Source organism: Zosterops lateralis, assembly GCF_965231275.1.
Source record: "Zosterops lateralis genome assembly, chromosome: 10".
Lineage (NCBI taxonomy): Eukaryota > Metazoa > Chordata > Aves > Passeriformes > Zosteropidae > Zosterops > Zosterops lateralis.
The window spans coordinates 4,398,482-4,626,263 of record NC_139770.1 but is presented as its reverse complement, the minus strand read 5'-3'; the positions used below and the strand labels follow the sequence as shown (position 1 = coordinate 4,626,263).

At 46.6% G+C, this 227,782-nt stretch overlaps 4 protein-coding genes across 9 annotated transcripts; all 4 read left to right on the top strand.

Moving 5' to 3' along the window:
* Window positions 1-13,457: 13,457 nt before the first annotated feature.
* Window positions 13,458-167,009, top strand: TNIK (TRAF2 and NCK interacting kinase). Of its 6 annotated transcripts, XM_083868290.1 has the most exons (33): window positions 13,458-13,555; window positions 40,393-40,458; window positions 92,123-92,179; window positions 96,391-96,516; window positions 104,725-104,835; window positions 107,100-107,190; window positions 108,505-108,635; window positions 111,957-112,011; window positions 112,717-112,795; window positions 116,812-116,987; window positions 118,562-118,628; window positions 119,770-119,974; window positions 128,021-128,131; window positions 128,600-128,686; window positions 129,935-130,135; window positions 135,711-135,875; window positions 137,520-137,759; window positions 140,011-140,117; window positions 142,927-143,090; window positions 144,217-144,314; window positions 145,039-145,062; window positions 148,947-149,131; window positions 152,204-152,330; window positions 154,502-154,666; window positions 157,589-157,703; window positions 158,098-158,268; window positions 158,513-158,656; window positions 160,189-160,323; window positions 160,565-160,665; window positions 161,925-162,074; window positions 162,998-163,157; window positions 163,779-163,918; window positions 165,444-167,009. In XM_083868290.1, the coding sequence occupies exons 1-33, from the start codon at window positions 13,499-13,501 to the stop codon at window positions 165,525-165,527; spliced, it is 4,095 nt and encodes a 1,364-aa protein (XP_083724416.1). In that variant the 5' UTR covers window positions 13,458-13,498; the 3' UTR covers window positions 165,528-167,009. The 6 variants fall into 6 exon arrangements, with proteins under 6 accessions (XP_083724416.1, XP_083724412.1, XP_083724417.1 ...); XM_083868286.1 differs by lacking the exon at window positions 128,600-128,686; XM_083868291.1 differs by lacking the exon at window positions 145,039-145,062.
* Window positions 167,010-171,942: 4,933 nt separating this feature from the next.
* Window positions 171,943-185,881, top strand: SLC2A2 (solute carrier family 2 member 2). The gene is made up of 11 exons (XM_083868668.1): window positions 171,943-172,104; window positions 172,810-172,905; window positions 173,428-173,684; window positions 174,214-174,338; window positions 175,095-175,210; window positions 175,743-175,905; window positions 176,327-176,514; window positions 177,355-177,459; window positions 179,598-179,699; window positions 180,117-180,320; window positions 180,524-185,881. Exons 1-11 carry the CDS (start codon window positions 172,090-172,092, stop codon window positions 180,713-180,715), a joined length of 1,563 nt encoding a protein of 520 aa, XP_083724794.1. The 5' UTR covers window positions 171,943-172,089; the 3' UTR covers window positions 180,716-185,881.
* A 2,359-nt stretch (window positions 185,882-188,240) lies between these two features.
* On the top strand, window positions 188,241-194,596 carry EIF5A2 (eukaryotic translation initiation factor 5A2). Its single transcript, XM_083868527.1, has 4 exons — window positions 188,241-188,440; window positions 189,794-189,898; window positions 191,404-191,535; window positions 191,781-194,596. Exons 1-4 carry the CDS (start codon window positions 188,276-188,278, stop codon window positions 191,838-191,840), a joined length of 462 nt encoding a protein of 153 aa, XP_083724653.1. The 5' UTR covers window positions 188,241-188,275; the 3' UTR covers window positions 191,841-194,596.
* A 1,331-nt stretch (window positions 194,597-195,927) lies between these two features.
* On the top strand, window positions 195,928-197,972 carry RPL22L1 (ribosomal protein L22 like 1). Its single transcript, XM_083869004.1, has 4 exons — window positions 195,928-195,968; window positions 196,240-196,332; window positions 196,722-196,843; window positions 197,726-197,972. The coding sequence occupies exons 1-4, from the start codon at window positions 195,960-195,962 to the stop codon at window positions 197,868-197,870; spliced, it is 369 nt and encodes a 122-aa protein (XP_083725130.1). The 5' UTR covers window positions 195,928-195,959; the 3' UTR covers window positions 197,871-197,972.
* Window positions 197,973-227,782: the final 29,810 nt, after the last annotated feature.

Here is a 227,782-nt window from a genome sequence, read left to right as displayed (position 1 = left end):
GTCCCTGTCTCTTTTAACTTCCAGTAAAGGAAATTCAGCAGAGAGAGAGGAAGAAGCAGCTGCCTGTTGTCCTCCAGGGGCAGAAGAGATTAATAAAGCATCAGTGGCATTTCCAAGCTCTCTTGCAAACTGAAAACATATTAACTTCTCCATTTCTTAGGTTTCATCTCCTTCCTCAGATGCCAGAGGGCTCTCCACAGCTTCAGAACTTCCAAACCCAATCTGTGTCCTCGACAGACACAATAAACCAAGACAACAGAGCCGGAGGGTGAGGCAGGGGGTTCGTAAGAGACATCAGGCAGCTGCTGAGTGACACTGTCGGCTTCTGCTGCCACTCCAGCATCCCCCTGCTGATTATGTGCCTCCTGAACCCCACTTCTGGACTCCAATGAGTGATGTGGGACCTGGCAGTTACTGCTGGGTGCATGATGCTGAGCCCAGGGGTGCTGGGTGGCAGTGGGGTCACACAGGGCAGCCCCAGCTGAGGCTGGCTGTGTCCTGCTGCCATTGCTTGGTTTCCCTGTGAGCAGCAGGAGAGCTGTGGGATCACCATTGAGACTATCTTGGTGTGAAATTAATGGGAAACTGGAAGTGGTCCAGAACCTAGGGAGTTTAGGTATGGATTTGTAGGAAGGATCCTTTTTCTAGATAGTTGTCCTGGTTTTGGGGGGGGTAGAGTTCATTTTTCCTTAGTAGCTGGTGGGTTCTGTTTTGGATTCAAGCAGGGGCCCAACTTGAGGGCACTGTTGCTGCTTTTACTGTTTTCAGTCTCCCAACAGTGCTCCACCAGGGCCTGACTTTGTTTCCATCCACCCCTAAAAGCAGAAGTGAATGGCAGCTTATGGCAATGGCTGGCACTGACTGTGCAGGGAGGCAGGAACACGATGGCAAAACTCCCCCTGACGTTCCCCCGACCAGAATGTTCCTGTTTGCTCTCTGGAGGACTTGCAAAGCCTCAATTTGATGGCTCCTCACTGAGCAGCAACGCAGCCCACGCCTACCCTGAACACAAAGTGCCCTTGCCAGAGTGTTTAACAACCTGTTCTTTTCCAGGATGGATTTCTCCAGCCATTTTTTGTGCCGAGGCTGTTCCTGCCTCCTCCCACAGGTCAGCTTCTCCATCCTGGATGTGTCCACAGGAATCCTGTGCCAGGAGCAGGAGGAATCCTCTCATCCACCCCAGCACCCAGCACATCTGTTCTCTGGCCCTTCACTGGCATTTATGCTCCAAGCTCTCAATAACACATCAACTTTAATGAGTGCCAGCCTTCTGCATGCATGAAATCACGAATACACTGTAGTTATTTTTGTTCTGAGGAAGAAAGCAGGGAAGAAAGGAAAAAAAGAAAAGGTTTTGTGAGCCAGGTCCAAGGGTACATGAAGAAACAGGTTTCTTCTGACTGTTAAAAATCAATTTATTTTAGTTTCTCTGCATTGTGCCAGCTCTTCACGTTTTCAAGTGCAGCTCTGAAGCGCTGATGCAGTGGAGCGAAGGTTTGAAGAGCTTGAATCACAACAGCACTGTGAGTGAAATGCTCGATTTTTTTCTTATTGGAAAAATTAAAAGTGACAGCTTCAAAATTGGTTCCACTGCTTTGATTGATTAGACAGAATATTTAGCTCAAAATGATTATGGCAAGATTTTCTACAGAGGCTCATGGCTGGGATGGAAATTAATTTGGAGAAAAGGGGAGGGGGAGTTGTTTAAAAAGAAATTATTCTGCAAAGGAAACTGTTTATCCCCAGAATCTGCGGTGAGTAATCTCTCCATATTCAGCCTGATTTCAATAATTAAATATTTTGTGAGTTCCCATTTGAGGACAAAGGCAAGGGGGACAGGGAGATAGTGTTAGTGAGGCTTCACAGGTGTCTGTTCCCTGGAGATTCTGATGCCAGTGGCAGCAGGATGTGCTGCTCAGTGCCCAGCAGGTGGCCTGGCCATACAGAATATCCTGACTGGGAAACCTGCCCTGGGCCAAGGGTTGGGTGTTCAGCTGGAGTCCTGCAGGGCAGGTGAGCTGGAGGTCACCCACGGGGAAGCTGAAGGCCACTGAGGGTGGTGTGGGCACAAGGGAAGTTCAGGTAAGAGCTGGACCCACCTCTCCAGCTGGAGAATCCAGGGCCAAGCACAGCTTAAAGCAGACACATCACAAGGATGCTCCAGCATTTCCAGACAGACAGCTGCTCTTGCAGTAATTTCAGCTTGAAAACAGGTTTGAGATTTTGGGTTGTGTTTTTTGGGTTTGGGATTTTTTTTAGAGTTTAGGTTTTCACGTTTCAGACATGCTTCCTCTTGAAATTGGTACACAGTTTATGAAATAAAATATAAAAGCACTGTAACTGCAGAAATATGAAGTAGATATTGTAGATTGAAGTAATTTAAAGTAGAGTTTATGTTTTTCTTTATTACAGAAAAGCTCCATTTTGACCAGTATCAGATATGGAACAAGGAAACTCCAGAAACAAAGACAGCTGTAGCCACAAGCCACAGCTGTAGCCACAGACTCCAGACAGCACTTACAGGATGTTTTTCCATGGGTTGTCTCCTGTCTCGTGCACAGCAAATCCTGGATGATCCCCACATATCTTTTAGGATTCTGTGTTGGCCAGCACATCCTGGCTGGAAAGAGGAATGCAGATGTAACCTGGGCATTTAACCACATGTAGGAATTTAGGCTGTGTTGGGGCCACATTACAACAGCCCCAAGGGCACTTTTAGGTTACAATCCACCTAATCCCCAATTTTCATGGATAGGTCACTCTTAGGTGACAATCCATCTGATTCTTGGCCTGGCACAGCTGTTCTGTCCAGGTGAATGTGAGGATACAGAGCTGGGAGAAGTTGTGCTTACAGCTCAGGGTCCTGGGCTAAACTGAGCTGCATCTTACAGGGAGCTCATGTTGTGAGTGTCATGTTCATCTCCACCCCTGCACTTCCAGTTTGGGTTAAACCTGCCACCAAAACAATGCCGACTGCAGCTGGGGACACACCTGGAGCCCTGCAAGGCAGGACCTTGGAGGATTTTCCCCATGGTGCTGCTTCCCGGTTCCCTCTGCTCCACCTCGCTCTCTCCTGCAGCACTGCTCATCTCCATCCCCTCCAGCACCAGGAAGGACCACCTGGAAGCCTGGGGCTGCTTCGGCTTACCGATATTGTGCTGGTGCACAGCGATGGATTAAACCCACCTAAGGAAAAAAAAAAAAAAAAAAAAAAAAAAAATCGTAATGCTGGAGAGATTCTTTCCAGCGGATCCGAACCCTCCGTGGTGGAGCCGAGGGCTGGGTGGCCGCGTTCCTCTAGAGGGTGCTGCGGGCTCAGCCTGCGCTCCCCGGGGAGCCTGCGAGCCCCCACCCCGCTGTGCCGCTCCCTGCAGGTCCCCACGGACACAGCCCAGCTGCGGGAAGAGGTTACAGCTACACCACACAACCCCGCCGGGCTCCCTCCTGCAGCCTGGTGCTGTCCCGCACATCTGGCCTTGCTGCAGGTCAGCATCTCCCCTCTCCCTCCGAGCATTGTCACACTGAGACGTTTTTAAATTAAATACTACGTGTACCGTGACTGTTTGGGCTCCGATACATCCCCTGCCAAACGTGTCCTTCCCAAAGGGCTGCGTTGGCTCTCTCCAGTGACTCGCTGCAATATGTGTCTCTCCACTTTGTTTCCTCGCGGACCATATCTGTACGACATCGATTGTACCGGCTAAGAATGCTTACAAACCTATTTCCTGCTGCAGGATGATCACATTATACACAATTACACACTCTAGGAATTTCTCCTGAGATCCAGCTGGGTACAGGCTGGAGTGGCGGAGGAGCCGGAGCGTGTGTGGAATAATGAATCATTCATTCAAGCTGACTTCAAGCTCTTGGGTTTGTGTGAGCATGTGGTGAGCTGCACTAGCTGCTTATTGCCCCAAAAAAAGCCTGAATCACCTAAATCATTCCAAATTTGGTCTCCACTGTGTGTACACTTTCTGGCTCTTGCCGCTTCATTATTATTATTATTTTTACCATGCCAGAAAGGTCTGTGCAGAATTTATTCTAAATGTCACGGCAGGAGAAGTCTCCATGAGCAGAGACATGCTGTTCCAAACAGAGACTTTCTCAGCAGGGGCAAAATCCATGTCCACAAGGTTCCTACCCTCAGAAGAGACACAATATTGCTTGTCCTGTGTTACTGGTGGTGATGGCAGCAGCAGCAGCATTGTGATGCATTTGCATTGCAGCACCATGGGGCACCTTCCCAGCATCCTGGGATGCCAAGGGATCTAAAACCTCCACATTTCCCTGGCCTGGAAATCTCACAGCCTTAGACAGGACAGATGGAAATCATGGAGATGCTGTTTGCCCTCGAGAAGGGCAGGGTTGTCTCATGCAGTGTTTTTCTATAAACAAGGAAGCTGATGCTTTTTGTTGACCTACGGTTGGATCTGCCCAGCAAAGCCACGTGCTGCAGTGTCACGGGAGGGACACAGAGATGATGTATGGTCACAATGAAGCCCCTGATGAGGAGCACAAAGCCCATCAAGCTGTGCTGGCTGGCCCTGACACCCACTGCCAGGGCTGCAGTGGGGCACATTGCAGCACCCAAAAACCTGATCCTTCATCTTCCTCTTCCTGGCCAAGCTCCTCCAGGAGCAGCTCTCCTGCCCCACACTGTTTCCTCTGGCCTGGTGAAACACCTCCCTGCAGAGCACCACTTCCCTGCTATCCAGCTATGTTTTATCCCCTGTTCCATCGTTATCTGCCAGCTCAAAAGGCTGAAGCATGTTTGTTAGCTAAAGATTTCCTTTTAGGGAGCTAGCAGCAGATTATCCTGGCTGTTTCTAACAATGTGTAATCTAAGCTGTCACCCACATTTCCAATATTTTACTTCTGGCAAGGCTACAGCAAGGCTGGAGTGGAGCTGAGAGGTTGGAGAGCCCTCTTCATGCTGGATGGATGGATGGTCTCTTTGACCTGGGACCTCACCAATCCCATCAACTCCACCCTCAGGTCACCTAACTTAACTTCAGTTTCTTTAACCCTCTCAGGGATCATACTCTATTGCTTTCCTAAGGCTAAGACTTCCAGTTGTTTATTTTAAAATAAGAGCTAAAATTCATATATGGATACATGGTTCCAAAACCTGCAAAAGAGCTGAATGTTGTGGGAGCTGGGAGAAAAATCAAGCAAAATATCTGCACAGAAACACTTCAGACATGCCGTTTGGAAGACCCACCCTTGCCAAGCAGGCTTGTGAACAAAAGGCCCCTTTTGTTCATCATAACTTTTGTTCATATCAACCTCTGCAAAGTGAATTTAGCAGGGGATTTACTGGCACACAGAAAATTTTTATAGCTTTCTGATGTGGCACATCCACCCACCCGGATGTGTTTAGCAGGTGACCAGCATCTTATGATAATCTGAAGGGACATTTCCCTTCAGTGCCATGTGAGATAATGTCACTTTACCCCTTTTATTTCTTTGTTTCTGACTGGCTGTGCTGGTGGTTTTGCTGTGCTTAATCTGAACTCAGTATAAAACTTATGTGCTTGTTATGTTCTCACATTCCTTTATCTACACAGCCAAGACCTGAAAAAAAAAAAACAAACCATGGGCAATTCTGTAAGGGCAAACACAACTGTTTTGCATGCCTGGAAGAAATTGTTGTCTTACAGTTGTCTTACAGGTTTTTTCATTATTTTAATGGGTAATCCCAGGCCAGCTGCATCTCAGTTCTAACACTGGATCAAGTTAGAGACTGAAAAGTAATGAAAAACCAGGCTGAAAGAGGGCCTGCGTGTTTCAGGAGCTCAAGCTCTATTTTTCACAAGCAACCTGGGCTTTTAGCAGCCTAATTGCCATTTACTAGCAGCTGGACTAGCTCTTAATGCTCAGTTTTGCAGAGGAAAAGGCTAATTCTCTTTCAGCGAACAGCGTGTGTCAGCTACAGCAAATGCAGAACTCAGACTTTGCTGTGTGTGTCATCTGGTGCTTCTGAGAGCTCACAAAGGGCTAAACCCACCACCTGCCTGTGCGGAGGATGGTGGATTTTTCTGTCAGGATATGGCTAACTTGCTTCTTTTAAGATGTTGTGTAAAGCACTGAAACCTTCTATAGCAACTAAATAATTCAGAGAAATTTTGCAGAGAGGTCCCTTGTGGGGCTGTCAGCACCTCCCCTCTGTGCATTTTGGTGAGATGAGGTGGTACAGAATGGCTTTATCCCCTCTGTCCAAGCATGTGGTGGAAGGGGACCAACGGGACACGACTCACCTCAATCAGCTTTGGTCAAGTAGGACTTGAAAGTGGGCCGAACCACTGGCTCATTTTACATTGCCCTTGGCAGGCACCAGGGAGGAAGATTCTCATTGTCAGGACAGCTTGGAGCTTTTCCAGTATCCAAGTGCACAAAAACACCTCCTGCTGTTGCCACTGCCCCAATCCTTTCAGCTGCCTCCTTGGGAAAGGCTGGGTTAGGAAAGCACCAGTAACAAAGCACCAGTAACAGAGCAGTGCTTGGTATTTGCAAATGTCTCAGCTTTCCAGAGCCCTGCACTGGACACAGCTGGAGCACCACTCTGACAGCCTGGGACAGCAGCAATGGACAAAGAATTCCAATGGGCAGCAGTCTTCAATTGCTGTCTCTTCTCTGTCATCTCCATGTGGTTTTGAGGGTCTTGTAACTCTTGGGGGTGGCAAAGGTCTTTGCAACCTCTGTGCAGGCTGCAGTACTGCATGTGCCAGGAGCCACAAACTGAGAAACACAAATTTCTGAGTTCATTAAATATATAATGACACTTTTTTAAGTCTCTCTAATACTCTGGCTTTGAGCCTGTAGGGGACAGAATTTCAGAGGAAATTTTCCAGCTTATCCCTCCCACTCAGAACTGGTGCACAGAGAAACTGGGTCTCAGTCATGTCTTTGTTGTTTGGGGTTGATGTAATTTCATTACCAAGGTTCTCCTGAGTGTCCTGTCTACTCCCAGCTGATGGTTCCCTTGTAGTAACCTACTCATGAGAGCCCAGACTGCAGGCTCAGATGTGGGCAGGGCTTCCCCCTGCTCTGAGGATCAGCCCACTCTTTTCTGATTTCTTAACTGAAGATGGAGTCACTCCACTGAACATGCAGAACGCCTTCGACAGATATTTTCGAAACCACACAGTTTCCTGCCTGGTGTTTTGGTAGTTATTCAGAAATCACATGTTAACACTAAAGTCATCAGCTTGTTTAAATGTACCCATTTTATTTTGATCGATACATCCTTGTGCTGAACCAAGTGTGACCGTGCTTTTCCCGTCTTGGATGCTCCTTCATTCCCAGGTTTCTATGACCAGTGGGATGTTGCACAGCTAGGAGGAAGCTTGTCCCTTCCTCCTGTGTTTGCCTGCCATGGGTAAAGATGTGTCAATCAGTGTATATAAACTCTACAGGACTTCCTGGGCCCAAAGCCAGCCTCCATCCACATCCCTGCAGCAGAAGGCCTTCCATATATAAATCCAGACTCAAGTGCCTCCTCTCTGAGATGGTGAAGTGCTATTTTCGGGTGCTCTGGTAATGATCTTCACTTTCATCAAGTCAGAAAGCCCATGCCTTGGAATTGTCCATCCATTTCCTAAGCGTACAGCATGTCTTATGTCTTACCTTTGGTGAATATTTGGGTGAACTTTTTTAAGCTTTTCCTTGTTATGATAGGACTTAGAACATCCCCCTCCTCCTTCTTCTTCTTCTTCTTTTTTTTTTTTTAATACCATTTTCATCTAATTCCAGGAGGAGTGCTTTTATAGACTGCCACATCTCCATGAAGGCATGAGGAAGTAAACACCTCTGCGTGAAGCCTCCCCAGAAAGGCAACAGCAGTTGGCTCAAACCCCATCTTCCTACTCAAACCCTCACACTTTAAGCACTACTCAGATGATTACTTTGAGTTGCTTTAAGCACCTCCAGTTGTTTTCTGACTGGCTTCTGCTTTGGGCATTGATGATGAGTGGGAAGCCTGAAAATACTTGCAAAGTCTATTCTGTTGTTTAACCTTTCTTTTATTTTTTTTTTTGTGGGGGGTTGTGGGGTGTGTGCATGTGTGTGTGTGTGTATAAAGGACTTATGCCTTTTGCAGGGGAAAATGGCAAGTATTCAACATGCTCCCAACGAGGCAGAAGCACCATGTGTTTGTGGCCCTATCTTCTTTTCAGAACAACAAATATCACAAGCGATGGTGAATAATTTTTAAAAAAAAGGAAATATGGAAAAATATGTATGCCAGGGAGGTTTTGGACCTATACTGCCTCCAGTCTCACAGGTCTCAGAGACCTCTGTATGCTTGGCTGCCACTGAAGGCCTGTGGGACCTTTGTTGCCAGCACCTTTGCCAACTGCAGTTCCAGTTTTGTAACCCCTTTCCAGAGGAGAGATGTTGAACCCTACCCACACCTCAGGATAAATTATAATTTATTTTTTCCAAAAAAAAAAAAAAGCTCACTGTTCCTGAAATGTGTCTTAATTAACTCTCAGCAATTTGCATTTGACAAAAGATAGAAGCCAGTTTCTCTTGTTCTACTGATCTGTGCTTCATGCCAGATGGGGGTGGCTTCGGGTCAGGTGTTTCCCAGACCTGGGGCTGTCTTTGGGATTTGAGGCAACCCAGGAGAGAAAAGGGAAAGAGAAAATAAATACTGGTTGGCTTAGGGTAGCTCAGCTCCAGACTGATCCGCATAGAAAACGTATTGGGATGATAAATAATTTTGATAAAAGGCACTTTACAGATGGAGCAGCTGTTCCACCCTGTGGATGGGGCTGTAAATCCAGTATTTATGGGCAGGGGCTCCCAAAGGACTTCCCTGCTGTGGCAGGTGGGTTCTGGGGAACGTCCCTATTCTGGCAGCTCATGCATTCTGGATCTTACACATACTAATATCATCCCTGAGATCCCAGCAAAGAAAGGAGAAATTAGTATTCTTCAGTGGGACCGTGGGGACGTGGTTTGCTGGGGGCAAGGCCATGTTAGGTTTTCTGCAAGCGGTGCAAAAATGGGGTTTTGATTGGTTTCTAACCAGTCACAATTGGCACATTTTAAATGACTATAAAAGACCCGACACCCTCCTGGAGAGCAGGGTTGCCCTTTAATGTATTTTTTCCTTTGTAGAGGAGACACAAAGGAAAGAGGTTAATTGACAAAACCAAGTCCTGCATCACTAGTGTGGAGTGTTCCCAAACAGCAACGTGGAAATGTATTGCCAAAAGGACATGTTAGACCTCTGATGCTATAGCCACGCTGAGGGGAGAGACATCAGTGCCTGCTGCATCTGCTGGGGAGGCACACACTTTATTACAGCTCTGCTTTATCTAAACACTGAAATTTTATATTTAAATTTTAGCATTCTGGTAAATAACGCAGAGGTGCCTCAAAGGATGTGGGTGCTTGGTGCCCTGGAGAAGCCTCCTTTAGCCCAGGCCAGGCACAGAGTGAGTCTGAGCTACAGAAACCAGGCAAGGACACAGCAAGCATTCCTGCTGTTTTAACACCATGCTGGGGGAGGCTTCTAGGCTGGTGTGTCCCTGGTGGCTTTGGCCCTCAAGAGAAAACAAATGCAATGGCAACAGAAAGGGCATAAAGAAAACCCTGTGCTGCTCCTCAGTGTCAAATACTTCAGGGAAGAACAGCAGCTTGGAGAGGTGCTGTGGGTGAGTGAACCTCCTGGAAATGAACCATCCACTGTCTCTCTCCCCGTGGTGCCCCAAGAATTTGCTGTTTGAGTGCACCACTCTGTTCCCTGGTATGAATCTGTAGGGAAGGGGTTTTTCAAAGAGCCCTTGCTGATTTTCCATTTACTCCCCCATCACAGTGATTACAGGGGTTTGTACTTACACAATGCTAAAGTAAGGGAGTGATGAACTATTTACAGGGGATTTTTCTTTTGTATACAGCTATAGGAAAAATCCTGGCAGCAGGGTTCACTCACGTAGTCCTGCTCTGCTCCAAGGATGCAATGGAAAAACACTTCTCTCCCTGGAGAGGAACCCACATCAGCAGGAGGACGAGCAATCAGTAAGTGATAATGAATCAGTTAAAGTGCATTTGAGATCAATAGATGTAGGTTAGGACACATGTAGCCAGTTATTTCTGAGCCTCTTTTAACACAGCTGCACAGTTAGCCTAAACCCCAGTTATTATGCATTTTACAGAGTATAAATTTTTCAGCATTCTCTGTTCAGTTTGGGCAGAGTCCTTTAAGTATTGCCTTACATGGCCTAACACTGGGGTAAACCAGCCTGGACTTAGGACACCAGAAAAATTAGGGCCACGTGGTCACAGAATTATTGTGGAATAAATCCTTTGTTGGGACCCAAATGTGCTTCCTTGTTTGCTTCATTCCTTTTCTTGATCATCTTTTGAAGAATGATCCAAAGCCCAAAGCACTTGAGGTTGTTGCTAATTGGACAAGGGTTTATGTGTCACTTAGATTTACTCATTCTACATACACCCCCTCACAATATCATTAACAGTGATGGCACTGTTAGATAATTAAATTTAGTTTTAGGCAGAGGTCAAATGACCTGGATAGTTTATATGGGGGCTGACAGCAGAGCTTTGGGTCATTAAGGTGCTCGTTGCTCACCAAGGCCTGTAGGAAATACGGCATTTTTACATTTCCCCACTTTCCAAATGGAAATGAAAAAGGAAAAACAATGACCTGTCACAGAATGATCCCAGTGTCTGTGGCAGCAGACATGGAAACAGAGCTGATGAGGGATGTGGGGACTGAGCTGGGAGGGCTGTGCACTTCTTCCATGGTTATTGCTTAATGAAGGATGGGAAATAATTCCTTTATTTGGCTTGGCGGTGCCCTGCCCACACTGCAGCTCACCCATAGCTGTGCCAGTGCTGGCTGGAGCTGCTGTGGCACAGCAGGGTCTGGCTGCCATGCCCAGGGGGGACCTGCCAGGTGGAAACTCAATTTTGTGCCGAAATGACTCACGGCAAAATATTTTGAGCCAGTTCAAGTGAGTACTTTGTTTGGAGTCACAGTGACTGTCACTGCAAGGTTTGTTTACATGCTCCTGGCAGAAAAAAAAACAACCAACAAAACAGTGTACAGAGTGACACAGATAGGTTGGTAAATACGTAACTAAAAGAATAGCATATTGGAAACTTAATTTTTTTTACAGAAAAAGCTTCCTACAAAAAATGACTGCTCAGTTTAAGCTTTTCCTGCAGTCTGGCTGGGCACCAGTACAGCCCACGTAGCAGCCCTGGCATCTCTGGAGGTCACTGGGTGCACATCTCCCCTCCAAGGCTCCAATTTTGCTCCAAGCAGCCTGGAAACAGCAGCCCTCTCTGGGATTTTCCTGTCACTTCCCTCTATCACTTTATGCATTTCTTATTTCAGTGATAACAACAGGGTCCTCTGTATTTTCCCCATCTTGATAGGCAGTGGATAGATGATAATTAAATCACAGCTTAGTTTGGGACTTGGCACTCGTGGTGAGGATCAGGGCAATCTGTCTATTTGCAGGATTAGACATACATATATGTATATGCATATATTAATCCTTATGTTTTTCGCAAATAATCCTGCGTGTTCTTGGATGGAAAGCACATTAGAGCAAGCCAGCATCCTCTCTCACCCTGTTTGTTCCTCCCTTCTCTCCCTGAGAACAATGACAGCAGGAGGAAGTCTCGCATTGGTTTGTTACCAGTTTCCAGGCAGTTTTGCTTCCAGCTCCCCAACTACAAGCGCAACATCGCAATCCCTGGGCTGGAACAGACACAGACAACATCTGCTCTAGAAAAACACCACAAAAGACTGGGGAGTTTGTTGCGTTGAGCATTTCGATCAAATTTATACGTGAGTGAGGGCTATTGACTGCGCACGGTATTAAGGAGCGGTGATTTGTCGCCTGGGAAAAGGGGTTAAATCCAGGCAGACTGCCGTCACTGCGGGTGATGTGCAGCCCCGTGCCACTTCCGCTACCTGCCACTCGGGCAGTTCATTACCGAAAAAAATCACATTCTGCTGCACCCTCGGAAGCCCTGCCAGCCGAATCGCCGGCGCTGCAATCAGGATTAGGAAGAGACAAGGCAGGGATGCAGTCTGCCCAGCCAGCCGAGGGCACAGGCAGCACCAGCACCAATCCTGCTGTTCCTGCAGAGGTTCCAGCAGCTCCTTCTGGCCTTTGGTCCATCCGTGTCCTGCAGTCCTGCCTGGTGAGGCTGCACCTCCCTCACCAGCAGCAGCATCCCCACAACTGGGGATGTATTACAAACTGGCTGTTTGTAATACCGTTTATTATTACTTTTTTGGAGCACATCTCCCATCAGAAAGTGTAAGAAAATCCCATCCGCCTGCCAGTTGACTCATGTGTAGGGTTTCCGCTTCCCCAGATCTGCATATTGTAAGCTCCTGACACAAGTTGATGTTGTAAGTAAAGCTTCCATACGGTTCTCTCGCAGGCAACAGATTTTTTTTATACATATATATTTATATACGGCACCTGGTTTGGCAGGAACCACATCCGAAAAAAAGGGAAATAAGGAAAACTAAAAGCTGACTCTACCTAGCTCTTGCTGGCTTGGGAGGCGGTTTGGCCAATTCCAAACACAGCATCCATCTCTTATTCCTACTTAGGATCAGCATGGGAGCCGGTCAGGCTGGGACGGCTCCCGAGGGCCGGGCAGACACCAGGTCGACACCAGGTCAGCAAACCCAGGTGTGACATCTGGATCCAAATCCCACTGAGCATCCCGAGGAGCACAAAGCAGGGGGGGACCAGCTGCAGAAAGGCCAAACCTCACTAGAACACAAAGCAAGGAGGGGGGGGATGGCTGCTCCTCTGGCCTTGGCACTTCCCACCCTGTTGCCTGGCAGAATTTGGGTTCAGCACCTGAAACAGGGCAGCTTTTCCCTCACAGACACCACTGCGGGGCCCTGAGGGGGGGGAACCCAGTCGGCCTGACCTCTTGTGCCCTTCCAGCCTGGATACCCGAACCATCCCGCCCGCTCTGTATCGGGGGGGATCTACCAGCTAAATAATCCCGTTTTCACACCGCTGGGCGTGCACTCTCGACTATCCCAGCACCGGGTGCCCCCGAGGGTGCCGTTCCACCGGCAGCTCCCCCCCTGAGGCGGCGGCGGGTCCCGGCGCTGCCCCCGCCCGGCCCTGAGGGGGCTCTGCCCGCCCCCGCGCGGCGCCGCCCCCTGGCGGCGGGAGTGGCGCCGCCCCCGCGGTGACAGACAGGCCCGCGCGGTGCGGGGCGGGCGCGGTGCGGGGCGGGCGCGGCGATGCGCCGCCGCCGCCGCCATCCCGGCGCAGCCCGCGGCGATCCCTGCCTGCCTGCCCGCCCCTAGGCGAGCCGAACTGCGGGCGGAAGGGCAGCGGCGGCAGCGAGCGGCGGCGGCGGTGGTGGTTTCTCCTTCCCGGCGCCCCGCATGAGGAGAGGCGTTAAATAGCGCCAGCGCCGCGGCGGCCGCCTCTGCCCGCTCGGTGGCGGCGGGGCCGCCTGGCCGGCGGCGGAAATAATGGCGAGCGACTCCCCGGCGCGGAGCCTGGACGAGATAGACCTCTCGGCGCTGCGGGTGAGGCGCAGGGCCGGGGATGGCAGGGAGAGGCATGCGGGAGCGGCACCCCCCCATCCATCCATCCATCTATCTATCTATCTATCCATCCCTCCCTCCATCCATCCACCTATGCATCCACCCATCCCTCCATCCATCCATTTATCCATCCATCTATCTGTCCATCCATCTATCCATCCATCTATCCATCCATCCATCTATCCATCCATCTATCCATCCATCCATCTATCCATCCATCTATCCATCCATCCATCCGCCGCTGGCGGGGAGATGGGGGCTCGGTGTGTGTTGTGTGTGTGATGTGTGTGTGTGCTGCGCGCTGCACGTATGGAAATGCGGGCGAAGATAGCCCCGCGCGCGTGCATGTGCGTGCCCCGCCGCCGCGTGTGCGCGCATCCGTCCGCACGCGCGTGTGCACCCGCACATGTGTGTGCCTGTGTGCGTGCACCCCCCCGCACTCGTGTCCGTGTGTGCGAGTGTGTGTGTGTGTGTGTGTGCCCGCCGCAGGTGTGTCCGTGTGTCCGTGTGCGCGCACCCGCGCAGTGCGGCCGGGCGGGTCCCCGCGATGGGGCTCGGGGGGCTCAGGGGGCTCGGGGGGCTCGGGCTGGTCCCACCCGGACACCCCCGCGCTCCGATGTCCCCTCGGGCAGGCGGCACACGGGGATGCCGGGGCTGGGCATCGCCTCGGGCAGGGGGATGCCGGGGCTGGGCATCCCCGGGGTGCGGGGCTCTGCCCCAGACCCGCTTTCCCGGCCCCGCAGCCTCTCTCCATCCCTCTCCATCCCTCTCCATCCCTGTCCCTGCGCGCTGCCTCCTCCTCGCCCCCCTGGAAAACGTGTACCCTTGAAATGTCAGCCTCGTCAGATGTGTCAGCCTCGGCGTGGGCTGTGGCCTGATGTCCCCCCTGGTCCATTTCTCCGGTAACTTTCTTCCTTTCCCCCCGTTTCTCTTATCTTTCTGGCTCGTTGGGAACGAGCATTGGGGAGTCATTGAGAGAAACTGCATTTTATGCAGCCAGGGCTGCTCCTCATAACCCGCCACAGAGACAAATAAATAAAATCAAATAAATAAAATCAAGCAGAATCCGCTGAAGACACTTGAACAAGTGTATTTTTAGAAATGTTATTTGCTTCAGTGCAAGAAAAAAAAAAAGAGAGAGAAGTCTATCTTTATTCGCTTGCCCTACTTTCTTTCTGGTGAGTTTCTGGTTGATTAATAGTGTAAATGATTGCTCAGCAATACACAGTGTAGATGAGATTGGAATGGGGGAACCATCTGCCTTAAAAACAGACCTGGAGCTGGTTTCTCCTCTTAGATGGAAGGCGCCTTGGGAGAAAGGTTGCTGAAGCCGGTGGAGTTAATCCAGGAGAACTGTACAATTTTGAGAGGGAGGGGGCCCTCTCCTTCTTCCCTACCCTCTTTTTTTTTTTTTTTTTTTTTTTTTTTTTTTTTTTTTTTTTTTTTTTTTTTTTAATTTTAATTTTTTGTTTAACATCCGTGTTGAGAAGTGTATTTGAACTAGGGTACCATTCCTTTTTAAAACTGTATCCACACGTGCCTAGGAGTTTGTTTTTTTGTTGTTGTTGGGGTGGGTTTTTTTTTGTTTTTGGGTTTTTTTTTTTTTTCCTGTTTGTGGCTTTTTATACAGCAATGCACACCAGATACAGTCAGGGTTTTGTTTTCGCTTTAGGAGGAAATGTATATTCCCTCCCTCCCCCTGAGACCCAGCCGGCAGCAGTGCTGGCATTTCAGGGTAACCCGAGACAAGGGGACCTGAAAATCCCTGACTGACAGCGGGGTGGGACAGCAAAACCCTGCTCTGCTCCCCTGCCCAGCAGTGACCACTCTGCCCCCTCCCAGGGGGAGAGACCTGCTGTGGCACTTTCCTGTAAATGATGAGAGATGTGGTGGTTTGTGAACGAGACAAGAATAGGAGCTTAATTTGCCAAGGAATAGATCTTCTTCTAAACTAAGCTCCTCCAGCACTTAGAATAATTGTTAAAGGTCGTAAATTCAGCAGATAGGGCACCAAGCGTGAATCATTCCATGGGGTCTGATTCAGAAATCGATAGTAAATTTGCTGCCTGAGCACAAAACATGGCAGGGAGGACTAATTCCCCGAGCCTTGCAAAATTTTTATATATTAGAAAAGAGGTGTCACATTGCTGCGGGTTTGTAGATGAGTCTGGGTGGAGGAGAAGTTGCTCTTGTGCTCTGTGTGTTTAAAGGGGTGAGGGGTGACTGTGAAGTGCTGGGAGCAGGTAGTGACTCAAAAATCTGGCGGAGAGGATGATTTGTTCCCAGCAGCAGGGAAAGGAAGCACTCAGGACGCTTATCTTTGAGTTTGAGTCACTGAAATGATCCAGAGGGTTGGAGCTTATGAACCACAGGCAGATGTCTGTAAGAAAGGTGAACCTTTGATTGCCAGTTTGCCCAGTCCTTTCCTTTGGCTTCCCTCCTGCTGTCCCAGGGAAGGGAGGTGGATTTGCAGGATGGCAGTATGCTGTCGAAGGCTGAGCACAAGCAGAACTCTGCACACCCTCATTCAATTCTCTTTGCGGGGTGGGATTTGTAGATCTGGGCTGGGAGGTGACATAGGAGGTGGCAGGAGCTCCTGTTTCTGCCACATTGTAGAGTTTATTTTGGCCACACAGTCAGGCTCCACCACAGCAGTGCATCTGCTTGATGTGCTGGAGGCTGGGCCAGGAACAAAGCACTGAATTCTGATTAAAATGCACGGCCTGGTGCATCGAGTAAGTGCACTTGGGGCTGGCTCCTGCCTTCTCTGTGACATGTTTCTATCCATCACTGGGCACTGTGCTCATTGCTGTGGTACCCAGGAGTGCCCCTGTGGGTGCAGAGGGCTGAACCTGCAGGATAAGGCAGGATTTCTTAAACCAGAGATCTTCCAGTGGTGGTGCTGGTAATGAGGATCATTAATGTTGCAGAAAACTGTAATTTAAAACAATGAGGCCATCAAACAGGTAGTGCTGCATATTATACTGACAAGGGGAAAAGATAAACTACATTATAATGTTCTTTTGTATGGGCAAGGAGATATTTTTGCTAGTCCACTCGGCATGTTTAATAGCTGGATGACCTGGCAGTGTTATTAGCAGAATAATGATTAACACGGGGATTCTCACAGGCTGTTGACAAAAGCAGATTTTTGCAATAAAATTGTGAGGAGGGATGCAGTGGGACATGGTCTCTGGTGGTAAATGCACAGCTGATCCCAATAGAAGAGAGGAGAAAGATGGGGCTGGGTTTGGTGGTTTTTTCCCCCCACTTTTTTTCTTTTTGTCTCAGCAAATGCAAGAGCCTGTCATCTCTTGCTGAAGGCAGTGGCCTTGATCCTTCTCAAATATTCAGGTCAATAGCTTTTCCTCTGCTGCATCCATCTGCAGGGCTGGGCCTCTGGCTGATGTACCAGCAGTGGCAGCGGGCTCTTCTGGCAGTAGCTGCCACAGCTGGATTTGTCTGAATTGCTTTGCAAGGTGTGTGGGAGGTTATAAAAGATCTCAGGGAGGAAAACCTTTCCCAGGGAGCTGATAACCCCTGGGTAGGGTCTGGCTTGGGGCCAGCACTCCCCCCCTGCTCAAAGCTGCTGCTTGTCTCGCAGGCAGGGGCTCGCCCTGGGCATGGGGCACCAGGCTCACCTGGGATGTACAGCTTGGCTGAGGGTTTCCTGCAAGGCAGAGAGTTTTAAAAGAGCCTTTTTGGGGAAGAAGCAATTGTTTTCTTCATGTACCTGGACGTTGTTTTTGTTTTGAACTCATTAACAAACCCCGAGCTTTTGTTATTTACTTTAGTGAAGTGCTGACCGTGCACTCTCTGGGAACTGTATCCTAAAATCGTTTGTTGTTTTGGAAAAGCCTGGCCTTTAATGCTCAGGCTTGGAGAGGAGACAGCACAGAATTTAAGGAGCTGGTGAGTATTAGCTGTTGCTGGGAAGAATTGGATGAAACCCAAAAATGTCACTACTCTTCCTTTAGCTTGCTTTGTGTAGAAGTGAAGTTTCAGTGGCCCTTTGTTTGCATTAGTTGATCACTGTCAATGAAGATAAAAGCTGACATGTTAAAAACCCACAAAACTCAAACATGCTGGCATTGTCCTGTTTCTAGAACTTTGTCAGTTTATGGCATATTTCAGCATCATTAAAGATTTAGGAGAATCTGATGGAGGATAAGCACTGCAAGCCACCACTCAGGAGCATTACTCTGACAGCATTATTTTAGGTTTTTTCTTCCAGCACCTTTTAAAAAAAACTCTGTAGGCTCAACAGAACTTGGGCAGCTTTTGTAAAGGTCACCTTCCTAAACAGAAAGAGGAACAACAAACTTGACTAGAGATGACTTCTAGAGATTAAAAAAAAAGACATGAAGCACTTGTTTTGCTGTGTTTTACATGATATTTACATGATAATGCTACTATGCAAAATTTGGGGCAGATGTTCAACAAATAAATATATATATATTCACAGTTCCTGAGGAAAGAGACTCTCAAGAATAATCCATCAGGAACTTCATCTGTCCTCTCCCAGTGTCATTCAGTGCACGTGTAAGCTGTGGACCGTGACAGTATCCATGTGCTTTGGCTATTTTAGAGCCTTTTGAACTATAAACCATAAAATTTTGCACCAGAATACTGGTCTCTGAATCACAGAATCATCAAATGGTTTGGGTTTGAAGGGACCTCAAATATTATCTAATCTCAAAACCCCTGCCATGGACCAGGACACATTCTGTTAGACCAGGTTGCTCCAAGCCCTGTCCAACCTGGCCTTGAGCAATTCCAGGGATGAGGCATCTCTGGGTTTTACGTTGCAGTGCATTATGTTGCAGTGCAAAAATAATTTATTGCTACCATCTAATCTAAATCTTTCCTCTACTTTGAATCATCCCAAAAGGATGGAAGTGTCCCTCTCCATTCCTTGAGGCATTGGTGCAAAGGTAACCTCTGTTCACCTATGCATATTCCTGTGTATGCTCCTGAAAAGTTACAGTAGAAAAGGGTCTGTCTTCTGTCCAATCTTTCTCTGGGGTTGATTGTATTCTTTTCTCTGCCTTTTGGAGTTGTGCAGCCCAGCTGCTGCTCTTCTGCAGTTATTCTTCAGCACTGGTTACTCTTCCTCATCTTTGTGGATCTTCCACAACACAGCAGTGTATGGTGTTTTTGAAGGCATGGAGAGTTCTCTGTTCTCACTAGTGTTCCTTTGCTGGGCAGCCATAAAAATTAATAATTTGGAGTGAATTTATGGCAAAATATATGCTTGAGCAGGCTGAAGTTGGAGCACAAGCAGTTTGTTGAATCAAGCTTTGAAGCAACAAAGAGCATTTGATTGGTGTGCATATTTAAAATAAAGGGTCTGTTTTTAATCCCTGTGACAAGGAGGAGTTAGAGGAGGTTTTTAACCCCGGTACCTGAAGGTAGTTTTTATCTGCCAGGCTTGTAGATGTAGTGATACAGTCTGTATGGGGTGAGGGAGGAAACTGTTTCCATTTGATCTGTATGTAAATCCCCATGGATGAATCACCCAGCTGTGGAAGAGGTGTCCTTGGAAATCATCATTCATGTGAGGCCAGGTCAGACAAAAGCTGTGATCACCTCCTGGGCTCAGGCTCTGAGCTGCTCCCTGCAAACCCTTGCCTGACTCCTCCTAATGCACCCTTACCCTTTGCAAGGGTAATTATAGACACCAGTGGGAGTTCTGTGACTCTGTCCTGCAGACCAAGGACGAGGTTATTGATCCCTGTCTCATTTCTTCATCCCTCATATATAAAGGGGTAGAATCCTGCTGGATTTCCCATACTTCCCCAGGTAAAAAACTACCAGCAGGCAAAAGGGGTGCATGGTGTGGAGAAACAGCATTGGCAGAAACTCTTGTGCCTTGGGGTGTGGAGGATGGTGTTGAGGGTTCAGGACCTGCCACCTGAAGGCAGCTGCTTGCCCTTGCCTACCAGGGGAGCACACATGTTTTTTTCCCTTGCTGCCAGCTACAGAAGAGACCAAGAGCCTCATGGAGTGAAAGGCAGACCCATGTTTGCTCTCTCAGGACTTTGGCTGATCCTTTCTCCCTTCTGGTGGCCTTTTTGGCCCCGACTGCTCTGCAGGTGTAGAGCCTCCATCACACGAGGTTTCCATTTGATGATGCTTGGGTGCCTTCTTTGTTATGTTTCACACAGCTGCTAAAGCAGGGTGCAGATTAAAACCCACAAGCCTGAGTCATTGGTAGCTCCATTGAGTGAGAGGTTGTGTTTCCCATTTAGAAAGCCAGTAGCTTTAATTTCCTTCTCCCCACCCCCTTTCTCCTGTCCTATTTTGTCACTTTGAACTGTGGCTGCACTGATGGTCAGTCTGCTCTGGGCTCAGGAAAACAATTTACGTAAGTGAGATTTGATGTTTTCCATGTAAATCGTTTATGATTTCTAAAGGAGTGCTGGCTAAGGAACATGGTCCTTGAAAAACGGATACTCCCTCTTTCCCTGCCTTCCTCCTCCATGGTTGTCTCTAGATGAGCCCTGTGAGGGGCTGAGCATCCCCTTCCTGCAGTGGGATGAGGATGTCCAGCATGCTGGCCCCCAGCCCTGGGGAACTCCTGCAATGGCTCATTAGTGAAAGGAGAGGAAAAGCCGCCAAGGTTGGAAAACACTGATAAAGTTTAGTTGGCACTCAGTTCTATCTCTCTGCACGCCTGATTTTTATTTTGTGATGGCCAATCAGAAAACCTTTCCCTTTGATCCAGAATGTTGCTTTTCCATGTTAATTTGCTGCAGTGCTTGCCGGAAGGTCAGGGTTGTGTGTTGGTAATAACTGATGGTAATCAGGCGGGCAGCACTGGAATGGCCAGGCTGAATACCAGCTCCAGTGTGGGAGCCAGCAGTGTGTCCTGCTCCACACTCAGGAGCTGAGTTACCCTGACCAGCAGAAGGTGTTTCCTTTGCTCTGCTGCAGGTAACCAGCTCTGCTCTGCCACAGGAACCCTGTCAGATATTGGTGGCTTTATGCAAACACCACCCACTGCAAGTCACTGAGATGCCACCTGGGCAGGTGACATGGTCCCATCCTTCCTATGAATGCACTCAGGTGAAAACAGCCTTACCTTCTGGCAGGCACGGTCCCTGCCTGGTTTGTGCTGCTGTGAGCAGTGAGCTGCTCCTCTGAGCAAAGCCTGAGCAGTGCAAGTTCAACATCCTCTTGGTTCTGAGCGCTCCTGCTGCAGCGAGGGTGGGTGTTCCTGCTTGCATGAGAGCACGTGTGGTTTTCAGCTTCAGAGTGCACAAAACCTTTTGTTACAGTTTTTTTACTTGCTCCCTCCAGCAGTGGCATTTCAGGGTGCAGAAAGTGTTGCTTTCAGAACAGTAAATTGTTCTGAAAGCAGCACTCTTTAAAAACCAGGCATATTGCCTCACATGCATATTCCTTTAGAAGCTAACAAAAAAAAAGTAAAAAATTTATGTGGCTGACAGTTTCCCCTCCCATTCCTTTTAAAAATTCCCTTTTCTCCTAATTTTGAAACTCAGCAGGAAAAAGCCTACTGCCAGCTGAGTCATGTGTTTAGTGCATGACAGAAGTGACTGTTTGGGATCATGCCCTTAATCCTCTGGATGGTGACTTTGGGATGCATTGGAGGTGGTGGAGCCTTTGCTGAGGAAAAGATCGCACAGCTTGAGCCTAATAAAATGTGTCTAATAACTGCTGTAGCATGCTATAGAAATACAAGAGATCAAAGCTTCAGAGGCATTTATTTTCATAATTTGTGGGTCAGATCCTTGCAGGACTAATTGGGTGCTGTTTGATGTCCAGGCAACAATAGAAATCTCCCTGTACATCAGAATATATTTGTCTCTTCCTCTTTCTTTCATACAAAAGCATAAAAGCTTAGTGTGATTTTAAGATAAACTGGCAAAGGTAAAGGCATACTCTCTGCCTCACTGCAGTCTTTCTTAGCAGTATTAAGAGGGTAGTGAGGCATGGAACAGGTTGCCCAGAGAAATGATCCAAATGATCCTTGCATGGAAATGTTCAAGGCCAGATTGGATGGGGCTTGGAGCAACCTGGTCTAGTGGGTGGCATCTCTGCCCTGGTGGGGGATGAGTTTAAAGGTCCCTTCCAACCCAAAGCATTCTATACTTCTGTTACACTGGGGCCATATAGCTGATACAGTGACCAAAACAAGTGCGTGTACTTGCCAGATGTTGATTGTTTTAATTCACATCAGTGCTTCAGGAGCACTAAGCCTCATGGCTGTTGCCTACCAGGCAACTTCTCCCCAAAACATGAGCCAAGATGAAACCAGAGAATGAGCTTTGATGGTGCAGCTCAGTGAACCTCCCCAGCTGTGGCTCACTAGTTGTGAAACTCTGGTGGTATCTCAGCAGTGTGGGTGGTCACCCCCAAAACACAGCAGGTCAGATGTGCTGTGCGCTTTGCAGGGCACTTAGAAAGGTCTTTTATCTATATGTATTAAAATAATGTATAGAAATATAAATAAAAATAAGCATGGAACAGGACAGCAGGGTGTGGCTATGAGTGGCACAGCTTGTCTCCCTGTACCTGGCACATAGACCTTCTTCAAAACAGGCCAGAATTTTCCAGGCTACTCACTCAGATGGGAGATGCCAAAACAGCCATGAAACAGGGCTGGAAAGGAAGGTGCAGTGCCCTTAAACTTGGAGGTTTGTGTTTTATGCTCCCACTGAATACTCATGGTAGGTGTTTGGGAATGGGGATTCTCTCATGTTCCTCCTTTGGGGAGGAAAGAAAGATGGGTGTGCAAGGCAAATGTCTTTGGAGAAGAACCAGAGGCCAAAGCAACAAAATGAAAAGGACTTTAAATGCATTTTCTGGCCATGCAGACAGGCTGTCTTCAGTGCAATAAATCTTCAGCCTTTATGTATTGATTAGCTTCAGTAAATAGTGTGATGACTCTGCTCTTCCCATTGCTATTCTGTGGGGATCGGTGTGTTAGTATGGCTGAAGAGGCTATAATAGCTAAATGGGATTCCAGTAGTGAGAGCAGTTTACAAATGCTCTCCAAAGTGATCCTCGCAGCCAGTGGGACTGTGTTTGACTGCTGTAAATGTAAACAGAATGCTCCACTGGTGACCAGGCTGGTAATGGCCATGTTTTCTAATGGGCAGAACTCTATTCTCTGAGCCAAGTGTCCTTGAGTGACTGTGCCCTGCCCTGGCAGGGATGCTGTCTGCACCTGGTTGGGGACCTGTGATGGACACATTCTGAAGAGGAGAGGCTGAAATATGGGGCTGTCTGGATAGAAAATGGAAAACAGCTGAAAATGCCCCTTTTTACACCAGCCATGTAATAATTTCTTCAGTGTTCATATGATGCTGGGCGTAGTTTGAAGTGATTTTGGTTGTTGAGCTTTGCCCCTGCTCTTGGAGCCAGGTATGTGACGTGGCAGCCTGAAGGTGGTTGTGTTTGAGCTCTGGGCAAGCCCCAAGTTCCTGAGCATCTGCTACAATAAAGCATGTACAGAGCAGGAAGACAGCAGGGAGGGCAGCTCATTGTCCTTGTGGAGCAGGGATGGATGGATGGATGGATGGATGGATGGATGGATGGATGGATGGATGGATGGATGGATGGATGGAGAGCTGCTTTACCGATTAGTTGCCACAGCTTAAAGCCCATCCAGAAGACTTTCCATTGGCATCTCCCTGTTTTGTGACAACCTGTAACAACACCCTGGTGAAAGAGCTCTTCCAGAGGTGGTTTAGACCATGAGCTGAAATCTCAGGTTGCTCTGGAGACAGTGGAAGGAAAGATAGGATGGAGCAGATGTAAAATTAGCATAACAATACACCTTTAATTCAACTTGAAGGAAATAATTGAGGACTAGTTGTCACTTACGCTTGTGACCTCTGCCAAGATGACTCACACTGCAATATAATATGAGTCACTTGTTAATGATGGCCTGTTAAGGAGAAAGTGCGAAATCCCTGTAACTTCTTCACTGTGCTCTGTAAAAGCCAGGATGGGGAAAGGTGTTCAGGATATTATTGCCTAGAAGTAAATGATACTTAAGGGCACTGAAGCAGTTTTACTTGGCTCTGGGTGACTCTGTCATGAAAAGGCAAAGGTCCTGAGCAGAAATGCTCTAAAGAAGCCACAAAACACAGTGTAGCTCTCCTCCCCAGTGCTGCCTTGACATGCTGTTGCCCGAGGGTGGGGACCCTGATAAACTTTCCTTCCTGCCAGATGGCTCAGCTGGCCAGAGGACAAGTGCCTGCTGGTGGGACAGAGGGAAGGAGGGAGGGAGGTGGGTGAATGGGTGCTCAGCTGTGCACAGGGCATGAAACCTCTGCAGAGCGTGGGGAGGGAGGTCTTGGAGGCATGCTGGCTGATGGGAGAATGTGAAGGTAGGAATAAAATACTCTGTGGGAAAGTCCCTGGGGTACCACTGATGTGCAGCCCTGGGCTGGAGACCTGCAGCCTGGGGGAGAAAGGTGAAGAGCTGTAGCCTGTGGTCCCATGCAGGGAGGGCTTGGCCAGGCACAACTTCCCCATGAACTCCTCGCCTCTGACGTGTGAGAAATTTTTTTTTTGGCCTTAGGAACTCGCGGTGCTCCTGCAGCAATTGACTTGAGCACACTCACCTGTTAATCATCTACTAACTGTATTAAATGCTTCCTCCTGCTGAACTAGTGTTTTTCCTCAATAAATGAGGTTTCACAATCCACAGAAGAGAGCAGGAGCCTGGTGTGAAGGTGCTTGTGACCAGGGACGAGAGCTCGCCAAGAAGTGACCACCAGCTCCTGTGCTTGGGAAGGGGTTTCTCAATTGACAAAAGTCTCATGATTTTGTCTGTAGTCAGAAGATTCTGTGAAGTGCTGACACCAGAAGTCAACTTGAAAAGGGGAGTATTTTTCCCCTAGATCTCGTAATTGTAGAGAAGCGTGGAAAAAGGTCTTCCTGAAAGATCATAATCCAAAGGGCAAATAGAAGACTTCAAGTAGATTATTGAAAATTCAGAAGAAAAAATGGAGATATATGTGTGAGGCTTTGCCTTCTTCTCTGAGTGATAAAACAGACATCCCTGAGCTGCTTGTGCCATTCTTTCATTTTCCAGGTGAGAAGCTGCCTCACCTCCACCATCCCTCTCTTCTGCCACCTGTTCCAAGGTGTATCTTGCCCTCTGGACTTTGCCTGTTGGCAGTCCAGACAGGACTGGTGTCCATAGAGGATCTTGCTGCCTTTGGCAGCACCAGTGTGGATACAGGGAGACAGGAGGGTGGTGGTGAAGTGCTGTGGGGGAAAGTTGAGGCATGAGGGGATGAGAAGGAATGGACCTGAAGGAAGAGAACTTACACTTGGATGTTCCTATCAAGGCAGTCTAAGGCAGCTGAAGGACATTGAATGTTGGTTGCGTTGCAGAAAATTGTGTGTGGTACCTTAGGAACAGCTTTCTCTGAGGGGTGGAGGAGTGTCACTTCCTGAAGAGGAACTGCCAGCGCAGTGGAACCCAGATCTTGAACACATCTGTTTTGTTTAGCTTGTTTGATAATGATCACCCCATTCTTTATCAAGTTCCCTCCTTAGTGCAGCTCTTGCTGCTGTGGGAGCTCTCAGGAGCTCTCATCGTGCCTCTTGAACAGGCAGAGGTTCATCATGTGGTTGAACTGGACCATACCCCCCAAAAATGGAACAGTGTGGTTGTCCAGTGAGAAAGGGCAGAAGTTCAAAGCTGAAGTTGGTTTCTCAAGGCCTTTTCACAATAAATCGTGGGTTTGTTTTCACCTGTTGATGTGACCCCTTACGTGCTGCTGGTGCAAAGCAAAGTGGCTGCACAGATGAAACATCCTCAAGAGAAGATGCAAAGGCTCTGCTCATTATCAGAAACGAGTAAAACTGCTCCAAGCTAATATGGCTGCCTAAAAATAGAAGTGGTGTTAGGGGGAGGGGCTGTCTTCTGTGTTCATTTGCCCTTGATTTTCATGACATTTTGCTGCTCTATATTGTGTGTCGTGTTTAGGAGACTGTGTGTCCTGGTCACAATGGAGTAATTCACAAGAATGTGTTTGTGTCAAAAAATATGAGGAGGACTGAAGAGCTTGTTGGGGGTTTAGCAGTTAATTGGCAGAATGCAGTTATTCAGGTTTATTCCCTCATCCTCCCTCAAGCATGTCCCTTGCTGTGATCTTGAAGCCTCTCCTGAAGGAGTGGGAGGTCTGAAGGAGGGATGGGACTGACACTGAGGCTCTGGGCTGGGGTGGATCCCTCGTGCTGTGAGGTGGTAAGAGCAGAGGACATCCATCATGTGTAAACCTTGCCAGAGAGGACAGTCATACCTCAGTTGAAGGTTTGCAGCATCTACTTTGCAGTTAAAGGAAAGAAAAAAAAAAAAAGAAGAAAGAAATTACTTATGAGACTTAATTACCAAGTTATTGTTATTCAGTATTTAAAGCCCAAGTTTCATAACTGCCTTGTGATATCAGCATTCATGTTCTTTGTCAGTATTATGCAAGCAGCTCACCTTGTGATCATGAAATACTGAAAAGTGCTTTCTAATGCTCACCCTCCTTTCTCAATGAGTCCATAAAACCTCTTCTGCTTTCCATTAATTATGGAACAATGGGACATTTTCTTCTTAAAAACAGCTGAACCTTTTTTGTTTGTTCTTCAAGTTATTGAGCCAGTTGCTCCTCTGAGACCTTTCTGTTCCATGTGGCTAGACCAGAGTGGGTGTATCTTCTGTCCTTCACTGCACTGTCTTTTGCCACTTGGGAGGAAGCAGGAGGTTTGTGAACCAATCTTAGAGGCAGAGGTCTTGCTCTACTGAAGCAGTTCCAGCTGGTGCTTGGCTGTTTCTGGCACTGGTGTGGTTGGTGTGATCTGCCTTCAAGGTTAGCTGAGTCAGCTGGGAAAGATGGGATCAGGTCCAATGGGATAGCTCTATTTCCTTCCCCAAAGGGCTGAAATACTAGCTTGCTTGTTGATATTCAGTTGTTTTCCAAGTGGGAGTTTATTTAACACTAGAAGCAGCCCTTTCTGGCCCCCAGCAGGAGCCTTGCTGTGAGACCCTGGCAGTGCAGCTCTGCTTTCACCTGTGCCAAGTCTGGATTTTCCCCACCTCTAAATCCAGATTTTGCAAAACACTGAGAGTAGTCCTCTAGTTTTCCTCCTGATCAATCCAGTTGTGCCACTCAGTGGCATCCAGAGAAAGGGTGGGACAGGGAGGGTTATCCTGTTCTGTGGGGGTTGCCTGTGAGGTGGTTCTGCAGGTGACTCTCAGGAGATCGTGGGGTCTCTTGATGGGAGAATCTTGAATTATTTCCTTGACTTAAGAGATGCAGAATTTAGTCTTTCCTCTGAGCTTTCTCAAGAGAAAGGAAATTACTGGTTTTTCCCTTCCCTGTAGGGGGAAAGGGTTCATATGTTCCTCTGAGCACAGATGTGGAGTGTGCTGAGCACACTGGAGAGGATGTGTCTCCAGGCTCCCTGGCCAGTGCTGATTCTCCACTCCATCAGGCTTTTCTTTATGTACACATCTGGAGATCCATAACTCTTTTCACATGCTTATGAGGACTTTATAGATACGATCCCCTGTGAGGAAAGGAATGCTAGGAGAGTCTCATAGCAGGGGAAGTCAATGAGGGGTGGTCAAACATCTTCCTTAGGTTCACATGTAAGCCATGCAGCCCTGGCAGAGCTCAGAGTAGAAGTCAGACCCTTTGGCCTCTCATCACGTGTTGTAGCCATTAAACTATGCTCTCCTAAGATTAGATAACCTGTGGTTTTAGTGTCTGCAAGCCTCGATGAGCAAATTCCTTTGGATAAATGCTTTTCTTGTATACTTGCCAACACAGAGTGATGTTTGGGACATGAGGAAAGGGAAATAACTTGCAGGCGTCAATTTCCAGGAGATGAATCAGACGAAGAGATAATACCCAACAGGTTAGAGCTGTTGGAGCAGCTCAGTGGTGAGAATCACATTCTGTGTCTCTGGTTTAGACTAAGTGACGTGGAGAACCCAGGGTGCAACTGTTCTGCCAGCAGCTTACCATGAGTTTGGACATGACTGAACAATCTGGATCTCTGGCAGTGGTGAGATGTGGCACTGGGGTTTGGGCCTTGGGGTGGATGCTAAAGGGATTGTACTTGCATGGTACTTGGTGTTACCCTGAACAAAAAGTCCATCCTGGCTTTACATGGCTTGCAGTCTGGGAAAGCTGATAGTTGAGTTGGTTTCCCTGCATAATGAATATTGCTTTTCAGCACAGGTCTTCAGAGAAGGGAAGGGTTGCAAAAGCCTCTTGGTGTTGTAGTAGTTTGTCTTCCTTGCTGTAGCCTGGGGCTGTAAGGTAGATCAGAGCTCAGCTGAGCTCATACTGCATTTGGCTTACAGTGAAATTGCAGCATCTCCCCTCTCTTCTGACCAGGGGAGGTGGTGATGGGCCAGCTGGGTCTGCCAGGAGGGATGAAGTGATGCTTTCTGAGGATTTAGGGTGGCCCAGCGAAGTTTGTTGTACTGTTTATTTTGCTTTCTGTGGCAGTGTGTTGTTGCTGAAACACGTGGATTTGATTTCTGGTTATGAGCATCCTTATCTGCTTCTGTAGCCATTAGCTCTCTGTCTTGCCCATGTGGGAAGCTCTAAGCTACTTCATCTGATAAGGCTTTTCTTATCTGTTCTGCTGTTTATTGTGTAGAATTGAAATTACTCTAGGAACTATAAAAAAGGGGATGGAGCCTGGGAATTGCAGCTGAGAATTTGTGTTTCTCTTCCCAGCAAGATGTCAATGGAAAGTATGAATGTCTCCATGCATCAAGCCAAAGCTGAGTTCTTGGTCATGTATTATATCGAGAACAAAACATATCCTGAGATTTTCTTTCCTTCCTTACTTTGTGCAGCTTCAGAACACCCCATGTGGCCTTTTAAACTCATCGGCCTGCTTGTGAAATACTCAGTAAAGCTTGGGCTGAGTTTGCACCGCTGTCAGTGGGTTGCATCTTTTTGGAGTGGCTTTGATCTTGCTTACTCTATGCTGAGTAATTTACACTCCTCTCACACGAGCTGCAGCTTCAGTGGATGTGCCGCCCTCTGAGAGTCTGGCCCTTGCAGCCTCTCTTGTTTCTCCTAATTGTAAGCGTTTAAATGGTATTAAAGCTGCTTATCCCAGTCTTGTGCCTTTTCAGTCATTAACACCTCTGCAAAGAAAGTGTAAAACTCTAGAAAGTCAGCCAGTGGCACTTTGCAGTGGTTTGGATTGTTCTAGAGGGAGCAGAGGGATGGAATTGCCATGCTGAGGAGGGTGTTTGGGAGAGGTGCTGGTGGTGGTGCAGTCCCCATGGGTGGGGAGCACCCAGGGATGGTGGGGTCACCCTTGGGAGGTGGTGTTCCCCTTCAGTCTGGGGTCAAGGCTCTCCTTTCTGGGTGTGAGAACAGGCACCTCAAGCTTCTGTTGAGTTCTTTCCCCACCACAATTCCCTAGAGGCCAGAGACATCCATCTCTCTGTGTTTGCTGTGCCTCATTTAAGGGCTTGTCTCAAATGATGTCAGCAATTTTCTATTCTGTTACCTTTACAAAGAGATGTTGCTGTTCAAGGATGATGATCCCACCAGGAAGTCATCCAAGAAAACCCAAAGCTGGCTTTGTTCTTCACCTTGTGTGTGTTCCTGTGCAGCAGCTGTGCCACAGTGGTCTGATCTGCCTCGTGGCCATAGAGAAGTCTCACACTTGTTCTCATTGCTTGGTCTGTCGAGCCAATTGAGCTCTGCACTAATTAATGGGAAATTGTCATGACTAACGTTAGGCTGGTAGGAAAAAACTAATAGGGGTGAATAATAGCACAGGATACATGGAAATCAACGTTTTTTTCTCCTTGGAGGCTGTAGATGTAATCCACTTAATATTCTGTGGAACACAAGATTAATATTCTTCAGCATAATGTATGTGAGGGCTTTTCTTTTTAGTTTGCTGGCAGAGGCATTGCTGCATTGCTAAAGCTGAGGGCAGGGGATTAGGAGAGGGGGAAGGATGCTGACCCAACTTCCAGAGGATTCAGAAACAGTGAAATCTGGCTAGAGAAGATTAAACTTCTTCCTTGCTAGCAGGATTTTTCTGCAAGAAAGTGTGCCTCACACTGGGATAGCCCCTGTTGAAACCTGGTAGGGTGTCTTTCAACTCTTTGGATGTCTAAATTTTTGGGGAATAGATCTGAATTGCTTGGACTGTGTGGTGTGACTCTGCTGGTGGGCTCCCAGTGCAAAGCTAACTCCTGCAGAGTGTGGAAACCAGCCCCAGCCTTGCACTTGTCCTCTTTCATGACATAGTTTGGCTGTGATTTAAACTCACAGAACTGCTAAGCTTCATAGAGGTTCCGTTAAAATAATAATAAACCAAAGCCCCTGTTCTTTTTCTTTCACAGGATGGAAAGAATGCAGTGAGTTGCCAAGCTTAAAGAGGAGTAGATACAGCAGAAATAAATAAATCAAGACCATTTATTTTAAGTTGATTAATATGATATGTTCATAGTTTTCTAAAATAAAATCTAGCCCCAGAGAGTTTAGCAAATCAAATAACAATAACTGCAATTAATTTAGAAGCAGTTACTAATGTTTCTCATCCCCTTAAACACTTGTAATTAATCTCACATTTATGACTGTGGGCCAAATCCTGGTGGGGATGTGCAGTGTCTCTCTTGGGTTGGAGGAGGTGGGCCTGAAGAGCTGACCCCATCCCTGACTATGGGGAAGGACTGTGGGCAGGGCAGAGGTGAGTGGTTGATGGATGCTGGCACCTTGTGCCTCCAGGAGGGTTTGGTCTGATTTTTCAGTTGAAATTCCAATTATTATGGGCTTCCCCGCCTGCTTTGTTTTCCTGTCTTGTACTGGTCTTCAGCAAGCTGGTCCCTGTGGTCTTACAGGGCTTGTTTAGCTGCTCTGTGTGTGTTTATATTAACGTTTTCAGCCTGCTTGTGTGAACTAATAAAAAATCGTGGAGCTCTGCAAGAAGCCAGATAATGACACAGCTGGTTCCAGGGAGCAGAGCTAGCAGAGAGCTCCCAAGGCAGGGAGGTGTCACAGGGCTCTAATTTGACAGGGAGCACAACTGGTACTGCACTGCAAAATGAGGTGGTTGGATTTGTGGGACATCAAGATGACTTGCAAAGCAAAACTTGCATATCTTCCTGGGATGTCTGGAAGAAACATCCCTCCACTTTGTCTCATCCAAAGTGCTGTTATGATGCAGGTATCAAATGAACTAAACTAAATAACCTGTGTACCCCTGCCAAGTTTAGTAATTCTGGGCATTGGGGTTTAAAATAAAAAGCATTTCCCTCAATTTCTGAGACTGTTTCACAATGTAGGAAGCCACCAAGAAATACAAAAGACTTGCTATGGGAAATACTTCACACCCTGGCAAAAAAAAGTCTTGCAATTCATTTCAGCAGCTGTGGATCAACCCTGATTTTAGGCTGTTTTTTTGGCATGGATCAGGCAGGAGTTTGCTTTTTGCTATGGGACCTTGTTTTCCACCCAGTTTGAGTGTCTGTCATAACCAACCTTTTAGACTTCCTGCTGGGTCTGGCATTACTGGAGACAGCCTGTGAAATGTAGGAAAAAGGGTGAGAAGCTTTCCTTTCCTCTTCCCCACAACTTCCTTTCCTGTTCCTCACAACTCTTGGGTGAGACATGTTTCTAAATTGAAACATGCAAATTGACATACATTTGATATTCTTTTAAACAATTTTGCCTATTTGTCAAAGACAATTCAGTGTAAAAGTGAGTTTATAGTACAAGGTTTTGGCAGCTTGTTGGTATAGTTGTGGGATTTGGGATTTTTCTACAGTTAATCCTGTGGAGTTCTGCTCAGTAATTTAAGGTGATTTATTCCCCATATTGTCCTTTCTTGAAACTACTGCCACTGGAGAGTTATGCCTTTCTTGCTAACCAGCCCTTGTAGAGCCAAGTGTGAGGAGCTGATGACAAGTGACAAGCTGTGGGTAAACTCTTTGAAACCAGCAGATAACTCCATCTCCAGATGATCTGTGAAAACTGGGCTGATGTGAGAAACTCCACACTGAATCCAGCAGGGAGGTGGTGTTTCTCCAGACATGTGTATAGGGACAAGGAAATATTGAAAAGTAATGGCACCTGCTTTAATCTGGGATTCAGGATTTCTGGAATGTGTGCCTACATGCCTGGCTGTGTTGGTTGTTGCACAGATCTCTGCTGTTGAAGGCTGTACTCTGTGGGCTGTTCATGCAACAACCCTTTCATCCCTGACAGGTTTTCTGGTCAGCTCAGCCCACAACTATGACTGAAAAATAGACATAAGAGGTACAAAACCATCCTAGTTTAAAAAAAACAAAAGTTTTAAGGTTGCTTTTCTTTTCTTGCTCCAAAATGCATCTGGGAGTGAGACTGAGACGTTCTGTTTTAAGCCATCCCTCTGGCCACAGCTCTCACTGCAAGGAGGGAGCAAGGCTGTCATTTCTTGACAAAGGTGATCCCAGATTGTGACCCCAGCAGCCTCCTGTGAGGGCTGCAGAAGCTGGAGTGTCCAGCAGTGCCTCAGGAAGGTGCAGACTGGCTTCTGTCCCCCCTACAGACACACACAGACACAGCCACAAGTGTGACCTGCTGAATGTTTGCCTGTGTGTGACAAGCTGCTCCCTTCTCCTGGCATGAGCTTGGCAGCAGCCATGCTTTACACAGTGCATCTCCAGGATTGGGATGTTAAGAGGTTGAAGTTCCCAAAACATCTGCCTTGGTATGTAATTAAACCAACTCTTCTGAGACCCCATAAACCTTTGACAGTGTTTAGTGGTAGGTAACGATTTCAGCTTGATGCAAACATTTGCTGGCCAAGGTTGAAACTCTGCTTCTCAGAGGGATGAGATCTAAACATTTAGGAATAATATCTTATTGGTCTGAAACTACACAAATGACTTCCAGTGAGGAGAGCGTCCAGCTGCTGTGCTCTAATTGATGTATGCATCTGAAGAAGTGTGGTACAATACTGGTAGTGACTTTAGATCTTCTGGGGGCTATAGATGTGATTTATAATTGGCACTGCAGCTTTGTAGAGGCACTGAGCTCAACCAAGCCTTTTATATATTGCCCCGTTGAAGTTGTGTGCTTGAATTAGGCATATGTTGGAGGGGTTGATGGCACTGAGGCTGCATTCATCTAGCAAGGCATTGAAAACCTTGGGGTTCTCTTAGCAGTTGTGCTTTTGCTGGTACTTCTGGTCTGATTGGCTTCTGGCTCTTCTAGATGAACAGTCTTCTGTGAGCTGGAAGGTGGACTTGTCCTACAGCTGCAGACAATTCATGAAATCTGTCCTGGTGATCTGTGGAATGTGCTGTAGCATTTTAAAAGGGTGAGAGGAATGGCTGCTTTGGAGGGAAACTAACTTCAGATGAAGAATAGGCACATTTGTGTTGTCTTGAGGGTTATTGAATATCTCAGCATTTTCTTACCATGCTGAGACTCACAGAGGCCACATGCTCGTTTTCATTAGCCTCAAGTCAAAACTCGCTGCCTTTTGCTTGAGTGACATCAGGAGAGATGGACTCACCATGTTGCTAGCCATGCTTTTGAAGGAGTAGGAAGGAGGCTTGGACCCTTCTTGTTTTGATTAATATAAGTGTGTAGCTTGTGGGTGGCTTTTCCTTGGTCTGGGCTGCTCTGACATGCAACATTGGAGGAAGGTTAATTTTAGACATGTCATCATTGTCCTCTCCTAGTATCACTACTGCACCTTGGGCAGTGGGACCCACCGTTTGCAGTGCTACCACTGCATCGTTTTGGTTGAAAAAACCCATTTTTATCCAGGTTGGTATGTGTGTTCCTTATAGACTTGGAGCTCCCACATTCCATTTTTGTGGAGAGGGTACAGAATGGCTGCTTTTTCTTCTGACGTTCTAGAAAGGAGAAACTAGGCCAGAAGAACTCTAATTTTGTGTGTGCAAGTATGAGTCTGTGAGCAGGAAATCTGGAATACTCAGTTTATTGGAGCTTCAGTGACTTGGCCTCTGCAGAACCAAGTGGGAATGAACTGTGCATGTGCATAAGGGATTTTGTATTTTTCTTGCTTTAGCACTGGTGTTGGCTATTCCTTTGCTGGCTGGGGGCTACAAATCTACACTTACATCCTAAATTGAACAGGTAATAGTTGAAGAAGTAATACAGTTTTATTGACTGAAAAGCCCAATGTGGTGATTAGTTCTTATTTAATTTTGCTGCTGCCAACTATTGGCAGGTCTTAACATTCTGGAAAGGAAAGAGACGCTCACATGGTGGCTGGAGCTTTATTGCAGTGAGAAGCTGGGGGAGGAGAATGCTGGAAATCACTGGGGCAGTGGATTTATAGTTTGAGAAGGGAGAATGGACAGAGCACAGATGTGTCAGTAGAGCTTGGAAGAGCATCTCCTGGTGAGATGCTGCAGAGGAGTGGTTTGAATAGATTGGTAAACAAGCTTCTCAGCTGTCCAGATGAGAAATTTTTCTTCTGTTAATAACTCAGCCTTGAGAGCAGTTTTTCTTACGCTGTGTAGTAATGCTGTTTCTTGACTAACATCTTCTTTTAAGTTACGGAGTTGGATGTTTGGGGGTGAGGGAGGACAAACTGCTTCTTCAAAATGAAAACAAAGCCCTTGGGGAGTTCATTATTACTCTTCCAAGTAGAGCAGCTTGTATTGCTTGAGTAGGCAGGAGGTGCAGTGGTAGATGGCATTGATGATAGCTTGTTTTGTGAGTCTCTGGATGGGTGGGCGAAGGAGGGGAAGGTACCAAAGCTTGCAGGAGAAGGCGTGAGATTAAACAATCCCTGTGAGGGCTGAGTAACATCCAGTAGTCCAGCATGGTTCTGCTTCGTTGCTTGGCTTTTATCTCAGAAATACCTGTGCAGCCTTTTGAGGTTTTTTTTCACTGCTTTAATTAATGGGCAGGCTTAGGGCTATGTCTGTGTGGTTGAAACTTGAAAAAGTCATGTCCCCAACCTATTTTTTAGAAAGTTCTCAGTGACTCAGTCAGTATTTTGTTGCCTTGGCCTCTGCCTTCCTGCTTTGTTTGCTGCTGTCTGCAGCTATATTAACAATCCTCTCCTGGCTTGTGCAGTCTGTCTTCATATTACTCACAGGGCTGTTAACTAGAAGTGCCTTGGAGATGGAGACAGCCAGCTGATTACTAAAAAGCAGCTGTGTCTTCAAGTGCTCTTCAAACCCCTCTATTTTTCTCTGAACTTCATGTCATTCGGGGTAACTTCCCCAAGGTGATCCAGACCTTGTTTTGTCAAACTGCACAAGTGCTTCAATTCCTGCTGTAGAAGCCGGTGCAGAAAGTGTTGCAAAATGAGTGAACTGATGCACTTTCAGAAGGAATGGCAGGGGACATTGTAGAGGTTAAGGTTACTCAGGTCCTGATGCCTGGGAGATTTATGGCTGTTTACAGAGCTTCTAGAGCTTCCTGCTAACATGAGAAGTGGCTTCACAGAGTATGGCCCAGCCTGGGCATTTGGCCTTGGGGAAATGAAATCTGGGCAAGTGTATAGTGTGAGAACTAAAGGCTTCATCCTTGTACTCCTTCCTTGCAGTGATGCTTTGCATAATCAGAAATGTTACCCTGATGACAGTTTTGCCTATTGAACTCTACTGCTGAAAGGCTTTTCTGTCTGTCCTGCATTCCTTACAAAACCTTTCTCACATTCTGAATCATTGATCTTTCACTTCTGGTTGGAGCTTGGTGGGATTGGAAGACTCAACTTTCTCCAGGCAGTTGACACCTCAAGTCAACCACTTGGGTTGACAGTGCTGCCATGCCAAGCTGTGTGATGCCAGGTGGGATTATGGCTCTCCTGGGATGTCTGGGTGCTTTGGCATTGCCATTAGTTTACAAGAGTCAGCTTTTTTTGAAGAATGATCCTCTGGTGCTTCCCAGTGCCAAAACTTCTCCTTGTGACTGCCAGGACTTGTCCAGGCAGAGGAACCTGCACACAGAGTTCCCTGGGTCTCGTGTTGAGGGTGATGAGTAAATGACTTTGCTTTGGTTTTTGTGGGATCTCCTGTTGAGGCTGCTTTATTATGGAGATGTAAGGCAGAGGCTCATAATATCATCCTGATGCTTGGGAGCATTAGTTGCTCAGGCTTTATATCTTGGTGGAGATTAAAAAAAAACTGTTCTGATGCCACAGAGCTGCTTTAGCTGATTCGTGCCTGGGGACACTCCTCTGTTAGTGACCCGTAACTGCACTGCCCCTGGTTACACAGTGTTTTTTCCTTCTCTAGGGTTGTAGCATTTGCTTAATGACTGGGTAGCTCCATGATTTTTGGCTGAAAGTTGTCATTAACTGCTAGAATTGGGGGACTAAGTGCACAATGATTACAGAGGCTGCAATCTCTGATTTCCCCTCCTGTGCATCCACAGCAATCGTGGTTTAATTGGTGTGCCCCTGGGTTCCCCTCTCCTGAGCATCTTTACACTGTCTCCTCACATAACCCTTCCTGTTACATCCCTTTTGTGTGGGCTAGAAGGGAGAAAAATGAGTCTCCTTCAAGGAAAACAAGCAGATTTGGTGTACAGGCTGTGCATATATATTTCTGGAGTTTATGGACACCTGCATGATGGTATTTAAAGATGGGTAACTTGTGTTCTGCTCACTCAGCGTTCACCAGAGCCAACACTGATACACACCTGCAGCCCTTGGCCCTTAGGTGACTTAGTCCTGGGTGTGAATGTTGCTCTCTGAATAATCTCCTCAAGCAAAGTTGGATCTTTTGTGCCTTGGACTTGTTGAGACATCATGGTATGGGCAAGGACATCTTTCAGCTTTAGTTCTGTGAGATCTGGGTTAGGCAGAAGGGAGGGAGCAGTTTTGACCAGGAACCCACAAGCCCCACTGTGTGCTCCAGACTGATAAGTCTTCAAAAGGGAGGCCTGTTTTGTTACTGAAATTTGAATATATCCTGCTTTATCATCCACACACAGAAGTCCCTTTTCTGATAGTGCACAGAAATACACTGTTTATTGAAATAAAGTGGACTTTTTTTTCCTTACCCTTGATATTACTGGAAAGGATGATGCCTCTGTGTTTTTTTCTGTGTTTCAGACTGGTTTTAGCCACTGAAACGTTAGTACCACTGATTTTCTTGAGAGATTAGTAGAAACATAACAATTTCCCACTTGAATTTGAGCCTGTCCTGGCTTTACTTGTGGCAGCATGGTCATATCCTGGCACAAGAGAGCTCAGGTCCCAACCCATCTCTGCCTGGAGGAACACTGGGTCTGCACAGCCCTTGCTGCAGGTGCTATGCTGGGAAACATATCCCATCCCATGGGCAGCTGAAAAGTCCTGTTGACTGCTTTGCTGCTTTATGGAGAGGCTGAGTTTGCCCCCTTGTCTTCTGGCACAAGTTCTGAGTAGCAGTAGCAGGGAGGAGGGAGGGACCCTACCTTGATTTAAGGGATCTTGGCAAAGTCCTGGTGCTACTACAGCTGTACAAATCCTTTTCTAGTTAGAAAGCTAACACAGAGCTGAAAATTATTTGTGGATTTGTCTTAAACACTGTCTCCTCCCTGCCCCCATCGTTTTAAACAATGCACCTTCTTTGCCTAAACTAACAGCTCACCTCATTTTTTCCTTTTATTTGTGAGCTTGTTATTCAATGCAGATGTTTTCAGTTACAAGAGGTACAGTAGTTCTTGTGAAGGCATTTCTGGGCCATGGGAAGAGCAGGCTGCAGCAGCCCTATCCCATTTGTGTCCCTCCTGGATGGAGGAGAGGGCATCAGCAGGAGGAGGTAGGTGTCAGGCTGGAAGCAGCCCTGTGGGATGAGCTTTGCAGCCACCCCCATCCAAGTGCAGCCCAGCGCTGCTGTGAGCCCTGAGCTGCAGCACAGGCTATATTTGGTCTGAGATTATTCCCTGCTTGGCCTGGATTGGTGCTGGTTGGGGCTCTGCAGGGTGGATTTCTTTTTCCCCTGGCTAACATCACCCATGCTGTGTGCCTCTCTATTTTTTCTCTCTCACTGCCCACTCCATCCTGCCCGAGCTGCTGTTGCTGCTCTCTGGTACCCTCCTGGAGCATCTCAGCAGGGGCTTTGTGGGATGTGCAGGATGTGCCCCTGGTACCAGGGACAGCCTATTCCCTAGCATCCATTAAGATGCAAATCTCTTTTCTGTGTATGAATCCATCCAGGGGAGGCCAGTGGGAAGCAGGGTTTTTTTTTTTTTCCTTGCCCTCACCATCCTTTGCTGTGTGTTTTCTGGAAAGGCCATTAATAGCATATTATTCCTGGGTTGTAATAGTGGCTCTTGGGGAGAAGCTTTCCCCTTTGACTGCCTGCTGTATGGGAGGAGGGCAGCATGTCTGGGAGGAGAGATCCAGCCCCTGTGCTCTCTGACAGTGCTGATGCTCCCTGAGTGTTGGCTGTGCTGAGGTGGAGCTGCCTGTGGCAGCAGTCAGGGGAGCAGTGTCACTCCTGGCTGTGCTGAGAGATGCCCAGTTACCTTGGCAATGCTTCTGGAAAAATGCAGGGAGAAAACAGGATGGAGAGGGGACATTGCAGCAGAGAAACTGCCTGGCTGGTGGGAGCTGGAGCAGAAGGTGTGGGTGATGGGAGCAATGGGGGAAGCCCTCCTGACACAGAGCTGCCCTTGGCTGGCACAAAGCTGCCCTGGGCACTGCGACAGCAGAGGCAGGTGTGGGACTGGCATCACAAACAAGTGATAGATGGACTCAGGCAAACCTGTTGGAGCCACAAATGTGATGTTTGCACAAGTTAGAGCAGTGAGCCTGGGATGGTGGCATGGGGTGCTCTTTAATTTGAGGATTTATAGAAAGAGGTTGGAAAACATATTGCAGAAAGGAATTCTTTTTATCATAAATGGCCAGCTGCATCCCTGGATGTTTCTCCAAACCTCCTAAGTATATGCCCTAGGCACAGCTTTCTTCTGCCTTAATCTCCTAGTGAATATTCAAAAATAGATATACTTGTAGCACTGGAAAAGCCTCTTTCAGAGTTGTTTCAGCACTGCAGAGAACAACCCTTAGGAAAGAAACTCAAAAAATAAACAGCAGCTGCTGCCATGTTTCCCTCTCCCCCGCCTCCTCACCCAGTGTGGAAACCCGGTGTCAGTTCCCTTTCCCATCCATTCCTGGCATTTCCCTGCCTGGTACCAAGGCAGCAAAACCCACAGGCTATCCACACCCAGCTGAGATGCTGCATGCTGGAGACCTCTTGTGCTGCAGCTTCACCTGTGTCCAGCCCAAGTGTCTGGAGTGTTTGCTCCAGGGCAGATGTGTTCTCAGTGGTCTCCAAGCCTCCTCCAGCACAGCCTCCCTGCCCTTTGCTGCAGATTGTCCCACTGAAGGCTGAGTGGGGTTCCCACCCTGGAGTACCCCCGGGCAGCCTGAGGAAGCTGCTGATGTATGATGGAGGAGCAGGCAGAAGGGGGATGAGGCATTTCTGGATGATCAGAGGGGTTGCTGTCACCCTGTCACGGAGCTGTGCCAAACCCCGACCGCTCCACGGCGGCACGTGTTCGAGCTGCCCCAGCCGCGTCAGCACTCAGATTAATTTACTTTTGTGACACTGTTACTGGATGAACCTTGTTTCTCAGTTTCTCACAAAGATCCAGTGTTTGACTTTTGGATGCAGAAGCATCTTGAGTTCATGCAGCTTTCTAATGAATGAAACCTCTGTGTCTGTAACGGGGTGGTGGGTGTCCATCCTCTCTCCTTAGGAGTGCTGCTGGCTGATCCTCCTTGGCCTGTTGGAGCTGGTAACTGACCTGTCTGCATCCCCTCGGATTGCAGCTGGTATCCCTGGGTTGCCAAGTCATCCAGCAGCTCAAGTGACTCCAAACCCAGCAGGGAGGATGAGGATGGGTGATGGTGTGGGAGGCAAGCTCACCCTTGGCTGAGTGGGCTCAGGGGCACACAGACCCCAGGGGTGTCAGGATGCCTCCACATCCTCCAGCTTCCAGGGGGATTGTGCTCTCCAAAGCTGGAGTGTTGAGTACAGGAAAAGGAGGAGGAGCAGGAGAGTATAAATAAAGCTTCGGGAAGGGGAAAACCCACCGAGAGGAGAAAATAGCAGCGCTGGTTATTCTTTCTTTCCTTCTTTCCCCACCCTCCCTCGTACCTCACTGCTCGTATCGTCTTTGGACTGTGCTGGTGGGTGCATGTGTGTGTGTGACTGCACTTCCCCTGGCTGCGCACATGCCAAGTGGAGGGGGATCTAGGGACAAGGTTTTGTGCTTTGTTGTCACCTTTACAGGTATTGTGTCCTCACATGGCATTGCCTTGGACCTGCTCATCTCAGCTGACAAACTGGGGTGTCAACAACCAGGATGCACCAAACCAAAAATGGCCTTTAGACTCAATAACACTAATGCTGCTGACCCCAGAAACAGACCTGGAAACCTCTGCTTTGAGCCCCAAAATGGCAGCATGCCAGTTAGCTTGTTTTATTCCAAATGCGATGCATTAAAAAAATCTAACTTTAAATAGCAAATGTTTGCTGTTGCATTTAAAGCATGCACTGAGTGTTCATACATCGAGCAGGTGACAGTGAGATGGATGGATGCTCACTCACAGGCACCTGCCTGGCATCTCCCAGCCCAGGTACTGGAGGTGGGCAGCACTGGGTGGGTCTGTGCTACCCAGAGTTCTGGGGCTGCCCACACAGAGCACCTGGATAGTGCCACACTTCTGCTCATTGCCCCTGTAATTCCCATCCCTGGTCTGTCTGAAAACCTTAAACCACTCAAAACCCTTGTCAGAGAACCCTTGTCATCTTCATCAAATGTTTGGCTTTTTCAGAAGTCTATAAATATTGCTTATTTAATATTCTTTTTCTTTTCTCCTAGGATCCTGCAGGAATCTTTGAATTGGTAGAGCTCGTTGGCAATGGTACCTATGGGCAGGTCTATAAGGTAAGAATTCCAGCTGAAGTGATCCTGTTTGCCTTGTGTGTTGAACATGGAGCATCCCAGCACATCACCTTGACTAGGCTTTGACCATTTCAAACCTGACAAGAACTTGCTGAACTCTGACCTTTTGGTCTTGTGTGCAAGTACCCTGTAGCACACAGAGCTCTTACAATCAGCAATTCACATTAGTTCTGAATCGGTCACAAGAAAATGAATTGCTTTTTTTTTCCCCCCCTTTTCCCCACAGTTGCTTTTTATTGATTAGGTGATGAGGAGGGAGTGAGAAGTCTGTGCTTTAATAGCTAAATCTTGATCTCTTCTAAGAGCTGAGTTTACGGCTGGAATAGGCTGCCAAATGAGTTTGCTACAGTCTAGTGCTCTGCTTGCACACAGGCTGGCTGCCATCCTTTCCACTGGCAGGAACCTGCTACAGGATTAAAACCACTATTAAAATGTTTTTATTAAGGTGCCTGTTACAATCAGTAGGATTGCTTTAAATTTTTCTGAGCATCTAGAAGCAGCAATCGAAATGAGAATAGTGAAGAGACTGCGGAGAGCAGGATTTTAAAAGCATGAACTTCTTTACAAGAATATTTAAAATGCCCACCTCTGCTGTATTATATCACCTGTCCCAAACACATCTTAACTTGGGGGATTTCCATATTTTGTTGTCTTGGTGGGGTCTTTTTATGGACTATTCTTGTGCATTTGGGATGGGATTGAATTATTTCGAAGTCTGGAGTTATCTGTGTTTATAAGTGGTGGGGAGATGTTTCTTGTCATGGTTGCATGAGGAATTTGCCATCTTTTTTTTCATTTTGCTGGGAGTCAGTACCTCCCCTGGGCCTCATTCTCCAAGAAACTCCTGTATGTGTGGGCACAAGTGCTGTGTACACGTGTACTCATGTGTGTGTGGGCACACAGAGATCCTGTTTACCCATCATGCCCATGTTTCATTTTGACTGTAGAAAAGAATATACTCATGTGCTCCTACTCTGTGGTTTTGGAGACACAGCTCTTGCTTGTCACGCTCTAAAAGACATGAGCTGCCCCTGCTGAGGAGAATGGTGTTTAAAGAGCCAAAATTCCCCCATCCTCCTGCTGCTGTAGACTAATCCTGTCAGTAGAAGGATCAAGGGATTGAAGTGAACCGAAGATGAACTGGAACTTCTGGAGTTGTAAATGTGTGAATTTTTGAACTGGAATGGATTTAAAAAAAAAAATAACAAAAACAAAGGAAAACCCACCCCACCCAAAAGCTGTTCCTATCAAGGTTATATTCTAGGGAGCCTTCACCTCTGGTATTCATTGTTTTCCCACCATGTGCTCCCTGCCATGGGAGCTCCTTTTTGAACTGTTTTTCTTCCCAGCTGCTAAAATAACAGTGGAAGGTGACCTAATTTTAACTGGTTCATATTTCTAACAATCCGTGGAAACTATGTGCCTGTAACGGCCTTTTCAAAGCATCATGTTTTTATGGAGAGCAAAAAAGGGAAATAAGCTGGTGCTGCTGGTTGTGTGGCTCAGCTGATCGGGTTTCCTCTTGCTGGGTTCAATTCTTTCTGTGTGTTACCTCAAAGGGGAAAAAAAAACACCCAGAAAGGTCCCAAGCGTAGGCTGAACGTTTCTGTGTTCCTTTTTCCCGTGCTGTACGAGGGGAAAATCCTCCTCCTGACTGTTTTTAACTTGCTGGAGTAACTGGATTGTCCTCGGTGTGATTCACGTGGTGCTGGTGCCAGACGGGATGGTGACGGGGGTGGAGGGGAAAGCGTTGCTGTCCAAACCGAATTAGTAAGTATTGAGGTATGAGCTCAGGCTAAGCCTGGCTTCACAGCTCTCTTAAACTGAAGTCCTGGTGTAGGACATGCTCTATAAACAAAAGGAGGCTTTGATATAAAACATACATAACTGTTTATGGTGTCCCACCCTAAAACCCAGCGTGGAAATAAGATCTCTGCGATTCTTTTCCTCCAGATACCACCGCTGTATTTATCTCTTGCAGCAAAACAAATGGATCGACTTTCAAGACACACAGACCTTCTGGCTCCGTTCTAAATCAGCCCTTAGAAGTGATCCATACCTAGGAGCAACGTCCTCTGTAATTAGATGGTTGTTCTACTGCCATTTCCAAACCCCTCTCAGGCAGGGCTGGACTGTTCACAGAAAAATTTAGTTTGGAAAAGGTCTTTAAGACCGAGTCCAGACAATAACCCAGTATTGCCAAGCCCACCAGTAAACCATGTCCCTAAGTGCCACATCTACACATCTGTTAAATTCCTTTGGGGGTGGTGAGCTACCCCTCTGTGCTGTGTTACCTGAGGTGCACCATTGCTGCCCTCCTCGAGGCTGTGTGTGCCTCTGGTTGTGTTTTTGGGTTCTGGTGCTGGCTGCCAGCCTGAGCTCTGCAGGTCCAACCCCTGTGCTCTCAGCCAGAAGCCATCACCTGGTGAGCATCACCCCCCCTTCTCGTGGCTGGTCCCTCTCTGAAGCAAGAAAAGCAGCTTTGCTGTTGGAAAGAAGCAGAATTGAGATGTTTATTCCAGGCAGGGAATAATGTTCTGTGTATGTGTGCTGCAGCCTTGATGTTTCCCCTAGACAATCTGATTTAGCAGCAATGTCTAACACTGCTGCATGGCCACGTTTCTGCTGGAGACTGCAGATGTCCTGGTGATAACCAGCTGGCCTGCCCAGGAGCTGAGGGGAAAACGTGCAAGGTGCAAACTTCCCATTGATCCCATGGGATGAAGGGCATAGTTATGTACTTCTGGCAGCTGAGAAATCTCACAGCCCAGCAGGCAGAGGAGCCTGCAAAGTGTCTGGGAGTACCACAGTAACAGAGCCCTCAGAGAGCAGGGATTCATGGAGCCAGCCTCAGCACCTGCTGCTGTTGGAGAGGTTGGGGAGGCAGAGCACATGGCTTCTCCTTGCTTGTAGGAGAGTCGTGTTGGCCAAGCCTGGTGCACCTTGAGAGCTCCTAGAAGGAGGGCACCCACTGCCACAGCGTGTGCATTGGGATGCAGCTGCTGCTGCTGCTTTGATCCTGCTTTCTGGGTCATGGCTTGAACCACCTTTCAGGTGGTTCACAGTGCTTCTGTGAATCAAAGCCTTGTTCTCTGAGCCTTGTGCTTGAGGCAAAGGTAACTGGTTCGATTTGACCTCTGCATTTTCAAGTAAAGGTCTCTCTTTGCTCAGGACAGCAGGTTAAAAGATCCCTTTGGTTCTTCCCAGCTCTGGCCCTACCCCAGTGACACCTGGGTGCTGCAGGAGCCCTTAGCAGTGACCTGCTCTGCTCTCACTTCTCTAACCCCAGCCACAAGCTCTTTGCCTTGGAAAAATGCAGAGGGAAATAACATTCCCTGTTCACTGCTTAACAATCTCTTGTGAATAGCTCGATTTTTATTTTAATGAGGCTCCGCACTGGTGATGATTTATCTCTCTAATTGAATCGGAAGCTTTTCTTTATTTTCTAATAATCTTGCATCTGATGTTACAGATTGTAAACTGGTTTTGATGAAAGACTAAGAACTTGCTAGCTTCTGTGCCAGACATTGTTGCAGCAGTGAATTTTTGTGTCTTTGGATTTTATTTTTGTTATAGGTGTTTAAGGAAATGACTGTCAGGAATATAATGAGTTGGACTTGGGAATTAAGCCTTTGCCTCACTGGTTTTTAGCTGATGGCTGAAAGCAACTCTAAACACAAAACTCACTAAGATCCTTCAGAGCATTGCCTAAACTGCTCTGAGGAAATACTGCTTTTATGTCCCAGAACATTTTTATTGCTGTTTATTTCTACTCTGCATGGGGGCAAACAAATACTCCTTAAAATTCTGTGTGTGCTTAGATTGCCTGGATAGATCAAGGCCACAACCAGTGGGGTGTCCAGCACCAATAAATACATGGGTTCAAAGGTGAAAGACACTGGGCTACTCAGAAATACCTGTCCAATAGATGGGTGCAGAGCTTGGGGGCACATGCAGTGGGCTGCTTAATTACTGTGCACTGGGTAAGTGGAAAACCAGAGCAATCCCCCAGTATTTTTATGGGCTTAGCCATGGCCATTCACACAGTGGCCAAGAAGGATTTTGATGCAAGCCTTCGCAGTAGTGAGGAAAAAAAAATCAGGAAATAGATCAGATGGTGACCTTTGTACCTCTCATCTTGTATATTTTACAACATGGAACTAAATGATGTTGAGATTACATATTCACGTGCTTCTTCCCAACTGTACCAGGAGGACAGTGGTCATTAATGCCAAATGCTGCTTTGCCTTGTGCCCTGGGGATGTGCCTCTCCAGTTACAGCTTCAGCAAGGTTTTGTTTTACAGGGTACAAGATAGAGTATGTGGGCACCTCTGTAACTGCACAATAACTATTGATTGCTTAATTATCTGGTAAATGCCATATAATCACCCAGCTATTACGCAGCAGTAGTCTGTGCTCTAATTCAGAGCGTGTGGGATCCACGTGCCGCCCATGTCAGCTGTGGCCCTCCAAGGAGCTCCTTTATCATCAGCATGTGATGGGGCAGGGCAGGAGAATCACCCCTTGGAGCCACCCCAAGGCAGGTGGGGCACCTCTACAGGTTCCTCCTGGCTGCCCACAGGCTGTCCATGTTCTCTGCCAGCCCAAGTGAGGCAGCTCTTTGGAGAGAATGTGGTTTTCACAATTCCTTTTTGTTGTACTGTGTCTATCTGTCTGTCTGTCTGTCTGGGGTAGAATACATATGGAAAAGGTTGAAGAAATGCATCCCAGGGTCTTTAGTCAGGACTTACTTATTGCCCAGCTGGTATCTGCCAGAAGCCAGGGCCCATCCACCTGGAGGCAACGCAGACCTACTAGATGGAGATGTTGAGGTGTGTGGGTATTGGAAAGTGAATAAAATATTTGAAATCCAAGGTCACCTGTTGCTGGAGGGCTGGGAGCAGGAGGACTGCTGGGACAGTTTGATTCCTGAGACCAGCATTTGGGGATAACCCAGGCCCAAGCCTGTGTTTGATAATGTTGTCTTGAAGTTTGAGATGCCAGAGGAGGAGGGATAATGCGTGTCCTGTGCTCCTGGGTGCTGTTTGTGCACTCCATGCACAGTGGCATTCTTCCTGCTGGCATCCCCAGGCATTCCACCAGTGCAGGCTGGTGGGGTAGCAGGTGAATATCCTAAAGGAAGACTTTTAGAAGACTCCTTTTTCCCTTAACTTAATTTTGAGGGTGGATATTAGGAAATAGAGTGTTTTTCTTTTAACACTCTGTTTTTTTAACTTGCCTGACATCTGTTTCAGTCTGGCTGCTGCTGATCAAGTGCTGGGCCCTTGCCTCAGCTCTGGTGAGAACAGAAACTCTACAGGTTCCTGGGTCATTATTAGGAGTTCAGATAATTAGCCTGAGTCGAGAATGACAGTAATTGTTTTTAATCATCAGTTGGTTTATTGTCTCCCTTCCTGAAAGGCTGATGGTCAATAGCTCGATAATTAATCACAGTTGCTTTATCCATGTGGAAGAAGCTACCATGCTGCACACAATTAATATTTCCTGGGGATTGTTGCTGTAAAGAATTAGCTGTAGTTTACATACACAGCTTTTATAGCTGCAAACTGACTGCTGTGCCTTGCTTGAGAGGCCAGACTGAACGTGTGCACAGCAGTGCCTGCAGAGCAGGTCGTGCTGCCAGCCACCCTTGTCCCAACACCTGGCCTGCAGTGCTGGGTGCTGGTCCTGAGCACACCAAGGGCACCTGGTGCCCCCTTCACAGGCTGCTGAAGGAATTCAGAGCCCCATCATCTTGCAGTCTAAACAAGTAGCTCTAACCCCAGACAGCTATTGCATTTGAAGGTGCACTGTGAGCATTTCTCTTTTCCCACCTTCATGTTTAGAAAATGAACCGCGATGTTTGTGCAGTTGGGTGTGACTTGAGCTGCATTGGTGGTTCTAGTGTTATATCCTCAGCTTTGGGTCTTTTTTTAATGTTTTCAGGCTCTCCAGAGGTTGCTTTTGCTGCAGGGCAGGGCAGGCTGAGTGTAACCACATGTGTGTGAATGTATGCAACCATCCCTTCTCATGCTCTGATGGTCACTTCACATGGAGGGTTGGTCCCTCTGGTTTGGGAAGCCTCCTGGCTTTCCCCATGGTTGGGTGCTGCTCTGACAGCCTGCTCCAGGGGACTGAGGAAGGGAAGCACTTTGTGTCTGCCCTGTCCCAGGCTCTTCCTTCCACTGAGATGGTTTTGGTTTTGTCTGGACTGCTCACATCCAGACACAGATCCTTGTGGGTGACCACTGGCCACTCACCACCTTCAAGGTCAGGGATGGTCTGTGTGAGTTTGAATGGATTTACAAGACTTGCAAGCTGCTTTATAATCCTTCTGTATTACAAGCACAATATTAAATACTAAGCCATGGTTTCTGCTGGGATGGCTTTGTGTGCTGGCAGAGGATGGTGGTGTTGCAGTGTGGGGATGCTCACCAGGGCTGGGGTCTCCACTGCTTCCACAGGCACCACCTAGTAAGTGCTGCTGGGCTTTTATCAGCTCTTTCTGGGTTGCAGGAAGGGGCTGGGCTGAAGTTCTGGTGTATGATAATTCCTGTAGCCTTATCAGAAGGAAAACCTCAATTTATCAGCTTCCCCACGATGTTATAGTAGCTCTGGAGGAGAAGGTCCTTTCTGTGCTGACTCAAATGGAGTGTGTGTGTTTCTGAAATGCAAATTTGTTTTTGCCATGCAGGCAAGGAAGTCTTAACTGAAAAATGCTTAAAATGATGCTTCATTCTTAAAAAAAAAAGAAAAAAATTAACAAAAAAAAAGGCAAAAGCTTTGTTACCAGAGCAACTGGTACATCTTGTGCTGCTTCATTTCTCTGAAACACAGAGCAAGCCCTCAGCCCTCCCTCCCCCCCCAAGAAACCAGCCCCCACACACCTACGCACCAATATGTCACATTAGCTTTGCTGCTTTCTGAATAATGTAAGGGAAAGGTGCTTTTTCAGTCCTAGAGAATGCAGGTTATAAAAGGTGATTAAAAATGCTTCTGTATTGCCTCCCTTTAAATCTCTGTTCCCTTTCCCTCCCTGCTGAGTTTGTGAAGGGAAAGGGCGGGGTGAAGGTCAGGAGCAGACTGATTCATCTGTGGAGTGACATTTGTCCAGTCTCCCTTGCATTGCTGGATGCTCTGATTCTGTAAATACTGCACAGTTTTGCAGGACGAAAAAAAAAATCTGCAATGTCTTAGGGTTAAAAAAGCTCCTTTGAAGATGCCAAGTAAAGTCATTGGTGCTGCAAAGCGTGGGGAATAATGTGGTGGTGGGTCTTGCAGTGCCTTTTGTGTGGGTGCCAAGCATGGACAGGTATAGAGGCAGAGCCCCCTCCTTGGCTTGGCATTAGAAGGTGCTCTGTGCAAGCAGCTGCTTTGCAGGTAATAGAGCAGGCACCATGTCCAGTGCCACATTCTCCTATCCCAGAGGAATGGCTGGACTGGGAACTCAAGCTTGTCTTTTGTCATTGTTTGTGAGGACACTGAAAGTGAGCCGTGGGGGTGCTGTGTGGGGGTGGTGTTTAGAAAAGAGCCAGCTTTCAGAACTGGGGTTATTGCATGTGAAAGCATCACTCTCTGTTTTGGGAGGGGTGATTTCTTGTCTGCTGAAGCTCCCATTGCTCTGCTCACTGTAGTATCTTACCAGCAGTATTTCACAAGGGTGTGGCTGTGGCTGGTGGGTGATGTGTGGGTGCTCTAAGGCTGGGGTGGGTTACAAAAAAACATTTGCTTTTAGGTTATGTCCCTCTAATGGTGACCCTGGGCTGCAGAGCACAGGTGAGAAGCTTCTTGCTCTCAGCAGGAGCTGGTACCTGCTATTTTTGTAGTTGTAAAATTGGATATTATATTTAAGAAGTAATAGGCTCTTTTAGTGTGTTGGAACCTGGTGCAGTGCACGGGGGCCAGGTTCTCACTGCTGTGACCTTTGCTAAGTGCCTCCCCTCTTCCCCTTTCCCATCTTTCCATTCCCATCCCTGTCCTTACCCCTTTCCTGATATAATCAGAAACAGAACAACACTGAGGTGGTCTGGGGGGACAGAGCTGGGAGCTGCTGGGTGTCACCAGCTTTGGAAATCCATCTATGAGGCAATGGAGAGACTGGGTGCCCCTGCACCAGCATTTTGGAAACAAAGTGCTGGAAGCAAGGCTGATTCCCAGAGGAGCAAGTACAGCACAGCAGCTGCTACTAGGTCAGCTGAGGAAAACAACCGAGAGAAGCACTGAAAAGTAGGTTTTGGAGCTGGGAGGTGTTTTGTTCCTCCCAGCTCTGAAGGTGCCACTCTCAGCTAGGAAGGCACTTTTTAGAAAGCTTACAGAAGGGGATGGGAGGAGCAGCAAGCTGTAAATGTTGGTCCAGGCTGTGGATTTTGAAGCATTTGCAAATTCTGTGGCGTTTGTCTCTGGGGATGTTTCTTGCTTGTCATTTTTTTTATGTCACTCCAAATTTTGATGCAGCTTCACTTGTGGCTGACCCTGAGGACTCGGAGGCAGGCGATGCCTGTGGGGAGCCTGCTGAAACTCTGCAGCTTCTTCTGGTTTGTGCTTTGAAGGCTCACTGCAGAGAGAATGGTGTCTCTCTTGAAATCCGCAGTTTATTCTTAGGTTTACCTGGGAAGCCCTTTACACTAATTACCTAAAGATGGAAAGTGCCAAGCAAACACAGCCTGCTTCCAAATGCTGTGGGATTTTTTCCTTCTTCTTGCATAAGAATGGCAGATTGGTGTAAAAATATATTTTTTTTTTGCTTTGTTTAAGTCTTCAGATTTTTTGTGTGTCTTTATGTGTCTTAAATTCTTGAGTTGAAATGTGCACAAGGAAGTGTGTGGCTGGAAGCCCAGCTCCATCCTCACATGCCCTTGTCTCCAGCCCATCTCAGCTCATGGGTAGGTGGCTGGGAAGGAGGTCAGTCTGGGCTGCAGACAGTGCTGCAATTAGCTGGGGAGGGATGTGGGGAAACCTGAGCCTTTGCTGGCACGAGCTGTGGTGACCCAGCCCAGAGAGTCCTGTCAGGTGCCACAGCCACCTCTCCCTGTGCCCAGGGCTCACCCTTGGGTGTGGAGCATCCCAGCCCTTGTGCTTGCACAGTCATCTGCCCTGGGCTGGGCTACAGACCTCTGCACTGATGTCCCAGTGTTTGCTGGAATTCTCACACTTCCCAGGGTTTTTTTTTTTGCTCTCCACTGGAGCAGGGCAGTGTTCTTAAAGAAATGTTAGTAAAGGCTCCTTTTTCATGCGTTGCCTTGGTTTTCCCAGCAGAGAGGTTGTGATGAAATGCATCCAGGAGACTCAGAAGTGGCCCACAGGTCTGCAAGAGGGTGGGAAATTTAAGTGCTGGATTGGGGCTGGCTGGCTTTCTCTTGGTGTGAATTCTCTGATTTAGTGTCAGGCTAGAGGATCCTCCAGGGTTGTTGGACTGCTTCATTGGGTGGTTGGGGGATTTCACCAAGAGTCACTGACATCAGCAGGAGGAGCACCCTGGAGTGGAGGGGATGCTGCTCTGCTCCAGTTTCTAATATTTACAGGGATGTTTGTGACCTGTGGCAGTGAGACTCTGTAAAGAATAGCCTTTTGTATGCCACTTCTTTTTTAACCCACTGCAAAGGTGAACCTGATAATGAGTGATACTTGAAATGACCTAGGCATGAAGGGACAAAAAGGGACAGTGGGGTAATCCAGCCCATTATGTTCAAAAATGGGAACTGTGGAAGGGAGAGAGTTTTATAAAGGACAGAACTGGGTATCAGATGCCTGTAGTTAATTTTACAAAGCTGCCCACAGACCTGATCTGGAAGCTGTGCTGGCTTTCTTACCTCTCCATGGGCACTAAGATGAAGAAGCACCTTGGCTGGGCCAGACCCATTAGTGGGAAGTGCTGCTGTCACTGGAGGAGATGTTCCCCCTGGGCTGCAGGGAGCAGATGATGGTCTCATCTCATCTCATTTTAGTAGATGTGGCCTTAGCTTGATGTAATTATTTTTTTCTCCATATAGTGCTGAGTGCTGATATTGTTTCAATAAGTCTGGTTTATAATAAACAAATAAACACCTGGTGTTAGTTCCTTACAGTTCTTCTGCTCCCTTGAGAAATGGTTATTAGCAGGGTTGGTGTGAAGAAATGTATTTTATGTTTGGTATCTAGAGCAAATGAGGTCAGGATTATACAGTAAAACAACTCCATTAAAAAATATTAACTCGTGGATTCCTAATTATTAGTTAAAAGGTGTGGTTTGTTCCTCACAGGTTTGTATTGTGTTTTCCTTGCCATATCTGTTGGTGTGTGAACTTCAGGGTGGTGCCTCTATCTGGGCAAGCAATCCCGGGGTCTGCAGGGGTTCCTGCTGGAGGCCTCAAGTTTGGGATGGTATGGGAATTTCTAACACTCATCTCTCAGTTGAGCTCCTCCTCCAGAACCCTCTTGTAATGGTTAGTAGTAGAAGAGTTGGAAAGGAAACCTAGGAATTTGTTCCAAGGCTTCTGCTCCCTATCCTTAACTTTCCTGATGATGTTGTATTGACCAGGGCATTGGGCTGGTGGGGCTTTGTCCCTGCATTCAGGTCAGTGTTCTGTGTGGCAGTGTTGATTTGCATTTAGAAAAGCCCAGAGTTACGGTGGCTGTGTCTGAGGAAAGGTTGAACATCTCAGCCTCAATGGCAAAGGAAACAGAGCTAAAGAGATGTGCTGGGAGAGACCAGCATCTCTTCTGCCCTGGTCTTTGGGGCCAGCAGAGTGAGATGTGGACAGGGAGCCATTTCATCCTTCCAGATTAACTCTTTCCTTCTTGCTTTGCATCCCCTTTCAAAAAGATGAGAGGTTTCCACTCTGGCACATCTTGCAGTTTATAAGCCTTTATGCCGATACTTGGTGTTGCAATTTCTCCCTGAGCAAAACCATTATTTGAGGATAAGATGCCTCATTCAGTACCTAACATGAGCATTCAGAAGTCTCCAGCCAACCTCCCCTGTCCCCACCTGGGTCATAAAAAACCTCTTCAGAATCTGAAGCACTCAAGGACAACGTGAAGGGTTGGAAATGCATCTTTGTTTTCCAGAGGTAGAAATTCAATATAGGCAGTGATCAGGGCTTAGGAAAAATTGCAAGTTCCACTGGACTTGCCATTAGTCTCTTGTTTTTCTAGAGCAATTATAGCTGTAGTTGAAGTGGGCAGCACCAGTGGAAATGCCTTTGTGTTCCTGGACTTCAGAGATTTTCCCTTTCACACTTTAATTCAGCAGGTCCAGGATCAAGGCCAAACCTTTTCTTTTCTACATAACTAATAGAAAGACAGCCAGTTCAGCAGAATTTCTGTAAATAGCCTGTTCCAGATGAATTGTGAATTGTGTATGTGAATGCCAATAGGGCTAACACAAGGGGTGGTTTGCCAAAGAAAATGGAAATCTTGTGTTAGAGAAACAGGCTTCTGAAACGCAATGTCAGATTACATTTTTGGACTCTGCAGAAACATTGTTTGCTGTAGTCATGAAACTGCCCAAAATGCAGAAAAGTCTTGATCCTTGACACTGAAGGACAGCATCCAGTGGGTGAGTCCTGGTCACACAGAAAACACTCAGCATCAGCTGAAAATCCTGCAGCAGCCCAAGCAGTGAGCTGGGCCCTTGAACACCTGCTGAAAGAACTCCTGCAGTATTTTTAATGGGTTTTTTAACTGACAAAAGCCAGCATCTGTTGGGATAGTCATGGTGTGGTTTGGAGGTTCTCTGCCTTTAGCATCCACAGCAGTTTGAGGGCTGAAGGGGTTTTGGGCATCTCAGGGAGGTCACTCAGCTGGGCAGTGGTCCAGGGCATGGCTTGTCCCCCAGCAGTGATGCTGTCCATGGAGTTCAGCCCCCACAGGAGCAGCTGGATTCAAGGTCTGTCACTGTTCAAGCATTAAAAGCCACCATGGATGTGGGGGTACATTGTTCCTTTGTGGTGACTGCCTTGTAACTCCTGGGACTACAGATGGATTTGCACATGTGCTGCTGTGCTGGATTGTGTAGTCCCAGGAGAGGCAGGTTGCAGCTTTCTGCTTGAGGAGGGGCAGGGAGAGGCTGGTTCTCAGGCCATCCACGTGTCTTTGGCCTGGGCTGACTTGGACTCTGTGAATCGTTGGCATTTAGCTTTGTGCAGAGAAAGCACAACACATTTGCTCCTCCAGGTTAACCCCTACAGCGCCACCTCCATCTTCCAGCCTTTTTCTCTCTTGTGGCAATCTTGGGGATTTGGTTTGGATTTTTTTTACTTGCACCTGCCTGTAGTAGCTAAAACTTGGCATGGCCAAGGAAATTTGGTGCTTTTCCCATGCTGTTCCACAGCAGATAAAGGGTTGCAGAGGGTGCATAGCAGAGGATTAGCCAAAGGGCTCACACAGTTTTGGGCTGGACCATGTGTCTAAGGTTACCCTTCTTCCACAAATCTACCCTCTTTATTCTACCCCAAACCTGTGATACAGTGCCTGGGGTTGTGTTTAGCAAGAACTCTGTATATCACCAGTTGGATTTAAATACACTGGGGGCAGTGTATGAGCCCCACCCTGAGCTGGCTGAGCCCCTGCCAGTGGGATGTGAGTGCCAGTGAGGGTGCAAGAAGCTGTCAGGGCATCCTGCATCCCTCAGGAGGGGATGGGATGCAGCTCCTGGCTTAGCCACAGCAGTGTGTGCCTTTGCTCTGTTAATCACTGCCTTCAGCACTATTCCAGTGCTGGGGAATGTTCCTTGGGCTCAGGGAGCCCACAGCTGAGCTGATATAGGGAGAAATCCAGTGACAGCCAAGAGCAAACGCTCTTGAAAGCTCCAGCAGTTGCTCCCAGTATTGGGTTTTCTACTTCCCTCAGCGCTGACTGTCTACAACCTGTTTGGGAAGGCACTTGAGAAGAAATAAGGTAATTACATAATTTAATAACAGACGTGAGAGTGCCATTCTGAGCACACCAGCAGCATGGAGGAGCTGGGGCTGTGGAACGTGACTTGTCTTGCACGGGAGAGATTAATCACGTCGACTCCTGGGAGACAGGTCTGCTGGAGAGGTGGTTGTGTTGGATACACTGCTCATATCACTCAAATTAGGCCGTGTACAAGAGCTAATAAAACCAGGAGAGGAGAATTCCAGCAGAAGGGATCAATAGCTTGAAAGCGTTTTAATTCAAAACTAGAAAAATGAGAGCGGTTATGGGCAAGGAGAGTATGTTAATAAAGGAAAATGAGTATTTGTTGCTGCTGGTGTGAAATGAGATAATTTAAGAGATGTTCTAAGTGCCTTTTGTCACAGTTAATGCCTTTTGTTAGGTTTCCAGGCAAAATGGAGCCTGTGACTTTCAATTTCAGGGTTCTCAGATGATCAAAATACCATGGGGCAGCCTGATCATCTCATGCTTTTCTGAAATGAGGTCATCAATAACTTTTGCCTGGGTGTGATTTACACAGTTGTCACTGTCTGAATTGCCATAATATGTCTCTGCCCGGGAAAAATGCTGCATTTGGTGGGGGGAAAAAATACAACAAAGCAGTAGCCCTCTGTTTAGTTGGTTCCCTGCTAATAATGGAAACAGAAAAGTGATTACTTGTGATCCATTCAAATAGAAAGGCTCAGCCTGTAAAGCTGGAGGCATGGAAGCTGTTACAAGGTCAAGCAGTGTCCTTTAAGGAGAAACAGGTGGCAAATACTGTCAGTGGCAGATAACACATCTGCAGCATCATGAAAAGTACATCTGAAATTAAGATTAAAGGTGCTTTGCACTTGTATGGAGAGAGGAGAAAGAGAAAATAGAGATGAAATCAGAAAAAAGATTAGCTTTTGGTGGGTGACAAGCAATAGCTCTGGCCAGGGAGAGATTTAAGCAGCAAAGTGCTCAGTAACCCAGGGAATTATCAAAGCTTTCTGCAGCTGCTTCCAACTGATGGTCTTCAAGAGCCCGAAATTCTTTGTGTTTGAGCCTTGCTCTCACCCCAGGCCTTGGTGTGTATGTGCACATGCAAAATCTCCTCTGCAGCCCCATATGTCAAGCTGGGAATGCAAATACCAGAGGCCCTGGCCATCCTCACTTGCAGGAGTCTGCTTTAATTTTAGATGCCTTAGTTTACACTGAGGCAGAAGGGGTCCTGACCTGCAGCTATGCTGGTAGACCTCATTCTTTTGTTGAGTTACACTGCAGGTCAGGGCACCAAGAGCTTCTAAAAATGAAATTGTGTCTTGGCAGATGTTTTCAAGTCTCTGTTTTCATAAATGGGGCTGGAAAGCTTTGCTGAAGGTCCTGCAGGAGGAACTGGATCTCTTGACTGATGGGTATGAGAAAAAATTGGCTTATTTTAGGTGTTAAAGAGGATGGCACTAAATTTTGTCAGTCCTATGATGCTGAGAAACCCTAATTTGTGAAGATGAGTTTTGGCTGTAACCTCTTGAAGGACTTTGACCCTTAATAACTATGGTATGGCAGTGGCTTCCCAGATGGGAAATTTGGATTTGTGTTTCAAACTTAAAAGTGGTCCCAAAGGGAAATACCATCCCTGAAGCAGAAGGAGAAGGATCCAAGGGATCAAATGTGCTTGTCCTGCACCTTGGAAAAACACCACAGCCAACCAAAACCAATGGGGTTTTAATTCAAATGGGACCCATTATTGCAGATCTTGTTTTTGCAAAAAACTGAAAAATGTTTGGGGTTTATTCCATTGTGGGGAAAAGAGTGTGTTTGCAGGTCTCAAACATTTGGGGGAATGTTGTTGGTTTCCTGGTGGTGATCAGTGGTGCCCAGGGCTGCTGGTCTGCAGTTCTGCTTGCTTCCTCTGTGGCAAGATGCTCACTGATATCCAGATTATCAGGTCCTTAAATACCCAGGCATCTGGGAGGCCTTCCTGGTGTCTGGTCTGTAGCTGACCTTTCATTTTGCTGGCAGAAGATGCAGATTAGCCTTGAGATTAGCAGATACAGTGAAGATTGCACATCCATGCTGTAGGATAAAAATAGTAACAGAAGCTGGAAGGGGGAAATATCATATCTGTTAAAGATCATCTGTGTGCTATTAATGTACCAGTGACCAGGCCTCTCCCTGAGCTTGTGGAAGCTTTACCTGCATAAAAAAGTTGTGTCTGAACTATAACAACCTCACGAGTTTGTGTCTTGTAGATATGTGGACCTTGCCTTCTCCTTTTCCCATGTGTCCAAAACAGTCTTATCAAAGGAGCATAGTGTTTAATCCAAGGCAAGTCTCAGAAGAATAAACTACTTTGGTTTTCATAGTCTGGTACGAAATTCTTTCTGCATTTCTTGGCACTTAGTTATTAATAAAGCATTTGTTCTGTTTGCTTAAAAATCTCCCAGCAGCCAGCACGTGTGTGCTATGCAAATTATTTGTGGTTTGGTTAAATACTGTTTTACTGCAAAGAGGAATAACTGAAATTAGGAGCAGAAAAATAAGTAACATTAACCCTCTGTAGGCTGTTCCTTTGTTAATTATTTTGGTGATTTGGCTCTTGAACTGAGTGTGCCACTGTTGTAAATGGCAATTTGGGACCTGGGCTTGAATAGTCACGTACCCCGGAGTGCTTATTTCGTGTGGCAGTGGTCCAAAAAACTGCCAGCTTCCTAATTAACACACTTTTTCAATGGACAATATTAATATTCATACTGTTATACTGTAAAATGAGTAATTTGAATGGACAGAATGCCTTGCACTCTCTTGATCTCTTGTGGATTAACCTACAAAAGGCCACTGGCACTCATCCTTTCAGGCCTTAATGGGTACAGAGGCTTCTAATAAAACTGTTTGGAGCAGAGGTACCTAGAAATGTGTAGCAAATATAGTGCATGTGGTAGAGATGGTGATAATTTGTTAGAGTGGTGAAGGGAAATGTGAAGGGAAATGGTTGTAATAGATGAGCACCTCCAAATGATGGAGGAGGGAGGCAGCTCTCGGGGGTGACTGGCCCCACAACATCCATCTAAATGATGTCAGCCTGGCAGCAGTGATGCAGGAGTCCCTCAGCTGAGCTGGTGCTTAGAGGAAAATAGTACTGAGGGGGAGAAAGCAGATATATGTCTGACTGGAAAACAAAGGACTCGCAAGGCTGGTTTGTTTTATTGATGCCCACCATTAGAGGCTACCACAAGATCTACTACTGAGTTTAGCAAAAGGAATGGAAGTGCAAAGAATGCTGTGAAAGAAAAGGGATTCACCCACAGGAGAAGAGCAGAGGTGCAGCTGAAGCAGGAAACACTGGATTTAGCAAAGAGGTTGAGGTGTGAGGATTGTGGGGTGTGTTTGGGTAAGCCCAAGTCAGTTATTGAAGGATCCAGGCTATTCCATTCCCCTGAGATGTGTGCACAAACCATCCTAGAGCAGACACTCCTTGCCTCTCCCAAGGTCTGACTGACCTTGAGTCCTCAAAGAAAAGATGGCTTTGGGGTCAATATTGAGGGAAAGCTACTGCTGCAAAAACCAGACAAGTCTCAGCACATCTTTAGTTCAGCACTCAGTGCAGAGGAGGCTGTTGGCTGGGGGAATGAGCTCTGCAGTTGCTCCATCCTCTAAAGAGCCCTTGCTGGTGCAAAGAGTGCAAAGGAAGGAGGTGTTTCTGATAGCTGCAGATTTGGCTGTGGTCCCTGCAGGCCTTGGGATCCTGCAGAGAAGCTGGTCTGTCTTCAGCAGCAGAGGAGAAAACCTGTGTGAGTGCGGAATTGATGGCAACAAATTTGACTGGCTCGGTGTAGGAGCAAGATCACTTTTAGAAGCATCAGGGGAGACTTTGAAGAATGGATGAAAGGGAGCTGAGTGAGAGGGCAGCTGTGGACACAGATTACCTGGACCCAGGATAGTTTTTGGTGGCGTCACACACAATCTGTGCATTCCCAGGGCCTGGCACTGCTCGTGGTCTCTTATGGAGGATGCAGACACACCTTACATCTCAACAAGCACAAGGCATCTATGAAGAGCAGCGTTTTTCTGCAGAGGAAGGTGACTCTGTAGTGCTTCAGGGTTCACTGATTGAACTGATTTAGTTCACTTTATGTATGGGTAGCTTTGGCTTTTGAATGAAAACCATGGAAGCTGTAGCTGCACAGTCAGAGCAGCAAACCCCTTTCTGCAGAGCCTGGCCTGACTCTGCTCTGCTGGTGGCATCTCTGTGTCTGTCTAAGTCCTGTGCAAGCTGTTGGAATGGGGTAATCCACTTTTCCTGAAGGTAACTCATCAGTCCCACTGCCAGCAGCCAAGATGGGGAGACAAAACTGAATTATCCAGTTGACTTTAGGTGGTGCCTTCTGTCTGGGGGTAGGACCTAAAGCATTTGTGTGTGGCTGCCCAGGCTGCATCCCTTGTCTGCTCAAAGATGGGTGGCATCTCCTCTTCTCAAACAGCTTCAAATAACCTCTTTCTGTGGCATGTTCAGGATGAAGTCTTACCTTTGGTACCACCTGTGGGCTCTTCCCATAACCTGGGATTTGGTGGATCCCATGCAAACCCTGAATGTGGATGATTTACACTCCATTGCTTTCAAACCCTGGGATGTTTGTGCATCCAACCAACACTAGTGGCCATGTGAGATATCACTTGGTGCATCGTGTTCCAGCTGGAGCACATCTCCATCTTCATTAAATAATCATGAGATTATGGAAGTGGAGAAAGGGACTCATAGCCCAAAGATCTGCCCTGAGCTCTGCTACCTGGAGGGCAGCTCTGTGGGTCTGTTTCCATCACCTTCTGGGTAGGCACATTCCCATAGACACCAGCAGGACTGCCACTTATTCTTCCTGGCTCTGTTAACTCAGTTTATTATTAATTATTATAGATTTTACTTTATTTTTGAAGGTGAAAGGAGACAAGAAACATGTCTTGAGTCAGAGATTACTTGAGTCTCTAAACAAAGGACCCATTGGAAAGGTTGGAGACATCCCATTAGCCAGGAGCTCATGGAAAATTAGAGGCTTTTAGAGGTTATTGTGAATTAAACACTGAAAACCTGTTTTGTTATTACAGCATTATGTGAACTAGCAAACCTCCTACAAGGAGCTTCTGACTGAATGAGTGGAAAATAAAAGTCCACATCCCAGATGCTTCTCCATGGTGGCCATGGGGGCTGGCTGGAGCCTGGGCTGGCAGACTCTCCATCAGCCCTGGCTTTCACCCTCTGCAGCTCCCTCCCTTGAGCAGAAGATATTTTGACGAGCGGTAAAACAGCCAGTGAGGCAAAAAAAAAAAAAAAAAAAAAAAAAATCCCAAAGAAAGGAGAGAGGAATAATAATACATCTAATACTCAAGCCAGTTGGGAGGGGAGGGAAGCTGGGCAGAGTGGTGCAGAGCTGTGACTCACAGGCAGCTCTGCTCCTGTGCCGAGCCAAGCGAGCGCAATCCTGCAGCATCTCTGCTGACAGCCTTGGCAGCTCCCCGGCCACAGGGCTGCCCTGCTTCCTCCTCCACTCTCCTTTCCAGCCTGGTGTCTCCCACTGTGGGCACCCAGGCCAGCCCCTGCCTCTGCCCTTTGCTCCAGAGAGCTCGAGGAATGGGAATTGTGTGTCTGGAGCGAGGTGCAAAGTGGCACTCCTGGGCACCCTCCCGCTGGGCACATGCTCTGCTGAGCTGAGCTCCCTCGCTGCTGCTTCCATCTGCCCCAGTCTTTGCTGCCAGAGTTCATAGAAGTACCGAAATCTATTTTCCTGCCCACACTTGCTTGTCCTTAGGTGGCCTCTTTCTGTGGAGCAGTTTTCGTTTTAATTGATTATTTTTTGGAACTTTTGGGAAGAAGCCTCAGAGAAGGACTTAAAATAGAGAAATCATGTAAGTTTAAGTATTTCTGAGGAAGGCTGGGAAAATACTCTGCAGCCTGCTCTGTGACCTTTCCATGTCTCCTAGGAGGCTGAGATCAACTTCTTTTTGAATAATCCCCCATTTGCATTGAAAATATGGAAAAACTCATTTGTATAGCTGCATGTTTTGCTTCAAGGTGAACAGAAGTAGGTCTCAAATGCATTGACTGGTGGCAAGCCAGGGCTGATGCCAGGAGGGTGTGTCCATCAGAACAGCAAGGCACAAGACATGATTTTTTATTTTTATTTATATTTAATCTCTTGAGAAGGCTACAGTTAGCCAGGCCAGGCTTAAGGTCAAGCTCAGCTCCGCCTAAAAGCTCTCATGGCATTTTATTCAGTTGAGCTTTAGAGAGTTTATTGCTTCATTTTTTAGCCTCAAGCCAGAAACTGTTTTGCCCCTTTTTGCAGGAAGGACATTTTCTCACAGATCCTTTGCTTTGCTGATGACGGAAGGAAATACTTCCGAGCCAAAATATTCAAATGATGGTTTCCTTCTAGAAATAAAAAACAATCCCTTTTTCCTTTTTTCTCTCTTCACTGTAAAATGTGTCTATAACACAATACCTGTCTGGGGAATGTGCTGTATTTTTAAGCTTCAATTCCCATTCTGGAGTTTTGCTTTGTTTTTAACACATCTTTGCAGCATGAACTGCTGCCGTTCCAGCTAGCTCTGCTCACTCCTCATGGAGACATTTAATGAGAGGTCTTCCAAGGCTCCCCTTCCTTAGCCACATGCCTTTTCCTGCCCTGGCCCGAGGTGAAACTTGGCTGCTCCTGGAGGAGCCTGGAGTGCCCTTTGTGGGAGCAGCTCGTGGCAGTGGCTGCAGAGGTGACAGTGCCCTCCATTCCAGCTGGAGCAAAGCTGTCAGCCAGCAGCCCAAGAGGAGCACAGAGATGAACTCTTTATTTTCTAATTACTGTTATTTTGGCAGATTGTTCTGAAGGGTCTGTAACTGATCTCTGCTGGGGTGACTTTGGCTCACTCCAGCCTCGCCTGCAGAGCTGTGTTGTCCTGGTACAGCATTCTCAGCCTTTGTCAGACCACTGTTTCTTGCTAATTTTCTGTGGAGGTGCTTCAAGCTGGGACTGAGCAGACAGTGAAAACTGCAGTGGAGGGATCTGTGTGTTCATCCATCCTTCCTTGCCCCCTGGGATCCCTGGCTGCCCCAGGCAGTGCAGGTAATAGAGATGCTGTTCTGGAATAGCCACCCTGATAAGAGAGTTAGCCAGGGAGATGTCAAAACACATATTGTTTTGAACAGAATGAGGTATCTGCTTATAAAGCAAATGACTTCTCTTGGTTAGGTTGAGTTCCTCACAGCTTTGCAATTTCTGGACTGTAGAGGTAAGGCACCCAGCTTGCTTGGTGTTGCAGAAGAGAGGAGATCACCTCTGTGGTTATTTAAGGGTGAATCAATCAGCACTCAGTCTCATCCATATTTGCTCCTAATGTGTTTATTTACGTGCTCAGCCCAAGCATATCAACAGCCCTTTTAGAATCAGGGGGGAGAAGATGCTCCAGTCAAAATGGAAAATGACTTTCTGCAGCATTTTATCTAAAATCCGGTCCCAGTTATTGCTTCAGGACTAGCTGAGTGTGATGAAGAACTAGGAGGAGCCAGCAGATTATTTCAAATTCCCTTTTTTTTCCCCTGAGGAGACAGAGAGGGGAATAAAAAGCCTGTCAGGGCTCTTACACCAGTGTGTAAGAGGGTGGGAGGGAGAGCTTTTGGGAAAGCCCCAAGGAGTTTGATGCTGCCAGGGTGGTGGCACAGGATTCCCAGCCCTGCACTTTGGGGTCACATCCTGGCCTGTCAGAGGAAACAGTCACCCTTCCTTCATAGGGACAGAGGGATGCACAGTGGCAGGACACCTCGAGGCAGGCAGCTGAGTCATGGCTGCAGTGAGGGGATGCTTGGGGAGCAGGGACCATCCCCCTGGTGCACTTCAGAACATGCCTGCCACCATACCCAGTGGGTATTCAAGCACAGTGCACGAGGCATCACCTCCAGCAATTAAGTTTTTCTTCATTCCCATCATCTTTCAGTTTTGAACCAGCATTTACATTCATATCCACTTTTTTTCCCTGGCTGCTGCTGCATGTGTGCTGGGGGAACCTTTTTGGCGAATGCCTCTGACAGAAATGTGTTTTCTTATCCCTTGAAGCTGAAAGCCATAAAGAATAGAATGAATTTAATGAACAGACCTTGCCGAATCACCACCTTGAAGCTCTAGCTGCTCATGTGAATCAAAACTGGCTGAAAGTAGGTCATATAGTAAAAATGAATTAGGCTTACTTCACATTTTATTGACTCTGCCAGTTTTTCATTCATAGAGGCTTGTAGTTTGGAATGTATCTTGTCTTTTTAATGCTAGGCTGAGGTAAAAGAGGAGAGTTCTGTTGCTTATTCCCTCCCTTTTGCATTGCATGTGTCTAGTGGTTGATTATATGATGGCTAGACTTTCCCTTTATTTATTCATTTATTCTCCTGCACTCAAGAACTGCTTAAGTGATGACCAAACTCCCATAATACATTCACAAGCGGGAATTCAGCTTGGTCCCAAAAGTTTGTGTAACGCCTAGATTGGTCTTAAAGCTTCTGAGAAGAGCTGAAGTGGTGAGGTGGTGCCAGTCTGCAGGCAGAGGGGTTACACTGGCTTGAGGCTGGGCAGCAGTATGGCATCGTGTGGGTCAGCACAGGGAGGGCTCAATCCTCTGCTTCCAGCCTCTACCCCTGTGAGAAATCCTGGATTTCAGGGACGTTGGACCTACCTTACCATCTGGCAGATGATGGGCTCCACCTGTTAATTCATGCAGTGTGGCTCAGCTGCATCTTGGGCAGCTTATTCAGATCAAACTTTTAATTTTGGTGTAAATCCTTCAAGCGTCAGTGGTTCCGCTGCTCGTCCATCCATCCCTGCTCGTGATTAATTGCTCTCACTCATGAATGATGCTCTTTATTTCCCATTAGTCTTTGTCTGTTTTCAGTTTGGAGTCATTTGGTCTTGTGGTGTCTGCCATTTTCTGACTCTGTCTGGAATTGTGATTTCTCCTGAAATTTCTGCTGGAATTAAACAGTCTGGTCTTGGCTTTAACAAGAAGCTGGGAGAAAGAGAATGGAAAGAAGGCAGAAACATTGCGGTGGTGGGATCCCTGACTCTGTGCGTGCAGTGTTCATTTAAAAGTCATTTTTTAAGGGACCACATAATGCACAGCACAGAGAATTTGTCTTGTGTTTAGGATTTCTGTTGTGGCTAATGGCAAAACAGAGAATGAGGGCAGCTTCTCTAATGATGGATGATTTTTTCCTGCCTTCTTGTCTCTGTTGCCTACTCTAGATGGCACACACTTTAAGGAGGTGAAAAAATCCCTACTGATAAATTAGGATTTGTTTTGCAACCTTTTCTCTGCAATTACAGCTAACTGCTTTGATCTCAACTGAAGACCTTTATCCAATGACAGAATATAAATCTTCTCTACCTGTGGTTTCATAACTTAAAGAAATAGAACCAGAAACTGTCTAGTTAGAGTCCCCACTGGTAGCCCTGTACCAGCTGACTGGGGAGAGCACAGCAGACAGTGCAAGTACTCTCTGTCCTTATAATTACTGCTGGACAATCCACACATTACCTAAAATCCCAGCTCGAAAAAATTAAACTGTTTAATCTTGTGTAATACAATGTGAGACATAGATGAAGGCCTGTAAGTAAGCCACTATTCTACTCCAGAAAAGACCTTCATTGACTATTATGTGGACAATAAATCTTCCATTTTCTGTTAAGAAATAGTAATTACAGAATCTTCAGCTGCAGTGGGTATCTCCTGCTGACAATAAAAGTCTGTCCATCATCAGCGTCTTGGTGATGGATGCTGTGGACTACACTGTAAAAGATAATATAAAATACTGTCTATAGTATGTGCTGGCAGCCCTTTTTTAAGCCTTTCGAGTACATATATTGGGAAGGTGCTCTGTGTATCCATGAACACATCTTGTTTGTCACACTTACTGTTTTTAACAGTTCCAAGATATTTTTGCTGTCTGGCTCTTGGTTGCTAGCAAGGAGCTCCAAGGAGATCAGCTCTGCCCTTTGGTGGGTAGGAAGCTGCCTCAGCAGACACGGCACAGAGAGAGATATGTGACCTCTTTCACTGCTTCACCAGCAAAATCGAAGCAGAAAAACTGAGTGGATCAATGAGAGCCATAATCCAGTTTCCCAGCGTGGAACTGGGTCATGGGAAGTGTGGGTGGCTCGGGGCTGAGCTCTGCCTGTGACCAGGAACCTGCCTGGGGTGCAGCTCCAGTGCTTGGGGACACCTCAAGGTCACATCCAGCTGCTGTTCCTGTTCAGTCTGATGGGCACTGGCTGCCCTACAATGGGTGTTGGTACTGCCTTGGGAGGGCTGACCTGAAACAGAGGCTGGACAGAGGTAGTGAATAAAGTAGGTGTTTATTGAAAGGCTTTTAGGATACACCTTGGGCAGGACAGGGCCTGATCAGGGCTACACCCAAGGTGGACAAAGAATGGTCACAAAATGGCTGACCCATCACAAGATCTTAAATTTTTGAAAGTTTTTGTCCATTTGCATATCGGGGTTTAATTGTCCAATTACAACATCAGATTGTGAGGTCCCATCCCTCCTGTTCCTCCCTCCACCCACCCTTGTTTGTGCTTTTGGGTCTGAAAGTTGTCCTTGTTGTGCAGCAGGAAAGGATTTGTTTTGTCTCCCTGCTCTGTGAAGAGAGCTTACCAGCACTTAATACAAGGCTCAGAACTGCACCCCTAGGCAGCACAGAATGTGAAATACAGGAAAGCTAAAACTTAAGTCATCAGTACAGGAAGCAGCTGAGGGGGTCAGACAGGAATTGTCTTCTATGTGCATCATTGTTGGGCTGATGTGGACACTGCTGGAAGGCAAATGTGGAGTCTGTGGCTCAGGATCTGCAGCTGGAGGCAGCTCTGCTGCCCAGACTGTCCCTGGAAGGAGGTTCTGCTGCACCTTGTCATGACTGGTTACAGGAGATCTTAGCTCCAGATACGTGGACCCAGCTGGACCATGGAGTTCCTGATAGAAACTGTTGTGATGAGCTGGTCTTGGGCAGAAGTGGAAGAATAATTGTGATGAGGTCAACACGAAAAAGGAAATGTTGCCAAAACCTTGCAAAGTGCATGTTTTAAAAATACACTCCTCAGCACTGACTTGTTGGCCACCAGGCTTTGGCTCTGCTTCCAGGGCATCCATAGCCACTGAGGGCTCTCTGGGTTTGAAGGTGGATTCCATTTTTTTTCATGTTGAGGAAGACAAGAGGATGAAGGGATGGAGCTAGATGGACTCTGAGCTATTTCTAATTCTCATGCTATTTCTTGAGAAAATATTTCTTAAAAGGATTTGCAATCTTATTAAATGGCTGTATATCTAAATTTACTGACAATTTTGAGATTTTTTTAGTTTATTTCATTTTTCATGGCCTAATGTTTTATAATTCTGCAGGAGTCGAGTGGCAGCAGAGACTTGGCCTCTGTGTTGGAGAATGCTCAGGTAGATTGATTTTCCAGGAGTCTCATTACAGAGCCTCTTTGATTCCCCTAGAATTCAGTGCAAATCAGGGTCAGGGTGTCAGGTTGTTGTCTGCTTTGGCTGTCACATCGCAGCACAGACTTTTTCCATGCAGGGTTCACAAGCTTGAGACTGAAACCACCTCCATAAACATTGGGAGGTATGTGCATGCCTCCATCAGTGCTGCTGGGGGGCTTTGGCCAAGTCCTATCTGGGGTTCTTTTAAAAAGACTGCAATTAGACAAGCAGGTGCTGTCCTTTGACCTTCAGTTTTCTCTCTTCTCTTCCCTCTCCCAGTCTGTTCTTAAACCATTGTGCATCAGAAGTGTGAGGAACACAACAACGGTTTGAAGAGAGCATTAAATACACAAATAACCAACTTTTGTCTTTTGCTGCATTTCTTTTTTCCCCTTCCCTCCTGTTTCTCTGTTATTTTCTTTTTCCCCCATTTCTTCATTTATTTATATCTTTCCCCGACTGAAATTGCCCTAGTTACAGCTGTCACATCCTCACTTTGTGGTGGTCTGATTTGGCAGCCCTGTTCCCTCGTAAAACTCACAGACAAATGACGGCGTTTAACTCGCAGCATCCTCTTGGTTGCTCTGCACTGTCACAACAAGATTAGAGCAATTCACGGAAAAGTAGAAAACCCAGCTGTCTTCTAGGAGGAAAGTCTGTTCATTCCTCCACAGGATGTGAAGATGGAGCAGTTTTTTGGGGAGAGCAGCAGGGCCCTGTTGTTGTGTGTCTGTGTTTAAGGCACATTAAGCATCTCCTCTATTAGCTGCATCCTCCTCTGTTAGCGGTGGTTTTGTGGTGTTCTCTGTCTGTCCTCTGCTTGTTTTCTGGAGTTGGAGTCAACTGGGCACCATTTCATTGCTGCTGGTTTCAATCCTAGGCTGAGCCATATTGTTCCTCAGAAAGGAGCAGAAATAACTCGCTGAGATGACTGCCTAAATAATTTACTCTTGGAAGAGCATTCTTTGTGCTCTCTCTGAAGCAGCAGTGATGAAGAAGGAAGTAGGATGCTTCTCCTGCACAGCAGCAGAGTGAAAAACATCTCCACTTCTCTTTCAGTGACACAAACAGATTTTGCAGGCCATCTTAATGTTCTGCTACCTCCTGTCCAGTGACTGATGTAATCCATTTCAGATTATACAGTACTTTCCTTCCTGTCAGGAGCAGAAATTGGCCTTGCCTTGTGGCTGGTGACAGAGGAGCTCCTGGCATTTCCTGAGATGACTCATCTCTCGCCATGTTGATACATTTGGAATGACTTTGAACTCTGTGGTGCTTTGGTAATTAATTTGGCATCTCCCTGAAAGGGCTTTCAACAGTGACTCCTTGTGACTTTTTTGTTTTGCAAGTCATTGACCTGTGGTGATGAGAAACTTCGTGGAAAGGGGAACTTTTTTGGGTTTCCTTACTGCAGAATTAGTCAGATTACGCCCAGTGGGCTACAGCCTGAAAAGGATCAGATGTATGTGGTCAAAGCACAGGACTAGGCTTGAAAAGCTGAATGTTTCTGCTGTGTGACGTGGTTTTGGTATGATCAGGGCTGTTGACCTTTCTGTGCCTCCCTTGTCTCATCAGTACCATCAGCCCAAGGGGGACATTCCTCACTTTGTTACAGTTCTTGGGTAACTGATGCCAAAACCACATTTTCTAGCCAGTCCTTCTGACTCCCTAGGAAATGCTGAGTGGGCTTGTCAGCCTTGTGGAGCTCTGAGGGGCTCCTTGGTGTAGTCTGTGGGTTAAGAGAGGGATCATGGGGCACCCAGGTCCTCTGCTGCAGGAGCGCTCCACAGGCATGAATCTCTGCAGGCAGATGTGTCTGTGGCTGAGGAGGAGCCTCACAGCCTTCCTGGGGCTGTGACTGCTCTGAGTGCTGGCACTGGCTCTGCATTCCTGCAGCACTGGAGGGGGGGAATCACATCCCTCATGGAGAAGATTCAGTTCTGAACCTATTTTTGGCAGTGCATGGAAGGGTTGGGGCTGGCAAGGGTTCTGTTCCTGTGAGGGACCAGAGGCTGCTCTTGCTTCCATGAATTTATGGCATGTGCCCCACCATGGGAGCAGGTGTTAAAATCTGAGAGGTGTGGTAGTTTGTTGCTTGGGAATACACAGAACCAGAACCACATTACAGAACCAGCCTTGTGCTCTTGAGCGAACCATCCCATAAAGGAAAGGGTGGGTTGCTGTGATAGAGCACTGTGGTCTGGTACAGATGTTGCACTTATTACAACATGTATTACTCCATTGGGGGCCACACTGCTCAGTAAAGCTGTCACAGGGGAGAGGATGAGCAGGTGAGAAATGAATTTAGCTGGAGGTGATCCAAAAAGCACCCTTTAAAATATACTGGTATGGATAGAAAAACTTCCTGCTGATTTTAAAAGAAGGGGAACAAGTGGGGTCAGAGATCTCCCTGTGCTCTCCAGTTTGTGGCATATTTGTGTCCCCAGGCCAGACTCTGCTCTGTCTGTACCTGTCTGCATCACAGGCTTCTTACTATAAGAAAATGAGAGTCCTTTTTCAGACTGGCTTTGAAAGATGCTGGTTTTTTGACCAAATACCTGGGACTTAGCTGTGATCTTCACAGGACGGCTTTTGTGCAGATGGTTTGTTATGAACCTCAGCTGTGCCACTGTGAAAAAGCTGGGATTTTTACAAAGGCTGCTGTTCATGGAAATAATGTAAAAATTTTATTTGTTGTCAATACATGAAAGCCCACGCTGAAGATGAAAACTCGTCTTACAAACTGCTCTCTAAATTATACCCATGTGGTGTTTGGAACGTTCTGCTCAACCCTTTTAATTAAAGACTAAACTCTGTGAGACAATTGCTTTGCATCCCTCCCCTCATCCCCCTTTGCTTTTTTGGCTGTTTCCTTAAAACATATTCCCTCTGTTGGGAGGAATGACTGAATTCTGTTGCTCCATCATCTCCCAAATGTCCAAAGGTATGTTACTTTCTGGAAAGGAGTATACGCAGTGGGATGGGCTTGCTGTAGGAGCAGCAAGACTTGTGGTCCTTTTTTCCCAGTGAGCAGCAGAGCCCAGTGGGTACCATACTCTGACCCCAAACTGTGGGTGAGTTGCCCTGGCCAGATAACGTGTCACCCAAAAAACCTTGGCTGTTACATACCCTACTCTTCTGCTTTTACTGGCAAAGTGGTCCATGGAGAGCTGATGGTCACCTTAGGGATGGCCATCACAGCATTTTAGTTCCCTGTTGTGCCAGAAGCCTCCTCTTTGATAAGCATCACCTTTTGTGGTTTCTTTTCCCTTCTCATCTGTGGCTGTGGGGTTGTTAGTGGTGTTGTATATCCTGGTGCTTCTGCAAGTGCTGTCAGTGCTAGGAAAGCAGTCAGAGGCTTTGATGTGTCAGGTCAGCTGAGCTCAACGTAGCGTGAGGGTTCAGTTGTGCCACCTAAATAAACAGCATTTTACCTAGTCAGCTCTGCTTTTTCTGCCAGCTTTGAGAACAGCCAGAGATGGGGTCTCTGAGAACAAAAAGGCAGCAGTGATGTGAAGAGATGAGTGAGGGACAAGTGACCATTACAGAAGGGCCTGGTGGTGGACCTTGCATGTTGCTGGTGCCCATTGCCTGTGCAAGGAGCAAAGCTCTTTCTATAGTCTGTTCTTCTTCCTCTTAATGTCTTAATATCTATTTTCTTCTTGATTCCTTGTGAATAAATGGCATCAATTCTGAGATTAAAGTTCAAATAAGAATCTCCTGTAAGATTGAGACCATTTTCTCTTGTGAGTGCTGTGCATCTACACTAAATGGCTTAGGAGTCAGGGAGCAAACGACTGTAATAAAAAAATTGCTCTTATGAACCACTGTGTTCTCACAGCCTGTTATAGGAGAATCCCAGAGTGTGTTCAGTGGTGTATTTGCAAGAAATAGATGGGCAGGAGGGACTGTAAGTGGGACTGGTGCTCTTATATCACATGGAAGGAGAGAGCAATCTCATTCTTGCTGTTCACAGGAGCAGAATGCACCTATATCACAGCAGCAAATTGAAAAGTCGTAGGTAGAAGATTAGGTTTACTAGCTGTAGAATGCCTCCTGGAATTCAGATAGAGCTGTGCCATTAATAGAGCATTAAAATTTGATAGCTCTTGGCTTTGTTGGAAGTCTGAATTTACAGCTAGTTACTGGAGTGTGTTGTCGACCTGGAGAAGGTGGTGGAGGGTCACCATGGTGGCTGATGGAGCATCCACCAGCATTTCTGTGCTTCAGCCCTGTTCCCTCCTGTGGATCACTCCAGCACCTGGGTGATCATGATCTGTGGTGGCCTTGGACAGAGCTTGGACCAGATGGAGGTCACTGCTAACCCCATACCCTTGCACATTCACAAAAGTCAGGGTGCTGGTTTTGTCTGTGGAGTCAGCAGATGTGAGGAAGTGACTGAGCTCAGCAAGTCTTAGTTTAGCTCTGCTGCTTTTCTGACTGTCCCCACATGTGAAGTGGGTGGCCAGGTGACATCTCCACCAACAGGCTCAGATTAATGTCTGATTTCTGCACAGTCAATATTGGGATGTGGTGCATGTTCCATTTGCCTGTGGACCATGGCTAATCACTGGGAAGCCAAGGGAACACCACACTGAGCACCACAACCTTTTTCTGGCAGCACTGGCTGGACACCATTCCTGGTTCAGGGCACTGGTGTTTCCCAGGCAGGGCTGGAGGTGGGAGCAGCAGGGCTGGCTGGGCAGGCTGCATGCCTGAGCACAGCACACATCATCCCCACTGCTCACTTTGGAAGGTTTATTATTTTTAGACGAAGCAGGAGATGGGAATGTGCTGAGCTGGCTCATAAGACCTGCCAAAAAAAGAACATCTTTCAGGACTTACTTTAACTTCCATCCCTGTGTCGACAGAAGAGCAATCTACCTGGAATTGATAAGTGGTATTGCTTAGAGTCAGTAAGACTTTTGTAACACCTCCATAAGGTATGAAATCTATTACACGACTCTTGGAGGAAATCTGTCAGGATAAACATTAGGCTTTAAAAATAAAGCAGGTGTTTTGCATCCAGAAAAATTTAAGTACTAGATTTTTAATAGTAGTGCTAAAAAGGATTAAGGTACTTTGTGGGACAAATCACAGCATCCCTGTTTGCACTAGGGCTATTGGTGCTCATGGTCAGGCACACAGCCCTCTGGATGAAAAAAGGAGTGGAAAATGCCGGAGTCCTGGTGCAAGGACAGGCAGAGCTGCTGGCTCTAACATTCATGGGGCTAGGCTTTTTTCATGTGCACTTCCCCATTTTCATGAGTTAAACTCTTGAGTTGCTTTGTGAGTTTGTAAGTGATGCTCTTCAGCTTTCTGGCAGCCTGTGATGCTCTGAAGTGGTCCCAGCTCCTGCTGGGCAGTGTGAGCTCCTGGAGAACAGGCTGGCTGTGGGTGTGTGCCCCTGTCCCACCATGTGCCACAGCCCAGCAGCAACTGCAGAGCAGTTTTTGTGACGGGAGGAATGCGAGGCCTCCCGCGAGCGAGCGGGGCTCTGCATGACATGCACCTTCAAATATGCTCCTTTATTCTTGGCCCTTGCAACCAGCAGATAAACTCGTGACTTATAGGGTAAAGACAAACAGCAGGAGCACACCCCTGAGTTATCTTGGGTGACATTATTACTGTGAGGAAGTACCTGCCAGGGACGTTATCTCGTTGTTTTGCTCCATTATAAGGTCAGCGATCGAAGGCTGAGTCAAGGAGGGATATGGCATTTTTGTTTTGCACACTGAGCTTAATAGGGATTATTAATTTTTTTTCCCAGACTGATAAACTGCATTAGAAGTTTTTAAGGCTTGTAAAATTAGGAGTAAATTCAAGCTATATGGAGTAGAGGTAGCTTTTTTATTTAAATCTTTTTGTGTACCTAGTCAGCAAAGCATTTAGAAGTAGTGTTGACTTCAGCTTCACTGAACCAGGGACAGAAGAACCCCAGGTTTGTAGTGAGAGGTAATATCTTTTATTAGAACAGCAGTTTCTAGCCAGCCTGGAGGAGCTGCCTGAGCCTTGGGGCATGCTCAGTCCTTTCCTCAGCCTGGGAAAAGATGATGAAAATATTTTCAGCAGACTGTTGACCGTGTTAGGCAGGATCTAAATCGGTTTCCTGGGGCAGTGATTCAGGTAGGGTGGGAAAGGCTGGTCCATCTCCATGCGGAATAGATGGGATTGCTTCCATAAGGAGATCCTTGGGTTAGAGGCTGATGTGAAACCAACTGAGATTGATTGGAAGGCATTAGGGATCACTTGGGTTTGGGGACAGAGCCCAGGCAGCCTTATTTATGTCCCCATCCAGCTGCTCCCACAGAAGACAACTTGCAGGTGTCCCTGGGAATGGGAGAGCTGGCTCAGCAAGCTCAGCTTTCTCCTTGGCTATCAGTGCTTTGCTTCCATAAGTGAATGTTTTCTGCCAGAAAAATGTTCCCAGCTATATCTTTTTTTTTTCTACTGGCTTTATGGAAACACTGTGCCTTTCTTCTCCTGGCATCCCAGCTGGTGCCTGCCCTTCCTTTGGTGCATACCAAGTCCTCCCTTCGTCACGGAGAGGGGATGCCCAGACGCTCTTGCTCAGAACTGGTTTGCATTAAGAAAAAAAAAAAAAATACACTTTTCTGCAAACTAAAAGTTTGTTTTCCATGGAGAGGTTTGACTTTGTTTTCACATAGTTTCTTGGGGGGTTTGTGGGGATTCTTCTCTTTTGTTACGGGGTTTTTTGGGGGGGTTTTGAATTATCTTTACTTGGTGCCAGCCTGGAATTGGGTATGAAAACGATGTTATGCTTTTTATCTGAATTTTTGAAAGAAATTAAGCTGCTCCCCCTCCATGGTATCAGTGAGTCCTCTCTGTCTCTGAGTCAGGGAGATTTCCAACCTCCCAGCTCATCCCAGCCAGATTTAACAAGAGTAGAGGTCCCTAGGACCAGCAAGCATCCCTAAGACAGGTAATTGGAATAAGCAAGAGACCCTCCACGCTGCTGAGGGAACAGCTGCAAACACTGACCTTATTGAGCATCGAAGAATTTATATTTATGAGCGGCAAAAAATAGTTTTCATAAACTGCAGTGCTTGTTTCTCTTCTCCTTTTTTTAATGAACAGAATGGCTCGTTTATACAAGATGCTTAAAGGGCCTTGTGTGCACCACTTATTTAACGGCTTGTAGTGAGCCTTGATGGGAAAGTGACCTAGTTCAAGTCCCCGGAGGCTACTGCAATAAAAATGATTATGAATAAAACTACTCTTATCACCATATGGCGGTTTCAGGCATTGCAAATACAGAGTCTGCAGCGGTTTTTTGTCCAGAAATGGTGAGCTTTTTTTTTCTTAAATAAATCTATCCAGCAAAGGCAGCAGAGGAGGGGTTGCTGTTATTAGTGTTCTTCCCCCTGAACCGGCAGCGAAATCCTCGGTGTCTGGAAAGGGGAGGATGGGTTTTGTTCTGCAGGCTGCCCTGGATAATGTGCTTTGGGGAGCTGAAATCCTCCCGTGGAACAGAATCCATTTTGCAGGTGCAGAGCACTTTACTTTTTCCTTATAAGCCCAAGCAGAGATTTAATTGCTGCTCTTCAGAAGTGCAAAACAAGAGAATGTAATAATTAGAGCTGTCAGGGTGTCCTTTCTTTCATGCTGATGCTGACATTAGCTGGTTTAAAGCCTATTTTTAACCTCTGCAACATTGAAGACTGACTGTGTATTTTCAGTCTGGCTTTATTTGTTTCAAACTTTGTAAATTTTAAGTAGTGTAAACTGGAAGTGAAGAGAAAGGGGAAAAACTGGATGAAAAAGGGGAAGGAAAGAGGAAAAACAAACAAATCAAATGAAAAATGCATTGGTGAATTATGTTCACCTTACAGTGAGTTTTTTTTTCTTTTTATGAGCCTGCAAAATTCCTTCTAACTGGAAGTTAAAAAATCTCAAAACATAAAACCACAAGTGCCTGGTAATATAAATATTGTGTTTAATGTACCTTCAGACAGTGCCCTGGATACAGCAGGCAGCACAGGGACTGTTTTTCTTCTTCAGTAGTCATGGCTTTATCCAGCTTCATCCCTGACTCCTCTGGGGGTTATCCTGATGAGCCAACAGCAACAATAGGAAACCATGGTGTGCTGATTCAGCACTTGCATATATGTTATATAGGTAAATATATGTGAGTGGGTGTCTATGTACATGGATTAAAAAAAATAAAATATATATCTATATGTATGGTAAGTGTTAAAAGTGAACCATTGCTCCCCTACAGCTTTGCTGGGGCCATGGGGATCTACTGGTTTTTTTTGGAGGCTTCCAAAAGGCTGAGCTGGTGGAGATGCACCCATGCAGGGCACTGAGGACTTTGCCATATTGTAGTAAAGGGTCTCTCCTTATCCTGGAAGGTTAAACCCAAAGGACACAGTGGAGCTGGGACTTCTTGGGATGTCACAGTGCTGTGGTGCTGGTTAAATACCTCATTTAAACTGAGGCAGGGATGGAAGAAGAGCAGTGTGGTTGTGTGGTCTCAGTCTTACTAAATTAGTGCCAGAATGGGATATTCAGACAGTCTCACCACGTGGCTTCCCATATATGTTCTCATAAACTTTTTCTCTGTCTGGCATTTAATTATTATTTTTTTTGGTACCTGTCAGTGCTGCCAGCAGTAACTGGAAACTGTAGGGAGAGGTGGGGATGGTTGTGTGGTGGAGGAATCCTCTTGGATCCATCTGGTGGTGGTGTGAACTCTGCGACATTGCTGGGTAGGCACTGAAATCTTGTGGCTACAGCTGGATAGTCCCATTGAAAGCAGTGAATGTCTGCACAGAGGTGTTTGTTAGCCCACCTGTTGTGACAGGAGAGCACAGAACGTGGTGTAGGCAGTGGATTTATTATATTTTTTTGGTTTTTTGGCATGGATGGCTCATTCCTTGCTTTCCCTTTTGGTTCCTTGTGGATGGATTAAAGCGTCATCGTGCCACTGCTTCTGGTCCCTTCCTCATGCAAGGTATTGACATTCAAAATACAGCTTTCTAATCCTGAAATTACCACCTGCTCTTTCATAACATGAAATCAGTTAGTTAATCTCCAAATAGTTCCCCAGCCCCTCGTTAGTCACTTTGCACTGTTAAACTCCGAGGCATTAAAGCACAAATGTTACATACACCCACTGGCTCTGAACCTGCCGGCCCCAAATGAGGATGGGGCAGCAAAGGATGGAGCTTTCTAGCTCGAGTGGGTCCAGTGCTGCCCTGGGGAGTTGGTGCCTTCACCTTTTCCTTCTCAAAGCCTCTTGGGGTGCACTGTGACACCCAGTGATCCTGGCTTTCCTCTTACACTGGGGGAAGTGAGATACTGGAATTGCTGGGAAGCACTGATATAAATCCAACCTGAGAAATGGGGTTGAAAACTTCTTCCTATAATGCTGGTCCAGCTGTAGTTTGTGCTCTGTAACCAAAGTTAAGCCAGAAACTGGCTCCCTCCATAATGAGCTCAGTTACTTGCCCATTGTGAGTGTCGTGGTTCTGGAAGCTCTTGAGTTTTGGTTGGTTTTGTAATTAACTTTTTCTGAAAGAGCAAACCAGGACTTCTATTAAGATTACTGATCTGTTTTATCCTTCCCCCAGTAATCAGGAATGAAATGAGAATTTCTGCAAGTACCAGAACTAATAAACCTGGTTTCCTTTGTATTTATGTCTTGTGGTTGATTGAGTACTCCCCTAATTAAATTAGGATTCTATTATGTCTGCTTATACCTATAGTCTCTCACTCCCATTACTTTTTTGGCAACACCGAGGCTGCTATAATTGACTGGAGAAAGGGGCTGGCAGGATTAAAAGCTGTTGAAGATAAACCTTATGAAAGGCTGTGTCCAGCATCCTTTGCCACCCAGCTGCCTGTTGCCATGAACTTGGTAGAAAATAATTATCTTTGATGTCTTTGGAGTTAGCTAACAGTGTTAAAACTCCCAGTGCACACATGCATGCACCCATGTGAGTCAAATCCTGGCTTGTTCCTGAGGAAGCTGGGATAAAATGGAGGAGGGATATGGTATCTTTTTAGTCCAAGCTGAGCTGGGAGGGTTTTGCTCTGGAAGGTGAGGAATGTGTGTGGTCAGCATGTTAAAGTGTGGTCTGGCAGATGAGGAATGGCACTTGTGCCGTGGTAGCACCATGTGTGAGTGAAAAATGGGCTTGCAAGTGAACACTGAGGGGTTTTTGTGTAAGTAACAGCTATTCCCAAATGTGGTCTGTACCCAGAAAACCAGGCTGTGCCTAGAACATCATATGCCTGTGTGCTGGGCTAAGTCTCACTGGTTTGGGGACAGGTGGGAGGTGGTTGAGCCTGTCTGAAAGCAAAGGTGTTTCTCCAGGGGTGCCACAGCACAGACATCAGGAGGAATAAATAGAGTGGAATAGCCCCTGGAAGGCTCACTGCCCTCATTCCTGCCTAAGGAGGGGTGATATGACATCCTCTGAGCAGGAGAACCTCCAGGCTGGGTCTTTACACCTGCAGGATCCTGGGGGGCATTTCCGCTGCAAGAGCTTCCCATTCAAGTGTGCCCAGGACATGACAGTGGGACCTCTGTCCTGTGACAGGGTTGAGAAAACAAGTTAGTAGGTTGAAAGGTGGTGTGAATATCTTCCTCCATATGTTATGAAAATCATGGAATGATGGGAATCCTTGCTGGAAATCCATCTTTAGTCAGAAGTGTTTGTGGCAGGTTTAGTAGTGTAGAAAATATGTGAAAATCAAGGCCTTGCATGGCAGATACCCATTTGTGAATAATTACATGGCAGCAATACTCAATTAACCTTTTTTTAAAAGAAGAAACACAACCTTAGGACTGCAGTAAAAAGTGAGTTTCCTGAGAAATGTGAATCTTTACATTTGCCTGTGTGACGAGAGGGGGTAAATGCTAAATACTGGTGTGGCAGCACAGCCAGGTCTTAGAAAAGTAATTACATAAATGAAGAATGTTCTCAGCCCACCTTCCCACCTTTTTTTTTCCCCTTTTTAAAAAGTATGTATATTCTTGTACAGGATGGAACAATTTTGCGGCCTTGGAATTGCCATTTATTCATTTCCCAGTAACTAAATTAGATGTACTTTTGCTTTTCTGAATTAGCCTGTTTAATTTTCCATGCTTTTAGGTGCTTTTAGCTCTAATTTATGTCGTGTCCAGGTGCCACAGTCAGAGAAGAATGGATGGGGGAAGGAGAAACCCTCCCATGAGTGCTGTCCCTGCACTCTTGTCAAAACTATGGGGTCAGTGGCTTTTTACCAAGTCCTCCAAGTTCCTTTTCAGATGGATGCCAGGTACCAGGGGGATACCTGGTGTCACTTGTATGCCTTGCCATCCTTACCAGGACTGTAGTGGAAATGAAACAGGGAAAAGCAGGGTGTGAAAAACACAGGAAAATGGAAAGACTGAAAATAAAGGGGTAAGAGGAGGAAGGCAGTGAGGAGGCAGTAGGGGCTCGTAGGATTTGGAAAGCTGGAATTATTCTCCTGTCAGACGATGCCACAGAAAGCCTGAACTTGTATTTTTAGGGACATTTTGGGTTTATACTTTACTGTAAATAATAGGTTTGGGGGAGAAGGAGAGAAATGACTGCTCTTCCTGCCACCTGCTCCACTAGGCTTTGTTTCACTTCTGTTTTCCTTCCTTGGAACTGCAGCATTTGCAGAGTGAGAGGTGTTGGCATCCTCCCACCCCATTGCTCCTGGGACTTGCCCCAGCACAGCAGAGCATTTCCAGGTGGCACATGAGCCAGGGAACTGCCATGTACCACCCATCTCCTGGAAATCTGCTTTATCCACTCACTTGTCCCATAGCAATTTACCATATTGGCAATCCAGGACCAAATTTGCTGTATGTTGGAACATACAGCAAAATATTGTTTGTATTGTTGGAATATTGTTTGTATTTCAAATGGCTCTGGGCTCAGAGCAGAAGAGCAAGGGCTGGGTAATCTAATTTGCATAAAATCATTCAGGAAAACAGGATGCATGTTTTGGAAAGACAGGTGTATTTTTTGACCTGTTTACTGAGCTTTCAGAAAAAGGAAATTATTTGAGATTTCCTCAAAGAGATTTCAAGCTGTCCAGGAATTTCAAGGGAGACCAAGATCTGCTTTTGTGTTGTCACATGGGCTGTTTTTCACTTCTTCTTTCTGCCTTATATTTTCACAGAAATGGGACACATTGGTGCTAAATCACAACATTGTGCATTACTGATGGTTTGGGCAGGTTTTATGAGCACTTTAAAAAGACTCTTCCTCCATCATCATTTAAGACAGAGAATGACTTTTGTTTATCATCAGCACAAGCCCTTTCAGGAGGCAGGGGGACCATGGTTTCAGTGCACGGTTTCAGTTTAATAGGCTGCTACAGATGGCATGTTCTGAGCAGGTGTAAGGAGCTTTTCCCAGGCTGCAAGTGAAATCTCTCACTCTTAACAACTACCCTCCACAACCACAAAACCCAACAGGAGACAGCTTGGCCATCACTCAGGTCAGCTAGTGGTGACTGATCTCCTTGCATGGCTTTATATCTACACCAAGACAGTTTATCCACTCTGTATTTACATTTATCTTCAGGGTAGGTTTTATTTGCTGAGTTCCATTTCTTGCTGATCCAGCACATAAATGCTTTGAAAGCCTGAGAAGACAAGGAAAGATACTGCAACAGAAATTTATAGGGGTGCTTGTGTGTGAAAAGGAACAAGATTTATTGAATTCTCTGGTTCTTCTTGATCCAGAAAGTACTGGAAACAGCCTTCAGGGAATACTTTAGCTCAGCTCTTCCAGAGATGGGTAGGAATTTGGAAATCTGGAGGAAAGAAACAAAATGTTAAAAGCTTAAAAAAGAAGAACAGAAAAAGGAACGAGACTTGGCAGCACAGGTACCTAATCTAGTTGAGATGTTTGTGTCAGAAGTTTTGATGATGGCTCATTCTTTTGTCTGGAATTACTCATCTTCCTCCTTTGTTTGAAGCACTGGAGGCTCATGGCTTGTAGGCAGCAGGGATGAGTTGTGGCTTCTGCAGTCACCTCCTGTGCAGTCCTGGTGCTGCTGCCAGTGACTTCTCCATCACATCACCACTGTGAGCATTCATCACAATTATTCACTTGCAGGTAAATAGCCAGGATGGATTTTAGTGGCCTTGCAGGCTCTCTAGAGTGAGACTGGTTGGAGACAACATGCTAGAGAAGTTATGCTGGGGTCAGCAAATTCCAGTAAAAGGCAGGAGCAGGATGCTGTAAAGAAGGATCTGATTTAGGGGATTGTCCGTCTGGGTGTGCTTTTTCCCAGTAAAAAGATTTCTCTCCACACTTCTTGTTTCATTTGTGAGAACTGGCTCATGCAACTTCTAAATCCTCAAGTAGTGGGAAGGGGAGGGAGGAGGTTTAAAAGCCAGACTGATGGGTGGGTCCCAAGCCAAGTGCTGAGGGGCACTTACATCTCTCCTGGAGGGACTTTGAATGTGGTTTGTTTAAGGACAGCAGTGCTGGCACTATAAACATCTGTAGGGGAAGATGCTGCTACATCAACAGCACAAAGTGCCCCAAAGTGTTGCAGTGGTGTCCATCTAATCTTTACTGACCTGAGAACTTTGGGTCCTAGGGAGAAGTGTAAATACCCAGCAATGTGTCTTCCTGTTCAGCCAGGACTTCCCTTTGTGATACAAAGTGAGCTCTTCTCCTGAGGAGCTTTTTTATTCAAGAGCATCTCTGTGTGTGCTTTTGTGAGGCAAGGAAAGGAGTATCTTTCATCTCTGGAGAGGACCCAGGTGGTAAACATGCACCCAAGGAGAAGAATGACCCAAAGTAGAGACACATCCAGAGGTTTAAGTTCATGACCTCCTGGTGCCTTTGCTGTAAACATCCTCTGCTTCTCACAGTGCTGCTCCTGTCTGAGCAAATGCAGCCCTGGCAGTTCATTATCCTCTGGGAGTCTCCCAGCTGCCTTCTCCCACCCAGGAGTCCCCCAGTCACCTCTTGCAGAATGTGAGGAGCACTAGGACATCTCTGCCTCATCTCAGCCCATCACCTGCATCGCTGAGACAAGAGGAAATGGCTTCAAGTTGCACCAGGGGAAGTTTAGATTGGCCGTTAGGAAAAAATTCTTCACAGAAAGAGTTGTCAGGCACTGGAACAAGCTGCCTAAGGAAGCAGTTGAGTCACCAGCCCTGGAAGGATTATAAGATGAGTAGATGTTGTGCTCAGGGATGTGGTTTAGTGCTGGACTTGGCAGTGAAAGGTTTACAGTTGGATTCGTTGATCTTAAAGGTCTTTTCCAACCTAAACGGTTTTGTGACTAGTGAAACAACAACAACAAAAGAAGAGCCAAGCACATCTTGTAGCTCCCTCTGGGAAATGTGATGTCCATGGAAATATTAGAAACTATATCCCAGGGTGATATTTCTGCAGCCTGTGTGTCCTGCTGAGCTACAGCTGTGGGAGGTATGAGAAATACCAGGCATCTGACAAGTCGGTTTTCTGCTCCAAAGGCAAAGGGGCAGGTTACATTTATGGTGGTATTTGTACAGAAAAACACATCTGTCCATGGGCTTTGTGTGGTTTTTATGGGCATTAGAGAGGGGAGTGATCTTTTGCTCTCACAGGCTGCTTGTTTCCCCTCTGATGCTGGTCAGAAATTGGGTAATAGTAACTGAATTTTATCTTTTACCCTTCACATTTAAGGAGAGCTTGCTCTGTTCTCTCATAAATGCTGGCAGCTCACTCTATGCTGATTGGAAACAGTCAGTGCTGCACTGGCAGAGCTGGCTGAGGCCAGGGTTGGAGCTGCAGAAGCCTGAGTCATCTTGTGAAGCAGATCAGCTTTTAATTACAATTCCTAGTGCACTTTTTAAGCAGTCTTGTGGAAATGCTGTGTAGAAGCATTTGAATTAAAAATGTAAAGAAATTTCGTTGACTTTTTTTTTCTTGTCAAGTCTCCTGGGAAAACAAAAGCCCTTTGCTCTAGAAAAAGAAAAAAAAAAAAGAATTTATAGATCACTGTTGTTTGAAGGTGTGAATGCAGGATATGGTTGTGTGAGGAGCAACTCCTGATATCCTCTAACATATCTCTACACTTAGGCAAGGCTTTGGAGGCTTTTTACAATATGGCATCACCCACTGCAGCATCTTTTTGGGGTAACTGTAGTATTATTTTGCCCATTTTACCAGGGGATAACACTGAGCAGCAAAGAGCCCAGGGTCTCACCCAAGGTTGAGGGCATTTGGTGAGGATCCAGGAATAGCACCCAGCTGCTTGCCTTGGACTTGGCCTTGCCTCCCAGGAAACTGTCTCACACCACACATCACTGGCTGTGCTTTTTATCCTTTCTTGGAGTTTAAGATTCCACAGTGCACTTAAAAATCAGCATTAACTCAATCAAGGCTCCAATGTAAAGGAAATTTATACACCCTGTTAAGTGCATACCAAAACTTACCCCTGACTGTGAGTGTTTGAAGGATTGGGCAAACTGACAGGTTGGGGTTTTTCCCCCCCTGGAAAAATGCAGGGAGGTCCTTCCCTGCTCTTGCATGTTGGTGGCTTCTACAAATCACCTTTGCCCACACAGTTACAGGTGAGCAATCCCTGAATACCAAGCAGCATAACCAGACCAGCATTTTGTCTGACAGCCAGCTCTTGGTGGGGGGAAAGACCTTGAGTATGAAAGAACTTTTTAAATAAGAATCCGCCTGTAACCTATTGGTGACTTTTAGTGCTTAGCAAGCATTGAACCTACTGGGAAAGGGTTAAAAACCTGTGGTGGCCTGGGAGGAATGGAATGTTGTCCTGGCTGTAGGGAATGGGATTTCTGGGTGGCCTGAGCTGCCTTTAGGTAAGAGCAGGATGCAGCTGGTCCGGGGTGATGCTTCTAAAGCTGTATCTTACCCATTTCTTTCTCTTAGTACAGCTGAAATTGCAGGTTTGTGGCGTGACTCAGTGCAGTGCCTGGCCTTGGTTCCTTCCTGGCGTGCCTGGAGCATGGCATAGTCTGTGTGGATTAGCTGTGGATGAGATCTCACGCCGAGCTTTTCAGATTTCCACTAAGATCTTTATCCAGTGGAATAAAAGGCCATCACCCCCTGCCCATATGTGTTCTCCCTGCAAAGCTGCAGGCAGCCTTCCTGAGCTGCCCACGTTCCTGCAGGCAGCTTTTTGGGCTGCTTGGAGAGGCTTTTTTGTCTGCTTTGTTTCACTTTGCAAATAACAGTGAGTAAAATCCATCGCCTTCACTTGGTTCCTTCAAACTGTACAGCATCGATTTGTGTCTGTACATGTTATTGCTCTCTAAGTAGGGCCCTTAATGGCTGGAGAGCCCTCCTGCATTGATAACCACATCAGGCAGGGGCTGCAATCCTGGAATTGCCAGATAGTGACATGCTGTGCCGGTGCTGGGCTCATCCCTCACGTCCCCAAGTGCTGAAGGTAGCAGGGACACTCGGTCCTTTCTGGCTTCCTCCCACTCATTCCTGAGCTGTACTGTTCCCATGCAATCCCTGGGACTGGTTTAACCTTTCCCTGCTAATCCCAAGTCCTCCTCCTCTTCTCCTGCTTTCAAATCCCTGGCTAAAGCTCCTCTGTGCTGTGCTGCCTTGTGGCAAGGCTGGATGGGGGTTGTGTAAGGGGCTGGGGAGGGTCTTTTAGGGCTCACTCCTTTCCTAGAGGAGCCCTTGCACCCCAGTTTCTCTATTTAGCAGAGAAATGGGCTCTGGATGTCCTGGGAGGAGAGTCCTGTGAAACGCAAAGATGGCCCAGTGGTGGCATCAGTTCTGTTTAGCAGAGAAGGCAGGGAAAGGCAGTGACCTGGCTGCCTCACTGCTTCATAGGAAAGCTTTTCCTTGCCAGTGCAAGGTAGGAGATTCCTGCTGGAGAGAGGAGAGTTGGAAATGGAGAAGCTGTAGTGGCAGGGTAGTTTAATCTGCTGATCGACGCTGCTGATCCCAACCCGCAAGGCTGGCTTAGGGGTGAGCCACAGAGGGGCTGTTCTGCAGCAGAGTCAAAAATCCCATCTTTATCCCACACAAAGCAGCCAGTGCACGTGTGACAGACACAAAACAAATACAAGGATGGAGGGGTCTACATGTCATTCATCAGCCTCCCTTTCCCAATAAGCATTTCTGGAATTTTGCTACTCAATACCTGACTTACTTGAAACATCAGACAACATGAAAGCTTTGATGCCTCCCTGTGCAGCCAAATTAGTATGTGTATCACAGAGGATTGCTCTAGGCATGGCTGGGTCTTTTAAATCAGTAGAACACAGGCACTGCAAAACGTTTATTGACTCCTGACAGTAAGTGACTCGGGTTGGATGGGATGGACAATAAGTTGTCAAGGCTGCTCAGGGCAGACAAAGACCCTGGAGGCGAATCTGGATGAAAGGGAGTGTGATGTCCATCTGCCTTCGAGGATGTGAGGTCTAAAATTGATATTTGAGCTGACATAGATAGAGAAATGTGCAGCACAGGGTTTGCAGTATCTTGAGTTACAAAGTCATTGGGATTAGGGGACACCTCAGCCCTCTACAGCAGAAGATCTGGGGTTATTTATGTCATTCTTACACTCATTTTCCTCATACTATGACCTCAGTCACCCAGGAGATATATGTGAGACTTTCTGGCAGCTGTGGCATTTTCTCCTAAGACCCATAAAATGTAAGTACCTTTATCAGCTTGTTCTTGTTACTTCTACCACCCTGAGACAGGGACTTGGAGTCAGCTCAGGGCTGATGAATGAGTGAAGCCTGAATGTAAGAATTGGCTCAGGTGCCAGTCAGCCTTGCCACGTGGGCAGGAATCAAGGGGGTTAGATCTGTGCTGATCCGAGTGTTTGCAGGGCTGGAAAGGCTTCAGGAGGGAGGCACTGGGAGGGTTGTGAGGATGGTTTGTTTAGAAAGTGATTCAAGGTGGCTGGACGTAAATCCTGGCTCATGATGGACATGTTCAGCCATTACCACCATTGGGGCTGGACCTCAGAACTCCCCAGATTTCTACTGGATTTGAGGTGTTAATGTTGGTGCACAAATGAACCTGGTGGGTTTGTGTTCAGGCTCCTTTCTACAAGCAGAGGTCACGGTGACAGAGGTGAGACCCCGTTTGATAACCTCTGCTGAGGTGTCCAGAGAGATCCATGGTGGGATCTCATCCTGGGCCATTGTATCTGCAGAGAAACAGGGCCATGGGGGGCAGCATGGGCAGCTGTACTGTGCTGTAAGCTGAGCTAAAAGAGGACTGCCCTGCAGTTACATGGAGAACACAGGGAATAGGAGAAGCATGGCTGGGAGAGCAGGCTGGGCTGCTCACTCACCTGGGGTGATTCATGGGAACATGGACATGGTTGGGTTGTGCCACTGGCAAGTCAATGAAATGCAATGGAATCCCTTCATGGAAAGCCATTGACAGCCATAGACTTAAATTTCCTGAATTAAATGGCTGGGAAAACACCAGAAATACTGTGCTTTCCTTTTTACTCAGTTTTCTTTACACAGTGACAAAAAAAAGAGCACAAAACCCTCAACCAGCTTTAGATAACAGATGCCTCTGTGTTACCTGGTTTCCCTCTTGCTGTCTCCTTCCAGCAGTGCTGTCCACCCCTGCTGCCAGAGAGGATGCCAAGCACTCAGGTTCACAGAAGGTGCTTTTGCCTTGTTGTTGTTGCTTGAAAAATCACCTTGCACTTCACATGCCACCTCCCAAATTGGATCTTGCTACTATGAAACTAGAGCTGAAGTCAGGCAGATGGCACTGCAGAGGTGTTTCCAGAAACTCCATTAACATCACCGTGTGTAGCCTTTTTTCCAGAAGGGCCGTTTTTAAAACTCAGTTTGCAAGATAATTACTGATTCGAGGAATGGCTTAAAGAGCAGGTGACACTTCAGGTGTTGAAAAGCAGCTGTTTAATGTGTGGCACAAATAAATGGGGTACCTGTGTCCGTCAGTGTTCTGGGATGGATTGTCATGGGAGGCAGTGACACACGTTTGCAGGCATTAATCCCCGTCTGCCCTGCAGCAGGGAGCATATTAGGAGCAATGTCTTTTGAAGGGAATTGCTTTTCTTAAAAGTATAGAAGAAATAGCAACAGCTGCCAAAGCACACCATGTTATAGAGACTGTGCTGATGCCTCTGAGCTCTGGACACAGCAGCTTGTCCTCATCTTGAGCTTTTGGTCTGAAGTCATGAGCAGCCTCAGTCATCACACCCCTGGTGCCCTGGGATGCCTTTTCCTGTGTCCTGCACAGAGTTTGCTTCACCTGTGATGAGAACTGGTGCCTGAAGCTGCTGGGCTCATCCTGGAATTGGGTTTGAATGTTGAAGCTGAGGTGCTTCTGGCCATGGTAAAGCCAAGGTGCCCTGGGAGCACACAGAAATGACTGGCTGTGGGCTGCAGGCAGCAAAAGCATGTGGAAATTGGGATTTGCTTGGCATTCTGCAGGTGTGACAGCTCCCTGCTGCAGTCCAGACCTGGCCAGGTCTGTGGTGGCACTGGTCAGGCAGCAGTGCTCTGGGAGGAAGGTGCCAGCTGTGGGACAGCCTGGCCCTTTGGAGGACTCTGGCTCTTCCTTGGGCCACCCTGGGGAACCAGGCATGTCCCTTGAGAGTACTGGATGAAGCTCCTTGCAGAGCTTGGTGCTTCCCACTGGGAGGAACAACCTGGTGCCTCCACCAGGACGTGACCTGTGTGAAAGGGTGCCTTTGTGGGTCTCCTAAAGGCAGATTTAATTTTAGTTATGAATGCTGCAGTGTTGAATAGGCAGCGATGTGAAACAGAAGCACAGTGGGGGTGTTAAAGGGTGGTAATAACATGGCTGTCATGAACTAATGTTGTTGGGAACAGGCTGTGCTGCCTCCTTTTAGCTGTGAAAATGTGCACTTGCAGAGGAGCTGGGGCAAAGGGAGGACAGTGTGGGAGGGGAAGGAGCACCCTAAGGCCTGGCTGCTGCCCTCATTACCTGTTGGGCTGCAGGTGATGGGGCTGCTCCCCTTGGCAGAGACCTGTGGGGATTGCCCCATGCTGGATCTAGGAATGCTGGGGAAGGGAGCAAAGCTCACAGAGGGCCTGGGGAGGTAAATGGTGGCATCCTTTTCTTTCATCCCACTGATTCTCTTTTGAATCCTGCTACCTTCACTGTGGGACCAACTCAGCGAATATTTTCCTGAGACACTGCTTGTCCTTCTGGGTTTTTTTATATATACATTACTCTTTGCCAGGAAAATCTCTCCTTAGTCCTTTGGTGCCTCAGGTTTCTACAGGCTGCTCCTAAAACTCACTTTTGGTGTATATTCTGTCTGTTGATGATCTCCATCTCTCTCTGCTCCCTTCTGTGGTGCTCAGCCCACTCCTCTTCCAGCTTTAGACCTGCTCTTGTTGAGGCTTTGACCTCCCTTTCCTGGAGCATCATTTGTTCCTGGGCTCTGGGAAAGCCCTGACAAATGCCAGAAACACCTTGAAATCTGCTCTGCTGCAAGGTCTGCTGTGACCATCAAGAGCAGACCTTCAAAAGCTGCATCTTCAAACACTTGTGGGCAAAAATCTGTCACAGTGCTTGGTGTGACCATGGAGGGGATGCACAGCCTGACATGCCCCATGTGCTGGTGCTGATGGTGCCACGGAAAGGGGGGACAGGCTTTCTAACCTGTGTTCTTCCCTGGTGGAAATTAAAGTGGGGCCATATCTAGAGGAACCATCTGCAGAAGCTTCTGGGAGGATTTGGCTCTCTGCTGCTGATTTTGGACTACTTAAGGCAATCCATGCAAGAGAGAAACCTGGTTCTCCTGAGCTGGAGGTGAGAGTCTCCAGCCTCCTTTGAACTACAGGAGGGGTAGAGGATGGAATAAGTACAAGCACTGGCATAAGAGATGTGTTTCCCTTATCTAGGGAATATAAAACTGTAGTCTTGCTCACCTATAGGCTGTAGTGCATGTTATTTCTGGAGATGAATAATACGCTAATTTAACAATTTAGTTTTTAAATCTAATAATCCTGCCGCCTTTACTTAACGTCAGAGCTATTGTGGGGCTGCAGTAATGGAATTGCAGCTCTCTGAGCTGCAGGGTCCTGATCAGAGCTTGGATTGATACAGAGGACTGGAAAACTTCAGTACAAAGGTCAGCTCTGTTGGGTCAGCACAGACCATTAGCTTGGCCCTGTGCAATTAGAGGCATCTGTGCTGAGAGCAAATTTAGGCTTTTCCAAGAGGAGGCTCTGGTTGTTCAGACCAAACTGAAGTATTAATAAAAAAATCCGCTTTTTCTGGTTTCTCTTTGAGTTTTTTGAATGTTTTTCAAGGTGTTTTTTACTCTTTAAAACCTTGGAAAAAATGACAGGTGTAAAGGGAGGATTGGCTATGAGTGAAATTTGTGTTTGTCCCTCCCAGTGAAAAGTCTTCTGCTCTTCAGAAACAGCCCAAAGGAAGGTAGCAGGTTGGGCAGGGGTGAAGATCTGTGCTCTAGTGAGCAAACAGTGTTCTGCAAGAGAGCTCAGGAGAGCAGAGGAGTGACTCTGGAGCTTCACCTGACCACCAAGTGAGATGGCAAACACTGGATGCAGCTTTTCTTTGTTTTGCATTGGTTTTCCATTTGTGGTGTCAAAGCCTTGGAGTTTCAGGTGTGCCATGTTTTCTGGAGGATGCCATTTGCAGAGTGTTGAAGTCTGGGGAAACAGGGGCTGGTTTAAGTGGAGTTTGCCCCAAGTGGAAAGGAACTGCAGCAAGTCAGTCATGTTCCTTTGGTGCCTTGAGGCAGTGGGATCACTCTGAAGCCCTGCAAATCTGTTTGTGAACCCAGGAAATGATGGAGAGATGGAAGGATGTGGAGGGAAGGAAGGACACTACCATTGTGGTCAGCTCCTGCTGTAGTAAAGCACAGAGATGAGGCTGAATCCCTGGGCAGAGTGAGAAATTGAACCCAGTCTGCAGGGATATTCTGAGTCCCCATGAGCTTGAAATCCTCCTCCCAGTACTGGAGTTAAGTACAGGCAGCAGCAATAAGGTTTGGCCCATGATGGCTCTGTTTTAATCAGAGATATGTTACCCTTTGTTAAAATAAACATTTTCCCCATCCTGTTACATGACTCAATTTTTCTCATACTGGCCTCCAGTGTTTTAACTACCTTCTCAGATACATGGATTTATTTCAGACATGTTTGAAGAGATCTGTAAACCAAGTGCAAAGCTTGCCTACGTCATTTTTAGCCAGCTTGTTTTGGAGATTGCTGAATTTTCACACTAGAACAGGCCTATTTTTTACATCAGTGAGTATTTTAGCCCCTCAGACTCGTTGGGAGAGGGGAATTTGACACCTTCAAGATTGCTTTCAATGGGAAACCAAGTACATAAATGTGCCTGTACTCTGTAAAAGCTGAGAACAAATCGTGCCAGGTGCTATAAAATGGTCTAATGTACAGCAGGATGGCAATTCAGATTCATGGCTCCTGTTGGAAGGCAAAGCTCCTTCTCCCAGGAAAAATTGGGATGCAGTTTTCAGTGCATTAGTGCTGAAGTGCCTTCATGCTAAAAATCTTGGACTGAGTCCCTGAACTACAGGAAAACAAGGAACTGGCAGGACCTGGACCATGGAGCTGTGAGAAGTTCTGGCCCATCTCAAGAAATCTTCACTGCAAAAGATCTTTGATGCTGAAACAGAGTCTGGAGGAGATGAGACTCACCAGTGGACACCTTGAATGGTGCATGGGCAGAAGTAGGGCTGACCAAAGAGGTTTTCGTAACACCAAAAATTATATGTGAACACAGAGAAGTGAGCTGGTGGCTTCTAACCTGGTAAAATCTCTGGTGTCCTGTGCATGTTGTAGGAAGAATAAGCAGGATGTGGGGGTGCTGAGGATGTGCTGGCTGATGGCTGGGGTGGGACAGTAGAAATGGTGGTTGTTGGGCTGCTGGCAGCAGGCTCAGTATTTTAACTGCAACAGAAATGTAATGGAAGAAATTTATTTGAGATGCTTCTCTGCTGCCAAAGTGGTAATATTTGGACTTTTATGAGACTTTTTGTTGTTTGCCTCAGTTCACTGAGATTTCTGTATGAGACACAGTGTTCCTCAGTGGTGAGGGCTGATGTTGTGGTCTGGTCCCAGCAGGGCTGTGCATGTTGAAATCTCAGCAGTGCTTTGCAAGAGCACCCTAAGCCCACTCATTTTAATATTTACATGCAGCATGAGTAAGGGCAGTGCAGAATGGTTGGATTATAAGTGTTTTGCTGTAAAGTATCAGACATACAACATGGTTACTCCATTAAGTGGCTGCAGTGGGGATTTTGTATGGATGGGGCATTGGAGGCTGTGTGTCCAGGCTGGGAAGTGTAAGAGATGTTGCTCTGCCTGGCAGAAAGAAATGGGACATTTCCCACCAAAGTGCCAATTCTGGTTGTGTCCCACTGACTGCAGCAGGTGATGGGGTCATTTATTTTGTTGGATAAATAGAAGCCGACAGCACAAGTTAAATAGATACGATAGAATACATTTCTGGGTACAGAAATTGCAGGTTTTGCTTAGAGGTGAAATCCATGCTTGTGCAAGGAAAATGTTAAAAAGCAACAATCAATCATCCTCTTTCTGTCCTTAAAATGTGGACTTGAATTTTGGGCCAATATATGCCGTTGTTATCTACAAAGGCTGATATTGAGGCCAGGGTTTATTTATTTAGTAAACATAATGCCTGAATACATCAATTGATGTTTAAAAGCATTTACCAATGCTCTCTTTGTGTGCTGGTCCACTACACTTTATGGAGTGTGAGGACCACAACCTTTGAGGAAAAAACTCATGGTGCCTTCTAATTGTAGAAATTAGTCTTAATACTTGACATTATCAAGTTAGTGATAGTTGATATAACATTTTGATAGTAATTAGGAGCATGAATTTATGCTCAGATGGATGTTTAATTAAAAAAATGTGGCAGCCTTGAAGATCATGCTTGAATAATCCTGAGGCTGGAATGTGGGTTTGTACCCAAGTGAACCTTGACAGTGAATCTGGAGAGGGGGAAATGCTTTAGTAGCTCAGTTTTCCTCCATGTTTTGTGCCATCGTAGCCATCAGTGTCTGTAACAGTGCTGAATTCATGAAGAGCCAGAGGCAGAACCTGCCTTGGAAAAGAGCAGGGAGATGATGAAGAATGTTTGTGTGTTTGAGGCAGGAGGTGAGGAGAGCACAAGGAGCAAGGGAGGCTCAGTGATGGCTGTTCCTTGCCAGCTACCTTTGCTCCTGTCACCAAAAACATTGCTGGTGCTGTGGTCTGAAGGCTCAGAAGTGACTGTTTTACCCAGAAAAACTCTCATCCTCCTGAAGGCTTTGCTGCACCCTTTCCAGCCATGCCCATGGGGACACCAAAGTGGAGAACTTTTGAAAAAGTGGAGATTTTTCTCTTGAACCACAACACTTCTTGCCTGTTTTGAGCCACATCTTTGGTGTCGAGGAGACAGAGTTGAGCAGGGGAGCAGGAGTAGGGCTCAGTCTCCATGTGGTTTTTGGGTGGGGGGCACTGCTGTGGTGATGGTTTAAAGGAAAAAAATCAAGTTTTGATGGATGGAAGACACAGGAGGTAAAAGCATCACAGTAGAGCTTTTTGGTGCTTTTCTTATTTTGATACCCCAGTCCTCTTTTGTAGCTTTCTTACAGCAGCACAGATTAACACCTGACAACTCAAGACTTGACATTAATTAATTCCCAATTTCATCTTGCCTTGGCTTTGGCAGAGGTTGTTCCACATCCTGATCCAACTGGATATTTTGGAGAGACTGCAGGGGCGTGGATGCTTCTGGTCTTGCTTCCAGGCTTTGGGCACAGGCACTGGAATCTCTGTGGCCAAGGTGCCAGAGGTGGCTGATGCTGTGAGAGGGGTTTATTGCTGCTGTGGCATCCTTTTAGTGGGTACAGGTTGGATGTTGATTTAATTCCTCTGTTGCATCTCTCATTTCCATTCTCAGTGTCTCCCTCCAGCCTGTCTATATCTTTATTGCAAATTCAAGAACATCTGCAGTAGGGTAAAAATCAACTGGATTTTCTGAACTATTTATGAAGGTTTCACAGCAAGTCTCGGTGCTGAGCAGTAGGTTGAATTAAAAGGGATGGTTGACTGGTGAGGAGATGCCTGTTTTCCCCAGATGGCTTCATCTTGGTGAAACTCTACAATCCATTGTCATGAACAAACTATAGGAAAAACAAACCTTTGCTACAACATCCCAGGGTGAACACTTACTGGTTCTACTCTGCCTGATTTTTGCGTGACTAAGTGCCCCTTATGGCTTACATTAACATATGTTTCCAAGTGGTTTATTTTGTTTTGGTAAATGCTTACATGATATTAAATTCTTACCATCGTCTGTGAATATTTGGGAGATGTGCAAGGAAGCAGCAGATTCCTGGTAGAAGGATGCTGTGGCCAGACAGGGATCCCTTTCCACTTGGCTGGTACTGAGGAAAGCAGGAGCACTTCATCCCAGCAAAGCTGGGGCATTTCCTTAAAATACAAAATGAGGTGGTGATGCATCATGTGAAGGCAGGTATAACTCCTAAATCCATGGTTTGAAATGCCCCAGCTTGCTTCCCCCCCACTCCTCCAGCTCATGGGGGATGGGGTGTGCCATGGTCCAAGTGTTTACCCTGCTGGTGCTCAATGGGCTTTAATTAAAATGTCAGTACACATGGGGACTTCCTGGGCAAGCCAACAAGGACAAATTTAGGAAAAGAAGGATTTGTTTCTGCAGATCATGCTGTCTAAATTGATGGTGTCTGGTAACATGCCCCTCCTTCCCAACAGCCACATCCAGGGGATGCTTCAGCCACAGCCTGGGGCCGCTGGGCCACGCTTGGTTTTATTACATTTTATGTTGCACATATTTTAAAATAAAGCTCTTTTTCCGCTGTTAGAACGTGGGGTTGCTCAGGACGTATAAATTGTGTTAATAAATGAGCGAGGAGCCCTGGTGGGTGAATTGGCTTCCTGGTGAAGTAATAAATTTGGAGAGGATGATGCTGCCTTGCTCCGCAGCTGGTGTGTGGGTTTGGTTCCCAGCAAAACCTGCGGGACCAGGCAGAGGTTCCCATGTCTGGTAATTTAAGGTTCTTGAGCTGAGATGGTGTGAAAGACCATCTCCAGTCTGCAGGAGGGCTGGGAGAGCTGAGACAAACCCCAGCTCATCAACATGCACACTGCTATGGGGGCAGGAGGAGCCTGCAATTTAGGAAAAGCTTCTATTTTTCCCCGTTTCTGCCATGGTGCAGCTTGACCCTTCTTCAGCTCTGCTCCTGGTTCTGTCCTTGGTGTGTTAATTATCAATGCTGCAGGGCAGGAGCTGCCATTTCCATGTGTCTTCCACACCATGTCTCCCATGATGGGGCCTTGGGCAACCCCCATAGTAAATAGGGATGTAAACTGGGAAATAGAGATGCTTCCCTTTGCCTCCCAGCTGTCGTGTTAAGATCAGCATTAGCTGTCTTTCCTGGAGGAAAAACATCTTTTCCTCAGGCTGCCTGGTTTGGAAGCAGAGCACATGTCCTCCAGTTAGGGGTGGGAATGATTTGATATGAGCAATTTGGATATGATGTTGGGTGATCTGTTTCTCAGGAAAGGAGGAAAGACTGGGAATTGCCTTGGCTGATAGCAGTTGTGTTGGTTTTAAGACCTCATAAATAGTTGGAACTCTTCTATATTTTCACCATCTCTCCCAGGCATTTTCCCATTAGGATTAATGTAGTCAAGCACTGTGCAACAAACAGTTCATTGCAGTGATTTGCTGATTTTTTTTTTTTTCAGTTGCTGAAAATTTTAAAATCCTCTCTATCTTGCTAACTAAGTCTTTCTGAAAATAATTGAGTTACTGGTCAGAGTGAATATGGTGTCCTGCAGGCCAGGGTGTGTCCCCAGGTGTGTGAGAGCTGGGATGGGACCTGAGTGGACTGAAGGCAGTGTGGGTATCCCAGGCAGCATATTCCCATCATCTCAGCTCCAGCAGCCCATTTCCAGCCGAGTCATGCTCTGTGCTCAGGAGAGGCCCTGAGCTGGTTTTTTGTGCATGGCTGAGCATTAAAGGGTATTTCCAGCACTTGTTTGCCAGGAAAATACAGCACTGAAGGCCCCATACTAATTAATTGTAATGGCAGGAGGAAGGGGAGGGAATTGCTTTCTCATCATGGCTGCTGTGAAGATGCTCTTGAAAAAGCAACAAATAACTGTGTGGATGCTGCCAGAGCGAGGAGATTGTTTAAGGATATTGTTCACTGTGAGGGAAACATTGTCACTGAGCAAAACCAAACAAATTTCTCCCTTTTCTTTTGCAGGGTCGTCATGTTAAAACAGGCCAGCTCGCTGCTATTAAGGTTATGGACGTCACCGGGGTAATGTATCCTCCTCCTCCTCCTCCTGCATCCTTTAAATTACAGATAAGAGGGGAAAGGGGATGGGGTGTGATAATGTGTGGGGGTGGGTGAAAGACTGATGTTCCTGGGAAGTAAATTGCCTTTGTCTTAATGTGTTATGTGCCATTAGGGGGTTTTAGTTTTAATAAATAAGTGAGAAAAAAATAAATCTGGAAGAGTTTTGGAGATTAGGTACTTTCATGCTGAAACAAAGCAGCATCCAGTTCCAGCAGTGGCTCTTTTGAATGTCCTAATAAATTCTGAAGAAAATCATAGAATTATTTTAGGTTGGAAGAGTCCATAAAGATCATCCAGGTCCAGTCCCTGCCATGGGACACTTTCCACTATCCCAGTCTGCTCCAAGCCCCATCCAACCTGGCCTTGGACACTTCCAGGGATAGGACAGCCACAGCTTCTCTGGGCAACATATGCCAGAGCCTCACGACGCTCACAGAGAAGAATTTCTTCCCAATATCCCATATAACCCTGCCCCATGTCAGTTGGAAGCCATTCGCTCTTGTGCTATTGCACATGACCTTGTCAAAAGTAGCAACAGGATCGTGTATTCATAACTTATTTCTGTTTCTCTGCCTCCGTGATTTTCACTGAAGAGCTTTTGTTCACCAGAAGTATGTTGCAATTATTGTTATGAATAACTTCATGAGGCAAGTTGAATAATTTCTGTGCATCCCACTGATAAAGAGGGGAAAAAGCCACACCACCCTGGTCTCTAAGGTGGCTCTTTTAAAACTTTTGTCACACTAAGAACCAAGAATTTACAAATTGTTAAAAGAATAACAAAATTGAGGGGAGAGGATGGTTTTACCATTTCACAGTTGCCACAAAAGGAAAAATGAATTGCTGTGATCTAAAAACCTAGATGCATTTAGGAGCATGGCATGAAGATGCTTTTTCGTGAGTATTTTTTTTTTTCCAAGTGCAGTACTATCTCTCCCAAAGTTCCTGCACTGGAAACAATGCCAGGCCTGGGAGTAAGAATGTATCTTTGTTGTTTTTGTTGACTGGAATAACACATTTCAAAATGAAGACTCACTCACAATACAACCAAATTAATTTTTGAGTTAATGTTTTAATAGCTTTCAGGAGTTCAGCACATGCAGAAATGACTCTCTGTGAAAGCAGTCAGCTGGCCTGGGGAATCTGTTTTGAAATACCTTAGATGCTCTGGTGTGGTATTAATATCTATGGGACCTTCATCCAGGTTATTTTTGGTGCTAACAGGTGAAATGGTGTGTGGAAATAAGTCTGTAAATGTGAATGAGATTTGTTCCTGTTTACTTGTAGTATCTACAAGTGCCGTTTATCTCCTTCCCATGGGAAGCAGGCTCCAAGGGAATAGGCAGACCCACCAAGCATAAACTCATGGCATAAACAGCAGTGAAATTCCCATGGGATAAAGTCTGATGTTAGAATGAATTTTAGCTGAGAAATCAAAATATTACTCTGAGGCCAAACACAGCCTTAAATTTGAATCCACACTTAATTCAGTGGTTTTAAAAAAAACATCACTTCCAAGGAAAGATGTTGGAGAAAAGTGCCTGAAATCTGATATTGCCCAATAATAACTTCATAGCACATCTTTAAGTAGATGTCCCTGATCTAAGACTTTACCTTGTAAAGCTGGGCCCTCATGTCTGAATGTACAAGGTGTAAATCAGATATTTGTCCTGGGATGTGGCTTTTGGATGTTTAATTATTTTCTCTTTAGGCTGCTTTTAGGCAGGGAAGGCTCAGGGCAGAATGAGCAGTGACCACAGTGCAGGCGGTGCTAACCTGTGCTCTGGTAGGGACTGTCTGTGCTCCATAGCTCTTGGTGCTGAAGGCACTTCAGGAATGGTCCTGGGCATTGCTTCTGGAGAAATTTCTAAGGCTGGTCCATGCATTGTGCCTACAGCCGTGCTTGGCACCTGCTCCAGGCTCAGTGCAAATCCTACTGCTGAAAACCCAAACTCAGTCCTTTACTTCCTCCTCACACACAGTTTCAGAGCTGTTGCTGCTTCATTTGATCCTGACCTTCCATCCCACCTGTTTTTCCAGGATATCCCCGATGACAGTGTGTCTTTCAGAAGTCAGCAGAGAGCAGAGTTAGTGGGGTCATCCCAGCCATAGCCACAGCAGCTTCTGGAGTGTAAAGCCCAGACTGGATGAGGCTCTGAGCAACTTGGTCTAGAGTGGAAGGTATCCCTGCCCATGGTAGGGGATGGAATTAGGTGATCTTTATGGTCTCTTCCAACTCCCAAACCATGATGATTTTGTGTTCAGTGAGCTCCCAGACAGCATTTCATCCTGACCACGTGCTTTGTGCTAAACCCAGACAGGCTCCCTGACAATGATGCTTTGTTTGACTCATCTCTGCTCTTACTAATTATCTGTTAGGGAAGGTTGCAGAATAGAGGCCCTCAAATGGCAGCACTTCATCAGTTTGGGCAGCTGCTCTCTCTCTGAATTAAGAGTTCAGATTCGTTTTCCAGGGGCTGGTCCTGCTGTGTGCTGCATGACCTACATCCAGCGATGGATGTTTCAGAATCAATTGATGGAGGCAAAGTGAGATTGCAAAGCCTGGCCTGTGGCTTTTGTTGGCTTTGGGATTGCAGTAGTTGCAGCAGCTTGCTGTGATGATTCCATTTTCTTCCCTGCCTCTCTGGATTTGCTGGGGATGGTCACTCAGTAGTCCTGCTTGGAGCAGGAGTTTGGGCTGGAGCCTCTGAGCTTGGCCATGCAGACACGTCCTCACATGCCATCCATGGATCTTATGCTTTGGAGAGTTTTCCCACCCATTTTGAGTTCTTCAGCTTGAAGATGGAGTCAAAACTTTCAACCAAATGACTCTCTGGCTTGCCTCTGTTTTTTCCTAGAGAGCCAGGCATGAATTGAGGGATGACTGAAAAGCTGGCTGGGTGCTCAGAGGGCTGGAGGCATTTTGTGCTGAGTGCTGCTCCTTCCTCCCAGCACTGTTGAGCATCCAGCTGCTTTTTAGTTGTTGTTTCAAAGGGCTTCAATTAATAAAATCACCTCTATGACCTGATAAACTTCATGTTATATGCCCCGGTTTCCTGGACAAGTGAAAACAAGCAAAGTTGTGTTGTCTGCTTAAAGAGAGGTGATAAAGATTCTTCCGGAATAATCCCTTGGTTTTCTTGTAATGTTTGAGCCTGTTTGGTGCTTATACCCTCTGTGTTCTTACAGAAAGTAAAACTGGAGGTTATTTATGCAGGCTCCATCCAGATATTTCTTGTACTTGTTCCTCTTGTCTTAACCTTTGCTGTTGTTCTCTGGATGGTATTTTGGGAAGAAAGATGTGTTTCTGACCGTGTTATCTGACACCTGGTCAGGGGGCACTGCTGCTCAGGAAAAGCTGCTCTGCTGCTCTATGGGTGTCTTGTCCTTTGCCCATTTGTAAAACTGAGGTCAAGAGAGGCAGGTGAGGGACAGGAGAGGAATAAAGGAGAAAAAAGAACAGGCAGCCCTTCTGGTCCTTTATAATAAAGCTCATTGACATCAAGGTGCTGAGTGCTGCCTGTGGAAATACAGCGGGCTGGAATTCGGTCAGCTTAAAATAAAACCAGGGCACGTTTGATGGGTGTGAGAACAAAGAGGTGGGACATCAGAACAGGTATTGATGTGGCTCTGCTGCTTCAGCTAATGCCATTTTGCAGATGGGACAGAGAGGGGCTGGGATAGCTCGTGGTGCTTGTCACCAGGACTGAGTTACTCTGATGGAGATTGTGGGCAGGTGGCACCTTCCTGCTCCCCATCTGGAGCCACCCCACCACCTGCAGCTCCTGGTGTCTCCAGAGGTCTTGTGCTGCTCCCAGGGTGGGCAGGAGGGATGTGCCAGAGGGCTGGGAGCACACAAAAGGAACACTTTTGACATGCAGTGGTTTGTAGAAAAGCACCTTCTTGAGCCTCTGGTGTGTCTGTGGGGGTGTGCTAATGCATCACTGGGGTAACACAGGTATGGCTGAGCCTCAGAGCAACAGGAGTCTCCAGTGCAGCTCTCAGGCTCCCAGGATCTGCTGTAAAAAATGGTGCAAAGAACCTGAGAGGTCAGTCAGGAGAGAAGGGTGCTTGGAAGTTCACCCACGTACAGAAGACAAGCTTGGACCCTCTGTAGTGTGGTCTCCTAATGCCTCTGGTTTTATCTTTCTTGTCTTTTCACCTCATTCCAGGATGAAGAGGAAGAGATCAAACAAGAAATTAACATGCTGAAGAAGTATTCTCATCACCGAAATATTGCTACATATTATGGTGCTTTTATTAAAAAGAACCCACCAGGAATGGATGATCAGCTCTGGGTAAGTTGCTTTCTTTTCTTTAAAATAACTGGGATTTGAGACAGATCTTTTTACTCTGAATTGTCCTTACCAGCACCCAGCTTACACAAAACCCCTTATTTTGCATCCATCTTTTTCAAAGTCATGGCTTTGATCAGGCTCTTGCTGCACTGCAAAACACATCTCCATTTTGCCATAAAATCTTTGCAGGCTGATGGCAAACCCATTTTTATTCTGGAGTGTCATTAGCAGTATCTTTAGTACAATAGTCAGTTGAAAATCATTCCGTCTTCTGGCAGTCGAAGGGAGCTGGGCACATTTTTGGGAAGATGGAGGCTGAGGGTGATTCCTGCCAGCTCTTGTTGGTGCCTCTTGTGCTTCACACTTCTGGAGCCTGTGCAGGCTGATAAAGAGGAGGGGGACAGTGAGGAAAAGTCAGAGAGATCTGTGGCTGCTCAGCCACTTTTGGGGGACAGTGCTGAGGGGCACCAAGAGCTGCTTTGCAGCTCTGTAAATCCTCAGCTGCATCCTCCTGCTGCTTCCCTTGTCAGGAGCTTCTCAGTTATTAATTCAGCATCCCCAGAGCAGGGAGGATGGAGTTTAAATCCTCTCTATCCCTGAGGAGGGACAGAGCATCAGAGCCCACTCCCTTTGGCAGCAGCTGGTGCTCAGGGGTCGGGCAGGGCAGAGGCACCACAGCTCAGGGCTCCAGTGGTTGCTGTAAAATTAATTAAAGTTGTTGTGCTGTGTTCTGAGCTTGTCTGTGCTGGTTGGAGTCTCTGGAGCAGCAGCCTGCAGTGCCCATGGCCATCAGAGCAGCAGTGTAGGACCCTGCTTTCCTTAGGGGTCTGTTGGAGAGAAGGCTCTGTTGGAGTTATCGGCAGTACAATGACCTGGATATTGTCCTGTGGTTGAAAAAATATTTTTTTTTCCTCACAGTCTTGTAAATCCAGTCAATTCTGCCTTACCCATGTGTGATTTCTAAAGCTTTTCTGTGCCTGAGCAAGGTTGCTGCAGCCTAATTTTTCAAGGGTGACAAATATCCATGGTTCATCTGGGAGACCATGGAAATGCTGAAGAGCAGCAGCACTGTCTTCCCTCTAGTTTCTGTACAACATAAGCTTTATTTTAGCAAAACATTCAGTGACTTCAGCCATGACTTCAGGATGCCAGAGCATCCTGTGGGAAGTGGAGGGGTTCAGAAGATGTTCCTCCCAGGAGAAAACTGTAGATGATAGACTTCTGTGCCAATTTGTTCCACAAGACTTTCTGATACACTGAATTATTGGGAAGACTTGGGGGCTTGGACTCCAGGGACGTTCCTACCCTGGGTGTCCAGGTTGCTTTTGGTGGGAATTCGTAAAAACCATGTTCTTTGCAGCTGGCCTGGGATTCAGCAAGGCAAAAGCTGTCAGGCTGAGAAATGCTATTTCATCCTATGAAATTCCATTTGGCTTTGGCTGGTTTATAGTTTTGTTTTTTTTTTTTAAGTGAAATATGAAAACAATCCACAATGTTCCTCCTTGTGCTGCAGGAGTGCCAGGAGGGGAAAATAAGCCCCACCAACTGTGTGCCAAGTCCCCTGGTATTGAGAGGAGCCCTCCCTGGTGCTGGCCTCTGCTCAGTGCCTTTGCACTGGTTGAGTCTGGGGTTTGTGTGCTCAGACCAGGCAAGAGGGCTTGGTTTTGTTTCTTTACTCCAGCTTCAGTACAAATGGCTCTTGGCCTACATAAGTGTTAATAAAAGAACAGTCCAAACTTTCAAAAAGGAAAGCTCACTAGAGAACTCCTTGGATTAAGAGGAATGGCATGAAGAGTGATGGAGTGGGGCTGTGTCAGGGGAGGTTTAAGGTGGATATTAGGAAAGGGTTGGGCACTGGAACAGGCTCCCCAGGGAAGTGATCACAGCACCAAGCCTGACAGAATTCAGAAACATTTGGACAAAGCTCTCAGGCACAGGATGGAATTCTTGGAGTTTTCCTGTTCAGGACCAGGAGCTGGATTCAATAGTCCTTATGGGATCCTTTCCTACTCAGGATATTCTGTGATCCTTCCATCAGTCCCCATCACCATGACACAAGCAGAGGAATCTGTATGTGCCATATCACCTTCACATGCCCCCAGTCAGGAGGAGAACTTGGGTTTTCCCTGGTGGGTCACCCAGTCATGCAAAGGGAAAAGGTGGTCACAGTCCAGTTGTGCTGCTTGTTCCTGCCCCCTGGGAAAGGCAGACTAGATAATCTGAATTATCTGCCAGACCACTGCCTCTCCTCTCAATTTGGGGCCTTTCTCATGTGTTAGTGAAAAAGATTCTTTCAAAAGCTGCTTTTCTTGCCCTGGGGATGAGAGGGAGTTTTTTAAGTCTGTGCCCAGTGTTGGGACTGGTGGAGATATTCTTGGGAAAGCTCCCCAGCCCTGGAGGAGAGGTGTGCTGGTGCCACTGTGTTAAATAGCTGTTGTTTCAGGATCTGATTGAATTAGGACTCGTGTGAACTCTATCAGTCTTGCCTCACAGATAAAGGCTTGTTTATTTTTCATTGACTCTTTGTGGAAATAAAACGGTTTCTGATAATGCCCAAGTAATTCTTTTTATCGACACTCGGAGGCTGATACGGAAATGAAAAATAGGGAACTCTTTCAGTGGAGATTAAGATCTCTCAGAAACGTGGCAAGCTTCCGACATGAAGTATTGTCTGTGCTGCTGCTCCATTCCACAGCAGCCACTTGCCCTGAAAGATGAGCTCCAGCTCACTAAACAACCCTGTTTTCAGAAATCAGGGAGCTGTGCAGAGTGTGTTTTAGCAGATGCATCACAAATCTGCTACGTTAGGCAAGAAAAAAAGGAAGTAAAAGTTATAGGGACAACCTTTATGGAACATTTAAAAAAAAATAAAAATATGAGATAGGTTTATTCTTATGTTGGAAAATGTATTGTATTCTGGGGTGCTGTGGGTCTTTGGGGGGGTTTGTGCCTCTCTTTAGCTGAGTTGAGGGAGTCCTGCTCTGGTGCAAGGGAACAGGGTGAGGGTGGGCTGCAGAAACTGGGGAAATTCCCAGGGGATGTGAGGATCCAGATAATCAGTTTACTGCTGCTTCTCAGAGTTAAACTCGTGAAATTCCCCTTGCTCTTCTCAAATCTAAGCTATGAGATGCCAGGCTGTGAATAACTCAGAGAAGTTGTTGAGATATTTTGGGGTGGGTATGTTTTTTTAAATGATGGGAGATGAGGCATTCATTAAGAAATGTGAGCTGGATGGGGGAGGTGACCCCATCCCAAGGGACCCCTGCCCTGAGGACTCCTGAAAGCTGCAGATCCCCATGCACTGTGCCCGTGTGCAGGGTCACGGAGGTGCCACTCAGCTGGACACTTGTCATCTGCCCTTCCTGCCCACTGTGCACTGAGACCATGGACAGAGCAGTCCCCCCACCACATGCAGCAGGCACAGGGGCTGTGCAGAGTGTGGGGGCTGAGCAAAGGCTGGCAGCAGCCCAGAGCCCACCCAGGGCAGGGCAGAGCCAGCAGGGTCCCCAGGGCCAGCAGCACTGGCTTCCATGGATGGGCTGCCATGGCAACCCTGCCCGCAGCTGCATCTGTCACCAAGGGGGACAAATTGCTAACAGGCAGCTTGCCAGATCCCCACGTGGTGGGGTGGCCTCAGGGGTGTCCTCTGCAGCAGATAATCTGGGGCAGTGTGGGGGGGAAAGGAATGAGGGTTGTTTGGGAACAGCCCCTCAGTCAGGGTGGCACTGCTGCAGCTGTGCACTGCTCAGGGCTGTGGCTGTGTAGTTGAAATGTGTTTTTTCACTCTGTTGAGCACTAGGAGCCCATTGAATTGCTTTAGGGTGATGTGAACAGTCACACCAGGAATCTGGAGAGCAAAAACAGGGGCAGCAAGGCTGCATTGAAAACAGAGCATGAGCTGTCAAAGCACTGGGTTACACCTGTGCAGCTCTGAGCAGGATTGCTCTTAATCTGCTTATATACCCTGAAAAATATTTTTGGACAGTTGCTGATTCTTTGCATTACAGAAATTAGATCATGAAACATCTGAAAGGGGTCAGTCTTCGGTTGAGCTGTATCTCTTTAGTCCCTCCAAGCTCTGCAGTCCCGAGGGAGTGTGAGGGAATCAGGGCTGCTCTTCTGGCCTCTGACTGGGAGCTCAGGGTTACCAGAGCAGATTTCTTCTGCTGTCTGGCAGAGTAATCCTGCACTATTTAACTCTCACTGCTCTTCAAAGCAATATCAGTGCTGTAAACACTGCAGGACTGTGAGCCCAGTTCCTTTTGCTGCCATCCTTAACCCCAAGCCATCAGCCTGCTCAGGATCCATGGCATCAGCTGCCTGCTGCCTCCCCAAGGGGCATGGATTGCTTGGCTGGGCTTGACATCCAGGGAGATGGAGGCAAGTCATTTATTGAGGAACTCAATAAATGTGGGAGCAGTTGGATGCTGCTGTTGGAGAGGAGAGAGCAGAGCAGTGCTGGCCCCTGTGCTCCTACCTGTGTGTGTGGCTGCAGTTTCAGCCTGCTCTCACCCCAGCACCAACAGAAGCAATGAAAACATGACCTTACCTTGCTGTTGAGTATTTTAGTTGCTGCTTAACATCAATTTGATTGCCATTTCTGTTTCTGAAACGGGCATCAGCTTTTCTGGTGATCCACCAAGGGAAAGTCTCTGTCTCCTGGTTCCACAGTGTGGGTGATGAGGGACTCTTTTGCATGGGAGCCAGGCTGTGGGGTGGTATGAGAGATTTGAGTGGTCTGGGCATATGGGACCATGTTGCACTCAGGTTCTGTTTACACACACAGCAGGAGGATTGATTTCCAGCAGCATTTAGCCTGAGTGTGTTGTGTTGCTTGTTTTCTGTAGCTTAAAAGAAGTCAAATTATTCCTGGGCTGAGGCATAGGAGTGCAGAAGGATTTGTCTTGTGTAAATAAAGGATTTGATTTGGGGAGTTCCTCTGGACAATCTGGAGCAGTTCACTGTAAGATGGGTTGGGATTGGTGTTCTGGAGATGCTCAGGTTTGAGCTCTTCCAGATAATACACAGCAGTGATTGGAACAGAGATCTTTCCATTCCCAAACTGAGGAAAGTAGTGATTGATTTGAAAACTGAAAAGGCTCTTTAAACAAAAAATTCATGAGACAGCAGGACACAGAGATTTACAGCTGCAGCTTCTGAATTTGCCTTGCTTATGAAGTTTGCTGTCACTCTGGTATGAAGAGCTAAGTAAATGCTAAATGAACTGTATTTAAAAATACTTCCTCAATAAATGTCCTTGCAAATTAAATTTCAGAAGATGATCTTACCTTTAGCCCATCTTGATGATAATTTTAATTATGGTTAATAAAAATTCAATATGCATTTCCAGTTTATTGTCTTACTCCATCATGACTTCATCCCTTAAGAAAATTGGTAATGATGCAAGTGTGAGAGAGCAAAGAGGTATGAGGCTGGTGAGAAAGTATTTTAGTATCCAAGTGCCCTTTGAAGCCTTTTCTGAGTGTATTAAGCTCTGCCCTGAAATCAGCAAGAACATCTGATAATTTTAATGTTTCTCATGGAAGTCTGTTGGTTTCCATCTTAAACATCCCCATAGTGTTCATAAATAGGTATTATGGCAGTATCTGCATTGTTCTTCTCCCTCTCTTACCTGTCTGTTGACAGTATACACAGTATACCCATTCTCTGTATGGCTGAGCAAGCCCTCACCTCCTCTGAGAAGACCTGGTCATGTTCCTGTTCCCCAAGTTATTGTTCTTGGGCACCATCACCCAGCAGGACATCAGTGCTGTGGGTCAGGTCTGACCTGGCCTGTTGGGTGTCTCCTTGGGCTGCCATCATCTGTTGTTCCTCTCCTTGAAGGCTGCACTAAATGGGCTGACATTGGGAATTCTGTAGCTTCCTTCCACCTGAGGAGCACAAAAAGCCATGAAAGCAAAAGGGGATCCCAGTGCTGCATGCAGCAGCCACCCAAACATGGGAGTGGGGGCTGTTCACACGAGGTGGCCATCAGCTTTCCATCAGGGACAAGGGCACTCAAGCAGCCTTGTCACCTTGTCACCTTTCTGCTGCTTATTTTCTTGGGGAATTCATGGCAGAGCTTTCAGGCTGTTCATGGTGCTCAGCTCACTTGGATCTGGAGCCTCTTGATGCTGGCAAAGATCTGCCAGTGCTTGATATTTTCCTATGGATGCACCTCTTAAAAACCGAGTTGGAAACACCCCTTCTGTGACTTTCTCTCTTTCTCTCTGTTAATTTAATCTCCAGGAGGTTTCGCAGTTACAGATTCGGGATATATCAGCAGGTGGCCGTATTATTCCCCTCCTGGTGTGAAGTTAATCTTTGCTCTGTGGAGATCAAGGGCAGGGTAGAGGACCGAGTGAACTGCCAGCTCCATTGAGATAATCTGGCAAAGTAATGGATGCACTGTGTACTTTTAATGGGATTTCTTCCATTTTGTTTTAAGCATTGTGTTTGCCATGCACAGCATAGCATGTTCCTTTCTCTTCCTCTTGTTCCAAACCCTGGTGAGAGCCTGTGGAAGAGTTTCCATGGAAGAAGACTGGAGGGGGCAGCATTTTGGATTGCAAGATGTTTGTGGCTGGCTCAGCTATCCAGGATTTTCTTTCCAAATTTGCTGCTGTGGTATCCCAAATGTTGGTTTAATCAGACACACATGCAGACACTGATATTCCCCATGTGTCAGTGGTCCAAAGGGGATAAAGAGAGGAAAAGCAACTTTGAAACCAGCTTTCCATTATTCCCCATTCACTGAGCAATGAGTAACCAGGAGTTATGCCATGTCAGTGACCCAGCTGGATGGCTTGGCTGCTGCTGGGGTGAAAGAGCTGTAGCTATGTTCCTTGCCTTTGCATGGGGCAGATTTTGCCCAGTGACCCATCCATTTCTGCAATTTCTTCCATTTCTTGAAGCCACTTTCATGACTTAACTGGGATATTCCAAGAATTTTTCAGCACCTGTTCAGGAAGAGAAGAGAAACTTAGCATCAAAACTAAAGATAGCAGCATGGTCAAAGCCAAGTAAGGTATAGCCTGCTCAACTATCTTATTTAGCCTGAAGGTTTATGGCAGTCCTGTGTCTGGATTTTATGATCATTACAGTTTATTATAGTCTTAAATCACTGCATTTGTGCAATTTGGGCAGGAGTAACCCTTCTGCCATTTTAATTCTCTTCTTGGCCTGTGCTTTTAATGGTGATGTCACTTGCTTGGATAACATTAAATGCCATGTAAGCCTCATGTGATAAGAAACTTGAAACATGCACATCGAAGAATCTGGCAAGGAACCACTGGCAAGGAGAGATCTTCAAGTAGGAAGCAGATCTAAGTGGAAAACATAGTTTCACATCTTAGAGGAAGCACTTGCACAGGCCCTGGAGGAGGCTTGTTGCACACACAGGCTGTGCTCGCTTTCTGGAGCACGCTGATGGCTCCTGCCCACCCTGGGGATCTGCAAAATCCCTGGGAGGCAGACTCACATCCCGTGCTATTTTTGTAATGTTTATTTCACAGTTGTTCAATGACAAGGTTAAGATTGGGCTGGGTTAGATCATTAGACTTCTATATTTGATATTCTGACACTTTGGAAGTGGTACAAGTGGCGGTGGCCAGTCATGTTGGAATCAACCTGAGCAGCAGGACAGCAGATCCCTCCTGGGAAGCCTGACACTGCTTGGCAGCCTTCCCCTCAAAGGAGATTTCCTGCTCAAAAACATGATCAGAGCCAAAGGTTGTCTGGTCAAATAAAAAATAAAAATTGAAAAGTACACCTGATTCCTAAATCATAGGAGGCCTTTGAATATTTGCCTCTGTGCCTTTGTATTTTCAGATTTGAGGAACTTACATGCAAGAGTTTTATTTTATTGCTGTTGATACTAAACGTTGATCAGAAGTATAAAGTAGGGCATGTAGGGGTAGGGTTTGAGATTCTGATCTCCTCCACTGATTTTCAGCACTGAACTGATCCCTATTTCTTGCTCCCAATCATCAGGAGAGCCACAAGCCATTCAAGCCTTCCAGCCTTTCATTGTTTCATTTTATAACAAACTCCAACTGGATTACAAGCTGATAGGTTAGGACTGATGTTCCAGTGGCTCTGTGTAGCACCATGGGGTCCCCACAGAAGCAAAGTCAGTGTTGGGATACTGCTGGTGGTGCCACTGCATGACATTTGTGTCATTAATTGCATTCCTGTTCCCTTTGGCAGCTGGTGATGGAGTTCTGCGGCGCGGGCTCCGTCACCGACCTCATCAAGAACACCAAGGGGAACACCTTGAAGGAGGAGTGGATTGCCTACATCTGCAGAGAGATTTTACGGGTACGTGTCCAGGGGGAGCTGAATGTTGTTGGCAGTGTGGCAGCTGAGTGCTCAGGGGACACAGGAAGCTTTTGGCTCCGCAGATCTCGTGGATGCTGTGCTGCCATGGGCTGGAGCCTCTGCGGTGCCGGCAGGCGTGAATGATTCATGTGCCCGTATGATGCATAATAAATAAGCCCTGCTTAATGCCCTTTAGCTCTGTTAGTTGCCTGAATTTTAACCCTCTTTTTCCTGCAACAAAAAATATAATCTCCTATTAGTATTAAAAGGGCAAAGATTTATTTACGTTAGAATTACGTTTTCAGTTAACAGAAAGGTGAGGACTAATAAAGTCTGTGGGAAGAAGCAGCTTCGTGATTAAAAAGCATCCTATGTTTTATTAAATCCACATGTCTGATTTTAATGAGGGTGCTGCAGCTTTTATACTCATGATATAAATGTTTGACTGAAATGTCTTAAAATGGGCCATGCCAGAGTTTCATGTACTGGGAGATGGCAGCTCCAGCAAAGACTTCTCTGCATTTTGCCTTGCTGAGGTCAGAGGATGGGGTTGTAATGGTTGCCTTACATTAAAATCTATTGCTCTGACCAAACCCAAAGATTTGTTCAAGAGAAAACAGGAATATCTGGCATGTGAAGGAAATCTCTACAAGAGCCATTCAAGTGATAGGATGAGAGGGAAGGGCTTCAATTTGCACTAGGGGAGATTTAGGGAGAATTTTTTCATCAAAGGGAAGTTCCAGTTAAGCACTGGAACAGGCTGTCTAGGAAAGGATGGATCCCCATCCCTGGGGGGATTTCTAAGAGATGTGCATGTGCCACTTAGGGACATGGTTTCATGGTGGTCTTGGCAGTTGTCAGGGTTATGGTTGGACTCAGTGGTCTTAAAGGTCTTTTCCAACCTAAACAATTTTTTGATTCTATGAAAGAAAATGAGACTTCTGCACTGTCCCTGAATGCCACTATCCACACCAGAGTGATGTGCAGAGGATGCTGGCTGGCGCTGTAACTCATCAGCTTTTGTATGGACACTGCTTTCAGTGCCAGGAGGCCACATGGGCCTATTTTAAGTGTATGAGCTCCATGAGGCTGCTCCTTAAAATAGTCCCTGGCAGTGAGTCACAACCCAGCCTCTGACTCACGTCCCAGGGCCACCATCGGGTGTCACCTCTTGCATTTTGGCCACATGTTGGGGCACTGGGGGGTGACCTCTGTGGGGTTTGGGATGAGGAAAGGCTCCCAGCTTCACCCTGCAGAACGTGGCTCATGCTTGGTTCAGACAGTGATGGACAGCTGGAATTCTAACATGAGGCTCAATCACACGTTGTTAAAGGATTTATTGAAATCCCATGGAATTTTCACTTTGCCTCAAATGCTCAAAGGTGCCTGTAACCAAGTATAATAATGCTAAAAAAAGGACTCCTATACAGATATAATCTGTTCCACAGTTTTCCCAAGGTAACAAGCGTAAAATGACTAATAACTACCAAAAGCGATAGCAGAAATCCTTTTCTTCCTCAAATATGGATGTTTAATGTGAAATTTAAACCTAATGCAAGATTAGTTTTTGAAGTAATCCATATTTTTTCCTAAGCTGGCAATCTGGGTGGATGTTACTTTGAAAATAAAGTAATAAATGAGTGAAATAAAAATGTAGGTTGCAAAAAGAAATTAATGAGATAATAAACCAGCACAACAGCAAGGCTAGTTTACCTTTTGCCTTTGAGACAAGCTTTTTACTTGAGCTATATCTCTATTAGGGATCTGTGCAAGTTATAACATTTGTATTTGCATGGTAACTTTTTTAATACAATGTATTAAATGTACTGAAATGTACTGAAATCCAGTTTATTGGACCGATAAAACAAGAGAATTGTTTTCTTCAGTTTCTGGATGATGGAAGTGGAGAAAGGAGACAAACCCATTCCATTATTTCTGCCACAGAAATGGCTCCCTGAGGCAAGGGAGCACATGAGGGAAATCATGTCTGGAGTGACAGAAGAATTTGGGTTAAAACAGGTTCCTGCTGGAATGTGAAATAGTGGGTTTAAAACCCTGCAGAATTGACAGGCTCCTCACCAGGCATGTCCTCCCAGCATGGGACATGGGGCAGTGTTTGGAGCATGTGATAAACAAAAGCATTCTCCAGTGCTTAACTCCAACTGTGAACCTTTCATTTCTGGAGCATAATTGGTTGAGGAGGAATGCCAGAAAATAACATGCTTTGAACTTGGGTTCCTCTAACCTTTCTCTGAATTCTCCAGGGCTTGAGTCATCTACACCAGCACAAAGTAATTCACCGAGACATCAAGGGACAGAATGTATTGCTGACGGAAAATGCAGAAGTGAAACTAGGTAAGAGTGGGTTAGAGCTCCTGGAAAAACTGCAGGTGGGCTGGCTGGGGAGAAGCAACAAATGTGGCTTGTACATGACCTGAAGAAAGAGGATGGGGGTACCAAGAGCTCCTCTGTGGGTTTTGTTATGTTGGCTTTGATACATGACCTTGTGTGTTGATCAAGTGCTGTGCCTCAAACTGCCAGGGGTTGATGGCCAGGTTGATGCAGGGATGCACCAGGTACAGGTTAAGCAACCAACACCAATTTCTCATGCCCTGGATTGAAATTTGCCCTGTGTTCATCAGCAGATGTGGTCAGGAGCTGTTCTCCCACAGCTGCATAGCAGTGTCCTGGAGGATAATGCATTTTCAGTTTAGCATGACACAATCCAGACTCCTTTTCCAAGCTCACCTGATGGAGGGGGTTTAATTTGCAAGACGTACTCTGAATTTTGTGCATTCTGTTGGTCACCCTGGAGAGGAGCAGGCATTGGTGTGGAGATCATATAGAAAGCAGCAGATCACTGCAGATGATGTGCTCACATCCTCTCTTGTCCAGTATTCATGTTATTAAGGTTGTTTTTGCACAGTTAGTTTATGCTGGTGATGGAAGATCCATACACTGGTCATGTGTGGTGCAAACCTGTTTTTCCTATGCCTCCACTCTCCCTCTACAGCAGAATTAAACCCTGGCTTAACAGATGGCACCACCAGCTCATTGGGCTTTATGCTGGTGAAGATTCCTCTCCAAGGGGAAATTCTCCAGGGCAAATCTCCAGCCATTGTGTTGTGCAAAGTGCAGTTAGTGGACCATAGAGTATTCTCTCGTTGGTTTGATTTCATCATTTTTTGCTTCATTTTGCAGCTCTTTGCTTGACATTTCCCATGGGCCTTTGTCCTTGGCCCTTAGTTCCTTAAGTCTTTTGCATTTCTGCCATTTGCAGCAAGAATTTAGGTAGAAAAATGAGGCTTCCACCAGTATTTGGCAGGCTTTAATTCAAATGAGCAAGCATAGAACAAAGGCTGCTGCTTATTCATGTTGCTAACCCTGTTTCTCATTAGTATGAGGAGCTGTGATTTCTTTTCATTGCCTCCTGGCAAGGAGGAAAAGGCACAGGGTTTTGTACAAAACCTGGACATCAGATGATCAGGTTTGTCCTTGACTGACCTCTGTTGATGCCAGCAGAGATCAAACAGGAATGTCTTCAGCCACGTCTTCCTTTTCTGGCTGCACAGAGTTGTTCTGAATGAGCACAATGTTTTACATTCAGCAGCAGGGTGTTGCTCAGGTTTGTCTCTGACTTTACCATGCCCCGTTGTCTCCCTGCTCCAGTGGATTTTGGTGTCAGTGCCCAGCTGGACAGGACGGTGGGCAGGAGAAACACCTTCATTGGAACACCTTACTGGATGGCCCCCGAGGTCATCGCCTGCGACGAAAATCCCGATGCCACTTATGACTTCAAGGTACCCAAATGAGCTTCTTCCTACTCAGGAATTCACTATATCCTTGCAGCACTGGAAAACACACACTGGCAGGCAGTGCAGGCTCCTCCTGCTTTCTGGCTGTGGGATTTTGGGATGCCAGTTGAAGTCCAAGCTGAATCTTTGTTGTGCTGTTTACGTGTCCAAATTTACTGTGAGGAGTCTTTCCCCGTGTGGAGAAAGGTGTCAGACTCAGGCTTCCTACCTGCTACCCTGCTTTTTGTTACTGTGTATTTAAATACTCCAGTCAAACAAGCTGTATTTTCTCTATTTACTCTGGAGAGAGGAGTCAGGTCAGGTTTAGAAAGGGTAAAATCACATTCTCTGGCCTGCAGGCTGATATTCGCAGGGAGATGTGAAGGCTGCCACACAATCAGACATTTAGGGGGCTGACCTACTTTTCACATGTCTCTCCAGCCTGTTTGAAGTTTATTTTTGGATCGGTGGCAGCACAACATTGCTGCTGAGTTAAATGTGGTACAGAGCCCTGTGCCATGCAGCAGATCCACAGGAAGGTTAAGGAGTCCCACCTGCCCATTCAAACTACAGTGAGGTCTGATGTTTAAAGCAGGGAGAGCTTAATAAAGTTTATCTATTTCTGCCTTACTACAAGTTTCTGGACACACATCTGTAGAAATATCCCTTGGTTTTTTGTCTCTTGGTTTTTTGGAGTGCCCAGAACTTGAATTTCTAGCTCCAAATCTCCTAAGGTCCACTGAGTGTGTGTCTAGAGAGGAGGGCAGGGCACTGACACATGAACTCTCGGGGGGAAGCTCAGACATATGTGAGGCTTGCTGTACATGTGCATGCTGAGAGGTCACTTTGCAAGGTGATGTTCAAAAAGGACTTTGAGACCCTCTGGTGTGAGCTGCTTTCTAAAAGTAGAACACTCCAATGTAACAGAGCCACAGCCCATCATTGTGATACAATTTCAGCTGCAATTACTGATTGTTCAGAGACGTTTTTGAGAAATGAATGATTTTAAAGAAGCCAAATGATGCTTTGCTATTGCAGCCATTTAAGTGCATCAGTCAGCTTTTGAACTGATGGTTTTCCAGAGAGCAGCTCTCCAGTCTGAGTTCAGACTCCGGGTTACAGAAATCATTAATGATGGGGACATGTGGAAATAGTTTAATCTCCAATTACTTATTACTCTTTGATTAACCAATTACAACAGGCATTTCCTCAGCTCTGCTGAGGGCAGTGCCTCATGACAGGGCTGCACCCTGCACTGGCTGCTCTCACTTCTCCACCAACAGCTGCCTGTGCAACGCTCTCATTAATCACGGCTTTTTGTTTGGTTTTTTTTTTTTTAAAAAGAACTGATATCTTCACAGGCTACTTTCTACCCTCTGAAATCCCTGAGGATTTTCCTCTTGCCAGAATAACTGGGGCACTTTATATGCTGTGGACTGATGCACGAGCTCCAGGAGCAGAATCCCTCTGTTGTCCCTGAGGATCAGATGCTCGCAGAGAGTCGGGCACTGGCCTCTCTCAAGTTGGCTCTGGCCTTTTTCCCGTGGCTGGGGGTGTGGAACAGGAGGCTGATTGCTGCTGACACACTCCAATGCAGTCTGCTTTCAGAGCTCCTGGTGATGTGGGAGCCACTAGACATTAGTCCATACCCTGGATCACGTCCTTGCACCTGATGCTCTTGCTTTGAAGTAGGGTGGGGAAGGATGTAAATGATAATTCTTTCTTCTAGAAGGGGTGCAGATCAGATGCTCTCAGGTTTAGCTGACTGGCTTAAAATACTGAATGCAAAAAATGAGATTTATAGGGTGAGAAAAGGAACCCTCACTGGCTTAATCTGTTGGACAAAAAGCCTCTGATCTCACTGTTTTCTTAGCCAGAAGGAGATGCCTGTGTAATCTATGGAAGGAGGCAGTAAATACCTCCTCACATAAATAAACCACTTTAAAAGAGAACAAATAGAAACTCCCCGTTGTTGATGTTATTTGTTGTTTTTTTTCCCCAGTCACTCTTCCTTTTTTCTTTAGAGATATCTTGTCAATAAGCTTAGAATCAAAAGGAGGGGGAGAAAGGAGCCTGCTTCCTTTCCCTTTCCAAATCAAGGCAATGCAAATACATCAGCACAGCATCCCTTTGCTGGATGGACTGAAAAGCTTTTCAGCCTTAAAAATAAAAACCACTCAAAAAAAAATAAATCCTGAATTCCAGATCATTATAAAATGTGTGCTTCCCGCTGAGTTTTCTGCTTTCTCTAGGAGACTTAGAGAGATGATAATCCCTTTCTGTATTCCTCCAGCTTTAAGATCACTTGGCATCTTGCATATAATACTGGGCACCTCGATATGGAAAGACACATTAGGAATTTGGAAGGAGTTCAGTGGCAACCCAGAGGGAAGGGGTCATGTGTGCTGAATCATGTGGAAAGACTGTGATAATTAAGTATGCAGCAGAAATCCCAGCTGACCAGAAACAAAGAATGGATGAGACTGTGCTGTGAAAGGGCTGAAAATAAGATTTGAGAGAGAATTTTTAAGCAGGTACAAAAATGTGTAGCAAGGTCGGCATTTGTTGAGGGAGAACTTGAGCTAAAAATGGGGGAAAGTGCCTTGAAATTGGAAATGAAGTTGCCTTTCCTGGAGGGTATTTGTGAAAAGGTGCTTGTGGTTCCTGGAGGCTCTCTCTAGCTCTGGCTGGGCTTTTGGGACTCTGTACTGGGAAAAACAACCTTTCTGGGATTTATTCACTAAATGGTCAGTTTAGAGGCTTGAGGCAGTTTAGAAAGAGCAGCTCTTGAACTGGAGAGGAGAAAACTGAAGTGAGACTGCAGGGACATGGCAGAAAGCAGGGCAAGGGAGAGCTGGATGTACAAGAGAAAGGGTGGAAGGCAGAGTCCATCCCTTCCAGCCTTAGGTGAAAGCAGCAGCATTGGTCTGTCGTGTTCCCAGTCCAGCAGATGGGTTGTACTCATTTTCTCTCACTGGGCACAAACAGCTTCTGCCTTCTGCACTGCCAGGAGAGCCAGTCCATCCACTGGGGCTCATTACAGGGCTGGGGGAGCAGCCACAGCTCATCATTGATGGTGGGCTGGGGAGGAGGCACTGGAGGACAGCTCCCTGCTGCTGTCTGCCAGGAAGATGGGGATATGGGTGTTCCTGTTAGCCAGGGAGAAGATGGGAGGAAGAGTGTTACAGGTATAAAAATAAAGTTTCCCAAATGTATCTCTGCTCTGATCCTTCAGGAGACTCAGGGCTGAGCAAGGCTTGGGAACAGGGTCAATAAATGTGTGCATTTCTCTCCCCACTGGCAATGTCCCTCTGCTTTCTTTCACAGAGTGACTTGTGGTCTCTGGGGATAACAGCCATCGAGATGGCCGAAGGTGCTCCCCGTGAGTACAGTCTTCATTATCCCTGGGTTGTGACCTGCTGGGGTTTGCTGAGCTCCAGCCAGAGCTGAGCTCTGTGCAAGAAACTCCCCCCTAGGTTTTCCCTGGGCTTGCTGAGGAGGGAGCTCACAGCACCCATGGGGACACAGCTGGCCCAGGGGACAGGGCAGGCAGTGAGCAAAGGCAGACCTGTGTGACACCTGATCCATCTCTGAGTACTCTGGGACATGGTTTCCTCAAATAAAACACAGATGAAGGAGGGGTGGAGGACCAGGAGCAGGTAAAACACCTCAGAGCTGGTGTGATACTGATAGTGACATGCTGGGTTCACCTGCACAAGTCACACTGCCACGGCTTTCAGCTTTATCCTGGGACTGCCCTTGCTGGAAAATGCAAGTAAATAAAGCAGAGCATTGTGCCACGTGGTGTGCCTGTCCCATGCTCTGGCCTGTTGATCTCAGCACCTGGCAGGTGTGAGCTGGAGCTGCAGGAGCAGAGATGTCCCAGCCAGCCCCTGCAGTGACCCTGGTGGTGCTGGGGACACTCACAGCCCTTGGATGGGGTCATCAGCCCTCACCTGAGCCCCAGGGCTGGGGCTTGTCTCTGGGGGGTTGTTGCTGCCATGAGGGCCTGGCAGCCTCAGAGGGACCTGGGATCTCCCAGCTGGATGTCTGTGCCATGTTTAATGCCTCTCCTTACAAATTGCAGCTCTGTGTGACATGCATCCCATGAGAGCCCTCTTCCTCATCCCCCGCAACCCGGCCCCGAGGTTGAAATCAAAGAAGTGGTGAGTTTCTTTCTCAGTCTTTAGGGACTGTAAAAAACGTTTTCTGGAGCAATCTTTTTCTGCAGCTGAGCATGCTGGGGACATGGTGTTGATATTTATGTGATTTGGGGGATTTGTGATGGTCTCCAGCATCACTCTGGTGAGTGCAGGTTTGGGTTTTGGTCTCCTGTGGAGAGGAAATTTTATTCTGAAGGATCCACTGTGGGATGGAGGCCTTCCTTGATGTGCAGAGAGAGCAACACACTCACCCTGCCATTTCACAGTGCAGAGTTGGCTTTTCCAGGGCAGTTTGTGCAGCCTGAAGTCCAATGACACTTTGCTTGGCTCTCGTTTCCTTCCACTTAGGTTCCGTTCTCAAGTGGAAACATGTATCCAAGCCAAAAATAAAAGAGGATGGTTTATCTTGAAGGCCCAGGAATGCAGAGATTTGTACTTAGTTTGGGCTTTATTTTAAAATTTTGCAGGAAAAGATACATCACTGTTTCGGAAAATTAAAAAAAAAAAAGGAAAGAAAGTGAGGCATGCCAGTAAAAACCCACAGGAAAAATATTCCTGAAGCCCAGACAGATGTTGTTTTGTTACTGTATGTTCTGTATTGATGGAAGTGGAGTCCTTAAAAACACTTGTCTTTGGTCTGTGCTGTTTTCCTGCCCCAGGTTCAGCAGTGATTTAGTCAGGAAAGATCTGCCACATGTTAGAGACACAGCACTGCCCCACTGTTCCCAGATGGGCTGAGCTCACAGAGGGAAGCTTTGTCTTAATCCCTTAAATTTTGCTTAATATCTTTTTGATTACACACCAGTAAAGAGAAGAAGAGTCCATGGTATGTACTGAGAACACTTGGGGCAACAGCAGCAGCTGTTTTATTGCTGACAGAGGAGCAAGAGGGACTCAGAGTCCTCTGCTTTGGATGGATAGTGTTGGGCTTTTAGGATCAGCCTAAAAACTCCCCCAGGCTTTAGCAGGAGGCATCTCAGTTTTGTCAGCCTGATCATCAGCTGCTCCAGTACCAAACCAGGAGGAGAGGAACCATTCCCAGCTGGCTCTGCAGAGGGTGTCACATATTCATGCTCTCTTTGCACGACCTTTTGAGGATACCATTAGTCAGCTGAGAAAATAGTGTAGGTGCTTGTTTTCTGCCAGATCACCAGTCTGCTCCTTTGTTATCCTCACTCCTACAGCACAAAAAGGATTGTGAGACTTGAGAGTTTATTTTTCATACAAAAGTGCTGTTTATTCAGCAAAGACTCCCTCAGCCTCCAGGCAGAGGGGAGCTGATGAAAGCAGATTTTGAGCAGGATTTTTCCCCATGTCTTTAAGGTAAAAATGGAGCTGGGATGGAATTTGTATTTTAGTCCCTGCCCTACGATTGCAGGATGTGCTCAGTGCAAGGTGGGGTGTTCCTGGGCACCACCTTCCCACACACATCTGGCAGCTGTCGCAGGTTTGCACATCCTGTGGGGTCTGCCTGGGGTCATTGGGTCTGTCCAGAGTTGTGCTCTGCCTGTGCCAGGGTGGCATCCTGGCTGCTTTGATGGCAGGATCTGCTGGGAAGCCAGAATGTAATAAAACTCCAGCATCAAGGGGCAACTTGGTACACACCTGGCCTCTGTTACCCCTCCAGGAGCAAGCAGGCATCCCTGGTGTCCATCAGAGTTGGGACATGTGTACCTCTGGTAGCTCAGACCTCTGTTCATCTTCCAACCTGTTGTTGCAGTGGAAAGCTCCACAGGATCCAGATGAAGCTCCACCAACTTCTTGAAAGCAAAGTTTTACAGCATTTTCAATGTGGCACTGGGCAGATTTGTTGTCCTTGGCTCATTTCTCAGCTGGAAGTTTTTGGGTCTTGCCAGGATGAGTCCTGAAATTCTGCAAGCCCATCCCAGGAAGAATGGAGATGTTTGACCAGGCTTTCAGGGTGGCTCTCTGGGCTGATTTTCACAACCACAAGTTACAAGAGCAAAGCAAACTGGAGAAAGGTTCAACTTGAGTTTGTCCTTTCTTTTGTGCACAGCAACATATAAATAAAAGTACACTACACAGGCAGACCATCTTTTTCCTTACATGTAAAAGTAGTGAAAGGACTCCAGCCCCTTTGAGAGTAAGTCAGGAAAGCCAAGAGAGAACACTGGCATGGGAGCCTGCCCTCAATTAAAAATTGCAGAGAGGAGAATAATTTTGTTGCTTGCTGAATCCTCAAGCCACACTAGCTTTTAAAACTGTGCTGCTGTGTTCCTATGAAATTAAAGTCTTTGGTGTATCATTTTCTTTCCCAATTAAAGCCAGCCAGCAATGAAGCTTTATTTTCCTCTTCCCCTGTTTGCAGGCAAAATGAACTCGAACTTTAGTGATTTTGTTCCCATAAACCTTCTCTAGTCCTGCATTGTAAAAGACATGAAACCTCTTTGTTAATGAGGTGATATTTGCACTGTGATACCACTTTTCATCCAAGCAGCTGCAAAGGCTTTGCAAACATTGATTTAAGCTTTACAAACCCCAGGAGCTGGAGGAACGTGTGTTTCAGGAAGGTGGGCTGACCTGGGCCTGGGGAGGGGATGAAATGTGTGCTGGAGTCCTCCTGGATCACAGCTAGGGAGAAAACCCTGGTCATCAGCTCCAGTGAGGGCTGAACTGTACCACTGGACAGGCTGGTTTCTTTGAGAGAGGAAGATCTTGAGAAATGCAGCAGCCAGAGCTGGAAAATGGATGGGAAATCCCTGTCCATGGCTGCTCAGGCAGGAAAGGTGTCTTAGGGCATGACAGGGCACTGGGACCCCCATCCCATCACTTCCAGGAGGATAACTTTGCACCTGTACTGTATTTGCACATGCTCTGGACTGCACATCCAGGACTGGAGTCTCTCCAGCTTCACACTAACAAGGGAGAGTCATATGTTAGAAGTGGTTGTTTTTTTGGTTTTTTTTTTTGGTTTTTTTTTTTTTTTTTGAGCATCACATTGATTGTCCCCTCTGGGTACACTGAAACACTGCGTTTCTCAAGGCAAGGTGGAGAAGGCAGATTTGCTCATTAGCAGAGCTGGAGGGAAGATTTAATTGGATCCAGTAGCATATTTTATTTTTGCATCTCAATTTGTATGGATTAACACTTAAAAGATAAATCACTTTTAGTCTGACAGCTTAAAAGTAAAATCCCTGAAAGCTTATTGTTTTACTTCTAATGCAGTTCTGTAGTATCTGTTGGCTTCTGACATTAATTTATATTCATTTTCTTATTTGCTAAAGCAACATAGACTACAGTAGCCTGTCAACATCTTCCTTTCTTGTAAATCCCTGCTCTCTTGAGCTTATAATGTGGTGAAACTAGTTCCAGGAAAACTTTGGATATGCAGCACTTGAGACTAAGACAAATTAGTTTATTAAAGATTTGGCTGAAACTGTTTTAGCTGAGATTGAATGTAACTTCGTGGGCAGGGAGGCAGTGAGGAGGCAGGGCACTGTTCTCATCTCTGTCAAAGGATCCCAGTCTCTTGGATCAGGGGGACTGGGGCTTGGTGGCCCCCCAGACCTGGTGGGTTGTGATGCTGCTGAGAGAGCAGGGAAGGGCTGCAGCCTGCAGCATCACCCAAAGGTTGCCTGAGTTCTTCCAAGCCCTGCAATGTTGGGACTTAAATTTAAAAAAAAAAAACCATTTAACCCAGCGTATCCCACTCACCTTCACAAAGATTAATCTCTTGAAACACTGCCCAAGGGGCTATAAAATATGAGAAACAATCCACTCAGGCATTGTGTTTATATCTCTGTGTGTTGTATCTCGTTTCTACCTGCAGTTCCACAGAGGGAAGGGATCAGGAGCACTCCTTTGCTTTTTCTTGGTTGCCATTGGTGACATCTTGCTTTAGTGATTCTCTGGTCATCCTGATGGTTCCCACCTTTCTGGGATAATGAGCGAGAACTGAGAAAAACCTTCCCAAACACCAACAAACCTTTTTTTCACTTTCTAACAGGAGAATCTATACATTTGCCTGTTATTTCTGTACCTTCCCTGTTCCTGGCCAGGTCTAAAAAGTTTCAGTCCTTCATTGAGAGCTGCCTAGTGAAGAACCACAGCCAGAGACCAACCACGGAGCAGCTGATGAAGCATCCCTTCATCAGAGACCAGCCCAACGAAAGGCAGGTCCGCATTCAGCTCAAGGACCACATCGACAGGACTAAAAAGAAGCGAGGAGAGAAAGGTCAGTGGAGAAGAGAGGAGGGTTGGTGGAGAATAAGTGGCACTCTGAGCAATCCCTGACTTCTGCCGTGTGCTTAGATATCCCTGTCTGGGCAACCTGTGACTTCAGACCAAGGCACATCCGTGCAGGTTGAAGCACGTGGGTGAAAGACAGGACTGGGTTGCCCATGGTCTCAGTACCAGTCTCCCTCACTCAGATGGCTGAGTTTGTTTGCAGCATCATTAAATTCAGTAGATGTGATCCTCTATGTGACCATGCTTTGTGTGCTTTTGAGGACAGATTGTTTTGTTTGGTTTGATTCCTCTCAGGCACTGAAATGAAAATAAATACCTGTAACTAAACAATGGGTGTTCATCCAAACAGACAGGTGACTGTCATTAGAGTTAATCAGTGTTTTTAAATACTCCTTTTTTCCCCTAGTGAAAAATGATGCCTTTTATTAGTCCAGGTGGTAATTTCCACATGGAACATCTAAGCTTTGATTCATTAAAGCCTGTATATAAAATTTACGTTTGCACAGATCCGTGCTGGCGTGTGGGAGGGTGAAGCTGCTAAGCTGAATTTTCCCCAGCTCACGTATTTCCTGCCAAGTGTGTTGATCTACGTGACATCCCTGCAGCACCAGTGATGAGCAGAGCTGTGCAAACGAACATCCAGATAAGACCCTTGCCCCAAAGCAATTCCGCTGACTAGGAATAACCTATTAAACTGAATGTTTTCAGTGAACTCTCCAGGCCCTATCAAAGTCCTCTGCAAGAAAGATCAGATAGCAGAAGAAACTTGTTAAAGTATTCAGCTCTTGTGAACTGAATTTTAATTTGAAAGCTCATTTGTAGAATCCAGCAAATTAATATGTTGCTATTTCTCTTCTTATTGGTAGCGGAATTAATTTTTCATGCGTACCTTCCAGCCCCTTGTAATAGATTTCACTACAATCAAAACAATAAAATGGGATCCCAGTGAAGTATTAAATGTGTTTAGTCTGGCAAATGAAGGTTGGACCCTAGAGATGGAGAGTAATTGGATAAATGCAAGCCTTTCTTTGACTATAATTCCCTTCATCCGATAAAGACGATATCCCAACAGAAACTGCAGTATGCAACACAACATTGCAGTGAGCTTTTATGTAGATATCTTCATTGCCTGGAAATTACATGGATTTGCATAGGAGGAGCATATGTTTAGAGAAAGAGGAGCTGATGCCTTCAGAGCCTTGCTTAAATCCCACCTTCCTGTGGCTGTGGCTCCAATAGCTGGTGGTGCACCTCCTGTTGCAGACCCATCCTGAAGAAGGGGGTCACTCACTGTCATATGGGGATAAATTCTTATTTTGTGGACACCCTCATCTTTACATCAAGGAGTCATGGTTGTCAGGGCTGTTTCCCACTGTGCTGGTGCTTCCCTGGCCTGGTGGCCCCCATAAAACCACAAAATGCAGAGCAGTAATGCTGCTTGTTCTTGGTCATGCGAGGTAAAGAGAATTGGCTGTTCTGCCTTCAGAGCTCTGAGGTTTTCAGCCACTGGAAAAACAAATGAATCCAGCAAAGGGCACTGATGAGCAATTCTGTTCCTAGATGAGACAGAGTACGAGTACAGTGGAAGTGAGGAGGAGGAGGAGGAAAATGACTCTGGAGAGCCAAGGTAAGAATCAGCATTTCATTTGTGCCCTTACAACCCTTTAGCTCTGTATAAAATCAGCTTGGATTATGGGCTCATATGAACTGGAAATGGATAAAGGACAGTCTGAGCACTGAGTCCTGTTCCCTGGCAGAGCAGAGGAAATTCTCACTGCCGGGTGGTGCGTGGGTATAAACTGATGCTCTGGATCACCTTAACCAAAAGCTGGGGAAGAAAACCCCATTGGCTGTGGGATCTGCAGCCCAGCATGGTGCTGTCATGGGAATGTGGATATTGAGATGTGGGGAAATGTGAGGTGAAATTAAAAAACTCTTCAAAATGTGGTTTCTTACATCTAACATGTAACTCCCTGTTTCCATGTAATTTTTCGCCATGAAGCCTCCCAGGTGCTGCTGCAAAGCACCGTGGGGCTGGAACTTTCTTTGGTGACATTTTTCAGAGCTGTTGCAATTAGTATCAGGTTATTTCATTATTTCACCGAGATAATGTAGTATTTTAATAGCTGGCAATGATTCATGCTAAATGTGCTTTGTGCACAGCTAAATATAGTGAGTGCCAGCCACTGCAGCACCAGAGGCTTTGGTTAGAAACCTAATGTAAAGGAAACCTTTCCATTTACACTGGTGAGCCATGAGCAAACCTCTGGCACTTGCAGGCCCCCATCCCTCCATCCACTGCTGCCCAAGCTCTGGGTGCTGCTCTGGAGGGGAGAGGAAAATCACACAGAGAGGCAGGAGGCTCAAGGCTGCCCAAGCTCTGGGTGCTGCTGGGATAGAGGGGGAGAAGAAAATCACACAGAGTCAGGAAGCTCAGGGCTGCCCAAGCTCTGGGTGCTGCTGGGCTGGAAGGGAGAGAAAAATCACACAGAGAGAGGCAGGAGGCTCAGGGCTGCCCAAGCTCTGTGTGTTGCTGGGCTGGACGGGGAGAGGAAAATCACACAGAGAGGAGCAGGAGGCTCAGGGCTGCCCAAGCTCTGGATGCTGCTGGGATGTAGGGAGAAGAAAATCACAGAGAGAGAGGCAGGAGGCTGAAGGCTGCCCAAGCTTTGTGTTCTGCTGGGCTGGAAGAGAGGACGAAAATCACACAGGGGCAAGAGGCTCAGGGCTGCAGGGAGGGGATCTTCTGACACTTCTCCCATGTGCAGCTCCATCCTGAACCTGCCCGGGGAGTCGACGCTGCGGCGGGATTTCCTGCGGCTGCAGCTGGCCAACAAGGAGCGGTCGGAGGCGCTGCGGCGGCAGCAGCTGGAGCAGCAGCAGCGCGAGAACGAGGAGCACAAGCGGCAGTTGTTGGCCGAGCGGCAGAAGCGTATCGAGGAGCAGAAGGAGCAGAGGAGAAGGCTGGAGGAGGTAACTGGCCAAGGGCTGAGCTTGGTTTTGGGGTGGAGCAGCAGCATTTCTGGTGACAGGTCCCAAGGGACTGCTCTCAGCCTGGTTTAAGGTCATGTGCTGACCTCTCCAGTCAATGACCCCAAACATTTTGTTACACTGGTCCAGCTGCTCTGCTCATCCTTTTGGCGCAGCCACCTCCAGCCACTCTCCCAACCATAGCAAGTGTTCCCAGCTTTTGTGAAGGTAATAGAACTGGTTTGCTATAAATAAACCCTTGGAATACCAAACCTAAAGGGGTCCCTGAACTACTGAGCAGATTTAGCCCATGACTGGGGTGACAGCTGTATTCAGTCGAGGTAGGCAATCCAGCATCTGTCAAGTTCATTATCGTTATTTGCTCCTGTGGACTGTTACAGTTCAGAAGAAGATGAAAAGCTCCTATTGCCCTGTCCCTGGATCCATGTGCCGTTTGTGTCCCATTTAATCCCTAATTTCAACTTCAGTCCTTACAGTCCTTGCCAATTACAATTTCTCTTGCAGGGGAGGGGCAGATGCCTGCCTGACTTGTGCAATGATCCATCTGTGCCCCGAAGGATAAGATTTCATTACCCTTGTCTTAACATACCAGCCACAAATGCAGTCGGTCATAAAATTATCCACCCCATTTAAAATCCAGCTGCAGGATTTGACCGTGTGACTTTGGGTGTCTCTGAGCTGCTCAGCCTGGCCATGTGCTGTGAGAAAGTGCTTGATTTTGCTTTAGCTCCTGATTCTTGTACTGAAGGAGTTCACCAAAAAAATAAAGAGGTTTTTCCCCATCTCTTGGGCATTTTTGGTGGGGTTTTGCAAAAAGGTACCCATTGCCTTGCCCTGAACTCAGCCCAGGTGACTCATTGAAGCATTGAGGGTCACTAAATTAGCTTTCTGAAGAGGTCTCCAATATGTCTGATAAAAGGATTTGTGGTAAATGGACCATTAGAGCATCCACCCCTTTAATTTGCACAAGCAAGAGGTCTATTACTCTGGTCACCAGTCTCTCCCTGTACTGGGTAATGCCTCAGGGCAGGGGCACAGACAGGAAGGAATTTCAGGCAGCTGATGGTGGTGATGGTGATGGTATGGCCCCTCTTCGAGGTGGTCCTCTGAGCCCCTCCAGGGCAGAAATCAACACAGGCAAATTCCAGGCAAAGCATTTTTTTCAGTCTGGTAAATATGTAGGTCTGTTGTGTTATCAGAGCACAGAGTAGAGTATTCAATACTTTGTAGGTCAGGCTTTGCTAGAGACCTGCACCCAACCCAAGGATGGCAACCCAAGCTGCTTTGAGAGAGGACAAGGTAGATGCACCCCAAAATCCCTTGTCCCAGTGGATGTTTGTGAGGACTGCTGTAAGGAAGCCTAGTTTGCCTTTGTCCCAGCCTGCTTGCTGCAAGCAGTACAGGAGCAGAACAACAGCAGAATAAAAGCAGACACCAGATTAGCTGCAATCCTGTAATGAATACAATGCTTGCTGCTGTATTAATATGTTCTCTTCACTTAGAAGAAAATGTTTTCTCTTTGCTGCTTCCTAGGTAGGTTTTGAATGGAGGACTAATCCCTTTGCTAAGCTGGAGAGCTCTGCCCTGAGCTACAGAGTTGATGCCTTGCTGTTCTGGGATGTGCTCAGTCCCCTGGGCCCTGGCAGTTCCCTTCTGTTGTGTCCCCAAGTCATTAAAAGTTAATGCCACCATAGCCAGAATTTAAACCCAGTGCCTTTTCTAGTGAGTATGAACAGCCCCTTTGAGCTCTTTACCCACTGCCTTCTCCCCAGCTGCCTTACAGCTTTTGAATCTCAGCTGAAAGGGAGATGTGCTGGAGCACAGCTGGCCAAGAGGCGTTTCCAAGCCCCTGCCATGTCAGAGGAGTGGGGAAAAGCAGAGAGGCTGTAGTTGAAGAGCATTCTCTGCCCCCTTTGATGTGATCAGTCCCACGGGCTCAGCCAGGATCAGGGCAGATGCTGGGGCCAGCTGGCAGCTGTGTTAGCCCCAGCATTTTCTCAAGTGCCCATTTCCTCAGGTCCATCTGGGCAGGTTTAGCTTCACCTGCATCCAGCCTCAGAGTAAAATGAGCTCTGCTCTCCATTAGACACCATTTGCGTGGCGAGCAAGGAGCAGCTGAGTTGCTATGGTGAGGATTAAAGCTGGAGTCCTTGAAAAAGGTACACACCTTCTGTTGTAAACGTGGTGAGTTGTGGCAGTGGGGAGGACAGATGCTCCCCAGCATGTCTGGCTGTGGCTTTGCCAGCTGCAAGGTGCCCTGAATCTGCACAACCAGAAAATCTGTAAATGCAGAGAGTAGCAAATAAAGTTTCATCGCTGCTGCAGGGATATAGTTTGGTCCTTACCCTTCCTGGATATTTTAGGACAGGAAGCATCTGATGGGCAGACAGAGGTAGCCAACAGCAGCTCTCAGGCTGCCTCAGTTTGGTGTGGCTGCCCCGAGGCTCCCAGCACACTGCATGGATGTGGAGTGCTGCTCCAGCATTCATACCCATCCCAGCAGCTCCCAAAGGCTCCAGCAGCAGCCAGGCTGCTGCTGTTGAGCCTCTCTGCTTTTTCCTACACCAGCTTTGCACTAACTTTTGTTGATGACTCTTGGCCAGGGATTTATTTTGGTTAATGGGAACAGGATTTCTTCCATGCTACTTTATGGTCTGACTAAGATGGGGTGTGCCTCCAGCAGGCAGCCCTGGTACCAGCAGATCTCTGGGAGGAGAGACCAGTGGAAGACTCAGATTACTGTGTTTTCAAAATAAATTTGACCTTTAAAACACAGTAGAGCAGCCGGGACAAATAAACCCTTGGAGCTGGTGGCTTTTGGGTCTCCTAAGTCAGCCTGTTCAGGCTGCCAAACACATTACTGTGTTTACAGAAAGAGCTCCTACTCATCATAAGATGCTGTGGAGGTGTCCAGGCTGAGGGAGTGAGTTGGCATTTGGGCCCAAGTGCAGCTCCAAAAGGATTGATGTAGAAGGATGCCAAGCTCAGAAATGCCTGGATTTAATTTGTGCTGGAGATGCACAGCAAAAGAGCTGAAGAAAGGCCTTAGTGGGATAACTGGCCCAATCCTCTGTCAGTGCAAACCTTCAGGAGGTTTTGTGGTTTTTTTGGTGGTTTTCAAATGCTGTCTTTAAATACTGGCAGGGGTAGAGCTCGTACCCTTTCTCATGTCTCATCTAACAGAGCTCAAAATGAAGGAATCTCATTTTTTCTGTCACCTTGATCTTCCTAAATGGGGATTTCTGAACCTCTCAAAAAGCACCTCCCACGTTAGGGCTTTTTTGGGGAAATCCACCATCTCCTGATGCTGCTCTAACAATAACATCAAATGTATATGGAAAAAAGTCAAGAGAGTAAGTCTTGTGGTCTCTTTATGACCTTCTTGGTGCCCTTGAGACCTTGCTGCCATCCTTTGCGTGTCTGCTTGCATCTGTTGGACACTTGGGCCTCCTTTTTCAGGAGCTGACCAATTTCCTTCTCCGAGGCTGAATTTTCCTACAGGCAGTCAAAGAGATTTAGATTTGCAGCTGTCTTTAATTGCAGTGGAAGTAAAAATGCCCAAGCTAGCTTTGAAACCGGGACTTTCATGGGAGCAGAGTTGCAGCTTTGTTTTCCCTCATGCAGAAAGTTGGTCTCATGAATTCAAAATGTGCACCAGAAACTAACCCTCAAATTAGAGAATTAAATATCAATAGATCCAGCAGCGCTGCAGAAAATGTTTGTGTCATGCAGAAGGGTGAATAGGCTTGAATATATTTTAATTTTTCCCTATATATACATATATTAGATATATATAGTTCCCTAATCAGCCTTCCATTTGTTGCTGGCACAGAATGAGCCTTGATGCGCTGGTTTAACCACCAAAACTCCAGCTGAGCTGTAGGAATAACACATCCTGGGGTCAGGAGCCTTAGGGATCCTGCAAGACAAATCTCTGTGCAGACCCCTTGGCAGCAGTGGGCAGATGGAGTCAGAGAGGGCTTTACACAACCTCATTTTTCTGCCATATTGTGGATTTTTTTCCTTTCTAGGTATAAAATGAAGGTCACATCTTTACAGGGAATGTACAAGGGAAACCTAAGCATCTTGCTGTTTGCTTGTGAGGTTTCAGTCAGTGCACTTATGGAGCTGGATGTTCAAAGCAGAAAAAATTGCTGAAGCTCCTGTAAATGTTAACCAGCAGAAGACCATCAACTAGAAACTCTTGCAAAGCAATGCCAAAAAAAAAAAAAATTCAGCAGTTAATTTTAAGTAAATTTTGGTTATCTAAAATGGTGGTTTGTTATTTTCTTCTGCATGTGCAGGTCTCCCATAGCTTGTAGGAACCTTGTCATTTATATTGCAGACCCCTCACACACAGTTGTGTAGTACGTGGGGACTCTGCAGTGGTCCCAGCAGCATTCCTGCACCCATTTCCAAGGAGAGCTGTGTTACAGCAGCTCCTGTGGTACAGGCATGAGTAAATCTAAATGTCTCTCTTGTTTTTCTTTGATCAGGAAACATGTAGGGCTCATATTTTCTGAACCATGAGATTTTTCCTGCACAGGGCATCCCTTCGTGGTGATCCCAAGTAAAAGTTCTGCAGTGGTTCAGAGCAAATCAGATCCCTGTTTGCCGTGGTGGGAAGTTCTGACCCAGTTTCTCTACCAGTGGGAAACACCTCTGCATGCTCCAGTGCTTGGTGTGTCAGGAAAGATGATGTTCCAGCCACAGTCACTCTTTCCCTGGTGGCTCAGATAAATGAGCCTGTCACAACAACGCAACCACCTAGAATATTTGTTTTCATTTGTCACTTGGAATTCCCCTTCCACTTCTTTCCTGGCTCATGCTGGTGTTTGGGAGCAGCAAGCCAGGGTTTCCAGGAGCTTCTTCTTGCAAGTGTCAGTGCCTCTGTGAGCTCACAGGGTTTGAGGGGCAGCTGCAGCTCTCTCATTGCTCGTAACCCAGGATGTGTCTGATCTAGCAAAGTGAGCTTGCTCTTTGAAGTCCTTGTTTCATGCCAGGCCTCCAAGGGCGTTCCCACCAGAGATTTTGCCTTCGTGTGTCTTCTCTCATCAATATTTAAAACCTGTCATATCTGGTGCAGTGCAAATAAGATCCCGTTCTGGCTTACAAGCGGCTACATATAGCTTTACCTGCAGAGTTATATAAATGCAGTCCTAATTAATTGGTGCTCTTGCCTTGCATGAATAATGGATCTGGATAGTGTAAATACAGTAGTTTCAGGCTTGGATAAATGTGGGAAGTGTGCTCTTGCAGTGAGAGGGAGAGAGAGGGCAGAAAACAGGGAGAAAAGGAGGCAAGGAAAGAGAGATCTTTGAATCTTCCTTTTTTTTTTTTTTTTTTTTTTTTCCCTGTTTTTACATGCACTTGTTTTCAGCTGCATCTCCCTGATCCAAATCCCTCCTTCAAAAACAATCCCTGTCATCCTATTGCTGGGGGAGACTGGGGCATTGCTGGAGGCTTTGCCCACTGCAGTGCCAGGTCCTCTCCAGATGTTTTCCAGCTGCTGCAGCGGGGCCATACAGGGGAGGCAGCTGATTCAGCCCTGCTCTGCTGGGCTGCAGTGTTCAGCTGAAGGTGCTGGTAATGCTGCCGTGACAAATGACCTGCTTATAATGTGACCTGGCAAATGTGCTGTGGAGCTGGAGGGAAGTGCTGCACTCCTGGCCTCTCTAAATGTGTGTGTGGGATCCTGCTCAGAGCCTCTGCCCCAAGAGCCTGGCTGCAGCAGGGTGCAGGGGGTCTTCAAATATCCAAAAGAGCATCAGGCCTGGCTTTGAAGGAAAGTGGTACCTGTGAACCGCAATTCTCAGTCTTGGAGTTGAATAGGCTTTTAAAAGGGTGGTGGTGAGATGCTGCCTTGAAGGAAAGGGGCCAGAAGTGAGGCAAGCTCGCTGGGGCAGATGGTACCCAGGAAGGATTGTGTGCTACTCCCTCCTTGGGAAAATGGTTTTTGCCTCCTCCGTTGGAAGGATTTGGATTTGTTCGCCTACTAGATTGGAAGGAAAGACCATTTGGGTGACTTTTTATTTAAGAAATAGCTGTGGTATTCATGGCCTTGCCTCCTGCCAGCCAAGCCCAGCCTACACAAGCATTATGAGCTTTATTCAGCAGCGTGATAGTTTAACTAAAACAGCCAGCCATTAAAACCCACCCCAAAACCAGTGTGACACAACTGCAACAGGAAGCTCAGAGTAACATTTATTCAACACATCACTCTGAAGATCTGTGCTTCAGAGGTCATGGCAGCAGTGACCACTCCCTAGGAGGTCAGGGAGCACTGGCAAAGCCAAGAAATCCTATATATCACCAGGATGCTGCAGAGTGACCATGTCCTGGTGGTGAGCCCTCTGCAATTTGGAGTGCCGAGTTCCAGAAGCTGCACCCAGGCCCACATTCTCCTGTTGCCAGCAGGGACAGCCGTGCACACAGAGCAGCACATGCATCCCCTGCCTGCGTGGGCAGTGCCAGTGACTGTGCCTGGCAAGGGACACACACACCCATGTCTGGAGCTGCCAGGTTGTTTCAGGTTGGATGCAGCTTTTCCTTCCCTGAGGCAAGTGGAGTGGCTCTGATAAATATGGCTATAGGTGGCACTAAAGCTGGGCTGCAGCTCAAGGAAATCATTGGAGTCCATGTGGATGTTACCTGTGGGTAAGGAGGCAGCAGCAGGACAGGCAGTGGCTCCTGATGGAAATGTTAGGGTCTTTAAATGTTTGTTACAATATCTGTAGATAGATTTATTTTCCTGGATATCTGTCTTTAAAGATATCTGTAGATGTGTATCTCAACAGAGACACAAATGTATAGAACACGGAGGAAAATACAGTATCTATATCAGTATCTACAGATAGATACAGATTTTAAATCCATCTATACAGAGCAGCAGTTTCACACGGAGTCATCTTGATCTCTGGAATGCTCAGCCAGCTCTTTCAGCTGCTTGCTCAAGCCCTCCCCACGATTTAGGCGTTGCCAGCTTCTCCACTGACAGCATTCCCTCTGCAGTCTGCTCAGCCACCAGAGAGAAAAAGACAGGAAAAAAAAGAGAGAAAAGGGCCAGGTTTCTGCTTCAGCGAGCGCCTTCCCGTTGGCGTGTGGCTGCACACAGGAGGTGATGGAGATGATGGATGGAGTCAGGGCAGGCAGCTCCAGTAGCCAATGCTGGCATTTGAGTGCCCTCTGCCGATGCTGCCTGTGGTGCTGCAGTGAGGGGCTGCCCTGCCCAGCAGCCTGTGCAGCAGTGCAGCACTTGGCTGCCAGTCCCTGCTCCCAGCATGGTTTGGGCAGCTGCAGGAGTTAGGCTGGGTTAAAATCAGGCAGGTGGTGTGCCCAAGATGGTTCACAGCAGGTTGTCATCACCCCAAAACTCCCCGGATTGCTGTCAGCAAAGGTGATACAGAGTGGAGCAGGCAGGGATGCACCCAGGAGGGAATGGGGCAGGCATGACCTGAGAATAGCAAGGGAAGTCCCATCCTGCTCATTTGGTGCTTCTAAAAGGAAAAAAACCTTGGATTTTGAGACTTCCTTGTTGGTTTCTGGTCTCAGCAAACATAAAGAGGGGGTGCATTTTCCTCTCAGTGGGCAATAAGTCCCCTGGCTCTCTCCCTCATCCTCATGGGTGGGTTTGGGGCTGAGATATGTTACCTGTAGACAATGGGCTCGTGTAGTTCCCTCTTGTCTGAGGCCTGATCAATCCCCTGGTTGGCCATGCTGGAACATGGGGACTGTGCACTGCCCCCATGGCTTCATCTGCAGGTGGGAGAAGAAATGATCTGGTTCTGGCTAGGAGGATGCTGTGGGTTCTCCACAGCCAGTGCCAAGCACCAGAGTGTGTGAGGACAGAGTGGGATCAAGGAGCCCCTCTACCACCCAAATGGACCAACCTGCTGGCAAGGCATCTCCTCGGATGGGTGGGAACATTCTGGGTCTGTGTGAGGTCCCCAAAAATTATGAGAAAAAGCACTTGGAGCTCCTGGGGAGAGAGACATGGGGATGCTGACCTGTACCTCGTGCCCCCCACAGCAACAGAGGCGGGAGAAGGAGCTGCGGAAGCAGCAGGAGCGGGAGCAGCGCCGGCACTACGAGGAGCAGATGCGGCGGGAGGAGGAGCGGCGGCGCGCGGAGCACGAGCAGGTAACGGCCCGGGAACATGGCCACCACCATCAACACGGATCCCTCTGCCTCTAATCACAGATTTTCTTGTAAACACTCCTTTTTTACCACTTGAGAGCAAATTGCTTAATTGTTAACACTCTGTGTGTCGCTTTCACTGCTGTGGTTTATTTCTGTGTGGATCCACTTGCTGGCCCGCAGATGTGAAGGCACTTGATGCAGGTTTTCCACGCCCGCTTGTTGTCAGGGGATCAGATTTTTTTTGTTGTTCTTGGCTAATGTTTGCCATTTCCCAGTGGTTTCCATTCTTGTAGAGTGGTGGACACCCTGGGCTCTTTGGGCAGGGATGGAGGGTGCCCGGGCTGATTGATCAGATCACTTGGGCGGGGCGGATGTGGGTGCCCACCTCATTCTCATTCCTCTCCAGAAACACTGGCTCTTTTACCTTCTCTCTCTTTTTCCTTTGATCCTTGCTGCCCATGCCTCCAGGAGTACATCAGGCGACAGTTAGAGGAGGAGCAGAGACAGTTAGAGATCCTGCAGCAGCAGTTGTTGCAGGAGCAGGCGCTACTTCTGGTAAATGGGAGGCCACGGCCACGCTTGCCGCTTTCCGCCCGTGTCGCGTCCGCATGTGCCCGTGTCCCCCCAGTGCCTCCTGACATGGGGGACACTGCTGTCACCACCCTACCTGGAGCCTCCTGTCCAGCTCCATGGCTGCAGCATGCCTGGATCCCCCGTTCTGCTCAGGGCCGGGTCCCCTCGTGGTGCACGGCTCCCATTGCATCCCCTCCGCAGCATTGTCATGTGTGTGTGTGTGTGCCCTCGTGAGAGGGGCAGCCCTGGCTGCTGCTGTGAAGTTTTGGAGGCTGTTTGCAGCATGTTGAGGTGTGTCTGAGCTGTTGTGTGCCTGTATCCATCAAACCAACCCTGCCATGCTGTTCTTCGTGTTCTGAGTGAAGGCTTTTGTTTCAATTTCCTCGTAGGAACACTGTCTATTCCCTTGTGTGCTGTTTGCATTCTAGATGTCCTCTTTATTTAATTTGGGTTTGAGTTATCCTTTTTACTGCTGGTAGCTGTTACTGCATTTTCTTTTAATCTACAGGGTTGTTTGGGGTTTTTTTGTCTTGCTATTTTATTTAGGGGGGAAAAAAAGCCCTCACACAAGCTGTTTCCTTTTAAAAGGACTTCTCAAAATTATTTACTCCTTAAGACTCATAGAGCTGTAGGGATTCAGAAAGATCACACAGTTGGCTTTGCAGTCTGGCTCTTCCCAGGACTGATTAATTGGTCCTACAGAGGAGTTGGCTTCAGTTGGGTTTTGTCTGACCATAAAATCATGAAGTCCTTTGGGTTGGGAGGGACCTTAAAGACCATCTCTTTCCACCCCCCTGCCATGGGCAGGGACACATTCCACTAGACCAGGTTACTCTGAGCTCCATCTTGACCAGGTGATGTTTGGCACCTCATTGAATTGATCCTTCATTTCTCTGTACAGAAAAACCTGGGCTAAGTCAGTGGTAACTCCTAAGCAAACGTCAGCCCTCAGTGGGTGTTGCAGAGTTTCCCTGACAAGGCAGCACTCACGTCCCCCATTCGTACCAAATGGGGCAGTTCAGTGGCTGCAAAGCATCACTGGCAGAGTCACAACTCTGAATCTGTTGGCTCTGCTGTCTCTCCTTGGGGATGCTTTACGGCTCAATCCCCAAAGCCTTTCAAATCAGTGAGCTCTGCCAGAAAACAACCTTTCAGATGTTCAGGCCCCATTGTTGACCCAAACACACAGAGCTGGCAGGGCACTTTGTGACTGTGTTTTCTCCTGGGTAGGAGTACAAGCGCAAGCAGCTGGAGGAGCAGCGGCAGGCGGAGAGGCTGCAGAGGCAGCTCCAGCAGGAGCGGGACTACCTGGTGTCCCTGCAGCAGCAGCAGCAGCAGCAGAGGCAGGACCAGAGGCCAGCAGAGAAGAAACCCCTCTACCATTACAAAGAAGGGATAAATGCCAGCGAGAAGCCAGCGTGGGCCAAGGAGGTAAGGGAGAGCAGGGAGGGTGATGGTGCTCATCTGTATCCGCAGGGCTGGGTCTGAAATACACACAGCAGGTTGTGCTGCACAGGGTGGGGAGCCAGGAGATGCCATCAGCTGTGCTGAGAACACTCCCAGCTCAGTGCAGGGTGTCTGTGTGTGTTTGTGTAAAAATGGGGAGGTTTTTCCATGAGCACATGTGAGGAGGAGAATGGATCCCTCCTGGAGGGGCTCAGCCTGTCTGGGACTTGTGGATGTAGAATCATAGAATGTTAAGGGGTTGGAATGGACCTTGGAGATCATCTCCTCATTCTACTTCCTGGCATGTCCACAAGTGTGCAGGGGTCAGGAGTGAAGGCAGAGGATGATTGTTGTGAAGTTCCTTGCTGAGCCCTAATTCTGCACAGTCAGGGGTTGGACAGCTCTTCCCCCCACGCTCAGGGCTGTATCCCTTGGGGTTGCTCTTTCCTGATTTTTTTCTCTCAGGCAAAAAGAGGGGATTGTAATAGTTGTGATATCTTGAATATTAATTATGGCTAGTCTGAATAGTCTTGAAAAGATTAAGACATGCATTGTCTGCAGTCCAAATTCAGGATCATCTGCTAACTCTTTCTCGTTAATCTCTTTGTGGTGGCACCAGTAAGACTGGTGCCTGCTCTTGCCATTAATTTTTCTAAAGTTTTTTTTGTTTACTTTTGTAACTCTACTCCTAGGCAGAAAGATCTTTCAATAACTTCTCTATTCTTCCTACTAAGCAGGAGCACTGCTTGGCATCCTTTAGTCCTGGCAGACACATGATGTGCATTCAACATTTAGCTGGTCTTTCTTCTTGACAGTCCTCAGCTGCATCCACAATACCTGCAAGCATTGAATGCTCAAGGAGTTCAGCTACCTGTTCCTAAGAAGAGGCCAGTGATGTGTTCTTGGCCTTTCTGAACCATCACAGAGATAGATATGGGTGTCTAAAAATCTTTTCACCTCTTTACACTCTTGCTTGGATTTTTCTTTTGTTACCTTCCTGTTCAGTCTTCAATCTCTTTTGGTGGCACTGCACCAGGTGATAGATTTTCGTGGAATTGCATCATCATTATCCAGCCCTTCCAGTGAAAAAAGAGGTTTGAGAAGTGGGATTGCAGATGAGGTGTTCCAGATATGCTGAGCTGCCTCTGGTGGAGAGGCTTCCACCTGAGTGGTGCCTCTGCAACTTTATGCAGAACTGGGTCACTCTTGGCCATCTGTTGGAGTGCTGAGAGTAGGTAGTGGGCAGGGAAAAGAGAATAAACTCTGTCTGTCATTGACTGGTTTAAAGTAAACCCTCTAGAACATTGGTAAAGTACTTCTGGCACTGTCTGCAAAACTTTAGCAAAGATATGTAAAAAGGAATATTATTTTTTATCTGGGATGAAGGAGAAGAGTGCTGGATTTAGCTTTCCCTTTCAAACACAAAGGCCCATTTCTTCTGTTTCATGGGGCTGGCATCTTTTTGATGCTGTTACTGGAAGCAGGACATTGAGAACTGCACAGTGTTAATAAGAACAGCAGAACATGGCCTCTTTACCCTTTGCCAAATTCATAGGGAAGATGAGGTTTCCTGTTGTTGGGGAACTTCTCCAGTTTTCACCAATTAGCTCTGCAAACCATTTATTCCTTGCCCATGTCACTCTATCTGGTTTCTAATTAAATGCTCCAAGCTGTGGCATCTTTCTGCTGTTGAGAGCAGTAGTTTGATGTACTGCCTCAGCAAAGCACCCTTGGGAATCCCCCAGAATGACTCTTCTTGCCTCCATCCCATTTTATCTTCTGTTTAGTCATACTTTCAACACAATTCAGGTACTTTGGTGCATATATTGAAGGCCAACCTTTGCTGGCTCCACAGATAGATTTGTGCTGATACTTAATGAGGCTACCATAGTTCTTGCTATAGTTTAGCAATTTCCATACCCAACCCATGCATGCTAATTTAACAGAAATATTGAGACTTTGTTTTCCTGTGGGAACAATGAAAAGACAAGTCTGGTGCTCAGCCTACAGTTTCTGGAGGCTGTGGAAAGCTTATTTGGATATTTCCTGAGGATTTTGCATTATATCCCATACTGCCCTTGTTTTTATCCTTTTTTGTCTCAAGTCTTCTCTCTTAGGAGCTTGATCACCACACCTGAGCCCTTCTCATACTGTGCCCATTTTGCTTTTTACACCTCTCCTTTAGGCACACATTTTCCCACCTCATTTTCACAGAGTGACCCCTGGAGAAGACCCTGGAGAAGTGGGATAAAGCATCAAGGTGAAGCTGTGGCCACTCACCTTGTGGTCGTGTCCCTGCATCCCCTGGTTAAGGGACTGGCCTTTGGTGATGACAAAGCTTGGGATGAGGAACCAGCCTGTGCTCCACCTCTCACAGCTTCCCTGGAGCACAGTCAAGGATTTCTCTTGATGCTGAACGAAACAGTCTGAGCAGATAGTCCTGCCAAGACGCATGGATGCACATTCCCTTCTGCTGCCCCTTCTACTCATCTTCTTGTTATCAAGGATTATCCACTGGATGTTAACTTGGGATGTGGCTTGGGTGCTCTCCCAGTCCTGCCCTGTTTATCCAGGCACATCTCTTACAATTATGGAGTATTTGGGCCTTTTTGGAGATCATGTTGGGACCCTCTGGTGATCCAGCCAGGGATGTGACATTAGCACTGTGAGCTGTGATCCTGTAATCAGCACCTCCCTTTGTTACTGACTTTTCTGTTATGGATCTGTATTTGCTAAACAAGGTGTTGCAGATATCCAGGGAAAGCTTGGTCAGCTGAAGGATGGGTTTGGGCAGGAATATGCCACACATGACTGTGCAGAAAGGAGGGAACAGGTTTAATCAGATATTTTCCACATGGTGGCTGACCCCTGTGGTGCTTTCCCACTGTTCAGAGCTTCCCTGGGAGAATTCAGAGCTCAGCTGTGCATCACGGGCTGTTCTGTTCTCTGCAACAGCCAACACCCACATCAGTTCTTCTTTCAGTCCCCGTGGCTTTTATCCTGCTCTCACTTTGAAGTGATGTATTAAAACATTAGCAGCCTTCTACTGGGACTGCACAGACACTACTAAGGATGTTTCCTGCTTTGGGGAATCTTGAGTTCAATCAGAGATGGTCTGTACTTGAGCAATGATGAATTCCTGAAGGTTTTTGCTGCTTTTTCCCCCTTTCTGTCTAATAGTGGAATCAGTAAGACCCCACCAAGCACAGCTGGAGAGTCCCAAGAGCATCTTTTGCTGTGCTGGTGCCACAAAGTGCAAATGAGGAGATACTGGCAGTGGGAAATCAAGCACCTTTCTCCTTCCCAGTACCCAGATATCCCCATTTGATCCCTCTTCTGCTTTCTCCTCCACACCAGCTTGGACATCCTCCACAATCAGCTGCACATTAGGGGCTGGCGTGGTGCCGGGAGCAGCTGGAGCTCGGCGGCCGCTCCGTCTCCGCCTGTCGCTGTTGCTGCCAAGTCTTGGCTGATGAGGAAAGGCACTGGAGCAGTCTGTGACCCAGCACTCATGCTGCTGCTCCCTTTTCAGAGGGAGTTCTCCTTCCCACCCTGCTCCCCTTCTCATCCCTGTGTCCCCTTTGTTGGGCACAGCACGGCCTCTGCTCGCTGGTGGGCAGTGCCTGGGGAAGTTGTGGTGACCTTTTAGGACACAGCAGTAACCCAGGTGGCCCCTCATGAACTTAGAAAGGAAACAGTCCATAACACAAATTTCTTAGTTAGATTTTACTCTGTCTCATGCTCAGTCTCTGAAAAGGATTCATTTTTATTCTTTTGTTTCCTGAGTATTTCCTTAAAGAGGAGCTTTAATTCTTTCCAAGCAAACCTGTTGTAAATATTACCTTTTAATGTGGCATCATCCACGGTGGAATTGAGACATGCTAGGGGTATTTAACACTTAATTGACACATAAATAAAATACACATCAGATCTCGAGGTATCAAAAATTCTGCATAGCTTATGCTGCCTGAATATCAATGCACAGCCTAACTGCAGGATGGCACGGCTGGGTGAGCTGAAACCACTGTGTTCCCATCAAAGGTGGCTGAAAGCAGTGGGCTTTGGGTTGATGTTCTCTCTCAGTAAAAGAGGTTTTTCCCCTCCCATACATGACAAGGTGCCAGTCAGTAAATTCAGATCAAAGGCAACAGTTTTCTGGCTGCCATGTTTATTCTTTTATTCAGATCAAACAAAACTACTCATTGTGTTGTTTGTAACAGTGAAGGAAAATGGCCCCCTTGGTTAAAGATCCATTTGAGATGCGAGAGCTTCTCAGGAGTCATCTTCTAGGAACATCTCTCTGAGGCATGCTGCCTTTTCTTTTTTTTTTTCTTTTTCGCTTCTTTATTTCTCCATTTCATATTCAGAAATTAATTTAGCATATAAATTCAGGCATCCTTTTCATGCCTTTAAAATGCATTTATTGCACAGTTTGATGGATAACTTGGATTCCATGATCACAGAACCACTTAGGTTGGGAAAGATCTCCATGATCATCAATTCCAACCTGTGAGTGATAACTGCCTTGATCAAACAATAGATATGATATACCTGAATGTCGGATTATACCTTTTGCTAACCCAGAGATGGGACAACTGAGAGGAATTTAAAAAACTTTTATTCCATTTTCAGTCTCATGTGAATGGTGAGACAATATAGATGTTACAATTAACGCCATCACAATCAGAAGCCAAACTATTTCCTGATTACAGTACATTATAAGCATTTCTTGGCCTATCAGCTTTTGCCACACAGTGCTTCTAATGCCTTTAAGCCAATCATCTAAAATTACCCCTCATGGGTCCTACTACAATGCAGCTTTCATAGTTCTATTTCTTTAAAGTATCTAGTCTTATTTGCAAGGCCATCATTTGAAACTTGTTTCCATTTCTCTCTCAACAATGTCCATCCTATTCCATGGCATTTCTAAGTCAACATTTCTTGTCTCAAAGTTTGCATACAGATACATACTACGTGAGCCTTCTGTCAGGCTTTGAGAATTCTTCACAAATCCATTTCCCACACCCAAAGAGAAAAAAGAGCTTTCTGTATGTTACAGAATCACACAATGTGTAGGTTGGAAGAGACCTTCATGATCATCGAGTCCGACCTAGCCCTATCACCTCAACTAGATCATGGCATCAGGTGCCACATCCAGTCTCTTAAACACATCCAGGGATGGTGACTCCACCACCTCTCTGGGCAGACTATTCCAGTATTTAATCACTCTTTCCATGAAAAACTTCTTCCTAATATTCAACCTGTATTTTCCTTGACACAGCCTGAGACTTTCCTCTCGTTCTGTCAGTTGCTGCCTGGAGAAAGAGACCAACTTCCAGCTGTCTCCAGCCACCTTTCAGGGAGTTGTGGAGGGTGGTACGGTCACCTCTGAGTCTCCTTTTCTCCAGGCTGAACAACCCCAGCTCCCTCAGTCATTCTTCATATGGTTTGTTTTCCAAGCCCTTCACCAGCTTTGTTGCCCTCCTCTGGACTCTGTTTATGGGTTTCCATCAGAAATGAGTTCTCTGGGGGGTTGACCCCTGTTCCCCGTGTCCCACAGGTGGAGGAGCGCTCGCGGCTCAACCGGCAGAGCTCCCCAGCCATGCCTCACAAGGTGGCCAACAGGATTTCTGACCCCAACCTGCCTCCCCGCTCCGAGTCCTTCAGCATCAGTGGTGTGCAGCCAGCCCGGACCCCGCCCCTGCTCCGGCCCGTGGACCCGCAGGTAACGCTGCTCCCCCCTTGCCAGGACGCTGGGGGTGCTGGTAAGGAAACAAGGAGGAGTTGGATGGAAGAGAAATAGAGCCTGGCTCCCTGGTTTTCTCAGCCTTGAGCATATTCATTAGTAAGAGCAGCATCTACATGCATGAGTGTATTCCTCTTGTCACCTCCATGTGTTTTAGCAACATCATGTTGGTTTATACCTTCCTTTGAAGCATCACGTACTGGTTACTGCTAGAAACAAACTGGAGGACCAGGAGGAGCTGCTGCTCTGGTCCAGTGCAGCTGTTGCTCTGATCCTGTTTGGATCTGGTTTATGTAAAGGACTAAAACCACAGTGCCTGGTACAAAAGACCCGGGATGCTTTGATGCTGAGGATCATCAGAAAGAGGTTTTGCTTTCTTTGCCGCTTTGATTCAAGGTTTTGTTTTGGTTTTCCATTGAGTTGACATCAGTCACAAACACATCTGGAGAGGGCATAGATCACCATGACTGTCACAGAGGAGGAGCATTGTTATTTTAGAGGTTTCTCCCAGCCATGAGGTCTGCAAGTACTCTGCCACCAAAAGCTGTAGGAGTGTCAGTGCTGGCTCTGGTCCAGCCCCCAGAATTGCTCCCACAGATCCAGACACAAGCAGAGATTTCAGAGAGAAGTACAAAGCCTTTGCTCCAATTTCAGCTGGGCTTTCTATGGACTATGTGCCAACTAAGTGCCAGCCACGTGTGGCACCTCCAATACAAAGCCAGCTTTACACAAAAATATGCAGGAAAGCCTTGAAACACACTTTTCCTGTATGCATTGGGAAAGTGGGTAAAACCCCACTTCAGTGTCATCCCTCTGACTGACCAAATAATTTTCAGTGATGACCTTGGCGTCCTATACCATCAGCAGCTACAAAGAGTTTTGTTTGGCAGTAAAATACTCATGAAAGAGTTGCTTGAAGCCCCAGTGTGTGTGTATGCATACACATGTACCTTTGAGAGATGGACACGTACAGAGATGTGTATGTAGAAATTTCAAATAAAAGTCACCACCCTGTTGTATCAAAGGAGTGCAGCTTCACAGAGTCCTGAGAAGAAGCTCTGATTTCACAAACTGTAACCTTTATGATATTCTCAGATTTCCCAGAACAGATGCCAGTATTCCTTAAACTTGCAACCTGTAGGTCTAATTCATGGGAGCCACTGAGACCTGTAGAAGCTCATGCCTCAAGATATTTTTTTAAGCCATCTATGCCTCAGAATTCCTGATGATTTTTTAAAATAAGTTATTATTTATTATCGCTTCCTTACTTTTTGGTTTGTTTTTTTTTTCATTTTTAACATGGAAAATCCATGTCAAACCTCATTAGCACAACCACAGAGATGCAGGTGTAGGAGCTGGACTTTGGGCCAGCAGCAGCAGAGCCTGGGGCGGGCACGGTGTGCGGGAGTGTGATTTTTAACAGATCTTGCCTTGAAGTGATGTAAGTCAGAAGTTCCTGAAACCAAGGCAGTGCTGATCTCAGACCAAGGGGGCTTTTCAGTGCATCCAAAGTGCTAATCAAAATTATTTTTTTTTAAATCAAAATTTTAAATTTTTTTAATTCCTTTTTTTTTTTTTTACCCTCCATTTTGACTGATAGTTCTGTTTTGACTTGGTGCTTAGATTCCACATCTGGTCACTGTGAAATCCCAAGGAAGCTCCTTGTCTGGGTCTCAGTCACTGCATGAACAGCCTGCAAAGGGACTGGCTGGGTTTCAGGAGGCTCTGACGGTGACCTCTCACCGCACTGAGATGCCAAGGCAGAACTCGGACCCCACCTCAGAAAACCCTCCTCTGCCCCCTCGCATTGAAAAGTTTGACCGAAGTTCTTGGTTACGGCAGGAGGAAGACATTCCACCAAAGGTAACACCATTGCTCCTCACTTTCAGCACGTCAGAGGCAATCCCAGAGCTGAGTCCCTCTGGCAAAGCAGAGTGGGCAGGATTGAGCCCACCCCAAGGCTCTGCAGCAGGTGCTGATCTGCCCAGGGGCTGCATTTCCTCAGGCAGGGTTTGCTGGGAGCTGCTCTTGGCTGCAAAACAGCATTGCCCTCCAGCAAAGAAAGTTCTCGAGCTCAGACAGAGGCCAAAACAAATTAATCTCTTCTTTCCCTTGGATAAAAAACAACCTTCTGCTTAAATAGAATTATAGGAACATAAAATTTGTCATACTCAATAAGACGGGTCCTTTTTAGTCCAGTACCGTGCCTCCAGTTGCAATCAATATTTGATGGAAGACTTGTAAGGGCTCCAGCAGCTTTATACATTCATTGACATTTTGGCAGTGTCTGGCAATACCTCTTTAATTAGGATTCTTCTGGACCAGTGTTTCGATTGTGTTGTTTATACACCTTCACTTTGGAAGAATTATAACTTGGCCATTAAAGTTCCCCTTACAGTGAATCAGTGCTCTGCCAGGAGGATTTTTACAGAGGAGAAATGATTATAAATTGATTAGTGACGGGGAAGGCAGTATTTGTCCCTGACTGAGAGGCAATTTTTCTATGTATTTACAAAGCGAGTGACTTGCCTTTTTCAGAGCAAAGTTGCAGTCACCAGGTAAGCCTCCCTGTGCAAGGGATCTGTGGTGGTGTCATGGGTGTTGATAATGCTCCTATTTCTGCTGTCACCAAGCAAGAGGAGACAGCAGTGCTCTGCTGAAGGGAACAGCAAGCCAACAGCTCCTGGAACTGTCTGTGCTTGGCTCCTCCATAGTGCAGGAGGGTGGCTGCCTGGTTTTAACATAATTAAGAAAAAGCCCCTGCAATTTAATGTTGGCTTTTGCCATGAGTCCTTTGAGAAGGACACTGAGCTGCAGTGATGCCCTGCATGGTGAGACCATGGCTGCTGGGAGAAAAGCTGTTCTCCAGCACTATGCAGTATTTTCCCTCTTGGCTGAGGGAACATGGACTCTGGAAGGGATCCCCTCCAGATCACATTTAGGGTATTGTGTTGGCAGTACCACCCATGAGGAGCCTGAGTTCACACTGCACTGCCCAAGGCAGGGTTTGAGGTGTTTGCAGGCAGGAATGAAAGCACTGCCCTGAGAGGCAGGACCAGCTGTCTCTGTGGTCTGGGGTCTTGTTTCTGCCAGTGCTTATGGCTGGATGCTTCAGAGGAAGGTGGAAAACTCCCCAAGTCCTGACTGGAGAGTACCTTACCTGGAGGGAGAGACTTCTTTGTACTGAGACAAGCTGCAGCTGGTGATGCTCCAGTCTAAAGCATTGCCAGCTCTCTAAATCTTTTCTTATCTTGCCTAATGCAACCGTGTGTTTATTCTTAAAAAAAAAGCCAAGCCTAATCCTTTTTCTTGCTAATCCTGACAAGCCCTTGGCCTCTCTGTTACCTGGCGCAAGGTATTGAATGGTGAGTATTGTCTTGTCTCTCCACATCACTTGAGGTGCTGGGGGATGAGGCCACTGCACCTGTGGCCATGCAGTGATGCCCAAGCCCCCATGGGATGGGGCAGAGTTCCAGGGTTACCTGTCACTGCCCCTGTAGGCTGTGGTTGGCTTTGGGTGTTTGTGCTGAGCCCTTCTGCCAGCGGCAAGATTTTGGCAGCAGCTTCTGAAGCTCAGTGAAGGTCACAGTGTTTTAATCCCAGTGTTAGGTGGGTCAGTCTGGATCTTCCCACTGTCAACCCTCTTGTTTGTCCACCAGTCAACACCTTCTGTCTGCTGGCATGTGTCATAACTGAGCTAGATAGAAAATGCCTGTCGTGGCTGTTAAAATGTACTTCAGTCTGAATTTTGCCTTAAAAATTAGTTTTATGGCTTTTGTTAGATTTAAATTATATATATTTGTGTGTCTATGTGTGCATAAATTTCTTCTAGAAGTGAGTGCCCTGTTTGGTGGTATCCAGGCTGCTCTGGGGGCTCCCGTGCCAGGAGCATCCCTGAGGGCACCTCTGCATCTTGCTGCTGCCTCACGCTCCAGTGATCCCTTCTAAAAGCTGAGAGCCTTGTATTTTATAATTGCCCTAAATACTGCCTTTCTCTCAGTGGGAAATCAGCTGTAAATCAGCCTTAGGACAGTGCTGGAAGGTGATCTCCTGATGGCTCAGGTGAGCGAGCAGCCCAGTCTGGGTGACTGCAGATGCCTCCACTCTTTTCCAGGTGCCTCAACGAACCACTTCCATATCCCCTGCCCTGGCAAGGAAGAACTCCCCAGGCAATGGCAGCGCCCTGGGGCCCCGGCTGGGCTCCCAGCCCATTCGGGCAAGGTAAGGACATGCAGGGGATGGGCAGGAGTCATCCTGGTGTGGCTCTGCTGCACTGCCCCAGCCTCTCCCCCAGACAGGGGCTGGACTCCAGCCCTGCTTTAGGTGACTGCAGCAGTGTGCATTTTGGGGTTTTCCAAAGTTCTGTATGTTTTGTTGTTATTTTGTAATGGTTTATCCCTACAGCCCCCATCCCCAATTCCCTGTGGTATTTCCCTGGTGATAGATCTTGTCAATCACTGCCACCACACCCTAAGGCTGAAAAGTTCTAGTAAGGCTTCAGGGTAACTCAGCAAGGCGTCAAGTTCCCCACTCCCCTTTCTGTCCATAGATGGCCCTGTCAATTGTCCCATGTTCTTGGTCAGTCCCCCTCTTCCCTGAGATTGGTTCCAGGTATCTCCTTGCCCAGGAGATACCCCTGGTACTTAATGGGCAACCTAAGCCCCAGAGCTCACTCTTCACGTGGGTTTTGGGGTTGAATAAACCTATCTGCTTCCCATGTGAGAGTCTCCTTCTTCCAAGCCGTTACCACATTTCAGTCTGAGGTTCAGACCCACCAAACATCAAAGGTACAAGGCTGTCCCCTTCATATGCAGACCAGTGAAAGAGCTCCTGGTAAACCTTTCACCAGACACCAGCATAGTGAACACCACGACATTTACGTGGCTTCTCTCATCTCTGGGATGAATTTTTTGCATCCATTAATGATTTGTACTGACAAGGCTGCAAATGCTGGAATCCCTGGAGGGTTTGCTCCCTTGGCTGAATGCATTCCTGGCCATTGCAGGGTTTGGAGGTGGATGCTGCAGCTGCTGCTGTGGAATCAAACAGGAGTTTGGGTGCTCCCCTTGGTGGAAACAGGTCCTGGGTCTCACCTCTTGCATATCAGTGGATCCCTGTAAGCCAGTGGGGAGACCCCAGTGGTACATTCCATACATTTCTTATGCATCAAAGCAGTTTTTCACATATAATGACTGAGGAATGTGCTGCAGGACTGACACACAGCTTGCTGAGATCCTCTCTAGATATAGATCAAGGATTAAATTCCTTTCAGCTTCCTAGGACTGGGTGTTTAGCTTAGCCAGATCCAGCTCTGGCATAGCAGTGAGCCTTGAGGAAGGTGCTGTGCCAGCACTGTGGTCCCATCTCTGCCATGTCACAGCTATCCCTGGGCATGTTTAAAACGAGCAAGGAAAGCTGACAAGCTCTGCTCAGAGCTGGATGGAATAAAACACAGCTTAGTCATGCGAGAGCTTGTCTCTGCCTCACAGAACGAGACCTCAGTCGGGCACATCCCGGGAGAAATGCGAGTTCCAATTAGCCTTGCGTGAGGGAGCTCCGTGGCTTCTTCCTCCTGCCTTGTCCTCAGAGGATGAGGTCAAAAAGTGAATGTGGGGATGTTCAGTGTGTGTGCTGTCACCAGTTTGAGGATAAGCTCCCTTTCCAGCTCAGTGCCCCCTCTGTGCCTCAGCAAACTCACAGGCAGCAGCCCCGAGTCGCTGGCAGGGGCAGCAGCAGGAGGAAGAGTATTTCTTGTTTTCTTTTTTTATTATTATTATTATTTTTAATTAGAGAAAAAGCATATCATGGTTTGTTGCTCTTCTTTGCCAAAGGCTGAACCATTTTGAATTCTTGAAAATGTTGTTCTTTTAATTAGCTGTTGGTCGAAGGACAGTTTAAAATGCAGAGGGATATTGGACTGCATAGTCTTTATAAGTGATGGTGTTGAAAGTAAAAAGGATAATGGGAATCTGGGATTCAAGTTCAAGGTTGCCCAGTGTTTCCTGCACCCTCTCTGTCCCTGTCCTGCTCAGTGCAGGTAAATACATCAGTTGCCAAAGTTTTCAACTATACTTCATTAGTTAATTTAGCTAAGGACATCAGCCACGCAGCATGAGCTGGAGGCCTTCAGTTTGATGAAAATTGGAAATTATTAGGGTGCTGCCACATGTCCATTAAACTTAAGTGTTCATTGAAATTATTTCATACTTCATTTCTCTCACAGTAATGTAATTTTTTCCTTTTTCCCTGTTCCTCCTATTGGTTCTTGATTCTCCCCATGCAGAAATGTAAATATTACAGAAATATCCCTTCTTTTATTTGTCACCCTCATAAATGAGGTAATATTTACTATACATTTTAAAGACGCCTTTGAGTAAGATCACTTCCAGAAACATTGTAGAAAACCAAATTGCCTAACTCTGCATGAACATCTCTTCTGATGTCATTTCAATGCCAAGTAAGAATTAATTTCCTAAAGGCATCTGATACCCAGAGAGATATTAGTCACTCCTTGTGTATCAAGGAAGCTTTTTATTCTAGATTTATCTGTGTTCACAAGGGTGAGAGAAATCAAGCAGGAAAAGTGGATATCTGATGCAAAGTTGAAGTGAGGCCATGAAAATTGGGGACTGTGACTTAAGTGGTACAAGTGATCTGCAGCCTTGTTGCAAACTTGAGATCCTTGCTTTGCTGAAGTCGTTGTCTAACAGCACATCACAAATTCCTGCTTTTATGAAGAATTTTGGTGGCTAATTAGGTAACTCCAGCTATGCAAATCCACAGACGGGATCAAGAGCAAAAAGAATCTTTCAATGGTTGCCAAATTTTACAAAATAAGAGCAGAAAGATGCTCTGGGCAATTTTCTTTTGTCATGGTCAAAGTGCACCCAAAATTGGTGACCTCAGCCCTGTTTCCTCCAGCTGAGGAGGACTCTCCTGGCCTTTGTCTCCTCAGTGTGGGAAGGGTCTGGAGCCCTGGGGGTGGGTGTGACTCCGGCTGATGGTGCCCCTCTGTTTTGTCCTCCTGCAGCAACCCAGACCTGAGGAGGACAGAGACCATCGTGGAGAGCCCCTTGCAGAGGACCAGCAGTGGCAGCTCCTCCAGCTCCAGCACTCCCAGCTCCCAGCCCAGCTCCCAGGGTGGATCCCAGCCCGGCTCCCAGGCTGGCTCCAGCGAGCGCAACAGAGTCAGAGGTGAGCTTGGACACATCCCTCAGCACCAGGCACACTTTGTGAGGCTCCCTGACAAGCAGGAAGGGCAAGAGGCCTCGTGATCTCATGCTTGTTTTTTAAAAAAATAAAAACCAAAGGATCCATCATTTCTGATGTGCTTTTGTGACCTGCTGGCCTCTTTGCAAGCAGAGTTGCCAACAGCCCCATTTCCCTGGAGGCTGATGTAAGATGGGCACAGCATCACTGCCAAGTAGCCTGTGCAAAAAGAGATGGGGCTTATGCTTTAGGGTGAACAAAAAAAAACTACCAGTGTGCTTCCTGTCTTCATCCACCCAGATGCACCTCTTCTTATTGTGGGAGTGTGTTTCACTTTTAATTGATAGATATTTTTTGGGAGGGCTTCATCTTTGTGCCTGAGATGGGATGAGAGGAGTGATGTAATGTGTAAGAAGCTCTCTCTCAAATGCTTTCACCAGGCAGCCATGCTGACACGGGGTTTATTGTAGCCAAATCTGTGTTTGTAGCCAAATTGTTCCCTCTCATCCTAGAGCTCCTCCTAAAGATATTCAATTTCCCTATTTAATGGCAGTGGAGTAGTGAAGTTGCCACAGCCCATACACCCCCACCTCTGCATTCTGGCACAGCCCCACACTACCCCAGGGCTGAAGAGCTTTAAGACAAATGCTGCCTCCATGTGTTGAATATTTTATGACTTGGCCATAAGATGATGGTGTCTGTTGTTGAAACCATCAGTCCTCTAGGTAGTCAATAAAAGGAGTTTGTAACCCATTGTCGTTTTGGGTTTGGTTTTGTTTTTACTAATGAGGAATCCTGCGACAAATATTGTCTTAGTGATGTCAGATGCTGCAGAGCTTTTCATTTATCACATGCCCTGCTCTTCTGCAAAGTAAATTTGTTTCTTTAGTAGAAAAGGAGCAGTAACTTTGTGAGAGGGCTGTTGGTGGAGGCTGAGCAGGATTATGGATTCTCTTGCTCTGTTGCTGGAGAAGTAGAAAGGAATGGGAGAGTTTTTCAAGACAGCAAAGTGATGGTGAAGTCCCTGTTCCCACCAGTGCCAGGTGACAGGATGCAGTGGTGGCTTTTGGCAGCATTTTAATTCCCACTTCTCCACCTGCCTTTCACCCAGGGAATGCCAAGCCCGAAGGATCCCCTGTGCTCTCCCATGAGCCCGCCAAGGTCAAGCAGGAGGACAACAGGGACGTGACACGACCGAGCCGACCCGCTGTGAGTCCCCAATTCCCTCCCATGGGAATGCTGCCAGCTGGCTTGGCCACGTTTCCCTTCGGTGCGGTGGCACAACCGCGGGGACCCCAAAAACGAGGCTAGTACTGCTGCTGCTCCAGCAGAGAGCCTGGAAAGCAGCAGTACAGCGAGAGCCCCTGGGAGATTTGAATGCTTAAAGAGAGTGCATGAGTTTTTACCAGGAGCCCAAGCCTAGGAGAAAGCACTTAAGCCTGTGTTTCCAGGTGAAGCAGAGGCTTAAGGGCTTTGCTAGCTTGGGCGCGGCGGTGGCCGATGGCACATTGTTGTGTTCCGTGCTGCATGTCCCCCGCAGCACCCGCGGAGGGATGCTCTGCTCATGAAGGCTGGGGAACCAACCAGGCCCCAACAGCCTTCTCAGCTTAAACCCCCACCTGGTAGTGGTCTCTCTACACTCCCCTTCTATTATTCTGAGCAAAATCTCATCCGAAGTGTTGCCTCCTGGTTTAATGCTGTTGACATTTGTATCTTAAAAACTGCAGAGTCGGCCTAAAAACGATATGAATTTCCACTGCTTCTCTATTTTAATGTGTATTAATGTTTTGTTGATGATGTTTTTTTCTTCTCTACACTCCACAGCGTTGAGCTAACAATTCTAATTTTATTTCTAACCTGCTTGCCCTTCCTCTGGCTTTTTCCTGTCCCGATCTGTTTCCTCTGATGCTGATTATTCTTCCTTTACCCACAGAGCTATAAGAAAGCTATAGATGAGGTTAGTGATATCTTTTCTCAGTGGGTCATGCCTGTGCAAGGTTGACTAGTTAGTGCTTTATTCCGAGCTGGGTGTTGTTGGTGCTGGCGTTGATAAAGGCGGCGATGCGATCTCGGGTCGGACGGGAGAGCGAACCGGCAGCGTTCCGGTGTCGGGAGCCCGCCCGTGGGGAGGGGACATCACTGCTGGTGTGCTCTGCTCAGCCCTGGGCTGCCCAAAACATGCTGCCCACACCACTTGTTGCATGGAGGCCAGGGCAGAGGCATCCCAGCGCTGACGTGGGGGAGCAGGTGGTGCTGCCGTGGCTCGGCGTGTCGGAAAGAGAAGGAGTGAGAGCGGAGGTTCCTCATGCCGGTGGAGGAGGTCGGGCAGCCTGGACCCCTCACCACATTCTGCTCTCAGCCACAGCCCCCAGGCCACCTGCTGATTTCAGTGGGGCCATCAAATGCTGTTTGAAATGTGTTCTAAGCTTAATTCAAAAGAAGACACTTGAAAAACAGAGCAGTGAAAACACAGTGGGTTGTTTATTCTCATGGACCAGCATCCACTGCAGAACCACAGTCAGCAGAGCCATCTTGGATGCTGGTCCTCATTCATCCTCTTAAAAAAATGAGAGTCCTGAAGTACACCTTTTTCACTTATTAAAATATTTTAAATGTGCAGCTGGCAGTGGTGAATGTTTAAACATTCATGGGAAAAGACCCAACATTCCTGATTTAACATTTAACTTGCCTCACACAGGCATTGCCGTGCACACTGCTGATATTGGTAACTGCAGGGCTGTAGTGGAAAGCACTGGTTTCAGCAGCCTCCTCTGCAGCCTTTTTCCTATAAAAATAAAAGATATGAAAGAAGGAAGATGTGATGGTTAGTTAACTTGTTCTCTTGGATAAAATATGAGCAATACATTTTGTTTAATGAGGTGCTTTGTTAAGAAAAAAGCACATAAATCAGTGTCTAAATAGAGGCAGCCTGTGTGCTAAATTCAAGCTCAAGGAGCGATGTGATTTCAGAAACCAATCTGACTTGATGCCAGCAAATATTAAATCTAAAGAAGGCTTTGTAATTAAAAGTAATTAAAGAGCACTGGCACCACTAACTTATGTATTATGTCACCCTCAGTAATAACACTTGGAACACGTGTGGAACTACAGAGCACTTTCTCTCTAGTTGTCAGATTGTTTTTGGTCCAGGAGCAACTCGGTGAAGCTGTTTAATCCTACAAAGTGCTCATTACTTACAGAAAATGATAGCATCAAAAAATTAACCATCCTGAGGCAAAGCTTTAACTAGGAAATATGAGTTATCTGATGATATTGTCTGGGAGTATTGTTGCTCTTATAACTTGCAAATTAGTTATTAAAAAGTAATTAAGCTGATCTTTAAAATATTTGACTATCTTCTAGTGATGGCCAAAAAAAAGGCTGATAGGGTGTCTCGAAGCACTTTAGAAGTGGAAGGTGCAAAAAGGAAGTAATTTTCACAGTCCAATGCTGTGGCAGGGAGGAGTTCAGTGCTAGTCCTGCACTGCAGAAGTCCAGCTGCAGTTTTAAGAGGCTCTTACACAGTCCTAAAATCCCTTTTAAAGTGAGAGGCTCTAATTCAATTCAAAGGCAAGTGCTCAATAAAGAGCATGTTTGATACTCTAAATGGAAAGCATTGTTAAGCTGCTGAAATTGTCACTGATTCTTATTTAGGAAAAGAAGCAGTCGTATCATAGAAGCTGCTACAGGACTAATTAAAATAATTAGTTGTCTTGACTGCAGATTTGACTCTATTTCAATCTCAAACATGTTGGCATTGAAAAGGAACACTTGAAATGCCACAGTCTCTCTTTAATCATGATAAAGAGCCTTTTTTTAAAGGGACAGAGACCATTTGGAAGGATACAGAACTACAGAATCAGAGAACGATTTGGGTTGGAAGGAACCTTAAATTTCATCTTGTTCCCATCCCACCCTGTCCATAAGCAGGTACAGCTTCCACTGTCTCAGGTTTCTCCAAGCCCCATCCATCCTGGTCTTGAACATTCCCAGGGGCAGGGCAGCTTCCCTGTGCCAGGACCTCAGCAGAGTCTGAATAAAGAATTTCTTCCAAATATCTGATTTAAATCTACTCTCTGTCAGTTTGAAGCCATTCCCCCTTGTCCTGTCACTCCATATCCTTGTCCAAAGTCCCTCTCCAACTCTACTGGAGCCTCTAGGTACTGGAAGATGCTCTGAGGTCTCCCTGTGGAGCCTTTTCTTCTTCAGGCTGAACAACCCATATAAATCCATCTGTGAAAAAGGGATTGACCAATTAAAAAAAAAAAAAAAAAAAAAAAACAACTAGGTATTTTTTTTATATACTTTGCTTATATTTATGGATCTGATAAAAATCTCTCCAATATCCAGGAGAGTCTCTGTGTCAGAGCCCAGGCAGGGCAGAGCTGGGAGCAGAATGTGCGGCTGTCACCGGTGGGAGCCCGCCGGGAGGTGTGGGTCATCAGCAACCAAAGCACAGATTGCTTACCAAACATTCCTACCTCACCATTAAAAAACAAACTGGGTTTGCATCTCAGCCATAGAGCTTTTCCATCCTTTTCTTCACATGTCAACAGGGTAGATTTTTTTAAGAGCTCCTTTTTGCAACCGATAATTAATATTGCCGTAGTCGCCCTGCTGGAACGGTAAACTGGAAATGCAGTAAATGAGAGTATGGCCGTAAGACAATTGTGGAATTTAGTCTTTTTCAATGAGTTTCTTTCTCCCTAATCCTTTATCTCTGACCGAATGCACTGATGCCTACCTCGGTCACTAATATAGGGAGAAATGGTAAGACTGACAATTGCGATGCTTTGTTCGTCATGTGCATGTCTTGTGCAACAGAGTTCTCTAACCCATTCTAATTCGAGCTCTCATGCTTTTCTGCCCTACTGCTTCCCCCTGCATTGCTATAAAAGCATGTAAGATAACAAAAAGTCTCTTTTCTACACGGTGCCTGCCATGTTCCTTGTTTTGAAATAGCAGTGTCTATTTTATATGACTGTCGGGTCTGAGACCTCATCAAAGTCATGGTAAACTGAAAAATTATGACTAGGCTTTGGGACTGCTCCTATCTTTTTTCTTGTTTCAAGGCTTTTTTATTATTATTATTTTATTTTTCCCTTAGCTTGTAGGCTGCCACATTTCACATAAAGTGCTTAATGGGTCCCGCTGAGGGATTTTTTTTTTTAATTTTTTTTTTCTTTATTATTACTATTATTTTTTGATCGTGTGGCTGACTCAGAGCTGTGACTCCCAAGTCTGGCTGAGCTGGGCGCTTCTCCTCGTGCTCCTCACCGCCTCTCGGCAGCCGCCCGACAGCGGAGACTCACCATGGAAGCAGCTCTTGACGTGGGGATTGCACCACTCCATGGGAGATGCTGTCATTGCTTCCTTCCCAAATGCATTTATTACAGAATAAATACCATTACGGGGTCTCTTTGAGAAGTTTGAGAGAAGAGAAAACCCTGCAGGAGAAATTCTCCGAGCCAATCTTTGAAGTGACGTTGTTTTCCAGTTTACTATGATGGTGACTGAACTTCACCTTTTCCAACAAATATAATTTTGTCGTGTATATACATATAAGTGTGTGTATATATATGCACATACACGTTTCAAAGAGAAAAAGAAGAGGTTGGCTATTGACTTTTCAGTGAGCGTAAATCAGTTTTGTTTTGTTTAATAAATGCTACATGCTACAAACATTGTCTTACGTTTGTCTCATGTTTGTAACGACTCTGTAAAGCTATTTCTTGTTGCTCGTGCTGTTAGCATTGGCTTTTGGAGAGATGTTGGTGACGCTCTCCTTGCTCTGAATGTAACAGCCTTGTTTCCTTGTTTCCTTGCCCCCATCCCCTGCAGGACCTGACGGCTTTAGCCAAAGAGTTGAGGGAGCTGCGCATCGAAGAAACCAACCGCCCCCTGAAGAAGGTGACAGACTATTCCTCCTCCAGCGAGGAGTCGGAGAGCAGCGAGGAGGAGGAGGAGGATGGGGAGAACGAGACACACGATGGGACCGTGCCTGTCAGTGACATCCCACGGCTCATGTGAGGAATGCTTTCATCTGGGGGGACAAAACCTGAAACCCTGGTGTGTGTTTTTCTGGAGGTGAAACCCCAACGTGTCTTGGCCTGGAAGAGAAACCCTGGTGTGTCCTGGTCTGGAGGAGCAGTAGCTGTGATAAAGGACATGTCCAAAGAGTGTCCATGTTTGGTGGCTGGCACTGGGAACAGCATCATGGTTGCAAGAGATGATGTGTTTTCCCTGTTCCAAACTAGAGATAATTAATGGGAAAAACTGAGCTGTGTCCGCTGCATATTCATTGAATGTTGGCTCAAAGCTGATGGAGCTGTTCCTGCTGATGAGCCAGGCAGGTTTTTGGCCAGAGTGGGCACAGCTGACTTCATCCACACCATGGGTCCTGCCCATGGGATGGATGTGCTAAAACTCTGCCTTCTCTTGAGCCTGGTCTTGCCCCAAATTAAGCCATGCTAAAGTGTCAGTACTTGGTGGCCTGCCCAGTGCCAACTGGTAGAGCCAGGATTATAATAATCCTGATTATTTGTCTTGGATTTCTGCCCTTGGCTCAGTCAGTCTTGGTGGGTTAAAATGGTGAAATGAAGAGATCAGCAGACTGTTGTGTCCCATGGGACACTTGTGCCTTTGAGTCTGTCCAGATCAGGGCAACACAGCTTCAACACTCACAGGGAGCTGTTGCTGTTCCAGAGAGAGTTCCTGGAGCATCCCTGCTCAGGATTCCCACTCAGTGCTGTGCAGGGGCATTTCTAGAGGTCTCTGCTCCTTTGAGTTCACAGAGGAGCTGTAGAAAGGTTTCAGGGGATTATTGGCATTTTAATCAGTTCATCTCCATTTTTCCTGCTAAATGAGTTGTAGTTGATACAGGCATACCTGGCTTCAGGAATGTGGTTTAGCAGTGAACATGATGGTGCTGGGTGAATGGTTGGACTGAAGGAATTCAGAAGTCTTTTCCAATCTAAACAATTCTTTGATTCTGTGCTTCATGGTGGTGGGGCATGGAGCAGCCCAGAAGCCTTCTTAAGTGGCAGGGAGGCCATGTCTCCTTGGCTCCATGTTATTCAGAGTGCCAACCTCCTGGGTTGGTGCTTCCTTCCAGCAGAAGAATTAAAATTAGAGCTCTTGAGTTGGTTGGAGCAAGTGAGGAGGCAGAGGGATGGCTCTGGATGTGCAGCAGTCAGAGGGGCAGTCAGGCGTGCCAGAAGGGGCCTCAAGCTGCTCATGGAAGAGGAGTTTAATCAGGAGTGGTTAATCTGTGCTGACATCCTTCTTCAGACACCTTGGGTTTGACACAGCACTCCCAGTGGATGAATGTCTCACTGGATGCCTTGCAGCCACATGTGTGGGATGACAGGCACAGCAGTGAGCTGGATGCCCCCAGCCCCTGCCAGCCCAATGCCACATGTCCCATAATGTCCTGACTCTGTTGTGTCCCAGAGACAGAGGGTGGAGATGCAGCATTGTCTGCACTGCCCCATGTCTCAGGAAAAAGAAAGCAAATCCTCTGAGTTACATCCTTATTTCACAAAAGGAACTTTAACTCAAGTTCAGCCTCAATGTACTTTGGTGTTTTTCTAACAGACTTATTTTCCTATGTTCAGTGTTTGTCATTAGAAAGTGGGACCAAGAGAGATCAATCTTCTGCTGCACCTTCTGAGTGATCTTCGTGTAACCCATGTTCAAACTTCCCTGAGTATTCTCCCTGAGCACTTGGCTGCTCTTCATTCCAGTCTCTTTTGCTGCAAGATAACTCTATCCACTGCCTTGTGTCCCAGTGGATAGGAGGGATTGTTTATTCCATCCACCTCTGGAGATACCATTTCTCCATCTGAAGACTCTGATGACTCCTTTCAGCTCCCTCTCCTTGAGCTGTGCAAGCCAGCTTTTGCCCTTGGCCAGGGAATTCTTCCAGAATTTCGTGGAAACTGTGCACTGCTGAAATTTGGGACCTCAGGGCTACCTCAGACATTCATTTCACTGGTCTCAAAATTAACATAACCTCCTCTGGCCCTGTTTTCTTATTTTTAAAGTAGAAAAACTGTGCTATTTTCTCATCCTTTAATGAAAAGCTAATGGAAGGGAGGGGTGAGCTCTTCACATGAAAGGTGCTGTAGGAGTATGGTGGGCTGTTGTCTGGAGTGCCTTTGTGATGCCTGTGCAGTTGTAACTTTGATAGGATGCAGGCAAGGAGCCAGTCCCACCTCGGGGTCCCCAGGGCTCAGATGTCACCTTGGACCAGTAACCCCATGATTAATCCAGGTTTATTTGGCTTTTCACTGACCAGGCTCCCTCACAAGCCTCCAGGCTTGTTGATGTGCACAGGGGTTAAAGTATTGCCTTCACACTGATGGAAGCAATTGGTCTGTGTGGCTTTTAAATGCAAAGTAACAGGTCTGATCATCCAGGGGTGCTTGTCGTTTGTTTGTGGATTTGTTTGAGTTCTACTTAAGCAGCCGGGCTGCAAAGAATGTAATAGTGAAGTAATGAGAGCTGCTCAGCACCTGTGACATCCAATCTCAGGCAGTCCTAAAATTTAATAAATTCCAGCTCCCTTCTTCAAATAGGAGCATGGAAATTTCAAGGTGAAACCACGGTTAGGGCTACATTTTCACCAGGAAAACAGCAGAAAGCTACAGGACACAACTTGTCCCGCTGCCCACACCTTCTCCAGACCCCATCCCCTCTCTTATTTGTCATCAGATGCTCTGGTGTTTCCCTTTCAGGGGTTGAGATGGGAATTAAAAGGAGTAAATTTTTGTTTTCTGCAGCTTTTTTAGGTAGAAAAAGTTATATAAAGTAGAGCCAGGAGTGCCACTTCTTGTTACCTCTTCTCAGGACACCTTGGGTTAAAAAAGAAATGGTCTCTCTCTTTGGTATCTGTAGTTTATCAACCTGACCCTGGCCCTGTATTTCTGGCAGCATCTCTCTTTTCCCCATAAATCTTAAGTGGATATATTTTTCTAACTTTCTTCCTGTGAGATACAGAGCCTTACCTTTATTGAAACCATTCTGTACTAGAGGATTTTTCATCTAGTTTAACAAAGGAAATATTCATCATTGATGCTTTTCCACTCTGTCCCCAGACCAACAGGAATTCCTGGAAGCAACGAGCCGTACAACCTGGGAATGGTGACAACCCACGGGCTGGAGACTTCCCACGCAGATACGTTTAGCAATATTTCAAGGGAAGGGACTTTAATGGTGAGGGAGGTAAGTTGCAAAACAAACACTTCCATGGAGCATCTTCAGGAGGTTTTGCCCATGTAAGCACAAGAACTAACAGTGCTGTGTGTCCGGAACACAAAATGAGGGAGTAAATTGTGCTCGTTACTGCTCTCGTTAATGCAATTTACACTCAGAGCAAATCGTGACAAGTGCAAATGTTTCTCAGAACTACAAACAGCAGTGAATGGCAGTGCCAGGGCACGGGGAGGAGGCTTCTGCAAATGGCCCTGCTGTAACCCCACCATTGCTCCAGGCAGCAGGAGTTATCTTCAGTTTACAGCTTTTAGTTAATTCACTTGGAGCTGGCCCAAAGTTTCTCCCCTTCTTCCCGGCCTTTCCCACCTTGTGACTGTTAGAGCTGTGCAGTATTTGTAGAGCATTTGGGGGCTTTTATCAGAGGCTGGTCCTGCTCAGAGCCCGCTGTGGAAGGCACTGGACATCCCAGATGGATGTGAGCCCTCATCCCCAGCTCCAGTGCTGTAGAGGTGAGGCTGTGGTGGGAGCAATGCTGATGGAGACAGAGCAGGCACCTTCAGTGGCTGTGGAAGATTTCCCTCGGTGTTTCTTGGCTTCCCATTCCCAGAACGTTCTGGTGATGCTGGTGGAAGTGTAGATGAGTAGCTGGACTCCTGGTGAGAGGGCAGGAGGCCCTGGTGGTTAAGGAACAGGGAAGTCACTCTTCCACCAGCACATCAGGGAAGTGGATGGGAGAGGACAAGAAGGAAGGGGAGCTTGGAGTCTGCAATTGTAAAGGATGGATGTTTAGATCACATGTAAACAAGACTTGAGCTGCATTCAATTTCTTAATTCCATTTATCTAATATATTCACATATGAAGGGAAAAGATGAATGCAACTTTGAAAGAGAGGAATGAGTTAGCAAAAGAAGTCCCGGCATGTTTGCTGGCTTTCTTCGTCAGTTTTGGAGGGGGTAGTAATACAGTCCACCTCATCCCTCACTGGGGTGGGGCTGTTCAGAGCAAGGATCTCCAGAGCTCTACACGTCCCTAAATCAGGGAGGGTGATGTGGGTGAGTGGGAGAACAAGGCCCTGTGTAACAGGCAGCTGTTCCTGAAATGAGCTTGTGTTCTTCATCACAACAGTAAAACCCATGCTGTGCCAGCAGGGCTGTATGAGAACTGGGATGCAGAAGGGTTTAAAAGCCATGGGCAAGACAAGCAGCTGGAAAACCCCCACTGGGAGGAGAAAGCATGATAAGAAATCCAAACTGTAGCCTTGTGCTGGGTGCTTACTGTTTTTTACCCTCCACCACCATAGGCATCAGAGCATGGTCTCACTGAGGTCAGTGGGCTTTGGGCAAAGAGCTTCTCACTCTTTGATGGGATGGCAAGGTGTGGTCAAAGGTGATGGTAATGAGCCATCAAAAGATAAATGTCATCAGTATTAGTCAGGACTTGGTGAGCCCAGTTAAAGTTTCCATAAATCCCAGTAAATGGGTGAATCTCTGTAACAATCTCATTGATGTGCTCCAGGTAGGTGAGATTCATTGAAATGGCAGAATAAATGAGGAAGGGAGAAACTTCCCAGTACCTGCCTTGCACAGGGAGGGGATGGAAGTGAAGGGGAACCCTGTGGAAACCAAAGGAACCACATGTGCAGGGCGAGCTGCTGGTGGTTCTGCCACTCCTCCTGCTGCTGTTCACTGCTGGTTTGGGTCACAGAAACATGGGACAGGGCTGTGCTGGCACTTGCAGTCAGGCTGCTCTTTGCCATAGCTGTGCAAAGCTGACCAGGCTAACACTGACTGAGGGCTCAGATTCTGCTGTCACAGTGGCCATGTAGGAAGAGAGCTGGCCATGGGGTTTACACCCATGGGGGCAAGTGCAGAATCTGCCCTACATTCCTCGTCTCCAAACGACAGTGATCAGGCTTCTCTCGCTGTTTCGTGGCTAATTACTCTCTATTGACCTTGTCATTAATCCTGTCTTTAATTCTGCTGGGGCAGGGGGGTTGGTTTGCTGCTTGCCAGATTGCATGGGGATGGAACAGAGAGGGTCCTTCTCCTGCGCTTGCTCTGGGAACTGGGGCACTGCCGACGACTTAGTTTTGTTTGGGTTTTTTTTTTCTTTTTCTTCTTTTTCTCTTCCCTCCCCCCCTTCCCCTTCTCTTTCTTCCTCACGCCTTGTGTCTCTGCAGACCTCTGGTGAAAAAAAGCGTTCTGGCCACACAGCCAGCAATGGCTTTGCAGGTCACATCAATCTGCCCGACCTGGTGCAGCAAAGCCACTCGCCGGCGGGCACGCCGACCGAGGCCCTGGGGCGAGTCTCCACGCATGCACAGGACATGGACTCGGTGCCTGAAGTAGGTGGTGGGGGGCTCCTCTTTCTCTTTTGCATCGCTTTTAAAACAAATATTAACATCTCTGCCCCCTGACGGGGCTCTCCTGCTTTCCTCCCTGGTTTTCTTGGCTCTTCCTGCTCTCTGTTTCTGGTCCTCGTGGGTGAGCATAGTGGAAATACGAGGGAATGGGATGGGTTACTGCCACAGGGGTCTGTGGCTGATGGAAAAAGGATTTATTAGGTTTTTTGAACCCACCAGCTGGAGTTCTGGTGGTGTGACACAAGTGCTGCCAGCTGATGAGAAAGCCCCATTTTTTCTTGACACTTGGATATAAAAGGAAGCGATGAGAGCCAGTGATGCCATTAGCTTCAACTGGGCCCAGCTTCCATCTCTGCAACCTCTGATAAATATGACTGAAAAGGTTACCAAAAGCCAAAGCCAGCAAAATTCCAGATAGTTCTTCAGAGCAGAAGAGACCTGCACACTTTCAAAGCCGTGTGTTTCCTGTTACGGCAAAATGTTTTTCTCTGGTAGGTGTTTTAGAGGCACATGATTGCACATTAAAACTGTATAAAGTGTAAAAAGTCTTAGTACAAGATGTGACAAATAAACCAAGGGAATTGATGTGTCCAGCTTACCATCCCTAGCTCTGGGAACCAAACACTGTTCATTTTTCCCATGAGAAATGAACCCATTTGGTGCTAATTAAGCTATTGTATTTAATGTTTTTGTTTCATTTGGTGGGTTGTACATCAAAAGTTCTGCCAGCCTATGTTCTTTCATAGAAATTATGTTTTCACTGTATGGTGTACTTTTACTAGCAGTATAAAAATAAAGATTTCTTGGAATTGGGCATTGATAAAACGTAAGAACAGATGGTGCCTGACTTGACCTCAAGTTTTATCTGTTTCCTCATTGGCATTAAAAGCAGCAATGAGAGAGTTGATAGTGAAAATAACACCTTCCACAATCATCCTGGGCCTGCTGAAATGCAGCCTGGGATTGGGTTTAAATGTATTCATTTATAGAATATCAACCAAAAAGATCTTCTCCATTTCTAAAATTGTATTTTTAGAGTTGCTTGAGCAGGGAGTGGGTGTGAGTGGAAACTTGGGGATTTTGTTCACGGGCTTCCAGGTGACTCATGCAAGCACGACCTCAGCCTGCAGCTTGATGCTCTTTGTAAGCCACCACACAGGTTTATAGGCTGTTGAACAGGACCTGGGGGAAGATGAAGTCTTAATATTTAAATATCAGATTTGGAAGTTATTAAAATGTCAGCTTCTGAGGAGAAGAACTGAATGTGAGCAAGGAAAAATGCTCGGCGCATTGGGATGAGGGGTTTCTTCATAATTCATTTACTGGAAAGCACCTGGCTCTCAGCTGGAAATCTCTACAAATACTGAAATCTTCTCTTCTTTAAATTGCTATTGTTTTATGGAAGAGACATCCAGCACAGGGGAAAAAGTCTGTGTATTTCTTGGATGGGAGACAAGCACAGAGCAGAGGTATCTGTGCCCACAGCCTTCCCTGCTGCAGGCTGTTAACTCCTTCCAGGGCCTCAGTTACCATGTCCTGTTTAGAAATCCATCTTGTTTCCATGGAAACAGCCAGCCTGTCAGGGAGTAGGGCTGGGAGGGAAGCAGGACGCCAGGCTGTCAGGGAATAGGGCTGGGAGGGAAGCAGGATGTACAGCTTGATTTTGGCATGGATGCTGGCTCGCCCATGGATGGCAGCCCCAAAATGCTTGGAAAAGTCACAAGCCACAAAGCTGCTCCTACACCTGTTTTTTCATGCTCCTGAATCCTTTTATGGCCCACTGGAGGTGAGGCACAAGGCCCAGCCTGGTTTCATTGGGGATGTCCCAGGGTGGTGGTGTCCCCCATGACACATCTCCCCAGGCATAGGGGACTTGTCCCCATGGCAGCTGTCACACAAGGACTGTGGCAGTGGGCATGGGGAGCAGCCTGGGCTTGGTACCTGGATGAAAGCTGAGGAAGATTGATTTCAGAAGATGGACAATGTCCCAGAGAAGAAAAACGTGAGCTGTAGTGATGCTGCAGAGTGAGCTGGGTTTTGCTGCTGTTGCAGCTCTAAACTGAGTTCATCTATAAAGTGTGTCCTGGGTAAAGGCTGCAGTAGGAAGGATAAGCTGCTCAAAGAAGGGGGAGATTCACGTCACTTTGACTGCAAAGGCAAGGATTTCCTTTTGCTTGGAAGGAGGTCTTAACCTCGTTTTCTGCCTTAAAGCAATGGTTTTAAAAAGAAAGCAGTGTGACACTGCAGTTTGTTCATCCCCAGATTCCCTCAGCAAAGTATTGGCTCTGACATTTCCTGTGATACCCTCGGGTTAAGTTTTGTTAACTTAGAAATGCCCCTTTCTGCAGTCCCACTTGAAATGCACAATTTAAAACTGTGCCAGCTGCCCCAGGCTTCACAGGGACTCCTAGCACCATCCTGCCAACCTCAGCTGCAATAGGAAAGTGGAAACAGCAAACCCTGGCCTGCCTGATGTCCCAGTCATAGTTTCAGGCATGTGTGTGACATGCAGGCAAGTAAACAGGTGGATTGATGATCTTAAAGGTCTCTTCCAGTCTAAATGATTCTGTGATTCTCAGTTGGATTTTACCTGTGTTGGCTTCTGCCTCTGGCCCTGCAGCTTCTCTGCTGACTGTCCTCATGGCTGTGCTTTTGCCTGTGAGGAGAGAGCAGAGCCAGGCCCTGCTCCTCCCATCTTCTGTTGCTCACAAACACTCAGAAATCCAATTTAATGTTTGTTTCTGATAGTTATGGGGAGGAGGAGCAGATGTTCATAGTGGGCTCAAAAAGGGCACTGCAGAGGCAGGCACTGTTTGCTAATTAGAAATTCTGAGATGTACACAGATGCACAGAATTACTGTTATTTCTATGCACTGAGCTCTCTCTTTGCTGTTCATTTTCTAGTATGGGATGGGAAGTAGCACCAAAGCCTCTTTCACCCCCTTTGTGGACACCAGAGTGTATCAGACCTCACCTACTGATGAAGATGAAGATGAGGATGAAGAGTCATCTGCTAATGGTAAGAGCCAGTGGCCAGCTTGAGATGGGAGGGCCTTGTGGAAAGCAGGTCAGGGAGCCTGAGTAACCCCAGTGAACCTCTCTCACATTTCACTCACTCCAAACATAGCTTGTGTCTGTATCCTTGCCCTCTTCAGCTGCCATCCAACTTCTTCTCCCCCACCAGCAAATGCCACCAGAAAGATCTGGGTGGAAACAGGGAACAGCAGAAATCCACCCTCCTGTCTGCTTGGGCAAACTAATGCCTTATAACTCACTGATTACTCCCTCGTCAAGAAACAAACCAAGTATTGTCATTCTGTCCCAAAGAGGACGCGACAGAACATTTAACCCATCCTAACATTTAACCCATCCCAACATCTAACCCTCCCTGTCCTGTTGTTCTCCCTTGGCAGCCCTGTTCACCAGCGAGCTGCTCAGGCAGGAGCAGGCCAAGCTGAACGAGGCACGCAAGATCTCAGTGGTGAACGTCAACCCCACCAACATCCGCCCCCACAGCGACACCCCCGAGATCCGCAAGTACAAGAAGCGCTTCAACTCGGAGATCCTCTGTGCTGCCCTGTGGGGTAAGCCCTGATCTGCGTCCCAGGGGCTGGGCTGGGGATGTGTCACCTCAGCACCGAGCCCCTGCCTCTGCTTGGCCCCTTCTCCATCCCCCCGTGCTGTGGAGTGACCCTTCCCATCTGTGGGAAGGTACCAGCCTTGGCCGGGTCGGTCACACTTGTGGTGGCAGCAGAGACGGGCTGGGGGTGTTGTCCTTGGGAGCAGCTGTGGCTCCTGGCACCCATGGCCCTCTCCTGTCCTCTCCAGGTGTGAATCTGCTGGTGGGCACGGAGAACGGCCTGATGCTGCTGGATAGAAGTGGGCAGGGCAAGGTCTACAACCTCATCAACAGGCGGCGGTTCCAGCAGATGGACGTCCTCGAGGGCCTCAACGTCCTCGTGACAATATCAGGTGCTCCTCTCATGCTTTCACCTCTTCATTCAACAGCCAGCCCTGAGTGGTTCCAGCTCAGACAAAACCTGCTCAGTGGTGCCAGAGGGAAGCTCCCAGGGGAGATATGAAGGTGGTTTATTCTGAAATCAAATCAGTTAAATCTGTTTTCAAGAGAGTTTGGTCCCTTCACCTGCTGGCTGCACTTCATCTCCTTTAGCAGGGGAGGGGAGGTGCAGGATACAGGCAGGTGGCCCAGCAAGGGAGATAGTCACAGCTTGAGGGGTCAGAGACCTCTGCTTTTGGGTCTGGCTCTGGCTGATGAAGCCATGATCCATGGCTTTAGATTTGCAGTTCAGAGCACAGATGTGCTTGAGCTGTCCCAAGCATTGTGAGGGCCACAGGCTTTTCACCGTCCCCATGTTTAGCTGGGAGCTCCAGAGTGCTCATATCAGGCTCATGGGTGATTTCTGGCAAAAAAAGAGCAAAACCTCTGTAGTCCAGTCTCTGAGGATCCAGCATCCTCCTGCAGAGCAGCCCAGAGGAGCACATGGGTGACAGCCAAGGCAGAGTCTTCTGCTGATACCTGCGCACCAAAGCTCACAGAGGGCAGCAAGAGAAGTGCTCATTAGGAAATGGTTTGATATCTTCCTTCTGTTTCCTTTCACATTGTTAAGGCCCCCTGGCGTCGTTCTGCATTCACCTGCAATTTCCTGATCCCCCCCATTCAGCCAGAGCTACAAACTCACTGCTCCATCATTGACCTGGTCTGCAGCTCCCCCATGGTTTTGGGACATGGCTGTAGGGATAAGGGGTTTAGTACAGCTGGAATGGGAATAGCACCAAACTCCAAGATGATGCTGAGGATGAGTCCTGGGGACTTGTGGAAACCTGTGAGCAGACAGGGTCTATCATTCAGGTCCCATCTCACCAGGCTTGGTGTGAGCTGTGTCCTGTCCCTGTAATGAGAGCTCTGCAGCCACAGGGATTTTGCAGCCATGTCACAGCCATCCAAGAGCAGGCAGCCGTGCAGAAATTTGGCAGCCCCTCAGCACTGCAGAGCCCAGCACCAGGCTGGCTGGCAAACAGCAGTGCCTGTCGCAGGCCCAGGAGCTCTTGTCTCATCTCCAGGGTGGAATTTATGTTGTATGAAGGAGAGGGAAGGAAAGAAACCAGGTGGTTGAGTGGTTGGATAAGCTTTGAGCTGTAGCAGGGTTGGGATCTCTGCCCCACTGAGCCCCACTGTCCCTTTGTGAACACTGATTTATAGGAAAAGGAATATTTTCAGCCTGTGGGAAACAACAGCCTGGCTTTTCCAGTGTCTCTGGCTTTTCCTCTGCCTGCAGCCTGTGAGACAGAGGTCTGGGCTTCACTTTTCATATATTTCTTCCCAAGGAAAAACCCAACAAAACAACTAAATTACTGTTTTCAATTTGTATTTATATTACTTTTATTATGAAATGGACTTAAATTCTATCATCTTGTGACTGAAACCTCAAGATGGTCCATGCAAACGTGCTCTGCTCTGACAGGGACATTTCCTTTGCCAACAGGAAAGAAGAACAAGCTGCGTGTATACTACCTGTCCTGGCTGAGAAACAGGATTTTACACAATGACCCTGAGGTGGAGAAGAAGCAGGGTTGGATCACAGTTGGGGACCTGGAGGGATGCATCCACTACAAAGTTGGTGAGTGGAAATAAATGTCTGAAGAGATGTAGTTTTGTTCTCTAGTCTTGGGTCTGACCTGACAATTTGATATTTAAAGTATGGGCAGACCATAGCCACAAGTAAATTTGGAATTCATCTTTATGCATGAGGTGGACTCTATGTAATGAGAATCAACAGAGGGATGGCCTGAGAAGCTGTTCATGGAGATTTCTTAGAAGGAGAGTGAACGTTTTTAAAATTGAATTTGTTTCTATTTTAGTGAAATATGAAAGAATCAAGTTCTTGGTGATTGCCTTAAAGAACGCTGTAGAGATCTACGCTTGGGCTCCTAAACCATATCACAAGTTTATGGCATTTAAGGTATGTTTGTCTTTTACACTCTGTAATTGTAAATACATGAGATTTCTGTACTCTGCAGAGCAGAAAAGCATCTTGCTTAGGTAGCTGAGCTCCTCAGGATGCCTGGCAGGCAGGGAGATGGGATCCTTGCTGGCTGAAGAGATTGGATATGTTCTGCTTACGACCAACAATGAAGTGCTATTATTAGTTTATGCTAGTAGGTTTTACTTGAGGAATTTGCAGAAAGCTGATCAAATGCATATGAATAAAATTGAGTTGGGGATTTTGATGGGTGTTTTTTGTGGGGCTTTTGTGTTTGGTACCTTTTTTCCCTCTGACTAATTTTTAACATACAGTACAAAAATGGGCTGGCATTATTTTCTATTTTTGTTTTGCAAGGTCCTCTCCCCTTCTGCAATGTGGATTCTGTTTAAAGACAGAAAGTTTGGGAGAGTGACCCATTCTTTCTCTCTCTTTTTTCCTCCCTTTTCACCTGCCTTGGTTTCCTCAGTGAGACCTTCCTCTTCTCCAACCTGCCAGTGGGTGTTTTGCGCTTAGTCCTTCAGAGCACTTTTCATCCCAAGCTTTGTGCAGAGAAGAGTCACCAGGCCAATGCCTTGTGGAGATGTTCATGATGAGTAATCTCACTTTACATCTTTCCAACACAAATGGACTTAGGTCACATTAGCTTTTTTCTGAACAAAAGCCACAATAAATGGACTCAGTGACATGGAGAGCTCAAGCAGCATCAAAATGGTCTGGGATCCAACTTCCCACAAGTGTCTCACTCTCCTGATGAGCACCTAAGCCATGGGATTTGATCTGGACATGGCTGGGAGTTGGTCCCATCACTGATGCAGCAGGTTGGATGGAGCAGGGAAAAGTAGGTCTGTGCTAAAGTGACTCATTTCAGCTGCCCAAAGCAGAGCAGTGATCCCTGCCAGGAGAGGAGGTGGGTGGTCACGGATCTCTGCTGAGAGAGACTGAACACATGCTCATGTAACATTGAGCTGTCTCCTTCCTTTAGAGACCAAATCCTTGTGGTGGCCTCAGGCTCCTGTGAGAGAGAGCTGAGCTTGGCAAGGGTGGGCACTTATCTGCTGGGATGGCTGAATACCCTCTGAGGCATCTGACAGGGGAACAGAGAGGCAGGAGTATAAATAAGTAACACATATTTAGTAGGAAACACAGTCAAACAAACATGATTTCAAAACCATATCAGGCTGCTGCAATGGGGATTTGCTGGTTTCCTGTGATGCTCATGGAAGGGATTATAAAAGTCTTTTGCAGATCTCCAGCACAAGCCGTTGCTTGTGGATCTCACTGTAGAAGAGGGTCAGAGGCTGAAGGTGATCTTTGGATCCCACACTGGTTTCCATGTGATTGATGTAGATTCTGGGAACTCCTATGATATCTATATACCATCTCACGTGAGTACCTGGGCAGTGCTGCTGCCTGAGGGACACGGGGCACCAGTGAGGTTTGGACAGGCTCCAGGGGCTCACAAGTGGGGACCAGGGATGGGTGTGACATTCCCCACTTCTGTGCTCACTTCAGGAGGACTCAGAGCTGTCACATACTTCATGTTCATCTCCCCAGGCTGTTTCTGTCCTTGTGCAGGAGCAGTAAAGTTTGAGGTTGCCATGTCCCACAAAAAGGAGAATCAGTCTATAATGGCTGGAGCAATAATGGAGCTCTCTGTAGAATTTTCTTGTTGGGTCATTTAAATTCTATCTATACTGTTGGCCCACAATTAACTGGTCTAGGAGAAACTGTCACTAAACAAATGCAGGAGTTGTTGAATCTGATCCAAGCAGCAGTCTCCTCTGTGGCAACTAGCAAGAGCAGAGGGAGAAATACTGGGGCAGTTTGGGATGGTTTTGTGTTGTCTTAGCTATGGAAGGGCAGACATGGGTGGAAAGTCAATGCAGCTGCCCTTGGAGCTAGAGGATGATGGCTAAAACATAGGATATTTCCTCCTTAGGGCTGCCTGTAAAACTCTGAGTTTATTTACCTTGATTTGAACTGGTGATGGATTCATCGGCTCAGTCATTTATTTGTGTTCCAGCCAAGTGTCAGCCATCAGTCTTGGGGGCGTGTATGTTGTGATCTGTCTGTAATTACTGAACCTGTTTATCCTTGCTGTGTCAGACAGCTTTGATGGTAGGGTAAACATGACAGTTTATTCCCCTTCAGGCTTATCTCTGAAAGCCAGTGCCTGTGTGGGGAATGGAGGGAGGGCTTTGTTCTCTAGTTGGTTTGGCCTTTTTTCCCCGCAGTGCTCTGCTCCCTTTTCCCTTCCCCTCTCTCCATTCAGTGTAATTCTGACTCTGAGGGTCTGTTTCACCTGCAGATTCAGGGCAATATTACTCCTCACGCCATTGTCATCCTGCCCAAGACGGACGGGATGGAGATGCTGGTGTGCTATGAGGATGAAGGTGTCTATGTGAACACCTACGGACGGATAACTAAAGACGTGGTGCTCCAGTGGGGAGAAATGCCTACTTCCGTGGGTAGGTCAACCCTTCCTCTTCACCTGCTTAAAATACAGGCCACAAGTAAGATGAGGAGTCAAAGATGCTGAGATGGAGTCATTTGGGATGAAGGGGATTTCCCTCTTTTATCAAATGGGATTACCCTCAGCCAGCTATGAGGTGCAGTTGCTAAATTTTTGCAGTTTGGTCCTCTATAGTAAAAACAAGTAATTTCTTGAAGATTTGAACTTTCTGAGTAAGAGATAAGTATAAAATAAATGTGAGATAATGCAAGCTGTTGCACTGATGGGATACTGTGTTGAGTGGAGGGGGGCTGGGTATGGAGCTGGGAGCCCTTGAGTTGCTCTTCTTGCTCTGCTGTTGCTCAGCTCCACAACCTATGTAGGCAAAACACTGCCCAGCTCCTCAGCTTCTGGAACTGGGAGAAGCGATGGTGCTGATGTTTAAATTTCTCAGCAATTGCTGGATGAAAAGTGCTCTGGAAAGGCTGCTGTCCCTGCAGGCACACGCCTGGCCATCAGAGCTCTGCCACTGATCTGCTTAGGCTTTGAGTAGCAGCTGATGAGAGCTTTTTTGCCCATTGCATAGTATTTAACTCAACACAAGTTGTAACACCTGCCAAACGCTTCCTTTTGACAGCCTACATTCATTCCAATCAAATAATGGGCTGGGGAGAGAAAGCTATTGAAATCCGGTCAGTGGAGACAGGACATTTGGATGGAGTATTTATGCACAAGCGAGCTCAAAGGTTAAAGTTTCTATGTGAAAGAAATGATAAGGTAAGTCCACTTTAAAGCTTGTATGTGTGCTGTGAGCTACAAGGTGCTTTTAGAGCTTATGTCTGGTTTGTCTTGAGGTTAATAATTAATCTGAATGTCCTGTTTAATAAGCAGTGCCCATAAGCGTGTTCCCAGTTAATTTTCTCCAGTGGATGGAGACTTCAGCCTGCAAGATCTCTTCTACATCTAGCTGAGATCTGCATGACTTGGCTTGACTTTCTCCCAGTTCTTTCATTTGAACCTTAAATTGAGGTTGCCAAGTGAACTCTGAAAGTTGAAAATTAGCAAGGGTGTGTAAGTGATCCTGATTTGACTCTGATGCAGAAACATTTTGATGCATCTTTAGATGCATTTTGATGCATCTTAAATTATTTCCCTCTTACAGCCTCATTCATTTCTGTGGACAGCAGTGATAAATACTGCTCTGGGGGATCACCAGAGTTGCATGGCTCTCATGTAGGTGACCCTGCCACAGGTGTTGCAAGGGGGACAGGGAATGAGGAAAAATTGCTGAAGGAAAAGGCATTTTTGCATGGAAGCGATGATTGAATGCTGAGGTCTTTCTGCTGGTGGTGTTCCCTCCTCTCACAAGGTTTCACTAAGATAAGTCAGGACCAAGCAACAGGGAGATCTTTCATAATGGACACGATCACAAAAACAGTGAAGAAACCAGTCCCCAGAGCAGGATTTAATAATGTGCAGTAAATGAGCTTTGAGGCCATGATCACTTTAGGGAACAGCTGCTCATTAGTTGAGTGCTGCCCTTCCTGGGGCATGAAGGTAGGCTGAAACTATGCAGGAAAATGTATCCTAACTTTGCAGTTGAGTTTGTTATGAAAAGCTGCCCAAGAAGCTGAATTTAAGTTTAACTTAAGTGTAATTTAATTCTAACAAAGTTGGGAAAAAAACATCTTGATCTTTCTAAAATACTGGAACCAACTGATCACTGATGCGTTTGAAATACTAAACTCAGGTGTTCCTCTTTCTGGAGAACTGGTTAAACTGGTAAGACTGAGTGAGTAATTTCTGGTTTTATTAAGGACAGAGGCTTCAGATTGTTCCCTTCAATATTTGCAAATTACTTATTTTTTAAGACTCTCCTTGGAATCAAATGATTCCAGAAGCACCAAAACCCCTGTTCTTCATACAGAATCCTGATATGTTTCTGCACTTTGAGCAGTCGTTTTTCTGGGCTTTACTTTCAGGAATAGCTGAAATACCAGGACTAACTTTAACAAAAAAAAGCCATTTCAGACTGAGGCAGATATCGACCTAAAAGGTGAATGTTTAGCAAGATCCAAACCACTGACAGCAGTTTTTTGTTAGTACTTCATAATAAATGATGCTGTGGTAGTAAAATGTGATAAACCTGGTATTTTAAGGCATTCCAAACCCTTTCTGCTAGTCAGGGAAATGGAGGTTTAATTACTGCATTTACTGATGAGTGGCTCAATTTAATCTCAGTCTGGCATGGGTAAGCTCCATCCCCCGAGTATTAATAAGTGCTTTTTTTCCTTCCAAACAGGTATTTTTTGCATCAGTGAGATCCGGAGGAAGCAGCCAAGTGTTTTTCATGACCCTCAACAGAAACTCCATGATGAACTGGTAACAGAGGAGCACTTGGCACTCACCGCCATGGCATTATTTCTAATTTAAAGGACATTAAACACGTGGACTAACACTGTAGAGGCAGGTGTGGAGGGCGCCGAGGAACCCCCTGCCCACGCTCCCCTGGCGCCGCCAGCCCCGGGGCAGGGACTGCAGCCAGGGATGGACTTTTCACGCTTGGACCCCCCGAGGTCTCCTGATTACGCTGTGTTATAGTGGGTTATGAGTTTTTTCCTTTATTTTATTTTATTTTTATTTTTTAGTTTGACTTTTTTCTTTGTTCCCCCTACTTTGTAAGAACGGGGAAAGAAACAGTGTCAAAAAGTCTGTTTTTAATTCTGTCTGCCTGCTAGCATCAAATATATAGTATGTTGTAAAGTTACCAATTAAATCTGGTGAGAGACAGCACAATAAATGTACCTTTTATCTTTGTGATGAAGGCCATAACCATATAGCTGGGTAATTTTAGAAATCTTTTGCCTTCACCAACATTTACATGTTGCTTTTGGCAGCAACAGCTTAACGGATTTTTAAAGAAGAGAAAAAATAATAGTTTTTTTTCCCCTCTTTTGGGAAATGGATTTTAAATGGCTAAACTACTAGCCTTAGACTAATAAAAATCAGCTACCATTTTTGTCAAGTCTGTCAATCCATATTTCTATATGGATCTTCACATAATGGTGTGTCTTGATAGGGACAGAGGTGCCATTTCTTGTTGCTCCGGAGGTGCCCGCCCACCCTGGGGCTTGGCCACGGGCACCGGGCCAGGGGATCGGAGGAGGAGAGGACAGGAGCGGTCAGAGGAGCCCCGTGCTCACCCCTGAGGGGGATTTGTGACTTCAGAGGCTCCCGGGATGCTGTGGGCACCTGACCCCACTGCTGAAGCCGGAGCAGGTTGTGGGCGCTCGTTCCCCCTGAGTCCGGAGCCAGGCACTGGCATGCGGGAGCAGCCGGCACAGGGATGGGGACCACGAAACAAGCTGCCTGTCCCCCACGTTGCTGGATTGGGCTTGTAAAGAGCTTAAAAAAAAATTATATATATGTGTGGTTTCTTCGGCCAAGGGTCTGAATCTACTCGTTTTCCACCCCCTCCACTCCCTAGGAATTACCCAACATACAGTGAAAGACAACATCTGTGCCGAACCGTGTGTGTGTGTTTAGTTCGGGTTGAATCGTGTCCTTATAAACTCTGCTCAGTTGATTTCCGTTTTCGGTGCGTATCTGGGGTTTTCTTTCTCAGTAGCTGCAAGCATGGCCGCCTGTGGTGTTGGGGTGTCGCATAACAAGGTCTGTGTTGCTGGTTTTAACCTACCTCGTTTTGGTTGGGGTTTTGTTTTTTTTTTTTGGTTTAGTTTCGTTTTATTTTTTTTTTCCGTTCCGCTGTCGATCACAGCGCTGTTACCTCCAGCGACATATAGAGAGCTTAACTGGCAATCTTGGTGTACTCAGTAACGATGGCTTTATTAAAAAATGATTAAATCAACAGGACTTGGTCAAACTTGAATCTTTATCAAGGGTAAGAGGCGGGGATGGGATGGGCCGGGCCACCCTCACCTGAAGCATTCTGTGGGCAGGGTGTCAGGGTTTGGTACCACAGGGATTGCCAGCAGTGGGACTCCCAGGATATGGAGTTCAGGGAACAACAGGTGGGATGTGCTTTGTGGTGCCTTCTTCCAGCACCAGGCACCCTCCTGTTGGGCTGGTGCAGCCTGGAGGTTGTAGGGATGGCCACAGGATCACGATACTGGTATTCAAATCCCATCACAAACACTGATTGCCACCAGCTCTTTGTATTTTCATTGTGGTTAAAATACAAATCAAATAAAGCCCAGAGCTTTTATTGTGTTGCAAACTGATAACTGTTTTGGGGTGTTTTTTGTTCTACTTCAAGTGACAAATGCACAGCTTTGGATGATTTTTGTTACGGGTTTTTTGCATACAGTGATGAAATCGCAGGCAGTCGTTGAGTTTAAACGACTCAGGTGGTTTGTGAATGTATTTTTTTTTATCTCAGAATAATTTGAAACAAAAATCACAGAAGCCAATATTTTACCACAGTCTTGTCTATGGCATGTGTGTATGGAGATAACACAGAGCAAATGCTTTTTTGATGCCAACCACAATAAAACACAAAACTTCACCATTAAGCCATGCCTTTTATGTTTGGGTAAATAAAACCTGGGGTGTTGGAGGACATGGAGGTAAAGGGGATTTTCAGGGCTCCCAGTCACAATGCTCTTTCTCTGGAGACTCTTGGGAAGGTGGTTTTGGAACAGGATGAGTGCAGGGAGGTGGGGCACATCCCTTGTGATTTGCCCAGCAGTGAGCAGTGGCCAAGGGATATCTTGATGGACCATCACCACCTGAAAACTCCTCTTCTACAAAATCAACCCATGCTTATTATAAAGATATTTCCCCTCCAAATGTTACCAGCTTTGATTTGCTCATCTTCTGCTGCAAGTAAAATGTGCTTATGGTTGATTAATGCTCTCAGAAACTACTTATTTTTACTGTTTAAAGAAATAAAACCTGCAGCTCATTTTAAAACCCTGTTTCTGGGACTTTTTGCCCAGGAAAGGAAATTCCTGTGCAGTGTGGCACAGCTGTGCAGTGCCACAGGAGGAAAAAGCAGTAATGTCTGTGCGTGCAGGGGTCGCTTGAGCCTGTTGCAGATTTGATTATTTACAGAGTTGCTGTGAAATATTGTATAACTTAGAGATAAGTCACAGTAAATGAAAGGAAAGCCCTGAGAGCTGGCACAAGGCCATGCAAGGGCCGTGGTTAGCTCCACCACCCTGGGGAGATGCTGGGTACCACTGCCAGGTGAAGGATGCTCAGAGGTAAGGCTGTAGCAGCTACTTGTGGGAACTGAATCTTTTCAAGCCTGTTTCAGAAATATTATGAAATGGCCTTTTTCTTCTTGTGAGATGGTTTGGGGGTTGACATTACATATTTTGGAGGATGCTCAAGGTGACCCTGGCCCCAACCCCAGAGCTGGACTGGTTGCTGGAGATGGTTGAAGTTGTGCTGCAGTTCATTGTCTCGATGTGAACCCACTTAAGGTCTTTTCCTGCTTGTGCAACAATTTGATGCTCTGTAATTGGGGCCAGCATATGAGCATCATGTAGGCCAGCAGAGACTGAACCTGCCTGTACCCAAAGGTGTGGGCTGGAGCTCCAAAGGTGTGGGCTGGAGCTAAACACCCACCTGGGCATGGCTCTGAGGAGATCCAGCAGAGGTTGCTCAGCAATAAGGATGCATTTCCTGGCACAAGGCACCGTCACAGCTGCTGCTGCCCTGCAGGATCCCTGTGCTGCAGTCAGGACCTGCAGCTGGAGAGGTTTGCTGGGTTTGCTTCCCAGTTTTTCTCTTCTGGGAGATGCTGTACCACCCAGAGCAGGGGGTGGGAAGGGGCTCATTAACCTCGGATATCTTTACAGCAGTGCTGTAAATACGCCGAATTCTCTCTCCTGAATGTGTTTTATCAGCCTGAGCTGCTGTCTCACACGTGGCCCCAGAACTGCTGCCTGCCCCAGATGATGTGCTTAGGGAGGAGAAATGAATGAATGTAATTTTGGTTTTGTGCCAGCCACTGATGTGGTACATCAGCCACCTCTTAGAGAGCCAGAGTCTTGCAGACCAGATCTACCTTTTTCTTTTGTTTTGTTTTAGTTTATGGCATACTTTTCCTTTTTTGTTAACATCAAAGCTGTCTCTGAATGACCCAGAGGCAGTAAAATGAATGTGCAAATTGCCCCAGCACCTGGGGGTAGCCTCACAGCCCCTCTGGAATTTTTGAATTCCTTTCACTGAGGTGACAAGCGTGTTCAGCTGTTCAAAAGCAGAGCCTCACCATAAACTTTAGCCCATTGCTTTTATCACACATAGTTAGATTATCAACAGCACCAATTACACTACACACAACATAGAGTAGGCAATAAGCATGGCAATTCTGCCTAACATTATGCACAGTTCTTGCACTTTATTATTTAAATAAAGCATTAGCAATAATGCAGGCCGTTTTGCCAATCACCTAAACACTGTCTGGCCAGGCTCACCAGCCATGGCATGGGTCAGTGTTGCTTTGGGCTGTGCTGTGCTACTCTCTGCACCCTCTGGACTGTGATCACAACTGGCTGCCAAATTATTTGATGGACTGGTCGTTCATTCTGGTGAAGCCAGGCCTGGTTTTCTATCCTGTATTATTGTGCTTCTCTCTACCAACCTAACAATCAGCCCCTGTGGGAAGTGATTCCAGTGAGAGGAAGATTTACACACCAACCTCTCCCATCCATAAGCCTCAGAACCGGATCAAATCTGGCCTCTGCTAATCACCACATCCACATCCAGCCCCCTGTTCAGAGAACCACAGGGTCTGGAGTCTCTTAGTACCACTGAGAGTCCAATAGGTGCTTAAATTGCCTGGGGCCAAGCTGTGGAGGAGTGTGTCACAGCCCAGCTGGCACCAGCCAGGGGCTCAAAGGCAGAGGTGAGGGAGCCCAGGCAGGGAGGGGAAGAGGGGCCAGGGAAGGATGGGAAAACCCCGGGATAATTCCATGCCTTTTGCTAGCAGACCTGGCCAAGGGATACGTGTGGCTGTGGGGCTTCCAGCCTTTGGCATCCCAAGTTTTCATGGAAGTCGAAGGGCTGCTCCTGGGGAGGTGAGTGATTTCACCCATGCCTCCCAGCACTGCTCCAGCTGCTCCACATCCCGTCCCCAGGAAGCTGGATTATGGGAAAGTTCTGCTCTAAGCAGCAGTGAGTGGGACATGGAATGGCCCGTGGTATGTTGGTGGCCTTTGATCCCTCCAGTTCCAGCAGTCTGGGAAGAGTAGGGAGGGAAAGCATCATCCTCTTTGTGCCAGGCACCTGCAACAGGATGGGGATCATGGGGTACATGGGAATCCTGGAGGGGGACGTCTGTCCTGGCAAGGTTTTCACAGTGCCTGAAGGTTTCAGTCTTGAGTCAGGGCTCCCATTTGTTTTGTGATTTGAGCCTTAGCAGCCTGGTAATTGTCAAATTCTGACAGTCCCATTGTGAAGGTATTTAACTGCAATGCAAAGAAACTGCTTGTAAATGCCTGGGTATCCACACACAGCGAGCAAACAAACACCATTGGCAAAGATCTCAGCAGGAAGGACAAATATTGGGGAAAACTAAAAAGCTCAGCCTTGAGGCCCTTCCTGTCACAGCTACACCAGCCCAAGAGGGGAATGCAGGTGCTGTGGCTGGAATCAAAGCCGGCTTAATGCAATGAACTTTCCTCCTCCAGTTAAAGTTTTACTTTACTGGAGACCAGTGCAAAGATTAGTGGTCTTACACTCATCTTTGTTGTTTTTTCTCTTGCTCTTCCTCTGTAGAAAGTACATTTTGTGCCCATGTGAAGCCTGGCTGACTGAGAGCATCATCCAATGAGTGCTGTAACTTGGCTGCTGGACCCATCAGGGGCTGATCTGGAAGATAATGACTTTAATCAGCATTAATCACCTTCCCGGCTGACTCAGACTTTGGCACGGTCTGCTGCCGCTAAGGATGCCACTGTCCCCCCCGGCCCTGCAGCTCCTCTCTCTCACCATGTCAAGGACAGCAAAGCCAGAGATAGACCAGCTCAGACCAGCTTGTGCAGATGTGCAAAGTTCATGAAAGTCGAGGGAGCCAAGGCAAAAATATTTGGCAACATTAGTAGCATTTGGCAGCATTGGCAGTATTTCCCAGAATCCACAATATTTGACAGCGCAGCCATCAGCTGGTGGTGCTGAAAGGCTCACTGTTCACACCACTGTAGGATTTTTAATGAAAGCCTCTTTTGCTGTAATATTCTGAGTAATTTTGTTATGTTTCATGTCCATATACACACACAGCTGTCTCCTCTGATAGGTGTGTACTGGCATAAGAGCTGCCTGCCGAGGGGACTCTGTGTATGCAGGTGTCTGTGTATGGATACACAGAGAGACCTGTATACATCTGTGTTTATATGTGGCTCTGTATGTGATATACACACAGGAATATATTTTAAAGCAGGTGATAAGTGCTATTTAAATAAAACATTTAGTCATTTTCTAGCTGCTTTGCTGCATGTGCTGGAGAGGTTTCTTCTCCCTGATTCAGCAAGAGGACTATGATGTGACATGCCCACCCAGCACAGGAGCTGAGGAAGGTGTTGAGCATCTCCAGGCTCAAGCCCTCGGCACGTCAAATTCCCAAATGTTCAGCTGAGGGACAGCCCCAAACCAGCCCTGCAGCTGGTTCATTTGAATTTTCCAGATCCACTCTATGTCTTTGCAGGTCTCCCATTGTTTCGTGTGTGTCCCAAACACAGGGATTGGTGGTGACTGCTTTGAGCTGAGCAGTGGCCAAATAATGCGTGGAAGACTTGGGTTTCTCATTAACTCCAGAGTTGATATAGTCCCATCTCTCCAAGCACCAGCCTGTTTTCCTGCCTCCATCCCAGCTCTGCTGTCCTTCCTTCCCTGCCCAAGCCCTCACCTTGCTAAGCAGCCCAGGACAGTGACTGTTCCCAGAAGGAGAGTGGAGGACCTGAGGAGTGGATGAGAAAAGGAAAATGCAGACAGAGAAGGTAATCATGGCTCGCTGGTATTTTTGCACTAGACTTTCTAGTGAAATGACTAGAATTTCTGCAGGACCCCAGCACTGAGCAATCCCTTACCAAAACCAATCAAAAAAAAAAAAAAAAAAAACAAAAAAAAAAAAAAAACAAAACAAAACAAAAAAAAAACTTCCACTAATTAATTGTGCACAGTGGCAAAGGAGGAAAGGGCCAAGGTTATTTTTTATTTTTAAAAGCTCTGTTGGCTCATTGGATAACTTTTAACTGTGATGGGAGGGGGAAAATGCTTTAAACAGCACTGCTGAAAAGCACCCTTTTGGTGTTTTCTTTCCCAGCTGTTGTGGGAAAAATATCCTCCAGGGATGGGGAATGACACTGCTGCTGCTGCTGCTTCTTGCACTGCTGTACTGTGCAGAGCTTTGGTTCCTGCCAGCTCCAGGGCCAGGACGGGCAGTGCAGCAGGGAGAGCTGGACTGTCATTGTGGGGCAACACCACTGTGCCCTGGGGGCCTGATCCTGCCTGTCCCCAGGGACCTTCCTTCTCCTTTGGAGCGAGCCAACTACCTGTGCAGCTGCAGCAGCATTCCTGGATGCCACTGTCCCAGCCAGCTGGGCAGCAGGGTTCCCTGGGGATAGGGGTGGGAGGCAGCCCTCCCCTGATTTTGGGCACTGCTAGGACAGTATGATGAGGTTGTTCTTTGCTTCCTGCCCCAGCACCTCACAGGAACATTGGTCCTCTCTGTCTTCACTGCGGTGTTGGGCTTCTTTCAGTATGGCTACAGCCTGGGAGTCATTAACGCCCCCCAGAAGGTAAGTTGAGCCCCTCAAGCTGTGCATGCCCAAGGAACTATGGCTTCAGGGCAGCCAGGGCCAGTTTGTCCCTTGCAGAAGCCCTCAGGAGGATTCTGTCCCTTTCCAGGCAGTTTCTCCCACAGAACAAAGCCCCCCACAACAGGGCAGTGAGTGAGAACAGAGCCAGGACCCTCCGTTGGCACTTCCCCAGGGAAAGGAGTGGGGCTCTGCATGTAATGGAGCTGTCCCCACTGCAGCACAGTCCCTGTGCCCAAGCCAAGGGACTGCACCTCTCCACCAAACCCAGTGTTAAACCCAGACACCACACTCAGCCCAGCCCCGGGAGGGGGAATGATTTGTGCCTGCCCTTGTGGCCCTTCCCCGCTGCAGTCTGGGTGTTGTGGAGCTGGGAGAACTCCAACTCTCCAACCCCTGCAGAGCCTGCAAAGCAAATCTTTTCCTGAGGCAGAATAACATCTAAAACAGGGGTTGGGGTGGTTATAGATCTGAGCTGACGGGTTTTCTTTTTACCTGTCACAGGTGATAGAAGCGCACTACGGGCGTGTGCTGGGCATTTTCCCCCCAGACAGATATGCCACCAATGCCTCCGGGGAGGATGGCACCTTCCTCCAGGCTGGCACAGAGGGCACACTGCCAACCCCAAATGACATCAGTGAGGACCTCTCTACCTCCTCACACATCCTCACCATGTACTGGTCCCTGTCCGTGTCCGTGTTTGCCATCGGTGGCATGGTCTCCTCCTTCACCGTGGGCTGGATCGGCGACCGCCTCGGGAGGTGAGAGGCTCATGTGGGCTGTGACTCTGTGCCACAGCCCAAACCCTAATGATGGATTTTTCCCATAGAACCATTTCCTCACTGTAGAAATACAATTGGTGTTATTTTCAGCAATTTAGGGAAAAAAAGGAAAAATAACCCTCCCAACTTCCAAAATGCTGTTTCAACCATCACAGATGTTGGGCTTTTTAAAATCCTCAGTTACAAATCAGACATTTTATTGCAACTTGAGCATTTCAGACAGCAGCTGATGAGCAGCCTTGATTAAGTTCTGAATTCCCCCTTTTCTTTCAATGGTAAAAAGGAAGAGGAGGACATTTGCATGGTGTTTGCACAGGATGTAAAATATAATTTATAGTATCATTTTAACTACTCTGATTGTACCCTGGCCCCCATATTTTGCAGTGCCTGCTATCATTGTTTTTCCCTGTAATACTGATGAGGTGACTCCGTAGTTCCTCTAGTGTGTTGCAATGGCTGCTTTGGCTGAGCAAGGTGCCAGAGGAGCTGTGCTGCTGCTGCCTTGCAGGGTGAAAGCCATGCTGGTGGTGAACATCCTCTCCATTGCTGGGAACCTCCTCATGGGGCTGGCGAAATTTGGGCCATCCCACATCCTCATCATCTCTGGGAGAGCAGTCACGGGGCTGTACTGCGGTGAGTCCAGGCTGGGTCAACTACTGAAAGCAGCTCCTTAGTAGCGTGCTCCAGGGCTCCAGGGCTGCAGTTCAGAGTTTCCCATAATTTTTAATCCTTTTTTTAGTTCAGAAGGGGTTTCACAGGTGGGAATTTCCCTCTTCTCCCTATGTCTGCCCCTCTTGTTTCAGGATCTTTCCCAGAAGTATTTGGGTTGGCTCTATCATATGTTCATTTTACATATCCTAGAAAGGAGCAGGTCCTTCTGTATCTCAAGGATGGGTCTTGCTGGTGGCTGCTCTAAGAGCACATCACTAGCCAGGGTGGCTAACAGGTTCCCTAGACAGGGAGCAAAGGACCACTGTGCACAGAGAGGATATAGCTGGCAAATAATTGGGAGTTACATTAGAATGAACTTAGAAATAACAGCTCTTTATACTGTTACTGGTATGCAAATACAATACTCCACACTGAGGTTTCGAGGCAAGTTTCAAGTAGGCTCTTTGCCCTGTGATAACTTCTCCCAGCAGACAATCCCTGCTCTGTGCTCTGATGTGTGTGTTCAAGTAAAAAGGCTTCCCAGTTTGGGGCTCTGAATGCAGAGAGACATCCCAGCACCTTTCCAAGGTGCAGGTGGTTCCCAGCCAGGCGTGAGGGGCTTGGTGGGGTGTGGGGTGCAGCACACAGGCTCCATCCTCCTCTCCCATTTGGGGAGTGGTTTCTGCTGGTCGCTGAGCTGTGTCTAGAAGAGGTGACCCCCACCTGTGCTCGGTGCAGGGCTCTCCTCCGGACTTGTGCCCATGTACGTCAGTGAGGTCTCTCCCACGGCCCTTCGAGGAGCGCTGGGGACGCTGCACCAGCTCGCAATCGTCACAGGCATCCTCTTCAGCCAGGTGAGCAAAACACTCACATCCAGAGAGGATGTTTCAGAGAACAGGAAGATCACAGTGAGACACTGGCCTATTGTTCACCATTCCACCTCAAAACTGAAGTAGTGTGCAAAAAATCTGCTTTAATGGGGTTAAACCCCTGCCTGTTAAGGTGTCTTAACAAAGACAATTTCTCAAAAATAAAAAAATACTTCTGCAAACAATTCCTCCTCTCCCTGAGGAATTTTTTTCAGTATCTCATCAGCATCAGGCTGGATCCTGAGCATGAGACTCCTGGTAATCAGGTTCTCAAAAATGGCTTCATCAGGGAAGCAGGAAGCCCAAAGCTCCCATCAGCATTGCCCACTGTGGCATAAGTCCCAGCTATACAACAGGTGGGCACTTAAAAGTGCAGAAAACAAACATATCCAGAAAAAGAGTTGGTATTTGCTTCTAGTTTTCCTCCAGCTTGTCACTTCAAAACACCCTAGTGGTCAATTGCTTTTCCTTCTTAGGGTGCAAAATGATCTATTAAAATATGCCTCAATTATTCCAGGTCCTTGGACTAGACTTTCTTCTGGGCAATGACGAGATGTGGCCCCTGCTCCTTGGTCTGTCTGGTGTGGCTGCCCTGCTGCAGTTCTTCCTGCTCTTAATGTGCCCTGAGAGCCCCCGATACCTTTACATCAAACTGGGGAAGATGGAGGAAGCTAAAAAAAGTAAGAATGACATTCTGGGCTTGTTGTTTTTATAATGTACATAGTATAAAACAGAAGGAAAAGCCTGGCTGAGGACTCACATGTGACTGTGGTTGCTCCCTCTCATGCTCTGAGCTGCTGAGATACAAAATAGGTCTGGATCAAAAACTATTGAGATGTTTGCATAGGACTAAGCAGCACTGCTGAGGGTTGAGGCTTGAGAGTCATGTCTCAGAAGGCTGTTGCAGAACTGATGTGCTGCTGCCCCTGATCAAGCAGATGCACCTTAGATCCTTGGATGTGCCATAGGAACCCTCAGAGCAAGAGGACACAGCTGTCCGTGTGGTTGGCTTACCTTGAGTTTTGCCTAGAGATTCTTGTCCTTACATATACAACTTATCTGTCACTGAAAATAAAATGTCAATCTTTTTTTTCCCCTAAGATTTGAAAAGGCTTAGAGGAAACTATGATCCAATGAAAGAGATTGAAGAGATGGAAAAGGAAAAGCAAGAAGCTGCTAGTGAAAAGAAAGTCTCCATAAGACAGCTTTTCACCTCTTCCAAGTACAGGCAGGCTGTCATTGTGGCGCTGATGGTGCAAATATCCCAGCAGTTCTCGGGAATCAACGCGGTGAGTCTCCCCAAAATGTTTGTCTCTCCAGAAATCCATGCTGAGCATGAAAAGGCAGCTCTGGCTCCATCCAAGCCATGAAGGCTTTCCCACGGCTGCAGTGGGTCCCTGCCAAGCTGGCTGCGGGAGGGCAGTAGAGGAGAAGAGTGGGAGGGAGTCCAGCACACAACCAGCTGGCACAGCAGGCCCATGCTGAGCCCTCCCATGACCCTCTCCCTACCCAAGTTTGTCAGCAGTTTGCTCTCTGTAATGACATCATGCTCACCCCAGAATCACTATTTTCTAGCCATTTTTAGCTAAACAACTTTTGCATGATCTCCTGGAATACCAGAAATCACCATTTGACACCCAGAAGCATTATGGAGCACACAGGGATGCCCAGCCTACCTGGGTCCATGCCCACCCCATCCACCAGCCACCCTTTACCTCCTGCCCTTAACTTTCACCAGAAAGGAATCACTCTATTCTTCGAGAGAAGAAAGAAATGGGAATAATTACAAGGAGAATATTTTTAAAATTCGGTCATACTAAGATGTTTGTCTTGAGTGCTCAGTCCTGGTGATCTGGATTTTAAGATTAAACATAGACTACATAAAAGAAAACAGATTTAATGTGCAAATGTAGTAGCTCAAGAGGGGAATTTCAACAGGATTTTTAACTCCCTCAGGCTCCTATGAAATTTTCAGCTTTAATTATTATAACAAGCCGTTAAAAGTTGAAAAATTAATCATAATTAAATTACGCCACATCTCAGCCATGCAAGTGCAACTCTGTCCTCGTGAGAACGAAAAGTTTCACCAGCCCTGTTGCCTAATCCTTCATCCTGATGTATTCTGATAGATCTTTTACTACTCCACAAACATTTTCGAGAGAGCTGGGGTTGACCAACCAGTTTATGCAACCATCGGTGTTGGAGTGGTGAACACGGTCTTCACTGTTATCTCTGTAAGTAAATACTTCTGCCCCCTGGACTACAAAGACACATAAGGTACAGTGTGGTTTTGAAACATGATTTTATCCTGGAGCTGGGATTTGCAGTGTTGCAGGACTGACCCTGAACACCCTACAGGGAAAAATCATTCCCTGGGCAAGTTTAATCTGAAAATACAAGCCTTGACATAGAGCATGGTGCTATTGATCAGCACTGCTAAATGCCTTGTGAGTGGAAACTGCACTATTGTGTTCAGGAAAGCTCTGAAAACTCTGCATTTCCCCCTAAAATAAAAGTGGCCCTTGAGACTGCAATTCTGCAGGTCCTATTCCCCCAGGGAGCAGGCAGAGTATGGGGATGTCACCAGCTCCCAGTCTGCTCTTACCTGTTATCTTTCAAACTGTTTTCTGTATGTACATAACACCTGCACGAGTGATATCCAAAGGCTATTCCACAGTGATAAAACTAATCCAGCACCTATCCTCATCCTATCTATGCAGGGCTCTGCAGCAATAAAAGGATGTTTTCCATTTCCACAAACCTCCCTTCATTTGTCTCTCTCCTGAGAGGATTAACACAATTCGTATCAGCTGGCAATTAGTTTTATAATGTGGCCATTAATATAATATCAGGAAATGCCAAGCCTATTTCCCTCATATCTCTCTAGAGATTTAGGGAGTAAAGGACTTTCACCAACATGATGCAGGACTGGCTGCAAGGCAGAAATACACAGCTACAAGAGATTTAGGACAAGGAGGAATCATTTTAAACTGACAGAGAGGAAGTGTTGATTAGATATTAGAAAGAAATTCTTGTCTGTGAGGGTGGTGGGGCACTGGCACAGGTTTCTTAGAGAGGTTGTAGATGCCCTGTCCCTGAACTGTCCAAGGCTGGGCTTGCTCTTGTGGAACGTGTCCCTGCCTATGACAGGGGGTTGAAATTGGATGATCTTTGAGGTCCCTTCCAACCCTAACCATTTGTACTCCAGTATGTGTGAGAGAGGAGGTCTTGGAGTGAACCTGCCTCAGAGAAAGTCCCCACACAGAAGAGAAAATGTGATGTTTATTGTGAAATGAGGCACAGAGGTATTGCAGCTGGAAGAAGCCTTTCTTCAGCATGAAGGGTGTCCTGCAGTTCAATCCCCACACCAGGGCTGTGGTACTTGCAGTCCTGGGCATTTGCTCTTTGCTTCTTTTGTCCATGAGCACTTAAAAATTACCTGCTTTTGTCAATAAATGACAGACCCCGATCAAAAGGCAGAAGTACTGACAGCTGGGTGGACCTTGGTAAGGGGAGAAGGGAGCAGAGACTCATCCTCTGCAACTTCACCTGTCAGCACATGAACTGCCTCCAGCAAAAGAGACAGTCTCTGGGAAGTGTAAATCCTGGCTGTAAAGGCAGGAAAGGTGGAGCTGCTGGCCAGAGGTGTCCTTTCAGGCAGAGGGGAGGAGGCAGGCAGCCTCAGAGGCTGCTGCACAGTCAGGCCAGGCCAGCTGCACTGTCCTCTGGAGGGACCTACAGCTCCCTGCCGGGTGAGGCGTCCGATACAGACTTTGGTATCTGTCAAAAGCTGGGTGAGTGACTGGAGTTCCACCAAGAGGAGCTGAGAAGGAGCAAACTAAGTTTTGTGACTACCAGGGAAGCAAAAGGAGTCTGGGAGTGATCGGAGGAAAAATCCTGACTGCAGCTGCTACACAACTATCCCTGCCCTAGGACAGGCAAAGTGCAATGGCCCGTGATGTAACCTGAACCATGCTACATTTGAAGCCTGATTTCAAACTAATGCAGACCTAGTAAGCTTTCAGTTCCTGGATAAAAAAAAAAAAAAAAAAAAAAGAAATGAGAGAGAGAAAGAAAGAAAGTCCACAGTCAGCAATTCATGTGTAGGAGCAGTGGGAAGTCCTGAGAGCCTGGAAATGGATGGACTCTGAGTGTGTGTGCCTTTGCCTTGCCCTTGGCAGGGTGACTGCTCAGTCTGGTTCCCCACCAGCCACCAGCTTCTGACACTTGGAAACCAGCACATAAATCTCTACCACTAGACCTAAAAGAGCAAAAGAGCAGTGTGACAGTGGTAACAGATTGGTTATTGCTAATGGACCTGATCCTGGGAGTGCTGGTGCTGGACACTGAGCTCCTGCATGTGTTTCCACAGGTCTTTCTGGTGGAGAAGGCAGGCAGGAGATCCCTGTTCCTGGCAGGTTTGATGGGCATGTTAATCAGTGCCATGGCCATGACAGTTGGGCTGGTGCTTCTGGTAAGGATTTCTCTCCATTTTTTTTTTTCCCCTGGTTTGAAAACAAGAGAAGATCCCATCAAAGTCAGTCTAAAGCACTGGTGCAAGCCCCTGTCAAAATGAAAAAGCAAATAAGGGGTGGCCTCCTTTGCTGAACACTCTGGTTATTAAAGGGTGCCATTCTGCCCCATTTTGCTGAGCTGCAGGCAAGGAGAGGTCTCCAAGTAACAGCTGAGCTGATGGCTGTGAACTCCTTCAGGCAGCAATGCTGGCACCACATGCCCAGCCAGCACCTGGCACAAAAGTTTAAAACCTTAATTATTCATGTCCAGTCCCTTGGTCTGCATAGAAAGAAATTTCTGAAAAAGAAGCCCAAATAAAGTAATTAGTGATAATTAATGGGAGTTGCTTTGGGACTGTAACACCAACCTCTTGCAGAGCAAGTTTGCCTGGATGAGCTATGTCAGCATGGTTGCAATCTTCCTCTTCGTCATCTTCTTCGAAGTGGGGCCTGGGCCCATCCCCTGGTTTATCGTGGCCGAGCTGTTCAGCCAGGGCCCTCGCCCTGCTGCCATTGCTGTCGCCGGCTTCTGCAACTGGGCCTGCAACTTCATTGTGGGAATGTGTTTCCAGTACATAGCGGTAAGAAATCTTTCAACTGCACAAATAAATGGCTGGCACAATCCCACTGCTGGGCTCCCAAAGCAGCCCAGCAGGATGTGAATGTGCCTCCCAGATTTCCATCCCCTAGTCTGGCTCGGCACCTCAGCCAGCCGGGGTAGGAAGGGGAAGCCATCCCTGTGGTGCTGATGGTGGTCTCCCCTGTTCCCACTTTCCTGCTGCAGGACCTGTGTGGACCGTACGTGTTTGCGATCTTCGCGGGTCTGCTCCTCCTCTTCTTCCTGTTTGCCTACTTCAAAGTACCGGAGACGAAAGGAAAGTCCTTTGAGGAGATTGCAGCCGTGTTCCGCCGCAAGAAGCTCTCGGCCAAAGCCATGACTGAGCTGCAAGACCTGCGACGCAGCGAGGAGGCATAGACATCCCATGCACACAGAAAGGAGGGACAGGGCATGCAACTCCTTCAGGCACCATGGGAAGAATGTTGGGCAAAAGTCTCATTTCACAAAAACCTTGCAGCTAGCAGACCAGGAGGACCCATCCATCGGATTCCTTCTGGCTGCTGTGGTTCACACCTCCCAGCCACAGGTGCTAACCTGGCATTTTACTCTGAGACACTTGGGACAACTGGGCTGCAGGAAGAGCCAGGGAAAGGACAGGAGGAGTATGGTATGTGTCCATCTCAATGCCCGGCTAGAAGAGCCCAGTGGGACAGTGATCTTGCAGACAGCACTGAGCAGGGTCGTCTCTTAGCTGAAATGAAGGAAAGAGGGGCTGGCTGATGCTTCAGCCTCATGTTTTCACTTTTTTATCCCCACCTCTCTGCTTCATTCTGCTGAGCAACCTGGTTCCTTTAGAATCCAACTGCTCGTGCAGTTGTGCCACCACCAGCACACAGCATTGATTACCCCAGGTGCTGAGGAAAACAGGTGGAGCAAACACCCCCTCTACTCTTGCTTCTGCAGAGGAAGATGGTGGATCCCACCTGACCTGGTTGGGATGTACCTCCCTTGCTTTCCTATCTGTGCATTATGGAAATGCTGTCTGATCTCATAAGGATTTCTCAGTTGCAGTATTTTTTTGGACAATCTTAGAAACTGTGGCTGGGCTGATGGACATTTTCCCTATATTTCAGCCAGACTATTTAGCTCTCTCTTTCCTCCCAGGAAGCCTCTCCTCTCTCCCTTTTGCAGCAGCACAAGGCACAGCACAACTGAGCACACAAAAGGCCTGGGCACTCCTGGTCTCCATGTGAGGAGACTCGGGCCCTGCTGCTACCCCTTCCATGGTGTGACCATTGCCAGGGCACCTCCTTCCCCATCTGCACCTTCCTTCCCTTCCTTTCATACAGTGCTCAAGACCCACAGGCTCCAGGTCCAGCCAAGGGCTCAGGCTGCTCATAGAGCAATAATTAATGATGACCCAAAGAATAAATGGGTATTGGAAGGTTAACTGGAAGGTGCCACTTACCTAACTCCCATTTTGCATCACTTAGCATTTTGCTGGCTGAGTGTGCTTCAGCCAAGATAGTGTGCAAGCAGAAGGTTGTGCTGTTCCCAGAGCCTTGTTTATGTTCCTTTTGCTGCTTTATGAGACATTTTTATGTGGCAGAATCAAACTCCAAGGATTTTTCTTCCTTTTTTGGGGACATATGTTGGAACCATTGTAAAAGCCTTCTCTCTTCTTGACTTCTAAGATTTGCATGCTCCTTGTTGTGATACCAGGTTACTTTTTAGCAACTTTCTCAGGGTAGAAACTCATTATTTATTTAGAGATGAAACAGTGGCATTGCTTGGTCACCATGCGCTCCCCAGGGCTGGTGAAGCAGTGGCCAAAATGTAACAGAGGATCGAGCATAATGAAAAGCACAAAACAGCCAGGCTGAGGAGGATCACACTGCTGCTATGGGTTTGGTTTTAGGGGAGGTTCATGCTTCTTTCCATGTGCCTGAACTTTTTTCCTTTGTAGACTTTACTCTCTTGGTATTAAGACCCTACAGCAAATTCTGGTCACTTCCAATTGATGGGAAGTGCAGCCACAAGGTCCACTGGCAGAAATGCCTGGCCCTGGTGTGTGCAGTGAAGCAGTAAGATTGCACCAAAGGCTTTGCTGGAGTGACTGCTGGAATTTAACTAGAGGAGAACTGGGTCAGTGCTGTCGTGTGCTGCAGTGATGGGTGACCCAGGTCTGACACAGGGCGTGCAGGGCTGCTGGAACCAGAGCCCAGGCTGGGGCTGAGAAGAGAGCAGCAGAGCTGGGGCACAGGTCTGTGCTGAGCTGTCCATCTGTGTGCTGCACATGGGTCCCCCCAGGTGAGACCAACAGCCATGGCAAGCTCGGAAGCTCTCCACAGTGTTTACTGTAAGTTCAATACAATGGATTATCTGAATGTACAAAAAGGAGAAAAAAAAGAGGATTCTTCCTATCAGCATTGTTATCTAGGTCTGTTAGATAAAAGATGAACAACATCTATGGCATGTGATGGCTTGTGCTGCTGTTTTTCCCTCTCTGTACATCTCAGACATACATCCAATGCCAGATGGGAGCTGTTTTCCTAGCAGGACACATTTGCTCCACAGGTGGTAAAAGCTGTGCAAGCCCTCAGCTAAATCCCTTTGAAACAGGTGGTCCAGAGGTGAGACTTGGGGTTGGAGGCAGCCCTAGAGTTGGTGGCAGCTGGCTCAGGGCCGGGATGAACCCTGACTGGAGGGGTGCCAGTGTCTGGCCCCAGCTGTCCCCACTGCCCATTTCACCCCACTGTGAAGCAGCTCTGCTTGCATGGTGCTGGTGCAGCCTAAAACCTGGTGCTGGGGCCTCTAGGCACAAGAGACAGGAGGAGCATTTGGGGAGAAAGTGAGGTTCAAAGCAGATTTGCCAGTGCTCTGAGGGCCCAGCCAGGCTGGGTTCCCTATGATCATACAGGGGATACGAAATTATTTCCTAAACTTCTGATAAGTTTTGTCCTATTGTCTGGGGGGCATCAGTGACTCTGCCACCAGCTCAGCCGTGAGGGATCTTATTGATCAACATTGAGCAATCAGTCCTTCTTTTCTAGTGTCACTGGTGAATGACAATAGAAAGCCCAGTCCAGTTAGGTAGTGCAGCACATAAATCAGTTTAACAAAGCCCACAGCATTAACATTGCCCACAGCTACAGCACTGAACTTCTGAAAGAGCTGCCTGGGGGTTCAGAGGCACCTAAGGAAAACAGAGTGTCAGGCTGTGTTTCCTTGCAGAAGCTGCCATGTGGAAGGTGAGGGAGTTTTCTTCTTCCAGCCTGGGACAGGATGAGCAGAGTAAGGCATTGCTGGTCCTTCATCCTCCCCATGGCTGCAGTGAAGGATCAAGCTGGGCTTTACTACCACAAGAGCACTTTAACTGTATGCTGGAGCAGGATGGGGTCATTAGAGTTGGTTAAATCTGACAATATGTTTACTTTTGTCTCGTCCCATCAGGCTGATAATTAGGACTGTACACTTTATCTGTCCTTGCTACATGCAAGTTCCAGTTAAAACTTGTTCTTGAGACACAGCTTGTTGAATCATTATTTTTATCTCTCACCATCACAGTTTTACTAAGTTGGTAATCATTAAAAAAATTTAAAAGACGGAGTCAAACTTATTAGCTAAATGGTCGTTGCATTTTAGTAACGTGCTAAATATGTTCTCATACCATGCCTGGCTAATAATGCAATATAATTAATAATCCCTGAGAAAGCATCTTGTCAGCAAGAGCTTTGACAGTGTTTTCCTAATGTGCTGAGACAACAGCCATTAAGACTTTTCTGTTGTGCCAACGGTATCTAGTCTCCCACTCTCTAGGCTTAATTTTAAAATTAGTTTGACTTCCCTAATTCAATAAACTCAGGACATTTGGCCCCATTAACACTCTCCACACTAATTTATCACAGGTTTTTCTGCCTCACTTCAACTTGTTTTCCATCACTCAGAAGTGCTATTCTCTATCTCTGGAGTCAAACAGCTGATAATGATGAAGCTAACCCAAGTACTACATATGCAGGGACAAAGTCTTTGAGGTATGATGAATTTTATGAGGTGTTCAATGTTCTTATCTTTCACCCAAAATCTATGGGAGCTGAGGAATTTCAAAGTAGAAGAAAGTATCTCTGGATCCAGCAGAATGTGTAAGCCTCAGATTAAATTTAAGGTAATGGAGTGTGCTCAAGTGTTTCACTAAATCCTGAAACAACACTGGCAAATTTTACCCAGAGGCACAGCCTGAGTAGCTGCGCTGAAAGGGAAGGAATCTCCTCCCCAGCACTGGGGCAATAAATCCTGGCTGCAGATCAGCAGTCCTTAAATTTTACAGGCTGTAGATACAACTGCAGACCCGCGGTTTGGGTAGTGTCCCGCGCTGTGCCTCCCTGCACTCTGTCCAGGAGAGAGGGCGGCTCTGTGACTCGAAGAGCACCAGGTCCCCGCAGGTCGTGGTGGGATATCGCTGCTCCAGCACTGCTGCAGCCGCAGGAGGAGGGAACAGCTGGAGTTACTTTGTGCTTTCCTTCTCCCCTGTGGGGAAGTTACAATTGCGGTGGCTCCTGCTAGCTCAAAAGTGTCATTGCAGTGTCACCGCTTGCCTCTGACCCCAGTGTGCGCCCGAGGTGATTCCCTGGGTGCTCGGACGCGGGGTGGGCACAGGAAGCACACGGTGAAGGGCAGGAATAAAGCAGAGCCGGGAGAAGAGTGGGTGCCTATGGCAAGGTCACTGCAGAGGGTCCTGACTCCGTTCCTGCCACACAGACACGCTGTACCTTGGAGCTCCGAGGGGCTGCTGAGCGTGGCACTGTCCTGCGGAGGGGATCACTGATCCACCGCTTCTCTCACGTCCTCCTGCTCAAGGCTGCACCCAAAAGCCAGCGTGAACCCTCACCCCAACAGTCAGGACACGGTGGGATCCCAGGAAAGTCAGCTCAGCAGCTGAAACAGAGACACTGCTCGGGTTGCAACAGGGCTGTTTACACCATTCTGCTCATGCCCTGGTATTTCTAATCGTGTGACCTGACCTCATGGTGCAGGGGTGTAAACACCATCTCCTGACTTCAGTGGGCCAGCTGGAAATAAGGTGGGACGTTTCTGGAAACAAGGTGGGATGTTTACCCCAGCACTGGCTGAAATGTATATTCTCAAGGCTGGGCTTTGGTGAGGCACTTTAGGGCATCAGACACTTCTCCAGAACACAACCAACAACAGACACAACTCACCAAGTTTAAATCGTCTACAAGTTTTCTAGTCCCTCTTCACTTCTTTAAGACACAGATAGGAGAAGCGAGGCTTGGTAACATCCTGAGCCTACTTGAGAGAAAAGGTGTGTGATTCAGCTGTGCAGCACTGGAAAGAAAATACCCTTAAATGTGAAAGGCCATGATATTTTATTTATAAATACTCTTTGAATCAAATTGCTGCTCTTGTATAGAAAAGTGGGATAATCACAATAATACTATCAAGAAACACACTTTAGAAAATTAATGTTGATCCAGACAAAGGAACAATGCCTGCAGGCAATAACTGATGTATTGGATTTCCAATGTTTTTTATTGAATCTCAAGTAAAGGCTGTATTGCAATATTTGTTTTGTGTCTGAAAAAATAAATATAATCTACAGCTGTACTTCAGTAAAGACTTGATTTAGCCCAGAAGATCTCTCAAGTAATTCAAAATGAATCAATTAATTGTGGAAAATCAGCCAAATTTATCAACTGATACTTGAGAGAGAAAAAAAATCATCAGTAGTGCTTAGCCCCAGGCTGCTGCAGTTTGGGTTCAGAACAGTTGGTCGTTTTCTCACAAAGTGTTTTATTAGAAGATAAAAAGCCCTAGAGCATGTGCAACTTGTCACACACTTGCAGGTAAACAAACACACACTGGTCATGTTAAAACACTTAACAGGATGCCCCAGATTCTGCTTATCAACTGAGACAGCAGTAAAGGGAGCAGGATAAAGTGTATTGTCTCCAGAGCAGGCTGGGTGAGGCAGCACCCAGGGAAAGCCCAAGTAAAGGAGAGAGATGATATTGGGGCCTCATGGAGTGGCCCCATGTAAACGAGAGCCAAACTTAACTCCTTGGCTGTACAATTTGGAGTGGGATCTGCGTAACCAAGAGTGGGACCACAGGCAAATAAATCACAAAAATTAACACAGATGAAATAAAACACTTCATGGTGAACCATTTAAAAACGTGATGTTAAAAGTGACTTCTGTACCTATCCCATTAGAGCACAGATGACAAGGTCAGAGTCTCAGAGCAAAAAATGTAGGACAGCACACAGCAGCCTGTGGATGTGATGGCTGAGGCAGGTGCTGCCGCTGAATTCCTGCATTTTCCTGGTTTTGTTGTGTTTGTAGGTGATCTGTAGGGCAACCTGCAGAGCCAGGGCCCATCTGCCAGCAGCTCCACAGGAAAGCTCCTCCTGAATTTGTTCAAAGAGCTCCAAGTATTATGACATCCAACTAGGAGGGATTTAGTAAAAACAGTCCTTTGGCCTCGTTTTGCTCAGGACCCCAAGGCCAGGCTTCCATGGCCGCAGACCTCGCCTGAGGCAGAGCAGGGAATGGCTGGTTGACAGCATGAGGGCTGTCCCATAGTTTAGAACATTATAGATTGGAAAACCTCTTTAAAGATCATCTATTCCAAATCCCTGCCATGGGCACAGACATCTTTCACTAGATCAGATTGCTCTAAACCCCATCCACCCTGGCCTGCAACACTTCCAAGGCTTCAGTTTTTCTGAACACAGTTTTCCCAAACCTCTTTTCAGTTTGAAACTATTGGCCCTTGTCCTGTCACCGTAGTGAAAAAAAGTCACTGGTTAAAAGTCTCTATCTTATACATAATCCTCCTCTATATATGGAAATACTGTAACAAGGTCTCCCTAGGACATTCTCTTCTCCAGGCTGAACAAGCCCATTTCTTACTTTCTTTACAAAGAATCATCTTCACGGTCCTTCCCTGGATCTGCTCCAACAGATCCATTTGTTCCTTATGGTGGGGACCGCAGAGCTGGCCACAATATTCCAGTACTAATAATTCCACCATAACTGGAGTATCAAACAGAAGCCCTCGGTAAGATCTCAGCCATCTCCATCCATTTAGGCTGATTATAATGCTTTCAAAACGCTCGTTTTTGATTACTCTGAGAAGGGGCACACGGGGCAGACAAAGGAGCTTCGTGTGTACAGTCCCGCTGGCTCACCGGGCTTTTGGGACATTTTGGGACATTATGGGACACACACTCCCACCGCCGCAGCCAAGCGCCCCTCAGGCACCCGCGGCCGCCTCAGCCGCCCAAGATGGCGGCGGGGCGTGTGGGCTGTGGGGAGGCGGCGGTGCGCGGCGCCCCCTGGCGGCCGAGGAGCGGCGCCTCCGCAGCGCGCTGAGCTCTCCCGCCCCTCCCGTTGGCGGCGGGGAGGGGGCGTGGCCAGCGCTCGAGAGTGGGCGGGCGCGGGAAGCGCCGCCGGCACGTGGTTCGGGGGGCGGTCCGGGTGACCACGCCCCCCACGGAATAGCCGCGGGCCAATGAGCTGCGGCGGAAGTGGAGGGGCGGGGCCGGGCGGTGCGCGCGCTGCCCGCGCCGCCCCTTCCCGCCGGCCGCCGCAGTGGTGTCGGGCGCGAGTGCGCCGCGCCCGCCGCTCCCGTCCCGCTCCCGCCCCGCTCCGCCGGGACCGCCGCCACGCCCGGCACCCCCCGACCCTCCTCGCAAGGTAACAGGGGCCGGGGAGACGGGAAGGGAGGGAAGGCGAAGCAGGCCCGGGGGTGGGAGGCCGGGGGCCCGCGGCACGTGGCGGGTCCCGCCCGCCGCGCACGTGTGTAGGGCGGGGGGGAGGCCGGCCTGCACTCCCTGCGGTGGGTGTTTGGATCCGTGTCCGTTCCCTTCTCCCCTTTCCGCCACCGCCGCTCCGAGCCGACCCTCTCTCGTTGTCGCGCAGCCCCCCCCGCCGCCAGTCCTCCCCCTCGCACCGCCATGGCCGACGAGCTCGACTTCACCACGGGCGATGCCGGCGCCTCCTCCACCTACCCCATGCAGTGCTCGGCGCTGCGCAAGAACGGCTTCGTGGTGCTCAAGGGGCGCCCCTGCAAGATCGTGGAGATGTCCACCTCCAAGACCGGCAAGCACGGCCACGCCAAGGTGAGCGAGCGCTGCCCGCACAGCCCGCAGTGTGCGCTCCTGCGGCTCCCGGCTGCCCGGCAGGGAAGGGTGTAGCGTTTCATTTGGCTCTGTGTCCCGCCTTTGCTTTTCTCGCAGCGGTGTCTCATCACTCCAGATCTGACTCAAAGGGTTTCAGTCATGTAAAGCAGGAAGGATTGAGAACGGGAGGGTTGGGTTTTTTTCTCCCAACTTTTAACTCGTTAACGCTTTTTTTTTTAATAAAAAAGTTTTAACGCTGATAGTGACAAAACCAGTTTCTGTAGTGGGGGTAAAGTAAGTTCTGGAAGGGGGGCTGATGAAATCAGTAGGGCGTGGTTGGGTTGTGCTGTCACTACCCACCAGAGCACTTCTGTGTCTGCCCGTGCCGGCAGAGTTTTACTGTTGCAGTGTTAGACCAGGAGTGCCCGGGCTGTGTTACATAATCCAGAGCTCGGCCGACACTCGCTGCTCTCTGGGCCTGCTCTGACCCTGTTTTGCTGCCTTTGCCTCGCAGCTTCTTTCCTTTTGGAAATGTCTTTGTCCCAGCAGGGTTGTCTTTAGCCACTCTCTGGGGCTGCAGCCCGAGCAGTTGGCTCCTGCAGCTGTCCAGAGCTTGGAGCAAGGCTGAAATCCCCCTTCATTCATTCATTCAGCCACACTTTAGTGTGGGTGTATCAGAGTTGAGACAGATCTGTTACAAGCACTGACTAGAGAGATTTTTAAGTTTCTACAACCTTGTGTGATATGTGTAGGGGGAGTATTTGGGGTTTGTCCAAGCTAGAAGTAGACCAGGCTCTTCCTAGCTTTTTCCTTTCTCCTTCCCCTTTTTTTTCATGACTTTTTTTTAGTAGGCAGATCCAAATGTCTAAAATACAGAAACAGCCGTGAGAGGGAAAGGGCCTGAGAAGAACTGGTTAAACTGGTCATCTAAGTTGTAGTTGCAGTAAGCAGTGAAGGTGGCATAAAGGGACATGGGAGCTGCTGTGATCTCTGTGCATGACCACCTCTTTTCCCCTTAACTGCCTGTTTCTTAGAACAGCTAGAGCTTATAATAAACATGTTCTTAACCAGCATGAACTCTTAGCTTGCTGCTGTACATCTACAGAAGGCAGTGGTAGATAACAGTGGCTGGTCTTGCTCTCATGTAGGGTTTCTGTAGTGTGCTGTGGAAGGGAGTGAGAATCCCTCTCTTGATGTGAGGGATGTTTTCATACCACAAGCAAAGGGTTGAGGCAGAATCTGGGATTGCACATGATCTCGTAGGAAACTGAGTAGAAACAGCAATACTGATGGCAATAACATCTTGCTTCTCCAGGACCAACAGTAACTGAAGTTATTCTTCTACTCTTACAGGTCCATTTGGTTGGTATTGATATCTTCACCGGTAAAAAATATGAAGATATTTGCCCATCAACTCATAATATGGATGTTCCAAATATCAAGAGAAATGATTACCAGGTGAGTTAACAGTCATACGAGGTTTTATACTCTTAGTATGACACATAAACTCTCTTCATCTCCAAATTTGCCTCTCAGTAAAGTGCTGTTGTCAGAATTAATGGGACTTGCCTGTCTAGACATGACACAGCTGAACTCATAGCATCTACTGAATTGCTAAAACTGTTGAAACTCACTGATGAAGAGAGCTCCTTAGTGTATAAACAACCTGAGGTCAGAGCAGCAGTCTTTAAGCATGACAGGTTATAGACATAATTCATACCATGCTTTTTCTAGCTGTTGTTATAAGGCCACTTCTGGATTCTTTGTGGTACTGGCATCTTTTAGAATATGGAGAGAGGTTTTCCCTGCTGCAAGTTAATATTAAAGGAGAATAAAGATCTCACATAACTAAATTTGAACCTAAGCATAAATTATCATTTATAGTTTCACTCTTACATGGGGTAGATGAATGCCCAGAATGGTCCTAAACTGCATCTGATGCCAATTCTAACTTGCCTAAGTGCTTTCTGCTTCTTGTGGGGAAAGTTGCTTTAGGTCATATCAAATAGTTTCAAACCTCCTGAACTCTGTACTGAAATATATGTATGAAGGGAGCAACTTCTGTAATGCCTTCTATGCTGTGGTTAGTGAGCTCTTAAAAGCACAGTTCAGGTTGAAGTGTAACATGTTTATCTTCTCATTGCATTGGGAATAGTTCTGATCAGGAATTAACACATCCACATCATCTGGAAAGCTGCAATTGCTTGAAAAAGGCCAAGTTCAGTGTTTTAGCAAACAGTCTTTAGTGTCTTCAGGACAGCTGATGCTCTTGGAATACAGTGTGACCAGCCTGTCTTAGGGCTCAGAACTTCCAAGAAGTTCTTAGTGTTATCATGGTGGTCTTTCTGTATTGTTCTGGGATTCTGAATTCTTGGATTTACTGTTACATGTTCCAGATTTCCAACCTGCTCTGTCAAAATAGCCATTCCCCTTAGCCCAGGCTTTTGGTTAGGTTTAAAATAGCATTATGAAAGTGGCCCAGGACTTGGTAGATGTTCCCTGATTTATTAGTGTTTAATATAAATGATAGTTTTTCACTGTAGAGATACCAGTATAGAAGTGTATAGTTACATTGTTGTGTGTTTTGTACACTTTATACCAACAGTGCTGTTGAGTGAGCACCATTCCAGTTATTGTTTCTAATTCACAGGTGAAAAAAGCTGAACCACTGCCCTGGAAGCAGTACATTTCCTAAATCACACAAATGAGGTTTCTAGTGTTCTACGTTCTAGGAAGTAACCAGCAGAGTTCTGTTGGTTCTTGATAGCAGGATGCCTTTTGCTACAGTTGCCCTAACTCTCACCCCACTGAACTTTTGTTAAAAATTGATTTAAGTAGGGTTTCTAACTGTTACAGAGTACTAAAGAATTATTGTAACAGGTAGAGTTCAGTGCCTTCTGCTTACATTAAGCTACTACGTGCTGGTGGCTGCTGATGTTATAAAAATGAACTTCTCTTTGTAGTTGATTGGCATTCAGGACGGGTACCTCTCCCTGCTGACGGAAAGTGGTGAAGTTCGTGAGGATCTAAAGTTGCCAGAAGGGGATCTTGGCAAAGAAATTGAAGGAAAATTCAATGCCAATGAAGATGTTCAGGTAAACAGGGAGGGCAGACAAGAACAGGCAGGGTTAATCCCACTTGATGATACAGTGAAGTCTTACTCTGATATTGACCACTTGTATCTCTCTGTGAGGGGTGAGGATTAGTCCTTTGAGACGTAGATGTTTGTACTGGAGTACTCAAAAGAGATGGGATAGATATTAAAATGTATAAGTTTATAACTACTAGTAGCACCTCCTGTGGCCTGGGCTGGAGCTCACCTCTGTGTCTTCTCTTCCAGATATCTGTCATAAGTGCAATGAATGAAGAATGTGCTGTAGCCATAAAGCCTTGCAAGTAAAGAAGATCGCCAGGCTCGGGCAACTGCTCAGGTCTGGACAAACCACAGATCTATAAATTTGGTCCTTATTGTCACCAAAGCTCTGGCCTTCACAAGCAACCTCATTTCCTTTTTGAATTGTTAAAAAGCAGTGCTGGATTCTGGATTAGTGTTGCAGGCTAACTGGCAGTTTTCAAAATCACTGAGATTTTAATTCCTTAATTGTAACTATTTTAACATTCCTGTGGGTTTCAGCTATGGATCTAAGAAACCAATCAGGTGTTACTAGTGGATATATTTTTATTTGCTTGAGCAAAACAGTGTTTGTCTGTATGAACAGACAAAATACAGTATTCAGGGGCTTTTAGATAAGCTGGTAGGTATCTAGGATTATAAAATGACCTAGAGCACAAATAGTATTTTTCTTGACATCTTTAGGTAGAACTGACAATAAAAGTAGCTTTTTTTGTTTTCCTTTTTTTAAAGCTTAAGTACTTTGTGGATTGGGACTCTTGCAGAACTGTAGGTGCCAATCACAACTTTTAGACCAAGAAACTCAAGTGATCAGAAATGCCAGCTGGCTTGACCAAGCCCCAGTGGCCATGTGCAACTAAACTGTATTACCTCTGTTTTCTTCTTTGCCAACTTGTTGGCTTATTGTAACGATAAAATGGTTTAAAAAAAAAAAAAAAAAGCCTACCTGTGGTTTAGGCAGGCCGTTGGAATATTGAGTAGATAAGACATAGATAGGTCAAGGGGACACAAAGGTGAGAATGGATGTTAAAGCTATAGACTTTCACTCGAGGCCTTTGTCAGACTTGAAAAATAAAATAGAAAAATGCAGTTCAATTGCTTTCCTTTATTATATTTATCTTAAACTATAAAAGGGTGACAAACTCATGGGAATCTGTTGCAGTGCTTCCAGCTTTGGGTTTTAACCTTCAGGTTCAGACCATATTTTTGTAGCACAGGGACCACACATTTTTTCAGAAAGTGGGACAAACTGTAGCATTGAGCCTAAACTAAATGCATGTGATTCTTTTTAGAAAAAAAAAAATAAAACAATTGTATTTTCAAAACATAAACTTGACAGACGATACCGAACAACCATGGCTTCACTATAAAAGTAAATAACTTGCTACCTAGTTAGGGAAGCTGGCTCCTGTCCTGGGGAGTTCTGAGTCATAGCAACATGCATGCATGCCTCTTAACTATTTAGTAGCTTAACAATGGCTTCACAGCAATAGTTATGGAAGGATAATTAGCCTGCTGCTGTCTAAGGCGTTCAACTTGGATTCTAAGACTTGGTGACTCTTCATGAGTGGGGAAACTTCCTTAGTCCATGGGTCAGAGCTCTCTTCGCAGTTGATAAATTGTTTCATGAACTTGCCTTAATGCTCAGAGGCTGATGGAGGGATGACACGGAAGCTGCCCTGGACAGCACGCACAATTCACACTACTTTGCAGCCAGAGTTGGACTTCATGCTGCTCTTAACTGCTTAAAGTGTTTTCAGCTTCATAGTTTGTACTCTCTAGTCCCTGAAGGGCTCGTGGCAACTGTCCTGAGCTGCCCTTGGCCACACTTGGGGCAGGGCTTAGCAAACCTTGGAGGTGTAAATGCAGATGGCAAAAACATGTGTTGTCCACAGACTTCCCACACCAGAGAGAGCAGTACCAGTGAAGGTAAAGACAGCAATAAATACACTCTTGTAACAAAGCACAGCTACCTGGGACACCTGGCAGAGGTAGGACCTGCCACACGCTCTTGCCTAGCACAAAACATGTTGCAGGTGAACTCTACAAATAGCACCTTGACTGAAATGGCAAAGCCACTTTTTTAAAAGAAGACTGAAATGCTTCCAGAATAGTTCTGAAGTGGACGAGGAATAGTTCAGGCTAGTCTGCACGGTGCTCCCTTCTGCCTCTCCATCAAGCTGAGACCTGGAAGTCAGGCTTTGTTGGCTTTGAAGGTGACTGCAGCCATTGCTGCTGATGCTGCCAGCAGGCTGAGCTGTGTGGTGTCACATGGGAAGTCAGAGGTTGCTATGTCAAACTAATGCAAGTTCTATCACCACATTACAAATACTTCCAATACTCTTGAGAACTACAAGACTTGAACTTGTCCTTGCTTCTGGTAGTGCTTTAGTCATTTTCAGGTCAATTTTCAGGTTCCTGTCTGTCCTCTAAAACCTTGTTGGAAGACAGGCACTTGATGTCACTGGCCCACAATCAGAGCAGTTACTCGGACTAAGCTCTCTAGGACCAGGGCTGGTTTAAGCCCTGTTCCTACAAGTGGAGTCCTGGCCTGACTGGAGTTTTCAGGTACTACAGCAATCTGAAGATAGAGGTTTCATGACCTCCAGCTTGCTGGAAGAGCCCTCCTTGGGACTTTCAGATGTCCTTCTATTGCAACCTTCAGTTCTGCAAGATTTAAATGATTAAGTACTTGATTATAGCTTTGTTCTTATATACTTAGTTGTCTTTGTGAAGCACTTCAGACACCATGGAAGTGCAGAGCATCATGCATGAAGTTTCCCATAGGTACATAAGCATGTCTTAAAGCATAATCTCCAAGTTTCAGTAAGGTTAAAAGTTGCTTCTGAATTAAAACATGTATTTCAGGCTTTTTTTTTTTTTTTTTTTTTTCCAAAGTAAGATGCTTCAGTTTTCTGTCAGAATCATTGCAACAAACTTTGTGATCAAGTAGTCCATAGAGATGTGTATTTTTAATATCCATAACCAAGTGCTTAGGGAAATTTTCTTTTCATAGCTTTACTTTAAAAGAAATCTTACTGGTGTATTTGTTCTGTATTACTGTCTTAACACTTAAATTGTGTCAAAACCATAAACTTATAGCTCATGGCAATTGCTTAGAGTAAAGCCTGTGAACACAGGGAGGTGGTGAGAGGTATTTCCACTCCAAACAATTTTTTTATGGCTCCTGTTCATTGAATTTCTCTTACTACTTCACACAATTGGAAAGACTGCAGTGTTTCCTGCCTCAAATGTTGGCAAATAATACTTTGAGAATTCAATAGTATTCTCATTTTTGCTTATAATGGTGGTTTTTCAACTGGGCTCTTGCTGGTTGAGCCATGTTCTCAGGGCTGTTTTTTTTTTAAGCTGAAGTTCATTATTTCTCTTGCAGGTTTTTTCTAATCCAAAGTGTACCCAGAGATGGTACATGCTCTGTAGTTTCACAATACAGATAATTTTACACAATCTGTAAAAAAGTCAAGTTTGTTGACAGTTCTAACTCTTATGGTTACTGCAGGTCAGTCTCAGAATTCAAAATTCAATAAATCCCACTATTATTATTTTTTTTTTCTTTTGAGTAATTAGAATGTAGTTTGTTACAGTAGAACTAAACTTCAGGCTGTAAAGAGCCCTTGTTCAGGATATTTGGATGATCTGCTGGGAATGTCACTGAAGGTGGATCCCGGAGCTATCGGCAGCTCAGCACCGGGTGGTCGGAGCCTCTCCAGCACCACCTGCACTGTGCCCCTGCAGGATTTGGCATCCCAGAGTGACTTGGTGTGTTGAACTCCGAGGAGATGTTTGCTGTGCTTTGCTGTATGGCAGAACCCCTTTGTCCTGTGCTGTGTGTTGTAAGCAAACCCGGCTGCTGCTGCTGCTCACCGATGGCCACGGTGGCTTTCACTGCTCGTGGGACAAACCCGACCCTGTAACCGGCACAGCAGCTCCGGTCTGTCTGTTTGGGAAGCTCTGTTACTGTTCTCAACACCATGGAAACGATCAGGGGAAAGATTTGTACGTGTGTGTGTGTTTTGCTCCAGAAATAATAAAGGTGTCAGTGCTGTGGGGAGATGGTGCTGGTTACAGTGACGGGAGCGCGGTGGGGTTGCCGAGGGGCTTCGCGGACACTTCCAGGGGAGGGGGACGGGCTGTTGCGGTTCGTGCGGGAGGGAGAGGGAGGCGTGCGGCCGCGTCCCTTCCTGTGGGAATAACGCCAGGAAATTCCATGCGGGATTCCCTTCCCGGCACCGCCATATTCCCGGGACTTCCGGCGTCTCCCAGCATGCTCTGCGCGTCGGCGCGATGACGTTACCAACGCGGGTATAAAAGCGCGGCGTGGCCGGCTGCACTTCCTTTCTGCGGGAGCGGCACGGCAGCAGTGCAATGGCGCCGGTGAGAGCGGGCGGGAGGCGGCGGCGCGGCCGGCCGGGGGAACCGTGGGGCGGGTGAGGAGCTGGCGGTCATCCCGGTGCGAGTAGGGCTTTCCTGGAAGAGTTTCGTGTGGGGGGCGGCCGGGTCGGGCCGGGCCAAGCCGGCTGCAGTGAGCCGCGCAGGCCGGGAGGTGGCGCTCCCGCCGCCCTGGGTGTCCCCCCGCACTGGGGTCGGGTTAAAGGTTTTTTTGCGGCGCGGTTTGTTAACGGTGAGGAATTCTTTGGTGTTTTAGCAAAAGGACCGAAAATCCAAAAAGTCAACCTGGAAGTTTTGCCTTGACCTGACCCATCCTGTGGAAGATGGAATCTTTGATTCCGGGAATTTTGTAAGTCGTGGTTTTGCTCATGCTTGTGACGCATAGTCTAATAAAGGCCTTGGTGCAGCAACTGAGTTACAGTTGAAAAGCTGCATTTTAAATGAGTTAAATCATCAGCTGTTCTTTAAAATATTGTCATTAAAAACATTTTAAAATACTTGGTTTTATAGCATGCTTCATACCTGTCCATGACTAGAACTGCTTTAAATTAATTTCTGCTTTAGCATGGGGGTGATTTTTTATACTTACATGCTGTGAAATATTTTTGCACTCTAAATACTTCTGTCAGGACCTTAATAAATGGTGGTTTTTAACGTTGCTTCCTGACTAGGGTCTCTTCCCTAGTTCATACCTAGGGTGCCATTCCCTAGTGTTCTATTTCTTTAACGTTGAAACAGGAACAGTTCCTAAAGGAGAAGGTTAAGGTCAATGGGAAGACTGGAAACTTGGGCAACACTGTTCACATTGAACGTCTGAAGAACAAGATCACAGTAACGTCAGAGAAGCAGTTTTCTAAAAGGTTGGCATGGGTGTAATTCTGTTGTGTTTGTGGGGTTTGAACTGTGGGATGCTGAACATAAAACCAGAGTAATATAGCCTGGAAAAGATATTCTTGATCATCAAGTCCAGCTGTAAATCTGACACTGCCAAATCCACCACTAAACCATGTCCCATAAACACTCATTAATATTCAGCTCTTGCCTGCAAAATGAATTCTAATTAGTGCTCTTCTGATACTTGGATAGGTGTTAGCTCTAACCTTCATAGCACTTGTAAATATTAGTGAAACATGTAATTAAAACAGATTTATTATATCAGGAATTTTAAAATCGCCTTTTAAAACTCAAGGCTTGATTGCTAATTAATGTTGACTCTAAGCATATTAATAGAGATACTTCATACAGGTCCTTAGAAGTGTATCAGGGGGAGATGGACCTTTAAAATAACACTGAATTAATGTCATGGGTGGCTGTTTGATTATTTAATTGGTTGTATTATAATGAATGTGTGCATGATGTGGGTTGTTGCAAACAAACCCTTAAATCCAAATGAAGCCTTAAGCTGTTCAGTTAGGACACACAGGAGCTGAGTGCACTGATGAGAGGGACAGATCCTCCCTTGCATCCCCCCTTTGTTTGCTGATATAGGTGCAGCAGAATCTGTTGTGTTGGACCAAGGTTTTGAACCAGTTACCAGTGCTTTCTGGTAGTCAAATGAATAATAAATTCCTACATATCTGTAGTGAAAATATGCTTTTAGTGCCTGTTGGAGTGAAAATTTTCTATTTCCGGGTATAAATACTGTGGTATTGCCCTGCTCACGGCATTGTGTTGGGTGGAGTGCAGACAGCAGCAGGGGTTGTTCCAGTGAGAAGCTTCTGACGTGAAATTCTGGTTGTCAGGTACCTGAAATACCTCACCAAGAAGTACCTGAAGAAGAACAACCTGCGGGACTGGCTCCGCGTGGTCGCCTCCGACAAGGAGACGTACGAGCTGCGCTACTTCCAGATCAGCCAGGACGAGGAGGGCTCGGACTCTGAGGAGTAACTCAGCCTTGGCTTCATGCAGAGTACAAAAGACTACAACATCTATTTATAAGAACACTTTAACTTATTGGTGAATAAAAATTTTGTACCCTGTTGGACAGAGCATGGTTTGGTTTTCTGGTGTTTTTTTTGAAACAGCACAGGAATTGTTTGGTTTGCAGTTTTCCTTCCACTGCCAGGAATCAGCTGTTCAGTTTGCACCTGTGAATGTCCCAGCAGGAAAAAAACAGCCTTTTGGCCAGTACATGTGTAGGACAGTTAAATCAATTTTTAATCATATTGGTACAAATAGTTCTAGAGCTGCTTGTGGCTGAAAGTACCAGCTCCTGTGAATTTATGGGAAGATAATTGCAAAATACTTAATACAAGTTTACTTGTACTCATTTTAGTTTAAAAATAGGCTTGCAATGGTAAATATTTCTTTTCTGTGTTACTTACCTCATTCCTTGATTAGTTGTGGTATTCCTGTGTGTAACCACAAGTCTGGAGGACAACAAAGATTTGATAGGTTTGTATTAGATGGATATATAAGGAGGTGGAGGCAACTCTGATTACCAGCAACCAGCAACCAGCTAAAACATCTTAAGGAAAGGACTGAGATGTCCTTCAGTATTGATAGTGCCTGAATCCATAAAGTCTGTACAGATATTTCTCCTTTTATGGTGTATTTTACAGTTCTGCATTTGAATTTTGGGATTATTTCTTTAAAACAGATATTTCTCTAGTACAAGTGGAGAGTTCTTCACTGAAACAAATAATTCCCTAACTATGAACTAGTTCTTCATATAATACCAAGAGATTATTATCAAGATATTTCATTATGAAAAAAGTGTTTGTGTGACTGCAATTGCAGTAACTTGCATGTAGATGCATTTCAGTGCCATGTAGTGTCCTCTGTGTGTGGTTAATTAGAATATTTACTCAGGTTCCAATGTGCTGGTGAACTCTGGAATTAGTAATGCCATATTTGTTCAGTATCATAAACCAGGGAAACATCTAGACTCTGATACTGAACTTTGTGCTTGAACAAGTCTGGTAGTTGAGGCTGAAGTGTGCCCACTGAATTGTTTGATCTGATTTTTTTTTTATTAGCATTGTTTTTGCTGGCAAACCCCTGGAGAGAGAATTTAGAGACTTGACAAAGCACAAAGCAATGCATTACAGTCAAATGATACTCACTTTGTTACCTAAATCTAAATGAGAATTACAGAGGGGGAAATTAATTTTGTCGACAGCCTTTTGGGTATCATTTGTCATTTTCCAATGTGTTTGAGCAGCTGTGCCTGGCCCAGGGAGAGGAGAAGCAGCAGCAGTGGAGTAACAGCTACTTGTGCCATGTTTGCCTCACTCGTTTCATTTTGCTGCTTCAGAGGTGGCAAAAGGAGGGGGAGCAGTGTCTGTAACTGGCTGCAAGACAGGATGTGTTGGACTTTTTATGTGCATCAGTGGAAATAAAACAGCACAAGTCCTGCCCCACTCTGGGGCACTGGGTAGTGCTGCCCTGGAATTTCCCATTGGAGGAAAACCAGGCAGTGGTGAAGCAACAATTAGGGTGGTTTTCTTCTTTTTCTGAAAGAAAAGATTGCTAATGCTGTTACAAAATATTTACAGTACCAGTAGTTAATAACTGTGTTGAGCAAACCACATTTTTCAGGGTAAAGCTGCAAGCATTTCTAAAACTCACCTGTTTTAGAAGATAAGCAAAGGGCCTGACTTCACAGTTCCATTTCAAAGCCCAGCCCCACCTGGTGTTTCAGAGCTGTGCTTTTATGTGACAGCACATCCTTTACAGCACACTGACACAACAAACTTGTTGTGATTAAATGGAACAAGCACCAACAAAAATCGGAGCTAATGGGATCACACTGCCTTGTTAGCCTTCCTTTCAGAGCAGGCTGGCAGCCACGTGTGTGGTTGTACATCCTAGCTGTTCACAGACACAAGTTGTTACCAGTCAGAGGAAAACAAGGCCTGGGATTGCAAGAAAAAGCAACTTATTTCAGTGCTAGGTTTGGAGGAAAACCACCAAAATGCTCCTGCAAGTTTGTATTACTCAGAGTTTAACTGCAGTGAGGACGGAGGGCAGCAATTCCTTTTCCCAATGCTTGAAAATACTGTTAAACTTTGAAAAAGCAAAATTCTGATAACAGCTGTGGATCTAGAGTACTTAATAAATTTTGTAAAATTTTCCTTTAGATCCAGCCAGGCATTTTTGTTTAGTCCCTGTGTTGCTCCCCAAGCTCCACTGGGCATACCCAGGGCTTCCATCCTCAGTGTGGATGCTGGTGCAGCTCTTCTGCAGGTAGGACTTTTACCAGTCCCACGTTAGGCATAGAAACCACAAAAGGGGGTTTTAAACATAAATGCAACTTTTACTATATGATTGTTAAATGTTTATTGGGGAAAACTAGCTGGAGTCTACAGAAGAGACACTGACTCCAAGCAACACTTCAGAAAAATGGTGATTCTTCCATAGTTTCATGTATTTTTGCAGCTGAAGTGGCCAGGTGTGATGCAGGTGGCAGGCAGGAAACAGAGCCTGTTATTGTTCCAATGTAAATTTATGCAAATTACCCAGATTAGAGTTGAAGCGAGGTTTTTTAAAAGCCAGAGGTCAGTGTTTCTGTGATTTTAGGTGGGCATTAACTCAGCCAGGTACCTGCTTTGCCAATTGTTTCTTTCCAACGGAATCTGCTGTAAAATCACCAGTTTTGTTCATCAGTTTTGTTCACGTTTGTTCTGAAAGTTAGAAGATCCCAAACAGCTTTATCACACACAGGATTGACTGTTGGAATTTTCCATGTTTAATGCTGGACAAGAGCCCAGAAAAAAGCTCTGCTCATGTAGGGGCCAGGCTCTCCTCAGAGCTGCAGGGATGTGCTCCTGTGACAGCCACAGGATGAAGCTGTTGGGAAAAATAATGCAGCCACAGCATGGAGACTGCACAGGTGACAGGAGCTGCTGCCAAGTTTGGTGGCCACAGAAACACCCCAGTCTCAGATGATGCTCAGGCTGTTTTAGAGTTTCCAGAAGGGATAAGTACAAAATGCAGCAGGAGTGAGTGCTCCAGGAGCACCACTTTGCCTCCACCCAGCTGAGAGCCCTGGTCCATCAAGCCAGAGGGTTAATTTTGGAAGAGGAATAATCATTGCAAAGCACCAACTGCACTGGTAGCACAGCAGATGGGCCAGAGCTCAGGGGGGCAATGGCACCATAACTCTTACAAGGCTTTAACACAGCCAAGATACTTATATAAATCTATTTTATAAATATATATAAATAAAATATCAGATATGTTTTTCTGGTTTTCAGTGGTTTTCCCCTTCATTTCTCAAAAAACATTTTCGTTGTTGCCTTCCAAATAAAATCAGTTTATGAGAGACATCCCACACGTGTAAAATTCTGATGTCTGTCAAATAAGAAGAAACAGATTTTAAGCACAAGTGGCTGTTGCCAAAGCAGCAGTAGCAGCACCACATTGGCTATTTATGTGTGAGCATACAGAGATATTATTTTTCTGCACCGCCAGCCTTTTATCACTTTTGCTGCAGCAAAACTCTCACTGTCTTCCATTAAAAAAAGAGCAACAAACCTCACAAGATTTCGCCAATTTTAAGCATCACTAGTAAAGTTATTTTTAATGTACCTGTATGCTTTTCTGCCTGCTTGCCCTCCTGGCCAATAACCCCATCAGAAAACAGCTTCATTAAATATCCAGAAATAGTAAGATCAGAAATAAAGAGGTAAATAATAGCAGGAAATAGCTGAAAAATGTCTTGTTTACAATGTACTCAGCATGTGGCAGGTATTAAAGGAGGTGCAGACTCAACATTGTCACATAACATCAGCACAAAGTAATTAGAAACAGAGAGGCCCATGGAAAAATAAATACTCAATAACAGCTTGGATGTACCCAGCAGCAGGAAATGAGCTTCAGTGGTGGAGGGATCTGATTACTCCAAATATAGACAAAAATAAGGAACAATTGTTTCTTTTTACAGGCAAAATCAAAGCAAAGGGTCCTTATTAGGCAGATCAGAAGGGATCAAAAGTTGCCCCCTCATTTTGCATACATGTGAGTATGATATTTACATACACTCTACATAGGTATCTATTTTATTTATCCATTATGTGTTGGAGGGCTCAGGGGCTGCCTCAGGTGTCCTGGTGGGGCTTGGCAGGGATTCATGGCAGCACCATCCTATCTCAGCAACTAAATCCATCCAGCCCATCCTGCTGCCTCCAACTGCTGTCCTGAGGACACAGGAAAAACTAAATTCCTGTGGGGTGTGCATTTTTGGCAGGGTGCTGGCATGAAGGCCCTTTTAGGCTTGCCTTGGCACTGTGGCTGCTATTTGAGCCCTAATTCATGCTGGAGCAGTGCTGCCTGGGATAACTGGGACAGTGGCTGTAACATGCCCCAAATTGGATGCAGCTGGATCCCATGAAGTCTTTCTGGAGGAGATTGAGGGATTGATTCCAAGCAGGGTCTCTGTGACCACTCTGAGCCTGGAAACTGCCCTGAGCAGCATTTTGTACCTGAATCCCTTTGGTCTGAGCATAAATAAACTCACAAGGCACTAAGGAACCAACAGCCAGGAAGGATTTTCCATTGCTGTCCATCCATTCTGGATTTAAATGAGAAATTAGGAGAGAAATGCTTTAATATATTGCTAATAAATGTCTTTTTTAAAATTATACAGCTTAGTGTATCAAGGGAGTTCAAACCCCCCATCCCAGGAAGCATTAAAGCATGATTTAAGCCTCATATTTGTTATATGGTTTTTGCTGTCAGGTTGAGGGTTTAGAAGGGATTTTAAATGAGAACATGGGACAATATGGATTTTTTTTTCAGTAGGTACTATGGCTCAATCACCACACTGATGTTTCCTGCACACCAACAGGAGCTCAACCTCCAGGTGCCAAAACCCACAACAGCACCAGCATCTTCTTAATCTCTGGCACAGGGCACAGGGAGAGGACAGAAGGCACTGAATAATAAACACAGCAAAATGCACAAACAGCAGAATTGAAAGCAAACAGCTAAAATTCTTCAGTTTGCGACAGAACAGTAAAATGCTTCTGGGGCCTGTGCTGCCACTGAGTTGGGCTTCCCCACGTCTCATCCAGGACTGATAAGGGGGTGTTCAGCCATCCCTGTTCCTAACCTGATAACATTTTCCAGCAAAACTGCATTCATCAGTCTTCCTCCTCCCAGCTCATTTAGAAATTATTTACACTGCTGGCAGATAAGGGTCCTGAGATAGGGGTGGTTTTGCTGACACAACAGCCTGGGAGCTGTAAAGCCTCTGTGCTTCTCCCCCAGCAGCTGTTTCAGGGCTCTTCCTCCTGCCCCAGCCTGCCATGCTGAGACCCCTGTGGGGGTAAAGACCCTCCCCATGGCCCCCAGCTGCAATGGGGCACAGGGTGGGGCTGGCAGAAATAACTTCCAGTGCCTTTGGGTGGGCAGCAAGGGGCAGCTGAACAGCCTGAAGCCCAAAGCAGGATAAATTATCTATCTCTCTATAAATATGTATCATTCCCAGAGAATTTGCCTCTCAGGGGACAGGGATCATAGCAGCAGGTGCTGACAGTGCTGCCCCCCATCTCATCCTGCTCTGAGTACTCAGGTTCCAAACTCCATTAGGATATCTCCATAATTACACACTGCAGCCATAGAAGTGTAACTGAGTGTTTGATGTCAATCCTGAGCATCAGGGACTGGGATGAGCTGGATGACCCTTGGAGGTTAGCAGGGAGAGGAAATCTGCTTATTCTCAGTGACTTCTGACCTTCAAATCCACCCTGGAAAGCTCAGGAGGGCTTTTTTCCTCTCCCCCCAAACACAATAGAGAGACATGAAACAACCAATGTTTTTGCAGGTGCAGAATTATCTATTGGGAGAACAAACTGTAGAGGTTGTGACATAAAGCTGCGACTTTCCTCCTCACCTTTAGCAGGGAGCCTGTTTCCCACACCAGCCCAGAAACCAAAAGAAAAAAAAAATAAAAAAAAAATCAAAGCCCATGAAATCAGAAACCAAGCAAAACCCTGGGCTTTTGTTCCAGTATATTTTGGGGATCTTGTCTGTCAGTGCCATTGGCAGGGGTGTCTCCCTGCCCCAGCTCTGATGCTCTTTGCCAGGGTGGGATTGCTGGACCCACTGCAGAAAGGGCATTGTTCTGCTATACACAAAACCTCTGAGGAGGTTTTTGCTTGCAGGTCAAGAAGCTGCTGCTGTTGCTTGCCTGATTCCTCTGTGTGTTTTGTATTGCACACAGGCAAGTAAAAAGCACTATGATTATAAGAGTGTTTATGTGTGCTGTCCTGAGCTTTGCTCAGCCCCAGAAACAGCTGGGATGCCCAATTCCCTTTAAAACAAATGGAACTCCTGTGCCAGCCCTTTCAAGATAGTTTTACAAACAGACCTTAGAGATATGAGCTCAAAAAATGAGTCTTCCAGGGTGGCTCATCCAGCACTGTTACTCAAAAATATGAGGGAAGATATGAGTCAGAATCAGGGCTGACATCAGGCCAGGATTGGACTGACAGAGTGAACATGAGGTGCAATCAAAGTCCTTCCCAGTTTGCCCATTTTTGACAGTCTTGTTTGCAGGGAAATGCCTTGCTGAAACCCAAGGGCTGCTGCAACATCCTATCAGCCTTGGTCTGGGCTGCAAATGGAGCAAGGTGGTGGTGAACTGGTCACAAACACCCCATGGGCTCTTGCTGAAGTGCTGGAGGGAATAATACCCAAGCAACACACTTGGAGAGCTGCAGTGGGCAGTCCACAAGAGGCAGCAAGGACTGTTCATTCATTACTTACCCAATACCTGATACAGCTCTGTGGTTTACTCCTTTAATTTGAAATTCGCTGCATGAGTGTTTATCTGGACTTGGAAGCAGAGGTTTAGCAATGCTGCACTGATTTTTCATAAAGCTTCCCCAGGGTGTGACAGGGTATCAGATCCATTGCTCATGTCAGGGGATGATAACAGGAGAGCTCTCTTCCTAAATGGAAACACAGCAGCAAACTCCATCTCAGCTGCACAGGGGAAAGATCAAGGCAGAAGACCACACTTAGCCCCATGTTCTGCCCAGGACCCCCCACTGCAGGCAGGACATGGCCCAGCTCCAGCCTGGGTGGGCAGCAGCAGCCGGGGGCTGATGATCCAGGCTGGATTGAGTGAATCAGGATTATTTTGTGTTCTGTCACAGAGTCTTGAAAATAACAGGAAATCTGAGTTGAGTAATTAAAAGTTCTAAGGAGAATTTGAGATTATGGGAAAGAGCTGCTTGCCCAGCTGCATTCATTATCCATAACCAATTTTACAAATTTTACATTTCCCTGGGTATTTCTTTCAATGAACTTTGAGAATCAACATGTTGGCATGCTCATGCACATCCACATCTACTTGTACTTTCAGATTCCTCCTTTGCTCTTACTTCTAAGGCAGTGCATAAATGTCATAATTTAGGTACTAGCAATACCCTGAAGACCAGAAATTGAAGCTAAAATGCTCAAAGACCCCACTATCAATGTGACCACACTTAGATTCACTGCAGATGCAAAATAGCAACAAAACAAGCAAGTGAGAAGCAGAGTTGGATTGCAAGTCAGCATCCCCACCATGGGATGTGGCTCTATTGGCTGTGACAGCCCTGACTGACACAGGCAGAACCACAACTACCTCATGCCAAGCCTTTAAAAACATGGAATCATCTGGAAGAGATGAGATATAGGAAAGCTAGATCCCAAGTGAAGCTGGAAACTTGTAGTTGAGAGCTGAGAAAAATGCTCACTGAGAATAAGCTGATGGGATGCTCCAAATCACTTGCTGAAGTAGCTGCTCAGAATTATTAATTTATGTGAAAGTGCACACTAGCACAGCCCAGGAGAAAACAGTGGGTCTCCAGGAACAAGAGCTGGGGGTAATTGTTGCCAGACTAGTTCTTGGTTGATTAGCCAAAATAAAAACATTCTTTAGAAACCCATGGGGATTTGGGTAAAATATTTGCTAGTCTGGAAGATTTTCTCCCATATCTGTTTCCATTAGCAGTTTATCTCTCTGACTGGAAATGAGTGTTTTTCCTAGAATTTTAAGGACCCATCAGACATGGGACTGAAGGTGACCCCTGGGAGCAAAGAGGAGGAAAGGAAAGAATTCTAACCCAGAGAGGCTGCTCTGACTCCAGCTACATCCTGGCCATCTGCTAGATTCCAATACTCAGCCAGAATAATGTATGGGGGTTTTGTTGTCCTGTCTGGCAGACTAAATGCCTTGAAAAAGCCACAATCAGGTCACATCAGTTCTGTTTGCCACCTCTCCAGCACAGACCTGCTGACATTCTGTGCCAGCTGCTGCCCAAAGGGGACCACAGATGCCAGAAGATGCTTCATCACCTACTGAGGCAGTTTTTGCATCCCTGCTGTTTGTACACAGCCCCAGGACCAACAGAGTGTCTCATGACAGTGACAACAAGCAGCCCTGGCTGGTGGGCAGCAGCTTTGAGGGCAGCACTCATTAGTTTTACAGAGGACAAACTCTTGTCTCTCCCCACCCCAAAGTGGTGCCAAGGCTTCCTCACACAGATTCATGGTCATGCAGAAGGAGCTGTGTCCAGCAAACACCATCACATCCTGCTCCCCACTGGGAGCTTCTGGCTCCCCAAAGTCAGGGAAGATCCACCAAGAAACCCCCTTGACTTTTTTATGGGAAATAATTGAACACCAGCTTTTGTAGGGGTGTCCAAAATATCATAATTTAATGAAAGAGATGAAGGAAATTCTCCCCTGTGAGGGTGCTGAGGCCCTGGCACAGATTGCCCACAGAAGCTGTGGCTGTCCCATCCCTGGAAGTGTCCAAGGCCAGGTTGGACAGGGCTTGGAGCAACCTGGGATAGTGGAAGGTGTCAGGGTGTGGAACAAGATGATCTTTAGGGTCTCTTCCAATCCAAACCCTTCCAGGATCCTATGATTTTACTCTCATGCCTCTCTCTGATCCTGAATCAGAAGAACCAGGACAAATGAAGGAAAGTTGATCACCAAACAGATGAAATTTCCTAATGGCTCCCTGCAAGGTCTCTGCCAGAACAATTCAGATGGATGCACCAACACGTACAAGCCAAAATGCTCTGTGAATTAAGAAGCATTGCCCTGATGAGGGAATATTTGCTGTAATTTGTTTTGCAGGCACTTAGAGAAAAACAGAATAAGAAGAAATGGTGAGAGTACCCAACAAAATAATATGAAAATGGAGCCTCTGGCAGCCTCTGAAATGCACATTTTTAATGCAATTAGAGCATGGAGTGGATGAGGGACCCCGGACACAAAGCAGCCAAACTCTAGTTGTGCTTTTGTTACACTGCTGCAGGTCTGAGCACAGTCTGTTCCACAAGTGACTGGAAAATACATTACAGCTGGGAGGAAAATGGATTTTTCTTTTCTTCTAAACCTACTGTGAAATATGAATTGGGAATTCATTAGCTATGAGCTGCTGCAAAGTAACGTTGTTCTTAAAATATTCTCCTGGTTCCAGAGGACCTTGGTTAACTGCAGACAGAGAAAAGGGTCTTTCATTTCATAAAATGTCCTGGGAAGGATCATTAGAAATTACTTACAGATTCTTTCAGAGGCTTTTCAATTTCCATTTACAGGCTCTAAGTGATGACAAAGCAGAAAGGCTTTAAGCTGGAGGAGGGTAGATTTAGATTAGACATTGGGAAGAAATTCTTCTCAGTGAGGGTGGCCAGCACCTGGCACAGGTTGCCCAGAGAATCTGTGGCTGCTCCATCCCTGGAAATGTCCAAGGCTGGGCTGGATGGGGCTTGGAGAAACCTGGTCCAAAGGAAAGTGTCCCTTCCCATGGCTGGGGTTTGTACCTAGGTGAGCTTTAAAGTCTCTTCAAAGCCAAACCATTCTCTGATTCCATGTGAACAGTGAATCTGCAGCTGTTGAGTGGTGAAGGAGAAGGTGCCACAGGCTCTGCTGCTCACAGAGGCAGGAGTGGGGAGCCAGAAGGAGGAGCATGGGCAAAGCAGGCTGTGGCTGTGGTTTATCCATGTCCCAGCACCCTCCTGGGGGATGCTCAACAGCTTTGGATGCAATGAGCAGCATCAGTCCTTGGGACCTTCCTGCAGGTCACCCAAGGTCCATTTGAGCACAGAGACAGCTGGGACACTGTCAGAGCTGTGGGGCCTTTTCCCCAGATGTGTGTGCCCAGCTGGGCTGGGTTCCATCACTGCAACATCTGAACAAGGTTTTGGAGATAGCAGGACCACCAAGATCCACCAATGATGGACGCAGGCACCAGGGGTGGAATAGATGTCCTGAAACTTTAAAGCCTCCTTGGTTGTGGAAGAGTTTGATTGGCCTCAGCAATATTTGATATCCTGTCAAGAAATCACTCATCATGATGAAGGCTGCATTTCAACAAATGAAGAACAGTGCTGCTCCTCCAAGCTCTGCTCAGAGACTGCTGTGAGCCCCTGAACGTGGGTGGCTGTACATGTCTACACATCACTCTGCTCTGCCCAAAACTGGGGTATGGTCTGCCTGTGTGGGCAGGTCTCAGCCATGTTTTGGTTCCAAAATGCCCAGGAGGACCAGGCCCGTGGCTTTGGCTCAGGCCCCTCACAGTGTCAGAGAGCAGTGGGGTCACTGTCCAGAGAGCCCTGTGGATGTCATGGACAGGCTTCCAACACCATCACCCAGCTCTAGTTAAACAACCAGACTTTGAAAGTGGATCCTGCAGGAGTAACTCCACAGCACCAGAGTGGGAGCAGCTTTTGAAGTCAGCCCTTATCACCTCAGTCCATCACCTGCACAATTAAACCTTTCTTCCCCTACAAAACAGCAGATGCCAATACAAACAGCATAACCCCCCTGATTCCCTGCTAATCATTGAACAAACCTGCTACAAAGGTGACCCCAAGCCCTTTAGGAGCAGAGTGGGGACATGGATGCACTGGGTGATCTCAGAGGGGGAAATCTGTGCTCAGGAATGGCTGCTCTGTGCTCTGCAGATGAAGGGAAGCAGTGGCTGTCCACACTGAGAGTGGCAAAGGTCCTCTGGTGCATTCCCCTGCCTGGCCTGCCCTCCTCCCACCACTCTTCTGACAGGTTTTTAAACCCATTTGCCAGCATTGCTCCCTATTTGGCATGGCAGTGATGGTCTCAGAGTGCTGCATTTGCTCAGGTTTCAAGAAACTGAGGGAACAGGCAAGGAAATGGAGAGAGGCAAGAGCAACCTCCTGCCTGAGGTCTCTGGTGGCACTGGGGACACGATGGGAGCACTGGGAACCTGGGCAAGGAGAGGTGGCAGGGCAGGACAGAGGACCCACAGAACCAGGCAGGGCACAAGCTGCCAACTTGTCTGCTCATAGAGCAATTGATTTTCAAGGGCTTTGAATGAAAACTCAGAGGAGCAACACGATTGTTTTACAAGTACCTAAAAGAGGAGCTGAAATCTCCTTTCTCCTGGCTGCAGGCACATTGATTTTCCTTGAGGTTTAGAGGCCAAACGTCTCCAATATCCAGAACCTCTTGACAAGCAAGAAGCCACAGGCTGAGAATTAGGAAAAAGAAATGTGGGAGGTCTTCTTCAAAGCCAGAAATATCTTCGAAGCTGTAAAGACAAGATCCTCTTGAACAAAAGAGTCGGTCCCACCTCCACTGTCACTTACCTGACCTTTTCATTTGTCTGGAGAGCTGATAAAATTCACATGACAAGATATGCCTGGAGAAAAATCCTTGCTTACAGGTTTTTGGTAGAAAAAATGTGTTTCCCCCCAAAAAAAATTTGAATCCAACCAGTTAAAAAGAGGTTTCAAAAAATACAAAAGCAAAATGAATTTTGTATGTCCAGTTTTTCCATTTCATTCCAAAAGGAAAATATCTAAGTAAGATATTAACTCCTATTAGTATGGACAATTATTTCTGCTGGCATGGTATCTTCATGCCAGTCATTTGAAAGTGGTGAATAAATCCCTGCCTGGAGACCTTACAGTGAGAAAACTGAGAGCCTGAAGGAAGAACTGACAGCAGATAACAATAAAAACAACAATCACTTTTTCTTTTTTTTGTCCAGAACTGACATTTTCCTGTGAAAATGTGAAATGAAAAATGTCTTGTTCAGTGAGAAAGCAACTCAAGACAGGCAGTCCCTGCCAAGGATCCTTCCCACCTGCCCTGGAGCAGAGCAGGTAGAGGTGAGCTGAGCACTCTGATGCTCAGCCACCAAACCCAGCTCTGCTGCCTCCTCATCCCTTTTCCTTTTTCTTCCTATTTCTACCACTCGCCTGGGGCTCTCCTCCCAGGAGAGCTGATATTTTACAGCAGCATGCTGAGAGCTATTAAAGCCCCACCAGGCACCCCCTGCCAGCAGCTGTCACAGATGATCCAGCACCGGGACCATCTCACTCCCCCTGCAGAGCTCTGGGATGTCCCTGAGCTCTCTGAAGCCCCAGCACCAACGCCCTCATGTGCTCACAGCTTTCCTGCAAGGCTTTTCTCCACATTCTTCCCCTGCTGCCCTTTGCCACTACTGGTTCAGTTTTCCCAGTGGTTTCACTTAGATGTAAAATGCTTCATTTCCCACCCTCTGCCAGGCTCCAGGGACCACCACCAGCGCTGAGCTGAGCTTCTCTCTGGGGTGCTGTGCATCCCTAGTAATGAAAAACTGGAATATTTCAAATAAAAACCATCTCCCTCATATGAATTCATCAGCACCAGCCATGGCAGATGCTGCATCTCTCAACACATTCAGCAAAAGGAAAAGCCTCAGCAGCAGCAGCTTTGGGTCTCCAGATGCCAGCGCAGAGGTGTCTCCTCCTGCTCGCTGCCCCAGCCAAGAGAGATGATGGATTTTACAGAATCACAGCCAGATCGGCTGTCACAGACAACAGCTCTGGGGAAGACTTCTCTGCTGACTCCTTGGGAGCTTTGAAAGATCCCCAGTAATTATTTTTCCTTAAGAAAACAGATGAATTAATCCTTCTGCCAGCATTGTGGTTGGTTTTTCCTGTAACTGGTGTTTTCAAAAGCTTGCAGAGAGCAAACGAGGCTGCCTCGCACCATTTTTCAAAAATCATTCCCAGTCGTGTAGTTCAAACGCTCCATCAGATTTCCAGAAGAAAACAGATCAGATTTCTGAAGTGCTCAGTGGGTGCTACAAAACTGGGGACGTTGTCTTGTGCCTCAAAAGAGAGCAGCAGATTTGGCACAGATCTCACATATTGGGGATGGGTGCCAAATACGTGCTTCTCCCTGAGTTTTAGCTGCATTCTCTTTTCTGAAATGATTCATTTACAGCCTTCAAATATGAAATACAGATAATTCAGGAGAGAAAATTGGGGAATCCAGCAATGGATGTGGTTCCTGTGCACAGCCTTGCTCCTTATGCTAACAGCACTCTGCTCTAAGCCCCAGAAAAAGATGTGAAGACCCTAAACTTTGCAATGTGGACACCTCATGACACAGCTAAGAAGGTTTGGTAATGGGGTTTGATAAGGCAGCCAAAGAAAAACCCAATTTTTTCAAGTGGAATTGCCTTCTGCAAAAGGCACTGGAGAAGTAGCTCTCAGAAAATTCACTCCAATTTCATACAAATTGCTGTAAATTGGTTTCATCAGTGACAATTAAGCAGAAATGCCACCTGAAAGACCTCTAACCTTTGAATGTCAGACTTGGACATCAGCAATGCAGATGGCTCTTCTCTGCAACTGCTCTGCAGATAATCACAGAACCATCAAATATTTTGGGTTGGAAGGGACCTTAAAGAACATCAGATTCCAACCCCCTGCCATTGGCAGGGACGATTTCCACTACTGGAAATTGTTGCTCACTTAAACAGTTGCTCAATTAAACAGTCAAACCTTCTTTTCTGTGGCTATACATAAAAAACTCCCACTTAAAAATCAGTTTATATATCAAGCTCCTCTGTATGACTTTACAAACACTTACATTTGGCAGGGGAGGTCGTGATCATGTTAAAATTAGTGGAGGTTTGCTCAGCAGCCCCACACAGCAGCATTTCACCTGCTGAGCAAAGATAAAATGGGACAGGTGATCAGGATCCAAACTGGGTCTTCATTTATGGATTTAATTTTTTTTCCTGAAATAAGAGAGCCCAGCTTTATAAGAATAGAAAACTTCAGCTTACTTAGCTGAAAAAAAAAAAAGGCAGGTTGAGAGAGGATACAACTGCTGTTTATAAGTAAATAAGGACTATCAGCAGGAAAAGAAAATGATTAGGCTAATAACCCCTAGTTAGAACTAGTGGGAATGAGCTGGCCATAAATTATTCAGGATGGAAATGAGAAGTTTCATCCCATTAAAGAAATCTTCATAACAACATCAATTCTTGCCTCCAGTTAGTCTAAAATATAGAGATGGAAGGGCGGGCAGAGGGGAGAACTTACCAGAATTTCATTCTGAAAGGGAGGAATGGCAGCAGCAGGAGGGAAAAAGCTCCTTTACACAGGGCAGAAAATACACAACCACAATCCAACACAAAAATACACACTACAGATTAACTAACAGTCTTGGGGAAGAAACGGCAAATATTCCTGGCCCTTCTTAGTTTATGAGTTATTTATTATTGCCATTAAGAACCTTTTTGACATTTTATAGGATGGTCTGAATGCAAATTACAGGAAGGTCAGTGTAAAAACACGTTTGTTAAATAAACCAGCATTTTCTTAAACTTCCTTATGAAAAGAAATGTCTCTGTGGACCTTTAATGAGACAGCACTGTGGCCCTTGTCTAAACCCAGGGTCAGGGAATGAGAAAGACTGGGCTGGCTAATTGCAGGCTGAATCTTATTTAACTGTCCAAAACAGAAGAAAATTCTTAGGGTTGAAGAGTTCATTAGTATTTTCTTCCTCTCACTGTCTTGAAAGCAAGCAGTGATGGTGACCTGTGATCTTCTGACCTGAGAAAATTCATAGAAAGCTAAAAATAAGTGTAATTGTCAGGTGGAGGGTAGTTTTGAGCTACACCCCTTCTGCTATAATGCTGTGGGAATGACATTGTCCCCTCCCAGGACAGAGGGGACAACCCCCTCACTCGCAGTGGCCTGAATCCTGCCAGAGACATGGACAGACATCTCTCTTTGACCTCCAGCATTTGAGGGACAACCACCACCAACTTGCAATACAAGCTGGCTGGTTGCAATTCCTTGAACTTGCAATTTGTCTTTAATAGTAACACTCATCAAAGCTGTTTATAGCCATTAATTCTCCCAAAACCCTCACAAGGCTGTAACACCCAGCAAAAAGTAAAGCAGGCAGAGATTAACTGATCAGCACAGGGTATGTCACAGCTCAGCAGGAGGAGCCCTGTCCTGACCCAGATCTCTGCTGTTTTATAGCAAAAAAATGAAAGGAAAATCACTTCAGGCTAGGCCTGAAGTCTGTGTTCTGTCAAAGTGCTGAGTGCCAGGCTCTGCTGTGCCACCAGCTCATGGGCACTCAATATCACTGACTCACAGGGGACACTGCAAAAGGCAGAGGTGCAACATAAGATGGGAAAATCCATCTCCAAGGTTTGCCTCTTTCTGAGGTGGTTTGTTCTGAATAAGTCCTATCCATCTCCAAGGTTTTGAAGCTCAGTCTGCCTCTTTTTGAGGTGTTTTGTCCTTAATAAGTCCTAACAACCAGTTCTTGGTTTGGTCCTGGCAGGTAATTGTGACCCTTTGGGTGTCCCTAAGGACCTGGGGTCTCCCTGGGTGTTCCCTCCTCACCACCACCATGAACTCCCCTCTAAAACCAGGTCCCACCAGATGAGCCCACCAGCTCCTCCACAAGAAAACACAGCATGGCCAGATTTCTCTACAGCCATTCCAAACCTTTTCCACTTCAGCCACCCCAAATTTAGAGTGCCAGGGTTACAGGACATGTCCCGTTCCCATCTGCCATTGATGCTTGGCCATGGAACTTTCACTGGTGATAAATCCCTCCTCACACACCTGGATCATCCTTTAATGGGTTGCCATGGATTCAGCTCCAGTCTGGGAGTCATCCAGGTCTGGTTTAAGCACAAATTTGGCAGAGCCACCTTCACCCACTCGGTGTCAGAGCTGGCCCGTGCAAACCCCAATCTTGCTTAGCCCAACGCATCCCTTATCAACAAGGACACCCCTCCTAGTGCTTTCTGTTCCTCTTGCCTAAACAAGAAACATTTCTGTGACAAGCCAGGGGCTGTGCCTGGGAGAGGCGATTCCAGCCCGGAGATAACACAGACACAGCTGCCTTTGTTCCTTGGGAAATCTATTGATGGAAGGGAGGGAAGGTCCCACACAGGGGAGCTGCTCTTTGGGGTCCATCCAAACTGATGTTGCTGATGGTTTGATACGAGGTGCCGTGGGCCAGGCTGGCTTTTCCCGGAGTGCTGGGGCAGCAAGGCTGCAGGGAGTCAGAGTTTTGTGCTGCTCCAGGCAAGGTTTATCTGAGGAAAAGGCAGCAAGGACGGGCTGCAGACACGCGTTTGGCAGGGGGAGAACAGCCAAGCACAGTGATATCACAGCTCTGAGTCATTAGCTACAACTCAGAGCTCTGCCGGGGTAAGAGACAAGGGGTTGTAAATAGATACCAAGAATAAATGCCAGGAGAAAAAGGAGTTTCAATTTTATTGCTGATTAACTATTTCACAGCTTGGTCTATGCTGAGGGCCAGATCTGGACACCAAAATCCTTAAATAGTTTCCATGCCAAGCATGGGCAGCCAGGGAACCTTGAACTGTTCAGCTGAGATCTCATCCTCCTAAACCAAGTTTTTAGTGCCCTGATGCTGCCCAGCATCTCTCAGGGCTGGGGTTGGATGGTTTTCTACACCAGAGAAAGTAAAGGCACACATTTATATGTTGACAGGAGCTAATTAGTTCTACAAATACGCCCTCCTTCTGAAGATATCCAAAATGATTAATGATTTTTCATGGCTAAATGGTTTTGACAGGCTTTTCAAAATGATGGAAATCTGTTTAACTGAGGACTAAACACATTTGTGCATTTCCAAGGACAGAAGGCTGAGGATGCATCCTCAAGATGAGCTCCTTTGCAGACTCACACCCTGAAAGTTCCAGAACCCATCAAGCAACAATAAAGGAGTAAATAATAAAAGTAATAATCCACAGAGCAAAATGCTGCATTTCCTCTCTGTAACAGCCCTGGTGCCCAGCTTGCTGTGCCATGGTAGCTGAGCATGATTTCTGCTAAACACACACATCTCTCCCTCCTCAGGTATCACACACCGTGACGTTCTCTCCGAATCATTTTCCCTGAGCATTGCTTAGCAACTCATTTCTGGTTATCTAACTCCAAGCAGTTCATCCTAATGACCATGCTGGGTTTCTCTTTTTCTTTCTTTTTTTTTTTTCTCTCCTTCCTTTTCAGATCTTCCCGTGCTGTTTCTTCTGGTAAGGAACTGCAAGTGGCAGCAGTTTGAGAGTTCTGGGCAGGGCAGGACATGGTGCCTGCTCCTCTTGCTGTGAGTGGGGATGTGCAGGATGCTCCTGGCACCCAGGACAGCTCTAAAATACACAAAAAGCCCCACTCTCCTTTAAGACTTCTCCTCTGCATCTCTCCATCTTGAAATATCCAATCCTTTTCACCTTTTTTAAAAATTGTTTGAGCACTTAATGCCAAAACATCCCTTGCTGGTGGAGTCAAAGGCTGCAAAATGAGATTTCTCTGGCTGATGTCCCCACACAGCCCAAGGTGCTGGAAGAGCTGCCCTGTAGTGCAGGCGGCAGGTCTTGAACCTTCCACCTCTGAGGAAGGTTTGCATTATAGGCTTCTACATTTTTCCATTCCACACCAGGGATTAATTAATGTGCACAGCAAATTATGTTGGAGAATTGCATGAGGAGAGACTGTCATCCAAAACAGAAGGAAAAGTAGGAGATGTCTGTAATTACATGCATTTATTCCATCAAAGTGTGCTTCTGGTCAGATCATTAACTGCAAAGCACCACTCAGAGTGCAATCTGACATTTGGAGGAGTCAAACGTCTCATGCCTTCTCGTGCCAGAGGAATATTTCAGCTTCTGCATCAATCTCTCCTTCACCTTTCTAGTCACCACCGCAGTGACAAGTCCCTTCTCATGGCTTGTAGCATCTTGCCAGTTCCCTCAGGCAGAAAATTTCCCTTTTTGAGTCACTGTAGAATTTCTCAGGCTGTAGAGCAGCCAAAGCCTCCCCCTGCTTTCTAGCTCTGTACAATTTGACAAAATCTTTGCCCCAGCCTGAGGGCAGAACTGCAGCCCCATAAACAGCCTAAACATTGGTGGATGTCTACTAAACCCTGTGCTTTGCAAGCTACAGGTGAATTTATCTATGTGCTGCTGGTCAGAGGTATCTGCACAGGTCATGAGGGCTGTGACCACCATTTGGGTGATGGACATCTTACTTTGTGGCCTGCAGGTATGAAGGACAGAGCTGTGGCTCCAGGCAGACCAAATGCTGAATTCCAGGATGGATCTAGGGTCCTCTGAAATAGATCATCTCCATCCCGAAGCTCAGAGTTTACACACAAACCTCCTGTTAAAATTCTATTTCACTGGGAGTGACAGACAAAAACAAACTCTACTTATTTTAGAATGACTATGCCTAAAACCCACAGGGATGTGGTAGAGGAAGACTGACTTTCCTGGGCAGGAATGTTGTGGCATCAGGCAAGCAAAGGCTATGCCAGAACTTCCATCCTGCCCAGTCTGAGTGACCTGCAGCCTCAGCATCCCAGGGGAGCCTGTACTGTGCAATAGTGTTGTTTTTACTGTAAGCCCAGTGGCACATGGCTGATAAAATAAGACTGGGAGATTCCACACAGCCCAGCATCAGATGACTTGAATGATGAAAGCTGGAGATTTCCTTCCTGTGAGTGATCTGGCTCCACTGTGGCATTAAAATCAGGGCATAACATGGAAGGGACAGTGAGGGGATTTGGCAGGTCACACTCCAGCATCAGCAGCTGCTGGTCCTTCCCTCCCCAGCCTTGGCCTGCAGCATTGTTTAGAGGAAAATGATTCCTAGGCAGGATCTGGGGTCCACTGCCTGTGCAATCTGAGGCAAATGACTTGGTTTTCTTGTTTCCAATACACCATCCTCTTGTATATATCAGAGATATTTTGAAGATGAAGGTTAGAGAAAGGACTCTTGAAGAATACAAGGAGTTTGGTACCCACTTCCCACTAATACTTAAGTATAGCTGACATCAGGGAAGGACAGAATAGAGGAAAAGAGATAAAATTTATCTAAAATTATCCCTTTCTCATTTAAATATCATATCATCCTTCCTCGGTTTAGTGAGGTTGTTTTTTTTTTGTTTTTTTTTTTTTTTGTAGGTACCTTGCAGCAGTGCCCACATCACCCTGGCTGGTAGAAAACAGAGGGTCACAGCCTGTTCTGGGCCGTAGATACCAACCCCTAGAGAAAGAAGTCAAAAGTTGCAAGCATTTGGTGAGTAGCTGCAGTTTGTGGTTATTTCAGCTAATAAAATAGTAATCCTCTCAATGGCTGGTCCAAAAATAGGTTACAATTTTGGAAAGAGACAAAAAAGCATTCGTGCTGCTCCTGGGGTCGTTCCCTGCCCTGCAGCTTCACTCTGCTTTCCAAAATAAGGAGCTTTGCCGTCAATGCATGGCTGCAAAAGCTCGGCTGGAAGGTAATTAGGGCAGGACATAAATATGCATGGTGGGCATCGGTCCCCTGCCGCCAGGGGCATCTTGGGACAAGGCATCTTTGAGTACAAAAATATTACTGCAATCTCCCAGATCTGCAGCTTAATGTAATAAAGTCTCTCTCAGGCAGAGCACTGGCAGATGTGCAGCAGCTAAATGGATTTTGCAGCCTGAAGCAGCCACCCAACAGCCAAAGGGGAAAGTAAATTTCCCTCCAGCACCGGGGGACTGCGGGGGCAGCAGCAGAGCCCAGCCTGGGAGGCTGGAGTGGCTCAGTGATCCCAATTCCTTGATCCCACACCTTCTGGATAGAGTTCCCTACCCCTTTCCAGGCAAGAACTGCCTCTCCTTTTCATCCTCATCTGCTCTCTAGCAGAAAAATTGTACTGAAAATGCCTTACCCTGATGAATTTATTTTAAATTTCTGTAAACTGAATAATTCCAGCAGGATGAAGAACATGAAAGCACAGAAGATATTACAGGATCACGGCATGTCCTGTGTGTGAAGACCCCAAACACAGACCCTGCACTCCCAGCTGCCCCTCAAAACAGGCAGTGAAACACCCAGACCTGTGTTTCACCCTTCACATTGCCTCAGGCTTGAGAGGGCTCTGTCACTTTAAGGTCAGGAAAGGATTTAATGCAAGGAAAGAGTATCTTAGAGAGACTCTGAAAATATCAGCAACAGCATTATCCAAAAATGTTATATTCATTAACTGATTAAAGCATACAACAGTGTAATAATTTATTTTAACTGTGAGCTGTAGCACAGTGCCTGGATCTAGGTCAATACATCTTTTCCAGTCTCAAAAGAACCCTTTCTACAGTAGATATTGGCACCAGCACAGAACTTTAGACTGATAATGCAGCTGTTAAGAGACTCCCTGTGGACAGCCCATTCCTGAGTGTCCAAGGCCAGCCTGGATGGGGCTCTCAGCAACCTGGTGTAGTGAAAGGTGTCCCTGCCCATGGCAGGGGGTAGTATGAGATGAGGTTTTTTTTAAGGTTCCTGCCAACTCAAGCCTTTCTGATTCTATATTCCACCCCCTCTCAACACTGTCCAGCTTTTGCATTTTAATTGGGGCCCATCAGCACACAAGATTTGTGTGTTTCACTCCTGATGTTCAAGGCAGGCACTTCTCAGCCACACCACTGAAAAGGGAACCTGGAAGCTGCCAGTATTTCTAGAGAAACTGCAATGAGCAAAGGTGGATGGAAAGGGCAAAGAGCTACATCCCATGGAAAAAACCTGAGCAGGAGTAGCAATAACTGCTTCCTGACAGTGAGTACAGAATAATGACATGTAAAATTACATTTCAAGCCAGTGTGGGGCACCAAGTAGAGAAGACACACTTCAGACGGTGAATAAGAACCTCTTCCTTCTCCTTCTCTTGTTTTTCTCTAATAAAATTGTTTTCTCTGAGCACTGCAGAGGTTACAAACACAGCCACACTTCAACGCAAGTCCCTCACCTACCCAGGCACAGAGGGGCTACTTTCCAGCTAGCATTTCAGGTCCCTTTGTGAGTCTAATTAAAGCTTTCTATTTTTTTTAATGTGAGAAGCAGAGCTGCTAATTAACTGCTAAAAATTATACCAAGGATCCAATATCTGCTGTGCAGCTACCTAAGGGCTCATCATCTTCCCAGGGTGAGGGAAGCAGCAGAGATACAGAGGGGATGGGGGAAAAAAAAATCCAGCAACTTTTGTAAACAGTGGTGGATTGGAAATGCCCTTAATTTGAATTTCACAAGAAGCAATAATAATAAAAAAATACATCTATATATAAAGGTTGGATACCTACAGTAGAGTGCCAGCCCACCAAGCATTATCCTCTCTTTGCATCCTTTCCAAATGCACAGGGAGGCATTTCCATTTTTTCCTGATTCCCCTGCAACTCTTTTTCATAAAAATTAATAAGGAAAAAAGAAATCAGATGCTAAAAGCACTTTTAGTTCCCTGGTCCTTCAGTGAGTGACAGGTCCTGACATGGAGGAAGAGAACATTTGCTTAGGTGGAACTTTATATTATGTAAGAGCCATCCTGTTGGCAAGTAATCCTGAAATCCTGGGACTAGGAGCCTTTGTTTCTGATTCAAGGGATTATTTAGTAAAAAGATCCCTGTGGGAGTATAGGAAACACCTCCAAAATCCCTGTGGAGCACAGAACAACGTGCAATGGCAACTGGCTCCTAAAAATGTGCTGCATTTATATGACTTGTGTTAATTTGTCATCTTAAATGGACCTGGCCACCAGGAGAGGATGGGGTCAGGAGGTAGCTAATGGCACATGAAGTGCTGTTGCTTGAGGAGCACTTCAGGGAGAGCTGCAGCCAAGCTGGGGGGTGCTTTTAATTAAGATATAACCTAAAAAGGCTTTTCCTGATGAAATGCCAAAAGCAGAAGCACTAGAGAATGAAGCAAGTGATTTGGGCAGAGGTCTGACCAATGGAAATGATTTAATGAATTGCCCTTAAACCAGCAACAGCACTACTGAGATGTTTTGCAGCTACCAGCAAGAAGGATGATTGCACTAAAATCCTGGTTTTTCTTTTTCCCCTGGCTCTGATGACCCTCCTGGAAATTCCTATGCAGCCTTTCCTGCAGTCTGAAGAACCAAAGCTACCAACAAAGCTCCTTCTTGCCCCTTGGAGAGGAGCCACTGCTGTGCAGGCTGATCCTTGCTGCCAGGCTGAAGCCTTTCCTCCAGGAGATGCTTCCTGGTAATCCTTGTGCCTACATTTCACAGAAGCTTTGAATAACATAAATTAGAAAATCTGACCATGGCTAACAAATAATATCTGCCTGAGCAGCAACAGGATCCTGCTGTAACTCCAAGAGAAACCCAGATGAGTCCGCGAGGGGACACTTCCTGTGGATCCTCCTCCAGGAGCCCAGGGCTTCAGGATGGTCCTCTGAGGCCAAAGAAAGGCTTTTCCTACTCATGGCTCAGCTGGAGGGATTAGACACCGTTCAGCTGGGGTTGTTGTTACGTGTTGTTTGTGCTTTGCCCACTAAGTGGAGCTGGGGACTCTCCCATCCTTCCCCTCCCGGGATGGTGGCAATGGTTTCTTTCCCTGCCTGGACCAAAGGACGGGTTATCTGCTGGCAGTGTGGCTGCAGTTCTCACAGACAGACCCGCTGGTGATGCCACATCACTCAGGTTTGAGGTCTTTCCCCCTCTTCCTGCAGAGAGATTGAGTTTTTGAACCCAACTGATGAAGCCTTCTGCAGAAGAGGAACATCCACACCTCCAGAAGGTGAGGGGTGACAGAACTTCCTCCTTCAACACTTCCCTGCTTCAGCTTTTCTCAGAAATTCCACTAATTCACCTCTCAAATATCTGCAGGTACTGACAGAAATGTCTATCAACAAAGAGGGTTTTCAGAACCTCCTCATAACTTTGTCCTCTGCTGTGTGTTTTACACCTGTTTATATAAACCACCTAAAAATACCAATAGATGATACAGCAGGTCAGCAACAAAAACATTCTCATCCTCTTCCATGAAGATCAATTCAACCATCAAAACAAGCTATTTGTTTTGCTAGAGACCATCCAACACCTGTACAAGTTTATACATTCCCAGCAAAAATTCCCTGGGAATCTGGGAAAGCAGCTGACCATGGATTAATTCATCCATGCGCCACCACCTTTCCTGCTACCAAAGATCACGTCAGAAATAACCTCAGAGGAGAGCAGAGCACGTCTCTAGGGAAAACAGAGGACATGGAAATAAACCAGGGTAAAATTACAGCTTTACAAACCTCATTGCATTACCCTGCAATGGAAGGATAATTAGGAAATTGGTTTTGTAGTAATGATTCATATCTAGCTGGGCAGGAGCTATGTCAGGAACACGACTTTAATTTAACCTAATGCTGCAGTACAAAACATGGTTTGCAATGTTTTTATGCCCAGATCCTCCCAGTGTTTCTGCCTCTCCTCTCCCTCCCCTTCTCCTCAAATCACTGTCCCAGACAAGGACATTTGGAGACCACCTGCACAACCCAAATAGCAACTAATTGTCCTTAGTGTTCTTGCAATGAGACAGGTTCTATCTGAAATTGCTGGGCTGCTGAGATTATTTTCCATGAACCTGATTATAATTTCTGAGAGTCAATTAATCACCATATGATCTTCTAATTGGTAAGGCTGGATAAAATCTGTGAGATCACTGAAACTTTATCCTAAGACTGGCCCACATGGTGCTCCTACCAGGAAGTCTTCAAACAAAATGTCACATTCCTGGAAGCCAGGATTTTTGGATATGTTCAAATCTTCCTATTCAACTATAACCAACTTTTCCCTGTGTTAAAGCAAGTAATTCCATTCAAATTATGTCAGCACCTTGTTCGTGTTGACTGAAATGATCATAACTTGCAAAAACAGTGACTTTATGCAGCACGCATATTAAGGTTGCCTCTACAAGGTTTTTTCTTCGCAGACAATAAATGTTTGCCTGGCAAAAATTTACGATTTCTCATGGAAGTATTATCTGTGGAAACCATAATTGAAACCATACTACTGATCTGCAATGAGACACAAATGTCACCCACCACTGCACAATAACCTGGGGATGAGGAATAGATTGATATATAATCCTTCAGTTTTGGAAACAAAGTCTACAAGTTTTTCAGTGCTCCCCCTACATTTATGTGGCAAACAATGAGTTCCTTTTAGTGTGTAATTAGTTTAATTAATATAGAGGTATTTAATGAATGGTAGATTTCATCTTTCCCCTTTTTCTTTGTATCCCAGACTTTAGAGTAACTCAATATCTCTTTCAAATTGGTATTGGGAGTTTCTTTCTCAATAGTGGCCTCGAGGCACAAGAATATACTGAATTTTATGTACTTACATAAAGTAAAATGAGAAACATCCTATTAGCCGATTCCTTTTAATCTAAGAAAAGAGAAAAGGATTTCATAGCATGAAAAATTTTCTAATATATTGAACCATATTGCCATTATTGCTTTATTGCCTGTTATCACAGGGCTCTTATCAGCACATCCTCCAGGTAAATGAATAAACCCTTTCAAAACACAGTTCTGGCACAAATGCTGGCCGTGGGATGGGACAATGGAGACAGAGGATGCCTGTCCTGCCCCTGAGGGACCCACCAGCAGTGGCTCATCCATGTGGGCAGCACTGCTGTCCTTGGAGGCTTTGCAGAGAACAGAGATTTGGTGATTTAAAGATGAACAGGACCGTGTCCAACTCCTACACCCTTCCCTGCCCATTGCAGCCAAAACCACGGCAGGAGCTGGTGCCACACCCACCATCAGTGCTGGGGGAGACAGAGGGGACCCCCAGGGCTGGTTCTGCTCTGGGGCACCAGTGGCTGGTGCAGAGGAGCACCAGGAATTTACTGGGTAGAATTGGCCTTTGAGGGTTTATTTCAATGAGTGTCTCACTCCAGAGAGGACTTCACACATTACTGAGTTAAAACACTTAATGAGCACTGGTGAGAGTGTCACAGTATGCAAATGCACTGCTGGTGGGGGCAGGCTGTATTTTGGTGAATATACATGAGAAAGAAACATTTACTGGCCCTTCCAAGATGTCTGAATGGGATCCTCCCAGTTAAACCTCTGCCTCTTTCACTCCTACATATAGAACCAAATCACAGGTCTAAACTTTCACTGTGGAGCCAGTTCTGTGCCAATTGACTGGAAAATCACTTCACTGCATCAGTTTCCTAATTATTTACAGGCAGACTGGTGCTACCTTTCCTGTTAGATAGGGTTCCCATAGCAACATTACTTTTATCACATAAGAGGATTTACCAGATTAAAAGAGACGCCTTCAGGTAATTAAAATACATGAAATTTCTTTGTTATTTACGTTCACTGCTAGGGAAGAACTACAATACTCAATTCAAACCAGGATGTTGAGGATCTCTGCGAGCGAACAAACAAGAAATAAAGCTGTCAGTGTTTGTCTAGTACAAAATGGGGACACGCCAGCTGCAGGAGGCCTTGCACACAAAAAGCCTCCCAGTCTGGAGCATGCGATGCCGAGAAGAGCAGGCTGTGCAACCTGGTATTTGCATTTGGAGACAGTGCCAGAAGGTCGGGATGAATGGCCTGGTTTATTTTCTGGAGAGTCAGTTTTCAAGAGAAGACATAAAGCTTCAGGTGTGTAAGAGCTTTAACTCTGGTTGTAGGAGCATCTGTGTACAGCAGGGAGAAGGAGCTCTGCAGACTTGAGATGTTCTAGAAATGTGTGGTTTTATTGCAAGGGTCGTGGGTAAAGAGGGCTTTGCCTTCAGCCACCAGCCTGGGCTGGAGGGAAGCCCCAAAGAGAGAGGGAGAGGGTATGAGGTAAGGGAGGTAGAAGAGCTAAGAGGGTAAGAGGCATAAGAGAGGTAAGAGAGCCTTGTTACAATACATTATATCTTCTTTTGTGTTGAATATTCTAATTTACAGTGACCAACTGGCACAAGATACAAAACCTACAAACTTTGCATGCAGCCTATGAGAATTACTATATTACCATATCATTCTATATTCTAAACTCTAAAGACTATTTTTCTTATTTACCTTTTCCTTGATACCTTGGCAGGGTGGAGAGGGGCTGCATCCTTGGGTCCTTTTGTTTTCTGTCCTTCAACCTGACTCCAGCTAATCACCATCTTCCTGCCTGCCATGATCACATCTCAAAGCTGGCCTTCATTTCTATTTCACTCACAGGTTTGACATCTCCAGTATTTCTTACCAGGCAATCATATCCACAAGTCCTTCCTGTCCCATCTTTCCCAACACCTGGTGTCCTGGGGATGGTGAGCAGTGGAATGGAAGGTTGTCACCTGTTTCCCAAGTGATTTCAGCTGGACATGGCTTTTGCCACCTCTGCCTTGCAAGGTGTCAGACCTCCAGCTTATCAGAGACTGTGCAAAACTCATTCTCCCCAAAGCTGCAAAATTTGATTTGCAGATACAAGAGGTCAAGGATCAAAACCAATGCATCTAATAATTTCCATCTTTCTCCAAAGGATTTGCATTTTGGGTTTTGCCACAGGGACAACCTTTTAGCACTTCCAGAGTCTCTATCCCATCTTTACACCGTGATGCTCCTAGATGCCCCAGCCTGTTGCAGGTGAAGGCAGAGAGAGGGTTCAATGTCTCCTGTTAAGTGGTGGGGATTGGAGCAGCTTTGGGAGCTCTACCACTAGAGCTGGAGCAAAAAAAAAAAGAAAAGAGCAAGGAAAGTCAGATCTGGAAATAAAACCAGCTTTTTTTGGGAGATGAAGGACATTTTGCATAGGGAAGTTGCCTCTGCTGATGCTGTGGCGATCAGGTAAATCCTGGGAGGTTGGAAGGAGCTGTTTGTCCCTGTCCTGAGGAATAGAGACTTCAACAGTGACAGCACTTTTGTTAGGGGGCTGAAAGAACCCGCACATCAGTAACCCCCTCCACATCAGTGACAGTGAAGACAGGTCACCCAGAAAGCTGAATCTCAAGCTGCTTCCCTGTGAAACTACATCCCACACCACAGTATATTTGCATGGCTTCCAGTAAACTGAACTGCAGAAACTCCCTCTTGAATTAAATCTGTCATCAGTGTATTTTAAGATCTTTGTTTCTAATTAATGTTCCATTTGAGTGACTGCAGTGGAAAGTTTTCTTGTTTGAAAGTATTGGGAGTATTAAATTCAATGTTGTTCTTCACTGTGTGCTGAACTACACCACTTATTTACTCCACAGCAGAAGTCTGGAGGAGTGAGGACTTAAATCACTCCATGTAGGAGGCAACTTCAACTTTAACAGCAGAGACAGTTCAGAATTCCAGCCTTCTTCATGCCTGCTTTGAGAGCTTCAGCAGGAATTTAGTGATGTTGTCTAACCCTTGGCAAACCTCAACTCCTCCCAGCAGCCACCTCTGCACAGACCAGAGGTGGATGAAAGAAAAAAGTCATTTAAATGCAATGCACACAAGGGTGTCCTCATAGTTTCCTCTGAGCCTCATAACAGTTTCTCATGGGGGTGATCAGAGCACCTCACCCTCTCAGAAGTGAGATTTGCAGTCCCCACAATCCACACAGACTCACCATACTGAGTCACATTTCAAGCTTCTTTGCCAGACATTATAACCAGGAACTTTCCTCTTAAGCTACAAAAGAAGAGCCATTATTTGGTGTTAGACACCATGTCCAGCCTTGCATGACATGCAATTAAAACCTGACTGCTCTCATGACAGGCAGAAGAGAGTAACTTTTAGCTGGCACTACACCAGGCCCTGGAAGTGCATTTTATCCCCTGGAAATCCAGTTTAGCCCCTGGAAAGCCAATCTAATTCTGTCTCAGATATTTCCATTGCAAATGGCTCACAAAGCCCATATGTGACATCCTTGTGGCCTTGCAGTGTTCTTTTAATTGTCCTGGCATATCTTCAAAAAGATATATTTGTTTTCAGGAAGATGAAATGGAAATAAATGATAATGAAAAATGAGTAAAGAAGTGATTGCACTGAAGGAAATTAAACCAATACTGTTATGTCTGGCAAGTCTCCTCCACCCTTGGAATAATCTGGTTAACTCTTGATTTAAAAAACCACAAAGAACTGGAAGACAGGGCAGTGTCCATAAAGCAAAGCTGTAAGCCCAGCCAACACCCTTCACTCATCTGGAGAAAATGTTGATTTGGGGTTATTTGGAGAAGATTTAGGTGCTACCATGGAGTTTTAATGATGCTGACACTGCAGAGTAGCCCAGTGGGCTCAGCAGCTCCTTGCAAGGACCTTGGGTTTGCACTGACTGAACTCTTGGTGGTGAATCACCTAATCCTGAGTGCTGCAGGCTAAATCTAGTACCAAAGCAAATGGTTCATGTGGAAAGATGGCAGCCCGTGGGCTCAAATGACCACCTGAACTCATAAAAGATTTTTAAATGAACAGAATATGATGTTGCATTTGGAGGACGATGAGGATGTTCAGTTCCTCATTGCTGAAAGACTTGTGGCTCACCCATAAATCCTCTGAGCAGGCTCTAACAATTCTTCACTCTTACAGCAGTGTTACACAAATGCCCAGCAGTTCCAACCAGTAGATATGACACAAATGACATATTCCTGCAGTCTCTGAGTGCAGGATGCTCACAGAAGTGTTGGTTTCTGCTCTGGATGGTGAACTAATCAGCCTCTGAGCTCTGAATCGTTTCTAGCTGTCCCTAAAGCATTCCTCTACTTGAGGGCTCAGCCTTAGCAATCCTTACAACACAAACATTACCTGCTTAGACTTATTTGGATTAAAATTGCAAACCCCTTATTTTCTAGACATTAAATTTTAGTATAAAGTTTCAAACCCCGTTGTGAGAACTCTCCATTCCCTGCTGTAGCCAGGCAGCAGCCACTAATGCTGCTGGCACACACTTTTGCCAGGCTACACCTGATCCCTGCCTGCTGAGCCATGGCACAGATACAAAAGCAGGAATTAACAGAGCTGTTGTAGATCACAGGCATGATCAGCTGGGAACTTACTGAGAGCAGCAGCTGTAAAATGTGCCATTGTCAGAGAATTTGAAAGGGCAGGTGCCTGTATTCTGGTGGTCCTTCAGCAGTGTTTCACCCCTGCCTAGGTGGTCTTTGGACTTCTGTACAGTTTGCCCCAAGGGTTGCTCCCAGCCCTGTCACCACATTCATTTCTGCTTGGGCCAAGAGTGATGTAGATTCATAGAATCCCCTAGGCTGGAATTCTAGGATCACTGAGTCCAACCATAAATCCAACACTGCCAAGTCCACCAGCTTCAGGGTGGCTTCACATCATAACATGACAAGACGTGTCTGCTTGAAGTGTTCCTGCCTGGTCTGAGATCTCATCCAGGTCCTCCACAGCCAGCAAGGGATGGAAGCACTTCATGAGGGCAATGCACCTCTCCTGCCCCAGACATTTGTTCAGGAACTCCAGGGATCTTCACAGAAATATCTTGGATTAGACATGACTCATGGAGTGATGCAAGCACCTGTGACTCAGCTTTCAATTGATTGTTGTGGTCATAGCCCAGCTGGTAAAATCTAATGTGAAGGTCATTTGAATGAAGCTAAACAGCCATTTTCCTAAGGATCATTTACTGGCTTTGACTCTTCCCTATGGATTTTCTAATTTCAGAAAATGGAGTGACAACATACAGTCTCTTCCATACAAAGCCTGACTCATTTATCCACACAAACACATCAGAGGCAGGGGGGTTAAAACAGTGATTTCTTACTCTGCCTCAGCATTTCCCTTGGGCACAGCCAGTCT

Bases quoted from the DNA above. Each gene is read 5' to 3' on its own strand.
- TNIK (XM_083868290.1), top strand. From the start codon at position 13,499: ATGGCGAGCGACTCCCCGGCGCGGAGCCTGGACGAGATAGACCTCTCG. The intron at 144,315-145,038 runs GTGAGTCCCCAA...CTTTACCCACAG, and splicing joins CACGACCGAGCCGACCCGCT to AGCTATAAGAAAGCTATAGA. The intron at 162,075-162,997 runs GTGAGTACCTGG...TTTCACCTGCAG, and splicing joins ATATCTATATACCATCTCAC to ATTCAGGGCAATATTACTCC.
- SLC2A2 (XM_083868668.1), top strand. The intron at 175,906-176,326 runs GTAAGAATGACA...TTTTCCCCTAAG, and splicing joins GATGGAGGAAGCTAAAAAAA to ATTTGAAAAGGCTTAGAGGA. The intron at 177,460-179,597 runs GTAAGTAAATAC...GTGTTTCCACAG, and splicing joins CGGTCTTCACTGTTATCTCT to GTCTTTCTGGTGGAGAAGGC.
- EIF5A2 (XM_083868527.1), top strand. From the start codon at position 188,276: ATGGCCGACGAGCTCGACTTCACCACGGGCGATGCCGGCGCCTCCTCC. The intron at 188,441-189,793 runs GTGAGCGAGCGC...CTACTCTTACAG, and splicing joins GCAAGCACGGCCACGCCAAG to GTCCATTTGGTTGGTATTGA. The intron at 189,899-191,403 runs GTGAGTTAACAG...TTCTCTTTGTAG, and splicing joins TCAAGAGAAATGATTACCAG to TTGATTGGCATTCAGGACGG.
- RPL22L1 (XM_083869004.1), top strand. The intron at 196,333-196,721 runs GTAAGTCGTGGT...ACGTTGAAACAG, and splicing joins TCTTTGATTCCGGGAATTTT to GAACAGTTCCTAAAGGAGAA. The intron at 196,844-197,725 runs GTTGGCATGGGT...TCTGGTTGTCAG, and splicing joins GAGAAGCAGTTTTCTAAAAG to GTACCTGAAATACCTCACCA.